The sequence below is a fragment of the Barbus barbus genome (assembly GCF_936440315.1).
Source record: "Barbus barbus genome assembly, chromosome: 18".
In the NCBI taxonomy this organism is placed as follows: domain Eukaryota; kingdom Metazoa; phylum Chordata; class Actinopteri; order Cypriniformes; family Cyprinidae; genus Barbus; species Barbus barbus.
The window spans coordinates 24,920,672-25,209,029 of record NC_136746.1 but is presented as its reverse complement, the minus strand read 5'-3'; the positions used below and the strand labels follow the sequence as shown (position 1 = coordinate 25,209,029).

At 37.1% G+C, this 288,358-nt stretch overlaps 3 protein-coding genes across 3 annotated transcripts in view; 1 reads left to right on the top strand and 2 right to left on the bottom strand.

Annotated features, from left to right (window-relative positions):
• Positions 1 to 751: 751 nt before the first annotated feature.
• Positions 752 to 5,292, bottom strand: LOC306884299 (uncharacterized protein). The gene is made up of 9 exons (XM_079440041.1): positions 5,235 to 5,292; positions 3,994 to 4,510; positions 3,725 to 3,861; positions 3,435 to 3,568; positions 3,263 to 3,356; positions 2,845 to 3,180; positions 2,588 to 2,768; positions 2,187 to 2,311; positions 752 to 2,007 (listed from the first exon to the last, which is right to left on the bottom strand). Exons 2-9 carry the CDS (start codon positions 4,283 to 4,285, stop codon positions 1,675 to 1,677), a joined length of 1,632 nt encoding a protein of 543 aa, XP_079296167.1. The 5' UTR covers positions 4,286 to 4,510; positions 5,235 to 5,292; the 3' UTR covers positions 752 to 1,674.
• A 56,109-nt stretch (positions 5,293 to 61,401) lies between these two features.
• LOC306884212 (protocadherin-15-like) lies at positions 61,402 to 241,031 on the top strand (the record flags this gene model as incomplete). The annotated part of the gene is made up of 38 exons (XM_079439931.1): positions 61,402 to 61,492; positions 83,454 to 83,468; positions 83,686 to 83,751; positions 102,376 to 102,536; positions 106,146 to 106,301; positions 108,872 to 108,991; positions 109,145 to 109,255; positions 111,472 to 111,642; positions 123,358 to 123,466; positions 123,775 to 123,887; positions 128,100 to 128,306; positions 130,222 to 130,356; positions 136,896 to 137,045; positions 139,848 to 140,041; positions 140,130 to 140,262; positions 141,336 to 141,415; positions 143,653 to 143,746; positions 145,775 to 145,903; positions 151,833 to 152,138; positions 155,702 to 155,926; positions 160,161 to 160,277; positions 170,662 to 170,802; positions 174,470 to 174,582; positions 183,441 to 183,550; positions 183,762 to 183,902; positions 187,015 to 187,142; positions 189,091 to 189,306; positions 192,536 to 192,624; positions 193,172 to 193,348; positions 200,608 to 200,826; positions 206,004 to 206,117; positions 208,454 to 208,495; positions 209,875 to 210,932; positions 213,814 to 213,851; positions 234,943 to 234,981; positions 236,035 to 236,108; positions 237,765 to 237,876; positions 240,450 to 241,031. 38 exons carry the CDS (start codon positions 61,402 to 61,404, stop codon positions 241,029 to 241,031), a joined length of 6,276 nt encoding a protein of 2,091 aa, XP_079296057.1.
• A 44,433-nt stretch (positions 241,032 to 285,464) lies between these two features.
• LOC306884056 (dickkopf-related protein 1-like) overlaps positions 285,465 to 288,358 on the bottom strand; it is a 2,996-nt gene continuing 102 nt past the window's right edge. Inside the window, exons 1-4 of the mRNA XM_079439697.1 lie at positions 288,032 to 288,358; positions 287,741 to 287,882; positions 287,501 to 287,659; positions 285,465 to 286,419 (exon numbers count right to left, since the gene is read on the bottom strand). The exon at positions 288,032 to 288,358 is cut by the window's right edge and continues 102 nt beyond it. Of these exons, the coding sequence (XP_079295823.1) occupies positions 286,169 to 286,419; positions 287,501 to 287,659; positions 287,741 to 287,882; positions 288,032 to 288,220 (741 nt within the window). The 5' untranslated portion in view covers positions 288,221 to 288,358 and the 3' untranslated portion in view covers positions 285,465 to 286,168. The remainder of the gene's footprint in view (positions 286,420 to 287,500; positions 287,660 to 287,740; positions 287,883 to 288,031) is intronic.

The following is a 288,358-nucleotide window of genomic DNA, read 5'->3' as shown; positions in this document are numbered from 1 at the left end:
GGCGGTTGACACATGCACTCTAGAAAGCTTCTTCCATGTCCAGTGTCTGCTCTATTTTTCCCAATAAGTTATGACCGATATAAAATATTTTTGAACTCTAATAAACCAAAGCTGAGCTGTCTCATACCCTCTCGCTCACAAGCGCTCGTCATGCGGCCGTCTGTTTTTGTGGCAGTCTCCGCTATTTTGTTGTTATTGTTCCCCTCTTTAGTTTAGTTTTTTACTGTGAAGCAATGGCCCGGGACATAGGGAACAACTGATTACTGCAAAACAAATTCAATGCGCATTTGCATCAAAATCGGGTGGTGCGCGTACAGTACATGCGTACTGCTTTGCGTCATGGCCACAGATCACAACCTCGGGTGTGCGTTACTTTTCTAATTATTCATCTAATTATACATTCTTTTTCACTTCCAAAAACAGTGAACTACTGTAAAATTACATGTCCAATACAGTTTTTCACCGTACACAGCAAAAAGTCCAGTGTTAAATTAACTCTCACAGAGTTGATTTCAACACTTTTTCAGAGTTTATATAGCTCCACACTCTCTGGAGTGAAATTAACACTTTCGGAATAGTTAAATATTTAACACTATGCCAGAGTTCCTAATTTGACTCCAAAAAAGTGTTAAAATAACACTAAAAGGGATACAGAAAAACAACACTGTTCATAGTTGCATGTTTTAGGTGGTTAGAATTAGTCTCAAAAGATCTACAAAATAATGTTAAATAAACTACAGCACACAAAATAATTTCCATTAACTTGTTTATTTTTAATTCTCACTTGCAGTGCAATTTGAATTCAAATTAAAACATTACAAAAGAAGGTATGATATACAAACTTTCATCTGCTACACTGTATGAGCTTTGAATATCAAATGGCTTATAAAATTGAATCTCTGACATTTTTATAATATACCTTTCCTCACTTCGTAGTACTCTGAATGCATGAAGATGCTCATCAAAATTCTCTGTGAATAGTTTGTTTACCAACAGATAAATGTGACTGTCAACCAAAAGTACATCGCTTATTTGACAGAACACTGGCATTTCCTTTTCTATTGCACTGCACACCACAAGTCCAGCTCTATATTCTACATTCTACACCATCAACTTTAACCCAGCTGGTTGAGAAAACATCTTTTGATAGGACAATTTCAAGCATTTGACTGCTGACCACATTCTCATCCCCTATGGAAAATGATTTAATTGGCCAAACTCATTATGTTTGAGGGTGAATTTTTCCCAATGGTATGCAATGGCCATCTGATGCTTTTTAGCTAAAGATTTTGTTATGTTTTTGAAATTTTTAAAAAAGCCTTTGAACATCTTATGTTTGGCTTCAAACCTCATTGACCACATATATAATAAGGGGCCAATTTTCCTTATAGAAGAGGGGTAATGTATCATGTAATGATGTTTGGGAATCAAATTTTTATGTGGATACAAATACTTAAATAGTTTGTGGTGGTCAGCAATCAAGTGCTTCAAATACACTGTCAAGCCAGAAGTGAGACAAGGTGAAAACCTTGCTGAGAACAAATTAATTTGAACTTAGATCCAGGATAGTAACTATGTTCACCTCTTAAATGTGAAATCAACTGTTGACTGTCTGGGTGCTGTTTTTGACAAATAAAACAGATCAGCATTCTGTCAACATCATACTGCCCGACATTAAGTTAAGGTTACTGTCTGGTTGAGCACTCTGGCTCTCAAATCTCTAACCCTGGGAGATTCCTTCATTTTCCCTACATCAATGTTATACACTGTTGTCTGCAGGAATGTGTAAAAGTTCACAAGTGCACTATCATAGCACAAATTGAACACAAAATGTGCCTTGAAAAGTTCATCAAATGCTCCAAGGGAGCGGTTTGCCTGGCATGGGATGAGATGCTTATCCAAGGTGATGTAGAAGTGGTCAATCTTGCTTTTCTGGCGTCCAACAGCAAGGAGGTACGGATGCTGACGCTGGTTGTTCTTGAGGTGTTCCTCCAAACTGCAGCATGACTAAAGTTGAAATTAACATTGAATATTAGACAAACATGATGTCCAGTCACAGAGAAAACAACATTATAAAAGTGATTGTACAAACAGCTCAATGGCTAGCAAAATATGTCAATGCATATGAAGACTTGATTTTAATCCCCATGTTTGAGCAACCCAAAACAATATTAAAATGTCAATACCTTATGAAAGACTACAAGTCTTTCAGCAGCATCACATGCACTGATTTTTGGAGACTTCAGTCCTCCTGGTGGTGGTGGAAGGAGATGTATCAGTAGAAGAAGGGATGCCATTTCCTGGTCGTAGACTGGAGAAGAAATTCATATGAAAAATTTGCATTAATGTAAAACTTCAAATGAAATACTTTAAGTTTAAGAATAGAGAGCATTTTAACATTCACCTGATGCGTTTATATAGTCTTAAGACTTTTGTGTGGTCTAATTTTTTTTTTTATTAATACGGAAAGCCTCCAATCTCAATAGGTTAAGTTTGCTCATTTTAATGTTTCTGTCATCAAAACAAAACATACAGTAACTGCAAACATAGCAAATGCGTAAAAACAAGTGAATGAAATACAACACACTTGTTTCATGAAGGTCACTTCCTTCAGGACATTCTGCTGAGAGCAACAACTGACTCAGCTCTGCTGTTGAAGTAAGTTGCTTGGCCTCTTTAATGACATTTGGCCTGAAGAACGTGTCCCACTTCTGAAGCAGCCTGGAGGATGTCTCAGCGTCAAACAGGAGAGTGAAGTCTTGATCCACCTTTAAGAAGATATTAAACTATAAACAATATTCTCAAATTGCATGCCTTTGAAAACATGTTCCATTCCAAACTTACCAGCCCTTTTGTATCTAGGAATCTTGGGAAGGTGGAGATGATATCAGCACTAGAGCCTGGATCTTTAACAAGCTTCTGGCGATGCTGAAAGGTCTCTCTCATCTTTTGGAATATTAGGGACTTGTCTGTGATATGGCTGAGCAAAGACATGGCCTCTCTGCAAGCATCCCCATCAAGTTGCCCTTCAAAATTAGTAGCCCTTTGGCATTTTGGGCCTCCTTGAGAAATATCATGAGGGCTGTCTAGTAGCAAAGATCCTCGTCGTATCTTCCTGTGGACAGTTTTCATACGCCAAGCAATGTATCCTGTGTTGCTTGCAGCATCATAAAAGTGTTCCTTAAAAGAATCAAATTTCCATGTCATAGATATTATAACATTGCAAGTATAACATGAAAGGGTCATGCAGACAATGACTTACGTAGCCTTTCTTGGAATATGGATCTCTGAGGGAAGGGAACAGCATCACTATGCCAAGAGCATACTGTTCTCTGATAGCTTTAGTAGGGAGTTGCCTAAGGGAAGATATAAAATTGGTCATCTTAATTTACACAGTGGTCATGCAGTTATTCGTAAAAAAAAAAAAAAACTACCCATGTGTATCAATCATGTGAGCCACTAGTGTGTTAATCAGTTGTCTTGTGGCATCTGTAAGGGTTTCTGTTTCTTGATACTCCTGTAGTACTGCTTCACCGCCAGACTTCAATTTCAGAACATCTTCGACCAACTAATAAAAAAAAAAAAAAATGACCTTGGTGATTCACAAATTACTACAGACTCAGAGGGGTAAAAAAATAAAAAATAGTGTGTCAGCATTTGCATCATTTTCATTTCTGGGTGAACAGAACCTTAAGGAGACTCAAGTAAAAAGCTTTGTTGTAACCCGTTTTGCAGACAGTGCAGATGTGTCCTCTTTTCTTTGTCTCTTGTTAGGGACCTCATCTAAGATTACAGTCGATGCACTTGAGCTGTTGCTAGTGTCAGACTTCTCAGATATGGAAGACAAAGAGTCTGAAAATTCTAAAGAATGACAAAGTATTACAATATTACAAATATTGTGATGACCAGCACAAGAATCAGAAATAAGAAATAGCTAATTTATCCTGAGTTGCTAGATAACACTCGACTTCTTTCAAATTCAATAAAACTGACCATTATCTGAGAAAACAGTCAGCACCACATTGGCTTGTCCAATGGGGTCGCTGAATATTTCTGCATCGACTTCTGTCCCTGTTGCATCCTTGTATGTAACTTTTGCATCTGGTGGCAAGCAAAATCTCTCAATGACTGAAAAAATAAAAAGATAAAAAACATTTTTTTTATTTAAGTTGACACCCTTTCTCGCTTCACAACAAATGATTGATTTAAATACATATATCTTTATGATGCAAGCAGAATGTAAATATGGATTTTTTTCCCCAATGTATCCCCTTCTATAAAACATTCTATGATAAAGTCATGTACAGAAATGAGTCAACAACATGAGAGCTAGGACAATACACAGAATTTATCAGATGGTAATCAAATTCTTAGTTATTTTAACCGAGTGGGGGGGGGGGGGGGGGGCAACCTTTTAGGTGAAATTGCATAAAGTCAAACCTCCCTTCAATGCAATCCAGTTTCACATACTTCTGCTGCTCGTTGTACTTGATCTGGACCAACATTTTACCTGGAACAAGCAAAAGCTTTTGGCATTGTAAATCGGGGTAAATGCAGAATACTGTATGGATGGATGCACGTCACATCGTTTCCGTTGCAGACGTGACAGTAAACTGCACCGTACGTTTTCTCCAGTGCCGATTATATATATATATATACACACGTTTTGTTTTTTTTTTATTAAAAAAAAAGTGTGTGGTTAAATAATCGGCACTGGAGAAAACGTACGGTGCAGTTTACTGTCACGTCTGCAACATGACTATTGCACATACATATATATATATATATATATATATATATATATATATATATATAAATCGCGTTAAGCTTGTAACGTAAATCCATTCCTTTATAAAGTTTTGCACAGTTTTCGTAGCTAACATAACCTTAGCTAGCTAATCACGTCGTCGACAATGCCAGTCCTGGCAAACAAGGCTTTTTTAAAAAAAAAAATAATAATAATTATCATTCATTTTATTAATTCGGTCTATCATTTTAATTAAACAGTGGCCACACTGTAATAATTTGATTTCTTGTTTGAATTTAATCGAAACGAGTGAGCGTAGTAAAACGTGGCCACGATGTAACTTAACACATAACTTAGGCTGTGTGTGTGCGTGTTCGCTTCCACACTTTAATATAGGCTTATGTTCAGTGCTCCACAGCACGTAATATTGTACATTTTGCTATTACCAACGATCATAAATGTTTAAGTATGATTTAATTTAACTTACCTTTCAAACACACACGAGGATAATGGCGGCGTCCTCATGGATTTCACCAGCGACGATTGGAAATGCGTGGGCGGAGTCTAATTACATCTCTATGGAGTTGGTTTAACACTGATAATCAACTCTGTGAAATAACTCCAACACCAAACACCGTTTTACTCTGAATGTGTTAAAATTACTCTTTGGGTGTTGAAATCAACTCGGAAATGTTTAACACCTAAACTTCAACTCTCCAATTTTTGCTGTGTATATAGTAGGGGAACTTACCGTTAGCCATTTAACAGGGTTTTACGTCCCAAATGAATTTTACGCCCTTGGCACAATCCAAACACTTTATTATTTCTGCTGTTTAATGTTCTTCAGCATCTTACTTGCAGCAAACTTTCGTCTGACATCTTTAGTCAGTAACACTAATTAAATGACTAAGTTAATATCTATGTTTTTGCAGCCATCCCCCCGGGTTTCAGTCTTTTTTGGGTGAGCTGTTTTTTAAAGGTTATGATGAATGGCGGTGGACTTAAGTGACTTGAAACATACAATAGTCATTTGCAGAAATGCTGATTCTGATCTGCAGTGTTTGTGGCTGCACTAATGGAAAGTGTTATTTGTGCAATGTCATGCTTCACCCTGCAGAAAACACATTTCTCTTACTTTGTGTGTGTTTATCCGTAAAACACATCCACCGTTTCAGAAGCATTAAAAACCCATCTGACAGTCTGCTTTTCACATATATGTTTTTGTGTGCTTGTTTTGCTCGCTCTCCTCTATGCGCTGCTGTGTCCATCGCTCTTATTGAATATCTGAAGTGTCTCTAATAGAGCGCATCTCAGCTGTCTGTCTGTGGTTGAAGTGTCATTGCAGTGGCCTGTTTTCCTCACATGGAGAGAGACTCAATGGCTTTAACTCCCCATTAGAATATATCAACTCTGACGCGCATTATTAGCAGGGCACACCGTCTCTAATGGATGCCGTGCGTATTAGAGGAGCTGCTGATGACGGGCAGGTGAAGTGAAGCAGGGTTGGAGGCAAAAGCTGTCTGGTCCTGTCTCAATATGATGAATAGCAGGTTTTGTAAAGATTTCAAAACTGTCCTTGGCTGTATTGTGACCGGAGGCGAAATCTGTTCTGCCGCTCCAAATCCAACAGTTGCAAAAGATTGCTGAGGATGAGGAGGTCAGTGTGGACTCGCACTGATGCTGAATGTACATTATGTGTATGGTAAATAATTAATTTATATGTATGGCTGAAACTTTTAAAATAGCTTAGTCTGTATACCTTGGGTTTGCTACATAGCGATATACCTACAACCACAGAGCTGATGTTTGTATTTTTAGACATTTTCTTCTATATGATTTGTATGATATAGGGGAGACCAGGACTAGTTGTCACACTTCAGTGAAGATTTCTCAGGGTATGGTTATTTTTTGTCAAGTCAATTTCAGTGCGGGCACAAACCTAAAACAATATTGAATATTTCCATTTCCATATTTATTGCTCATAAAAAATATACCTATGGCGTTATGTAGTGCCAGTGCTATTTTAGTATTGAGATTCTGTTTCAATTATATTAATAATTTTAATTACTTTTTATTTTTAGCTTTTGTTAACATTGTAATTTAAAAAATGTTGGTATAGTTGTTTTAGTAATTTTAGTTTTTTTTAATGTCTATATTATTTGTATTTTTTTAAACTTGATATTTATTTAATTTACATTTTTATTTATTAACAATTTAATCGATTTTTTTTCAATTATAAACTTTTTATTTTACTTGAGTGTTAATTTTTTTAGTACACTAACTGAAAGTCAGTTTAAGGCTTTTTTGAATATTTTATTTAAAATAACAGAAGTTTTTATGGTTTTAGTTGTATATAATATACCATAAAAACCCTTTATAGCATGATAAATTATAATATATAATAAATCTATAATATAAATTATAAAAATGCTGCTGTTGAACTTGCTGTTTATAGTCACTTATTTAATATCTTAATAATAATTAAAATAAAAAAATAAATATTTTACAAATGCTCAATGAAATATGGTTTAAATAAATATTTAAAAAGAAGAAAATATTCCACCGCACCTTCAACTGTATTTAACATGGTTGTAGGATAATACATTTTTAGTGGAATTTAAAGAAAAACAATTATGAAACTTCAAAAATGAAAAAAATAAATATTTAAGTATCTAATTATCAACATAAATTATTACACGATACTTGAGAAATAAATATATGCACATGAAATATTGATTTGTTCATTTTATTATTGTACTGAATATTTAATCATGGCATTTTATCAGATTTGTATTCTAGCATGTGGTTTACTGTGACTGTGAGACATGGACCTCCAATATTTGCATAAATTGCATAACAGATGTTTGAGATTCCCAGCATGCCATGTGTGTCTGATCATGATTGAGCTGGTTTGTTTGGCCGAATTCTTCCCACATTCACCGCCATCACAGCTAGAGACACAGGGAGTCTTTTAATGAAGAGTAAATATGGCCCAGTTAATGTGCCATTTGATATGCGCTTCTCAAACAAGCATTTAAACCAGAGGAAGATTAAAGTATACAAGCCTTACGTTGTTTCAACACCCTTCAAGCCCTGGGATTCTGGATGATGAGAACGGAGAAGATAAATGTAATTATCCTGTCACGATGCGGCCCTTTTGAGATATTTTCATAAAGAAAAGAGGGCTATAATCTACAGATGTCTGATGTAGTGCTGGCCAGATGGATGTGTTTGATAATCACTTATTCTGGGCAGCTCAGAGGTGTTCTCATTAGCAGAATAATAGTAAATGTGCTGGATATACAGAGAGTGGATTTGGGCTTTATAAATGTAGCCATTATGTTGATTATTTCTTAATAGACGGCTCAATACATGTACAGTCGGGTGTGTGTGTGTGTGGGATTTGTATTTTGACTATGAGCCAGTCGACCCACTTCCAAGAATCCTGGTTGTGTTGACCTTTGCCTTCATCTCATCAATGCTGACCTTATGCATGACATTTAACCCCGTTCGACAGGCTTGGACAAAATTCTGAATTGGCCCCCATTCAGTTCATGATTTGGAACTTGAAATGAATTGGCACAAGATGTTGAATTGGAATGACAGGAAAAGAAATTTACAGAATTGCAAATTAGAGTAATGTTACGCTGTTCAGACAGAGAAATTTCATTTTTGTAAATAAAGATTTAAATATTCTTGGGGGGTAATTATGTATATTTTTCCACAGATATGGAGAATACATATGTTTTTATATATATATATATATATATATATATATATATATATAATATATTACACACAGATGTCTCAGCTATATTATTTTATTTCAAATCATATTTCTGAAAATTATTATTATACTATTATTTTATTATTATTATTATTATTATTATTACAAATATAGAAAAAAATCAAATATTAAATACACACAGATGTCTCAACTATATATTTTTTTCATTATATTATTGAACATTATTGAACATTTCCATTTCTATAAATGTTTATTTAATATAGCATAAATATATCAACGTGTGTGTACATTATTATTATCAATAATAATAATAATAGTTAATAATAATCATCATGTTTCTTTCTGGCATCAGAAATATTCACTGGAATGTGACCATTTATGCATCTATATTTATACTTTTGACAGATTTATTTTTTTTTTAAACCAAAAGTCACTTTCATTATAGTCAAGGAATTCTTTATATACATTTGATCAGTTTTTGCATTCCCTGCAATCCGTGACCTTGGTGTTGCTCTTGAGCTACTAAACCAATGGATCAAATAGTGTGAATTGGTTTGATGGTTACTGAACTTGGTTAGGTTCTGCATAACAAATATTTGCTGAGAGATAAATCATGTACAATGAGTCACTATCAGAAAAGAAAGAGTTCACACTGCCATCCTCCCCCCGATGAGGTTTGACCCCATTACATTGGACTTTGCAGCTAGCAGAGCAATCAGAGATGGCATAATAACCCAATATTTGCGTTAAATTTGAATAAAAGCTTATTTAAATACCTGTTTGGAATACCAGTACATTTTTATTGATTTTTACAGTGATGAAAGAAAAAAGGCCTTAAGCATTACCCTTCAAACTAAAACACTGCTTGATTTAATAAGCATATGACCTCGGATGTTCCATCCACTCAGTTTCTAATTTCATTTTTTTAATTTGAAGCTCCTTAATCTAATGGTCCAGCTCCAGGGTCCTTTTATACAGAGTCCCCCTGACAGAGTCTGTTTCCACCTGAAAAAATAACAGACTGGTTAAAGTACATTGCAGGCTGGGGAATCACACAGACTGACATGGGCTTGTACAAAGACAGAACTGAACTGTAAGTTATGTGCAGGGATTCATGCACTACCGCTTTTCCTTTGCTTGGGAATGTTCAGGAAGAAGAACCTTCAGGTTGAGGGGGAGCTAGAGTATAATCACATAATACAGAGGTTGTCAGCCTTATCCGACCCAGAGACCGTCTTACCTCAGCCAAAAGGGACCTCCTAATGTAAAATACTACCTGTGGCTCACAGGGAACATTCCCACAACTTTCACTAAAGTTATTTAAAAGTTATGTAAATGTTAGGACAAAACTTTCTTAAAATAATCTTCATGAAACATTCTTTTGATGAATGTTCTCAAAGTTGAGACAGCCTTATGATGTTATTTGTAATGTTATCATAAAACATTCATGATACGTCTTTTTGATGTTATTTGTACTTGAACGTTCTCAATGTTGAGAGCAGATGTTCTTACAACTACATTTTTTGAACTTCCTTATGATGTTATTAATATTTGCTGAATGTTTTTGTAATGTTATCATAAAACATTGTGACAACAATGTTCATGGAACATCCTTATGATGTTTTTTGTACTTAATGCAAGTTCTTAATGTTAAGAAAACAATCTCAGAATTATATTTATATTAATATTTGCTGAATGTTATCATAAAACACTGTGAGAACAACATTTGTGGAACTATATGATGTTATTCGTACCTGATGAAGGTTCTCATATGTCAAAAGAAAACATTCTTAGAACAGCGTTCATTTTCATGATGCTATTCATATCTGAAGAATATTTTTATCTGAACATATTGTGAGAACAGCATTCATGGAATGGTTTTGATGATGCTGTTCACATTTTAATGTTACAGTTTTCATGTTACTATTGCATGATAACTTCTTTTTTTAGTTTATTACTGAACTACCTGTACCTGTTTTGCTGTGGCCTAGATTCATTGCGCCTACTGAATTTCCCTCAACTATTCATGACACATACACTCAGCCATATGGACTTGCATCATAGTTAATAAATATGAACTCATGTACACATACCCTAAATCAAAGAGCTGTGTTTGGAGGAGGCAGCACCCTGGACTCCATCCATCATGACTCGGCCCTGATTGCTGCGAGTGCCAGCTCCTCTGCCAGGGTGTATTCCCTCCCTCTGTTTTCCTCATTTCACACTTTTTTCTCTCACGGTCTCTTTCCTGCAGATGATATGTGTTTGTGAGAATGTGCATGCAAGAAGAATAAAGAGGTCATGGTAAACATTCACCACTTTGAGTTGCTTTTGTATTTTATTTGCTGCCAAGATTTTGTGGAACTAGAGTTTTATCTAATTAGTTTACACTTTAAACCTTTTCATAGGGCCAAGGCATTATACGTGTGCAATTATACTTTAAAAGATATTATAATAACATTTAAAAATATTGCTGTAGATACACTCCAAAATTTGTGGTAAGTACGTACATAAGTAAGTACGTATGTAAGTAACTATTTACTTATTTACTTATCTAACAAGCTGCTTATTCTCACCATGGCTGCATTTATTTGATTAAAAATACAGTAAAATTATTTTGTAAAATATTATTACAATTTAAAATGGCGGTTTTCTTTAAAAATATTCATGAATAGTTCTAACATGCTGATTTAGTGCTCAAGAAACATTGCCTATTATTATCAAAAAACAGTTATGCTGCTTAATATTTTTTTTTTGGAAACACATATGTTCTTTGATGGAATTTCAAAAGAAAGGTACTTTCATACATCTTTGGAACATTGTAAATTCAGTTTTGATCAATTTAATGCATCATTGCTGAATAAAAGTATTATTTTCTTAAAACTTTAATCAAATCAAATCAAATCAAATCAAATCAAAATCTGACCCTAAACATTTGAATGGGGTATATGTGTATAAGATGAAATTTAGATGCTAATTCTAAATTGCAAAAAAATATTTTCCTAAATCAATCTCATTTTCTAGTATAAATATTTCAACATTCATAAAAGAAATTACATAGTATATTAGGTATTATTTTCAGAAATTTCTACCAAACTTTTGTGAGGTTTATTCTTAACATAGAAAAAGAAATTGCCAATGTGGTAAGAATTTTATTTTTCCACATTGGCAAATATTTCTTCTTGTTCTTGTACCTGCCTTAACTTTTTGATTCAAAAGAAAGTGCATCATAGCAAGAAAGAAAACTTCCCAAAGCTCTGGAGTGCATCTATATATATATATATATATATATATATATATATATATATATATATACAGTATATAATCTTGTGCCCAGGTGCGGGACTCTTCTCTGGGATGGCGGTAGATGCTTAAGGCTTCAGTTCTTCTTCATAGTCATTCTGAATCCTGACAGGTAATTAAAAGCGGATGGGTATGAGTATTGGGATCAAGTGCCTCATAATTCCTCATTATCTTCTCAAAGCAGATATTTACCCTCTGGAAACATCTCCCTTTACAAACAGTACTCATTCCTCACTGGTGCTAGAGTTGGAAGACACTTCACTGGCTGAATACTGACTGACATTAATAAGAAAATACTACAGCATTTTGTCGAACAGAAAAAAAAAGATAAGGAATGGCATTCACAGGTGTTATTGGGATGTTGGAGGGAGAAATGTAAATGATTACACCGTTTCACTTTATGTCAGCACTGATAGATTGTTTGAGTTTAATTAGAAAACTGTAGCATGTGACATCAATTACATAAGAAATGACTTCATCTGATGAATCATAATATTTTGTACATTAATTCCTAATAATTCTCTGAGCCATTTTTGCATTTTTAAAACCAAACTTACGGGGAAATTATTTTTTTATTCACACAGGCTGAACATTTACTCACCCTCAGGCCATCCAAGATGTAGATGAGTTTATTTCTCCATTAGAACTGATTTGGAGAAATTTAGCATTACATTTCTTGCTCATCAATGGATCATCTGCAGTGGATGGGTGCCGTCAGAATGAAAGTCCAAACAGCTGATAAAAACATCACAATAATCCACAAGTAATCCACACGTCATCTTTTGTTTTCAGCGCTTGATCTGTGCAATTTCTCTTGTGATTCAGACTTGACTACTTCTTTATTGGAGAAAGCAACGGATAGAGAACTCTCCTTTAGTCGGGAGCAACAGTTTGAACAAACTGAAAAAAACGTCTTGATGAATTTGTTTCATATTTTCACAGCTTTTCACTTCACAAGATGTAAATTGTTGGACTAGAGTTGTGTGGATTACTGTGATATTCTTATGAGCTGTTTTGACTCTCATTCTGACGGCACCCATTCACTGAAGATCCATTGGTAAGCAAGTGATGTAATGCAAAATTTCTCCAAATCTGTTCTGATGAAGAAAAAAACTAATTTACATCTTGAATGGCCTGAGGGTGAATACATTTTCAGCAAATGTTCATTTTTGAGTGAACTATTCCTTTAAGTCCGCCTGAAGTTTCCAAATACGTTTTGGTGGCAATGCGTTTTGTGTGATTTAGTGGACTCAAAATTGCCAGCGATACAATTCTGCTGTGAGTGCACTGATCAATTTGTGGCTCCTCGGTGTACTGGAGTGGAGAACACCAAACAGTGCATGTGTTTCTTTCAGTCTGTGTCATGTTTCATTTTGATAATGGCCATTGCTTGCGAGCGGATGCAGTGAGCAGGAGATGTGTAGTGTCAGTACAGCAGGTTGATTCGCTCTAGCCGCGTGTACGCTGTGATGCAGTGCTCATCTGTTTGCATTAGCCTCCTCTAGAGAGTCCATGTTTCTGAGTTTGATGTCAGTCTCTAAGGTAGATCCCACAATACCTAAATGGGTTACGAGCCTGAAAACCTTGTTTCTTATACGTGGGGAAGAAAGAGAGAACACAGAATGAAAGTAGTGCACCATATGGTCTCATAATCCAGCCATGCGCAGTCATCACTCTCTGATTTTGAACGTGCTTGAATTTGATTACAGTACGACAGAAATATCCAGTTGAGTGTTTAGGGGCCTGAAATTTATGATCTCTACAGTATAGACGAGAGTGTTTGCAAATTAATTATTGTGTTTACATGTACAATCTTAGACTGATTGTGCATTATAATCAGATAATATGTAAAAGTCATGTAAATGCTTTAAACTGTGTTATTTTATTAGGAAAAGGCCATAAGTGGTTTAAATGAAACCCAGTGGACACTTTGAGTGGGTTTTTGATAGTTACCAATGTCTTTTGGCACTGTTGTGCATTATATAAATATTTCTGAATTATTCTAGAAATAATGCTGTTAAATGGTAAAATAATATAATATTTTCTAAACGTATATGATTGTAAATATGTGTATATGTATGTATATGTATATATTAAACTGATTAAAATATTGATGATAACTGAAACATGTATGTGTATATATACAATTTGTATATATATATATATATATATATATATATATATACATATACATATACATATATACAGTATACACACATACACACACACACACACACATATATATATATATATACACATATATACATATATATAGAGAGAATTTTAATTGTAATATATATGCATTTCAATAAAATTTTATATTAGATTAGATTCATTAGATTAGATTCAACTTTATTGTCACTGTGCAGAGTACAAGTACAGAGCCAATGAAATGCAGTTAGCATCTAACCAGAAGTGCAAATAACAAAGTATCTAAATAGATATAAAAATGTGTATATACATTCAGTTTTTATGACATATAGTGCAAGTTATGAGGTAGATGGGGAGAGACTAGCTCAGTGCAAATGACTGTACATACAACTTAGGTTGCAAGGAAATATAAACAGAAGGTGCATTATAAAGAGAGGTATGTAAGTAGCATATGTTTGTATATGGCCAATGACCTTAATGGTCTCCGGAGGTAGAAATGTGCAAAATGTCAGAAAATGTGCAAAACAGCAGGAATAAAAGAACATTGTGAGTGAGGAGTGCAGACAGGTTATTTAACAGTGCAGTATTTTTTATATATATATATATATATATAACCATTAGGTGGTCCATCTTGGGTGTAGTGTTCAGCACCTGAGATTGGAGTTCAGTAGGCTGACAGCTGAGGGAAAGAAACTGTTCCTGAGTCGGTTGGTGCGACAGCGAAGACTCCTATAGCGTCTCCCAGATGGGAGAGGAGTGAACAGTCTGTGACTGGGGTGAGAGGAGTCTTTAATGATACTTTTCACTCTCCTTAGGCAGCATTTGTGGTAAATGTTGTTGTTGGCACACCACGTTGCTAGGTGCTGGACCTCATCCCTGTAGGCCGTCTCATCGTTGTCGCTGATCAGGCCTACCACTGTGGTGTCATCTGCAAACTTGATTATGGAGTTAGAGCCATATACAGGTGTGCAGTCATGGGTGAAAAGGGAGTAGAGGATTGGGCTCAGCACACAGCCCTGTGGTACACCAGTGTTTAGGGTAAGGACGGAGGAGGTGTGGTTATTGATCCTAACAGACTGTGGTCTGTTGGTGAGAAAGTCCAGGGTCCAGTTACAGAGGGAGGGGCTGATGCCAAGATCAATGAGCTTGGAGATCAGTGTGGATGGGATAACTGTATTGAAGGCGGAACTGAAATCAATGAATAGCATGCTGACATATGTGTTGGTTCTGTCTAGGTGCGTCAGGGCAGAGTGGAGAGCTGAGACAATGGCATCATCAGTTGACCTGTTGGATTTGTAGGCAAACTGGTATGGGTCTAGTGTTGGGGGCAAGCATGTTTTCAGGTGGGAAAGAACCAGCCTCTCAAAACACTTTGCAATAATGGGAGTAAGAGCAACTGGTCGGAAGTCATTGAGGGCCACTGCATCAGCATGTTTTGGTACAGGTACAATGGTGGCTGTTTTGAAGCAGTTGGGAACAATGGTTTGGGCCAAAGAGAGGTTGAAAATGTTGGTGAAGACCTCAGACAGCTGTTCTGCACAGGCCCTAAGCACTCGGCCAGGGATGCCATCAGGGCCGGCAGCTTTGTGTGAGTTCACCTTACGCAAGGTGGCGTACACGTCACTGGTGGAAAGTGTGAATGGCAGGTCGTCAGGTTTGAGCACAGCTTTGATGGGTGGTTCTGTGTTTCCACGATCAAAGCGAGCATAAAAGTAGTTCAGATCGTCAGGGAGGGTGGCATTGCTGTTTGGGGGTGTACTGTTTGCTGGTTTATAGTCTGTGAGGGCATGGATGCCTGTCCACATTCACAGAGGGTCATTGTTTTTAAATCTGTCCTCAATGCGCAGTTTGTAATTGTATATACTGCAAGCAGTAAAATAATTTTCTGTGCATGTGTGTAATATGCATTGCGGGTAAAAATAATAAATTTTATAGTGTATATATAAATTATATTTCATGGTATAGAGGTTTTGGTTTCTGGTTTTGAATGAATTCAAAGTACTTACTATTTGTCTCGCTTTGTTCACCATCTTGGATGTTTGGAGATGTACAATATTTGATTTATGTGTTGGTTTTTAATAGTTTTATCTCATTAGAATGCACAGAAACTTTGAACGGCTGTCAAAGCAGATGAATTTGGATTTTGAATAGTGTAGTTATGAATATTGTCTGATCGTTTATCTTAGAAGGTACTTAATACATTTTGGAACAGAGTCACTCACTGTGTGATTAAAATGCAGCACACATGAAAAGTTTGTACTTGGCCATGCCGAAAATCTCTTATTTGCTGAGAATTTCAAGCAATGATACCAAAGTCTCATGGTCTTAATTGGGGGTTTAAATAGGGCGAGTGCATCAGAGACATTATTGTTTCTCAGTGCACCATAAATAACTAGGACTTTGGCTCAGATCTCTGAAGGGCTGTGCGGATGGGGACATACTCTAGTCACTGCTGCAGTTTACATGCTGCATAAGCAGAAACATGTGCATTCAAAGCATGTCTCCTTTCTTCTCACCTCTCTTTTTCCACTCTCTTAATCTCCTCCCTCTTTCAGTTCCTTTCCTCTTTGCCTTTGATGTGCTAAACAACAAATTATTTTATTCCCTGCTCACTTGTGCAGCTTATTCCTGAGACTCTAGAGGGACAGACGTTTGCCAGTTCTGTGGCCATAAGCAAACTTGGAGGGACATGGATGAAACTTTTGGGTGCAAAGTTTGGAATGTTATTTGAGATGAGGTTTTGGCATTCTGGTTTTGATCAAAAGCAGATGTCCACAGACTTTTGTTCTTGCTTCAAAGCCTCGTGAAACCTCGTGGATGGACCAGACTAGATTTTTCATGACATTTCCAGACACACCTTCAACAAGTAAAACTCTGATTTTCTACTTTAGCTTTTATTGATAATGAGAGAGATTTCCATCATCGCTCTTTTGAAATACATTGGGTCTCTGAAACAGTATACTGATATACCCAAACAGAGACTGAGTGGGTGCAACTAAACCAATAATCATGATAAATGCATATAATTCTGTGACAAAGTGTGTGATATATTCAGTTGAATGGGCTGAAAGAGAAGTGTGTTTTGGATTGATTATATCCATTATATCGTATGCTTAAACCAAAGCAATCATGCAGAAAAAGGAAGAATGCTTTTGATTAATTAAGCGTAATTGCTGTTGTGTAATGAACTGCTGTAAATCGACAGATACTGGAGAATAAAACCCACATACACTAAAATAAGACAAAAATATATATATTTGAAATAGAATAAACAATAACTTAAATCTATCTATAGGTACAACATTTTATTTCAGCTAGTTGCTAACATTTCTTAAATTAGTTTAACTTGTACTAAAATAACTGAAACTAAAACTGAAATAGGCTTTCAAAAACAAACCTACCCTGAGAAATGTTCTCTGGAGTAAAAAGTTTGTCTATTATTTTAGTCTTTCCCTTTTGTTAAAATGGTCTCAGACTCACTGAGTGCTTTTATTATGGAGCATAATCCTATATACAATTATATTGGACTTCAGTTCTTCATAATATTGTCTATAATAGACGCCTCTCTTTATTCAAGCACACGGAGGACATCTGTAATACCCCCACAGTGGTTTCACAAACCATTTCTCTCTTGGAATGTGGAATTATCGACATGTTAATTCTTCTGGACAGATTAGCACGGGCCTATAGTTCTAAGTCCAATTGCATTATTAATAGAGGAGAATAATGTGCATTTTCTCTAAAGAGACATGTCTGACTAATGGTTGTATAATTTGCCTGATATCGAGACATATTACTTATTATTAGTCTGGTTTCCCGTTGTGCTTGCTGTGTCTTGCCTCATTGCACTGTATTAGATGGTAGATTGCTAATAGTTGAGAAGAGTCCTGAGAGAGGAGATGGCAATGCTACCTACAAACTAGGGTCGATAATCAGCCTCTTTGTCTACTGACTGGTTAAATTGATTTTCTGAGGGAAAACAGCTTGTGCGTGAAATACTCTTGTGCGCGCATACACACACACACACACACACACACACACACACACAGACAGAGCTCCAGGATGAAACTAGCAGAGCCACATGTGGGGCTAAAACTGTTACGAGAATGCTTTTGAGTTCCCTGTTAAACTTTCTTCAGGCTTAATTAATTAAAAACTCTGCTTGTCAAAATCGCTGATGTAATGCAATATCTGATTGACTTAGATTTTAACCTTAATTTAATTAAATTTTTTTAAGGTCCACTTATGATGTAGTAAATTAAAAATTTCATAAAGTAATAATATATTTTTAAAAATGATTAAAAAAAATTATATTATATATATATATATATATATATATATATATATATATATACACTGTATATATATTGTGTGTGTGTGTATATATATATATAAGTTTGAAGAAGGGCCAATTTGATATTATGTATCTAAATTATGACTAGATTACATTAGTTTCATTACATACAGTATGTACAATATGTTTTCATAGTACAATGAATGCTTTCGTCTCTAAAGACCATAGAACATTTGATTGCTCATGATATGACCCCTTGAATGCCATTGAAATAAAAATGTACAATGCATGTGTGACACAGAAAGAGAAGTGTAAAGATGGCTGTCTCTCTGTGGATCATGCTGTGGGCACATCTGTCCATGCAGTGGAGCAGCAGACGGTCAGAACCCTGCAGAGAACCCTAAACCTCCAACAGCTGGGTCAGATTGAACACTCCACTCATCAAATGAATGTAGATTTGATCGGTGTGCATCTAATACTTTTGCTGCTTAACTGCTCTGTATGGTTTTGCAAATATCAGTTTTCTTATGAGTCTATTAATATTCAGGAGTTTATTGGTGTGGGGTCCTTTGTGTGTTAGTCACTGCTAATGTGAGTATGTGTGCGTACAGTCAAATGCAAATGCTATTGATTTGTCAAGGCTTTGTGATGGAATTATATCATTCAATCCACTGCCTTATAAAGCTCACTATAAAACTGAGTAGTTTGCCGGTCTAGGATCAGTTTCTACAACCCAAATCCAAACCTTAACTATCAGTGGGATGAGAAAATTAGGCTCTAGATTAGAGACAGCATGTCATCCTACATTGTCTAGTGTATGTGCAAAGAAAATGTATTCATTTCTCAAATGTTTAAAATCATTTTGTTTTTAAATAACTAAAGTTTAATTAATATAATAATAATAATAATAATAAAGCATATTCAAATATGAAATAATTATTTTTGAGATAAAAACTGAACTGCAATTAAAATTAGAATCTAATGAAGTACAATAATAAAAACTAACTAGAAAAGCAAGAACGACATTGAAGTGTAAAAATTCTAAAAATCCTTCAATACAGAGAGAGATGGATGGATACAGTGGTGTGAAAAAGTGTTGACCCCCTTCCTGATATTTAATTTTTTTGCATGTTTGTCACACTTTAATGTTTCAGATCATCAAACAAATTTAAATATTAATCAAGGATAACACAAGTAAACACAACATGCAGTTTTTGAATGAAGTTTTTTATTATGAAGGGAAAACTAAATCCAAACCCACATGGCCCTGTGTGAAAAAGTACTTGCCCCCTAAACCTAATAACTGGTTGGGCCACCCTTAGCAACAACAACTGCAATCAAGCGTTTGCGATAACTTGCAATGAGTCTGTTACAGCGCTGTGGAGGAATTTTGGAATTCTGTTGTAATTCAGCCACATTGGAGGGTTTTCGAGCATGAACCGCCTTTATAAGGTCATGCCACAGCATCTCAATAGGATTCAGGTCAGGACTTTGACTAGGCCACTCCAAAGTCTTCATTCTGTTTTTCTTCAGCCATTCAGAGGTGGATTTGCTGGTGTGTTTTGGATCATTGTCCTGCTGCAGAACCCAAGTTCGCTTCAGCTTGAGGTCACGAACAGATGGCCAGACATTGTCCTTCAGGATTTTTTGGTAGACAGCTGAATTCATGCTTCCATTTATCACAGCAAGTCTTCCAGGTCCTGAAGCAGCAAAACAGCCCCAGACCATCACACTACCACCACCATATTTTACTGTTGGTATGATGTTCTTTTTCTGAAATGCTGTGTTACATTTTTATGCCAGATGTAATGGGACACACACCTTCCAAAAAGTTCAACTTTTGTCTCGTCAGTCCACAGAGTATTTTCCCAAAAGTCTTGGGGATCATCAAGATGTTTTCTGGCAAAACTGAGATGAGCCTTTATGTTATTTTTGCTCAGCAGCGGTTTTCGTCTTGGAACTCTGCCATGCAGGCCATTTTTGCCCAGTCTCTTTCTTATGGTGGAGTCATGAACACTGACCTTAACTGAGGCAAGTGAGGCCTGCAGTTCTTTAGATGTTGTTGTGGGGTCTTTTGTGACCTCTTGGATGAGTCGTCGCTGCGCTCTTGGGGTAATTTTGGTCAGCCGGCCACTCCTGGGGAGTGTTTTTTTTTTTGTGACAAACATGCAAAAAAAAAAACAAATCAGGAAGGGGGCCAACACTTTTTCACACCACTGTAGATAGATAGATAGATAGATAGATAGATAGATAGATAGATAGATAGATAGATAGATAGATAGATAGATAGATAGATAGATAGATAGATAGATAGATAGATAGATAGATAGATAGATAGATAGATAGATAGATTCTTAACCAATCATCCAAAACAAACCAGCTCTGGCTCTGTACAAATGATTTTATTGAATACTGCCTGCTTAGTTCATTCAGACTCTGTGGAAGTCAAATTGCTTTAATGAACTAAATCCTTCTGCAGACAGAGAAAGAAAACAAGCTGAAACGACAGGGAAAAAATCTCTGAAGCACTGGAAAAACTCATAAACTTAAACATTTGAATTTCATGTTGTGTTCAAATATGAGCTTATGTAATGAACCAGCGTTACTACTGTGAGTACTGAAGGTGTCCCATCCAGCTCATACAGCCGAAGCATATTCTGGACAAATAAATATATACATAAATATCAATATGAAATGACATTGTAGCATTTGTCATCTTTCCATATCTACCATAATAAAACAAATGATTCATCACTGGCTGCCATGTACAAACTAACTTTATATGCCATCTTGAAAGTAATACATATCTGTAAATCATTTATGGAGGGTGATTTGTTTGATGAATCTGCCAAACTAGAAAGTAATGAATCAATAATGCTTTATTAAGTCAGAATAATGACTGAAATCAATCAAGTATTTGAAATAACCTAAAACAATACAGGAACAGACATTTAATACATTCTACAAAGCTAAGCTGCAGACACTTGAGTGAAGAGGAAGCTTTGTTACACTCCGAGTGAGCAGACATGCTGAAAATCACCTATCAAGCAGTCAAATGATCTCAACACATGATTACACACAAACACATATGTTCTCAGCGTCTGAGAGCCTCTTTTCTACTCTGATCTCTCTCTCTGTCTGTCATCTCTTCAGGTAATCTTTTCTCTCCAATAGTTTTCTGTTATCAGCTTTGCCCTCAATTTAAACTCACCCCCTCTGTAGGAGTCTCTCATCATTTCAAAGTCAAACTCATTCATCATAAAATTGATCTTGATGTGTGTGTGTGTGTGTACCTACTTAACCATATTTTGGGGACAAATTTGTACCCAAAAGTGAGGTAAACCTGACAAAATGTCCAAAAACCTCCATTTGGGGACGTCCTCATTTATAAAACGGGTTTAAAAATAAACTAAAGGTTTTTTTTTGAAATTGTAAAAATGCAGAAAGTCTCCTGTGAGGGCTAAGTAGGGTAGGTGTAGGGCAATAGCACAGACAGTTTGTACAGTATAAAAACCATTACGCCTATGGGATGTACCCATTTAGATAAGTAAATGTGTGTGTGGGTGTGTGTGTGTGTGCCCGCACGCTTGGGTATCTCTTGATGTATATGTAATTCATTTGTGGTCACCACCAACACCACTAACAAAAGTAGTAGTCTATCTATCTATCTATCTATCTATCTATCTATCTATCTATCTATCTATCTATCTATCTATCTATCTATCTGTCTATCTGTCTATCTGTCTGTCTGTCTGTCTGTCTGTCTGTCTGTCTGTTTGTCTGTCTGTCTGTCTGTCTGTCTGTCTGTCTATCGTTCTATCTATCTGTCATTCTCTCGTTCTATTGATCATTATTGTTCTGTTTTCACAAGTTAGCAGTAAACTATTTAACTCACCTGAATATGTTTGTAGATTTGTAAACATACTTTTTCACTTATTTCAGTTAATGCCAAAACTAGCGAGCTAAGCCTGTAGTAGTACTGACAGTGCCGTGTAAACATGGCTATAAAGATGCGAAAAGAGGAGGAACAGACAAACCAATTCAAGTGAGTGAGTCATTTAAATTGGAACCGCTCCGATTGATTCAAATCTTTGACTTCCATCAGTTCAAGCAATTCACTAGCAAAAAATCTGGTCAAAAGAGCATTTCGTTCTAATTTCGATCCGTGTTCCATAGATTCCAAACCGTGTGGCACAGCTGACACAGAAGAGCATATACGATAATATATAATTTGAATAAAGTAGTTTTTTTTTCTTTCTTTTCTTTTGCGCACAAAACGTATTCTCATAGCTTTATAAAATTACGGTTGAACCCTTGATGTAACATGGATTATTTTACCAATCTCCTTGCTACGTTTTTGGACCTTGATAGCGTAAGGATTCTTGTTGTCTATGGAGGGTCTGAGAGCTCTCAGATTCCATCAAAAATATCTTAGTTTGTGTTCCAAAGATGAACGGAGGTCTTATGAGTTTGGATCAACGTGAGGGTGAGTAATTAATGACAGAATTTTTCATTTTGACAGAATTGAGACACTACCATTATCCAGTGACTACTAACTATCATTTGTTCTGTTGTTCATTCCATTTATATCACTTATACAATCCATCTGTCATTCTATATATTGTTTGTTCTATTGTTAATTCTGTCCATTCAGCTATCTATCATTCTATCACTTTCTGTCATACTGATCTTTTGATCTATCAATCAGTTGTTCTGTATTTTGTTTGTTGTTCATTCCATCCATCCATCCTTCAGTCTGTCATTCTATAATTCTATCTTTCTGTCTTTCTATTGTTCGGTCCTGTTCTATCTATATTGTTTTTTTTTTGTTTTTTGTTTTTTTGTTCCATCCATGCATCTATCTATCATTCTATCATTCTATCTATTTTTACAAAGTTAGATATCAGTACAGACACAGGAACTGTAAATGTGAGCAGTGGTACATATGATCAGAAACGATCAGATTGAGGTTCAGATGTCTGGCTGGCTGTCGTGGACAGCACAGTGTGTTGGCAGACACTCACTCTACACGCAAACTGCTGGTTTAACCAAAACAACAGCCCAAACGGAGGATAAAAACTAGTGGAACAACAGAACAGATTCAGATAGGGAACTCAGCATCTCCCTAGGTCATCAATCACACCTTATGGGGTTTAAATAAGTGACCTGTGGGTTACCAGACCAGAGCTGCAACTGCTTCTACCTCCCAACACATTAGTCACTACTCTGTGAGATATTTAAATACAGTACTGCTCAGTTAAATACTGTACTAGGTCAGTAGTGCTTGTCTTATATATTAAAGTTCATATTGCTTCTCTTCTCTGGTTCTGGGTACTGTGGTTCTGGGCCTCATCTCCAACAACAATGAGACCGCATACTTGGATGAGGTAGAGAGACTCACATCATGGTGCCAGGACAACTGTCTCTCTCTGAATGTGAGCAAAACTAAAGAGCTGATCATGGACTTTAGGAAGAGACAGCAGCAGCCCTACACACCTCTTATGATCAGTGGGACCCCTGTGGAGAGGGTGAGCAGCTTCAAGTACCTCGGTGTAAACATCTCCGAGAACCTGACTTGGACTACACACATCCAAACACAGGTTAAGAAAGCCAGGCAAAGACTGTACCATCTGCGACAGCTGAGGAAATTCAGGGTCTCACCAGCAATCCTGAAAACTTTCTATTCAGGGACCATAGAAAGTGTATTGACTCAGTGCATCTCAGTGTGGTATGGAAACAGCTCCAATCAGGACTGCAAAGCACTACAGAGAGTAGTGCGCTTAGCTGAGCGCATCTCAGGGTCTGCTCTCCCCTCTCTGCAGGACATCTACCTCAAACGCTGCAAAAATAGAGCTGTTAAAATCTTCAAGGACTCAAATCACCCTGGTAACCATCTATTCACTCTGCTTCCATCTGGTAAGCGCTTCCGTAGCCTGATGGCAAAAACTGAGAGACTTAGGAGGAGCTTCTTCCCCCAGGCCATCAGGCTCCTAAACTCTAACTCTGTGTCATAACATCACTTGACTCCATGTAAATATCACCATATCAATAAGCTATTCATAATTTTTCTCTACCTCATATTGCTGCTATTTATATACCCTGTACAACTTTTTTGCACATTATTTTTGCACATTCCTCTTAGTACTATTTAAGTCAACAACATACTGACCTGCACATTTACACATTTATATTTATATTTTTTATCTTATCTTTTTATTTTATTCTTTTTTATTTTATTTTTTCTACTTTTCTTCTCTTAATATTTGTATACTTTATAATTGCACTGTCCTTGGAGCGGACCTGACCTACATTTCACTGCTGGTTATACTCTGTATAATTGTGTATGTGACGAATAAAACTCTTGAATCTTGAATCTTCTCCTTTGCTGCATCTTCTTGGTTTATTGCCTTGCTCTTATCTGCCTGTATCTCATGGATTTTAGCTTGCAGTCTCAGATAAGAACAGAGAAGCGTTAATCCACAGAAAGATAGCAGAGTGAGCGGGTGGAAAGGAAGATAACCTCAGGCCTTGAGCTCTAATTCTTCAGTAATTGGAGGACTACTGCACTTTTAGCTGTTCTAATGCTAGCCAAAGCAAAGTCCGTCTATGATCTCCACATACACTTCTAAGAACTAAGAGCTGGATTTTTCAAATCACAGATACTGCAATAGAATGATGAAAAGATGCAATGATCTATAAACTAATGAAAACATGCTTACAATGGGTTGGTATGTACCAAGGTGCTGTCCAGTTTGTGTGCTTCAATTTTTTGTATATTTTTTTTAGATTACACATTATACTTACTATAATATTATTTAAGTTAAAGTTAAACAAAAAACCTAAATTAAAATAAATAAATAAAAATCAACATGAGTTTCTTCACATTTAATGTTCCCCTTTTGCTTTTATGACATCCAAGTTGTGCAAAATTAACATCTGAACATGCATTTAAAGTTCCAAATCAGTTTCTGAATTTCAACTGATAGAAAACTGAATTGCAATTCAAATTTAAATGTAATAAAGTCAAATAAAAACCAACAAGAAAAGCATTAAAGCCTTGTTTGAAAGTTTTAAAAACTTAAAGTTTGAAGATGTCCATGAATGGGTGTTGCAAAGTGACGTGATTGGGAGATTACAGCGTACTGTGCTTTAGTTTGGATGCGTGTCAAAGAAAAGTCCCAGTTACCTCCATTGCTGTCAGCCTCACCGTGAGGGTCCTAATGGAGTCTCAGGAGCTTTTGCGCCTCTGGTTGCAAAAGTAATCATCTACTGCCGGCTGCGGACAGCCGCTTGTGTGAAGGTCTGAATGTAGGTGTGAGGTTATGCCCATATGTTTGAGTGTGTGTATAAAGAAGTCATATTCTACAGCTATTGTACTATATGTATGTGCAATGGTGGGTGGAAGACAGTGTTATCAGAGTGTTAGGTTTACCTCATTGGCTTTAGCTTTACATCAGAAGTTCTGTGTGACACAGGCGCTTTGTTCCATTTGTGCTCCAAACATCAGATTCTCAGAAAGAGCCAAACTCCAGTCTGGAGGTCCATGATCTTACTGACAGAACAATCAGTTCATTACACAATATATCTGAGGACCAGCACTTAGCATAAAACTATAGAAAGCAGCATGTTTGCCATATCTGTAACAGCATCTGTGCTAATACTGCATTCCATTCAACTCCGTAATATGTAATTTCCAGTTTAATATTTGGAAAAGTGTGATACAACACTATTTAAAGTCACACTTCTGCACAAGTTGGAAATCTGACTTTTAGTCATTATTTCAAATTCCAGCATCCCATGGGTTGTGGCTAGAATCTAGAAATGATCATCAGTCTTAAATATTAAATTATTTTATGTAAGTTCCATATTTAAATATTTTAAAATCCTATCATATTCTGGTTATTTTCATGTTTAAATTAGATTCCCACATTATCTCATTTAGACCCAACGTTAGATGTGAGTAGAGAGAGAGATATTTGATTTAAACAAGCTAAATTTATGGTACCATTGCTATCAAAATCTATTGATGATTTTAGGTTATTGATGTATAATCATGACAGACAGTTTTGAGTATTTTTGGATGTTTTTCCCCAGTTGTATAGGTTTATAGTTCAAGACATCAAGCAGGACTATATCCCACGTCCAACTTGGAATGGAAAGCAACAAAACCAGTGACATTAACACCAAATATCATATTGTTCTGTTAAAAATATCTTCAAGTTTTTGTTTCAGTCATTCCATTCAACTCTGTAAGTTGTATTGTCCAGTTTCATATTTGAAAAAATGTGATACAACACCACTCAAAGTAACACTTCCAACTTGTGCATTTCTGCACAGTTGCACAAGTTGGAAATCTGTATCTGTAAATATTTTTATAAGCAGTTTAATCTGGCCACAAAAGGAGATTGAAGAAAATTGGAAATGTGATACATTTCAGTAACTTGCTATACTGACAGCTGACATCTACCAGCAGAATGTTGAGGAACAACTTGCCATTTAACATGAAACATGAATATCAAAATTAATAATCATCTCATCATGTTAAATCCTAATACAGACATTTCTATTGTTAAGATTTTTAGCAACTATTAAAGACAGACTCTTACTCCCAATACTTTATTATAATTGATTTAAAATATTAAGCAGGCAGCATATTCTTATCATATTCAGCAAGAAACTCATTACCTCTGTTCCAAAGCCTACAGCAGTGAGGTGCCTTGCTGTCCACTACCTACCTAAGGCAGCTACGTTTTAAGATTTACATTACTATGCACAACAATTACAGCATATTTCTATAGAGTTTAGTGTTAACATGTTATGCATCATTCAGAGTTAAATTGAGAATGCCTTTTAAAATTCCAATTCAATTCCTGTTTTAAGATAAACTGTAGATGACGCAGGTTCTAATTCAATCTGATATAATCACATCATTGTACGCATGACACAGCTGATTGGTTCCTTTCACATCAGCAGCCAATGAGCTTGCTGCTCAACATTTAAATACTTGGCTAGAGCTTGCTGTAGCAGTTGCAGTGTACTTCAGAAGCCCTCCACCTTCCCCAGCTCCACCTGTATAGATCTTCTGTCTAATTTCATGTATATGGGGTTATTTCATGTATGTTACTGTATATGTGTAGCGGCAGTATTTCCTACATGCTCACAACAACATGTCTGTGGATATATTGGCAGTAGTGTTGGCTCTGCCGTAGCAGAACCGTAGCAGATTGGTTCCACCAAGACCAAACACATTAGCATCGTCTATACATTACCATGCTAAAACTCTCAGAGAGTTGTCATGACAGAACAACAATTAGTGAACGGTTGATTCCAGTAGTTAGTGCTAACATAGAAATGCATAACACATAATGTTTTAGTACTGAATGAAACACAAGAATATATATTCACATTTCTCAGAATTCTATCTGTTGTCTTGAATGAATCTTTTTCTATGAGCTCAGCGCAATTCATTCTGGGATTACCTTATTCAAGAGAGATGTGATTTTGATTTAGAACTTGGCCAAAATGGGATATCTTCTACAGTAATGTAGCATAATTTTTTCTGCCTTCTGTTAGGAATAACCTTTGCATTGAAAGCAGTGTTGCCTTAAAATGCTGTCCATGTTCACTAGGTGTTGGAACAGAGCTAGAGAGTATAAAGACTTACAGATTTTGTGCAATTTTGATAAACGGGTAGCTACCCATTTTGAAAAGACTAAGTAAACACCCTTCAAGGTGTTCTGCATTTGAGAAGGATAGCAAACTTTACTCCTGCAGTCACTCCAATCACTGTGGAAATGAACTCTGTTATGTTTGCATATACACTAAAAAAAGTGCTATATAGCACCAAAAGTGGTTCTTTGGCTCGTAATCATAAGAGGAAAATACTTTCAGTGTTTTCCTCTTAAAAAGCAACCTCCTCGTCAGCTCCGCACTGCGAGCCGCACATACAGCACATAAATATCTTTCTAAAGCAATGTGATGTTATAAAATTAATACTGTGTGAAAAACATAAAACACTTAATCTCTGTATTTTCCTCGTTTGCTCTGAATCGCGATTCGTGGCCCAAAGAAAATGGCGACTGTGAGTAAAGTTTTCACCCGTTTAGGCGCGCAAAGTGTGTAAGAAAGTGAAGTAACGTGTGGCCAAGTATGGTAACCCATACTCTGAGTTTGTGCTCTGCATTTAACCCATCCAAGTGCACACACACAGCAGTGAACATACACACACACCGTGAACACACACCCGGAACAGTGGGCAGCCATTTATGCTGCGGCACCCAGGGAGCAGTTGGGGGTTCAGTGCCTTGCTCAAAGGCCTCAGTCGTGGTATTGAAAGTGAAGAGAGCGCTGGACATTCACTCCCCCCACCGACAATCCCTGCTGGACCTGAGACTCGAACCTGCAACCTTTGGGTTATAAGTCCGACTCTCTATCCATTAGGGCATGACTTTAGGCCCTCAGCAGTGAAGTGAGGTGCGGGCAAGTAACCCATACTTGGAATTTGTGTTCTGCATTAATCCCATCCATCTGCAAACACAGTTAAAAAACTTAATGGCAGGCTTAATGGCTTCTTTATGTACGGCAGTGGTGCTATATAGCACTTTAACCACCCCAAAGAACCGCTGAAGAACCTTTTTTTTTTTTTTAGAGTGTAGTGTGAGAATATAATTTAAATCCATTTTACCTGAGGCATTTATGTAGCCAAGTGCAAATTGAATGTGCATACTCAATCGAATAACAGTTTGATTGATCAAGACACATGAAGTGACTGGGTGTAAATACCTACATAAGAGCAGATATAAACAGAGATAGAACAGAGATTGTTGCTTTATTCTTTGGCTCTCTGCAGTGCAGTGGGTTTGTGATGAAGAGCTGTGATCAGTAGAAGCTGATTGAGCTGTGCTGGGTGTCTGAAATTGTTTTCCCCTCACAGATCTACTTTTACCCGTATCCTTTCAGTACGTCCCCCTTGTAATAAAAGGTTCGTTTTAGACTGCTTTATCTGGTTTCTTCTATAAATGTGTGAAATATTTGAATGTTTTATTCAGTATAGCTGTAATGTATGTGTGTGTGTAGTAATATTTGGATATGTAGATATGTGTCGAATCAGTGATTCAGATCTCAGTGCTTCGATTGATGGTTTTTACGGTCTGATTTTATCCAGTCCTCTAAGACGGTCTGCTTGAGAGAATATGCACAGATGATGTGAAGACACCTGTGTGGTTTTTACATTAGCACTCAATAATGAGAAGAAAAAGCTTGTCAAGTTTCATTTTAGAAACCCGGTTATTCATCAAAAGTGTTTTACTTTTTAATATTCCGTGTTGTCATTTTCAACCTTTCCACTTCCCGTCAGCATAAGTCACTCTCACAGACATGCTGTTTCCCTGAACACCAGTGTATTGTGCTCTTACACAAGTGAGCTCCTGCTCGTACACACAAACCGAGGTGCATTTTGGGTTATTTTGCTCCATTTAGGATGTTAAACCATACATCTTCTCAGTGGTGGCTGCACCGTTTGAACTCCACACAAAATCTGAGCTTTGCAGTCGTATTTGGGATCTCCTCTGTGTGTAATGGCTTAACGTGGCAGCTTGACTTCACTGAGGCTCAGAAAAAACACAGCATGCCTCCAGTACCTCGAGCATTAAAAATGCATTACGTCCTGCGATTTCACGTTTCGCTCGTAACAAAAGTATGGCCGTTTTTATTGCTAAATAAAAGCTGCAGACTAATGCATTGTTTCTTAGCTGTTCCAAAGGGTAGGCTATATGAATTTTGCAAAAGATGCTGTCAGTGCCATTTCTCAGTCTACAGAGGAAAAAAAAAAAAAAAGACAGATGGATTGGTTGTTTGTGTGAGTACACATACAAGCATACACACACACACACACACACACACACACACGCACACAAATGCATACACATACATGCACACATATATATACATGTACATATATATATACAGTATATATATATATATATATATATATATATATATGTGTGTGTGTGTGTGTGTGTGTATATAGGTATATATATATTATATATATATATTTACATTCCTACACACTTACATACACACACCAGTAATATCACTCATGTGCTATTGTAGTTTTTCTCTTACATTAAAAAACAAACATGTATGTATGTATGTATGTATGTATGTATAAAACATAAATAACTTTTAACTGTAATAAAAGAAAATAACAAACTTATTTCAGCTAATTGTCAAGGCACCATTTCACATATTTATAGTTTAACATGAAGTACTATATTAACTATTGCTGTCAAATGATTAATCGCGATTAATCGCATCCAAAATAAAAGTTTTTGTTTACATAACATATGTGTATACTGTTTATATTTATTATGTATATATAAATACACACACATGCATGTATACATTTGAGAAAAATATGTTTATATATAATACAAATTTTATTAATTTAAATATATACATGTAAATATTTTCAATATATATACTGTATGTGTGTGCATTTATATATATATATATATATACACACAGTATACACACATATATTATGTAAATAAAAACTTTTATTTTGGATGCGATTAATCGTGATTAATCGTTTGATTGCACTAATATTAACTAAAACTGAAATAAAAATATATAGAAAGATAAAAATGAACAATATAGACATTTATAAAAAAATATAAAAAAATAGGGCTGTCAATAGAATGAAATAGTCATTAGTTAGTTTTTAGAAAGCAGAATTAAACTATGAATCCCAAAACAGCGTGATATTATATAGAAGTTGTTACCAAGACATCATAGAATATTTAATTTGTACGTTTAGATTGTTTTGTCCTGTTCTATTAAAGCTAGCTCTACTGTATATGCCTTGAAAATAAACAAATATATGAATGTGTGTAGTTTGTAAGCAAGTTTGTGCTTAGCTGTATTTTTATTTCACGTGCTGCAGTTCTTTTTGATGTCTAATTAATTTCGAGGTCCATTTGACCTGAGAATGTGCACATGCATCAGAAACACAAACAACATTCTTGAGCGATAAAGGCTAAATTGTTTGCAGCAGGACAAGACTCAATTTTTATGTGTGGACCTGGTCTCCCCCTGGCCCAATGAATAGGTTATACTTTATCGGGCCCCTTCATTACCCCATTTCTCCCTAACGATAAGTTTTATTGGCTTCCACATGCAGCGTTTGTTTTGGTGATGCTGCTACCTTGGCTGTTTGCGGAAGCTAAACCTGAGAGCATAATTCTTTTGTTTTAACCAGCTGAATCCCTCATGCAAATGATTGTGTATTTCAGCACTTTGGAAATCCATGATGGGTCGACAGCGTTTGAAATGAGCATTTCATGGAACGTGGATGGCTCCGGTGTGCTTACAGGTACACAATGACACCGTATTCACTTTAATTGTGATATTACATGCAGCTCTATTCTCTGTCAGGTTTATGTACTCTCTTTAGTCATCTGTGGTGTCTCGAAGAGCAGATTCCTGGCTCGTGTATCTGGAACAGGAGTGTGGTCCTCTCTCAGAGTTGATTAAAATGGCAGAATGGTTCTCTTGAGAGAAGCGGAGACAGGTGTCTTTATTCCGCACCATCCTGATCCCTCCTCATACCTCTGCTCCTGCATATGTGCATATTCACACTCCTTTATTGCTTCATTCAGAGCGCTGTAAAGTTCCAATGCTGTGGGATTCCCATACAGCTGTGCACTAAATGACCCACAAGGCTTTGCTCTTGTTACTCTCTGAAATATCCAATTCATTACAACTGACACAACACTTTACCCAGTGCAGAAACTGCTCATGGGAAACATAAAATTTCGACAGTCTTTTCCAAATCATAGTGAGTTACTTATCTAGGCAAGGGGTTTCAAAAGAGGACTGTTTCAGCAAAAATAAATCATAAAATTAATTAATTAATCATTTTATTTTTAGCACTGTCAAAGTTAACGTGTATGAAGCAACGCATTTTTAAATATTAGAACGGAACTGTATTTATTATTATTACTTTTACTCTGGTTTCTAAAAACTAATACATTTTATTTCTAAGTTGTAAATAACAAATTTTATTGGAGTATATATTTTATTTGACTATTTCTGTCTTCTCCATAAAGAAATCATGTTTAATTTAATGTCTTGTTGCTGTTTATTTTAATATTTCATGAGATTTACTAGCAATTGTTTCTACACTACACTGTTTTTTAAATGTAGATTATCAACTTGGCAGCGCTAGCTTTAACAAGAAACATGTATTTATTTATTTATTTTAAAGACATATATATCTAGCTTATCTACAAAAGTAATTGGAAAAAAGCATACACTCTCAACATAAAAAGTGAATATTCTCCATATTTGAATCAATACTGGGACTTTTTGAAAACAATATCTCTACAGTATTTCATTAAGTCTTATATTTAATGATATTTAAGAGGTTTCCTCACAAACAATCATACTGTATTTCTCTTGTTATAAAAGCCCATAACTTAAACAGCATTTTAAGAAGTACAGTATACTGTACAGTATGTGCACTTCTGATGTGAAAGCTGTTCTTGTCAGTCCTCTGTCGTGTGTGTCAGGTGTTCCCGCCTCATGTTTCCATATTTGGTTTGTTTCCTGTCCTTGTTATATGTAATCATTAGTTAATTCTTGTCCAGCCGTGTTCGTCTCATTATCTATGATTATCCTGTGTATTTATAGTCCTGTCTAATCAGGAATTTGTCTGGTCTACTCGTTACCCCCGGTGTTTCCTGTCTGTAAGCATTGTCTTGCCCTGCCTTGATGTCATCATTAAAGACTGTTTATTTGAGTTTACATCCTCGTTTGCGTGTTCCTGTGTCCTCCTCGTGTGTGCACCGTGACAGTTCTCAAAGGTATGCATCATTATTATACCCTGTTTTTGGACAAAATATAAGGCTGAATCTTATGTAGCGCTCAAGTTGATATCAATCCTGGTATATGCACTGCGGTAAGAAAAATATATATTGCTTTGTATATTTATGCTTGGCTTATTGCAGCATTGACTCCGCAACATGCTGTCATAAAACTGTATTGAAGTCCTCCATGTTAAGTGCTAGATGTGTTGCTCACTGTAAAAAGTGATGCTGACTTAACTTAAAAAATTTAGGAAACCTGTTGCCTTAAAATTAAGTAAATAATAATTGAGAGTTAAGTGACAGTTCACTTAACTTATACTTTTTTAATATTAATTATTTAATAATTAAGGCAAAAGGTTTCCTACATTTTAAGTTAAGTCAGCATCACTTTTTACAGTGATAAGAAGCCTATTTATGAAAAATTGTGTCATCAAGCAGAGACTCTCAACCGGAGTAAAACAAGCAAAATTTCACAAAAGTAAAAAATTTCATTGTGTTTGGGGCAAATATCTGCACTCACTGAATGCCGAATTTGGGGGCTGTAGCTAACTGCTGTAATCACTGTAAAATAAATAAAAAAAAAAAAAAAAAAAAAATTCATAAAATAATTTGTTACCCTGCTGACTTAAAATTTTTAGTTTAATCAACTAAAATATTCCAGTTGTCCCCTTAAATTAACGTTGAGTATCTTAATTTCAAGTTGACTAAACAAAAAATTAAGTCAGCAGGGTAACAAATTATTTTAAGTTGAAACTACTAAATTTTTATTTTTTTTTGTTTGTTTTTTTTAAACCGTGTACCTATATAGAACATTTCAGATCACTCACATATCCGGTTCTATTTTGGCAGATGCTGTCTATGGCAGTAGACTGCAAGGCAAGTTAGTAGGTGTAGAAACGGTTATAATTTCTGTTACCTGATAGACTTTGGGTTCCTTGCGATTGATATTCCAAAATATGCAATGTTTCTGTTTTTACCATTTAAGGAGTTTTAATTCCTTGCCTCTGTCGCTTTTGGCTTCTTTATTTGGAGTTTAAAAGAAATTTAGGTAATGCTTTACTTAAAGCTTTTATGTATAATGCATTTATAAAGGGTTATTAAAGGCTATGATGCATTATAATTATTAATAATGTGCATTGTAATACATTAAATCTTGTCGTAAAAAAAAAAAGTGTTACCGAAACTTAATATGCAGTAATATTACTGAATATATTTGGCTGTAATGATGCTATCGGATGAGAAAAAAGTTGAACTGCACTAGATGATGACACTGTTGTTTTCTGTAGAGCTGTTTTATAGCTGAGTCAAATTTGCTTCGTAATTGAATTTTTCAACTTTGAAACTGTTATTGAACTAAATTAAATCAACATTTAACTGACTTGAGATGAATAACAACACTATTGCGTTTAGTTGAGCTGCTAGCTAAATTAAACTTGTTTCGTAATTGAACTCTGTTTTAGAGTTGCTTTACAACAGAATTATTTTACAACTTCATCTCATTTGAAGAAGTTTCAATCATTGATTGTTATTTTCCTGTTTTTAGCTGCTTTGAAACGCTGTATTGTATAAAGTGCTGTGTAAATAAAGGTGATGATACTTGATAAAATCACTCTATCAAACTCGAAGAATTCATCAAACCACCTACTGCATGTCTGCTGAAGAACATCTCGCTTTCATGTTGGAGACAAGGTCCGGTACGTGTTTCCGATCATTCTGGATACATAGAACCTTGTGCCTCAAGTAGTCTTTGCTGTCTAGTCACTGAATATATTGAATGCCTTTTTCTCCTCTGCAAACACACCCTCCCATCTTGTGCAAATGTAATCAATCAAAGCTCTAAACCAACTAGGAGTTTCACCTGTGTCTTCACCCATCCTTAAGACAATTTCTCTTCATTTCAGAAAGAAACATCTTGCTGAGATGTACACACTTCCCCTGATGACCCCGGGCTAATTTCACAGGCTGGCAAGTCGCGACAAAACACGTGTGCTTGTTTCCACGCCTCCACAGATGTGTCGTTTACGAACAGTAATGTGATGCTCAATGACAGCCATGGTGGGACGGAGCATCTGCGCTGCTCACGAGCTCCACGGGGCTTGAAGGAGATGTCTGTCACACTCACTATTAATGAGACTTTGTTTGTAAATGCTTCGTTCCTGCTAATTATTAGTACACACTCAGTGCTGCTTCTCTCTGGAGCGCTACTGAACTAGATAATGACTCAGTTTTGGTTTATGGCTTCCCAAAGCTTGTTGGATTAATAAGAATTCCAATTCCACAGTAACCTGAGAGATCTAGCAGAGGTCATGGACAACACAAGGAAGATTCTGGAAATGAAAGCCATATTCCACAGCTGATTGCGGAATTTGAATAAGCTTGTTTAACAAATAGCATCTGAATGCGCTCATTAGAGAATTCGTACAGTGAGAGCGAGGTCTGCAGTGAGGCTGTGCTGATACAACAGTTCCGAGCGGCACACAGATTTATTTTTCACAATGATTAATTTATACTGCGTATTGCTATGCACATGACAGTACAGCTAGTTTATTGATGACAGTAAGAAATGCCCGCTGTCATGTTTATTGTTGTACTTTTCCAGCTGAGCTCTGTCAGTAGCTTCTGTTCCAAAACTTAGTGAGCTGCCTCTCTGCCTTCTGTCTACATAGGCGACTTCATTCACTGACAGCGATTCAGAGTAACAAAACAACCAGAAGTCATTTATTTTCAATTATTGCTGACGATTTGAAGTAACATGAACATCAGCGACTGTTGGCTGAGTTCAACTTTATGCTAATGTGCAGTATGTGGCAACTACTAAGAGGAATGCAGTAATGATTACGTGATTTAGAATTCGTGGGTGAAGTAGTCTTTCTATTCATAGTAAATGGAATTTATTTTTTTTTTTACTTTTATTGAATAGATTTTTAAAAAATCTGCATTCACCATGTTGCCAGATTAATGCTGTCTAGTACAAGCAGGCAAAAAGCATCTTTCTCCATTCATGCCATTCAAAAGTATCCATGCGTTTTGACTTAATTTTATCATGGAGCCATATATATATATATATATATATATACATACTTTTTCATTACCATTGAAAGCTTTGGGGAAGTAAAATATTTTTTTATATATTATTATATAATAATATTACATATACATATAATATTATACTTATTCCATATTATACACTTGCATATTGCTCTTTAGTTGAGTTTGATTGCTTCCATTCTTCATTTGTAAGTCGTTTTAGTTAAAAGTGTCTGCTAAATGACTGTGTGTGTGTGTATATATATATATATATATATAGGTATTAATTTTATTCAGTAAAGATGCATTAAATTTATCAAAAGTGACAGTTTATAATGTTTCAAAAGATTTCGGTTTCAAATAAATGCTGATCTTGAGAATCAGCTTTACCATTACAGGAATCCATGACATTTTAGTATAGAAAACAGTTGTTTTAAATTGTAATAATATTTCATATTATTGTTTTACTACATTTTGTGTCAAATAAATGCAACAGTGGTGAGCTAAAGAAACCTTTTTTTTTTTTTTTTAGCCTTTATTTGGATAGGACAGTTAATTGACAGGAATTTTTGACAGTGTCCATAAGACAATATGATTGATTTCAAATTGCATACGTCCAAAGTGTTCTGTTGATAGCCTGCCATTGAGATGAATGGAAACTATAAGGGGCCATTCACACAGAAAACATTTTTCCATTCCACTTTTCCATTGTTTTTCTACATAAATATATGCTAGACAGACATCTTTGACCATTGTGCTCACATCTGCATCCTCTCACACTTGACATGGCATTCTAAAAACAAGGTGCTAAAGTTAAAAAAGTTCAACTTAAAAAAAAAATGCATCTTGAGGCCACTGCTTGTTTCACATTTTTAAAAGCAAAAATGTGTTCTTTGTGAATGGCCCTGAACAGATTCTGTAGCTTTCCTCAAGAGCCATAGAGCGCCTTGAAGGCGGCAGGCACCTCACTGGGTTTTTGGATCAATGCTAGTGTGTTTATGGCTGAATCATATTGCACAATGTGACTGACCGTGATGAACTGCTAGGCCTGATACCTGACTTTTATTCACACTAACACACAGAATGTGATTCTATTGAGTTACTCATTCATGCCCAGAAGACTTCTGCGCTCTGCTCTGACCTCTTACCCCTTACGGCTTAAGAAAGAAGAATTATGCAGCTTTCTCTCTCTATTCTAACCCAGCTGTATATCTAAATTTGCCCCCTAGGGGGATGTAGCAGTGTGATTAAACTTGGCTCAGCCATAGCAAAGTACAGAGCAAGAACACTATCATTAGTAATGTTGATGTGTGTTAACAGAAGACCGAGAAGAAAAATACTAGAGCTTATAATGATAATCTCTTATGGCTCCATGGTGTAAAAATACTGGTCACATGAGAAAAAGTGTGTATTTTTGATTTGAAATTTAATCTAGACTCAAAAAAAGTCTTAATTATTTATGGCCTAAGGGTAAAGAGGAACATTTTTATTAGATTATTCAAGCATTCATAGTGGCATCCATATGTTGCAAAGCAATGTTGCTGCAGGGGTTTTAATAGAATCTGCTAAGCTATAAATACCTTGCTTATTTCTATAAATTATGATTTCATATGTGATTTAATCTATTTAATCAAAAATGCATTTTATAATACAATTTAAAATAAGTGTTTTCTATTTGAATATATTTATTATATACTGAATAGATTTTTTATATATATTTTGAAATGTAAGGTATTTTTTTGATGGCAAAGCTGATATTTCGGCATCATTACTCCAGATTTCAGAGTCACATGAACCTACAGAATATGCATATATCATAATATATATATATAATGAATGTTCATTTTTTGGCTGTTTGTAGTGGTTCCCACCCTGTTTTGTTACCCCCACAACTGTGAAACTGTGGTATTCTCTTGTGTATGCCATAAATATCAGATGATCTTTATGTGACTGTACCTGAGGTTTGGACTTGGATTGCTATGAAGTGTCCTGGATGTCTCTGCTGTAGCATCAGGGTTTTAAAATGTGTAGATGTACTGCATACTAGCACAGATTTTGTTCTGCTTCTATATTGAGAACATTAGATCCTGAGCTTGCTGAGGCATGAGTGAGCAGCTGCAGTGTGTTTTCTGCGTGTGTGGGGGGGGGTTATTTTTGAGAGCAGGGCATCACTTTGCTTCAGCTTACATTTCCCAAATAATAGGGAGGTGCGACGTTTGAGCCAAACGGCTCTTTTACTCAGAACAAGATTTTTATTTTTACGGTGTCTGGGCTGACTTCAAGACATATGTAGTTTAGCACCGCTTGTTTTGATCTATTTCCTGCATCTTGTTTCCAGGCTACCTGCTTATTTAGAAGGGGGTCTGACTGTGTAGGTGCCGACGTGAAGTTTCATTAAATCTGCAGTGCAGAGCCCGCTTGCAGACTGATAGCCTGGACTGCATTAGTTTGGTTATAGTGAGTATACAAAGACACTTTATTTGCGAGTGAGTCTCTGTCTCAGGCCCGAGAACCGCTCCAACATCCACATCTAAATCATCTAATTGGTCTGCCATGACTACAAATGACTACGTTGACCTTGAAGTGGTTTCTATCTCATACACACGCACACACTGCTATCGCGTCCCTCTCTCACACACACACTTTCTATTTTCAGGCCTCTGCTCAGTTCAGTTTGTGATTGCCACATGGATCTCCTGGGGCTGCCTGCTGATCTACTGTGCACAAGGTGTGGATGTGCACTGTGAATCGTAGATGGTGGTAGAGAGCCTCATGGTAACAGTAAGCCATAGTTACAGTATGGTACAGTAACTATATGGTTTAAAATAGATCAAAATCATCTCCATCTGACCCAGAGTAATGTGCACAGAAAGACCGCTTTCTGATTCTAAAGGAATATTCTGGGTTCATTTCTGTTGATTACCACAAAAAATTGCCATTTTCTGTCATTTTCTTAAATAAAAAAGCAGCAGCTGTTAGCTTACAATGAAAATGAATAAGGCAAATTTTGGAGTCATTTAAAAGCTGAAATGTAAAGTTTATAATCTTGAGATTTGAACATTTGAACTGCATATAGATGTATATAACATTTATAAATGTATATATTTGAATTGCATATAAATGTATGAAATTTTGACTGCATTATTTACTTTAAAAATAAAAAGAGTGACTGCAGCTATTAGCTTACCATGGAAATGAATAGGGCCAATTTTTTAGTGATTTAAAAGCAGAAATGTAAAGTTAAATAATCTTTTATCTCTTAAACATTTATATATTTGAATTGCATATACAATTTCAGTTTATTTTCATTCCAGTTTTAACGTGATGCATATCCGTCACACATACATGAAACAGGCAGGTAAGATTTTTGTAATATTACTATAATCTGAATATGTTTTAAATGCACAATAAACTATTGTAATATAATCATCAATCGCAAGTTAGTATAAACACATTTTGAAAAGCTTTATTTAAATAAAATAAAACAGTTAATAATAAACTATGCTATGATTTTTTGAGTGCAGAAATTTGACCTGTTTCTTACCTATTTCATTTACAGTACAAGACTGACTTACTGTATGTGTTGTCATTAGTTTGTTAAAACTGTGCTATCTAAATGCATGTAAATTTCAATTCAATTGCATAAATATTAAATGTAGGCCTTTATTGCATATGCTATATACAAAATGTTAGTTAGCTTTTTTTTCACCTCAAATTCATAGCATGCATATTGTTCATACCTTAAGGCTATAATATTGGAACAGATTTTTTGTGTGTGTGTGTGTGGTTTATCAATATTATGCCACAAATGCTGTCCTTGTGGGCATGTGGATCCTCTGTGTAAGTACATTTCTGCAGTGGTGGGCTGCATTCAGGTGGTGTGTTGTTACAGGGGTTTTGTACACGAGCACTGGACTGCATCCTCTCAGGTTACACTGAGCTGCGTTTAAGATGTTAACTGGTTATGTTACTAGAGAAGAGCACAGCCAGCCAGTGTTTGCACGTCTCTCTGTCTCTCCCTGTCACCACCCACATTAATTTCTAAAGAGGTGAAAGAAAAGACTCTTTCAGGCTGTTCACTTGCTGTGTCACAACCCGAGGCTGCATCATGTTTATAAGAAACATTTAATTTACAACTCAGCGCATTCACAGCATGCATTGTGTTCTTATTTTGCATGTTTGTACTTTTTATTTGGCTGAATGGGTATGAATCTGAATCTGGGGCATATTTCAACCAAAAATAAAATTTTAAGAAAGTACATTTTATTATTTAGAAACAAGTGTATTTTAATGGAATTTTTCTTCTTCTTCTTCTTCTAATTCTTTTTTTTTTTTTTTTTGCATGACAATTAAGACCTACCTCTCTCAAATATAAAATACATTATTTCAAAATTGTCATTATTGTGAATGATTATTACTTTGAGAATCATGTCTGGGTATAATGTTTATTTATTTATTTATAATATACATAACTGCTTTTTCGGTTTTAAAATAACACTTATTTATTTGAATAAATTAAATTACAACAAATACTAGAATGGTATATAATTATGAAAAAATTATTTTATTTATTCATTTATGTTTATAAACAATGATAGTCACTTATCTACACTGATTTATTGTAAACAAAATATATTGACCATTATATGAACGTGCCGGACACACATCAAGATTTACCTGCCCTCACCTTTACTGACCAGGCAAATGAGATTATTACCTCATGAGCGAGAGAGGGGAGAGAGAGAAGGAGTGAGGGAGTGAGGGAGAGACAGAGGAGTCAGAAGGAAGGAGGCAGAGAAGGTTGAATGAGGTTTGTGTGAGGTGGGCTGCACTTCCTTTGGAGCTGTCACGCTACTTTTTTATCGTTAACATTACTTGAGGACTAACGAACACCGTCCTGCATCTGACCTGCTCTTGGACTTCACGCGCTGAAGGAGAATCAGAAAGAAGTAAAACCACCGGGGCTCGAGCGGTCCGTCCTCGCCTGAGAAAGATACACACATACAGAGACTGATGCGGGATTCAACGCGTGGGTCTGTCTGGTGAGACTCTGCTTGGATTTTATACCGACATGGTGGGTTAACATTTGAGTGATACGGAGACCGTCCGGTAAATTCCTGACAGGAGCAATGAATGATTTTTACGCGTGGTGCGCGTGAGAGAAAACGCTCGCGTAACTGTTGCTGTGAACGGCCGTCTGGAGGAACATGAGAAGAGGAAATAACTGAAACAAACTGCGTGAGTAAGCAGTACTATGTTGATTTGAACACTTAATAATATGCTATTATGGTCTAAGTACGTATTTGAGTTTCAGTTGATCTTTGTTTCTCTTCGGCATCAAAGTCCTTTTGAAACGGATTAGATGAGAGAGCTCTCTCTGTTACATTAAGCAATAACACCATTTAAAAAAAAAAAGATTAAACTCTTATATTCATTTATCACCCATATCCTCTCTAGATGCGCATCTGTAGCCCATTGAATCCATCTGGGAGGGGACAAAACATGATCGATTAATTTCTCTGTGAAGTTTTTTATTCATTCAAGTCATGTCTGGTAAAATGAAGTCAAATGCGACTCGATGTGATATTAATTTTGAGCATAGGCTATATGAGAGGTTTACTTGGCTATCTGATGGATTAAACTTTCCCATTTCATTCACTATCAACCACATCATTTAACCTATTTGTTTCCATTTTCTCATTGCAAAGACAGCACAGAACTAGTATCTATATTGGTTCATCTATGCCAGTGGCGTGTGGGAATGTTTTATGATGTAAGTGTACTATTGTATATTTATTACTAGTGTAGAATTATAGTAGGCCATATTTATTAGTATATTAGTTTATACATATATCCTCTGTATATATCCTCTGTCAACATTGCACCTCATGCCACCCAAAAAGCCTGCTTAATCTGTCCGTTTTCACCATTTTTTTTAATGCATTTAGGTTTATTTTTGGACCTGTTATAGACCGGCAATTTCCTGTTAACTGCATGATCAGCCAATTACAGTGACATGAGGCATTGCCTCCTCTCACGCCATACTTCACTTGTGTTTCACCATTAACACCTTACATTCATTTGCGCTTTTAGTTGATATTAGGCTTTTCCACTTTATTGACTTTACTCACTCTTTATTCACTTTATTCAGGTTTTCCTGAATTTATCTGCTAAAAGGCTTGAATAATGAGTCAGTGGGGTTCAGCTGACACCATTGATATGGAGAGAAAGAGTGCATCTCTCTCTCTCTCTCTCTCTCTGTGTGTGTATGTCAGGAGGAGGACTGGGGTGATCTCATGAGTTACCGTGCAAAGTTTCGGTTTACAGAAGCTTCATTAGTTAGAGATGATACGGTCACCCTGTGCTTTATTAGGAGATCAAGATAATTAATGAGCTTTGAGATCAGTCAAAACTTTAACACACTGTGATTATGTTTGTATCTTGTAATGACGAAATACTGTGACATTGCAATTCCTTTCTGGCTTGTTATAGGAAATGTGTCTCTCATTCACATCTGTAGTTCTTGCCGGGTGATGAGACAATTAATGCAGGATTTAACTTTTTAACAATAATTTGTTTGGTACAATGTTTTGTTGATTATATTTGATTCATGTCATCCAAATACTCGATTAAGTCTAACAACTGGAGACCATACAATATGGTTTAAAATATATGTTTTAATGTTTTAGGTATATTATGCTCACCAAGCCTGCATTTATTTGATCAAAAAGTAAAAAAAAAAGTAACATTGTGAAGTATTTTGGTCATTTATTCTTGCAGTGACAAAGCTCAATTTTCAGCAGACAGTACTCCAGTTTTCAGTGTCTCACAATCCTTTAAATATGTTCATTTGGTGCTCAATCATATTTGGTGCTTAATTACTAATAATGGATCTTATTATTATCAATGTTGAAAACAGTTGTGCTGTTTGATATTTTTATGTAAACTGTAAAAATAATTTTTGTGTAAATTGTTATATTTAGAATAGAAAGTTCAAGACGAACATCATTTATTTTAAATATATACTTTTTTGTAACAATGTAAAATTTTGATTGCCAATTTCATCAATTGAATGCATCCTCGCTAAAAAGTACTAAACTTACTGACCTTAAACGTTTGAACAATACTGTATGTTCAACAATGATAATTTTTTTTTATAAAAATGTTTTTAGAATAGCATTATTATTTATGCAACGCAACTATTTTGAATATATGTCTTTATTTTCTCATTGTCATATGACATCACTTAGTAAAAAGATTGATGTAAGTCACACAAGCCTAAAGTATATGATCCCTGGTTCATTTAGAATCTGAGCAAAAACCCGCCTTATGATTCAGTTCACTTACTTCAATAACGTATTGAAGAATAAACTCTCTTTTGCAGACTCGTTAAAAAAGTTACACACTATATTTAGCTATTTTAGGGGTTATTCACTATTTACACAATGTTTTTCTCAAGGTGTTGTTTAACTCAGTTATTCATTGCTGGGATTAGAAACCAATGAGTTTATGCTTCTCAGTGTGATGCTTTGCCCAGCATGAGATACAAGAACGTGGTAAAGTTTGAAGGAATCTCTGTTTTCATCTTAACCAGTTTTCTGAAAGTTTTCTGAAAGTCTGTGGTTTGTGAAACTGTCTCAGAAGGTGGTCTTTTGCTCAGCGCACTGGAAGTATTATGAGCATCAAACTGCTTTAAGCACTTCTGACCAGTGAAGCGCAGCAAATGGGAGCCGTACAGTGACATGGTTTAAAGGGCCCTAAGGCAATTACACGGAGGTCAAAGTCTTAGACATGCACCTTCATTCGCCTTGTGTCTGAGTTGACCTTTGACCTTTTAATGCCTATAATACAGCTTCAGGCATCTTAGAACTGACCAGAGGTCTTATGACTACTAAGTGGGCAGAAGAGGATGATGAAGGTTGTGTTGTGAGTGAAACAGCAAGGACTTCATTATGTGCCTTGAGGTTGTTTGAACGTTTTGAGTATCAGCCTGTGTAGTATCTGGGTTTAGGCATGACTGTATTCATATGCACTGTGGACACCTTAGCGAACACATTTCAGCATTAGCTGTGGGTAGTGATGCCTGAAATGATTTCCATTCACACAGCCACGCAGACGGAGATGGAAGGAGAGAAAAGCTGTGAGGCAGAGGGAAGCAGAGAGAGAGAGAGAGAGAGAGAGAGAGAGAGAGCTTGAGAGAGAGAGAACAGCAGGAGAGAGACCAAGATGGACAGACTCACTGGAAGTAAGGTAGCATCTTGGAACAGAGGGAAAGATTTTAAGGAATACTTGAGCCAAAAATGAAACTTCTGTCTTCATTTACTCAGGCTTATGTTGTTACAGACCCCTATGACTTTATTTGTTTCAGGGAACACAAAGGGGGATTGTACTGGTTTCTCTTTTCCATTCCATTAGTGCCCATGGGGACTGAGGCTTTCAAGCTTCAAAAAGGATGCAAATGCATCATAGGAGTATCATAAAAGTGGTCCATAATAAGTAGTGGTCCATAATAACTTTTATTTTTAACCATCTTTTCCATGAAACAGCATTGCAATTCTACAGAGCCCAGAACATGACGTATGGAAGAGAAAATAGGATGTGGCCATTAATTAATTAAGTTTTATAAGAGGGGTCATGAAATTAGTTTTCAGATCACTATATGATGTTAATAACAAGGTATATAACAAGGTTCGGGAGGAGCACGATCAGATAATCAGTCTGGCCCAGGTGGAGCTTGTCAGCTAATCACCTTAACAAGCACATCAGGTGTATATATACAGCCAACTCACCTCTGTTCTATGACGGTTTTCCAGCATCCCACCTCCACCCCAACTCCTCACTCTTAATCTAATTTCATCGATGGGATGGGATGATGGGGATGGGATATGATGATGATGATGATGGGGGGATGGGGGGTAGTAGTAGTAGTTAGTGTTTGCATAAAAAAAATCAAATATAAAAAATATAATTTTTAAGCTTCATTTTCAGTGTCTGTAACAAACAGTTAATTTCAAGGGACATTACATCTCTCAGAAATGCAAGAGAGGTAACAGCAGAAGCCTTTTGATTTGAGATTTTTCTCAAAAGAATGATTCATAAATCATACAGTACATCCATTTGGGCACTGACTTGGTGCTCAAGAAATGTTTCTCTCAGACATAGTTCTCTCTTTTCTCTCATGTACCAATGAGACCTAGGGCACATTTTCAAATAAATAATGATTTAAAGTTTGTTTTGTTCCATATACATAGTTATAGTGTTACATTTTGTATTTACATTTAAGCATTTGAAGAGGATTTTTTTCCAATTTACTTTACATTCCATTCTTGATTTCCAAGGAATCGAACCCACAACCTCAAAGTAGATACAATAAAATTATATTTTTTGAAGATTATATGCTTTACAAGAACATTTCAGTCTTTTTACTTTAAAAACTCTCATTTGATTAATTGTGTTACTTGTGTAATTATTTGAGTGAATTTTTTTCAAAGTAAATCCTAGACCAATTTTCTTTTCAGTATAGTGCCATGCTCTACCATTTGAGCCACGAGAAGGCATGTATGGTTTCAAGTCTTAGGATGTAGCACTAGCACATGAGTCATATGGACCACTTTCATGATGTTTTTATATCCTTTTTGAAGCTTGAAAGCCTCAGTTGCCCTTACTTTGTGTTCCTCTGAAAACAAGACCGTCATATGGGTTTGTAACAGCACGTGGAGGATTGAATAATGACAAATAATGACATTTTTGGGTGAGCTATTCTGTTAAAAGAAGCTGAGCAGGAATGTAGAGGGTATACTGTGGCTGTTAAACATTCAGGGCTGTTGTACAGTGAGTTGGCTGCAGTGCCAACTGTATGACTATAAGTCCAATGATATTCTCCTCTCTTCCGTGTACATGGCCTCTGATGTGTGAAGGCCAGGCTGGATTTCTCCTGCATGCATCTTTACCTCAGTCAGCCTTTCTCAGCTGTCTGATTCATCTCTAATCAGCTTCTGCCCACTGGGAGTCCCCCAGGATGACAGCAGCAGGGGAGACCGCGGAAGCCAGAGGTTTAGAGCTCAGACAGAAAGGGAGCAGTCGGAGAGGTCGAGAATCCAGACTTCGGGGCATAAAAGAGTGCTAATGTATTTGGTTGAGATGCTATAGTTTGCAGAAGCAGACAGGGGTTCAAAGAGCTATTTAGAAGAGAACTGAAGAGTTTGGAGGAACAAGATGAGTGTATAATGATGTAGACACTGGTGCTGCTGAAGAGAATGGTTTAGAGCAGACATGAGGTCTGAGGAGGTGAGAGTGAGATTCAGACTGCTGATGTTTGGGCAGATGGGATCATCTCAGGTACAGATGCTGTTTGGAGAGCTTCAATAGAGCAGTATGCAGGATATCAGATAGTCTGTTCATGCTTCTCTATACCTAATATATTAAACTGCAGAAATTAGCTCAAATATTGTTTCTAGATGGTAATTACTAGCATAGGAAGAGTGCGTGTAACCTTTTTTTAAACCAAAAGTCACTGAGCATTCCGCTTTTCATTACACATTATATCACCAGCATTTTTGAGTGAAAGCTGCTTTGAACAATTTGTGACCCTCTCTGTGCAATCCAGGCTAAAGTCTCAAAATCTAATTATGAGATAATAAGCATCAAAGTTTGATTTCACCCATTAATTTCACTATGAATTTAATCTTTGACATGGTCTTACTCAGTCAGTATTAAAGATATCAATGTTACATTTTCTCAGAATGTTCTTTACCTTATGAAGGATGATTTTATGTAGAAAACAGAAAACAAAAAAGACTTTAGCTGGGTTTTCACAGCCAAGGTCACTTTTATATGAATTTCAGATTTACTTTGTATTTGGTTAATAAATCCCTCTTTTCATTTAATGACAGCAAATTTCTTCTTCATTTGCATAATTTTCTTTGTTTTAAAATACCAAAACTTTGTGCTTATTTATCGGGTTAAAAATATGAGTCTCAGACTTTTGGACCCCACTTTTTATGATTAGGCTTACATCAGTATTCATATGTTAAGTGTACACACATTATTTCAATTTTTTTAAATAGTTTTTGAATAGAAACAATGAAAAAATACACAGATTATTTCCATTTTTTAATTGTATTTGAATAGAAAACGACACGTGCAGTAGGACTTATTTATGAAACACAAGCAGAACAAATTAAGTAAATTGTATGTAAAAGAGCTGGGCCATTGAATAGAATGCAACAATTTACATACATATTTGCAAGTATATTTTTATGTACAATGTTCAGAGATATAGAAATCTTCATGAATTGAATCAGAGAATATGTTACTGCATATTTATTTAGATAACTATACTTCATGTATGAATAGCTATGAAGAATAATGAGATCGCATTTTGTATGCAGATCTAGTTTATCAATTAACATACTTTTCAGCATTCAATGGAATCTAGATCGTCTTGGTCTCGTCGTGAAGCTGTGTTAAGTGTCATGCTTTGTTGAAGAGACCAGCATTTATTTTAGATGCTGGTGTGCTGGTACCTCTATAAAAAGAAAAATATAAAAAAAAGTCATTGTTTTCTCAATCTCATGTCATTCCAAAGCTATAAGACTTTTTCTTCTTTTTGAAAAATTTCTAATTTTTTTGTTAATGCAATGAAAGTCTAATGTACTGTACAGATTTGAAATGACATAAGGGTGAGTAAATGATGATATAATTTTTATTTGTGGGGGATCTATTTCTTTAAGTAGCTTTACCAAAAAGACAGGACCATGCATAGATTCATTAGCACTCACCATCATAACCAGGTGAAAATACAAGTTGCTCTTTTCAGCAGGGTGCATGTTTAGCTACTTCTATGCATATATTTCCCCCTTCTACATGGCAAACTGAATGATTTCTAGAGGTTCGCCAAAGCCAAATGCACTGGACAGAGGTGCATTTTCATGTCTGACTAAGTGAAGCCTTATGACTGAACTTTCCCCTCAAATGTACAGCAGGTAGCCTCGTGTGAACTGAAAAGCATCAAATGACGTCCTTGGCAATAATGGCTTCAATATATTCACTCTCAGGTTCTTGGAAAGATTTGACATTACTGCCACAATGGTGAGTGCTCGGTTTAAAAAAAAGTGTGTTGTGTGTGAGTGAGAAGGCGAATGCTTCATCTCTCTGCTCTAGGGATGATGTTTTTAGAAGCCTTTCAGAAGAGATGTTCTTGCACAAGCCATTAGTCCATCTAAAGGTCCATCTCAAACATTCAGAATCTCTCAGATGTGCCAGTTGCAATCACTGTTTTTCTAATGAGACAAGATGCACCATGGTGGCTTTTTTCACCATGGCAGCTCATGCACTTGAGATGTTTTCTCTGCAGTGCCAGATATTCTTACTCTAGTAGAGCATCAGTTCAGTTCCGTGGCGAAACGCCATGGTGTAGTTAAGCAGATTTCAAGCTTTCTGTCAGCTGTCTCCATACTGCCAGCTTTATGCTTCTGGTAGTAGAAGAAAGTTGCTTAGTGACGCCTACATCAATACTATAGCAACCAATGTATCTGATTTGATCGCTTTCAAATAATGACAGCCAGTGTAGATAAAAGTCTGTCAGTCAGGATTGAAAGCAGTGTGAACGGAAAATAAAATTCTTTATTTGTGGAAAGGATTGTTCACATCAAATATGAATAATCTGTCACTATTTACTCACCCTCATGTTGTTCCCAACCGGTATGATGTAATTTTTTTCTTTGGAACAAACAAAATGACATTTTTAGGAAACTTCACATATTCCATCCATCACTATAAAACACCATAAAATGATGACTTGTGTTATGTATCTGCTGAAGCTTTGTGTAATGAACAGATCAGCATAAACTCCTTTGCAGCTCTTGGTCACATATGGTGCACGTTTGATGTCATGGCGTTTGGTTATGAGACCCTCGAGAACCAATGTTGTCGACAGCCTGTTCCTTTGAGTGTATATTTGAGTGTTTATTGAGTTTGTTTGAGTGTATTTTTCTGGATGTGATCAGAAGTGTTGATGCTGACTCCTAACTCCAGGCCAAATCATCTTAAATTGGTTCCTGAAACATGGTACCTAGTTTGTTGCAGAATAAAAATCCTTTTGTTAACATACATTTACTACACACTTACTTACATTTACTACACACTTTTCACAAACTGTGCAGAAAGCTCCAATTTTGTAGCTGTTTTGACACTATACCAAATGTGCATAATTAATTTAGTTGATTGTCACTAAACCAATTCAGAGCAAATGTAATAAATGTAATAAAAAGTAAAAACTCTTTGACATAGAAATGTTTTTGAGTCATACGACCCTTGAAATGCATCCATTGCACCTTTCATTGATCCACAGCTTGATGTGTTGTCCATCCTTGTAGAGTCTGAATGAGGTGCTGCTCTGGTTTGACCTCGGCTCTGTTCACACTTGCTTTGAATGTGTTTTTAAACTAGTGTACTGTCCCCAGTTCACAAACCACAGCCACCCTGTCATTTACTTTAATATGGTTGTCGTGTGCTATGACCTTGACTCATATTACAGCTATACTGTGTGTGTGTATATATATATATAGCTTTTCTAGTGCTATTTTCCCTGGTTTGTTGATGTTGTGACCTGGAGTGCAGATTGGTGGAAGGAGTTCTCAGTGGTGATTTCAATTGACAGATGTTTACTTTTGAAATTTTGAATTAATGTAATTTCCTAAAGATATAGATAACACGGAAGTTATTTTGTTTTCTTCTAAGTTGCTCTCAGTGTGTTTAGACAGTGGTGTATATTTCATAATAAACCATAGAAACCAAAACTGGAATGTTATAATACAACCTTGTATCTGTATGACTTCTTCGGCAAAACATAAAGAAAGATATTTTGAAAAATGTTGGAAACCAAACAGTTTTGGTGTCCATTGACTTCCATTTTTTGGTCAAAAATACATTTGTGTGTATTCAAAGTAATTTCCATCTCACAAAGTTGGATTTAGGCTAATTCCACTTGATATCCCCAAATCTCAACCATGATGTTGTTCCATTTTCCAACACTTGAAAGATGAAGTATAAGAAAACAAAATGGCAGCACTAATTTTTTATCTTTTCAGGTGTTTTGTTGGTTTGAAGGTAGAGACCTGCACTCCCACAGGGACTCCCGTAAAAAATAGAAATGATCTAAACATAAAATGTCTAAAACATAAATTGTTATTTATCTGTTGCACAAAAGCAACAACTAATATTAACATTAAAATAATTAACATGCACAAGCTAGGCAGAGTTTATATTTATAACACGTGTTTAAAGGGTTGCGCAAAGTAGCCAATCACAGACTCAGCTGCTGATTTCTGGATTGCAATGGCCAGTCAGAGGTGACTCACCGCAGTGCTGAAATTACGTGCTCAGGAATCGTCTCATTTTAATACACGAAGTGTAGACATTGTAAAAGATTCATTGTGCATATGTTCATCGCTTTATGAGATCGCGATGAACTGAGATGTCAGCTTTTAGTGATAATAAAGGAAGCGCTGCTCGCATTTTGCCATACCAAACCATGCTGGTGTCACGGTGCACACACGAGGAAGGAACACGCAGACGAGGATATAAACTCAAATAACACTTTACTGACATCAAGGCAGGGCAAGACAAGGCAAGGCAGGGTAAGACACAGACATCCAACACCGGGGATAACGAGTAGACCAGACGAAATCTAACTGAACAGACAGGACTAATATACACCGGTAAATCATAGCTAACCAGACAAACACAGCTGAACATAATGAACTACTAATGACATGACAGGAAACAAACCAAATAAGGGCACAAGAGGCAGGAACACATGACACACACGACAGTTCCCTGACATAACTCCCCCCTCCCGAAAGGCTCGTCCCGAGCCTTAACGGTTCCATCAGGGAGGGGGGGTGGGCGCTCTGGAGGCCCCTCAGGACAGACACGGACCACAGGACGGGGACCTCCAGAGCGGAACAGACAGACAGGACCCATGGCGGAGCAGGGAGGTCATGGCAGGTGTAACTGTGGCCATGGCATCCTTCTTCGGCCCACCCACTCCACCCAGAGCTCTACTACCCCCCCCAAAAAAAATTTCCATGGGGAATCCAGGGGGTATCAGGAGCCCTCCGGGGCTAGACAGACAAAACACGACAAGACACGACAGAAACCCTCCAGGGTCAGACAAACAGGACAGGACATCCCATAGGAACCAGAAGCCCTCCTGGGCTGGCTAGGAAGCTGAGTCTTCCTCTGGGCATGACGAGGAGTCAGGGGCCCTCACAGGGTCCCTCAGCAACCTCCTCCACTTCTGCGACAGGGGGGGCAAGCGGCTGCGACTGGCCTCCATGGCCACAACTCAAGGAGCCGCCTGCCCCAGACGAGTCTCCATGGACAAGACAAGACATGGCAAGTTTAAAATGTTCCTGTGGGCACAACGAGACATACATATGGCACTCCTGGCCATGACGTGTGGACTAGATCCACGGAGAGGGTAAAGGCGACCGATGGGCTTGAGTCAGCGGCAATCCGGCGGGCTTGAGTCAGCGGCAATCCGGCGGGCTTGAGTCAGCGGCAATCCGGCGGGCTTGAGTCAGCGGCTGGCCGGCGGGCATTGAGTCAGCGGCTGGCCGGCGGGCATTGAGTCAGCGGCGGATCGGCGGCGTGCACAGAGAAGCCGCGGACGGCGGCGTGAATAGGGGAGCCGCCGACGGTGGGTGGGCTTTCCCCACGGACGGCGACGTGATCTCCCGCGAACGGCGGGGTCGGTGTGCCGCGGACGGCGGCGTGAACTCCCGCGAACGGCGGGCTCGGTGTGGTGCGGACGGCGGCGTGAACTCCCGCGAACGGCGGGCTCGGTGTGAGCGGCGAGGTTGGGAGCCGCGGACGGCGGAGGATATCTCCCACGATCGGCGGGTTGGATGAGCCGCGGACAACGGCGAACTTCTCCCGCGTCAGACTGCAGGGCTCGCGGCCAGCGGACTCGCGGTAATCCTGCCGAACTCCCACGCCGACTTGCAGTGGGCTAAAGCGGGATGTCGAGTGGCGACTTCCATGCCGCGAGTAACAGACAAAACAGGAACAAAACAAGACTTTTGAAAAACTGAAAACAAAACGAGGTGAAGGGGCGCCGCTTACTGTTGTGGTCTGGTCTTCAGTCACGGTGCACACACGAGGGAGGAACCAGGAACACGCAGACGAGGATATAAACTCAAATAACACTTTACTGACATCAAGGCAGGGTAAGACAAGGCAAGGTAAGACACAGACATCCAACACCGGGGATAACGAGTAGACCAGACGAAATCTAACTGAACAGACAGGACTAATATACACCGGTAAATCATAGCTAACCAGACAAACACAGCTGAACAGAATGAACTACTAATGACATGACAGGAAACAAACCAAATAAGGGCACAAGAGGCAGGAACACATGACACACACGACAGTTCCCTGACAGCTGGCAGCAGCCCATGCTTGCTTTTCTATTAAAAATAACAGTGGTTTGTGAATGTTGATGCTTAGCCTAAATAACTAATATTTTATCGGGAGCGTTTATGCTGGGATGTTGTGGAGCTTAGTAGATGTTACAGAACCATTTCATGTAATTTTCTTTGATGTACAGAAAAAAAAAATCTATATAGATTACTTTTATGCAGGCTTTTGCGGGCAGGAGCGGGACAAAACATGAATGTCGTGGTTGGGAGCGGGACCAGATAAGATATATTTCTGCGGGAGCGGACGGGTCTCTAGTTTGAAGTCTCCTAGCAAGCATATTGCAGTGGATAATGGTTGGTTAGCTCAAGCATTTGTTTTATAGATGTGCAATTATGAACAGCAGATCGTTTACGTTTTTTACACACTAGTCCCTATAAATAGGTTTCATTAATATTGCTACACCTGCGTACATCTCCTCAGGTGCTGCCTTGTTTGTGTGACACACACTTTTACGCATTTTCACAAGTTGAAAATTCCAGCATACAGTAACACATCTGTGTGCTTGATTGCCATAACAGGTGCTTTGGAACATGTCTGGGTCGTTGACATGGGTTAATCACTGGAGTCATTAGTGTTTGGACCCCTGACGTCCTCTGATTACATCTCACGCTGGGTAATGAATAGCACTGCTGTCTTTGGCAGTGTTCACTCTTTTTGGTTCACCTCAGCACTCTAGCCAGATAAAAATTAAATAGAAGATGAGCAAGAGGGTTAAAAGAATAGTTCACCCAAAAATGAAAATTAGCTGAAAATGTAATCACCCTCAGGCCATCCAAGTTGTTGATGAGTTTGTTTCTTCATCAGAACAGATTTGGAGCGATGTAGCATTACATCACTTGTTCACCAATGGATCCTCTGCAGTGAATGGGTGCCACCAGAATAAACGTCCAAACAGCTGATAAAAACAAGAAACAATCTCATCTGCATCTTAGATGGCCTGAAGGTGATTACATTTTCAGCTAATTTTTATTTTTTCATTCTCATTTTTACGACACCCGTTTACTACAGAGAGTCCATTGATGAGCAAGTGATGTAATTCTAAATTTCTTCAGCAAATTTAAATTTTTGGTTGAACTATTCCTTTGAAAGTATATTTCACCCAAAAATTAAAATTCTCTCATTATTTATTCATGCTCATGTTGTTTCAAACCTGTATGCTGTTATTTTTGTACTGTGAAACTGTAAAATTGTTATTTGAAATGACATGAGGGTGAGTAAATAATTACATAATTTTGATTTTTAGCCAAACTATTGCTTTAAGGCAGGAGGAAGCACATCATTTTATTTTACCTTTAAGGGTTCGGTAATGTCTTGTCAGTGTTTGGTGTCTATGACAAGTGATTCACTGGAAATGTGGCCTGACTGCGATCAGTTACCCATCATGTGATCATCCTTCGGGTGACTTCTGAAAGCATGCTGGGCGAATGAGTGGCTTGTCAGTGAAGTTTAGGCTTTTTAAATTATTTAGAAATGCAAAACAGTGTCCTAGCATGACATAGCATCAAAGTGTCTTTGATGAGGGGTTTAGCTTGACAGAACATTTTATGAATAAAAGACTGTCGGACATTGACTGTAATAGGTTTTAGCGTGAGATGTCAGCAATTTCCATTGATTTCTTATTTGCCCGTGACAGTGGAAAAAGCAGGGTGCTATTAGGCAGGTGTGCTTTGCTGATATTATAGTCCACAGTAATGGCAATGGCCTTCTTACCCCTGATTGCTTTGCTGAAACATAGTGATGCCAATCACTTTGATCCATTACACTTCACCACACGCAAAAAGGGTGAGGCAGCCCTTGAGTAAAGAAAGAAACGCTCTCATAGTTTAAACACAATTCATTAGATTAATAGCCAGTGATGGAAAAAACTCTGGATTCCTAAACATTACAGCCCATAGGAAAGAAAAACACCAAATAAAATATTTTTTAACACCTCAATTGTTTTTTTTTTTTTTTTTTTATGGTCAGATTATTTGGAGAACAATTTGAGTCTCCTACTTTTCAAATTGTTCTTCTGAGACAAAAACCCAGTCTCCCCAGTTTAAAAAGAGATCTCAACAATATCTTAAATTGTCCTTTGTTATGCCAGAAAAGTAAAGTTGGCAATCAAAAGTCATTCGATCTCAATATGACCTCAAACATTTCCGCATCTATTTTATAATTTCGTATTCTTACTAGAGGTCTGCTACCTGAGCCCGACCTTTCCCAAAATATTTTCGGGTTGGGTTCAGGTTAATGTTTAATGAATACCTTCAGGCTCGGGTTTATAGCTAAACTAAAACTATATGCAGTAGGACAAGCTGCTTTCGTAGATACACGCACATACACATTATTGCACACAGATATCAGAGAGTGCGCAGCGAACACACAGCACGGAAACTTTTATAAGCCTAGTAAAAGGTTCACACACGCAACTTTCATCCCTCTTGCTAATTCAATTAAATTATATAATTAATTAATTCAAATAAATCCAATGTCACTGCACTGCATCTCTGTGTCTGATTTAAAGCAGGCCTAATGCTAACGAGCTGTAACTGATAGAAATGACCATAATTTGCAAGGTGGAAGAATTATCATCTTGTCATATACAACCATTCAAAAACAAAAAAAAGATTTCGGGTTCGGGCTCTAAATTTAACTGTGCCGCTCGGCTCGGGTCGGGACAGACGATCTCGGGTACGGTCCGGGTTCGGGCTTCAGTTTAAAGCCCGTGCAGACCTCTAATTCTTACTATATGTCTATATACCTAACTATATAACTGTCTTATTTATTTATTTTTAACGTTGAGATAGCAAAATTTGCAATTAAAATTCATTAGAGCTCCATACGACCTCAAATATTTCCACATTTATTTTATAGTTTTGTATTCTTACTGTATGCCAACAGTTGTCAAATTAAATTTTATTTATTTATTTTATTTTGGGAGAGAACTTTACTGAACATAAGCCAGTGCCATCACTCTAGCTTATTTGTAATTGAAGAAATAGTTTGCCCTCATCTGCCCTGCTCAGCATTTCACAGATGTAACTCATGAGTATAAGCAATATGTTCAAATTATGCAAATGCTTTAAATCCCAATAGAAAAATTGCTCTTTCTGTTTGGGGTCAATGAATGCTAATTAAATCACCACGTTGTCATTCTGACATCAGTTGTGTATTTTGATAGCAATACAGATCAGAGGAAATCCAGATCTACGAGAGCGGGTGTTTGAGGGATAACAGTCTGGATGTAAAACGTTTGCTGTCGGGGTTGGTGTTTAGGAACTTCATGTCTGCTGGGTAATTTTGACAGCAGGAGGCAGCTTGTTCAGAGGTCTTTGGATCCTTCCGGAAATCCAGCAGCTTTGTACTTTGATATCAAATGTTACTGTGAAAGATGCATAGACCCTTGATAATAAAACCCTGCCCAGCCATCTGTGCTCTTCTTAAGAAACACAGGCTGAGAATTTGAAGTGTTGTAGGAATAATAGAACATTACAGGCAGCACAATAATGATGCATTTAGGGGCTGATCAGACTTGCACCACTCGCTGTTACTCCAGCAGCAGGAAGGGTTTCAATATGCTCTCAAGATGACATGAGATTATTTAGTCCCTGTGTTGTTTTAAATATGTAGCTAAACAGAGCAAATGCAGGCATGAGGGCTGAGTGTAGAGTAGACCAGCTGGTTAATAGAAAACACACCCACTTCATGAAAGAAATGTGAATGATCCCCGTCTACTAAAGAGTGCTTCACTGGCTTTGTTCAGTACTAGAGTACTGATTGCTGCATACTTCACTGTATACACTGAATTTGAACTACTATTGACTATTCTTTCAAATAGTATGTGAATCACTTCATACCGCTTATGAAATGATACACATTTCAGACCGTAGTACACTGCAGTTATCAAATGACCTCGGTCTATCTATCTATCTATCTATTGAGAAAATATTCTGTATGCATGCTATTTGTTTTGTAAAATAAAATAAATTGGACAGCATATATATATATATATATATTATATAAAATTATATAAGCTTATATACACACACATACACTCACTGTATTTCAAAAGCATACACACACTCTCTCTATATTTTATAGGAATATGTAGCAGAGAACAGCATTTTCACTTATAGCTATGGTTCCTGTTTGATATATTGAGCACATTCAGTCTTGATAACTGAAATGTTGTCAATCACTTATTTTTATTTATTTATTTATTTTCTTACACAGATTTGAAAATTTTGGCATGCAAGTAAGCAAAAACTTTTTTGGCATCCAATTTGGATTACTTTCAAATGTGGTTCTAAATCTGATATGCATTTCATATCTGGTCATCTGATGTTCATTTAAACAGTCATCCATCTGTCCACTTAATTTGGGATTTCTGGCATGAAGTGATTAATATTAAATTTATTTATTTAGATGTTTATTTATGTTCAAACAATTTGACCAGAAATTGCTAAATTACAAAAAATAGCAATTAACACATTGAATTAATCCAGAAATTTTGAAATTTTGCAGATAAAACTGAAATTGTATTATTTTTTTATTGTAAATCATACTAAAATGATCTTTGCTTTTACACCATTTTAATCCTTTCGGTGTAGAAATAACGGTCAGAACATACATTTAAATTTATGCATTTGGCAGATGCTTTTATGCAAAGTGATTTACATTGCCTTCAAGCTACACATTTGATCAGTTTGTACATTCCCTGAATGCAGCCTAAATAGATTTAATCAGTGTTTTTAAAATTATTATTATTTCTTTACTATCTTCACTACAGCGTATCAGTTTCTCTGCTGGTTTCTGTGGGTTGTAATGCGTGTCATTCTATAACAATTCCGTAATGAAACAGTTTCACACTGCAGCTGTCCATTATTTTCACAGATACACGTGCAAGGCTTAGAAAGTGAAGGGAATAAACTATAGAGGAAAGTTTGTGATATAGACCGATTCCAGCATGTCTTAAGGGTCCTGATAGCAGCCGGGGATAGTGGCGTCTGTTGCCATGACTGTTAATGAGACTTAGAAAGGACTCTGAGCTTGAGACTGTGTGTATTATACTTTGATTAAAGGACAGAGGTAGTTGAGGAAAAATGCATGTTGAGAGCAAATAATGAATCATTTTTTATAGACAAGAAAGGCAGAGAGATGTCCTCCATGACTGAACTACCTGCATCTGAGAGTGTGCGTTCACATATTCAAAAGTGTGTGTGTCTAGATGGCTGTCTGTAGATTATTCTTAAAATCTTATGTCCTATTTCATCTTGTATCTGCCATGCAATGAGCAGTGCATGTTCATTTCAGTGGCCGTATAAAGTTGCAGTATTCACACTTGATGTGCAAGCAGCACAGCATTGTTTAGCAGGATCATGGCTGGTTTTGGCAGCGAGTCTATTTTTCTTGCTTGATCTCAAATACTCAGAAGAGCACTACCTATTTGTCAACACAACCTTTTGCAATAGGCTTTTGTAAAGCAACGTAAAATAATAAAGTGACCTACTCATCCATTGTTTGAAAAAGACAGATTTAATGTATCTGTCAGATTTAATGTAGTTCCACTCTCGGTTGTACACAAACATGTTTGATTCAGAAACTTTGACTGATTTCAGTCAGTTTTTAGCTACACATTAGGGTGTCTTTGGGTTCCTTAATACTGTAAAGACTGACATTTGAAATCTAGTCAGGAAAAATATTTATTTGGAATTGAACTGTATATTGAATTATTATATATATGTGCATATGCATTTTTGTTGAGTCATATTTGGTACGTCGGGCTTTTATGTATGACATAGTGAGAATATGAAGCTCATATACTCAAGGAGGGAAAAAAAACACCTCCGTTTTATTCAGAGGCCCAAACTGAGCAAAAATATGCAGTTTGGTGCAAATGTTGATATTTATAGGGCCAAAAAGTAAGATCTTTTTCAAGAATTCATATAGCTTGTATTGTAAATCAATGAGATCTTTATAACAGAATAGCTGACTGTAATTTCATGAAATGCATATAAATGTCAGTTGACACTACAGTATAGGTTAAAATAATATGTCCTAGTCAGAAGATATTGACAGTAAAGTCTTAGTTTTATGTTCAAAGCTCAAAGGTTTTATTTTATGATTTATTTATTTATTTTTTGTAGGTGCAAAACATACAGCATAATGCAACACAATATAATGATGATTGAGATATGGACAAAATCATGTATTGTATTTGATACTCATATTTCAACATGATTTTTCTTGAAAAAAACAAAAGTAAAAAAAAAAAGTTGCTTTAATCCAGTAAGTGAAATATTATACTATAAAGAACTATATAAACTAACTATACATAAATAATATGCTAACTATATATAAACTAACAATATAATAAGTTATTCTAATGTTTATCATTTTTAACATTGATCAGAATGCCATGGATACAACTGCTGTGCAACCAACCAGTATGTCGTAGCAAACATATACATACATAAACCATAGATGTTGGCCCTATGTGAGGTCCCCTGGGAATGTGGCTGTTTCACTGGCACTGGCCAGCACCACTTACATTTTGTTCAGAAAATGCACAAACATATGTAGTCGTTTTTGGAATTTCAGTGCAAAACTACAGTTTCATGGCCAGTAAGAAATATTTATGGCTGTAAAATTCTCTCAGTTCACACGTCATTGGCAGAAAGTTAATTTTGGACCTTGCTTACGCTCCTTAAACCTCTATATCAAAGCAGAGAACACAAAAGACAGCATTACCAAGTTTTTATGTTTCTGTAGCCCTCCTTGTTGTGCACTCTTGTGGAAATGTTAAAGTGGGAACTATCATTTTCACCCATCAGGCTCCAGAGACTTGCTTGCGCTCTTTTGGGAATAGAGAATCTGACAGTGGCGGCGACGCAGTCTGATGTTGTATTTAGATGACTGTGTTGACGCACATCAGCGTATGGTTTTAAAGCCATTTCAGTGGTTCATACGGCTGCCGCAGGCACATCGTAGAGATTGTGAGTATGAATACAGGTGACAGATTTGTTTTTAAGTTTATCTCTACATCAACCTCTGCGTGTAGGCAGCAACCATCGAGACAGCCAGCCTCACGACGACACACACACACACACACACACACACACACACATGCATAAATGAATGCGGTAATCCCTTGTGTATATTTGTACAAAGTAATATCTGTCCTTGCGCATCGAAAACCTACAAAGCAAAGTAGATTAAATCCGTATTTCTGAGAATGGCTTTATAATGAAAATTGTTTTCCAGTTCACACACCAACTGAGAAAATATCAGCTAAAATGATTGTTTATTTATTTTTATTATTTTTATTTTTATATAAAACTTTTTTGACCTGTTTGTAAAAGAATAAAACAGATCTAAAGGCATGTAAAAATCAGCAAGAAATAAATGCAAAAAGTTCAACTTTGCCATCATCATTTATTTTTATTGCTTTTCAGATGCCTTTGTATCTGTTTCATTTTTTATGCTTGATTTAAACTACGAGTATTCAATACAAGTATTGAATTATTTTTATTTGTGAAATAGCATTTTTACATTTTATGTCTTGTTTCTAACATTTCAAAATTTGCAATATTACATTTTACTTTCTTTCTTTTTTTTTACAATGATTAGGCTATGTAAGCAAGGGTGAAATAATTATAAACCATGGCAATAATTAATGTGTGGAAATGACTTTACAGAAATTATGATGGTCCCTTAATTCTGACATCATTTCCAATACAACCAATAATTTTGCTCCCATATTTTTTTTTTTTGTCTCCTAAAGTTTGTGTACTTGGAGACAACAGTCATGTGAGGAGCATGTTCAAATTATGCAAAATCTCCACCATCTGCATTATCAGTGGTTTTAACCTGTTAACCTTCACCCCCATTTGGGGCCTCGCAGGTGAAAATAACCTACCTAAATTAAAATGGTAACAGTTCGTGACAAAGTGTGCTTACACAAACAAATGAGGTATCTTTGGAAAGAAGACACTCTGGGCTTTACTATCTATCATCCAGAGTTGATAATGCTCAAAAAGTTATAGGCACTGAGGTGCCTTGAAAAATATTTGTCACAGAATAAAAATATGTAAATAACTCTGTTTTGACAAAAATGTCAGATAGAACCTTAGAATTCCAAGGTGTTGAAATGATTTTTTTTTTTTTTTTGGTGGAATTCATAAAAATGCTAGTTATGAAACTAGGCTTTAATTTTTTTTTTTTAATTACATAATTCTGAATGTACTATCCACTTTTAAGACATAAGACAAATTAAATACAACGTTTTTTTTTTTTATTAAAAAAGAAAAACTGCCAAACTGGGCTAAAACTTTCATCGGTTACTGTGCCTGAAACTTTGACCCAGTATCCACATGCCAGCTTGTCTGATTTTGACTGAATCTGCTCTGAAGTTTGAGCTGCCATGAGAAATATTTTGACTGTGCGGAAGAACGTCTGTGTGTTGGGCATCGGGCATCCACTGGTGTCAAGGATGAAGTCTTAGATGAAGTGTTTGACCAATATGTCAAATCTTATTATGCAGAAAGCAAGGTGGATGTTACTGTATCTATATATAAATATGATACAATTGTTCTCTAAATGTTATCTAAATAACCCATCGGTACGGATGCAGTATTACACCAAAGTTTTCTGTTGATTTTTAAACTGAATATTTAATTTATTTTGTAATAGTTCTGCACAGTCATCAGTGATGTATTGTTTTGTTAGGCTTTAAAATAACACCATTTCTCTGTTTCTCTGCAGGTGGGTTGGCAGTAGGCAGTAACTGAAGATGAGGAGGCGCTGGTGGCGATCGGGCTGTCTGGGGTTGGCGATTGGCTTGTTTGTTATTATCACCCAAATCTCGGCTCAAAACACTGAGGGTGAGACTCAAAGTTCTGTCCATCATTCTTTCCCTGTCACTAACATGAGAGATTTTATTTACCACTTTTGCAAAATAAACCTTGCACCTTTTCTCCAGAACCATGACTCTCGATTTCATTCCTGGAGTTGGTGAAATGGGATGTTACAGCCCAGCGTTTACGCTCTGAGAGATAATTGTATCTCTATCTCTGTGTGGCAGCGTCCCGCAAATCGGTCTCTGCGTCTTCTCTGCACACCTTCATTACCGAAACAGCCAGATACAGCTCTCCAAACTGAGCGTCTGATGATGTATGAATTATACCGTCACGTCTGCCAAAGACAAACTGACAACCGTAATAAAAATCTCAAAACGTTGCTGGAAATGCCGCGAGGCTGAGTGGAAATAGAGGCAAATAAATTGTGGCTATTGTCAGACTGTTCAGATTAGCGGCTGAGGATAAAAGATTGGTGGGCGTCTTCAGTTGACATTTTCAGATATCCTTGTCTGTTCATGCAGCGTTTATTGTTATGGATTTTTGTATGATCTGTAGAGTGCAGTGAGGATGTTATGTGCAGGGCTGGGTGGTAAAATTGTGTATAACGTGCGGTGGTTGAAATTCTGCCACACTCTTTATGCCGCATAATATCCATGATGCAATTTCTTACAACAGTCTGAAAACTGTTGCAGTGTAGACGGCTTCAGTGTAGACGGCACTGTGCTTACAGTGTAGACGGCTTCATTAATTATAATGGGAGTTGTTTAGATTTGGCGTGTTGTCTTGTGTTTGGTTTAGACATAGTATAACGTAGGCGTTGTGCCGTTTGTGGTTGTCAAGCAATGTCACATCTTGGCTCATTAATATACAGGTGTGCAACTGTGCATGAATTGGCTATTTATGGTCTGGAGAATAATATTTGTGTTTCATCCTATTCAAAAACTCAAAACGTAATCCAAACCTAACAATCCAATAATGCTCTGTGATGAACTTGAATGAAAAATATAAGATGGCAAAAAGGAACAAAATTAAATTAATTAATTTCCACTGGAGGAAGTGCTATTATGGACTCAAATGTTGGCTTGAAGTGATGGTTAAAATGTGCCAAAGGTGCAGTTTCTCTGTGTTTTCTGAGAAGCAATGTGGACAATTTAAATCAATACCCAAACAAATAATTTTGTGATGTTGGTGAAAGAGAGTGAGATTTGTAGAAAGACTGTAGACAGAGAGATTGCTGAGACATTACCAATGAGGAAACAGTCTAATCTTTCTAGCACTTTAAAGACCTAGAAAGTGGGAAGGCCTGCAAATTGGACTTTTTTTCTGCTCAATACATGAATAACATTGGTTTTGCTGTGTTTAACAGAACCAGAATATGCTGTTGTTGTAATATTGTAATATTTAGTTGTTGCCTGCATTGCATAACGTGTTCATGAATTTGGGGGGTAGCACAATGAAAGGAGGGGTGTGTTTCTTTTGGGTAGTGATGTGTTTGTTTGAATTTCAACATCAACAGTTTTTGTCAATCTCTTAATGATGACCCATAGCTTTTGACTTCATAAAACACAAATTAATGGACTTGAGTCAAGTTGTGAATTATTGTGATGTTTTTATCAGCTGTTTGGACTCTCATTCTGACGGCACCCATTCACTGCAGAGGATCTATTGGTGAGCAGGTGATATAATGCTAAATTTCTTCAAATTAGCTCCCATAAAGAATCAAACTCATCTACAGGCTGAGTAAATTTTCTTTTTTGGGTTTCTTAATGTTTAAGGCCCTTACACATGAGGCCCTTTGTGACTGAGTCAATTTTCACCTCCCCCAAAAATGCTGACGTTCCACAGAAGGGCAGTTTTTCTGGGAAGCAACAAAGTGGGACTTGTGCACAAAAAAGACCTGCCAATGGCGTTGATGCATCAAAGAAAGTAAAAAAGGAGCTGTCATCTTTTTACTTACTCATTTATTACTATTATTATTTTTTATTAAAGCTTTGCAACATACTAATGTTGAAAATTACATGTTACAGAGGAGGCGAGCAGAACAAAGGTCAGATGACAGCAAACAAAAGTTGTGAAAGTTTTAAAATAAAAAACGAAGATAAATGTAGATGAATAAAAGGTAATTATGAGGCATTCAAGATCTTTTCATAAAGTTTGACAGCTTTAAAAAAATTTTTTTTGTTTTTGTTTTTTTGCCCCTTTGGGTGCTGAAAAACAGCATTGGTGAGGCAAAATGATGTGTGACAGCCACATACTTATGGCCAGATTTGGAATAGTCATCGTAAAGAATGACAGGTCAGCAGCAAACAGGGTCAAAGCTGGAACAGTTTAGAAATAGCTTAACTGGCGGACAGCCTGTTTTGGAGGTAACTCTGCAGCTGTCATAAATTCATAGTGTCATACAATTGGAAAAACTTTGTGCAAGTTATGTGAAAAGGCCTTTAGAGTATTAATTAATTAGCTTAGCATCATGCTAACATCTAACTATTGTGAGCAACTGTGAGTGTTAGAGCTTATATTTGTGTGATGCTCTTTAATAGAGTTGTTAACTGTTCACAGAGTTTCAAGTCAGTCAGTTAGGTGCCATTTTGTTTAGCATGCTGCCTTATAGAGCTTTTAACTTTTAACTTCACATGGGGATGCTACTGACGTAAATGCATTTTTCAGCAGTGTGTCAGTAACTGTCAAAGCAGTTGAGCTTTACCAGGACCAAGCTATTTTTTGCAACAAGTAGCAGTGTTGCACAACACATTACATAACTGTTTTACACACATAGCTTTTAACAAAATGAGCTATATATATATATATATATATATATATATATACGACATTTGTGGACTCGAGAGCCTGATACAGCTTTCCATCCGATGCCCATCATGTATGAAATCTTGTCTTGAGGAACAAGCTTTAACCCCCGGTTGCAATTCACTCCTCCACCACCCACTCAGCCAATACCCTCCAGAACCAGCCAGCGAACCCATGCAGATTGATCATGGTCGTCTGCCCATCCAGGAACGTCAAAGATAGATCTCACTCGGATTATGCCTATACTGCGGTGAAAAAGGACACTTCAGGGCAGCATGCCCCGTGCGACCCCCTCGACTTTTGGTGAGTGCCATCCAGCCGGTGATACAGAATTTAAAACCGTTGGCCATAGAAGTTCTGCTTACTGCCTCCAACTTCTCTCTTCCACCCTGTGCCTTCCTTGACTCCGGGTTCCACGAGTGGAAAATGGCTTTCGTGACCCCTACTGGCCACTATGAGTACTTAATCATGCCCTATGGTCTTGTCAACGCCCCCTCTGTATTCCAAAACTTTATGCATGAGGTGCTCCGGGAGTTTCTCCACAAGTTTGTGCTGGTCTACATTGATGATATTCTCATCTACTCCCGGAGCATGGCCGAACATCATCGCCACGTTGTAGAGTCCTGACACGCCTGAGAGACTTCCACCTGTTCCTCAAGGCAGAGAAGTGTACGTTCCATCAGTCCTCAGTGCAGTTTTTAGGATACAACATCAACAGCACTGGCATCCGGATGGACGAGGGGAAGGTGGAGGCCATTCGAGGATGGCCCACTCCTGGCACCATTAAGGAACTGCAACAGTTCCTGGTGTTTGCCAACTTTTACCACCGCTTCATCCACGAGTACAGCACCATCCCAAGCCCTTTGACCAACTTGCTTCGCAACAAATCCAAATCACTCGTCTGGAACCCCGCTGCCACCGAAGCCTTCAAGCGTCTCAAGGAGGCGTTTACGAACGCTCCAGTACTAGTGCACCCTGACCCCAGTGAGCCGTTCATCGTGGAAGTTGACGCATCCACCTCAGGAGTTGGTGCCATCCTTTCTCAGCAGCAGGGGACTTCATCTAAACTCCACCCATGTGCCTTCTTTTCCCGCATACTCAGCCCAGCGGAGAGAAACTACGATATAGGTAATCGAGAACTCCTCGCCATCAAGCTGGCCCTTGAAGAGTGGTGGCATTGGTTGGAGGGTGCGCAACACCCGTTTACAGTCCTTACTGATCATAAGAATCTCCAGTATCTGAAGGAAGCCAAGAGACTTAACCCTCGTCAAGCCTGATGGGTTCTCTTTTTCACGCGCTTCAATTTCACCATTTCCTATCGACCTGGTACCAAGAATGTTAAAGCTAACGCTCTGTCTCCACTCCATGACTCTAAAGAGGAAATTGAAGAAGAACCAGAACCCATCCTACCCGAAAAGATCATAGTAAGCCCCATTTAGTGGAATTCTAGCCCATTCACCTCCTCCAATGCTTCCACGGCCACTCCGCCGGGCTGTCCATCCGGTTTGCAGTATATCCCCAAGGTTCAACGCACTCCTCTCATCCTGTCTGTACATACATCTCTGGGCACTGGCCACCCAGGGGCCAACAACACCCTCTTGCTGCTGAAAGATTGCTTCTGGTGGCCCAATATGGCTCGGATGTAAGAAGGTTCGTCCGGGGCTGTGCAGAGTGTGCAATGTCCAAAAGCCCACGCCACCTGCCAGCGGGTAAGCTGCTTCCTCTGCCCTTTCCAAATCGGACCTGGTCACACCTAGGAGTAGACTTCGTCACCGATCTGCCTGCCTCCGACGGTAATACGTGTATCCTGGTGATCATTGATCGATTTTCTAAATCATGTCGTCTTCTTCCTCTCAAGGGCCTACCCACAGCCATGGAAACCGCTGAACTGATGTTCAACCACATCTTTAGATATTACGGAATTCCAGACGATATCGTCTCAGACCGCGGACCTCAATTCGTTTCATGAGTATGGAAGACCTTCTTCAAGCTCCTAGGTGTGACCATCAGTCTGTCCTCTGGTTACCATCCCCAGACAAACGGGCAGACCAAAAGAAAAATCCAGGAAGTTGGACGATTCCTTCGAATCTTCTGCCACGACCAGGACTCTTAGAACCAGTTCATTGGCTGGGCTGAGTACGCCCAAAACTCCCTGCGCCAACCTGCCACCAGTTTGACTCCGTTCCAGTGTGTACTCGGTTACCAGCCACCCATGTTCCCCTGGTCCGGGGAACCGTTGGATGTTCCATCAGTGGACTATTGGTTCCGAGAGAGCGAGAGGGTCTGGGACTCTGCACACCATCATCTGCAGCGAGCATTTCTAGGCGCAGAATGACAGCCGACCTTCGACGTTCTGAAGCTCCCCAGTACCAACCTGGACAGAAGGTCTGGCTGTCCACCAGAGACATCAGGATGCACCTACCCTGCAGAAAAGTCCCAGATTTGTTGGTCCCTTCACCATCACCAAACAAATCAACCCAGTCACCTACCAGCTTCAGCTTCCACCCCAGTATGCACGCATGCTCCCAGACATATGAATGCAAATACAGGAGTTAATCAGAACGGACTTGTCATGTTGGCCATCAGTATATATGTTTGTTTGTCCAAGTTTTTTTGCATTTTGGCACATGTAAATATTGTCACCTTCTTTACTTGCATAATAAAAAAAAGAAAAAAGAAAATGTATCAAACATTTTTTGGAAAATTATTCATTTTAGGGAGTTTGTTCATTTAAATGATTCATTAATGAACTGGTTCAAATAAATGATTCACCAATTCTTTTAAATCATCACAGAACCTCATGTTATGTCATTTTGTGTAGCAAAATGAAAAAATCTGTTTAGCACAATGTTTTACATTATTAAATTTTACATTATTAAACTTTATTTAGTTACAGAGGTCAGTAACTAAATAACTTTACTGTAATTAACTACATTTATAACTGTACAACCTGTACTGTATTTTACTTCAACTTCATTACATTTCCAAGCATTTTATTGCACTTTTTACTCTACTGCAGTTCATTCCTCATTACTTTAATACTTAAGCACAATAAAAATCTAATATTTTTTTACTTTTTTCAAGCAAAATTGAAAATGAAAACTTAAATTGAGTGATATTTTAATAAGATATCTGTACCTTTACTGAAATACTTGATTTGTGTACTTGATTTGGCTACATCCATCCACCCATCCATCCATCGCTGTTTTTTGTTTGTAGTTTATAGTGTAGCTAGATCATTTTTCACAAGGTAACTTTGACTAGTTGAACTACTTGATATAATCAGTAGCTTTTATTTTTGTGAGCTACGGCTTCAAAATAGACACTTCTTAAAAGGCAGGTGACTTCATAGTGATTGATAGTGCACTAGAGATTGGAACAGATCCACTTTCTTTGGCTCCTGTCCATGTCGACTGTCTTTCTGCGTGCCTATATTTCTTTCTCGCTGTTTGCCTGTACTTTGAACATGTCTCAGAGTATGTATGTACCATTTAAAAGTGGATTGAGAAATCTGGGTCTCCATCTCAAAAGACGAGCTGGATATCAACTCCACCTATTTCATCTTGTCACTGTAATTAAACTCCGCTGGATATCTGCTGCTAGGTGAGCCATTAAAGTCAGCCCGCAGGTGCACTTTGAGAGTGGAGTCAGTCTTCTCTGTCTAATTGAGAGGGAGGAGGAAACGCTTCTCAAGTCTCATGCCATCAGAAAGAAACGGCGGGCTGTTATTTAAAAAATTGACTGGACATAATTACACTGAGCTGCTCATGGAACGCATCTATTCAATCCTAGTGAGCTGCCAGCTGAATATGGCCTGCTAACATGGTATCTCCTCCTGATGTGTATATGGTGTGTTGCATTGTGACTACGGATATGTCCAATACTTTAGTGCTGCATGGCTACTCCACCTAGTTTATTTTTCTCAATCATCATAAAAAAATAAAAAAATATTTAGTATTTATTTAGATTCTGACAGCTATATCAAAGCCAGTTTGAATGATTGTGGCCAGCTAAAAAAAAAAAAAAATATATATATATATTTATTTATTTTTTTAACCATTTGCATTCACCGTGATCCATATGAAGTTTTTAATGCTAGTGTATATATCTCATGATTTGTTGCTGTTGATGCTCAAGGTCATGCATTTCATGGCTTTTGCTGGTGGTGCTTTAAAGAGAATAAACTAAGAGACAAAACTGCTCATAGAAGGTGTTATCACAAAAAAGTTGTTGAAATTGTTAGGGTTAGAAGTTTTATTAGTTTGTTATTATTTTTTATTAGACTGAACAACTTAAAAAGGATAAAAACTATGCATATTAAAATATATAAATATTTATATCAGTATCGGTTTATTTTTTAAATTTATATAAGGTTCAAAAGTTTGAGGTTGGTAAGCTATTTTAATGTTTTTAAAAGAAGTATATTATGCTCATCAAGGCTGCATTTATTTGAATTAAAAAACAGTAAAAACAGTAACATTTTGAAATATTATTACTATTTAAAATAATACTTTTCTCTTTTAATATATTTTAAATGTAATGTATTCCTGTGACAGCAAAGCTGAATTTTTTAGCATCTTTACTCCAGTCTTCAGTGTCACATGATCCTTCAGACATCATTCTAATATGCTGATTTTGCTGCTCAATAAATATTTATTATTATCCCAATTATGAATGATTGTGCTGCTTAATATTTTTGCAAAACCTTGATAATTTTTTTTCAGGATTCTTTCATGAATAAAAAGTCCAAAATAGCAGCATTTATTTGTAGATACACATTCGTGCATATCATTTCATTGATCTCAAACTTTTGAATGGTCGAGTGTGTGCAATGCTTTCTTTGAATTTGGCCATCATGAGTTATCTTAGAAGACAGTATGATGGAGGCAGACAACACGGTTTTGAAAAACAAATGACAAGTGTCAGTTTATTTGACAGATTTTGCTATTCATTCAAGTTCATCAAAAAGAAATTCATAGATTCTTAGTCTGTTTGAAATCTTCAGTGGCTAGAGCTTTCTCATGTCGTGTGCCACTACAAAACAATTGCAAACTGAATTCAGGCAAGTCAGTCCTTTGTTCTGCCAAACACCCTAAATTATTTCTATAGTGCTAAAATACACATTACAAGTCAACAGAAACATGTGGAAAAATGGAAGACAATCCTAATTTACACCGTTGTGCTGTAAAATAAGCAGAGTAATTGTTTTCTCGTGGTGTTAGAGGTGAAATTAGTTTGGTCACATTCAGTTGCTCACTAACAAAACCCTGTATGTCCTCTTATCACCACAGTGACCAGAGAGCACTTTCGAGGTCCAATCTCCCATCATCTGTGCAGAGAGTGTATCAAATCAGTTTTTCCCTCCTTCTGTTTGTCTCTCGTTCTGCCCATCTCTTCCTCTCTTTTATACTTGGTGTTATATTGGTGTGGTTTTATTATTATAGTCGCTCTTATCTGTTTATCACCTACGTCTCCACTTTTGTCATTCTGCTGTACCTGTCTGTCTTTGATGCTGTGTCTCGATGCACGCTGGAGCTGGTGTGGCATCGAGCTTTGTGATCTCCTGCTTTCTTCATTTTTACTTTGCCTGTTGAACTATTTATTTTTATTTCTCTGTAACATCCTCTCTCTACCTTCAGAAATGTTGTCGGAGTTTGATTTTGTCTCCTTGCTGGAGAGTATGGATAGTGTTATGACCAAAATCTTATATCACAGTATTACCAACATTTTTCAAAACATTTTTCTGTGTTCACCTGAAGAAAGATACAAGTTTGGAACAACTTGAGGCTAAGTAAATGACCAAATTTTTTTTTTTTTTGGATGAAATATCCGTTTAATCTAGTAAATTGTTTCTCAAGAAACAAAAATGTCATGTTGTACTAACACTATACAAGTTATTTGTGTTTCAGTCGACTCATTTGTTTCTACTTTTATTTCTCAAAACATCTGGAGCATGGTCTGGAAAGAGTTTCTTAAAGTCACTTCAGGGAATAGTTTTGGGAAGGAATCATGACATTGCATGACATTTCTTTTTCTTCCAGCTCAGGGCTGGCTTTTTCATCTTCTAAGTCATTCAAACACACTGATCTGTTAGATGTATACCGACAGCGGCAGGAATATCCTCTTGATCTGATTATGGGAAGTGTTGGCTGACTGTAGAAGAGTTTGCAGTCTGTGCACATCTCGGGTGATGTTTCGCTCAACGGGTGTTAGAGGAGCTGCAGGTCGTGCCGCCTCTTATGCCAATGGATGTTCTGAAAGCAAAAGCACTTGATAACTGTTTCAGTGAAATGTTCCAATTTCCTGAGTCGGTGATAAAAGGCTTCAGCTATAAAGATTTCAGAGATGGGCTCTCAGCAGATTAGGTAGGAAGGCGTATTAGAGCACACTGGGATTTCCCTGGAAAAAATGACCTAAGGAAAAGGAAGTTGGATACTTTCCATGGCATATATGTCTTGTGACTATTGGACTATTGGATATATATGTATATGTATTCTTATGGTGGTATTATAAAAAGTTTCCAAGAAAGTTTTAATGTGACCATACAACAAAAACAGAAAAGGCTGAAATCTGCTTTTTTTTGGATTAAATCATTAGCTGAGGCATACAAATTGCCTTATGCAAAGAAATGTCAATATTTGCAACAGACAGAGACAAGCTTGTTTAGTTTGAGTGAAAAATGCTTTGTGCTTTTGTTGAGAGATCTTACTTGAACATATGTTGGTTTCGGTTTGCTGTACATTTCGTCTGTAGAGCAGCCAAATTGGATATTTAGTGCCTAAGAGAAAAATAGAGAGGAAGAATCAATAAGTCTCCCTTTTTTTCTTTGCTCTCTCTCACTGTGTGCTGTTTTCTCCCTCTGTCCTATTCTCCTATGGTTTGTCTTTGTGGATTGACTTTTGAAAGCATGTTCGCCAGTATGTGGTTGTCAGTCTACTGTATGTGTGTGTGTGTGTGTGTGTGTGTGTGTGTGTTTTTTTTTTGTCTACAGAATGTCCCTGACATGTCACAAATTTATAATGAGCATAAAGTCATTACTCATCATGATGGCTCGTCCTGAAGTCTGAGCTAGGTGTTGTTTGTTTATCAAGTTGTTGTGTTGGAAACACATTGGTCCTCTTTTGTGGCCCGAGCTGACATCACATTATACACACAGGCCTGCCGTTAATCTCACAATTACAGGTCGAATTTGGATTCATTTTTGCTGAAAGTCCTTCTTAATAAATCATTATAAAATAAAGGTAATATTAAAAGATAAAACATTTAGTTTAGTTTTGTTTATTGGAACAAAGCAATCAGTTTTCCTGAACAAATAAAAATGAAAGGAGTTTTAAAACAGACTATGCAAATTGAAAATAGTTTTTGCTGAAAGATTTGTAGTAATTGCTTTTAAAATAAATGTAATAACATATGATTGTTTTTGGTTTGTTTTGTTAGACATTTGTGATTTTGGAAGTTTAATGAACTTTGGTTGCTTCAGGACAGACACTCTTTGAATACGGGATTTTCATGCAATGGCACGGAGCGAGGCAGATTGACTAAACAATTGAAGATAGAGAAACTTTTCATTTAGACCAAGTTAATTTAAAAACATTTTTGCTGAGAGTCCTTTTGTAGTAATCACAAAAAAAAAGGAATACTAGAGGATAAAACTTGTTTTGTCTTGTTTTGTTTTGTCTATTGGACTTTACAACTGAAGAACAAGTGAGTTTCAAAACTTTTTTTGGAAAGAGTTAATGTCTAACCGTGTTATTAATGTCTGTAACTGTGTGTGTTGCTGCCAGTGGCAAGTGTGACCTGTACTCTATAAAACAATACAAATGTAAATACAATGAAGGGTATTTGAAATACAAGGTTAGACATCAGGAAATCAGTGGCAGCAAAAATAATTAATTTTTTTTACTCATTGTTTGCAGTTGTTGTAATGAAATTATTAGCCATCTGTCTGTGATTTTGAAAGAGTCTAATCAAGGCTTCACATCGTCCGTATAAACTGTTCTTTGTGTTCAAAAGCACAGTTAATTAGTTAGTCTTTGTGAAAAGTGCAGACAGATACAGAAAATTCTGTTCCACCTTCCGCAGTGGATCCTGATGTCTGTCGACTCGAGACGTTTGCGATTTTGGTAGTTTAATGAATGTTAGGTTGCTTCAGGACAGACACGCTTTGATTAGAGTGCTGGATTTTCTGCTCAAAGGCTCACAGAAATAGTCAAATCAGCATTTGAATGAAACTTTTATTAGAGTTCATCTTTAAATAATTTCTGAGCCTCAATCAACCTTTAAAATCCACATGACTTTGCCAGATTTTGTGACTTAGTTTTTTTTTTTTAATGTAAAGTGAACTATCCCTTTAAAGGAGCAGTTCACCTAAAAATAACAATTCTGTCATCATTTACTCCCCCTCATGTTGTTCTAAACCTGCATGACTTACTTGCTTTTGTTGAACAACAGATATTTTGACAAATGTTGGTAACCAAACATTTGACGGTAGCCATTGCCTTCTATAGTATTTTTTTTCCCATACTATGAAAGTTAATGGCTACCGTCAACTGTTTGGTTACCAACATCCTTCAAAATACCTTCTTTTGTGTTCAACAGCTGAAAGAAACTCATACAGGTTTGGAACTACATGAGGGTGAGCATTTAATGACAGAATTTTCATTTTTGGGTGAACTATTCCTTTAAGACTCATCACAAACATACTGTGCAAGTTAAAGACAGTATTGCAAGGCCAACTGCCACCTTATTTCTTACACATGCTAGCAGTCTTCTGCAAACATAAAGTGAACTGTTTGTATTTTTTGTGAGCTGCTCTGATAACTCTGTACATGCTGCTCAGACTCTGCACTGGATTGGCTGTGTCTAAAAGTCTCCTTCATCTAGCAGAAGAGCTGCTGAAGTATTGGCTGAGTATTTAAGCACCACACTAGGGCTCTAGATATTGACACTGAGCATCAGAAAGATGCCACAGATGACCGAACCAGATGGAGATGTTTTCTGAGACAGCAGGGGAGGAAAAACTTATCAGCCATCAAAAATCCCCAACAAACTAACAGAATTAATTGCTCTGGACAATACAGGAGTTTAATTGATTGTTTGGCTGTGGATAAAATTGTGTTTTATTTAAATATCAACTTTACCTTTACCTTTACCATTCTCCCAAAATTCCTTGAAGAGTGAAACTGCAAATTTTAAATGTGTATAAATATATCAGTGTTTAGAAATACATTACCATCTAAAAGGTTAGGGTCAATAAGACATTAACACTTTTAGTTAGTAAGGGTGCATTAAACTGATTATATTATACTGATATATATATTTTTTTTCAATTAAATGCTGTTCATGTTTGATTTTTTTTTAATTGCTCAACTGTGATAAATTAACAAATGTTACTTAACCACCAAATTATCTTATTAGAATCATTTCTGAAGTATCATGTGACACTGAAGGCTAGAAGAATGATGCTGAAAACTAAGCATTGCATCACAGGAATAAATTACATTTTAAAATATTTTCAAATAGAAATCAGTTATTTTTAATTGCAATAATATTTCACAATATTTTGTTTTTTACTGTATTTTTGATCAAATAAATGCATCCCTTGTGAGCATAAGAGACTTTTATCAAAACCATTTAAAAAAAGAGTAGTGAAAACTAACATGATCACAAAAATTATAGACATAGACTTAAAGCCACAAAATGTTGATGTCCTCTTATTTGAGATTTTTATTTCTTATAGGAAGCCTGTGAGATGTCTTCTCGTAACCCTGTTAGAGAAAGAATAACCAAAAAACAGAAAGACCAAAAGATTGGCGGTGAAAAAGGCACTGTCACTCTCATACACAAGACAGAAGAGGCTAGATAGACAACAAAAAGGAAAAAGCATTCAAAAGCACTTCAACAGCAACACTATTTTTGCCATTTTTGCACAGGAAACACTATAGTCAAGAAATGTCACACTGACTCTGTGGTGGTTTAAATACAGCCAGTGAGTTTTATTAGTGTTGGTGCTCTCTGAAGCTCTTTATTATTTGGCAGGAAAGCTGAATTTTGCATTTCTTGTAGCCGCTTGTTTTATTCGTATCAAATATTTTGCCCACTCAGACACAACCAAGGAACAGAAATCCCAGACCCGCTGTGTTAAGCATCCAAGAGTTTATCAGGATCAAAGTGAGAGTTCTTGACTGGGTAAGACAGTCACACAATCTAAATCCAACTGAGCTGCTTTTCACATTCACAAAGTACCAAAGCCCCTGTGAAACAGCAGGACTGTGGCAAAGCAGAGAAAATAGCCAGTATACACTTAATTTCTTGATCTGAGTCACATACTTCAGGGAAAGATGCACATTAGGAATAATGCGCTAAAAACATCTCAATCTAGAAGCACACTCAACCTAAATAAATCTCACAAAACATGAAATGTTGATTAAGGTACACTGTTTTATTTAATTTTTTTATTCCCCAATAATTATTATAATAATGCAAATAATGCTTCTTATATCGTTATCCTATTTTGTGAAAAAAAAAAAATTTAAAATGCTATTTAAATTGTGAAGTAGCCTATACATAAGTATATATAAGTATATTGCTGTAAAATTTTTCATTTCTGTCAGATGTGTGTTGTTTTTGCTCTTTAGCAGTGTCTGCATGCTGTTATTATGGCCACAGGGCTAAGCTCTCGGCTGTAGATTTCTCCTTCTTTATTGTGGCAGTTTTCTAATCGCCTAGAGAAATGTTTGAGGGCATGCTGGGAATCAGCACGATTGCCTGGTCAGTGAACGAATTGGAGGGTTGAAATCTTCTGCTCTGCTTTTTTTAAGCCCTGTTCTTTGTGTGTAAATGAAGATTGAGAGATAAATCCGCTCCCTGACTGCCTTGCGCTCTACAATGTTTATCAGGTGAGGGATAGTTTTGTCACTAACTATCTCATGCGGCAACAGGTCTGGCAAGTGGCTTCAGTCAGTCAGTACCCAAAAAAACTGCTCAAACCTTAAATTATTAGAAAAATACTGGTGGTAACATGGCTACGACACAAAGCATTATTTTTCTATTAATTCAATGGCCTGGACTCAATTATTCCGCTTATACTACTGTACAGTTACCACACGTCAAGACATTGTTCAGATGATGTATTTCAAGTAGTGGTGTCAAAATTAGCGCGTTAACGCATGCGATTAATTTTTTCAGTTTTACGTGTTAAAAATATTTAACGCAATTAATGCAGGGGCAGGGCTAGGGTTGGCCATCCCATTTATGCATTTATTCAATCGCATAACGTTTTTACGATCAAATCAATCGGGAGACGTTTCAGATGCGGAGCGCGCGCTCTTCAACTGCACGCACAAAGGTGCCGGCGCATGCATAGCCTGTATCATTTCATATCAAAGCACAAAATAAACTACATGTATGCAATGACGTAGTCAGTTAAGTCATGAAGTTACCAAAAAGGCGATTAAAGCTGCCTTAAAACTGTGCATGCATGTAATATATTTTATATGAGTCACATTTAAGGACATGTCTCTAAAATGGTTTTCAAAACTGTCCTGGAGCAGCCCAGTCTCCCTCATCTAACACACTCGAATCAACTCGTCAGCTCATTAATAGACTTTAAGACCTGTCAGAACAGGTAGAAAGGGTTGAGAGAAAATACGATGCGTGTCAGATTCGTGTCATGTTCAGCGGCAGCTCTTAAAGAAATAACAGCTAATATAACCTAATAACCAGCTGCTGTGATGTCTATTAATCAAAGGACAAAGAAAAAAAGAGGAAAAAAATAACTTTTATAGATTTAAGGATTCATCTATATTTAATTTAAAATTTAGTGTTTGATAACTTCAATTTCAATTTCTGTATATCTGCTGAAGCGCACAGGTAATATGACATTTATTATAATGGGTTTATGTGAAGATTGTTTTAAGTTCACTTAAATTAGAATTAATTTTTTTTTAAAGTCTAATGTTCAAATTGATAGCTCTCAATTATATTGTAATGTTGAATGGCTATAGTCTATGTTTAAATATGGAGGGGGGGGCAGTTTTATAGAGAAATCAGTAGTATTGGGTTCATTGATACTGACCTTCAGTCATAAAAATAAATGGGGGAAGTCGTGGGGAAGTCGTGGCCTAATGGTTAGAGAGTCGGACTCGTAATCGAAAGGTTGCGGGTTCGAGTCCCCGGCCGGCAGGGATTGTAGGTGGGGGGAGAGAATGTACAGCGCTCTCTCCACCCTCAATACCACGACTGAGGTGCACTTGAGCAAGGCACCGAACCCCCAACTGCTCCCCGGGCGCTGCAGCATGGCTGCCCACTGCTCCGGGTGTGTGTTCACGGTGTGTGTGTGTGTGTGTGTGCATTTGTTCACTACTCACTGCTGTGTGTGTGCACTTGGATGGGTTAAACGCAGAGCACCAATTTCGAGTATGGGTCACCATACTTGACAATACGTCACGACTTTACTTTACTTTACTTTACTTTAAAGATGCCATTAAACAAATATTTAAAAATATACTGTCAATATTAATATATTAATATATTTAACAATTAATAAAATATTAATTGTTTGTACATTAAATTGAAGCTTGAATGTGAAATTATTGCTATATAAAAGTATATTTTAAAACTTTAATGTTAGGTGGGATTAATCACGATTAATTTCAGAAAAATGTGCAATTAATTATTTAATTTTTGAATCGATTGACAGCACTAATTTCAAGATATTTGTCAGGATTTTGTCCTTAAAAAACTCTTCTGTGTAGGACTAATTTCTTACGCATCCTATCTCAGCCCTCGATTGCTAAGTCCAAAACGTCATCGTAGAGCTGTATGGTTTGAGCCATTGATAATGCAGTTATTAATGCAGTTATTAGAGAAATTAACCGTAGCTGTGTTTGAATTATCTACATGTCTCTCAACAGTGTTCGGCAGAAGGGTTTCTACAAATAGCAAAACTTTAAGTTTAACTGCTTCAAGAACAGACATTACCACCTTTTTTCAGCTGCAAAATGAATGTATTGACAACAAGTTTCTGTGTGTATGTATGTCTCCGTTTGTGTCTGTATTGTTTGCATGGGAGAGAGAAAGTGCGCTTTCTGTAAATAATAAAAAAAAAAATGGAAATAGTTTGACATTTTTATCCTGATGTTTGTTATGTGTATTGGCTTGGTCAGTGTCTTTGTTGGTTATTTCTCATTTCTTTATAACAAATTAAAATTTGAAATATATTAAAACTGAAAATTGTTTCATTTTTAAATGTTCTTTTGCTTTCCACACTAAACAGAGCTATTAAAGCTGTGAAATCATGTGACTAAGTCTTTGTTGGTGTTACTGTAAGTAGTAAGTCATGGTTACACAAATGGGACTCAAATTACACCGTGTCCTGAGAATGACCCACTTTTGCATCTCTCACACGCTGTTCATCCCACTGTCACGTATTTTAATAGACTTTTCGCTTTGCAGCTGATTGCTGTGGATGAGTTTGAATCATCTGACTGTGATCCAGAGCAGTGAGAGTGCGTTCTGTTGTTTCTGGCTTCACGATTGATCATGCTCTTTCTAGCCATGTTAACTCCAGACCTCAACCTATAGCTTTTGCTTTTAGCTTTTCGGGATTTGCTCTGGCCTCTCAGATAAGTGGATCAAGCCTTAAGCTGCTTTGCTGTGTGTGTGTGTGTGTGTGTGTGTGTGTGTGTGTGTATGTGTGTGTGTGGTGGTTACACACTCAGCAGTTTGTCCAAATTCTGCAACCAAAATCATGTGACATCAGTTAATAGAATGAAATGTGCACATAGTGGTAATTGAATGCGACAAGGTGGTCTTTGTGTGTATGTAGAGGTAAAATATTTTGTTTGTTGAAAATCATCGTCTAGCACATAGTAGCCTAGTTTGCTTTAATTGTCCTTTTCTGTTTCTGTTTCATTCTGTTTCACAGAGCAAACAGGGGCAAAGCGCACATAGGGAACGTAACAGTGAGTGGATGTATTGTAAATGAGCCGTTCTCAGCTGGTTTTGCTTCAGGACCCAGATTTTAAATTGGATTTCACACCACAATTAGATTGAAATTTAAAAAAAAAAGTGCTTCAAATCAAACATTGAAACCTGACATATGAAATAATATTTTTTTAATGGATAAGTTCATTGAGCTTAAGACATTTAAACAAAAGTTTTTGTTGCGCATTGTATTTGATCAAGTTTCTATGGCTTATATGATATAATGACAATATGGATGTCATACTCGAGAAGGAAAAACACCTCAATTTTATTCTTTAGCTACAAATTTATGTAGTGAAAAGTAAGATGAAATTCTGTAATGTAAATCAATGAGATCTTTGTAACAGAAGAGTATTTGCATAAATATCTTTTGTTAATGTAAATATGTCTTAGTAAACTTATATTCAAATGCTTATTTTAATGATCAAAGCTCTGTAGTTTTTATTGTAGGGGCCAAACAGACAATGCAATGCAATACAGTGATGATTGATAGATGTAGAAATAAATATTCCTCAAAAGCCTGATGTGTCGTATTTGATACTCATCTTTTTAACATGATTTTTCTTAAAAATAACAACAACAAAAAAACAAAACAGTGTATGGACAATCAAGTAACTAACAATATAAAATTTTGCTTATTTAAAACTTATTTTTACTTTACAAAAAGATTTTCATAGTAAAGATTTAAAGATTTCATAGTAAAAGTTACAAGAACCACGACTTGAAGGTTTTTTTTTCATCAGAGTATATGTCTACATCAGGTTTTTTTTAACCAAAGTTTGATCATGTTGTTCATTTAAATGCCTTAGAAATCTACTTATCAAATATCATACAGTATGCTTTATATAGGGTTAAAAAGTTTTGGTATAAAAACTGGTTATGCATGAAGATTTCCCAATTTGATTCAATGCTGATTAATTTGGGAATATTTCTATTACAATGTCAATTTTGATGAAATTATAGAAATAATTATTTCTGCTAATGCTGTAAGTTATACGGTGCAGTATTTCAGAATTATTCAAAACAGTATCTCATATTTCTGAACTGTTCTTTAAAAGAACCAAGTCACAAGAGTCATTTGTTTTGGGAATCGAGCTACACTGGTTGCATGCATGATTTTTGATTCACTAAAAATTATTGTCTGAAAGAGTCAGTTGTTTATGTGCTGTAAAATGAAAACAGCCACTGAGTTAAAGATCTATCGTGATTGTGAGACTCAAAATTGGTTTCTTAATGCTTCTGGAAATAAACCTTGTAGCTTGTCATTGCAAGTAACCTTTAATGTAATCTGGGTCATATTTCCTTTTACCATTACTTTGTCCATGCAAGTTGCATGTTATTACTTGCATTTAACATTGTTTTTTCCCCTGATCCTATTGGAACAGGCCTGTGACCTCTTTTTGGGTCGTGAACGACCCCTTGAATCCTACAGTCTAAGCTGTCATCATTGCAATTTTGTGTATGTGGAAGTAAGACAGATCAAGTCTTGCTCACTGTCTGTCTCTCGACTCACAGAGCCATGATGTGATGTTTCCTGTCCTCTCCTTTAATTAAAAGTCTCTCCTTGCTTTTGACATCACAAAGGTCATCTTTAATAAACCTCTGCTCTGTCCTGAGACTCCAAAAGGTGGGGCGGCAAAGAATATTCTTCTTTAAGAGGGTAACTAAAAGCATTTTGGGTGTAGAAAGCTACTAGAGTAAACAGAGCTTACAGAAGATTAGCTGCTGTTTGATGCTGGTGGAAGTGCGCCTGTGCCCTAGTTGCTCTGTTGAGTTTGTGTCTATCAAAAGAGCCACGGAGCCTCTTTTCTCCTCAGCAGATGGAGACACGTGTTCTAATTGCAGCAGAAGTGGGCTAGATCTTTCAGAGTGAACTCAGAAAGGAACAAGAGTGAATAGGTCCTGCAGAGCACTTCTATGTGATCTTTTTAAACAAAAGAGCAAAATGAGCTCTCAAGTGGGATGAGGTCACATTAAAGTTATTTAATGTGATGTGTAGATATCTCATGTGTTGATTCTGTAACCCACAGACATTTAGAGTAAAAATAAATGCTTGATTGGCATCTGGTTCTGTGAAAACAGTTTTAGGTTACATATGAAACCCCAGTTCCTCGAGGGAACGAGATGCTGCATCCGAAGACGCTAGGCGTTCCCCTAGCATCTTCAGACGCAGCTCGAGTTCCTGAAGAGGAACGTCTTAGGTTACGTATGTAACCCCAGTTCCTCGAGGGAACGAGACGCTGCGTCCAAATACGCTAGGGAAACGTCTAGCTTTTCGGATGCAGCTCAAGTTCCTGAAGAGGAACCTTAAACTTCCATGAAACCTTCCATTTCACAAAAGGTTCTTTATAGTAGAAAAACTTCTTTATACAGTGGCCAAGTGAGCTCAACGCGCTGCAAATTTAAAAAAAATACCTGCAAATTAGGAAAACAACTTCATCAATTTGACAACACATGTGCTGCAAATGCTCTCAACACAACCAAAATAAAGAAACTCACTGCAAATACTCAACACAACCAAAAAAAGAAACGCGCTGCAAATAAAATTATTTAATTGGTTGTGTAGTGAGCATTTGCAGTGCATTTCTTTATTTGTTTGTGTTGTGAGCACCTGCTGTCAAATTGATGAAGATGTTTTCTTGATTTGCTGGTGCTTTTTCTATTTGCATGTAAGTTGCAGCGCGTTGAGCTCTCTCGGCCACCGTATCTTTAGATTTTTAAATGTTCTTTCCACTAAGACAAAAGGTTTTTTTTAAGAGCTGTTGATTAATTGGTTCTTCTACAGCACCACTCTGAAACCCCCTTCTGAAAACTTTATTTTTAAATGTGTATGGCAACCTGATAACAATCTTTGTGGATTCCTGTAATGGTTTTATATTAACAAAGTCATATTATTACATATTTTTCAATTATTTTCACGAAGTTCACTTATAATGTTAATGAATGTTTCTTGCACCAAAAACTAGTTATAATTAAATTGTTATGACCATTTTTCAGCCTTTCTATGACCTTTAGAATTTAATGACCATTTTTTTCTACTGTGCCTTTAATACTTATATGTAAATGTCCTATTTGCATGTGAAATGAGTTACAGAGCTTACAGCTTACCCAGCTAAACAGACAGTGATGTAGAAGCAGGCGTTGATCTTCTGCAGAGGCGGGGTTTAGCCACACTATTGCATAATAGAGTGGCACATTCAACAACCTGTCATTTTGTTAGGCTGACTTCAATATAAACTGTTTTTAGACTAACGGGAAAGTTTTGAGTTCTGAAACTTACAGGAAGTTTTTATAGTACAATGACCTATTATATGTCAAAAGATCAAGGGAAATTTGATTTCCCAGTTCGTGACCCCTTTAATGTTAATGTTCAAAGTACAAGGGCAATTTGTCTTTGCATGATACAATCACTTTAATGTTGTGTGTAGTGTGTAACAAATTCTATAGCTCCACATGAGTGCATACATTTACATATTTTTATTTCCTTGAAGCTATTTTCCAAAGCAACTTACAGTACATTCAAGGGACATATTTTGTCATTATATGTGTTTTCCCCGAGCAGGCAGTGCAGTGAAGCTTCATGAACCATGTGGTTTACTGAAATAGACTAGCAGGATACAGAATTTCACTGTCTGCCCAAACGGCTGTAACTGATCCTGCATCTGCAACTTCTCTGCTTTTTCATTAATGTTGATGGCATTTGCCTTTACTTGGGAAATAGATAGCAACTCAAGGTTGTAACCTGTTGGGTTTTATCCTGATAGATTACTATACGCAGTTCCATTCAGAGCTCAAAATTCTTTACTGAACCTTACTATAATTTTAGGCCAGCGTATTGATGAGTTAGCTATTAGAGTTGAGCTATTCTGAGTTGAAATCAAAGTCATTCTGTCTGACTTTACAAAAATTGCATTTGTATTGAATTGAAAGCCAGTGAATTTAATCGATTCACTGTTGACTCAAATATTCACACCCCTAGTTGATCAGGATAAAAGCCTGAGGTAATCAATATTTAATGGGAAGAAAATCTCCTGCTTCTCACCTGCCAACTGGTGCTAGTTGTGTAAGAGGAGTTAGGCAACATATGGTAAAGGGGGAACCTTATCTGCTGTGTGTGTATCCTCTGGCATCTCTTGCCCTCATGACTCTCTTCAGACACTTACAGCTAATTGATGTGTGGGTGACATCTCCGTGTGTTTGTTAGGCTGGTGTGTCATGGTCTCATTGAAAGATGGCTGCTACTGTACCAAGGTGGTGTAGCGTTCAGAATTGCTCTCATTCAGTTCCTGAGTCTAAATGTGAATTTAGCTTACACCCACACTATATATATATACTACGGTGACCGAGAGAGCTCAAAGCGCTGCAACTTCAGAAAACACATGCAAATAGAAAAAGCACCAGCAAATCAAGGAAACATCTTCATCAGTTTGACAGCAGGTGGTGTAAATGCTCACATCACAAACAAATAAAGAAACACTGCAAATGCTCACAACACAAGCAAATCAATTTTATTTGTAGTGCGTTTCTTTGTTTGGTTTTGTTGAGAGCATTTGCAGCGTGAGCGTTGTAAAATTGAGGAAGTTGTTTTCTTTATTTGCAGGTGTTTTATCTATTTGCAGCGTGTTGAGCTCTCTCGGCCACCATAATATACACATACTGTATGTATGTGTGTGTATGTATATATATATATATATGTACGTGTGTATGCGCTTGTGTGTGTTTATGTATGTATGTATGTATTTACGTATTCATAACTATAGCCTATATATAAGACTATGGAATTTTCTAATATACTTAAAGCAAATAGATTCACTATTTATTTATTTATTCGTGCCAAAAATTATGGATCTAATCATATACAAATATGAATGGACTATAGAATTTTCTATTTATTAATATTTACATTTAGCCATGTAGCAGAGGCTTTTATCCAAAGTTACCTAAACATGAGGAAATGCATTATTAAATGTCTTTGAATTTAATTGAATTTTGAATTTGAATTCCACATCTTTATTTCTGTATTCTTTTTGCTCAAATCCAGGAATTGGATTGGAATTCAAAAGTGATTTTGGTTCAGTTCTGAATGGCACACAACCCTGTACTGTGTTCCTATTTCTGTCTGTCTTTCTTCTCATATGTGTCTTTCCTTCTCTTCTTTTCTTTTCTCTCTGCTGCTGACACTAACGTCCCTCAGACTGGCACTATGAGGGTAAGACTGCTTTCTTTCCTCTACCACATCATGAGAGGCTTCTCACTTCTCATTCTATGACTCCATTTATTCACCCAGTAAAATCCTTTACCACTGCTGCATTCATCATGTAGATGTAATCTCATGTGAATAAGATACTGTATGAATGATGTGTTGTGATGAAGGTGACAGCTGATCTGAGTCTGACTGTATTTCTCTCTTTCTGTTTCTGACACAGAGTGTAAGTTGTCACGGTCGGGCCCACCTGCCACAATCGTCACCGTTGATGAGGAAAGTCCAAATGGTAAGTATCTCTGACCTTCTCTCCTCATGATGAATCGGAAGCATGCTGCTTCCTGTGAGCAGTCTGCTCTGCTATTGACTGAAGTTTGGCAGGTGGCTTGTTATAATGTACATTTAATTTTCTGTGGTGTAATTCAGGATTTCCCAATTGGGGTTCACAAAGCTCTTGGGGTTCATTGAGATTGAGATAGAAATGTCATTGTCATATGAAATTAAGGGAAAATGTACACTACCGTTCAAAAGTTTGGGGTTGGTTAAATTTTTTGAAATGTTTTTGAAAAAAGTCTCTTATTATTTAAGGCTGCATTTATTTCACCAAAAATACAGTAAAAACTGTAATATTGTGAAATATTATTACAATTTAAAACAACTGTTTTCCATTTTAATATATTTTAAAATGTAATTTATTCCTGTGATGACAAAGCTGAATTTTCAGCAACATTATCAGACTTCATTGTCACATGATCCATCAAAAGTAATTCTAATATGCTGATTTGCTGCTTAAGAATTTTTTTTATTATTATCAGAGTTGGAAACATTTGTGCTGTTGTGCTGATGAAACATTTTTCTGAATTTGTTAGATGCATTTATTTGAAATTTTGAGATTATTATTTTTTTTTTCTTACAATTTTGATCAATTTAATGCATCCTTGTTGAATAAACATATTATTGTTATTATTATTTAAATACGTTTAAAAAAATTAATGGTAGTATATATTTTTTTGTGTGTAAAATCATGTTACATACAAGAAATGAAATCGTAAATGGTAATGGTGCTTGCTGTCATTCCAGTTGTGAATGATTCCCAAAATCCTTCAGCATATAGAGGAGAGCTGTGCTTGTGCTATTACTTTTCAAATGGATTTTTGCCTGAGAAATCATAAACTGTAAGAAAAAAAAGAACGTCCACAATCCCAAACCCTTCACTAGTGATCATCCTGAGCTGTGACGTCAAACGCAGCAGACAGGTAACATTATAAGTCCATTTCACGCTTTTAAGAGCTTTCCAAAAAAGAAATGGGTTCTGGTTAAACATCTGCTATGAATTATTTGCAATTTAAATGTAAAAAATGCTTTTTTTTTCAGAATATACAGCTACTTTTGAATGGCCCTCAATAGAGAAAGATGTTTTTGAATGGTGAAGTTACAACATTTACCAGCAGTGGCTACCTATGCTAACTTGCTCAATTGATAAAAAGGTTAGAATTATTGATCTAATGTAACTTAAAAGTGAATTTTCAGATGTTCAGTTCAGGCTCAAACTACCCTGGTGTCATTCTGCAAGCTCGGCAGACCTGTTGCTTTCTTAACTGAAAACGTGTGTTTGTGTTTGTGTTTGTGTGCTCTTGCTGGAGCCACAGATGGTGTTTTTGTGTTGGAGGCATGCTGGGGCCGTTTATCACATACAGTATCTGCGTGCAGGCAATGCTACACTGCGTCGTGCATTTATAAAGGAGCCACTCACCGCTGTAGTGCTCAACCGAGCGTTTGACAACACTGCCTGTTTGTTGATGTGACAGGTGTTGGCTACTCCATGCGAGTTTACTGTCTGTTTCCTCCTTCCATCCTTTTTTCTCTTCATTTCCCTTCTCTTTCTCTTCCTCCCTTTCCTCTGCCTATTCTGTGGGTCATAGAGTTTGTTCAGCATCCCTGTGTTGACTCAGGAAAGTGCATCGAGGCAGAGGCCTGCTGGGAAATGTAGTTGAAGTAACAGGGAGCAGTTAAATGGATATTTTTCTCAGCCTGTTTATGTGTTTAAATAATTAGTTAGTTTTTAGTTTCTCGCTCTAGCAGACTGTGATGAGGCAAAACAGCCAAAGGGACCCTCTGGGCCGCTTAAGCAAAACAGGAACAAGTGTATCACTGTGTTGAGGCAGGGATTCAAAAAGCAAAAGAGACAGACACATTTACCTGCATATTATTCAGGTGATGGTAATTCTGTTTTAGTGAATATTTTATTGCAGGCCTCCTCCAGTTTGACTAAAAAAAGAGCTGTTTGCATCAGCTCAGATGTCTGGCAATATTTCATTATGCACAAAGGCTCAACAGTAAGGATTCAGTGCAGGTTTCTTCTTGCCCTTCCAATGTTTTCACTGGTTCTAACAATTTTTTTTAATGAATTTGAAAGTTTTATTTTTGTTTTATGTTGTATATTTTATTGTTTTACCTTAAAATAACTTTGATGTGTTTTATTTAATATTTATTATTATTTATTTAATCCAAAAATCTGGGATTTGGAATGACATTTTTTTTTTTATGCAGTTACTTTTATTCAGCAAAAATAAATTTGATCTAAAGTGACAGTAAGACATTTACATCATATAAATGCTGTTTTTTTTTTTGTTTTTTTTTACTTTCTATTTGTCAAAGAATCATGGATTCCAAAAAAATATTAAGCACAACAAATGTTTTCAATATAATAAGAATTTAATTTTTAAGACCAAATTAACATACCATCAAAGTTTAAAATTACATTTTAAAACAGATTATATAGGAAACAGTTTTCTAAAATTGCAATCATTTTGCACACACAGTATTTTTTCACAATATTATGTTTTTTAACTATATATATATATATATATATATATATATATATATATATATATTTGTTGGTAACAAATAGATATGTGGTAACAAAGAAAGCAATAATAGCTGGATATTATACCAGTATTATTAAGGAAGTCATTTTCTACCTGTACATATTTATGTTACGAGGGCTATTACATGTCATTATAGCAATTTTGATAAAACCCTGTGTTTCTTAGTCAGTGTACTTTTACCTGGCTGGCAATCTGACAAGCCAAATTTACAACCATATGTCAAATCCGTGTTGTTTAATATTTAATCCTTATTGTTAAGTCCTTTAGATGTATTTTTAAACTGAAATTACATTCAGTTAATGTTGTACATGGCATAAAGGGATTTTTGAAGTACTTGTTTTGATACATGTTAAATTTAGTCTCCATATTTACAAAGATTTGATGATGTGTGGTAGAAGAGAAGAAGCCAATGAGTTCATGCTTAGACTGTAGCTTAAAGACCCTGATATATTCAAAACAAAGATTTCTTGTTTCTTGTTTTGGCTTATTTCGGAAAGAAGATGGAGCTGCTAGTTAAAGACTGACTATATGGGCAAGGGAGAAATTGCTTGTGGGAGGAAAAAGGAAAAGAGTCAGTATGAGATTATATAAACACTTGACATTTTGGATCAGTTCGCATGCACTGAGATCTACACAGTCTGTGTTCTTCTGTATATGAGAGGTACTTAAATAGATCCCGTATCAGAGACCATCCTCTTCATTAAAGGCCTCTGTATGTTTGGACTGATATCAGAGCACAATTGCTGTGGTAATACATTTGGCCTGGGCTTCTGGGTGTACTTTGATCCCAGCATCATAGACGTTATATCTGGTCATCAAAAGTGACCTATTTTAAATATATCTCAAGGCATCTGAAATATTAGAGCCCATGTGACCCCAGGGTCCTTCAGCTCTGTGTGGCAAGGATTTCAGTTCGGGCTCAGCTCAGAACTGCTTTACTGGTCGATTTAAGTTTAGATCAGGGTTTGACTGGTATCAGTGCAAAAGCATAAATAATTTTCCTTTTGCTGGGAACACACTTTGGACAAAATAAAGCATGCATATAAACTACAGTATGTATAACAGTTGACTTGAGATAGTCAGCAACCACATTCTGTGCAGTCATGTACAGGTCTCAATAATTGGATAAAATATTTTTAAGTTAAAAATGATCAGTTCTATTATAGTTTTCACAATCAAGTGAATATTTTGAAAGTGAATTTTACTTTTTGGTTTGAGTGGATGTTGTCATGTTTGTAATGTCCTTGGATGCCTTTTTTTTGTCTAATTAGCTAGATGTTTTTGAATTTGTGTTTTCTTTGGAGTATTGTTTTAATTGATAGTGATATTTTAGGTTTATCATGTGTCGTCAATATCCCTTCCCATCATATAATATACCTTTAAAAAAGGCATTTCCATAGTTCAACAGGAAGTGACATCATTTTGGAAGGAAATCAGCAGTGCAAACATATGTATATTTGTATGTATATTTCATGAGTGCTTTGATTTATCGGTTCATGCGAGTTGGATATCCCTAGAAACTTGTCTATGCACTGTTGGGTTGGTAGTGTTTGTAGGCATATTGTGAAATAGTGATGGCACATCGTCCTGGGAGGCACTTGTTTAGTATCAGAGTTTTGAGCACTGTGGGACTACATCAAAGCCACATTCACATATGAAACCTGTTTCAGTGCCATACAATCAACTTTTTCCAGTAAAGAAGCCACGCATGCTATTTACAAAAACTGTATTGCTTCTCACAGACTTGCATTACATTGTATCAGCTGTGCCACAATTGTTATTTTGAAAGAATATTGAAGCACAGTTTAGTAGGAGGGGGAAGCACAATGTGCAGTGGCGAGTGATTGCTATGAAATAATTGCATCTCCTTGATTACAACTTTGCTCTCATATAACATCAATGTATAACTTTTCTGGCAAGCAATATTTTGTGAGATATCAGATGTGTCACTGTGACAGCCTCAGGCTCTGCAGACAACAACAAAAAAAAGACTTCAAGGCAGCATTGTCTAGTGGATCAGAAGACCCTGCCTGTGCGGTTTGGTGGACGGGATTTTGAAGACACTGGCAGTCAAATTCAGTTGCAGATGTTAGTTAACATCACTTACAGCCCCAAAATTGGACAACTGGTTCTGTTTACACATTACTCTCAAGTGAAACAATGTTTTTAGATTTACCTCAAAGTGTGTGAAAACACTTTAAAACGTCTGTCTCATTTCTCAACGGAGGAGCAGTAGTGGTCTCGTTGAGATCTGCCATCTTGACCTCTAGTGAACTCTATTTGGATGGTTATTTCAATATGTGGGAGTGGGATTTGGGTAGCAGGGTCAGTGTGTTTAAGCTTAGTATCTCATTCTCTATTTGAGGAATATGTATGTTCTGGAGCTCAACGTAAGTTCTTTCTATATATAGTGGTGAGATGATACTCTTAGTAAGTCTTGCTCATCCTCATTATTTGTTTGCATTGCATCAGCAGTGTTTAGTTCTAGCTCATATTTGCAGGTGTATGTCATCATTAATACTATGAAAATCATATGGATGAAAATGAAGTGTTTACAGTGCTGGAGAAATGTTTTGTGGTGCTTAAAGAATCTGTTTATTTGATTCATTTGAAATCCAGCGTCTTTTAGATTGCTTTTGCTGCTCTTCTGCTGTTGTTTTTATTCTTCCTTGCTTTGAACAGCTATCATGTTTGATCCCTATGATGAACACACCAAACTTTGCATGCAAGAAGAGTCTGTGGCTAATTGCATTTTATGTAATTTTGGGATGGACGGGATGTATGGTTGCCTAGCAACTAGGGGTTAAATTAGCAAAATTGAAAACATCAGCCACATTACCCTGTTTGAGCTGGAGATTTGAAATTTCACATGAGAGTTACTCTTCATAGCGAACACATTTACCAGGGCAAATGCTGGTATATAAAAGTAGTTTGTTTTTTGTTTTTTTGGATGAAATTTTAGGAAGACTGTGGACAGAAACAGTCATCACACAATATTTTAAATCAAAAATCAAATCAAATCAAATCACTTTTATTGTCACATCACCACAGCACATGTGCCTTCGTGAGTGAAATTCTTGAGAGCGTGCTCCAGACAGTGCAGAAACAATTTACATATAGACATTACCATACATACGTACAGACTTATGCAGATGACAATGTGTAATATACACATACATATACTCAGTACACACAGTGTACTATTAGACAGACATACAGTTACCGATACACATTATACACAGTATGTAGTACACATTCTACGTTATATACACACAGTAATATGCGAAGATGCAGCTCACTCATTTTAATCAGTCGAGTGAGTGTAACTGTGAGTTTATAGAATAAATAATTGCATATTTAAAATTGAGGAAATGTTTACTTATTTTTGCATTTTAGGACATTAAACGTGATGAGGCCTTGTCAACCATGTATTTTACTCTTTGAACATTTATTGTTGCATATATCTTATTTTGCATGCTATTCTTTATTTCAATGGAATATTCTTGTATTCCATTCCAACCACAGCCTTAATCTGTTTCTGGTTTTATGTCTGTCTCTCTGTCAGCACTGCTAATGTGAATTGATGGTGGATATTCGTTTAGCTTCATCTCTGTGAACTGCAGACCTGCATTAGTATCCAAATGCTATTTCTGGTCATTGGGACGCTGTGTGTGTCAGCTGTGTCAGCTGGATGTTCACTGTTGTTCACTGCTGCCTACACACCCATTAGGGGATATTTGTAGTTCACTTCACTTGGTGAAATTTGTTTGTTTGGAATGCCCTGCAAAACACAGTTATAACACATTCAAGTGTGCTATATCAAAATATATTTAAATTAATATATAGATTATAGAATCAGTACTGGAAACTCTTAAAATGAATTATAAAGATAGTAATGTTTAATATTAAAGTAAATATGATTTGGGTGATAGTTTTGCAGTGCCATGCAACACTGAGCATGTACTTTATATGATTTGGAATCGCACTTAAAATCAACATGAAATCAAAATTGTTCCTATTTACTGTATGATGTTAGAGTGATTCATTAGTGCACATTATTGCAAATAATAAATGTCTTTATAATCTTCAATCAAAATATAATTTGCTCCACGTCTGAGATGACTGTCCATGACCGCTGCTGAAGTTATAGATAATGTTACCCGATATGGCTATTTAGGTGTTTTTATTTTTATTTAACCTTTATTTAACCATAAAAGACTATCTGAGATTAAAAATCTATTTCACATGAACACTCCAGTGAAATGTAACACCCCAGGATTTTTAATCCTGGCCAAAATGGGCAGCAATGCAATCAGTTTCATCACAGATTTACACAACAAACTAAAAACACTGAAAACAATTACATATCATTGAGTCATCTTCCATTTGCTGAATAACTGTCGATTGAAGAAGATTCCAGTCAGTCGGAACTGCATGCATAAAAGCTTTCTTATAGTTCAGATCGAACAAAAGGAACAGAGAGAGTATAACAATTTTGTGAACGAAGGAAATATTTTTCAACAATTTTCTGTTGTATATAGCAGCAAGGATATGATGGCAACATCCCCAGGATGGCTTTATAAATAATTAAAAGCTCATTTAAAAAAAGTCTCATCAAAATCTCATTTAGGTACTATATGTAAATGTCCACTTTTCATGATCCAGTTTGTTCCTGGTTGATAAAAAAGACAACCTATACTTGGATTTAATATCATGTTTCATTTAGAAATAAGTTGCATTGCAGAATTAATTAAAAAGCCATAAATAAAAATCAAAAGGCCACTCGTTTGACTTGCTGTGACTTTTTAAATTTATTTTATTTTTGTTAGATTTACATTTACATGTATGTATTTGGCGGATGCTTTTAGTGACTTACTGTACATTCCATTCAAGGTGCAAATTTACATTTTATCATTTTTGGTTCCCCTGGGAATCAACCCCATGACTTTGGTGCTGCTAGTGCCCTGCTGTACAGTTTGAGGAAAGCAGAGAATTACTAATCATGATTGGCTCTTTTTAGTGGTATTGTGTATTCAGGGGGATTTTAAGATCAAAGTGAAGTTTTAAAGCACAACACTTTTACAGCCACTTTTTGTAAGAGACTGTCTAAATCTCTCCTCTGTGTGTGTGTGTGTGTGTGTGTCTTCAGTGGCCCCTGCCAGGTCCTGGATGAAGGCCTGATTGCTATCTCTCTGCTGGCAGGACAACATCTCTCTCCTCCTGCTCTGTTGTTATTTCCGTTCCTCTTTATTCTCACAAGTTTATTTCAGGAGTTCTAGATTCTTGAATATCTCTTTGTTACAAATGAAACCCAATCTCACTTCTGAACAAATCACATCTAAATATATAAGCGACACTGTATTTGCATCTGTATCTGTGTATTTTTATTATTAGGTATGAACAGATTTAGATATTTTGCCCCATCCAGGTATTATGAATCTATTAATAGCTATTTTGTTTGTTGTTGTTTTTATTTCATACTAAATGTCCAATATAAAATGCAATGCAAGACAATTTTAAACTAATGTAATCTTAAGTTGAATATTGATATGATATAAAATTGAAGAGAACTGTTTCTATTTGAATGTTTAAAAATGTAATTTGTTCCTGGGATGGCAAAGTATTGCATTTAGCCACATAATAAGCCGTAATGTGATTTATGATATTATCTGAATGAAATATGGGCCTTATCACACACATGATAATTTAAGTAATTCTAATACTGGCCGATAACAATTTAGTCACTGATACGTAATGCATTCCTCGTTGTTGAACACAGCAATTGTTTTTCCTGGGTCTCCTCCTCAGTGAGCGGTAGATATTGGCCTGTGCTGTAGATCTTTACTTTCATTAAAGTGTCTCGGGTCTGACTGATTCGTCCCGTCCTCTCTAATCATCCTCTTATTAGACCTGCACAACCTCCCAAAATTAAAAACGTCTCCCAAAAACAAATGAAAAACAAGCTCCACTCAATCACACTGAGAACTCCATCCATCAGCTGATTGAGTAGCTACTTATTTGGCTTGTAAAAACCATTCATGTTCATGGCTGTGTTCCAGAATCTAGTGAGCTGCCTATGTAGGTATCATGGCTTCCTCAACGCCAGTGCTGTTCCTGAATGTAGGCAACATAATTATGATGACTTCTAAGATATCCTAAGAAGGCAGCATTACATGTGTCCTTCATGAAAAAGGAAATCCCATAAGGCACGGAGAAAATAATAATAAAATAAATAATTAAATATGTATTATTTTTATAACATTATCTGTACTGTGTTTTGTATACACCACAGGCCAAACGTTTTTAATAATTACAATTTTATAATGTTTTTGAAAAAAAATTGTATGCTCACAAAGACTGGATTTATTTGATACAGTAAAAACAATAATATTGTGAAATATTATTACAATCTAATATAACTTTTATTTTTTGGAATATATTTTAAAATGTTAAAGCTGAATTTTCAGCCTCATTATTCCAGTCTTCAGTGTCACATGATCCTTCAGAAATCATTCTAATATACTGATTTGTTGCTCAGTTATTATCAATAATTATTGATGCTAAATTATGAATTAATAATGTGTATTGTTATTATTCATGTTGAAAACACTTTTGCGGCTTGATGTTTTTATGGAAACCGTATTTTTTTTCTTCTTTTGATAGAAAAGGATGAATAGAAATATGAATAGAAAATTCAAAAGAACAGCATTTATTAATTTTTTTTAGTATTGTACGTTTTTACTGAAATTTAAATGCATCCAAGTGTTAATTTCTTTTCCTTTTACTTAAACCAAACTTTTGAATGGTAGTGTATCATGCTTTTAACAAAATTAAGCCACATTGTTTTTCAACATTAATAGCAATAAAGGTTTTTTTTAACACCAAATTAGCATTTTAGAATTATCTAAATAATAATGTGACACTGAAGACTAGAGTAATAAAAAATAAATAAATAAATTATAGGAATAAATTATATTTTAGAAATAGAAAAACTGTTATTTTAAATTGTAGTAATATTTCACAATATTACTGTTTTATCTGTTTTTTTAAAATCTGTTGAAATCATTTTGAGTCAGGTCATAGTTGCTGCTAATGAACTTTTCCAAATCAGTTACTTTCCATCTTAGCTAGCTGCCTATATAGGCATTAGGCAGCAGCATGGCAGTTCACTAGGTTTTGGAACAGAGCCGTGGTTTACTTAATATTCCAAGGCAAACTACAGTATATCAATCTCTCTGGACTTCAGAAGGTGTCACGTTTTGCTGCTTTTCTTGCACTTGTTGACCGTGGCTTTCCTCACAGACCCTCACCTAAATCCATCACACCCAGTCTGTTCTGCTTTTGCGATTTTGTCTTCTTCTCTGTGAATGGATGGTGTGACTCTGACATTTAGCTGATAATTGGAAGCAGGATGACTTTAACCAAATCATGATGTGAAAGCCACACGGAGGCTGGCACATGAGTCCACACAGCTGTTCACGGCAGCTTGGCAGCGTTTTACACTCGTGAAAACAGCGATTAATATCTTATCCACAAATCGCTCTTTTGTGTAATTCCGAAGGTGAAATCTCATCATGTTGAGTTCAAGATGTTGATGCTTGCAGTTCTGAGGAGGAAACTCTTCCAGGAGCTTCAAGGGAAAAGTCTGTTCCTGCGGTCTGATTATTCATACACACACCATGTTATGGTAATGACAGTAATCAGTCTCTCTTATTAATAGGTCAGTGTGACAGCGGGGGTCAGGTTTTCTAATGTCACATGACAGAGGATACACAACAAAGCGACCAAGACCTTTCGCAAAAATATCTCTCTCTAACTGCCCCCCCCCCCCCCCCCAGGTGACTTTATTTCATTACAAAATAGGTTTCATCCTAATACTAATTGAATAGTAATTGAATGAGACGTGAAAACATGTGAGATTATAGTTTACCCCCAAAGATCAAAAGAAAAAAATAAGAAATTGTATTTTTCACAAAGAAAAAAAAAATTAAGCCATTTGGATTGTCATTTTCATTTATTTTCATGATGTTTATATACATTTTCCCTGTCATCACCATTATGTGTTACTAAATTATTATTTTTATTTCCATTATTCCCCATGGTTCATTCTTATGTTCATTCTCATAATATTCTATAATATTTATAACATTTTTTTTTTTTTTTTAGAAAACTGCCCATATTTTAACATTTTGTTTTCAGTAAACAGAACTAATTTAATTTATAAATGCGTATTATAAATGAGAACATTTGGCGCTTCATTAAACAAAAAATACGTCAAAGACGACCACGAACTCTTCAGCAGCTGGAAACCTATATCAGGCAAGAATGGGACAAAATTCCAACACCAAAACTCATAACCTCGATGCCCAGATGTCTTCAAACTGTTTTGAAAAGAAGAGTAGATGCTACACCATGGTAAGCATGCCCCCGTCCCAACTATTTTGAGACCTGTATCAGGCATCAAATTTGAAATGAGTTCATTTTGTGCATAAAATTGTAAAATTTCTCAGTTTAAGCATTTGTTATATCTATGTTATATTGTGAATAAAATATTGGCTCATGTGATTTGAAATTCTTTTAGTTTAAATTTTATTCAAATTTTAAAAAAAGTCCCAACATTTCCAGAATTCAGGCTGTAATATATATATATACAGTTAGGTCCATATATATTTGGACCCAGGCACAATTTTTATTATTTTAGCAGGTGACCAAAACATATTCAAGTTACAGTTGTATAATGAATACGGGCTTAGAGTTTACACTCTGAGTTTTAATTTGATGGTATTGTCATTACAATTGGAGGAAAGGGTAAGGAATTAGGAATTAGAGCTCTTTAATATTTACCCCCCCCCCCCCCCCCTTTTTTTTTTCTTCTTTTTTTTCATAAGTAATTGGACAGTTGACTCAAAAGCTGTTTCTTGGACTGGCATGGGCTATTCCTTTGTTATTTCTACATACATTGTTGGTGCTATTCCATTGCCCGCTTCAACATAAATGTTGAAACTGTGGTACAAAACTTCAGTAAAGGTTTTCCACTTTCTCTAGTCCCCTGCACACAGGCGGTAAGGGAGCATCACTCTTGAATGAGCCCCAGGTCCTCTAGGGGTCTGAGGAAACGCCACCATACAACTCCCAAAAGAGCTTTACACTTCAAAATAAGATTACCCTCTCCTGATGTATTTAACTCTGGGACTTTACGGAGGAAGTCACACATCATTGTGTGTGTAAGAGAGGAGGAGAAGTCTTAAAGCCCAATGTCTGCAGCCGTGTAATGACTTGCAGAAGATCTCAGAGGTCTTATAGAATGATGGATTTAGAGGTTAGAGGTTAGACTACCTACTGCAGACTGTGTGTGAGTTTGGATAGAAAGGCACTATGACCACTCATCATGACCCAAAGGAACAGTTTATTGCCCATAAGTTACTCTTCTTGAGCTCAGGAGACTTAATAAGGCTCTCTGTTCTGTTATACTGAAGTACCAACTTTTTCTGAGACTGTGTGTTTCTTCTAAAAATTTCTACTTCTAAGATTCATTGACAAATTGAAAATAAATGTAAATGAGAAATGAAAATAGATGCCAATATACTTAAAGTATAGAGCCATAAAATGAATGTGAATAGTATAGCTCAGATATTTGGCTTTGGAAGAACGTTATAATAAATATTTAAGTTTACACTGAGATGTGTTACTGCAATCAGACAGGCTTTGATATATATATATATATATATATATATATATATATATATATATAAAACCTAACCTTAAACCATTTGTGCACTTTTGGTTTATAATAATAATAGTTTAAAAGTTCAATATACCTTTAAAAACTAACATGATTTATACATTTAAAGTAAAATAAAAAAAGCATAATTTTTATAACAAAAAAAAACATACAATTGCTTGATTGTCATAAATACTGTCACGTGACTACTTTCATGACTGCTTTTATTGTTCAGTGGTTGCTTTTTTCAAGTTCATGAGTCCTAAGGCTCTCAATAATGTTTCATTGAAGTATCAAATAGAGATTAATATTCATTAAGATCTGACCAATCTAAGCTGATTTTATGACACAATTTGTGACTTCTGTGATACTTTTGTTTCAGCCTAACAGTATAAATTGCTGCATAATTCTTTCTAATTTCATCAGATTTTTATGTTTGACAGTAAAAAGAAAGTGATTTGGGTTTGTAACTAAACGAGGGTAAATAAATGAGGACACAGTTTGAAGACGAGGAACTGTTTCCTTAAGCGAAAGTCTCTTTGAGGTCATTGCTTTCTAGAGAAACAACAAGAGAACCACTTGATCTTTTTTTTTCTTTGGGGAGTCTTACAGTGTTGCTTGAATATAATCAAATTTGTGTGCTTTATGATGGAGAGGTATCTGATTGCTTGCAGTTGTCCTGTGATTGAAAGCTAAAGCCAGTTACACAACCCCATGCTGTCATGATTTTGTGACAGTAGGACTCTTCTGCAGAAGCAGATGAAGAACAAAGATTTTCATCAATAGGGTACCGTCATGTTCTAGGATTTTCACATCAAATTCGATTTCTCTCCCAATCGATTCTGCTGGATTTCATATCCTTCCTGCAGTTCACACACACAGGCTTCAGGTCTCCTTTAATAGAGCTCTGCCTCATGAGGCGTCTGAACACAATACAATCACACACACACACAACAGGAGGATGACAGCTCATTTCTGCATTCAAATGAGCATCCACTTCCTTCAGTTTAAATTGCACCTGCTTTCCCTGTCAAACAACAACTGTGTCCCGTCTTGCGTTTTTCCATTTTAAAACTGATTGGCACAAACTTCTTTGGCTGGTGGAAAGCACATCAAATGAGTTGGCAGAGAATAATCATTTCTGAAAAAAAATGTGAGTGAGTCTTGTCCCTAAAAATCTTTTGCTGGGGTCTCAGTCATGCTTAAACCTGCCTAAACCGGCTGGGGGCACCGAACCCCCAGCTGCTCCCAGGGCGCCCCAACAATATGGCTGCCCACTGCTCCGGGCCTGTGTTCACGGTGTGTGTGTGTGTGTGTGTGTGTGTTCACTACTGTGTGTGTGCAATTGGATGGGTTAAATGCAGAGCACAAATTCTGAGTATGGGTCACCAATCACCATACTTGGCCACACATCCAAAAAAAAAAAATATATATATATACAGTATATAAGCATTAGTTTGAAATTCTGAGTCTCTCTTTCAATATACTGTACAGTATAAGTATATGGGCTCTTCACCTGTTATCCAAAATTGTCCAAAGTCCAATCACTTACCAAGGTAATAGCACACCTCTCTCAGCAGGCCGCAGGATTTGAGGTTTCATTCATGTCTTTAGCATAAATGGTTATGCGCTAAATTTGGGATAATAGTAATTTTGCTTCAGCAAACACCACTAATGATGCTGTTCGCCGGGTTGTTCAGGAATAGATGTGGAAAATCTGCACATGTGCAACGAAGCACAAGCTCACACCTGGTTATGGGTGTGAAAAGGTTTCTGAGAAGCTGCCTTGGATTTGGTGTGTTTAGTGTATGTGTGTGTGTATGCCATTCTCTCGAGTCTCCGCCGTGCCTGGTGTGAGATCCCTCTTAATAGCATTTGATTTTCTCCAGTGTGTAGACGTGAATCAAAGGAGCCATTTTCCTCCAAATTTCTGTACAGTTTCATCCATGTGTTTTTCTCCATGACAAATCCAACGGTATTAAAAATAATCCAACAGGAGCCATATATTAACGCCATTCTATATTCCTAACCACTCTAATGGCTGATATTAGCCCTGTTGGATGGGTTTCCTGTGACTTTGACGGACAGCAGGCGTGTTGTGACCCCTCGCTCGAGGTACTGAGATGCTGTTTACTCAGAGATTCTTGCATCTGCCCTCACTCGCGGCTGATGTGTTTTTGCTCGGCTCACATGCTAAAGGATGCTTTGGCTCAGGTCATGGATTTCCTTTCAGGTAATATTGGAGGCAAACATCAGGGCCTCTGAGTCTGTCTATGTCTGATGTCACTGGATGTCTGTTAGGCCTGAGTTTCTCAGGGATCTGGGCTGCAAGCCAACTAACTTAAAGCTAAGGTGTATACTTTCGGCTCCACTAGCATCACTAAATGCAGTTGCAACAAGAAAGATTGTTTACTAAAAATGTCAATTGGCTGAAAATTTACTCACCCTTAGGCCATCCAAGATGTGGATGAGTTTGTTACTTAATCAGAACACATTTGGAGAAACGTAGCTTACCTGGATCCTCTGCAGTGAATGGGTGCCGTCAGAAGGAGAGCCCAAACACCTGATATTTGGATTACTTGTGGATTATTGTGATGATTTTATCAGCTGTTTGGACTCTCATTCTGACAGCACCCATTGCTAAATTTCTCCATATCTGTGGTTATGAAGAAACATCATTTAAAACATCTATTTTAATGTTTAAATGCTTTATATTCATAATTGCATGCGTCTTGAACTGTCTTGTACTGTATAATCCAACGCTAACAGTTAATACACTTCAGAAAAACAAAAACAAATGATGGCTGCAATTAGGTTAAAAGTTATAGGCCTACATGTTGGTACTCTAAATGGACAAGAACATCAAGAGTTTAATGGGATGTGAAAAGTGCTCAGTGTTGTTGTGAATGTACACAGGAGTTCTGAGAAAAGAATCTGACCAGCTTTCTGAAATCTAGTTCTGGATGAAAACTTTTGTTTGTGCCAGGGGCGATTCTTGGATCTCAGTCTTAAAAGGAGTCAAGCCCCCTACGTGAATGTGAGATTTTGTGGCTCTGAGGAATAGTCTTCTTTTCAGCACGAGAGGCCACAAGGTCAAATCTTGCTTGATGGAAAAGTGTTTTAATAAACTAATAGAAACTGCAAAACAATGGTTTGGTTGCACTTCATGCTGTGATTTGAGAAGAGTATTGGAATACTAGGCAGTTTATTAGTGTTTCTGATGTATTGATGTGATTTGAAATAGTTCACCACAAAATTTAATTTCTGTCATCATTTACTCCCCCTCAAGTTGTTACAAACATATACAAGTTTATTTCTTCTATTAAACACAAAAGTAGATATTTTGAAAAGTGTTGGTAATCAAACAGTTGCCAGTGTCCATTGAATACTATAGTATTTTTATTTCCCATACTATGGAACTCAATGGCTACCATCACGTGTTTGGTTAGCAACATTCTTTAGAACGTCTTCTTTTGGACTCAACAGAGCAAAGAAATGCATACATGTTTGTAATAACTTGAGGATGAACAAATGATGACAGAAATGTCATTTTTGGGTGGACTATCCCTTTAATGTGTGTTTAAGATGTATGTTGTAATAAAATACAATAATAAATTCTATTTTTAATTAAAATGGATTAACTTATTTAGAAATCATTTCAGACAGTCAATTTCAGTAAATCAAAAACTCTATGAAACTATAATGTTTAGGGATTTATTTGCATAAACGGTCATGTTCCTGGAAGCCCTTGCATGGAATATTTTATCTATTAAAATGGTTGTTTATATCTTTACTATTTTGGTGCATTTACACAGTTTCAATAGCTGTTTTAATAGCTGCTAGATGGCAAAGTTTCAGCATTTCAAGTGTAATGCATTTGTTTTAGCGAAGAGATCAGTTTAGTGTTTTTATGCTGTACAGGATATATGCTTGGAGAGACAAGTTCGACTACTTTCAGGATTCCTTATTTCTTTCTTTTTGCAAGGGCATGCTGCTGCCAGCCTGAACATTTATAAGGAATCATAGGTGATTCCAGGTTTTATTTAAGGGTGCTTAAGCCCCAGTCTTTCCTATTAGTCCCCTTAGAAATCTTAGATTAAGCTGGCTCTCAGGTGAATGTTCCCTTTCAGTCGATTACTCCGAGCCACGTCGGATGACCGACGAAATTGGGATCTCGCCAGAGAGACCAATCCACTTCGAGTGTAACTAAACGAGCCAATGGACATTGGTATGCGATCATGGCATCCAGCTGCCGCTGATCACAGCGCGAGTATAAGAGGCAGCAGGTGCACCGCATTAATTCATCCTTTCGCTTTGGAGCTGAGCGGTTGACGAAACGTGCCTTGAGTTTGGCCCGGCTGACTACAGTGCAACACTGAGGCCCTGGCCCAGCTATGTGCCCAAGGTTCCTACCACTCCCTTCAGGGACCAGGTAATGAACTTGCAAGCGCTGCCCCTGGAGGAGGCAGACCCAGCCCTAGCTTTGCTCTGTCCAGTACGCGCACTGCGACAGTACGTGGATAGAACTCAGAGCTTCAGGACCTCAGAACAGCTCTTTGTCTGTTACGGAGGACAGCAGAAGGGGAAGGCTGTCTCCAAGCAGAGGATGGCCCACTGGATAGTGGATGCCATCACCTTGGCCTATGAAGCACAAGGTGTGCCCTGCCCGCTCAGGTTGCGTGCTCACTCCACTAGGGGTGTCGCATCGTCCTGGGCGCTGGCTCGTGGTGCCTCGCTAGCAGACATCTGTAGAGCTGCGGGTTGAGCGACTCCCAACACGTTCGCTAGGTTTTAAAGCCCACGTGTCGGACCGGTTTCCTCCTGTGTTCTCACCTCTAACGGGTAGTGGCACTGAGAGGCCCGTCTCAGAGTCAGCTTGCGGCATCCTTACGCCTAATTCTCCAGAGAGTTCCTTAACCAGGCAAACCCTGTCGAGTCCTCCAGCACTCCAGGCCTTTCAGCCAATGAATTCTTGAAATCTGGTATGAGGCTAGTGCCCATATGAGAGACCCTGTCGGGATCCCATATGTGTATCCCACGGTATACTTATTAGAGCTGTGTTTCCCCTGGCAGACCACGCTCTGCCATCTCTAATGATGCAGCCTAAGCCATCTCAGAGACTTCCATGTGCTATAGGGCCCTACGGGGTTACTTAACATGTCTAAATGTCACTTAACCCCCTCTGGGAAGAGGTGACTCCGCAGTGTGCCTCTTCCAAGCGGAAGAGCATGCTTCCCAGTGTTATCCAAGTCCTACTGTTGGGTTGCTCAATGAACAACAGTAGTTGACCTTTTCTGTGTAGAGCCCAGTCCTATCGTCTGCCTTATAGGAAGGATCAGGAGGCCTACACAGGGCACTGGAAGGGGCAGCTTCTGTGGCGCTTTGGTAGGGATCGCAATTTCGTTGAACTGAAATGGAACGTCTCGGTTACGTATGTAACTCTCGTTCCCTGAAGGAGGGAACGGAGACGTCACGTCCTGTCGCCACAGTCGCTGTACCACCGCTGAGCTGCCGGGTCACCGGCTCGGCTCCTCAGTGAAAGCATGAATCAATGCGGTGCACCTGCTGCCTCTTATACTCACGCTGTGATCAGTGGCAGCTGGATGCAATGATCGCATGCCAATGTCCATTGGCTTGTTTAGTTACACTCGAAGTGGATTGGTCTCTCTGGCGAGATCCCAATTTCGTCGGTCATCCGACGTGACATCTCCGTTCCCTCCTTCAGGGAACGAGGGTTACATACGTAACCGAGACGTTCTCTCAAATAATGGCTCTTAAATATTGTTATCCATTCCAGTGAAAAAGCAAATTTTAGGAATATTAATTTTATTTAAAAACATAGTTGTTATGATTGTCCAGACTTTTGTTGGGAGGGAAATGCAGAGCCTGGACCTCAAGGAACGTTAATTGAATAGCACCGGATGGGGATTCGTGCTCTGTGAGGACTTATTATTTTGTGTTTTTCTGCAGGGATTCAAAAGGAGTTTAAATAATTTGTAACACATTGAAGCATAAAATGAAGTGTAATTATCTTGGAGGAGAGGCGAGAACTCAGCCAACCATACATTAACACATGCTGAAATTATGACCTTCACATTCTTACATAATCAGCTTCTCATACACAGATATTTTTGAGCCAAGTGAGGACGCTAATGAATCTGTACAGAATGAGGATTTACAACTATTATTTATTCATGGGGAAATCATCATTATTATTATGCATATTTATTACTTGAACTTTTATATTATATGGGGTGGTCAATCTCCCATCATGCACCTTGAAACCTAATTTCTTTTCCGTCAGGTACCGTTCTTGTGGAAAACATGCAGATCAACGGTCGTGCTCAGGATCCAGATAGAACCATCTCCTTGACACTGCTGGACAACTATGATTACTGGGTTATCCTTGACCCTGCGCTGCAGAGACTGTATCTCAACAGCACCGGACGAGTGCTGGATCGAGACGTGAGTCAACAAACACGCACATTCTGTCAGAAATAACTTATTGCTGCTGATGTCCTTTGGCTGGCACAAACGTATATATATATATATATATATATATATATATACAGTCAGGTCCATAAATATTGGGACATCGACACAATTCTAACATTTTTGGCTCTATACACCACCACAATGGATTTCAAATAAAACGAACAAGATGTGCTTTAACTGCAGACTGTCAGCTTTAATTTGAAGGTATTTACATCCAAATCAGGTGAACGGTGTAATTACAACAGTTTGCATATGTGCCTCCCACTTGTTAAGGGGCCAAAAGTAATGGGACAGAATAATAATCATAAATCAAACTTTCACTTTTTAATACTTGGTTGCAAATCCTTTGCAGTCAATTACAGCCTGAAGTCTGGAACGCATAGACATCATCAGATGCTGGGTTTCATCCCTGGTGATGCTCTGCCAGGCCTCTACTGCAACCGTCTTCAGTTCCTGCTTGTTCTTGGGGCATTTTCCCTTCAGTTTTGTCTTCAGCAAGTGAAATGCATGCTCAATCGGATTCAGGTCAGGTGATTGACTTGGCCATTGCATAACAGTCCACTTCTTTCCCTTCAAAAACTCTTTGGTTGCTTTTGCAATATGCTTTGGGTCATTGTCCATCTGCACTGTGAAGCGCCGTCCAGTGAGTTCTGAAGCATTTGGCTGAATATGAGCAGATAATATTGCCCGAAACACTTCAGAATTCATCCTGGTGCTTTTGTCAGCAGTCACATCATCAATAAATACAAGAGAACCAGTTCCACTGGCAGCCATACATGCCCACGCCATGACACTACCACCACCATGCTTCACTGATGAGGTGGTATGCTTAGGATCATGAGCAGTTCCTTTCCTTCTCCAAACTCTTCTCTTCCCATCACTCTGGTACAAGTTGATCTTGGTCTCATCTGTCCATAGGATGTTGTTCCAGAACTGTGAAGGCTTTTTTAGATGCCTTCCTGTTTTTGAGGCTCACCAATGGTTTACATCTTGTGGTGAACCCTCTGTATTCACTCTGGTGAAGTCTTCTCTTGATTGTTGACTTTGACACACATACACCTACCTCCTGGAGAGTGTTCTTGATCTGGCCAACTGTTGTGAAGGGTGTTTTCTTCACCAGGGAAAGAATTCTTCAGTCATCCACCACAGTTGTTTTCCGTGGTCTTCCGGGTCTTTTGGTGTTGCTGAGCTCACCGGTGCGTTCCTTCTTTTTAAGAATGTTCCAAACAGTTGTTTTGGCCACGCCTAATGTTTTTGCTATCTCTCTGATGGGTTTGTTTTGTTTTTTCAGCCTAATGATGGCTTGCTTCACTGATAGTGACAGCTCTTTGGATCTCATCTTGACAGTTGACAGCAACAGATTCCAAATGCAAATAGCACACTTGAAATTAACTCTGGACCTTTTATCTGCTCATTGTAATTGGGATAATGAAGGAATAACACACACCTGGCCATGGAACAGCTGAGAAGCCAATTGTCCCATTACTTTTGGTCCCTTAACAAGTGGGAGGCACATATGCAAACTGTTGTAATTCCTACACCATTCACCTGATTTGGATGTAAATACCCTTAAATTAAAGCTGACAGTCTGCAGTTAAAGCACATCTTGAAATCCATTGTGTTGGTGTATAGAGCCAAAAATGTTAGAATTGTGTCGATGTCCCAATATTTATGGACCTGACTGTATATATCAGTCTGCCTGAAAGCACTAAGACAAACGAAAGCGCTACAGTGAATTCTGGCCCGATTGGCAGCAAACCAGCACACGTCACTGTAAAGAGATCATGACAGCCACACAGAACAGCTAGACTTTCTTGATCAGTATTTTACTCTTTCCAGTAAAATATTTTAACATCCTTGAATCAAGATAAATATACTTATGCAAAATTGCATGAGATAATAAAGTCACCATGAAATCGAAATGGACTATTCTGGTTTTTAATGTAATATAATGGAATATCAAAGTGTTTATTATAAATTAATTAATTAATAAAAAATTTATCATAACTTTTTTAAACTTCATGCACCCAAGTAATCTTTAAGCAAAGAATGCTTGCAGCAACATCTCTTCTGTTCTCTGACGACATGTTTATCGGCAAGAAGGTGGGACAACCTTTCCCTTATTAGGGAAATAGCTTTATTTGCCTTCCTGTAGCTCAAATAGTAGAGCATGGCGCTAGCAACGCTAACGTCATGGGTTCGATTCCCAGGGAAAGCAAGAGCTGATCAAATGTAAAAACTGTAACTTGAATGCAATGTAAGTCGCTTTGGATAAAAGTGTCTGCTAAATGCATAAAAGTAAATAAATGTAGATTATTATTATTATTCATTTATTTTTTGCTTTAGTTTAAATATATATTTAGGTTTTTACTTGAAAATAATTTGCCATTTGTGAAAAATGTTTCTTAAAATTTTGCTTCTTAATTAAATGTATTGTTCTTTTATGTAGACATTCTGTTAATTATAATAATAATTAATTAATCATTCAGGTAATTATTATCCTTTCTATTACTGGTGGTGGACGAGGAGACACCACCCCTCACAATGTAGAGCGCTTTGAGTGCTTAGAAAAGCAGAAAAGCGCTATATAAATGTAATGAATTATTATTATTATTATTATTATTATTTTGGTGGTGGTGGTGATATTGTTTTAAACAGAAACCAAGACCAAAACATTTTTATATAATGTTTTTGACTGCATTTGATGTATTTACAGTCATTTCAGATTCATACAATGTGAGCAAATAGTGTTGTCTGAGACTTCAATATCTTTATTAAGATATATATTTATAAGGTTTTTGGCTATATTCGACTGTGCTTGAAGTGCAATGTACTATTCTACAGTACAAGAACAGCCAAGTCCTCCATCAAAAGGCAGGATATTTTACTCCTACAGCTGCAATATGAGCATTGCGATTTCTCCTATTCCCTTTTCCACAAGTGCTTCATCTCTTCCCTCTTATACTGTCTGTCTGTACATTACACCAATCTTCTATAAAGAGGCTTGCTAGCCCCACACATGTGTGCTCGTCTGTGAAGCATTGTGTTTGTGACAGGCCTTTTATGACACTATTGGATAGTGATTACAGAACATACCCTCTTCTTCCTCCTCCTCGTCCTCTTTATGAGGCTTTGTGGGATTCAGGCACTTCACTCAACAGCTCCACTGTTTGTTTTATTCATAGTACTTGAGGCCAAACACCTTATTTATCCAAAAGAGAATGAGCAGACTTGACATTAATCCTATTTGCATTGTCACATTATGTAGTCTTGTGCATTCACACATCCAGGCTGTTTGGCTGTATTGTTAATGCACTTTACTACCGCTGGATACCTTAATGTTATTGATCACTGGCCATAGGTTTTGAAAATATCACAAATGGCTAGTATTACCCTGTATTACCTTCAATAAATGTTGCCATGAATGCACGTTTTCAGCTGTCACATCTCATCTGTAGGGGTCTTGTGCATGATTGATGTTTTGATTTGTACTAATGCAGTCAAGTACAATTATTTTTGTTGTACAAATGTATGTTTACTTCATGTTCTATAAACCCCTGTATATGTTCTTTCTCCCAGCCACCCAGTTACATCACCACCATCGTGGTTCAGGTTCAGTGCACCAATGAGCTGGTGGGAACGGTTATTCTGCACGAAGTACGGATAGTGGTGAGGGACAGAAATGACAACACGCCTCGTTTCCAGCAGCCTCGTTACTATGTATCAGTTAATGAGGTGAGGCCTGATCACTTATGCACTGCCTCATTTACTTTCTGTCTCTGTCTCTGTCAATTCAGTTTCAATAGAATGTGCATGGTATGCACATTTTGTGAGGTGAGTACTGTGTCTTACAATGCAATATGACCAATGAACCAGTAAGTAATTACAAAAATGTTTTGAAATGTAATTTTATTTTATTTTATTTTATTTTATTTTATTTTTGGAAGAAATTAATGCTTTTATTCAGCAATGATGCATTAATTTATATTATTATATATATAAATATAATTATATTATATTATTAATTTATTTAAATGTATGCATTATTATGTTTAATAATGTTTTATGTTTATTTAGTGAGTGTTATTTCAGAAAGACAAACAAACAAACACATTTTTAAAAGTTTGGGGTCAGTAACTTTCTGTCTGTCTGTCTGTCTGTCTGTCTTTCTTTCTTTCTTTCCTTTCTTTTTCTTCAAAAAAGTCAGTTTCCACAAAAATATTAAGTAACTCAATTGTTTTCAGCATTGCTAATACAAATTCGTTTAGTAAGAAATGTTTCTTAAGCACCAAATCAGCATATTAGAATGATTTCTGAAGGATGCTGTCATAAACTAAATTTTGCTGGTTATTTGAAACTGACACAAAACCGTTCGATATGTGCCACTCAAACTTACTCTTTCAATAAGAAATCCATCAAGAAAACTGTGCTCATGAATGAATAGAGAGCAGAGAGTGAAGACACATATCGTTGTATAGTCTGCTGGTGTGCTCCATCAGTTATTCAGATCTAAAACCATCCCCTTTTGGCATCGGCTCAGAATTATTCTTAAAATTATGCACGCACACACACACTTGACCCTCTTCTCCACAAGTGCAGATATGAGGACTATTTTTAAACTTAATGGCTGTCATTTATTTGGAATACATTTGAATATCTTGCGTGAGTGTGTGCGTGTTGGGTGTGTGAAAGCTTGGCTTCTTTATGCTTGTCAATCTTTTTCCTCTCCTTGAAGTCAAATATGCTGTCATCCTTTTCTTCTTGCCTTTCTCCTCCTGTACATGCAAAATGAGAAAGAGAGGGAGAGAGATACAGTGAAGTGATGAAGCCAAGGGGGTGTGGGGCAGGAAGGGGAAAGTATCAGGTGGTATTTGCATTTGGGGGCGGATGCGATCACATGAGTTGCTTTTGATCCAAAAGGCTGTGACTTGGTTCATGGGTTTTCTGGGTGATTTGGAGCCCCAGAGGCAGGTCTTGTATGTGTGGGAGAGAGAGGTTTCACGTGTGAATTTCAGTCCTCAAGAGATGCTCACATCGACCTCAGAATTCTAAGCAAAATGAGATTAGCGCTAGATTGTCAGGTTGTTTTCCAAAAATCCTTTTGGCTTCATGCCATGAAACTGTGTCTTCAATAATTCAATGTACCATGCTATAACATTGGCTTGTGGTGTTTTTGATGTTCTCCAGCACAGAGAATATCGCAAGGGACATTGTACAATTGTGGTCATAACAGAAAGACATTTAAATGGCTAAACATGGTTATTTTTAGAAAAAAATACTTGGATTAAAACTGTTTTAGTATTAAATATTTTATTGGTATTTTCATTTATAATTTTCACATATAAAGTCTCTATATATGCATTTAAAAATATATAATTTATTTTTTGCTAAAAACAAAGTACTAAAAATCGCTAAATATTTGTTGAAAAATACGTTTCAGAAATTGAAATAATGTAAAAAAATATTAAAAAGTATACTAAGAAAAATTTAAATAGGTAAAATGACATTTTAAAATTTACATAAATACATTTGTTATTTATTTTAATGTCTTGTATGAAAAACATTTTTACATTTGCCAGCTGTTATGCCATTTTCATTTATTCATTTGGTAGACTCTCTTATCCAAAACAAATTGCAAATGAGAATAATACAAGCAAAAGTGATTAATCCAGCATTGTTAATCAAAAACTTCAATCATTACCATTAATCATTATTAAAAGGTTCAGAAAAAAAAAAAAAAGAAGAAGATTAATGCTAGCTTTTTTGTGTGTGTCTTTGTTTTCCAGCCCAATTGATTTATTCATAAATGTATAAATGTCTCTGGTGTTATTGATTTTTAATTATCTTTAATTATATGAAACGCCACTTCACTGAACATGCCAGCCATAGGTAAATCAGTAATGTATTTTTTTTTAAATCCTACAGAAAAGAAATAGCAGATGGAAATGCCACCGCAGTTGTAGATTGACCCTAACTTGTTATTTAATATCAGTAGTGTGTGTATTTTTGTGCAGGCATACATGCAGGTTTGGCTCTCTCTCTCTCCTTCCGTTTTGACTTTGGCTTTTTTTTGTCTTCTTTGTTTTTTCTCTGTGTATTTTATTTGCATTTTCTTTCGTCCTCTTCTGTCCCTGTCTAGTCTGTCTTCTAAGGGGATTCAGAAGGAACGCACACACATACATATACACTATCTGGGTCAGACGGGTCACATCTGAGGCCTGTCAGAGTTGCTGTGTTGTTACACAAGCATATAGCCAGTGTCTGATGTTTGTTTCATGTGTTTTTTTTTAATGATATCTCTCCAGCTCACTCCTGTCGATACCACCATCTTCACCGGCTTCTCAGGAAACAATGGAGCCACGGACATCGATGACGGACCTAACGGACAGATCGAATACGCCATTCAGTACAACCCAAATGACCCGGTACTTCATCAGATCAAACAGACCTTCTGCAGTTACACTCAAGTTCTTCATTGTAATTAATGATTAATTTAAAGCAGTGACTTTATGAGTGAACTTTCAAACTGCAATGTTTTATTTAAAATAGTGCAATCTTTCTCTGTCTCTCTGTCTCAGATGTCAAACAGGACCGTGCGTGTTTCCAGGACGCTGTCTGGTAATATTGTTTTGGCAGAGCGGCTGAACTACGAGGAGAGAACACGCTATCTAATAATAATCCAGGCCAATGTAAGATTATTAACACATTAAATATCCTTCACTATCATACAGTGTTGTTCCTTTATGCCTTTTACATTTAAGAGGAGTGTTTCAGGGTAAATACAACAACAGCTGTAGTGACAGGTTGATTACCACAGAAAATAACTTCAAAAATTGTGATTGCAATAATGCATTTACAGTACAAAAGATTGTTTATGTCTTTTGGGCAAGGCCTAATGCTGAGATAAATGCTTTGAAATTTTAAACATTATGAATGTTCATCATGAGACTAGTGTGAAAGTTTGTGAGTTTTAGCATTTGACAGTTTTTGAGTTTGAAGGTTTAGGAGTTTGAATTTGTTCTTGCAAGTTTAGGTTTTAGAGTTTTTTCATTTCCATTGGTGAGTTTGTTGAATTTATAAGTTTATGTTCATGAGTTTTTGAGTTTTTAAGTTCATAAGTTTACGAGTTTACATTTTAGAGATTTTAAACTCACGTTTGTTAGTTGTCATTTACAAGTTTTTGAATTTATTTTCGAGAGTTTTTGAGTTAATGTTTGTGATTTTGCATTTGTACGTTTTTGAGTTTGAAGGTTTATGAGTTTGAATTTGTACTTGCGAGTTTGTTTGAGTTTTTGAATATGCATTTAGTTAGTTTATTGTTTCGAATTTGTGAGTTTATGTTTTTGAAATTTTATTTGTGAGTTTACATTTGAGTTTTTAAATTCATGTTTGTGAGCTTCCATTTGTATGTTTTTGAGTTTGCATTTGATGGTTTATGAGTTGGAATCTCTACTTCTGACTTTTTTATGTTTTTATGTTGGTTTATGTTTGTGAGTTTATCCACTTTTGCTTGAAAATTTACATTTGAGAGTTCCTGAATTTGCATTTGTCAGTTTATGGGTTATAATTTGTATTTGCAAGTATATGTTTAAAGGTTTTTGGGTTTGCATTTGTGAGTTTATAAGTTAGAAATTGTACTTGTGAGATTACATGCAAGAGTTTTTGCATTTGAGAGCTTTTGACTTTTTTTGAGGGTGAATGAGTTTGAATTTGTGTTTATGATTACTGTGCATAACACTTACAAGTTTGACAAGTTCACCTGCCTTGAAACAACACCTGGAGCCACTGCTGTAAATGCAGTTTAAAAGCTATGACTTAGTACAACTTCCATTGTTTTACTATAAACTGTTTTTGATGTTGTTCATATGTTATCAACTTTAACTTGTTTATAGTGCACATCATTGCTTTAAGTTCAAACCAACCCTAACAAAGTGCATATACGCGTGCTAGTATTTGAAGGCTTACTTCTCTGAACCCAGTAAGGAGTGAGCCATGAGCTGTAAGTCACTTTGGATAAAGATGTCTGCTAAATGACTGCTTACTCTGTAACCTTTCCTGTAGATTGCAAAAAAACAAATACCCTTGACTTTTTGGTCAAGCGGTCTGGGCCTGTTAGGTTGCCAGTTTGCACAATGCACTTTTTAAAATTCCAGCCACCTCTTTATATCTGTCACTGAATAACCGGCATCCTGATTCACTTCCAAATGCATCCCTCCACCCTCACACGAGCTGCATACACAACTAGCTCCAAACCCGTCTAGAACAGCGTCCCTATGAGGGTGTCCAGACCCTGGAGGCCTTGAGCATGTTTTCATAGAGCCAAATGGCTCAAATAAATGCTTTACATCAAGGCAGCAACAGCTCTCCTTGAAGAAAATGGAATCATTTCAGGATGTGGAAAATGAGGGGATTGATTTGTTACTGTGTTGTTTTTTCTTTTTCTCTGAAATCTTTTCGAAGGAAAAATACAGAACATCAGAGTTGGCTTTGAAATGAATAATGCACGTTTTGTTTAGATCCTGGTTGTTGGAATTTGAGCCAGTAATTACAGTTTGGAGAATTACATTGAATTACGCTACATTTTTTTCTTTACCTATTGGTCTGGATTCAGTGCTATTAAATTTAATCTTGAGATTGTATTTAAGACTTTCTGTGTGGAAAAATACCAAGTTAATATAAAAGGTCTCAAGTTCACGGTATGATAAGTGTTAAAAAACAATTTTTGCTTGCTCTAGCAAAATTTAAATAAAAAATAAGACCTATGTTTATTAAGAGTTTAAATTAAACTATTGTTCTTTTCCCTCATTCTTCTGTTCTAATAATTGTTGTCTCTCTGTATGCAGATCTGTGAATGTTGTATCTAAAGGTCTGTATCTATGGTAACATGCCAGCTTTTTTTTTCCAGGACCGGGCTCCGTTTGCGGGAACTCGTCGCACAGCAACCACTACTCTAACTCTTGATGTCTCAGATGGAGATGATCTGGGTCCCATGTTCCTCCCGTGTGTTCTAGTCAACAACACACAGGACTGTAACCCCATCACATACCGTGTGGCTATTCCTGAGCTCACTGACCCGGTAAGAACTTAAATGTTGAATATTCCCTTCCTACATTCATTCTGCTACTAGATCTTCTGGAAAAAAAGGGCCAAAACGGGTAGCTGTAAGTGGATCTAGGACCATCTAATGATCATGGTTTCTAGCTGGTCCCAGTTGGATATTTAGAAACCATATAAAATCAGCTGCCATCTTAAGATTTTACCTGGATTTTCAAGTAAGGATGTTGTCAGAGCCTGTTACTTGCCACAAGCTACAGTCATGATGCTGTATGCAGCAGCGTCTGGTATAGCTAGGTACAAAGTCAGGAAGATGTCTTAACTTGACCGAAACACTTCACCTGTGACCCAGTGAGCAGGACAGGGTGACCTGAGGCTATGCAGTGGGTAGATGCTACTGCATAGCCCTGGATAGATGCTTTCTTAGAGAAAGACTTGAGTGCTTGAGAACAAGATTTGTGCATGAGATTGTGTCTTGAACTATAAAGAAAGAAATAAACTGTGCACTGTATGTGTATGAATAATTCAGCCTCACACAGTAAGCATATGGACCGCTCACTGACTGTTTGCTATCGATCAAAAGTTTGGGGTAGGTAAGATTTTTTTTTTTTTTTAAAGTCTCTTATGCCTATTAAGGCTTTATTAGTTTAATAAATACATAAATACACACAATTTTTTAAAACAATATTATTGGGAAATAGTATTGCAAAATAATTTTTTTAAATATATTTTATACAAATCATTCTATGCTGTGATACATTTCATAAGTTCATAAAGACAGCATTTTTAAAAATATTTTTAACTTTACTGTCACTTTTGATCCATTTAATGAATCATTGATTAATAAAATTATGCATGCTAACCTCATACCTGTGAATGGTATAAAATAAAATTATAAATGGTATGAAAAATTATACAGTTCAGCATTTACATGAGCATATTTGACTGCAGAATGGCACAATTGACATTTGATAATTGAGAATCCAATAGTGAACTATCTTTGTAATAATCACGTCTAATTCATGGACACTTGCAGGACATTTTGATGTCTTCACTGGATGTTATATGGACAAGCTCAAGAAAAGTGTAAAGTTCAGTATTTGTGTCATTGTGTTGGTGTTTTGTTGACCCTTCACCGGTTAAATGTCAGTCCTTTCATATTTCCCATCAGATACGTTGCTCTACTGACCTGTGCTTGGCTAAAGATGAGACTCATACAGCAGGGGTAACAAGGGTGAGAAACGAGGGATTTAGATGAGAAAAAGAGGTGGTTGATGAAAGTTAGCTGGTACAGATTGAATGAGATCAGGGACAGGGAGTAGAGACAAAGCGGTATGAGATCCTCAGTAAAACCACAGGGTTCATCACCCATCAAAGCCAAGATGTGAAGCTTTGATGAAATCATACCCCAGGTGAGGTGAGCTGCGGTGGGCAGACCTCTGAGGAGATATATCTTTATGGAACCAAACTACATGGAGAAAAAAGAAGAGAGTCCAGCACATACGGCCATGGCTGATCTTTGCTCATGAGGGACTGCCGTAATTTATGCTAAAAATGTTTTCCACTGCAGACGCTGCACTCCCAACGGCTGCCAATTTCTGCACTGAATAAATGTGCTGCAGATTTGCTTCATTTCGAGTTGTTTTACTTTCCTTTTTGCATTCTGCTTGCTGCAATTCATGCATTTTCACAGAGACAAACTCTTTTCGCTTTTCTGCTGTTCTCTGATTATCTCACAAATTATAAAGGATTAGTGTGTGAGGAAATCCATTTCAGAAATGGTATTTATTTGGGTGACCCCCCCCCCCCCCCCCCCCCCAACATACACACACACACGCATTTTACATTTATTCTGTTGATCTGCTCTGACAATGGCTGTGTTTGGAGTAGCATACTGCTATTTCTGCAGTAGGTCTATACTATAGTATGAATAATCTATATGCACATTGTCTGTGCAAACATAAAATACTGAAAAAATATATGAAAATAAATATATTATTATTATTATTTAATCTGTCAAAAGTTAAGTTAAATTGGATTTTCAAAAAGCAAGTAAAAGAAGTGTTCAAATTCTCATTAAGGCTGCATTGATTTGATCAAAAACAAAAATATAGAGAAATATTATTACAATTTAAAATAACTGTTTTGTATTTTAATATATATTAAAATGTAATTCATTCCTGTGATGCAAAGCTGGATTTTCAGGATCATTACTCCAGTCTTCATGATTCTTCAGGAAATTATTTTCTGAAGAAATATTTTATTTTAATATACAAACCCGATTCCAAAAAAGTTGGGACACTGTACAAATTACGAATAAAAAAGGAATGCAATAATTTACAAATCTCATAAACTTATATTTTATTCACAATAGAATATAGATAACATATCAAATGTTGAAAGTGAGAAATTTTGAAATGTCATGCCAAATATTGGCTCATTTTGGATTTCATGAGAGCTACACATTCCAAAAACGTTGGGACAGGTAGCAATAAGAGGCCAGAAAAATTAAATGTTCATATAAGGAACAGCTGGAGGACCAATTTGCAACTTATTAGGTCAATTGGCAACATGATTGGGTATAAAAAGAGCCTCTCAGAGTGGCAGTGTCTCTCAGAAGTAAAGATGGCAAGAGAATCACCAATTCCCCCAATGCTGCGGCGAAAAATAGTGGAGCAATATCAGAAAGGAGTTTCTCAGAGAAAAATTGCAAAGAGTTTGAAGTTATCATCATCTACAGTGCATAATATCATCCAAAGATTCAGAGAATCTGGAACAATCTCTGTGCGTAAGGGTCAAGGCCGGAAAACCATACTGGATGCGCGTGATCTTCGGGCCCTTAGACGGTACTGCATCACATACAGGAATGCTACTGTAATGGAAATCACAACATGGGCTCAGGAATACTTCCAGAAAACATTGCCGGTGAACACAATCCACTGTGCCATTCGCCGTTGCCGGCTAAAACTCTATAGGTCAAAAAAGAAGCCATATCTAAACATGATCCAGAAGCGCAGGCGTTTTCTCTGGGCCAAGGCTTATTTAAAATGGACTGTGGCAAAGTGCTGGAAAGGCACCATCAATGCTGAAAGGTATATCCAAGTTCTAGAACAACATATGCTCCCATCCAGACGTGGTCTCTTTCAGGGAAGACCTTGCATTTTCCAACATGACAATGCCAGTCCACATACAGCATCAATTACAACATCATGGCTGCGTAGAAGGAGGATCCGGGTACTGAAATGACCAGCCTGCAGTCCAGATCTTTCACCCATAGAAAACATTTGGCGCATCATAAAGAGGAAGATGCGACAAAGAAGACCTAAGACAGTTGAGCAACTAGAAGCCTGTATTAGACAAGAATGGGACAACATTCCTATTCCTAAACTTGAGCAACTTGTCTCCTCAGTCCCCAGAGGTTTGCAGACTGTTATAAAAAGAAGAGGGGGGTCGACTTCCGGACGGCAGATGGAGTAGACGTGTTGGCGTGTATCTCCCGTTCTAACTGTTTATTTTGAGCCACTCCATAAGTTAATTTCACTTTTAAACGGATCATAAGGACGAAATTTATACTCTTTCGTTAACATGGCCTCAAAGGCGAGTAAACAAAGTAGAAAAGAAACCAAAACGGACACCACTGACAGCGACTCCAGCGAGCTCAATATGGCAGGGATTGCTAAACTGCTGGATGAACATCGCCAGGCTTTATCAGCCGAATTTAAGTCGACTATATCCTCACTCGAGACCAAGATAGACGGTGTTCAAACGGCAGTATCGGATCATTCCTCCAAGATTGCTTCTCTTGAGTCCAATGCTAATGCTCTTGACGAACGCATGCTTGCACTGGAAGCGACTTGCTCCGCTTTGTCTGACAGCAACGCGAAGCTGTTAGCTAAAGTTACGGATCTCGAATCGCGCAGCCGCCGTAACAATGTTCGTATAATTGGGCTGCCGGAATCGATTGAGGGACCCCGTCCTTCTGCGTTCTTTTCACAGCTCCTATCTGACGTCCTTGGGAAGGATGTGTTGCCTTCTCCACCGGAGATTGACCGGGCCCACAGGGCTCTCATCGGAAAACCCGCGGCCGGAGAAAAGCCGCGCGTTGTCATCATCCGGTTGCACCGTTATCAGCAAAAAGAGCTGATCATCCGCGAGGCTCGAGCTAAAAGAGGCAAGCTGATGTTCCAAGGCAGCCCGATCGCCATATATGAGGACTATGCACCTGAAGTGATGTTACAACGATCTAAATATAGACGGGTGATGACGGAACTGTACAATTTGGGATTTAGACCAACCCTGCTCTTTCCTGCTAGGCTGTCCATCAGGACCAAAGACGGGAGTAGGAGGTCATTCTCGTCGGTGTCTGAGGCTGAAGAGTACGTGGCATCAGCCCAGACTGACTCTCCTTAGTAACACAGTAATTGCATCACTCAATCAAAATAGCTGATGTACAACGGCTGTTTACTGTACCGATATCCTTTTTTTTGTGTATTTGGGACATTGATTTTTAAGTTTTGCAGTGGCAGATTTACTGCATTTACATTAATAATATAATGTGCATATATTATGAAACTGTCCCTGTTTATTTGTATTGCATTTTGTAATTGACCCAGTGTGGACCACTGGTAATGCAGCCGTGTTAGCTGAAATTTCATATTACGTTCATTGTATGCCTCTTTGAGGAGAAGTTCATTTTGTTTTTTTGGTGCATCTAAAAGCCTCATTTAATCATTGATCTGTATTTAAGAGATTACCAATGGCTCATTTACACTGAATTAATAGGTCATATATGGGGTTCAGTATTTATTTGTTTGGTTCTTACATTTTTCTTTTCTTCTTTGTTTACTGGTTCTTTCTTTGCATTAGGGTATTGTTAAGTCATGTTCCTGACTCATGACTTCTTGTTTTGTTCTTGTGCTGTTTTTTTTTTTTTTAATGGGAGTGTGTGGGCTTTAATATTTGGTAAATTGGGGAGCTCGACCTAGAGAGGTAAGAGTGGTATAAGATGCCGAGCCTGAGTGCTCAGTTAAGTCAAGTTTCTCTGTGGGGTGGGTTTTTTTCACTGTTTCCTTTTTCTTTTTCTCTCTCTCTCTCTCTCTTTGGACTTTTGGTTCATTCTCTTCATTCTTCTCATCTTCCTCTCTCTTAGTGTGGACCGTATCAGAATTCTGTCAAAAATTTAAATCTATAAAATGGCAAGTGTTACTACAATGACAGGCCATAGACTACGTCTAGTCTCTTGGAATGTCAAAGGAATGAATAACAGTGTTAAGACTGGCAAGGTACTATTGCATTTACAACACCTAAAGGCTGATATTATGTTTCTGCAAGAAACACACTTGCGAACTGCAGATTTACTCCGTATCAAGAGAGCCTGGATGGGTCACTTGTATCATTCCAAATTTTCTCAGAGAGCTTGTGGTGCTGCTATTATTATACACAGAAAGGTCATGTTTGAAGAGACCCACACAATTTCAGACCCGAATGGTCGTTTTGTGGTAGTTTCAGGTAAACTTCATAACTTGCCAGTCATTCTAGTTTCAGTTTATGCTCCCAACTGGGATAATGACGAGTTCTTTGTCAAGTTCTTTTCAAGCCTTCCAAATGTGGATGATCATCATATAATTATTGGGGGAGATTTCAATTTGGTCCAGGATGTTTCGCTTGATAGGTCTTCTTCTAAGCAATCTTTCCTATCCAAGTCGGCCAAAGTAGTATTAGATTATGCTTTTCGATTGGGACTCTCCGATCCCTGGAGAGTCAAGTATCCTCAAGAAAAAGTTTTCTCGTTCTTTTCACATGTACATCATACATTCTCAAGGATTGATTTCTTCCTCCTGGACAACAAATTGTTAAACTGTGTTAATGCATGTACATATCACACAGTAGTAATTTCTGATCATGCCCCTGTGTCTATTGATGTAGTTTTGTTCCCTGGCAGATTCACACCTCCTACTTGGAGATTTGACTCATCTAGACTATCAGATGATAAATTTAAAGATTTTGTTGCTTCGCAGATTAATTTATATTTTGATCTTAATCATACTCCAGATATTAATAGTATTACTCTTTGGGAAGCTTTTAAGGCTTTTATTCGTGGACAAGTTATTTCTTATGTTTCTTATTTAAAAAAGACCGAAACAGTTAGACTGTCTTCGATTGCAGATGATCTCTACAAATTAGATGCTTTATATGCCTCTTCCCCCTCCCCTTCCCTTTATACTAAACGTGTACAGTTACAGGCAGAATATGATCTTCTGATGACAAATATAATAGCAAGGCAACTTAGACAATGCAGGCAACGATTTTTCGAACACGGTGACAAAGCGGGCAAGCTTTTGGCTCATCAAGCTCGCATGGCCAGTGCCTCTAGGTGGATTTCAAAAGTCAAATCAACAACAGGTGAACTGATATCAGATCAAGCAGGGATTAATTCTATATTTTTAGATTACTATGCCACATTATATAAATCTGAGAGCTCTTCAAATTGTACGAAAAACTTAGATTTCTTTAATTCATTAACTTTTCCGAAAATCGATGAAACCCTTGCCAACAACCTAGGTGGTCCAATCACTGAGGTAGAGATACAAGAAGCAATTAAATCTATGCAATCTGGTAAATCCCCTGGCCCAAACGGCTTTACAGCCGAGTTCTATAAGTTGTTCTCCTCCTCACTAACCCCTGCCTTGACCAGGTTATACAATGATTCTTTTAAGGAAGGCTGCCTCCCCCCGACTTTATGTGAGGCTTCAATCTCCCTGCTTCTTAAGAAAGATAAGGACCCCACCTCTTGTGGTAATTACAGACCGGTGTCACTCCTTAATGTTGATTTTAAAATTTTGGCCAAAGTCTTATCTTGTCGTCTTCAGTTGGTGCTACCATCTTTAATTTGTCTAGATCAGACGGGTTTTATACCAGGGAGACATTCATTCTTTAATACTAGGAGGCTTCTTAATATTCTTTCCTCCCCCCCCATCTGACTCACCGGAAATAATTCTGTCTTTAGATGCTGAGAAGGCATTTGACAGGGTTGAATGGGTTTATTTATTCTTTATTTTAGAGAAGTTTGGGTTTGACTCTAACTTTATTTCTTGGATTCGGCTTCTTTACTCTTCACCGGTTGCTTCAGTAAATACTAATGGCTTGCATTCACCTCTTTTTTCTCTTCAGCGTGGGACGCGTCAGGGCTGTCCCCTCTCTCCTTTACTTTTTAATCTTGCTATAGAGCCTCTAGCGATTTGGCTTCGTAGCCATACCGGTTTTGAGGGAATATCTCGTTATGGTTCAGTTCATAAACTTTCTCTTTATGCTGACGATCTTTTATTGTACATTTCTAACCCCGTCTCCTCCTTGCCTGTGATTATGGACATTCTAGATAAATTTGGTCATCTCTCTGGTTACAAGATAAATCTGCAAAAAAGTGAACTATTTTTTGTCAACCCCGAGGCTAGTAAGATCTCGTATGCTCTTTTTCCCTTTAAAACAGCTTCAGCTGGATTTAAATACTTGGGTGTTTTTTTCACCAATTCGTTTAATAACTTATTTGTCAAAAACTTTCAACCGCTTGTTGATAAAACCAAGTTAGACATGTCTAGGTGGTCTTCGCTTCCTTTGTCCCTTTTGGGCCGCATTAATCTAGTGAAAATGGTTATTTTACCCAAATTCCTTTATCTTTTTCAACATATTCCAATTTGCATTAAGAAGTCTTTTTTTACTAATTTGGATGGTATTTTGCGTTCATTCATTTGGGCAAACAAGCCCGCACGCCTTAATAAATCAGTTCTCCAGCTCACTAAGTCTAAGGGAGGACTTGCACTTCCCAACTTCCAACAATATTACTGGGCTTGTAATATTAATAAGATTCTCTATTGGAACAGTTCTGCCCAGGCTGATGATTGCCCCCCTTGGGTTCATTCAGAGATTGCATCAACAAAAGGCACTTTGTATTCTGCTATCTGTTTCCAACTTCCTTTAGCTATCAGCAGGATTTCATCTAATTTAGTTGTCACTAGCACTATCAAAATTTGTGTCCAATTCAGGAAACACTTTGGTCTACATAGAGCTTCTATCCACACACCCATCTTAAATAATCATTTTTTCTCCCCATCTTACTCTGATCCGGCTTTTCGCACTTGGCCAACCAACGGACTGGTTGAGCTCAACGACTTGTATGAAGATGGGGTGTTCGCATCCTTTTCATTTTTATCCACTAAATACAGTCTGCCCAGTAGCCATTTGTTTCGTTTGTTTCAGGTTAGGCACTTTGTTAAGAAATTGTTTCCCCACTTTCCCAACCGTCCCCCTGAATGCCCTCTTGATCACTTTCTCACTTTAAGTGCAAGCCAGAAGCATTTAATTTCAGTTATTTATAATTTGATAAGTGTACTTAATGAAGACCCCACTGTTTCTCTTAGAGAATCTTGGGAGTATGACCTAGGTATCTCTATTACTGATGATCAATGAGGAGAAATTTTAAATCTGGTTCACTCCTCTTCTATATGTGCTAGACATGGCCTATTGCAGTGTAAAGTGCTCTACAGAGCTCATTTAACAAATGCCAAATTAGCAAAAAATTTTCCAGATAGGAGTGATGCTTGTCATCGCTGCAAGCAATCTCCTGCCAACCATCTCCATATGTTCTGGAGTTGCCCTCGGCTGACAGACTTTTGGTCCAATGTATTTGATACACTTAATAATGCTCTTAACATAGACTTAGACCCTAACCCCTTGAGAGTTCTTTTTGGCATTTCCTCAAGACCCGATTTAACCGTCTCATCCCGCCAGGTCATCGCCTTTACTACTGTTTTAGCTAGACGAGCTATTCTCCTTAAATGGAAACATGTCATCCCCCCATCGCATGATATGTGGATCCGAGAAATCTTTTGCTGTATAAAACTTGAGAAGTTAAGATTCTCGCTTTCAGGATCTCTCAAATCTTTTCATAAGACCTGGAAACTTTTTTTAGATCACATCAAAGGCTTACTCTGTTCTCCTGATACCAGCACTAATACACATTAATTAATTCTATTGAAAAGAGGGAAGATTGATTCTTGAGAGAGAAATTTTCATTTATTTTTATGTATTTGTTTATCTTTATTTGTTTAATATATTATTTAGTTTTTTTTTATTTTTATTTATTTATTTTAAATTTATTTTTGTTTTCTTTTTCTTGGTTTTATATTCTAATGTCTTTTGGGTGGGAGGGTTCTAAGTGGGTTTGTATTGAGACGATCTGTAATTTCTTATTTTTCACTGAATACATTGTATGGTCTTGTTAAAATACCAATAAAAAAAAAAGAAAATAAAAAAAAAAAAAAGAAGAGGGGATGCCACACAGTGGTAAACATGGCCTTGTCCCAACTTTTTTGAGATGTGTTTATGCCATGAATTTTAAAATAAACTTATTTGTCCCTTAAAATGATACATTTTCTCAGTTTAAACATTTGATATGTCATCTATGTTGTATTCTGAATAAAATATTGAAATTTGAAACTTCCACATCATTGCATTCTGTTTTTATTCACAATTTGTACAGTGTCCCAACTTTTTTGGAATCGGGTTTGTTCTATAATAATGATTTGTTGCTCAAGAAAGGTTTTATTATTATCAATGTTGAACACAGTTGTGCTGCTTAATGTTTATGTGGAAACAACTTTTTTTCAGGTTTCATTGATGAATGGAAAATTCTAAATATCAGCAATTATTTGAAATAGAAATATTTTGCAAGATTATAAATGTTACTAAAATTACTGTCACTTCTGACCAATTTAGTATGTCCTTACTGAATAAAAGTATTAACTACTATTAATAATAATAATAATAATCTTACTGACCACAAACTTTAACTGTGGTGTATCTTTGTTTGTTTGTTTGAGATGATAACTCACAACATTAACTAAATTAAACATAATGATAATGGGGTCATGTGACAGCAATATAGCATGCTACTATTTGAAATAGCTGAATAAGTTCAGAGTGGATGCATTATGAAACTATTTTAAAAGATTTATGCTACATTGTAGTCACATTACCTTTCATGTTTAATTGAATTGAGGCTTTCAGCTATCTTTTTATACAGTACATACTGAAAATTCACATGCTACACATGGTACTGCAGGGTTTTTAAGAGTGGTGCTTTAATAAGTTATTGTAAACACATCCTGTATCAATGCATAATGCGCTCTGTTTCAGATACTATTTTTAAAACAATACTGGCCAGTAGTCAGTGACAGTGTACTGCGCAGTATGCAGTAAGCATTATGCTAGCATTCCATTCCCAACATAGATTCTCTCTCATTTCCTTTGGCAGGAATAGTGGTAATTAATGAGGTCACATATTTCACAATTAGAGCTGGGATATGGTTCGAGAATCTTTTTCCTGTCTCTAGGCACAGATTAATCGGCCTAATGCCTGCTGGAGGGGGGGATTATGGGTAGTTTTAAACGTCTCAGGTGGGCAAGAATTCTGATTTACTGTGCTCTCATATTTAACATGGAGCGTCTGTATTTACGCTGCCATTTTAATGAAGCACCCATCCCAAAGGAGATGCTTCTTATTATCATATCCGTTAGAGGCCGTATTTGTCTGCACGAAATGCACACTCATCTGTAGAACACAGATTAATACAATCAAGTGTTCCAAGAGCTTTGCTTTTAGCCCAGAGGAAAACGTCCCTCAGTGGATGCTCTTTCATAGCTTGAGACTTAATGGAGATCTCAAAGTGTTCCATTTATGTACAGTATCAGCTTTGTTTCGAATGTTTCTCCTGAAATTTGGAGAAGTGAAAGTAGACACAAAGTTGTATCTATAATTTAATGGACTTGAGCTAACATCAACTAACAATGAACAGCTAAACTAACATTAACAAAGATTAATAAATACTGTATCAAACAGTATTATTTGATTATTGCTTATGGCTGGTTACAGGAATAGTTCAACCAAATATGATGATTAGCAGAAAATGTAATCACCCTCAGGCCATCGAAGATCTAGATGAGTTTGTTTCTTCATCAGAACAGGTTTGGAGAAATGTACACTGTTAAAAAATATATATATTGAGCAAACTTAAAAGTTTAATGCAACCAGCTTCAGCAGATTTTTGAGTTTTCTCAATTTATTTTTGTAGGAGATTTTTGAGTTCTCTCAACTTTTTGTTGTATAAACAAAACAACAAGTTGAGAAAACTCAAAAATCTGCTGAAGCTGGTTGCCTTAAATTTTTAAGTTTGCTCAATTTTTTATTTTATTTTTACAGTGCTGTATAAAATCAAAAGTTGAGAGAATTTAAACGTTTAAGGCAACCAGCTTCAGCAGATTTTTGAGTTTTCTCAACTTGTTGTTTTAAGTTTATACAACAAAAAGTTGAGAGAACTCAAAAATCTGCTGAAGCTGGTTGCCTTAAATTTTCAAGTTTGCGCAACTTTTTCTAAGCATTACATCACTTGCTCACCAATGGGTACTCTGCAGTGAAAGGGTGCTGTCAGAATGAGAGTCCAAACAGCTGATAAAAACATCACAATAATCCACACAACTCCAGTTCATCAGTTAATGTTTTGTGAAATAAAAAAAATCCAAAATATTTCTTTCTCCAGTGGAAAAAGTCATCTCATCTGAATAAGGAGAGAAATATGCACAGATCAATCAATATAAAAAGATACAAAAATTGCATATTGAAAAAATTTAGCCAACTCTAAGCTTGTTTGCCCCTAGTCATTTATTCTTGTCTTCTTTGCTTCAGAGCAAACTGAACCCTCTGAATGTGACTCCTCCCATTCGAGCCATCGACCAGGACAGAAACATACAGCCGCCCTCAGACAGACCGGGAATCCTGTACTTCATACTGGTTGGTAGGTACTTCAATTGACATATTTTGCAGGTGTTGAAAAATAGCTGCATATATACACATCTGCACTCTTAACTAATGTTTCCATACATTTAAAAGAGAAACTCAGTTCTTTAATGTGTTATTAAGGTTTACAGCAGACTATATAAGTTCAGGTGTGGCATATGAAATTTCCTTTTTTGTATCCAATAGCTTAGTATAAATAATAGCATGAATCATATAATAATACAAGTTTTGTGTGTGTGTGTGTGTGTGTGTGTGTCTCTCTCTCTCTTTCTCTCTCTGTACTGTGTTCTGTGTACTGTGTTTCAGGTCAACCTGCTACATACCCAGAATTCTTCTCACTCAACAGGAGCACGGCTGAGCTGCGGCTGCTGAAGCCTGTGGACAGAGAGCTGTACCAGCGCTTCAATCTTGTTATTAAGGTCATTATATTACCATCAGGTTATCTTCTACAGATGGCTGTGTAGATAAGAGAGGTTCATCTAACACCCTACTCACCGTTTCCAGAGGCTCTTATATTTAAGTGTCAATAAGAGTGTCCTCATTTTTACAATCGTACTGGCTCAATGCTTTATGACCGAAATAACACCCGGTATTAACTGCAGTATATTTCCCAAAATATTCTCTTCATATTACAGCAATAGTATCCGAAATTGAATACATTGTCAGTATGTACACACTTTCACTTTGGTTTTGTTTAAAAACCTAGTGAGCTGTCTATTTAGGAAGCATTTTAAAGCATTATAGTCACTATCTTGGATCAAAGGATGCCATAAAATGTATGCAGCATGATTGCAAGGCAGCATTGCACATATACATTTGTGAAGAATGTTACTCTACAGTGCATTTGTGACAAACTCACATGAATGAAAGTGAAAAGCTCTATCATTATGCTTCATTCAATTCTAAAAAATATTGACAAAACATACACTATTTTCAGAAAGAGTGCATTCAATTCACCAAAAGTAGAGTAACAATATTTATAATGTTTCAAAAGATTTCTCTTTTAAAAATGTACCATGAGTCGGCGCCAATAGCCTTGTGGGCAGCATGCTGACGCATAGAGTGGTTCAGTCATAATTTTACGAAGCTAAGAGAATACTTTTTGTGCGCAAAGAAAACAATAATAATTTATTCAACAATTCTTCTCCCTGAGTTACCGTCTTCTGCCATTTTGGAGAGTACCCATAACATAATCAGCGTAATTAGTGTTATTTACTTTTAGCATGCACGTTTCGATGAACGTAATCAGCATTATTTAGGTTTTTCTTGTAGCTTCGTAAAATTATGACGGAACCACTGATGTCACATGGACTATTTTACCAATGTCCTTGCTACGTTTCTGGACCTGCGAACATTGCAGTTGCGTTGCTATCTACGGAAGGTCAGAGAGCTCTCAAAATTCATCAAAAATATCTTAATTTGTGTTCTGAAGATGAACGAAGGTCTTTCGTGTTTGCAACGACATGAGGGTGAGTAATTAATGACAGAATTTAAATTTTTGGGTGAACTAACCCTTTAAGCAGCACAAGACTAAAACCATGACTGCTGAAAATTCTGCATTTCCATCACAGGAATAAATTACATTTTAAAATATATTAAAATAGTTGTTTTAAATTGTTTTACTTTTTTTTGCCATTTACTGTATTTTTTTCATTTTAATAAATAAATGGATTCCTGGTGAACATAAGAGACTTCTTGAATTTTGAAAACATCTTTCCAACAATCAACTTTTGAACAGTAGTGTAGTTCTGTCTAATTAACAATATACTATTTTACCCAGTTTTTGTATGTGATACATATATTTATGCATCTTATCACATCATTAGTTTAGCACTGAAATCAATAAATCATTCCGGTTTCCCATGAGCTTTGTGCAAAGAGTGCTATTTGTATGCCTCACAGTTTCTGCCTTTGTAGAGCGTTCCAAATCACTTATGTGAGATCCCATTTCAGTTAGGATGCGGCGTTTGTAGGTGGTAGACAGCGAGGCAGCTCACTAGCTTTTGGAATAGAGCTTTGTATATTTAATTACATTAAACATGCTGTATCTTCTAATTGAGTGAGCTGGAAGAGAAAGAGCAAGAGAGAGAAACTGCGAAACGGAAGCGAGCGCTGGTGTAAAATTATTCTGCTCTGTCATAGATTTGGGTGGAACAACAGTGTAACAGCAGGGGTAATTTAAATGTTTCCTCTGTGAAACGATGCATGACTGTGTTTGCTGTTATGATTTCGTCGTTTCAGAATAACAAAGAACGATATGCTATTCTCAGTTCACTTCAAGCTTGCTGAAATTCGAGCCCAAATAACAAACAAAACATTGCCGCTGTCAACATTGTCAGATGTGCGTATGTGTGCGCGTTTCAAATGTGTGAAGTGGCTATTGAGTTACTGAGCTGCAGTCTTTCATGGCTTCTTAATGAAATCAGTGATAGACGGGACTCATAATTGAAATGAAAATATTCAGAGAGATGTATCCACATACTCCTCTTTAAAGGAACACTCCACTTTTTTTGGAAATAGGTTCATTTTACAACTCCACAAGAGTTAAACAGTTGAGTTTTACCGTTTTTGAATCCATTCAGCCGATCTCCGGGTCTGGCGGTAGCACTTTTAGCTTAGCTTAGCATAGATCATTGAATCAGATTAGACCATTAGCATCTCACTCAAAAATGACTAAAGAGTTTCGATAATTTTCCTATTTAAAGCTTGAGTCTTCTGTAGTTACATCGTGCACTAAGACCGACGGAAAATGAAAAGCTGTGATTTTCTAGGCTTATATGGCTAGGAACTATACTCTTGTTCTGGCATAATAATCAAGGAAATGTGCTGCCGTACCATGAGTGCATCAGGCGCAGTGATATTACGCAGCGCCTGAAAGTATGAATGAATGAATGATGAATTTATATAGCGCTTTATTGTGTATTGCTGTACACCCAAAGCGCTTTACAATCATGTGTGGGGGTCTCTCCTCAACCACCACCAGTGTGCAGCATCCACTTGGATGATGCGACGGCAGCCACAGCACAACGGCGCCAGTGCGCTCACCACACACCAGCTACAGGTGGAGAGGAGAGACAGTCATAGAGCCAATCAAGTGTATGGGGATTATTAGGAGGCCATGATAGACAAGGGCCAGTAGAGGGAATTTGGCCAGGACACCGGGGTTACACCCCTACTCTTTACGAGAAGTGCCATGGGATTTTTAATGACCACTGAGAGTCAGGACCTCGGTTTAACGTCTCATCCGAAGGACGGTGCTTTTTACAGTATAGTGTCCCCATCACTATACTGGGGCGTTAGGACCCACACAGACCACAGGGTGAGCACCCCCTGCTGGTCTCACTAACACCTCTTCCAACAGCAACCTAGTTTTCACCGGAGGTCTCCCATCCAGGTACTGACCAGTCTCAACCCTGCTTAGATTCAGTGGGCAACCGGTCTTTTGGCTGCAGGGTGATATGGCTGTGGCTGTAATTAGTCCCCAGCTATATCATAACTAGTTACCTAGCTGGGGACTACTTTCAGGTGATATTACGCAGTGCCTGAAAGTAGTCCCCAGTTATATCATAATTAGTTACCTAGCTGGGGACTACTTTCAGGCGCTGCGTAATATCACTGCTCCTGCTGCACTCATGGTACGGCAGCAAATTTCCTTGTAGGAAATATTATCGATAAATAGGAAAATTATTAAATTATCAAAAATTATCGAGTCATTTTTGAGCGAGATGCTAATGGTCTAATCCGTTTCAATGATCTATGCTAAATTAAGCTAAAAGTGCTACCGCCAGACACAGAGATCGGCTGAATGGATTCAAAAACGGTAAAACTCAACTGTTTATCTCTAGGGGAGTTGTAAAATGATCCTATTTCCAAAAAAAGTGGAGTGTTCCTTTAATAAACAAAGACCAATTTGAGTCGTTTCGGGTCCATGAATTATAACTGCTGGACTTAGAAATGAGTGAAAATGAATTAAAATTTTTGATGAATTTGAATTTAACTTTTTTTTTTTTTTTTTTTTTTTTTACTTGATTGGCTGGAGATATTACTACAATTTCTTTACACTAGTTCAACTACACTGAAAAAAAAGATTATATATATATATATATATATATATATATATATATATATATATATATATAAATTTTTTATAAAATATTATTTATAATTTTATATTTAAGTTATTTCAAGTTGGCAAATTTATATTTTATATGCATTTACATTGCATCTTAAACTAAAAACATAAACATTTTTCTTAAAATAACATTTACTTAAAATAAACTTTTAAGTAAAATATACTTTATATATAAATATAAATAAAAAAAGTAAAAATCTCAATGATACTTTTTTTTTGGACATTTACCATAATGATTTTTTCTTATGTACCATGATGGATATTGTAGCTTGGTAATGTCATTTTGATGTAATTTTACTTAAAGGAATGCCATGTGAATAAAGTGTTATTTGAATATGGTAATCATTTATTACCATTGTACTGTCATCATGAGGTTTGAACGGAAATACAGCAGATTATAGTTTGTTTGCAAATTAAAGCGTGTCAAGCAACTGTTAACCATAGGACAAGCTTCTTCTTTTTTTTAGACCATTTTAAAAGTTTGTTTGTTCATGAACAGGCCGAGCAGGATAACGGTCACCCTCTTCCTGCGTACACTGACCTGCAGATTGAAATTCTGGATGAGAACAACCAGGCACCATATTTCCAGCGCTCCTCATACCAGGGCTTCATCAGTGAGTCTGCCTCGGTTGGCACCACCATCTCAGGGAGCGCCAACCTCACGGCCCCGCTGGGCATTATCGCACTGGACAATGACATAGAAGAGGTGAGATGTTCTTATGAAAAGTGCCAGGACATTTTCACAATGTTGCGTGACTCCTTTCTTGGGAATGCAAAGATGCATAAAATCACAGATGGTTTCAGTCTCTCCATATGTTTTATATTGTAGCTGCTGCCTGGGGCCACACCAGTAGGTACCAGAGTGATGTGATGTGTGCCTTCTTTTCTTTTCTTTTCTTTTCTTTTTATAATATAATGGTTCAACAAATGCAGTCTTCTTTCCTCCTTTGCTGTGTTTTCTATTAATACATTAAGTTGGGACATGATATATTGAATATTTTGTCTTTTTTAGGAAGTAGACTTTAATTTGTCACAGTTGTGAGCCATTGTTTGTGAGGTAGATGCTCACATTCTAGACAGCTATCGATTGCACAAAAAATTGCATGCAAAAAGCGTTAACATTATATTTTTCTGTTTTCCTTGAAAAGAGAGATTGTTATGGAAGCCCGTTTCCGCCAATGAATAAAAAATAAAACAAGGTAATTGCGACTTTTTATCTCACAATTCGGACATTTTTTCTCGCAATTCGGAGATATAAACTCGCAATTCTGACTTTTTTTCTCAGAATTCTGAGATATAAACTCGCAATTCAGAGATATAAACTCGCAATTCTGAATTCTGACTTTTTTTCTCGCAATTCTGACTTTTTTTCTCAGAATTCTGACTTTTTTTCTCGCAATTGCGAGTGTATATCTCACAACTCTGACTTTCTCGCACCATTAAACCACTCTCCGTGTAAAGCTTTGCATTGCTTTGTTCGATTTGCTATAGATCAACTATATATTGAACTACATGAATGTTGCGTCCGAATATGTTTTTTGAACAAACATAAAAATGACTCATTATTCTTTATTTCTGTGTTTTGCGCTCGTGGTTGGACAGTACCATTCATCTAGTTCAATATATAGTTCATCTATAGCGAATCGAACAAAGCACTGCAAAGCCTTACATGGAGAGTGGTTTAATGGTGCGAGAAAGTCAGAGTCGTGAGATATACACTCGCAATTTAGAGAAAAAAAGTCAGAATTGCGAGTTTATATCTCCGAATTGTGAGTTTATATCTCAGAATTGCGAGTTTATATCTCAGAATTGCGAGAAAAAAAGTCAGAATTGTGAGATAAAAAGTCGCAATTACCTTGTTTTCTTTTTTATTCATTGGCGGAAACGGGCTTCCATAGATTGTAAATTGTAACCCAGTGCTATCTTTGGTTAAACTTATGTAAATGTGCAAAGCATGTTAAGGATTGTGATTTTCATGAGTCTTTAATTGTAGAAAAAATACAATTAGAACTAGAATTATACTCTTGATGAAAAATTATATGTATGATAAAAATGTAATTTTTATGCGACAAAAATGTATTTTAAACACACACACACACACATTTATTTTCAGTTAATCTAATTATATATTTAATTAAACAATTCATTTATACTATCCATATCTATCCATTATTCTTATTTATTATACATATATTTTATATACATCTCTCTCTCTCTCTCTCTGTGACTGAATTAATCAAACATAGACTGAATAGATGAGATAAATCAATAGACAAACTAATGCAGGTGGTTTGCAGACAAACAGCTTGTATTGACATGTGATCGATTTTAATGACACAGCACTTCTGTTAGTTTAAAATGTGCATGTGCTTCGTTTTCTCATTGGATTTGTGCATTAGATTTTGACTTTTGAATTCTCTGGACTTTCAAATAAGCTGTTGTATTTCTGTAGAGGCTCTTGTGTGTCAGAGTGAATGAGGTGGTCGAGTGACTCTGTCTTGCGTGTTTATGCAACATGAGGATTGCGTGACTGCATGAGGTTTGTTTGGACGGTGTGTCATGCTCATATTAGCGTGTAGTAATGCTGCATTTGACCTCTCAACTTTGTTTGTTTTGTGAAGACAAAAGATCCTCAGTTGAAGATCACTCTGAATGACTACACCTCCATCTTCTCCATCACGTCTGCTGGCATCACACGCTACCTTACTCTACTGAAACCAGTGGACCGAGAGATACAGACCAACTACACCTTAACGGTATGTGACACACACAAACATACTGTGCACACACATTTACCTGTTTGAAAACCTCCTATTGACTCTTATTAACCCTTGACATTTTGAATTCCATGACAAAATAAAAAAAAAGGTTTTGAATTTTGCATAAAAAATAAAGCCTATTTTAGGACCATTAAATGAATAAAGGACATTTTATGTATTGAAATTCATATTATTATTGGGGGTGATTCTCGTTTCTGTATCAATGTCATTTTTTAATGTATATTAGAGGAAAAAGTTCAGTAATTAGTATTTAACTCAACCTTAATTAAAGAGATGAATGCTATATATATAATGTATGAAAATTGTATTTTTAAATTATAAATATGTTTAAATGCATTTTAATAAATAAAGAAAAAATATGTATAATATGTGCACTTTATTGAGATTTTAATTGGACATATCAGCAAAAAAGTTTAAATATTTCCAATCTGTAAATGTATACAAATACAATTAGCACTTGCTGGTAAAAGTATTCTCATCATTAATAAATGTTCATATGATAAAAACGTTAGATTTCTGCATTAAATTCCCCACTCCACAAAAAAAGAAAAAAAAGAAAAATCAATTGTAACTATTAAATTAAGACAATATTTTAACTGTCTGGAACACACACTGTGTTTATCTAGAGTCCCTGTCACTCATGTCTCTTCTCTCATTGAAAATGAATGACTGGTCGCTTCAGTTTCTTCAGTCTTCTGTCCTCTTGAGATTATTTACTGCTCTGTGTGAGTCATGATCTTCCCTGTGGGACTCCTCTGGCATGAGGAGCATCTAATTTATTAACAACAGGGAATGTACTTACTTTAAGATTAATATTTCTGTCTCAAACATCAAGTCTCAGCATGACAACAGTTTGCTGTGATGAACAAAACAAAGCGACTGAAACTATGCTGTTTGCTCAGTATGTGAAGTGTCTCTTCAGGACTCTGTCCATCGATCGGATCTATTGATCTGAGATTTGGGCTCAAGTGTCTCTGATCTTTCTAGAATCCCTCATCTCCAAGGAGCAGTTAAAAAGACAGCTGGATCACAAGAGGAACATTTGAGCGCAGTGTTTTGATCATTGTTTAATCTGAGAGGTGGTCTTTGTTTCGTGGATCATTCACTGTGACGTATCGAGATTACTTTCAGTTGGGGATTTTAGTTTCAATTTGGGTTGAAGTAGGCAAGATGAAATCTGAATAATTTAATAATTTTATGTCAAGGTAATGGTGTGTGTGTCATTACATTCATTACATGTAAAGTTAAACATTTCAAAAGTTTTTTTTTTTTTTAATTTTGATGATTAGAGCTTGCAGCTCATTAAAGTGAAAATCTAGTATCTCAAAATATTAGAATATGTCCTAAAATCAAAAAAAAGAAAAAAAAGGATTTGCAAAACAGAAAAATTCAAGTTCTTTAAAGTATGTTCATTTATGCATGCAATACTTGGTCGGGGCTCCTTTAGCACAAATGAAAGCATCAGTGAGTGTGGCATGGAAGCGATCAGCCTGTGGCACTGCTGAGATACTATTGAGCCTTCAGCTTGTCTGTATTGTTGGATCGACTGTTTCTCATCTTTCTCTTGAAAATATCCCATAGATTCCATCTGTGCTTCAGGTCAGGCATTATCATGTAATATCATGGTCAGCAAACCACTTGGAAGTGGTTTTGGCACTGTGGGCAGGTGCTAAAGTCCTGCTGGAAAAGGAAATCAGCATCTCCATAAAGCATGTCAGCAGATGGAAGCATAAAGTACTCCAAAATCTCCTGGTAGGTGGCTGCATTGACTTTGGACATGATAAAACACAATGGACCAACACCAGCAGACGTCATGGCTCCCCAAATTATCTCTTACTTCAGAAACTTCACACTGGACTTCAAGCAGCTTGGATTCTGTGCCTCTCAAGTCTTCCTCCAGACTCCAGACCTTGATTTCCAAACTAAATGCAAAATTTACTTTTATCTGAAAAGAGGACTTTGGACCACTGAGCAGCAGTCCAGTTATTTTTCTCCTTAGCCCAGGTAAGATGCTTCTGACGTTGTTTCTGTTTCAGAAGCGGCTTGGTAGCCCTTTTCCTGAAGATGTCTGAGCGTGGTGACTCCAGCTTCAGTCCACTCCTTGTGAGGCTCTCCCAAGTCTTAGAATCGGCTTTGCTTGACAATATTCTCAAGCTTGCGGTCATCCATGTTGCTTGTACACATTTTCCTACCCAATTTCTTCCTTCCAGTCAACTTTGCATTTAATAGGCTTTGATACAGCACTCTGTGAACAACCACCCCTTTCAGTAATGAGCTTCTGTGACTTACCCTCTTTGTGGAGGGCGTCAATGATTGTCTTCTGAACCATTGGAAAGTCAGCAGTCTTCCCCATTATTGTGGTTTCAAAGAACACGAGATACCCGGAATTTATACTGTAAGAATGGTAATTTAATGAAACTCAAATGTAAATATTCTAATATTTTGAGATACTGGATTTTTTGACTTTAAGCTCTAATCAACAAAATTAAAAAAAACTTTTGAAATGTTTTACTTTACATGTCATGAATCTAGAATATATGAAAGTTTCACTTTTTGAAATGTTACAAAAAAATAACTTTTTCACAATATTCTAATTTTTGGAGATGCACCTATATATACACAATTTTTTACAGAGGGACCCCCTTCGAAACACGATTAGGTTAGTTTTTAATAAACAATTGGGCGGATTTTGTCGTGAAAATCTGGCAACCCTGATATATCTTCTTGAACCTAAAAAAACAGAGTTTGCTCAAACTAAACTCAAAATTTTCATGGGTAGCCATTTAAAGCAGCTTTATGACATAGGCCACCGGCTTTGGCCAATCACGCTTTAGAATTTTGGGAGGGCTTGTCACATTGCACTAGCCTGGACACGCCCCTGATCACTGCAAGATCAAGATGATTTAGGTTCTGATAATCAGTGTTAAACCATTTGAACGGCTTAACAATAGTCTGCTTATCAGCACAAAACAGAGGCCCAATCACACTCAATATGTTTTCTTTTATAAAGAACAAACAGACTGTAACAAGAACATGAAAGGAAATTAGCTGTAGAGTTATTAGGCCTGGAGAGAGACCAACATAATCAAAGTCCACTTCCCTGCTGTGTGTTTTTAATGCTAAAGTTCACACAAATGTGAAATTCTGTTATCATTTACTCATCTCATCTTGTTAAAAACCTGTATGATTTTCTTTATTCTTTGCACTTTTAAAAAGAGTTTTTTTTTTTTATCTGTTCCCCAAGGAACCTTTCAGTGAACAGCTCTTATAAGAACCATTTTTTCTTAGTGTGAAGAACATTTTATAATCTAAGGGAAAATTCTCCACTTTAAAGAACATTTTGTGTAATGGAAAGGTTCCATGATTTTTAAAGGTTCTTCATGGAACTATAGATGCCAGTGAAGAAAAGTATGGAACCCAAAAGATGTTTAGCAGAATGATTGAGCAGCTCTCTTCCATAAACTGACAGTGAATGATGACCAGGGGCTCTCAAACACCAAAAAAGTGAAGTAAATGGTGACAAAATTGTCTTTTTGTCTGAACTAAGTCTGGTTTTGGAGTGAGGGTGAATTGTTCATGCAGTGTGTCCTTTTTGGCTGTGAGCGGTCACATCATTCACACGCGGCCTGTCTCGAGGTTTCAGCTGGACAGTTGATCCTCTGACAGCCCAAAGTTTGAATTCCCATCACAACTCTCCTGTCTTCCTTTAACTGACAAACACCTTTTCCCCTTCCCCTCATCCTCTGATCCTCTCTCTCTCATTCAGCACAACCGGCTGGAAAGAAAAAAACTTAGATCTCTTTAATGTCTCAGTTGTTTCTTCTCGACGACAAAGACATTAAATGGAGAGCAAATGGACACTGATGCTTAACTCTCCTGCTTGTCAGTAATCTCATATGTTTCTCCTCTTGAGTTTCAGAGGAGATCTTAAATGAAACACAAGTGAGACTTTCTTGAAGTCTCCTGAGCTACTTCCTCTGGGAGTTTCTAATATGTGGGTTATTCTGAGCGCATGTTTTTTAGCCTTGTTTTTTGTTTATTCAATTTGGTACTTTCATTGCCTATTCAAAATCCATTAGGGCCAGGCACACGGAGGGGAAACTGGATAAAAATGCTCTTTAAATGACAGAAACAGGGCTGCAATTTTCTGAGGCAGACGCTGAAATGTGTTTTGTGGTGGAAGTTATTGTAAGGAAAAAGTTTTTGATCACTGAGAGATCCGATGACACTGTCTTTCATGCTGTCTTGGACTCGCACTTTATTCTGTCTCTTCAATTTCTCTTTTTATTGCTGTACCATAATATGCCTTTTGACTGTGTTTGATTGAATACGTGCAGCTTTGAGACTACTAATCTGAAGTACTCTCACATCATTTTCAAAGGCATTGTGGAACAGATAGACAGCTGAAGAGCTTACGGTAGAGCTGAACTTACCAGGGTTACAACAGTTAACTAAAACTAAAATCATTAAAAAATAGTAATAAAATTAAATAAAATATAAAAATTATTCAGCTAGTTGACAAGGCAGCATTTCTTATTTTCCTTTAGTTTAACTTCATGTACTAAAATAACTAAAACTAACTGAAATTAAAAAAAATTAAACTTTTTTACAAAACAAATTATTAAAATTAAAATAATTAAATTGAACTAAAATTACAATGAAAACAAAAATAGGAAACATTTTAACTTATTAAAAACATAAACTATAATAGTATGTCTATTATGCTATAGTAACACTGAAACATCTATTTTATTTTAAATAATATTATATTTTTAATAATAATAATAGTTAATAGAAAAAAGGAATGTATAGATTTATTAATATCTGCTCTTTCATTGTATTTTATATTCCAATTAAAAAAAGATAATAATAGTTTGTTGTTGTAAATAAAATTATATAAATATTGTTATAAATAATAATTGTTCTTGTTGTTGATGATGATGATGTTTTGTTGTTGTTGTTATCTTCATCATTATTTTTAGACCTTATTATTGTTTACACCTTCTGTGCATTAATTCTGTCATCATTTATTAATTCCATTATAGGATATTTGATTGGCCATATCAGTGGAAAAAGATGGCATAAACATTATTTTTCAGTCTAATTTCTATTTAAAAATTAATTCCATAATTTTGCTATTCCATAACAAAAGTGCTCCATGTCCCACTAACTTAACTGAAAACGCATAACTCTGCTGTATAGCAGACGCCAAGCAGCTGAAAGATCTCCAAGAATCAGCAGCCATACACTCCTTAAGGTCAAACCTAGCGAGTGGTCGGGAACAGCGAGTGTCTAATAACGGCACACTCGAGTGGTCAACATGCCTAGGGCTAATGAAAGTCCACCTGGATGTAGACCAAACCACTCTGGAGATCCTGCTGACCTGGAGCTGTTCTCCAATGCAGTGTTTACGTATGCAAAGCTCTCTCCTATCTGCTCAAACTGAGGAACCGCTGGGTTTTGATCCACATTTACTGCCACGATTCTCTGGGGGAAAAGCTCATGGAAATGCAAGCCGAGGAACAACGGCGTAACCAACGGCTGCTAGCTCAGCACTTTGAGTGCCTTTGAAAGGAGTGCAGTGGGAGACTCTGGACAAATGTTTGCTGTGGCAGTTTTAGCCGATAACATTTGTAAGCTGTCCTATAATACTGAGAATTTGTTGTATGAAGTGCCCACATGCTGTGCTATACCTCAGATGCAGATCAAATCAAATAAGCAGGTCTATTCTAAAGCAATATGCAGAAAAAAATCTTGATTTCTAGTAAAATTGCAAACGATATAAGAATAAATGATATTATATAAATGATATAATATTTGTATATTTTAAGCATAAACTGCATAGAAGTTTATGCTTAAAATATATAGCATAATAAATAATAAAGTTGGTTTTGTGATTTAATTATTCAAGATAAGATATAAATGAATAAATCATGAATAAGTTAAATTGTAATTTTATCATTTAGAAGTTATGTCAAATTATATAATGTCATTAGTTGCATATTATTTTATATTTTACATAAAAATTTTGTTTAAAAATGTAATTAAAATGTAATTTTTAACATAATGTTTATTAAGATAACAGATAAGATATAAAAGAATAAATCATCTTAATTATTAAATCATTTGACTTTTAGAATTTATAAGTTGAGCAATTCTAGGCTATATTATATAAAAAAATCTAAAACTCAAATTTTGTATATAGTGCTGTCACACGATAAATCACGTGATTAATAATTTTTGTTTACATAATATATGTGTGGGTACTGTGTATATTTACATGTGATTTAAGATAGATAGATAGATAGATGGATAGATAGATAGATAGATAGATAGATAGATAGATAGATAGATAGATAGATAGATAGATAGATAGATAGATAGATAGATAGATAGATAGATAGATAGATAGATAGATAGATAGATAGATAGATAGATAGAACTGACATGCTCAAAAAGAACCTAAATGAGTTGTTTTGTATAATTATTTATTTATTAATCCCCCCCCCCCAAAGCTGGTGGCATCTGATGGCGTTCAACAGAGCAGACCCGTGACGGTGGACATCCTGGTCATCGATGCAAATGACAACACACCCACTTTCAGTCAGGTGTCCTACAGTGTGGAGATCTTCACTAACATGCTGCCTGGAGAGACCGTACTGCAGGTGAGGACACAGCACTACAGCTCAGAAACACTCGCTTTACTCACCAAGAGCCATTTATGAATCATTTATTCATAGGGGAGTGTTTGTTGAGAACTCTAAATGTGATTTGGAGTGTGAAATGAACTCGGCACTATGTTTGTTTCCTTAATAACTGAAGATTCTAGTCAAATTATTGAATGTGACTCAACAGCGTTTGGGATTTTTTTTCTTTTCTGATGAAATATGTGAAAAATGCATTGAAAAATGAAGCAAACAGCCATTCAGCTAAATGACCACAAAGGAGAGCAGGCAATAAAGCAAGTTTTTAAAGAGGAACCAGATCATATGAAGCGCAGCTAATGAACTGCAGTGAGTCATACTGCGATCTGTTTACATCTTTAACCAGACTTACTGAACCCCATTCAAATGCCTAAATATCTTTTTTTTTTCTCCCCGGGGTGTCTTGTGAATAATTTGTATATATTTTTATGTTTACTTTTCAGTTGTTTTGTTCCAGTGTTTAGAAATAGCTTGCTTCTAAGAATGGCAAAGTTTCTAACTTAACTGCATGTTTTAGTTGTCATAGTGCTTTCAACAATACAATGCCTTTCCAGTAACAAACTACTTTTTCAAAAAAAAAAAAAAAAAAAAAAAAAGTAGCATGGGAAAATTATTGTGAGATTAATTCAGTTGATACAAGTCTTTGCATATTTTTACTGTGAAATATTTCATGTTTTAAGTGTTGCTCTCCATCAATATATTTCCAAATAAATGTCTTTTTTAGTTTTAGTTTTATTAGTTCTATATTAGTGTAAATTAAAGGTTGAATGTATACATTCATGAATATAGTATTCCTCAATTAATAGTTTGATTATATTTAACTTTTCATCTAAGTAGTAACTAACTACTTTTAGCTTTAGCAAAGCTTTTTTTTTTAAGTAGCTTTTATATAATTAAATTGCTTTAAATTATTCAGTTTCAAAGTAGCTTTCCCAACACTGATTTTTTCAGATGACCTGTCCATCTGTCGCTCTCATTCTGTCTCTTCCATTTGCAACATTTTGTGAGTGACAAATACATCTAGGTACATCAGTGCATTGAAGTTCATTTCAACAAATTGTTTAGTTTGATCTATAAACATAATGCAGCTTATTCTGTAATTTTTAGGTTGTGTATTTGGACATAAAACGCAGTTGACATTCCTGTAAATAACCAAACTCTGTTTGTATAGACTAGTATTAAACGCTCAGAAGGCAAATTACAACTATTTTCATCTGCATTGTGTAGACATGGTGGGCTGACAAAAAGTGGGGCAAAATGATATAAAGTGAACATAATGTGTGCTTTTCTGTCCCTCAGGCTATGGCATATTCACGCTCTCTCAGTAACGATTCTCTCAGCTTTATTTTGGCACTCTGCTCATGTTCTGCTCTGCATGTGTTTGTCTCATTCTGTCACGGCTGGGTCACAATTCAAAGGAAAATCAGTCAAATAAAGGCCTGTAGTTTCTCTTGAAATAACAAGCCGCTCGGATCCTGCTGAAATGAGGTCGCAGGTCACAGCTAGGTCAGCCGGGCTACTTGGATGTGTTTTATAAGCCATATTTGCTGCCCTTGAGTGAGTGCGTGTGTGTGAGAGAGAATTCTTTTTCCTTAGCTCAGCACTCCAAGCAGCTAAAGGCACGGTGGTACGGATCAGTGCTTCTGGAGAGTTTTCTTAATAATGAGAGCCGTGGATGGAGGTGGCGCTTTCTTATTAGCAGGACTTTGAATTAATTACCCTTAGGGTGTATTTATTGCCCCGGTGCTTTTAAAGATGATAACGTTCGGAGTAAAGTGTTTACATCTAAATGCGCGTCTTTGAACCTAATCAAAAGTGTTTAATCTTTGATCTGTACCTTTGTGTTTGAGAATTTATCCTGAATAATCATATTATGCTGCTTTTAAACCTCATTAATACGGAGAGTCTAATCTGCATTTTAATAAGTATGGATGGATTTTCTGTTATGGTTGATTTAAAGTAATGAGTGTTGAGTTTAAAGAAAGAAAAAGTTCAGCGAGTAGAACTAAGACCTCATCTGTAAATATATGAGAAAACTGCATTTAAATATCATTTAAAAAGTACCAGGCTTTTGAGAACGGTACCACCATGGTTCTAAGCCATGAATTATAGGCGTACCATGGTATTCAGTAAAGTATACTACCAGTTAAACATTTCATAATTTTAAAGAATGAAACAATTTAGACTTAAATACCTGAAATTAAATAAATAAATAGATAGATAAATAAATTCTATATGTTATAATATTTATATATTTAATTTTAGTTATACAAGTTATTTTGATTTTTTTTTAATTATTCCTTTTATTTTTTTATTGAATTTATTTATTTATTTGGTTTCTTTTAAATGTGTTTTTCTATTAATTTTCTGGTACAATCTCTATACAGTGATTTTAAATTAAATAAAATTTGAATGAGATCCCTCATTTTAACTCTTCACAGTCTGATCAAATTATACGTATTTTTGTTGTGAAATATTGATATTTTATTGATTTGTTTTTATTATTTTGCTTTGTTTCTAGTTTTTTATTATTATTGTTGTTCATTTATTGATTCAGAATGAAATTGCTATTTGTGTGTGTATTTTCTTTAAAATGAGAGAACACAAAGATATTAAAAAACGAAATAAATTCAAATCTGAGTACATAATCATAGCACTTTTTGGAAGGGTAATATCAAACTGTTTTGACACACAGATAATGAAGATCAGTGTGAAATAAATGAATGTGGCTTAAAATAATACTGTCTCTGTTTGTTCTGTCAGCTGACGGCTCAGGACGCTGACGCTGGTTTAAACGGCCTCATCACATACACCATCCTCGCTGGAGATCAAGGTGATTTCATCATCAACAACCGCACAGGACGAATCACATTAGCACCAGGGGTCACGCTGACCGTCGGCCGTTCCTACGCTCTGACCGTCAGAGCGTCAGACAACGCTCCTGACACAGAGAGGAGGTCAGATATGACTTCATTACATCAGTTACAGCTCTCTGTGCTTGCTGTTGTCTTTGATCTTTTCATTTCTTTGTCATTCTGCGTATAGGAGCTCCATAACTACGGTCTACATAGAGGTCCTGCCACCCAACAATCAGAGTCCACCACGATTCCCCCTACAGACCTACAACCTGGAGATCAGTGAGGCCATGAGGATAGGAGCCATACTGCTGAATGTACAGGTGCACGCACAGATTTTACTTGGAATGGAATATTAACCTACTGTTTACCGCATACTATACAGTATACTCTAAAAAATGGCCATCTTTTTAAACAGTATTTAAACATGGTCATGAAAAACATGTCAGGAAAATATTACAATTAAAACACTAAAATTCTCAATTCTGGACCTGGAAATGTCTAATTTAATAATAATGTAATAAGAATTATATTAATCATATAATAATAATATATAATTATGTAATACATAATAGCATAGATATGTAATTATATAATACATTGTATAATTAAATAATATAATAATTAATAATATTTTATGTAATTTATTTATTTATGATATAATATATTGTTAATGTATGGAATTGACTTTTAATTTTTATTTGTGTGTGCAATTCAAAACATTCTTATCCAGTAATCACGAATGACTGAAAAAGTCTTGAAAATTCGTGGGTCAATAGGTTTTGGAAGCCTGGTCTTAAGCCTTTGAAGTCTGATCAAATTATGAGCCAAAAAAAAGATGTTGGCAGATACACTGGAAATAGAAGGTCAAGTTGAATGCATTGCATTGTGGGATGCAGTATCCCACGCATTATGCCCTTTTGTATACTGCACATTTTGATAAATGTAGTAGGTCATCTGGGTATTCTGTGCATGCAAAAAATTTGCATACTACTGAATGCAGAGTAAAGATACTGCTGAAGTAGATTGTGTATTTATAGCCATTCTGAACATGGCCACATATATACAGTCATTTATTTTTTCATAAGATAAAATGAAATTATTTTTATAATTATTAATTTATTATAAAATATTTTATGAGTTTACAACTCAAGTGCACAGACAAATTGAGCTGTCAAATTCAGAAACAGCATAATCAATATCAGCAGGTATCCTGGGAAAATGTGTAGGTTTATGAATTTATATGTGTTGTAAAATGTTACTAATTCTACATTTGTTCATCATGTCCTTCAAACAGACTTGGCATTTTCATTTAAGTGTATTGTTATCCTGCAGTTGATTTTATGTTATATTGATTTTATTTGAACTACTAGTGTGAATTGCTGTATTTTCACAGGCTACAGACCGTGAGCTGGATCCCATCATCTACCAGATACAAAGCGGTGACCCGCAGCAGGTTTTCAACCTTTCACGAACGTAAGTTTTCATTAATAAATAAAACTCATCAATTAAGAATGTACAGATCTTGTATTACAATTCAGAACATTCTATTTGTTTGCACATCTTGAACAGCAGCACTGACTCAGCCAATGGCGTGAGTTTAGGGACAGAAATATCTAGTACATATAAGGCATATGGTTTATACAGTACATACATCTGCACCTCTCTGCATGAGAATCCCTCATTGGAGGAATGAAGACTAGACAAATGCACAAACAAGCTTACAGTGTGAACGTTTCTGGCTTTTTGAAAGGCTTTGTTTAATAGTAACAGGTAGTTGGTTTATTAATGACACTTATGACTGTTGTTAGTAGTAACGAAAGAGTTATCAGAGCAGAAAGGCAGCGCTAGTGTTATATACATCTCTTGTCTCCTTTTTCTTGTTTTGCTTCATCATTTCTTTTGTTTTCTATATTTTCTTTTTTGTATCACCTCACCTAGTCTGTTTTCTGCTTTTGTGTCTTCTCCTCATGCTTCATCTCATCGTGCTTTGCTGTGCCTTGCCTCATCTAATTTCATCGGGTCTTTTCTTATAATTTTTCTTCTCATCATATCTCATCTCATCAGGTCTCATTCATATCTCATATCATATCTCCTTCTCTTCTCTTCTCTTCTCTTCTCTTCTCTTCTCTTCTCTTCTCTTCTCTTCTCTTCTCTTCTCTTCTCTTCTCTTCTCTTCTCTGTTAAAATCAGTAAAAGAGACAGATGATTACTATTATCACTGGTAAAAATGTGGAGAGGTTTTGTGAGGTGACTGCTGAAATAAAACCCTCCTTCATTGATTTGTCTTACAATGGATTTTTTTTTTCTGGTGAAGAAACAGCAAAGACAGTTGAAGAGTCATTAAAAAGGGATGTTAAAATTTAAAGACTTTGCCTTGAATGCTATGTGGCCGGCAGAAGGTTTGTGAGGCTGAAAGAAAAGAGAATCCCAGTCACTGAAGTGTTTTATACGGCTGTTTCACAGGCTTCAGAGGACACGTTCAATATCGCTTTTGTAGAGGTCAACTGAGGAGGAAAATAATTCTACACACACACACACACAAACATGAGCAAGCAGTGCAGCAGCCTGCTTCTTCTGCTGTGTGTGACTGCAATGTTAAAAGGATCTTGTCTGTCCATCCTCATCCACCGCTCCCCCCCCCCCCCCCCTCACACAAGTGTGAGCTCACTGTAGGATGATTTGCAGAAATCCTATTGGTCTACAAATGATAATGGCGTCCCTGTGGCCAGCGGTTCAGCGTGGATGATCACAGATATTGGTTGTTGAATTGCACATGTAGATACCAGTGTTTATTTACTATCTGTGTTGTTTTAGCAGCTGATTCAACAAAGGAATTATGCAAATTATGGTCACGACACAAACACACCCAAAAATGTAATCCTGAATACAATTTCCAAGGCATAGTTTCTGATCTTACAGGTCATTCTGTGTTCTGAGTACATGTTCTACCTCATCATTATGAAAATAATCACAGTATTAAGCAGATGGTTCAATTGAAAGTTATCATTTACTCACCCCATGTTATTCTCAAAATTTTGTTTATGCTGATTTGTTTCCATATAATGTTAGTGGAGGAGCTGTCAAGATTAAAAAAAAAAAATGAATAAAAACATGTTAAAACAAAAGTGTCATAAAAATAGCCTGTATGATTCATAACTCTGAATAGCTGTAATAGACTTGTCTGTGGAACAGATGTTGTGCATTGACAATTTTGCTCTCAAATCTAATTTTTGCTATTTGAATATTAGCATCTTCAAATTTGGTGCATTATAATTGGGTTATGAGTCCCATGATGTTTGTCATCATTGATGTCTTGAAGCCCCATATTATATATATATAAAGAATTATACAGAACAATAACAAGAAAAACTGTATTAAGTGCTAGTAATTAATAAAATCAAGAAAAGAATATGTATGACTGAATACAATCAAGATAAAAAAAATAATTTATCATAAAAACACATATTTATCAAGGCATAATGAAGAAAAACAATACAGTAATAATATGTACAATGATGTTCTTTGTTTATGGGTGTGCAGCTAAAAACATAATATTAAAACAATTTATTTCTCTCTGTGTCCCTTTCCTGTTTGTATCTGTGTACTTTTTTTAAATGACAGAAATAAAGCTAAAAATAAAGCTAAACATTATGAGAAGAAAATATTTAATTAAATAGAAAATTTAAAGAAAGTGATTTGTGTCTGTTCAGTATAGGTCTTCTGCTGCTGGCCAAACCTCTGGACAGAGAGACCATTGACCAGTATCGCCTCATCGTCACGGCATCTGACGGCCATCCTGGAGGGGTGAGACTGCACCCATCCCACAAAATCAGCACTATAGCTCAGATTCAAACGTCTGAACTCTTCACAACCTCTTTTCTTATCTTTCATATATGTATAAATTTATATTAATAATTTAATAAAATAATATGTTTTATGCCACATTCTCGTGTTGCTTTAAATGCATGTCTTCACAAAAGCAATTACAAACAAAGCTGGGAAAAATTCTGTATTTCTGTATAATTTGGTATTCATTAGTTTATTCCTTTTGCATAGTCATTGCTGTCAAAAACTCCTCAAGGATGTTCTGTAATGAGACTCGATGCACATCCTGTTTAAACGCATTCACCTTTTTAAAAGAACATTCACTTGTATTATCAGCTTAGCTTCTCTAATGAGAGAACTTCAGCAAACAAAGAAACGCTGGAGTGCTAAATGACTGCATGAAGCTCATTTATCAAACACAGAAGCACATGCCTTAATCATTCCCTGCGCAACGTGATTGGGCAAAATGACTTTCATCTGGTCAAACAAGTCCATTAAATCATTTACATTTCAGATCATGGTCATAGAAAGTGCAAAGCAGTTAATTAATCAATGTAATTTACCTGACCTCCACCTCTTAAAGCATGATAATGATATCTAATGAAATATTCAGTGCAACTCACGTTCTTGAGATTAAACAGGCTTCAGTGGGGTTCAGCACATTCGTACTGCACTTGTCCTTCAGTCTGTGTGTGTGTGTTTGATGGTGTTGATGCCTCTTGACAGAATTGTAAAAAAAAAAAAAACATTGGAGTGCACCTGAACATGTTTTTGCCAAACAGCAACTCCATCTATAACTACATAATTCCCTTTCCAGAATATTTTATTTTCCTTTTTTTTTTTTTTTGGTGAATTAATTTTTCATGCACATCCCACTGGGATTTAAACTCTACATGCTGATCTTGACTGATCGGTTGAATTTATATTCATCACTGTGTGCTATTAAACTTTTAAGCCCCAGGAACTCAATTGCTTATGATTTAATTACATCTCTGCAAATGTGTTTCTGGAATAGAGTCAGAAACTAAATGGTGACACTATTTTTTTTTTACAGAGAAGTCATTTTCAATATTCAAAAAGGCAACAAAAAAGACTGACAGACAGCAGCAGGGTGAATGTCAGAGTGAATGCTGTGAAAGGTTCAGGGTTTGACAGCAAGTGTGCACTGAACTCCAGGGTTCGGTAGAACTGTCAGGACTGTGCTTTTTGTAGGTTTATAGGCACAATTTTCTGCAAAGACCTTCATATGAATATTAAATGGTTTTATAATTTAATTTAGTATTTCTATTTTATTCCCTTTTTTAGAAAAAAAAGGTTTAGGTTTTAGGGCTGCAGAAGTGAATGCTGTAACTAGTATCATTAAAAATATTTAATGGCATTTTATTTCTCAACACAGTCTAGTGTTGTTGCTTTTTAGTGCCTTGAACATTAAACTAAACATTACAACATAATATATTTTTAAATTAACTAAAATGAATTAGCTAGTTTTCTTTTCGATTTTATTTCTATTTTATTTAGCAATTTGTCTTCCTAATTAAGTTTAGTTTTTTAGTTTTTAGTTAGGTGGGTTGTAAAGCTTTACAATATGCCATTTGCCAAACAGAAATAAATAAATAAATGGTATTGTTATATTATTATTGTTATTATTACATGATTATTTTTAGTAAACTAAAATTAATTTGAGTTAAATTCATTTTATTTTAAATTTGGAGTCATGAAAATATATGCTAGTTTAGCTTTAGTTTTCCTGTTAGTTTTTCATTTGGATTTTGGTTAAGGACAATGTTTTTATTTAATTTTTGTTAACACTGCCATAATCATAATCATTCTTTGTTGCCATTCAACAATATTCTTACCAAAGGTTTATTATCCTTACCAACCTAAAAAATCATTTATAAGATAGTAAAATCATTTTGTTTCAGGACCAACAAGAGTGTTGATCCAGAACCTTTCTTATAAATTTAATTAATTCCTGATGATATTTAATCAATCTGTCCTTATTTGTAGATTTCTACGGCCACTGTCAGCATTGTCATCACAGACGTTAATGACAACGACCCCAGCTTCGACCTCACTCTACCCAGAAACCTGACCGTGAGGGAGGAAGAGGCCAATGTGTTCGTGGGTCAAGTCAGGGTAAGTTCCATATGAAGTATCTTTTTTTGCAGTCTTCTGAGGGTCTCGTGAGGTTCCCACCTGCCGCCCCTTCAACTGTCATGCCGTACAGATCTTCAGACATCACTTTGTATTGTTCTCTAATTAAGTCATGGTAAATTAGAGTCATTAGTCACCTTACAGTCAGTCCCTGATGACTGCTTCTGTTCCGCCCTGCCAAGCAGTTGGATATTTAATTAGCGTGTTTGATTAATCATGCTTTGGTTAGAAAGATAATCAATGAAAGATGCGTCAGGCTTTCATTCACAATGCCGTGTTGTCATCATGCGTCTCTTTACCGCTCATTTGTTGCTCTGTGATGTCTTGATCACTGAGTTCGGTGCTGATGTGATTGACAGGCATAAGATGACGCGACAGTGCCTTTGTGCATCAATAAAATTGCGACTGAAATCATTTAGTGCAGGTTGACCTCATGTGGCATGATGTTGTTTTCCAGAAGTAACAACTAAACATCTAAAATGTAGTTTTTTGGACAAGTTGGAACCCTCTCTATGAACTGTTCTCTTTGTTTTCATTGTCTTTCTCTTCATTTCATGTTTTTCTATAGGTTTATATGCACAAGCAAACTAAAACGTCCTCCCTAAATGATGTGCAAAGACCTTCATCTAGACATAATTAATAGTTGCGTAAATGTTTTTTAATTTAGATTTTATTTCTTTTAGATTTTATTTTATTGTCGATCTCTCTTTCCAGTTAAGTTTTCGTTTTCACTTGATTTCATTCATTCATTCGTTCATTCATTTTTTTAGCTTAAGTGTTTTAGGGCTGCAAAAGTAAATGTGAAACTGGTCTCATTAAAATATTAAATGGATGTTTTTTTTTCAGCTCAGCGTAGTGTTACTGCTTTTTAGTGTCTGAAACCAAACATTAAAAATAATAGATTTTTTTTTAAATAAACTAAAATTTGTATTTCTATTTTCTTATGATTATTTTTTTCTTTCCAATTTAGTTAGGCTGGTTCTACAGCTGTCAATATAATTTGCCATTTTTATTTTTATTTTTTCAATTATTTATTTATTTTTTTAATACAGAGTTTATTTTGGATTTAGTTTTTGTTTTTTAGTGCTGCCAAAGTGAGATACCACTCACTGGTATCATTTAAAAAAAATGAATGGCATTATTTTTATTTATTTATTTTCAGCACAGTCTACCATTATTGCTTTTTCCTGGGATTTTGATGTTTTATAATGTACCATTTGAAGTAAGTAAATGAAGATAATTAAATAATTAAAAAGATTAAATTGAGTAAATTTTAAATTCAATCACAGTCTCGAGTTTAGTGATGATATGAATAAAACTGTCATTTAAAGGATTTAGTGTGTGCTGTCCTCATATGGCATCATATTGTTTTTGTGAAGTAACTACTAAACAGCTCAAAATTAGTTTTTTTGGATGTTGCTCAGGTCGGATCCCTCCGTCTGAGCTGTTCTCTAACTTTCCATCATCTTTCTTTTCATTTCATCATCCTCTCATGTTCTGTGTAGTCTGCCATGTTCACAACAAGCAGGTGCTCACCAAACTTTCAGGCCTCACTCTCAAATTCACACACAGATCCCTGTGGAGATCAAAAACACCTGGATTCTTATTGTGCTGTGACAACAAACAAGCGTTCGCATACGAACACTTACTTCACACTTCACAAATGCACATCAGTGTGTTCACACTTTACAGACACTTACAGCCATGTTGTTTGCCACAGGCTAACATGTCCAAAAACCATGAGATACTATTCACACTGAGAGCTTCAAGCATTATACAAAACAACCCATTTTGATAGACCTTTTCACCTTGGGGCCAAAATCTGTCTGCAATCAAATCAAGGGTTGTATTATATTATATTATATTATATTATATTATATTATATTATATTATATTATATGCAAGTTATGCATTATAGTTCAAATTGGTATTTTATTTAGCAAGGGTGCATTAAATTGATCAGAAGTGACATTAAATACATTTAGATTATTACATAAAATGGAAAAAATATATATAAAATACATTTCCAATAAATGCTGTTCTTTGTTGAAACTTTCTGTTGATCAAAGAATCTTGAAAAAAGGTATGATGGTTTCAACAAAAATAATGAGCAGCAAAATCATCTTTTGGTTTGCAATCTATGAGGGTCGCAACTGAATCATTCTCAGTGAACCAATTTTTCTGTAATATGACATGTTGTATAATAAATAGACGAATGAATGAATAAATAAATTTATGAATAATTGAATGAAGAAATAAACACCACCATTCACAAAACTGAGGTCAGTACATTTTAAATGAAATTAATAATTTTATTCAGTAAATTAAGTGACAGTAAAGACATTTTAATGTTTCAAATGATTTATATTTCAAATAAATGCTGTTCTTTTGAACCTTCTATTCATTAAAGAACCTTTAAATAAAAATTCATGATTTCCACAAAAAACATTAAGCAATGCAACTGTTTTCAACATTGATAATAATAAAAAATGATTCCATGAGCAAAAAATCAGCATCTTAGAATGATTTCTGAAGGATCATGTGACACTGAAGATTGGGGTAATGATGCCGAAAGTTCAGCTTTACCATCACAGGAATAAATTACATTTTAAAATCCATTCACATAGAAAACAGTTTTTACTACATTTTTGATCGAATAAATGCAGCCTTGATGAATATAAGACACTTGTTTCAAAACTGAAAAATCTTTATCTATATATCCATAGTTCCATTTCTAGAATCTGATGAATATTGCACCATTCCGGTTATATAATGTTATAAGATTCATTTGTCATTTAAAATGAACTAGCGAAGGCAAAAAAGGTCAATCAAAACTTATAATAAATGGTGAAATGTTTGACGGAATAGCAGTCAACAGTGACGTTAGGAAACAGGTTTGGAAACACTTTATTTCGAGAGTCCACTTTAGACATTCTACTAACAGTAAGTACCTTTGCAACTACGTCAACTAGCAGTCATTAGAGTATTAGTAAACTGTCTGCTTAATATCTGCTAACATTTTATTTCGATGGGTCCACAACATACTAGTAATTATACAAGTATATGTCAACTTATTCTACTCACCCTAAACCTACTCTACTGAGAGTTAGTAGACATGTAGTTGCAAATGAATGAGAATTAGTTGACATGTGGTTACCAAAGTTACTTATAGTTAGTAGAATGTCTAAAGTGGACTATCGAAATAAAGTGTAACCACAGGTTTTTATTAATGTATTGTGTAATGTTGTTTGTGTATTTATTGCTCTGTTTACATATTCATTCCATTAGTTAATTATTGAGGCGAGCAAATGCCATAAGTGTGCTGTCAACACGTTTGATGAGTGCTGCTGGTGAGAGGGCCACGGGTAGCACTTCCATTCCTCAGTGCTCAGATGTGGCTGTAATTTCTCAAGGCTCAGACATGCTCTTTTCATTTCACTTATTTCCATTCGCCTGCATTTGGATTTTGGCCCTTCATCCCCCGTCATCTTTCTGTCCCTCCTCTCATCTCTCTCTCTCTCTCTTCTCCCAGAGTCTGTGTCATTCACGTCGCTAACCCCCCCCCCCCCCCCCCCCACACACAGTTATTCTTCCCATCTGCCTCTGTAATTACTACAGGAAGGAATTATAGCAGGCACCTCTGATGCCATTACAGCCGAGCGCTGCTCCCCTGCTTACATACAAATGAGCCGCCGTAACCACACAGGAATTAAGATTAGTTCAGCAAGTCTTTATTTCTTTGCTCTAAAGAACCGGCTGCGATTATTATTATTATCATTACTTTTTTTTTTTTTTTGGCTGTATTATTAGGGGCTGAAGCCCCTATTGTAATTGTATGTTTTCTTCTTATTTTTATTATTTTTCCACAATGGGAGTCTTTGGCAGCCCTATGAAGGGAACATAAGAAAATGATTAAATTTGGCACACTTGTAGTGATGGCCACGAATAGTGATCTGATCAACTTTGGGGTCTCTAGAACCAACTCTATATAGAGTTGGTCTCTAGAACCAACTCTATAGCGCCACCACCAGTTCGAAATTTCAACTTTGAAATGGTAATAACTCCTGAACCCCTAAATCTAGAGAAATGAAACTTAGTACACCTGATTACTCTCTTCATGCTGATCACATTCCATAGCTTACATAAAGACTCCACCCATTACAGTAGCAGCCATTTTGAAAAGTACAGTATTCTGTCTTTTCACTACTCTTCCTTAAACTGATCCAATTCTTCCCAAAATTGGCTCAGATGATCTTTGGACTGAGCCGCACAGAAATGACTGAACAGATTTTTTTTATTCATCTTTGTTCAAAAGTTATGATTTTGTAAACTTAACGAGGTCGACCCAAAATTGGTTCAGAGTCTGTATCTCGTCCAAACTTTGATCAATCGAAACTAAACTTGGTACGCTTCGTCATCACCATGATCCGAAGGTCCATGCCAAAGTTGGGAACAGCGCCACCTATGGGTCGTGAGATACCAAAAATTCACATTTTTGCTTATAACTTTTGAACAGTCTGTCAGAAAATTATAAGGATGTCAATTTTGCCAGTATTGGCTGAACCACGTGTCCGCCACTTTGAAATTTGTTGACTTATACTAGTAATCTTAGCATTTTTCTAAGTTACAGGCTAAACAATTACCATTCTGTTTAATGTGACTCTTCAGCGATCAAATTAACCATAGGCTGCGTTACAATTAACTTTACTTTGTGTTACGCTGCTTAAAATGCTAAAGAACTTTTTTGTCAGCTCATTCTCACACCTAAACCTCTTCTCAGCAGCCTGTCAAACGTTCAGCGACTGAGTGGCTCACTCTGCTTAGCTACTTTCCCCGAACCTTTCAGGTCGTGGGTTCGAATCCTGGTTGGCACAAGCCCAGACCCCAAGATGTCCTGTGGCCAGAAGCGGTGCAAACATTTATTTTGTTCCAGCTGTTGGATCTACCATGCGCGTTCGTCTTGAATCAGAACCGTGTGTTTGTTCGTTCTCATCCCAACTTCTGTTCAATTTTGAACTTCTGTGCTTCTTCTGTTTTTTCTATGTACATTCCATTTCTGCTGTTTTTGCTCTTCCCGCTCTGAGCCGCGCTACGGGCCATTCGCGGGCTTGGCCCCGGTAATCGCTGCTTGCAGCTATATTTATTATTATTATTATTATTATTATTATTATCAGTAGTAATAGTATTCATTTTTTTACTTTATTTTTAATTTTATTTTAAAAAATATTATTTTATTGTATTTTTTCCATTGTAAAGGCTGTGCTGTGGGTGCTTGGTAAAGGTGAAACCAAAATTGAATATAGTCTGATTTGAGTAACTTTATATCATAATAACAATATCTAGTTGTCATAATGGAGTATATATATTGAAGGTATATATTTTTTGAAGGTTTTGAAGTTTTTGAAGGTTTCTAATGTTTAATGTTTAAGTTGACAACAAATGCAGTGTAAACAATAATATTGTGAAATGTTATTTCAATTAAATTTTCTATTTATTCAATTTTTTTTTAAATATGTTTGAATATAATTTGAAAATATTTTGAGGATTCTTGGATAAATAGAAAGTTCAAAGGAACTCTGAAATCTCATCTAATTTCAATTATCTGAAATATGAATCTTCTGTAACATTGTCTTTATTGTCACTTCTGATAAATTTAATGCATTTTTACTGATTAAAAGTATTTAAAAGAAGTACGTAAATGTAAAAAAAAAAACATACTGACTCAAAACTTTTATTTATATATTTTACAACATTACACATTACAGAGAAGGTGATTCAGACTTAATTCAGTTCAAATGATTCAGTGGCAAACTAACTTGTTGAATGCAAAGCAAAACATGATTTAAATCAAGTTGATTCAAATAACTAAAATTTCTGAATATACTATATAAATAACAAATTCTGTTTTCAGGCCACCGATCCTGATGCCGGACTCAACGGTCAGGTCCAGTACCGTTTGCTCTCCTTTGTGTCTCTGTTCACCATAAATGCCACGGGCAGCATCTTCACTGCGGTTCCGCTGGACCGAGAGACTCGGAGCCGGTACGATCTGATCGTGGAGGCGTCAGATGGAGCGGTGGACCCTCGCAGGACCACCATCACACTGCTGGTGGAGGTGACAGACATCAATGACAACAGCCCTGTGTTTTCCCAGCCCATCTACACCGTCAACGTCCCAGAAAACACCCCGGCTGGAACCGTCATCCTGAGACTCAGTGTAAGTGCTTGGTTGTGTAGTTCTCTCGTATCTGAATACTTCGCGATTTGATGTTGCTGAGTGGCATGAGCTGTTGAGAAAGTTAAAGGAGAACTGTGAAATTTCTGTCTCCATTTGACCCGGGTATCTAACCTGACTTTTAGAAAGGAAGGAAAAACAGATTGTTTGTGGGTGTGTGTTTATTTATGTGTCTGTCTATCTGTGTTGTGTCTGCTGGCCTGACAGTAACTGGCTGATTATGTGTGTTTAGTTTCCCTTGAGAGTGTGGGGGGGAAACGTCTCTGCGTTTCCCTGTTTATTCCTGACGGGCTGCATATTTAACTAGATAAATATTGACAAGCTTGACAGACCCAGTGTGAAAAGCAGGAGAATGCTGTCTTGTGGTAAATGTGCCTCTAAACGATCACGCTCTTGGGAGTTTTAGCAGAACGCCAACGTAACAACACAATCACCAATGAACTTTATATAAACTAGAGACAAATATGAGCAAAAAGTCTGAGAGACAAACTCAATAAACTGTTACGCCACTTTAATGTGCAAAACACTGTCTTATTTGGATATCATTTGCTGTCCAACTTTAAGGGATAGTTTAGCCAAACATGAAAGTACTGACATTATGTTGTCTCAAATCTGTAGAACTCTTCTCTGGTAAATATCAATGGTGTCCAGTGTTGCCTGGATATCAGTTATGGTTATGGTTAGTCCTGATGTTTTATTTCATGGTCTGAAAATGTAACCGTTTGCCATAGATGTAGATTTGGTTAATATAAAATGTTAAAAGAAAAGGTTAATATAATAGTAAATAAATGTCTGGTTTCTGAAATTAATTAGCAGAATGCAAATGAAGTAAGTAATCGAGTAACTCAAATAAGTGTATTGCATCAAGGCATTTAAAGAAATATCATGCATGATATTATGGAAGCATACTGCATTGCCATTTTGCATATTACATTTCAAATTGAATTTTGCTACCCATATGCTTCCATATGATATGCTCAATTGTTTTTCTTTCTTTTCTTTTTTTTACCAATATATAAAAACAGGTGGCCATATGATGACAATTTATATTTTTATTATTTTATTTATTAGATTTTGCGGTATTTACAATATTACTGGTCAAAAGCTTAAAGATCTCTTTGCTTACCAGGACTGCATTCATTTGATCAAAAAAGGGGGAAAAACTGTAATATTGTTAAAATTATTAAAAATTTAAATAGCTGTTTACTATATTATATATTTTAAAATGTAATTTATTCCTGTGATAATAAAGCTGAATTTTCAGCAACATTACTCTAATCTTCATTGTCACACGATCCTTCAGAAATCACTCTGATATGCTGATTTGATGCTTAAGAAATGAATGTCTTATAATTATCAGTATTGATTTTTTTTTTCAATATTGTTTTTGTTGCTTAATATTTAGCATTATATTACCAATATGTTACCATTCAAAAGTCTAGGATAATTAAAATTGAAGTAAATATATAAATAAAAGTGACAAAGGTGTTCATAATGTTATAAAATATTTCAAATAAATGTTGCTCTTTTAAACTTTTTTCCATAAAAAAAAAAAATTTAATCACATACTAGTTTCCACAATAATATAAAGTGGCAAAAACTGCTTTCAAAATTGATAATATTAATAATTTAGTACCATTATTAATTGAGCACCAAATCAACTTTTGAACGTTAATGTATGTATATACTGAACACATAATGTTTTAACGACAAGTGAAGTGAAGTGTGGCCAAGTATGGTGACCCATACTCGGAATTTGTGCATCTGCATTTAATATGTGCGTAGATGTGGCCAGATATGTGTGTAATCTGGCCTAAAACAATATGTGTTCAGATACACAACACTATCAGCTGACAGAATTGAAAAAAAAGTGAATTTCCCATTTGGATTCAGACTGAAGGAAAAATAAGGTTGTGTGTGTGCAGTTGGTGGATGAGGGGCAAATGAGTGACACTGTTTGAAGACCGTGATCTTGCTGCTTTATTTTTATCTCAGTGTGTCTGACACCTTCGGGTCCCCGCAGCACTGGCTGGTGTCAGAGCGCCGTGGGTCCTGGTGACAGAATCTGGTCTGGGGCTGATCAACTAATCAGATTCCCTGTGCTGTTTCTCTCTGGGGGTCCTGAGCTTTATTTATATACTTCTAAAAACTTTGAGATCAATGTAGAATTTAATTCCTTATGCCTCCCACATCAAAGAAAGACAACTGAAAGTTTCCCACATGCATCCTCAGAGAGACAGAGCTGCTCAGATCACCTCTCCTCTGCTGTCTGTTAGCTTTCACTCCTAATCAGCTTCAGATGCACACGCACGTGGAAAGCAACTATGACTATTTGTGTGCTTAACATGTGCAGTGGCCCCAAAATATATCTGCACACCTGAGGCACACTTAGAAATGTAGAAATATCAAAACAAGTGGCATTTATTTTAAAAAAGGATATTTCAAGCACATTTTTCAAGTAAAACATTTGATGCTGAAAAGTCATAATGCATTTGGAAAAATGCCCAGTATAGTTTTGACTTAATATCTTGTCATCTAATGCAGTAACATTAAATCAGATTAAATGTAATGCGATCAATGAAATAAAAATTGGCCCATGGCCCATGTTTATGGTCTAATTATGCATAATTTGGCAGTGCACATTATTCCAAATAGTTCTATTTATTGATCTTTTTATTTCTTTAATTTTTATTTCTTTAATTATTTTTGTAATTTATTTATTGGTAAGACTAGAGAGATGTCCACACACTGATATTGCAGCTTTGAGTTTTGGATGCGCACATCTAATTTTCTTTTTTTACTTAATTTTTTTACAATATTACAGTGGAGTTGATTCAGATTATTGTTGGAATTTAAGTCTTAATAAAAAAAAAACATACTAAATAGATATGCACATCCAAGAGCCATAGCTGTAATTTACTTTGTTTAATCTACTCTTGTCGATAAAACATCAAAAAAGTAATCTCATTTGATTATGACAGTTACTTGTATCACTTGCCTCAATTCTGGTATGTAACAGCAACATTTCACAATCCAGACAATCTTTTTTTTTTTGTTCAATTTTCACTCAAAAATATGCCTGTTTACAGAAGTGAAATGGGTTATGAATTGCTTATCATGTTGTCCATGAGGCCACCGTTTAAGATCTCTCAGGTCATCTGATCAGCCAGTGGTCAGCTGAGATGGTCCAATCAGCTGCAGAAGAATAAAATCCAAGTCCTGACCAACTTTATTTACCCTTATGTCATTCCAGACATGTATGTCTTTCTTCTGTGGAACACGAAAGAAGATATTTTAAACTGTTTTTGAAGAAAAAAAAAATTTGCATATAAAAATACAATATTTTGTGTTCCACAGAAGAAGGAAAGTCATACAGATTTGGAGAAACACAAGGGTTGATGACAGAATTTTAATTTTCAGGTTTGCTGTCCCTTTAATGAACTTTTTAGGATGCTTTATTCCTGCAGTACCTGGCAAAGTGTGGGCTCATTAATTCTCTCTTTTTTAACCTTTTTCCTCTCTGTTCTCTTTCCTCTGTCTCTCAGGCGGTGGATGCCGATCTCGTCTCTAACGTGACCTACAGAATAAAAACAGAAGCGGCTCGGCAGCTCTTCGCCGTGAACCGTCTGACCGGCGCCGTATCAGTCCTGCAGGCGCTAGACTTTGAGGACTTGGCAACAAGCAACAGCACCTACACGTTTGAAGTGGAGGCGCTAGATCACGGAGGAGTCCTCCCTCCTGGAACGGCCACAGTCATCGTTAGAATCACGGTAAGGCCTCTAAGAGCGCTCATCAGCTTTAAAAAACTCTGTTTTATCACACCAGTCTCAGTGGCAGCACAAGAAACTCTTCCGAGTTCTGCAGGTTCCAGTTGGAGATGGTTTGAACTTGGGGGAAGGAGGCCAATTTACATCAGGTCTAGTGCCGGTGATTGAATTAGATCTTTCAAAGCTCGTCCACAGTGTCTACGTGCTAACTCTTCTCGCAGAAGCTCCTCTGACTCTGTTCCAGTAATGCCTACAAAAGATCTGATCTCTGAATTCAATTAGTCTTGAAAGAGAAACCCCTATGTTGGCAGGATTGTGGGCGTTGTTTACTGGATCTTCGCCTGCATTCGCCTGCTTTCCCGTTGTGATATTTCTGGTTGACGGTGACAGGAGTGACAGACAAAGCTAGGTTCTGATGCTAGCCTGGCACAGCTATTCCAGGCCTGAATGACTCATTAGCTTTGTGACTGCAATTATGTGAGGATTTTAACACGAGCGCTCTCCATCGCCTCCAAAGATTAGCTGGGGGATCAGAACAGAAGGATTAGCCTCCTCCAGTTTACAGCAGCTGGAGCGAGTGCGTGTGATGAAAAATGAAAAAGTTTATTTTTTAATTATGTAAATCTGATAGAAATGTTGTGGTTTTCAGTGAGGGTGTATGCATTAGCATTAGTGAACGCAATAGCTAACACGGATTAAAATGAACACTCTCAGGAAACACTCTCAGAAAAAAAGGTACAAATGCTGTCACTGGGGCGGCACCTTTTAAAAAGTAAATCTTAACTTATTTACCTCTAAAGAGCGCATTTTAGTACCTAAAAGGTGCATATTAGTTTCAGTGACAACTTTTGTACTATTTTTTTCTGAGAATGTACAGAATGTAATAATTTTGGAAGAGCACACAATATGCAATGTTATAATTAAACTAATGCAGAGAAAATTTACTTTATTTCTGTAGGTAACATTAGTAAATGCCTGAAAAAACACACCGACTCGAATCACACCTTTTCTTGTTTTGGCCAAAGAGAGCGACCGATCCAAACAAGGTCGTTCCACACAAGTCCTTCGAGCGGCCGCCAATGGCTCATTAAATCAGTTTTGCTTCCTTTGATCACTCCAGTCCGTACTTGCCAAACTGCGGGAAGTCCAGAGCAAATACATTTCAAATGAGCGTCGACCCACCTCGCTGCAGGGTTTCTTGAATTTATCAGAATAATCTGTGCTTTTTAAGTTTGTTCAAAAGATGCCATTTAACAAATTTAAGATGTTCTTCTTCTGTGTTTTTGGACATTAATTTAGGGATTAGGTGCATAAATAATTATAATGTTAAATACAATTAATTATTTTGTATTTCATAATCAATGTTATTTTAGTATTATTTATTTATCATTATAATGTTTAATTAATATTTTGAATATACTTTTATTTTTATAATTTCATTCAAATTCGTTTCATTCAAATAATTTTGTTATGTGCTTTTGTCATTTTTTACTAGTAGTATTTAGGTTGCATTTTGTTTTGTTTTTTGTAGTTTTATAGTTATTTTTAGTAATTTTTTTCCAGTAAGTAATTTTTGTGCTAAGTTTAGTTTAGGTTTTTTTTTTTTATCTAATATTTATATTTTAATTATTTTCAGTTTGATTTCAATTAAAAAAAATGTTTTTATAGGTTTTTTATTGGGTTCAAATCTCAGCATTTAAATAATCAATAACAAGATATAAAAATGCTGTTATTGTTAGTTCATGATAACAGATTAAATCATTTTAATGCAGCTTATAAGAAACGTAGGTTGTTACTCAAGAACAGTTTTTTGCATGCTTTCAGAAACAGTGCTTAAATAATGGATAATTTTGACTTAAGTTCTGATCGACTGATCTGCATAGCCTCTCTTGGCTTATTTCTAATTTATTTTCTATTATTAGACAGTTTTAGAGAGATCAAATAATAAGCTTTTTTTACCTAATAATTCATTGAAGTTATCAGCAGTATGTGGCACATAGTTTTTGGGTTCAAAGTGGTTATAGATCACGGTGACTTATTTCTTATGAGACAAAATTAAACCCCCAGAGATTTTCATGATCTTTGCAGCAAGTGTTTTGTTGTGATGTGAAAAACAAAGCGGTGATTTGGGGTTTTGCTGTTGCTCTCTTCAGATGTGCCTTGAATTTTGAGTTTCTTGCATTTCGCAGTGATCTTTACCTTCAAATTTGCAAAGTCCGCACCCTGTTAGTTTTGCTGCAATGGAGATGGTGTAACAAATTGTAATGATGCTTGAGCTGAGGTGAAGGCAATGTTATTAATGTCAGGGTAGAGTCATCATAGCTTGGGCTTATGGGAGATTTCGGTCTTGCAGGGAAAGATGCTTTTCTCCTGACTATCAGGCAAAGTGTGGCTGTGTGTGTGGGCATATCCATCTGTGGCCAAGACCCCTAAGAACATTGAGAGAGGGTCACTTGACCCCTCTGAATAGTTGCAGGGTTGTTTCGATCTTGTGCGTGTCTGTAGCCCCCGTTCCCTTGACTCAGAGAAGAGCAGCTTGCAGCGTATAGATCCATATCTCCTATGCTGTAATTTCAGCCACTTGAGCTCATGCTGAGGTGAAAGGTTAGGGTGTATCGATGTGTATTTCAACTCCCAATGAGGAGAATATCATGGAACTGAATATAACAGCAGCATACTACTGAAATTTCATGTCTCTCAGAGGTTCGTTCCAAAACCTAGTGAGCCTAACAGCAATGAAAATGAAACCTCATAAATGGCAATGTTAACAGTTGATACACACACACACACACACTAACATTTGGAATAATTTAGATTTTCTGTGTCTTATGCTCACTTAGGCTGCATTTATTTGATGAAAAATACAGTAAAAATTAATTACATACAATAAATGTATACAATAAATAATAAATGTGCATTAGCTTCTATTTTTATATGTTCAGCTTTTTATTTTAACTTAATTTACAGGAATGTTATGTGCTTTTGACATTTTTATTCATGTTTATTCATTTTATTTAATTTTTTAATATTAGTATTTAGGTTTAATTTCTTTTTATTTCATTTGAGTTATAGTTTTAGTTCACTTTAGTTTTTTTGTTTATTTGCAGTTATTAATTTTTTAAATTCCTCTAAGTTAGATGTCAAGGCAACATTTCTTATTGTTTATGTAGTGCTGGGGGGTACGAACAAAAATTTATATCACGGTATTTTTCAAAATGATACCGATTTCACGGAATGTGACTGGGTTTTTTTTTTTGCATGACTGGGTGTTAACCACACTTTCTACTGACTGAGAGAAGAAATACTGCAGTAGATTGACTTAGAATGCTCTATTTTACTGTCATGATGAGCGAATATTGTAGAAAAATATCCATACTAAATAGTGACCGAACACAGCCCATTAATACGTTAACCAGGAGTCACTCTCATTTGTAATTTTAACATCGTCTGGTGTTTTGGCTATATTACTTTTTTTGTCTCATACAGTGCGCTGCCTGCGTCTGAGTAACAAACTAGAAAAAGAAACAATAAGCAAAGAAATGCATAATATTAACAGTTGAACTATGCTCATATTTATAATTCCAATCAGTCTTATCAGTCAATCAGTCAGTATTTATATATATATATGTGTGTATATATATATATATATCTATATATATATATATATATATATATATATATATATATACACAAGAATGGCTATACGGTATATGCACTATCTATCTATCTGTACACACATACACACACACACATACTATGTGTACTACGTGTATACATAACAGTGTATATACAGTATGTAAAAACCTAAGTGAGCTCAGTGAGTGTGCGTCATTTTAAACATACTTGTTAAAAGTACTAATTTGTTTATATGTAAAAAATTTGAAATATTACATGGACAAACTATAAGTCATTACACTGTTTCTGCAGCCTATTTTACATTATGTGCAAAATAAGACAAAGTGTGTAATAAAGTAATGTTTTGATTTCATGTTGACTTTAAAACACCTTGAAAGAACATGTAAAGTGCTCTTTTATGGTGGTAGTGGTTGGTGGGGAAAGACAGCAGCGTCCATAAACTGATTAATACTCTATTTATCATCATGTCACTCCTCACTAAAGTGGCGACAGCAGACGGAACATAATCACTTTGCCAGCAGGCCTTGCTTACCTCAGTCCTGCTTTATTGAGTGTTATTAATGCATCTTTGTTCCATGTTTCTGTCCCTGTGTTTTTTCAGGATGTGAATGACTTCTCCCCGGTCTTCAGACAGGCACTTTATAAAGGGCTGGTGGCTCCAAATGCAGAGAAAGGGACAGTCATCACAACTGTGCTTGCAGATGATCAGGACCCTCCAGTGAGTACACAAAGCCCAAATGAAATACACTTCTGTGATCTCTGACTCATTCTTAAATGCTATTTTGTGCTCCATTTTTATATGATTTTAAAATAAATAATAAAACTAAGAATATTTATGGATTATTTCAAGTTAGATATTTAAAATATGTCTTAAATGAAATGTGGGGCCAGTAGTGCACGTTCAAGGTCAAGTCAGGGCTGTGCTGCTTTGAGATGAATAATTGAATGCAATATTGTTTGGGGTCAGTAATATTTTTTTTAAACTATTTTTATCTGGCAAGGATGCATTAAATTTATAATTTATTAGTAAACACATTTATAACGTTATAAAAGATTTCCAAGATTTCAAATAAATTCTGTAACTTTCTATTCATCAAAGAATCCTATTGAGCAAAGCAACCGTTTTCAACATTGATAATAATAATAATAATACATGTTTCTTGAGCAGCAAATCAGCATATTAGAATAATGTCTAAAAAAAAAAAAGCATGTGACACTGAAGACTAATGCTGAAAATTCAGCTTTGACATTACAGGAATAAATTACATTTTTAAAGATATTAACACAGAAATCTGTTATTTTAAACTGTAATGATATATCACAATATTACATTTTTATCAAATAAATGCAGCCTTGGTATTCATAACAGACTTCTTTAAAACATTATTTTTTTAAACATACTGACCCCAAATGTTATACAATATATACAATGATGAATGTTAAAAAGGAAAATATGTATTATTAATTATAATTTAAATGTTTAAATATTAATACAATGAAATATTACTTAACTTTTTAAAAATATTTAATTTATATTAAATTCTAATAAATTAAATTGTATTATAAATGTGTATTATTTATAGTAATTATGCTATGATATTTATAGTAATTATGTGTGCATTATGTATAATAATTAATTATGTTAAACTAAATATATTATAAGAAAAAATGGAAATAAATAAATTACATTTTATTAAAAGTTCAAAATAAAAAGTACTTATGTATGTTACAAATGTATCTTACATTTTTATTGTAATGTAAAATCAAATTGCTTTAAATCAACATGCTTTTTTAATGTGTTCCAGTGTAAACACTAACAAATCATGGCCCTAGCAAGCACAGGTGTTACATATGACTAACAGTCTGGCAGCATTAGCTGAAGGTTAGCTAGAGTTAAGACTAGTTAGTACATTAATTCATTTGAATGTATGATTTCATCCCTGGCCTCTTTTGAATTTATTAATATGAAGTCTTTATATACTGTGTTGCTTTATTACTGTATGAGAGTTTAGTCTCCCACTAGCGTACCTGTTTACATGTCCCTCCATTAACATGTTAGTCTGCTGGATAATCGGTTTGTTCTGCGCTGTCACTCTCTCTCTCTCTCTCTGCATCTTTATTGATTGATCTGACAGAGCCATTTTACGTTTACCATCTGCAGACCAGCCTCTCTCTCTCTCTCTCTCTCTCTCTCTTTCGCTTGCTAGACAACTCCGAAATGAAATTACACACAACGACACAGAAATTTTGACACTGTGGTGAATCTGGAAATGATTTTTTGTGCTTTCATCAGAGAGTGGAAATATTTATTGGGCTTTAGAATGCAGCCCAGCACGCTTCTGCAACTTTTACAGCTGGAGGGAAACGCAAGGCCATTACAGTATAGCAAAGACACACATCTCTTATTACCTTATAAATTACATAAACAAGGTTATTCGCTGCCTGAGGTTTGGTTTATTCGGAGTGGCAGCGCACGCCAGGGGCTGGATATGTGCTGAATGCCTGTAAATGTTTATCATCCACAGACTGTAAAACAGAAAGATGTTTTGTGGGCTTTTGAGTCTCTATATGCAGTGCGGACGTGTTGTTAACAGACTTTATTGGTTGTCAGTAACTCTGGAACACAACGGCAAAAGTTTCAGACGTCTGAATGTAGTTAGTTTGTAAAAGTAGTTTTAAAGTGTGTTAATTTGTCTGTTACAACTGCCAAACTTCACGAACAGCTTTACAGCCTCACTTTTTTTTTGTGGTCAATTTTGGTTCCGTCACTTTCCTCCAAAGAGAAACAAAGCTCGCAGCAGGGGTGTCAGTTATACGGTACATTCAAGGGAACAGCAGGGGTGCTGGAACCACTTTTTAGCCCATGTCTTATGTCAGTCGAACATTGAGTGATGTTACAATATTGCCGTCAAGACGCTCATAAAAGTACATATATTACACTTATAAATGGATTATATATGTTACGGGGCTGACGAGACGTGAGACGTGCGGATCCATGTGCAAAGCTTTATTATGAAACATGGTCAAGACAGGCAGGGTCGAATAACCAGCAAACAGGTATGTTGAGGGCAAGACAGAAGAGTGGTCAGTAAACAGGCGTGGTCGACGATCAGCGTACAATATCCAGACAGGGCAAGGCAGAGAGAATAATCCAGGAACACGGGCAGGAAACAAGACACAGGCAGACTAACTCAGAAAACAGGGAAACGCTTTGTAAGGTAGACGGGCTAACAATACTCGGCCCTGAGCAAGAGCAAGTCCCAGGCTTATATGGTGTGTGGTGGTGATTGGAAAATGGTGATCAGGTGTGTGTGATGTGTGAATGGTGACAGCTGTGATCTGTGCAATGGATTGTGGGAAATGGAGTCCAATGTGCTGTGAGTGTAAAAGTCACTGTGGTGAACGGGTGACCTCTAGTGGTGGTTGACAGGGAGAGCATGGACCAGATTCGTGACAATATACACATTACTGTTCAAAAGTTTGGGGTCGGTAAGATTTGTTTTTGAAAGGATGCAAGTATTTGATGGGTAGTATAATATCAATAATCAATTTTATTTTCATTTTAGAATTTAAAATATTTTCTATTGAAATAGTAAAAATATTAAAAGGTAACGTAGCCATGTGATGGCAAAGCTGAATTTTCAGTAGGCTATTAGTATTATTATCATCATCATAATCAGTTTGAAAGTAGTTGTACTACTTAATATATTTGTGTAAAATGTGTATCTGTATTTTTTTATAAACAGAAAGTTCTGTTACAAAACAGGAACCTTTTGTAAAATTATGAATTTATTTATTTATTTATTAGTGCTGTAGTGACTCTGAACACGTCTGTTTTGTTGCCAAATTGGATATTGAGTGACATGTTGGGATTTTTTTTTTCTTGTGAGGAAAGAAAAAGCACGGTATAATTCTTTACTCACTGAAAATCTTCCTCTCAAAGCATTCACATCACTATCAGTGCAGACACAAAAGAACCAACAACAATGGCATCACTGACGTCAAACCTCATGCCAAGGCATATCTGAATAAATGTGGATACGAATAAGCTTTGAGACATGATTTTCTGTGAATAGCGATAAGTGTTTTTACATGACAGGGTGAGTCCTGACAGCAGGTGAGAGAGGACACTGAGGGGTGTTTGAGGTGACTGAGTCTGAATCCCTGCGTACGATCGGGACCCTGTGTGCTTACATGAGTGTGTCAGAGAGAGGTGTGTGCTGCCGGGAGTCTCTGACACACAGCTTAACCTGAAGGAGAGAGACACAACACTGTCTGACACTGAAGGGTTTTGAGTTGAGGTTTCATTTTATTCTTTTTTATTTAAAAAATGCTGACAATGCCAAACAGTCTGTGTGTCATATGTAGTTAAAATCCAAATATAATTATTCACTTTTTCTAAAATATTCGTGTGCGTGCGTGCGCATCTCAATATTGTCGAAAAAATTAGGAAAAATTATGATTTTATTTAAAAGGTCATAAGATTACATATATTGCCAGAGTAAAGCAATGAATAGACAAAAAGTTACATTGAAGTCAATACAATATTTGTTGTGTTAGGAGATAAAGGAAGAGATAAAGGAGGTAAACTCAACTTTTTCTTCTGTGGATTACAAAAGGAAACATTCTTTAATAATGAAAGGTGATGTTCTGTTCTATCCACTTCCAATCAATGAGTAAAAATCAACACAAAAACACAGAATGGAACAGAACGCAGCTGTTGTTGTAAAACTCAAAATATATATTTTTTACAATATTTTTATATATATAAATATATATATATCTATATATATCTTAAAAACACAGCTTTGGTCTTCTGTATACTTTAGATGCTTCTTTGAAAACTGTAAATGTCATGAAGACATGGGTCTTTATGTTTTAAAAAAAATTACATGCCAAGTGTCCTGTATAGAAATACATTTTAGCTGGATAATGTATTGTTACATATTAATAACATTAGAAAATATTAATTAAAAAAATATATTAAACAATCTTACCTTTTAAAAGCAGTTATTTGAATGTAATGTGTTTTTTTTTTTTATAAAAATGTATTGTGAAGAAATGCTAATTAATACATTTTTGTTTGGTTTACTAGTATTTTTCAGTAATGTGCACTTTTATGTTTAATTTCTGTTAATAACACAGTTTCAGGCATTGTTTGCCACCATGGATGCTATGTTTTAGCAGACTATGTCAACCATAAAATAGTTGTAAAATGGTTTCTTGAAACTGTTATGATGTTTTTTCCTCCTGTAAAATATTCTTTACATTTCAAGCTTGAATTTGGGATAACTTTCAAAATGTTGCTAAAAAAAATAGACATTTTTTCACATCTGATCCACTGACCTGACTGACATCCTTATTGTTGATCCCCGAGCGCGCTCATATTTTATTCTCGCAAGGTTACATATCTACAGATCGCAGCCAAGGTTTGCAAAATATTATAAGAGGACGGCCTCATTATTATGAGTGGCATGTGTTTGTGAATTTCTTGAGGCTGTGTTTTGTGCATGTGTGTGTTTGTGTGGCAAGTTCGTTTTTGTTTTGATGTCTGGGAAGAAAGTTTTTTTTGATGACCCTGGAAGGCCCACCAGATACCAGATCCATCATTCCGGTTGTGTTTTGAATCACCATGGAGACGTGTGAGCAGCTCAGTCTCTGTCTCTCTGAGGCATGACTGGAATTGAAGTCGGATAATTCTCACTATAAAAATCCACTTCTCAGAAGCGGCCTTGAAAGGAAAGTGTGCTGCAGAACAAGGACAGAAAGTGACCGTCCTCATTAGGGTCCTACTCAAACACCGATGATTACAGTATGAGCAGCGCTGTGTTTCCAGCCCACGCCGGCGAATGAGATAATGACACTGTATTTATATGCACGGCTGCAAAGGTCACTGGGTAATGAAAGCTCCTCCTTTGCCTTTCTGCTGGTTGAACCTCATGTCCTGAGCGTTGACGTCCTTTTATTTGAAAAGATTTAAAGGGATGAGTAATGGACTTCCATCCTTGAAGTGTCACTATAGAGCAGAAGAACCAGCGGCCATTAATCATACCACCAGAGCATGAATACAATCGCCAGACAGAAACTTCATGTGTCCTGCTAATGTGACTGACTCACATTTGAGTGTTGACAGTGACACCCGTTGAAAGTGACTCATGAATATCAGACATTAATCAGTTAACTTATTTTATTCCAATGCTTCCTTTTAATTTTTTAAGGATAACTGTACTCTTTAGGGCTTAGTTTCTACAATAATCAGTAATCAATAGTACAGATATCATTTCTTAAATAAAAAAAAAAAGCATATTGGACAATAGTTTAAGCAGGTTTTTAAAGTCATACTCAAAGCTGCATTTATTTGACCAAAAATGCAGTAAAAACATTATTGTAAAATAATTCAAATGAAATATTTTTTCTATTGTAATATTTTCAAATTTTGAATTAATTCTAATCATTCTAATCAAATTCTAATAATATTTCACAATTTTACAGTGTATACCAGGGGTGTCAAACTCAGTTCCTGGAGGGCCGCAGAAAAAAAATAACAGTTACTGATTAGCTAATAGTGAACTACCACATTTGACTAAGCACTATTACTTACTAATTCATTAATCAGAGTTTCTTTTTAGTTACTAATAGTTACTAGAGTGCTAATATTGCATTACTCATGTGTTCTTGTGTAGTTATTCATTAATGATGGAACAGTATTCTAAAGTGTTACCAAAACAAGAGAAAAAGATTCACAGAAATAAAATGGCACCCACCTCCCTACGGCTTCCAACACAGAGAGACACGTAGCGCAGCAACAACAACGCTAATTACTTATTCAGAAGGCTATAATAAGCTGTAACTTCAATAAGTTTTACACAGTATCAATGTCTGACAAAACTATAAGAGCAACACAAGGCAGGCGAGAGGTACAGCACTCTCGAGCTTCAGTGTGGTAGGCATGTTGAACAACTTTTGAGCTTGCAGCCTCTGCACAGTAACGAGCGATCACCTTCCTCCACACCTGGTTGAGCAGTAGTAACACACACGGAGAGACACAGAAAGAGAGAGGGAGAAAGAGAGCACACCGCAGCTTATAGCATCCAACAATATTATATAAATAAACACGGAACGTAACAACTGTACCAAATGCTGTAAATACAGTATAAGAGATTTCTTCATTATTTGACACTTTCGACTGGTAGTGTCTATGTATATTTTTTTCTTGATATTTTGTGAACTTAATAGCATTTATCATATATCAATATTTGTTGAAGAAATGTATCATATATCAATATTTGTTGAAGAAATGTAAAAAATGTGTGTGTGAATACACAAATAATGTCTGTAGAAGTCAACATGTTATTTGTTATAGTTCCATATCGTTGATATTTTAATTAATCAAATTAATAGCATTTAAAGGGGTCATATGATGCGATTTCAAGTTTTCCTTTCTCTTTGGAGTGTTACATACTGTTCGTGCATAGATGAGATCCCTGAAGTTGCAAAGACTAAAGTCTCAAATCCAAAAAGATATTCTTTATAAAAATTAAGACTCGTCCACACCCCCCTAAAATGGCTCATTCAAACACGCCCCCACATGTCTATGTCACGATGTGGAAATATTTGCTTAATGCCGCCCAAATGTTCACGCAAAGAAAGAAGGCATGGTTTCAGTAACCGCAGTATTGTTGATGCAGCCATTTCAGGGAGATGCTGTGTGTTTCTATGCGAAAGCAAAAGCACTTTATTTGGCCTTCCGAAAGTAGATGCAATTTGGAATCATTGGTTAAGATTTGTTTGCAGCACAACCCAAATGTTTGAATTTGTGCAACGCATTTTATGGACGAATGTTTCGTGAACCTAGTAGAGTACAAGGCTGGCTGTGCATGAAGTCTATTTCTAAAAAACAAACGTCAATTCCGACTTTGCTATGACAATCTGGTGCTTCTGAATCAGCAACTGTAAGTATGTTTTGTTATTAGTTCAAGTATTTGCTATTGACTGTTCAAATGTGGAGTTTTGCGCATAACGCGTCGTGTGTGTGTGAGGGGAACAGGGTCACATCACAGCAGAGTGAAACCTACAGCCCATCAGAAATCATCTTAACCGCGGCTTGTGTACTGCAAATACATACTGTACGAGCATCATCACTGTGTCTATAACTTGAAAGCTGAAGCTCGCAATTATGGCAAGGGGTGTTACATTTCCGACGCGTGCTTGTGGTGTTCGGCCAATCACAATGCACTGGGTCAGTTGGCCAATCAGAGCAGACTGCACTTGTTGGAAGGAGGGGCTTTGAAGAAAACAAAGCGTTTGAGAGAGGCGGGGCATAGAAGAACTACAATAATGTACAGTATTTGAAAAATAATGTTTTTTGAACATTAAAGCATGTCAACATATTCTGTTACACCAAACACACAAAATAATGATTTTTAAAATAGCATCATATGACCCCTTTAATGTCATATATCAATATTTGAAGAAGAAATGTAGAACATTTATGATTTTATATAAAATATTTAACTACTCGGCACTTATAGAGAGCATGTTGTGTTGTTGTTTTGGTAACGCTTTATTTCCACTTTAGACATTTAGACGTAACTTTGTAACTACATGTCAACTAGAAGTCCTTAGAGTATTAGTAGACTGTCTGCTTATTATCTTCTAACACTTTATTTTGATGGGTCCACAACATACAACATACTGACTATGAGAAACTTTGCAAGTATGTCAAATTATTCTACTAACCCTAACCTAATAGTCTACTCTACTAGAGTTAGTTGCAAATTAATGAGAATTAGTTGACATGTAGTTACAAAGGGAAGGGAAGTGGTGTGTGACCCATACTCGGAATTTGTGCTCTGCATTTAACCCATCCAAGTGTACACACAGTAGTGAACATACACCATTGCTTCGGCGCCCGGGGAGTAGTTGGGGGTTTGGTGCCTTGCTCAAGGGTCTCACCTCAGTCGTGGTACAATCCCTGCCGGACCCGAGACTCGAACCCACAACCTTTGGGTTACAAGTCCAACTTTCTATCCATTAGGCCACGACTGCCCTTAGTTAGTTAGTAGAATGTCCAAAGTGGACTATCAAAATAAAGTTTAACCATTGTTTTTATGTCAGAGACTGTATTTTATAGTTGATGGCGCTTGATTTTATATGATGAAATAATGTTTCTATTAAAAAATCCTTAATATTTTTATTATGTAGTTAATGTTTTATCAAAACAATGAATCCCTCAGGGCCGTGCCCTGTGAATATTGTCATGGCTGAAAGGGTTGCGATGGCCTTTAGCCATGATTGTATTCATAATACAAAGTACTTTAATAGTGCATTTAATGATTATTTTTATCATAATGCTGCATCAAGACTGTATCTTTTCATATAAAGATAATATTATCTATTAGCATAAAGTCAGGGTATCTGTGCTTCCAAATCTTGTGCGGTGTTGTATTTTAATGACTAAGAATCAGATAACTTCTCTGCTACATTCATTATAGCAGATTTTGCCTGCATTTGATGTTCTTATTTGGCATAATGACTGGATTTTACAGATGAGAACCAGGACAGCAGCGAGTGATACAGTAATGTCAGGTCATCGGATTTAACTTTACTTTCCCTAAACGTGGTGTGATCGTCTTAGCAGAGATTAAGGTGGTCGGGTGAGGTAAATCTGCCTGTTTTACTCTTCTTGTACATGCTGTCTGCTGTCAAACAGACTACAGTGCTGTTTATTTTCATGGCCTGCCACAGAAGCTGTTAAATTATGTATTTCTTCTTTAAATAATACTTTGAAAACATGGGGGGTGCCAAAGAAATATGAGACAAATAATGAGCCATAGAAAAATTTTGACATGGACCTAAAAAAACTAAAACTAGAAACTCATTTCTTGGCTGTCAGAGATGTAAATGTGATGTTGCTTCTGTCTCTTTCTACTGCAGTATAAATGACTTTGTATGTTTACCACAGCAGAAAGCATCAAACATTTATGACGCAGCCAGACAGAAGAGCTGTAAAGTATCAGTAGAATGAGGTGCAGCAGACGGAGCTCTCTGTAGCTCTACAAAACATGATGCCCGAGAGACCTTTGAGGAAGTTCAAACCGGCTATTCAAAGAAAAGTCAATCCTTGAAAAGAATAGTTCACTCAAAAATAAAAATTCTGTCATTTTTGATTCACCCTCATATCATTCTAAACCTAAAGGAGATGTTTTGCAGAACATCCAAGCTGTTCTTTTCCATATTTTCAACCGAAGGCGGTCAAGCTCCAAAGAAGATCAACATAAATGCACCAGAAACATAAGCCTACGTTTTTGAGCAACACAGTTTAAAGTTGTTCTAATGTTTTTAAACAAGGTCTGTTTTGCTCACCAAGGCTGCATTTGTTTAATCAAAAATACAGTAAAACAATATTGTGAAATATTTTTACAATTTAAAATAGTTTCTATTTGAATATATTTTAAATGTTTTTATTCCTGTGATGCAAAGCTGAATTTTCAGCACAATCACGCCAGTCTTTTTGTCCTTCAGAAATCATTCTAATATGCTGATTAGCTGCTCAAAAAAAATCTATAAAAATATAAAAACAGTTTTGCTGTTTAATATTTTTGTTACATTTTTTCAAGATTATTTAATGAATATAAGGTTTTTTTATTTTCGATTAATTTAATGTGTCCTTGCTGAATAAAAATATTATATTCCTCCAAGAAAAGAAATCTTACTGATTGCAAACTATTGTAGTGATGTGTAATTTTCAATGAATAATGACTCATTTCAGTGTGTTCCTCACATAAGACATTGAAAAACCTAAATACTTAAAAAAAAGGGAAAAATGGCTTTTATTTGCCTTTTTGGAGCTTGAGAGCCACTGATTTCTGGCTTTTGTTGTGTGGAAAATAGCAGCTTGATTGTTGCAAATGATTATGATTTGATGGCATGGAAATAATATATAATGAAACCCCTTTTGAAGCAGTGGTAACAATAGAAGTCTGTAATTACCTAATAATGTGATGCACAGAATTAAATATAATAATACGCCAACTTTGGTCCTTTAAACTAAGTAGATGTGCTCTAGGGATGTGTTGATACTAACTGTGTTCCTCCCTCAGGGTACGCCTGCCAGTAAAGTGCGCTACAGAGTGGATCAGGATCTGTCTCCGTACAGCGGAAGTATCTTTGATGTGGAGACGGACACAGGACGAGTTATCACCAAAGTCAACCTGAACGAGCAGCCCACCGCTGTCTTCAGGGTGAGTCTGAGCCGACAGGCCATCCTTCTGTAGTTATATACTTCACTTGTGCTTGAGTTCAAATCCAGCAGAGTTTGTTTTAATTCACGACTGTTTATGAAAAAGAAAGCAGTATGGAGAATGAAATGACTTCTGATACATCTGATTTTTGGACATACTAAATTTACTAGTAAGTCAAACCTATAGATTTTATGGGTATACTTTAAGATTCATTATGCTTTCATTTGATGTCGAGAACTAAAAATAACCAGTAGCCTACTTTTACAGCATGTCTACATATACATTTTTAACATTTTAACACTATACCTTTGTTCATTGTTACTTCATGTTCCTTCATAATACATTAAATAATGTTAATTTATATTTGAAATCTATAATGTATAATGAATGGACACAAATTAACAATGAACAACAGGATATTTTTAAACTTACATTAACCTAAATTGCATACATCTTGTAAAAGTAATGTTTATTTTAAATTTACAGAAAGGTTAGCATTAACCTTTACAAAAATTATATTTTTGTGAAGTTTACAGCATTCATGTTGATAGTGAAATCCAATGTCAAGCAAAGGTTTTGCTGAGCTGAAGTCAGGTTAAGATTTCTCCTTCTAATGTCTTAAAGGCCGATTCACACTGCACCGACAGACGCAGACAAACAGCAACAGACAGGTTTGTTGGGTTTTGTCGGATCAGTGTGTTAACCCTGTTGGCATCTGTTGCTGTTCTGCATTTGTTTTCACCGATTGAGCATGTTGAATCGCCATTTGTCGGGTCTTGGAATGTCTGGAAAGTGACAGACTATAATCGGTTGGCCGTCGGCATTGGTCTGTGTCTGCTGATGCAGTGTGAATTGGCTTTAAGATCATCACAAATGGAAATGGTTTTTTCAGATGGCCACCAATAAATAACCAGCATGCATCTCATGTAATTTGCCCAGTTATGCATATGCATGCCTGGTAAGCAACAGATGTAGCTGTGTATGTCATAAAGTTATATTAATAATTCTCGATTACAGTTTTTCTCGATTGCTTAAACACATTTCTTGAAACTATGCCTCGTATTCTCAAAACAGTAAACATGAATCCATAACGTCTTACTCAATTCCCCAAACTTCCTATAGTCAGGTCAAATTGAAGTTATCCACTCAAAACAACTCAATCTTGCTGAAAAACCAAACTTTGCTCTCAGACATGACACACAAACAGTCAAAAACACACACTACAACACAGTTTTATACACTGATGAGATAAATTCAAAACAATGCTACAAAAATAATGCTGTAATAAGTGTTGCTTGTGGTACTCCCCAAATGTTTTATTCCTTAATTTAATGTACTGTAGAGTACAGTACAATACAGCAAACAACAAAAATAATTATTCTGCCAGTATCCCGTCTTTGGTCTGGGACAGGTCAAAGAACCTCTTCAACCTCACGGGCTATACTGGCCCTGGCCAGGCAGTGGGGGTAAAATCCTCTCGCATGCCTGATGTCCTTGTGTCATTGTTCACAAACAAGATAGGCAAAATGCTTAGTCATGTTGTCAATATAACTGTGCACTCTGTTAGTATTACCTTATGTAAACTATGGGAACAGTTTGGATGACAGTCACTGTACTGAGATGCAGAAGGCTGCACTTCTTATGTATGCCACATGTCCATTTCAAAAGTATAAATGTACACATTACTGTATGTGGGATATTGATTGAAAAAGACTGGATATGATTCACAGTTAAACTTTTACTAGTGGTCTGACCAAAAAAAAAAAAAACACACATTACTATGTCATTGTGAATAGAATAGAAAAATAAATATGTGCACAAAGGCAAAAAACATATTAGAAAGTCCACTGTAAGAATTTGTAAGTCTTGTGTTGTCCTCTGTCTATATATGCTTTCCAATTGAAGGTTCATGAGATGCACCTTTGAGCTATTTCAGAGAACTGGTTGATCTATATTCTCTTCATTAGTGAAATTCAAGATTCACTTGAACAATTCATGGCAAATTTATAAAATGTCTAATAGAAATGTGTAGAAAATATGCTTGACAGTTTGACAACTAGATCAACCATTTTGCATTTACCGTAATGATTTATACGATGAACTAATGACTTGAGGTTTTGAGGGGTAAGTCTATAGCACAGAGAACTATACATTTTGAGCAACATGACATTAGCAACTGATAATGTAGGAAACCACAGACAAATGTACATACAGTAATCAGTTGCTTGAATGTACCAAAGCAATCGCGACTTGTTCAAAAGAATGATAAACTTTTTATGATGTGCACAAGTGACTACATGATGTGGAGGTTGAATGAGTAGTTTTGAGAATTTCATTTCTGATTCGAGAAATGCACCAAAGCCTCTGAGAAACACTGTAAGCTGACTCTGGCCCTTTATCCATCGAAGGTTCTGATTGGTGTGTGATAGATTTAGATTCCTTGTGTTTCCACTTGGGTAATTGTGTGCTAATTGAGCTCAAACTGTGCAGATTTCAGTGAACAATATTGAATGCTAATGCTTTCTAAATGGCCACATGGTGTAAGCACTGAGAAATGTAGGGATTTGTGTGTAGAGTTTTGCAGTAACAGTTCACCAAATCTGACTCATGTGTTAAAGCAGGGAATAGTGTTTATAGTTAAGCAAAATGGCATTATGGTTTTGAAATTTTAATTCAAAAGCCTGGTTATAGTGTTTTAGCAATTGAGAAAAACTGTAATAAGAGAATAACTGTGTTAACCGTAGACAGCATATTGTGCTACTACTTGATAGAAAAGCTCAAAACTATTTTGAAAAGCTAAAACTAATCAGAGAGGTTTACTTCAGAGTCAGAAACTTATTAAAAAGAAGGGAGGGCTTTAGTTGTACGCTTTAGTTACTGTCTCCTCTGCTATGACCTAAATCAATGTATAAATGAATTAGCCTAATGTTAAATGAGGTCAAATCAATGTACCTTTGAGCAAATGTTGTTTTTCTGTGCTAGAATGACTGTGTTTGAGAATGAGGGATGACATGCCATTTAATCAATAACATTCACTTCTTAGGATTTATTTTTTAGATTTAGGAAGGGATAAATGCATTATGTGTCCTCTACGTATACTTTGTGCTGCTATTAAGTACCTGAGCGAAAAATTTAATGTGTTTGTCTGTCTGTAAAACAATATCCATATTTACAACAAAAACTATTTCAATGACAAATAATGATGTCCAAAATTGTGAAAATTTGCACCAATTTATTTTGAATTCATGTTGCTTTCAAACATTATTTTGTTTTGAATGGTTATATAGAGACATTAAATGGATTAAATGTAGTTTAGAAATGTCTAGTGGTTTACCCATCAAGTGAAAGGTAATGACACATTTTCCTTTTACCTTGAATACAAATGAGTGTATCCAAGTTTTCAAAGAAAAAATGTTTTAAATGAGTATCAGCAAGTTTTCTTGCATTTACATTTAAAAAACTGAACTAATCACGTCATGAAAGACAAAATATGTGATTTAAAAAGAAAAGGTTTTGTAAGTTAATATATTCATCTAAGCTCCATTATGTCTTATTCCTAGACATTTTACTTTATGCCCCACAATAAATAAATAAATAAAAATTCAGACACAAGTCATTGCCTGTATGAACTGCATTTTAATGTACTTTCCATAATCTCTTCTCGTAGCTGGTGGTCATCGCCTATGACGATGGAGAGCCAGTGAAGACGAACAGAACTACAGTGGAAATCACTGTTCTGCAGCCCTCCAGGATTCCCATCTTCACCGAGGAAGAGTACAGGTGGGTCCCACTGTCTGTAGACATTTACTTATTTATGACATGTTCTCTTTGAGCTCTGTGAGTCAGAATTAGTTTAGCACATATTCCCCGCAGGCTGATTCAGAATCTCTGAATGAATAATGAGTGTTATCTGTGAATATGTGACTAGAAGCGTTGGGAGGCTGACTCGAGTTGTTCTTCAGCGCTCAAATGCTGTTGTTTCCAAAAGGGCACGTCTGCAGCTCGTCATTGTGCATCAGTGTGGACATTGAAGCTTATAGCATGTTAGAGGGTTTAAAGTTTAAAGTGCTTTGTTTGCAATTTTGATCAATGAAGACACGGAGACTTATAGCACTAATAAGGAACACAATGAATTTGTAATATGTTTAATTGCTGTGTAGTTTAAAGCTTATAGCTTTTGAACCACGCAGAAACATTTTTTTCATCTGAAACCTGCTGATACCTGTCATGCTAAGTTCAAGTGACCAGATGTTCAATCATTTTGAGTTGTGATTTTCAAACTTCACCCAGAGCTTTTATTGAATATATAACTTTTTTGAGAACGGTCATCCTCAGATTTTTTTATATATATATATATATACCAAGTATTGACATGGTTGGATCATGGGGTTCATCTTTTCAAGGTCAGCCATATTGCCATTTTGAGTTTAGTCAAAAATTTATTTTTACTTTGTACATTTTCATTGAATTGTCTAGCTTGGTTCAGGTAGTGACCAAACCAGATTTTTTTTAACCAAATGTAATGTACATTTTTGCATATAACACATCAATGGATTCAACCACGAGGACTGCATTTAGGATGTATGCATCCAAACATTTAGAAATGTTTTTCTTAAAAAAAAAAGTATTTAGTCAGCCACCAATTGAACAAGTTCTCCCGCTTAAAAAGATGAGAGAGGCCTGTAATTTTCATCATAGGTACACTTCAACTATGAGAGACAGAATGGGGGGAAAGAATCCAGGAAATCACATTGTAGGATTTTTAAAGAATTTATTTGCAAATTATGGAGGAAAATAAGGGCAATTTGGTCATTAACAAAAGTTAATCAATACTTTGCTATACCCTTTGTTGGCAATGACAGAGGTCAAACGTTTTCTGTAAGTCTTCACAAGGTTTTCACACACTGTTGCTGGTATTTTGGCCCATTCCTCCATGCAGATCTCCTCTAGAGCAGTGATGTTTTGGGACTGTCGCTGGGCAACATGGACTTTCAACTCCCTCCAAAGATTTTCTATGGGGTTGAGATCTGGAGACTGGCTAGGCCACTCCAGGACCTTGAAATGCTTCTTACGAAGCCACTCCTTCGTTGCCCGGGCGGTGTGTTTGGGATCATTGTCATGCTGAAAGACCCAGCCACGTTTCATCTTCAATGCCCTTGCTGATGGAAGGAGGTTTTCACTCAAAATCTCACGATACATGGCCCCATTCATTCTTTCCTTTACACGGATCAGTCGTCCTGGTCCCTTTGCAGAAAAACAGCCCCAAAGCATGATGTTTCCACCCCCATGCTTCACAGTAGGTATGGTGTTTTTTGGATGCAACTCAGCATTCTTTCTCCTCCAAACACGACCAAACACGTTCTATTTTGGTTTCATCGGACCATATGACATTCTCCCAATCCTCTTCTGGATCATCCAATTGCTCTCTAGCAAACTTCAGACGGGCCCGGACATGTACTGGCTTAAGCAGGGGGACACGTCTGGCACTGCAGGATTTGAGTCCCTGGCAGCGTAGTGTGTTACTGATGGTAGCCTTTATTACTTTGGTCCCAGCTCTCTGCAGGTCATTCACTAGGTCCCCCCGTGTGGTTCTGGGATTTTTGCTCACCGTTCTTGTGATCATTTTGACCCCACGGGGTGAGATCTTGCGTGGAGCCCCAGATCGAGGGAGATTATCAGTGGTCTTTTGTATGTCTTCCATTTTCTAATAATTGCTCCCACAGTTGATTTCTTCACACCAAGCTGCTTGCCTATTGCAGATTCAGTCTTCCCAGCCTGGTGCAGGTCTACAATTTTGTTTCTGGTGTCCTTCGACAGCTCTTTGGTCTTGGCCATAGTGGAGTTTGGAGTGTGACTGTTTGAGGTTGTGGACCGGTGTCTTTTATACTGATAATGAGTTCAAACAGGTGCCATTAACGAGTGGAGGACAGAGGAGCCTCTTAAAGAAGAAGTTACAGGTCTGTGAGAGCCAGAAATCTGGCTTGTTTGTAGGTGACCAAATATTTATTTTACAGAGGAATTGCACAATTAATTCATTATAAATCCTACAATGTGATTTCCTGGATTCTTTCCCCCCATTCTGTCCCTCATAGTTGAAGTGTACCTATGATGAAAATTACAGGCCTCTCTCATCTTTGTAAGTGGGAGAACTTGCACAATTGGTGGCTGACTAAATACTTTTTTGCCCAACTGTACTATAATATGCTATAATACTACTGTACCTTTCTGGGCCTTGAACGTGGTAGTTGCATTGCTGTCTATCCAGGGTCAGAAAGCTCTCGGATTTCATCAAAAATATCTTAATTTGTGTTCTGAAGATGGACAAAGGTCTTACAGGTTTGGAATGACATGAGGGTAAGTAATTAAAGACACAATTAAAATTTTTGGGGTGAACTATTCCTTTAAGCAACTGTTAGATAATAATAAGGAATGACCAAATCAGCATATTAGGATGATTTCTGAATGATCATGTGACATTGAAAACAGTTACTTGAAAAGGTAATAATATTTCACAATATTACTGTTTTACTGTAGTTTATACAAATTAATGTAAACATAAATGCATTGGTGAGCATAAGAGACTTAAGTAAATAAACAATAAACAAATGCATAAATAAATATTTACGTGCTAGCCTAGCAACTTGCATTGAGATAAATTGAAAACGACCTTCTTAGTTGTCAGTAGTTTAATGGGAAGTTTACACGCATACTTTTTTTATCAACTTTAACAGTGTTTTCTGGTTCGCAGACTTAACTTCCATGTTGTGTTTGTTTCTGAGGACAAGATCTCTCTGAAGCATTGCCTTAATTTCAGAGTCCTACTGATGTATCTCACAGCAGCAGTTTCCATAGCGATTAAGAATAAAAAGTCGGTCTATTTTAGGCTTGAGCGATTGGCCATTCATCGGTAAGATTGATATATCACAGCTGGCTCCTGAAATGAGCTAAACTCCTGTGCGCAATCGGACCAGTGTGCTAGTCTCATTAGCATAGCTGCATATACAGCCAAATGATTTTCAAATGACTCATTTTCTGTGTAAATGAATAATAAATGAACTAACAACACGGGTATGTGTTTATTGCAGCATTTTATGTGTACAATAAACATATTTTAGCTGAATAAGAGCACAGCATGGTGCATGTGCAACAGGTCAGCAAAGAAACAAATACTTCAAAAGTGACAGTAATTTATTTGTATATGCCATCACAGGAATAATAAAAATCAAAATGGAACTGTAAATATTATATTGAAATAGAACGATGTTATTATACATAAATAATATATATAATAATATTTTACAATATTACGGTTTTTACTGTAATTTTGATCAAACAATTACAAAAAATAAGATAAATACAAAATTAAAAAGACTACTTATGATGTTACCCATGGTTTCCTGCGCCATTGTTTTTTTTTTTCATTTTTGTTTAATAATAATAATAATGATAATAATAAACTTGTATTATTATTATTACATTTTAATTAAAGGCAGTTAAATTGCCTTTTTTGCTACTGCACTTTGTAAATTCTAAATCTATAAATACATCTAAAAATATCTATTCAATAACAAGCAGTATTTAAAGCTTCATAAGAATTTGAGGCTTTAGATATTTTTGAATATGAAACTTTTCTTGTTTTCTAGTTAGCTTTTTACTTTTCTAGCATTCTCCAAAATAGAGGTTTTGTAAGAAATGAAGATAATAAAGTTGTATTCTGTCTCTTTCCAGCGATGGGATTTGAGTTTATCATCCCATTCAACTGTAATGTTATGCAGTCTGAAGTCCATTCTGAGAGGGCTTGGTGTTTAAAGCTGGCTGTGTGTTGACTGAAGCAGTAGGCCAGAGAGAACACTTCACAGGAAGCTCTAATGGCGTGAGCTATAGACAGCATGCAGCGTTTCTCTGTAGACCTCATTAGGCTGTGGACTGCAGCTGGAACACTCTGGAGATCTGATTAAAGCACACCAGATTAAAACGGGTTAAATGAAGACTTGTGAAGCTCTCACATAAACATTGTGTTTTAACAATGAGCGAAAAGTGCTATTTTTAGATGGTTGTAGCTCTGTCATGTATTGTTTGTCAAATTTAGTATTTTGACTGCTTGATGTTTATAACTAGAGACAGATTTGATCATTACTCTGGAAATATTCACACTAAATTTTTCATCACGGTCGGCTCAGATCCATCAGGAATATTACAGGGATTGAAATACAAGGTGTCTTGCGGTATGAATATTTAGACATGTAAAGCTCTACATTTTTTAAAGATTTATGTCCTTAGTATGTTGTTGTACTTCCTGAATAACATCTCGGAGGACAAGTTCATACATTCTCAAGGTCTTGTTTACCAACAAGTGATACGCACACACAAGTGCATGCAGGGAAGTTGTCTTCTGTTATCTCGTCTTGTCATCATCATTGTGTGCTTTGCCCAGGGCCTCTGTCGCATTGACACCTCTACACTTTCAAACACAATAGATGAGTCTCTCAAAACCTGTCAAGAACATGTCTGGGTCATATTTCATCCCAAAACAAATTATGTTTTGCATAAAGAAAAATGGTTGTACTGTGACATTTTCTTGACAATTAAATGCATCCTATCCCTCCCATTTCTCATTATTGGAATGCAAAAAGGTTTCATTCTTTAAAAAATAAATTGAATGAATAAATAAATTGTCAGAAATTTATACATGATTAATGTAAATGGTGTGATGCTTTTAATATATGCAGATATTGTTTATGCTGTCAAGAAAAAGTAATGAGAATCATTGAGGATAATGAGAACTACAAGAAACTGTAAACTGTATTTAATTGTCATGATGTCAAAATGCAACAAAAAAAGTTTCTTTATGCAAAATATATTTTTCTTATTTTCTTTTGATTTGGGGGTGAAATGTGACCTGGACATGTTTTTGTGAGATTCACCAAACTGAATTATTCATGCGAGAGTTTGTGTATTTGCATGTCTGTGGGTGTGTGAGAGGAAGGGATCGAGAACAAAGAATATCTAAACTCTTTACCCAGCCAAAAGAAACAAACACAAAGAAAGAAAAATCTGTATGTGCTTCTTTCCTTCTCTTTAACTCCAAATTAACTTTTGCTCAAATCAGTGTAATCAATGTAAAACTTTCTAAAGACCAATTTAACCTTTGCTCAAATGTATGTTCACATTTCCAATGATTGGCGTTTTATGTTGTTTTATTTTTTATTTTTGCAATTTTATAGACACTTCCATCTACTTTCAGTTTATAGCAAATAGCATCATGGGATATAAGAAAGTGTATTAGTTTTACCTCATTTCTTCCAGTTTAAGTAAGAAGCAAAACAGCTAATCGCTATTGCAATATGTTTGCAAGGTTTGATGGCCAGTTGTACAGACACATTTTCATTTGATATCACCTGCTCTAGTGTTTCTGAATGTCCATTATGAGCCGCTTGCAGATTAGAACTGTTATGCCTTTTATTATGTGTGCACCTCTCTGGAATACTTGATTCTGATTAGACAACCTCCCCATTCCACGTTGGGGTCTGATCTCCCCGTCGGGTTTATTTTGCATTAAAGATCGTCTGATTGTACGTTATCCCTTACATAATTAATACAGTTCATGAGATGAACTGCTTATGATACTGGACATAAAACAGCGCTGGATGTCTAAAGTATTCCTCGGGGCAGATGAACGTACATTGTAAACTCGTTTTAATCTGGTCATAAAAATGCTGGTATGTTGTGTAAGCATTTTCTGAAAAAAAAGAGAGAGGTTTTTGTGTAACAGTTTGCAGAAGACATTTTTAGAGAGATCCCAGCAGACCTTGAGTTTGAATTGCCGAAGACTCTAATATATGGACTTTCGGTGTCAAACTGAATAATGTAGAAATTACTGAAGCTGGATCTTCATCTGTTAGTGTGTCACTGATTACTGATACAGAGTTAATGCTGCTTTAATTCACTGTTAATGAGGTCTGATGAACTGTTCATACACACATTGATTTTATCACTAGAGGTCGAAAAGTGGTTGTATTCGGGGTGTTACTTTCTACTGCTGGCTGCCTTAGTCTTATTGGTGGGTTAATCTGATCCCATTTGTGTTGTGATCCGATCTAAAGCAATGAGCAGTCGTGCAATCCATCCATAACCCATTGCTTTTGATTTGATCACAACCCAAATGGTTTGTATTGCCGTTAACAATAACGTGCCATTATATTTTGAGACAGAATCTATTTTTTTGCTGCTAAAAATGAAAATTTGGGAGGCAAAAGGGTTTGTTTATAAATTGCAGTAGTACATAATGCATCATATCATGAATGAACGAAGATGAATGATTATCCGTGCACGAATCAACCTCACTCAGAACGTGACAGTTTCATCACAGTTTTCCACACATCATTTTTCATGACATCACTTCATGTGGTGTCGCTGTTCTTTTGCATAAAGTTAAACTTATCAATTATGGTGCAAAGCTGTCTAACATCTAAAGTGCAGCATGTCAGCATATATATACACACTACAAAGGATGAATTAAATAGTGTGTATATATTATGTATTGCATGTTATAAATATGTATTAAATAATAAATTTAATGCATATTTGCTGATAAACGCATTCATTTCTAATGAAATGTAAAAAAAAAAATGCCTTCAAAAATATGTATATAAATATATTATAATTACTACAGTTATTTAGCAATTAATGCATCTATCAGCAAATGTGCATTTAATTAAGTTAAACATTTGTAATGTTACAAAATATTCTATTTAAAAATAAATAAATGCTGTTCTTTTCAACTTCAAGAATCCTGAAAAAAAAAAAAAAAAAAAGTTTCCACAAAATATTAAGAACCAAAAACTGTTTTTAACATAAAAACCAATATTAATAACTGAGCACCAATAATACTTTAGAAGCAGTTTATTAGAATGATTTATGAAGGGTCATGTGATATTGAAGACTGGAGTAATGATGCTCAAAGTTCATTAAAATCATCTTTGCATCACAGAAATAAATTACATTTTAAAATATATTCAAATATAAAATAGTTATTACAAATTATAATATTTCATAACATTACTGTTTTTACTGTATTTTGATCAAATAAATACAGCCTTGGTAAGCATTAGTTCATTAAAAACGTTGAAAAACCATAATGTTTCCAAAAAAATTGACAGGTATATGCAAGTAATAAAATGCTTATATTTATCATGCATAGTTTGGTTAGAAAAGTAAAGAGAAAAAAAACAACACTTGCTGTATTTTGTGTGTGTGTGTGTGTGTATATGCTTTAGATTGGATCACAACACACACACACACACACACATACACATCCTAAGTTCTGACTTCCACTGTTAACATTCTAGTTGATGCAGTGGAATAAAATGGGACTCTACACTATATGCAGAAGAGCTAAATGGGCTGTGTGATTAGAAGGCTGTGTAAATGCAGTGAGAGGATGACAATGAGAAAATTACAGATGTGCTGATGAAGATAGTCATGAGTTATTGTGTGGGAGTGTGCAGCAACTCATTTCCATTAAAAAGGGGCTCCTCTTTTTTTGTGTTACCTCACTCCAGCACTGAGGTTCTGGCTATTTCTGTCCTCTGTGATTCCCATGGTAACCAGCGTGAATCTGAGCACCAGCGTGACCTCGCTCCTCGCTGTCAGTGTAGCAGTTGACTGCGGCAGCACCCTATTGTCTCAGACAGAGCAAAGCGCTTCACCCCATTTATGGCGCAGAGAAACCCAGGCAGTCAGCAGCTCTTTGTCGAGATCTCACGATGATGGCTATATTTTGACTGTTGGACAATAGAGACAAGAGTGTCATGCCCACCCACTTCTGACGGCTGGCGTGTGGTCCTCTCCTGTTCGAGAAAATGTACATAGGCTTTCAAAATATCTGTGAGAGGAGTACAAGAACTGTGACCGTTCATTCAGATATACCTTCTGCTTTTTGTCCTTTCCTCCACCCAAATGCTTTACAGGAGCTTTGTCTCACTCTAAAACCACACAATAGTCATTTTCATAAACGAACACAGGTTGATACTTCTAATACAAATGATGGGTAAAGATAATTGCGTCATACATGTATGTATGATGTTTTATTAACAAGGTTCGGGAGGAGCACGATCAGATAATCAGTCTGGCCCAGGTGGAGCTCGTCAGCTAATCACTTTAACAAGCACATCAGGTGTATATATACAGCCAACTCGCTTCTGTTCTATGACAGTTTTCCAGCATCTCACCTCCACCCCAACTCCATTGTATTATTTAAACAGTTAAACATTGTTTTCATTAGAACAGACCTCTGACCCTTCAGTTGAGAATCGCTGGCCTCAGAGGTCAGCTCATGTTGTAGACAAAAGCTTTAGAAATGTATTTTTCTTTAGACCCGTGATTCATGTGTGCTGCTTTTAAATGCAGTAATTAAGCTCTTTCACTTCTTAAAGCAAAGTCCTTCTGTTCTTTCTGCACTTTCTTTTGTGGAGGTGGAGGGCCTATTGAACTGCTCTGATGTTTATACAATACTCAACAGGAAACTGACATTTACGTCACAGTATCTGTGCTGGGACTGACAGTTCTCCACTGCACTCAGCTGCGTGTTGTTTAAATGCTGAATTAAGTTTGACATTTGCTCTGCTTTATTTCTGCAGGTTTAGTCCGGTGAGTGAGAGCGCTCCTGTCGGGACACCTGTGGGAATGATTCTGGCCGCAGCCGTCAACACCACTGTCTTTTACTCCATAGTGAGCGGAAATGAAGGAGGTGAGTTTTTACACTGAAGGGAATTCACTAAACCTGTGTGCAAATGTGATTCTTTGACACAGAAAAATAAAATTTAGCATCAACCGGCTTATTGTTTTCCTGGTTGAGTTGGACTGCAGATGATTAGTGAATAAGATACAACCCTGAATTACTAGTCATCATTGGTGTTAAAGGTGCTGTGAACTGTTCTCTGATCAGTGTGTGTTTGCAGGTGAGTTCATGGTCAATAACCGCACTGGGATCATCTACACAAATAAACTTCTGGACTACGAGAGCGTGACCAGTTATGTGCTCCGCGTGCAGGCCGACTCCCTCGCAGTCATCCTCGCCAATCTACGTGTCCCCTCCAAAAGTAAGAACAACAGCAAAGCACACTTTTCTTTGAGGATTTTAGGGCTTTAGAGTGAAATAAATGACAGATACAAAACATTTTAGGCTGATATATATCCAGATATATTTTGGTGAACCTCATGAAACCTGTCATTATTTTTCCTTTTTATCATATTTGGTGTGAGATAAGAAACTGAAGCCAATTTTTAGGACTAATAACATTTAAGACATTATTTTTGCAACAATTAAGCACATTTCCCTCCATATGCATATTACTGTAAAAACATTATAAATGATGTTTCATTCATACTTTATTAAAATCATTGCATTGCAGTCATTTCTAAATATTACGAATTACAGTAATGGTAATGATTCTATTAATGAGAATGATTGATTTATAAAACGTCAAAGATTATTAATAATAATAGTAATTATTATTAGTTACATTACCAGTCAAAAGGTTTTGAACAGTAAAATATATATATATATTTTTTAAGGAAGTCTCTTCTGCTCACCAAGCCTGCATTTATTTGATCCAAAGTACAGCAAAAAGTCAAATTTTGAAGCATTTTTACTATTTTAAAAAAACTGTTTCTATTTGAATATATTTGAAAGTGTAATTTATTCCTGTAATTTAAAAGCTGAATTTTTAGCATTGTTACTCCAGCCACACGATCCTCCATAAAGCATTCTAATATTCTGATTTGGTGCTCAAAAACCTATTATTATTATGTTGAAAACCAAGTATAATTTTTGTCATTTCTTTGAATAGCAAGTTCAGAAGAACACAGCATTTATCTGAAATAGAAAACTTGTAATATTATAAATGTCTTTATCATCATTTTTGATCAATTTAAAGCATCCTTGCTAAATAAAAGTATTAATCTCTATACCCCCCCCCCTTCCCCCAAAAAAATTATACTGCCTCCAAGCTTTTGAATGATATAGTGTATAATGTTACAAAAGCTTTTTATTTCAGATAAATGCTGATCTTTGGATCTTTCTATTAATCAAAGAATCCTGTAAAAAAAAAAAAAAAAAAAGTTTTAAATATTGATAATAAGAATATTTCTTGAACAGCAAATCTGCATATTAGAATGATTTCTGAAGGATCATGTGACTGGAGTATTGATGCTGAAATTTGAGCTTTGTTCACAGTAATAATTTACATTTTAAAAATATTCAAATAGAAAGCGGTTATTTTAAACAGTAAAAAAATATTTCACAATATTACTGCTTTGCTGTATTTTGGATAAAATAAATGCAGGCTTGATGAGTGGAGCATAATTCTTTGAAAAACTTCATCTTAATTCACAAACTTTTGACTGGTAGTGTATGTATTTACATATGAGGTTCAGCCGTTAAACTAATTTACATGATTTCTTGCCTACTACATTTTTACAATAGGATAATGAAATTTAACTTGTTATTTGGCTAAATATGTTCATTATTGTAATTGGTTAGTTATTTTTTGTTTAAAATAACTGCAATAGGATAAACCACACCCTTTAATTATGGAAATGTCACTGTACTGCAGATCACCAGCTCTCTGGTGCTTTAATGCATGTGCTGAATCTCAGAGCAGGAGTTATTGGAGAGGTCATAAGTGTAGAGCTCATGCAGTTTGAGATTGAAAGATAGACAGCACAGGTTGAGCAGAGCACATCTCCCTCTTCCTGTGAGAGGTCTGATCTTCTTCCAGCGGTCTGTGTACATTAAAACTGCATAGATATGTGCTGAAGGACGAGAGCAGAATACAGCTCAGATTGCTTTAAGATGGACACAGAAACACACGCGCATTGAATTACAAAGCAATCCATTTTAGATGAGTGGCTTTTTGTGCGTGCCTCTGTGCGCTTATTTTAAACCCTTTTGTGGTCTTACTGTGAACAATTTTTCAGTGTATGCTCAAAAAAAAAAAGTTACATCAAAATCTAATAACTTGCTCTGCCTCTGAAACAACTTTTTATTATTGACGATGTTGACTTTTAATTTTAAACCCTGATTTGATCGTGTTTTCAGTTGTCGATAAACGTGTAGTATTCTCAATCCTGTTTTAAGGGGTGAATCCCTGCTGGCAAGATAGGGTTTTAATAAAAGTTGTCTGTCTATGCAGCAGAATTGTTTTTTTGTTTTGTTTTTCAATCTTTGCTACATGACTAGAGAAAACAAAGAGAAAGGGACATACTTGAAAAAATATTACACATTGTTTATATACTACCTACATTGTAACAATATAAAGCTGGTTGAAAATTGGCAAACTTTAACACATTTAGCCATTATCCATTGTGCAGATTTCCTCCCAAACTTGGCGTAAAAAATGTGGGAAATATTTTCTGGTCCTGCAAATGACAAAGTATAATGTCCACTGGGATGTGTCGCGTAAAGAGGCTTCCTAAAAACGTGGGTGTTTCAGTAGATTAATAGAAGTCTTCCAAAACCGATTGCAAACTCACAATCAGGCCCATATTTCGCGATTCAATCAAATCCCAATGGATACAAAAATCCCGTCCTACATTTTTTGTTGTTGTTGTTCAATATGTTTCTCATTGAATATTCACTCAGAAATAAGCCACATTACAGAAATAAAATGGGTTGCAAACTCCATTTAATATTCAATTTAAAGTTCATTGAGCACATCACAAGGCTTTGATAGGAAAACTGTACAAATCACAAACATGAGTGGTGAGAGAGAGAGTGTGTGTGTGTGTGTGTGTGTGTGTGTGTGTGTGTGCATCTGTCCTGCCATGTGTCTTGTTTTAACTTTGATGTAAATTTTGTTGTACATAACAGGACTGGCACACCTTCTCTCTCTCTCTCTCTCGCTTCCCCACCTGTTTTTCTTTTCCTCATTTCTTTCTTGTCTCTTATTGAGCTATGATATACAGCTCTTCATCTGCGCTTTCCCCTGTGTGTGCTTAGATCTACACCAGATGACTTTATATATTGTCGTTTAGTGCAGCAGAAGACGACATGCTTTCTGACAGCGCATATTTCTCATGTCTGCCACAGCGTGGAGAGGGTTGCAGCAGCTGTGTGTTTACATTAACACTGGCTTTTTTATTCAAACTGTGACAAATAGGGCTTATATTTCCATAAACTAAGGTCTGTTTCTTGTGTTTAAATATAACCAGCGAACACTGCAAAGGTATTTATCGACGTGCAGGATGAGAATGATCATCCTCCGGTCTTCACAAGGTCTCTTTACATTGGAGGAGTGACTGAAGACACTAAGACCTTCACCACAGTACTGAAAGTCGTGGTGAGTATGTGTTATTTATTCTAAGGCAGCAGTGTAGGAACGAACTGAAATGTCATGAGGGCACATTATAAACCTTAGGCTGGATTCATGAATATTAATTAGGTGACATAACGCTCACCCTGTAGTCCTAACTGATTTGTTGAAGGGAGGCAAGTGGGCACTTGCCATTGACAAAACAAACATTTGGGCTTTTTTTTTATGCTAAAGTCAGCCTTTGTGCAGAACATAAAAATAGAAATTTTGAATACTGTTCACATGTTTTGCAAATTTTAATATTTTTATTTTATTTTGTTTCAATATTTTATTTTTTTATTTCCTTTTGTTCCAGAGAAATCGTATGCTTACTGCATTTATTTGTTTAAAATATAGTAAAAACTGTAATATTGTAGAATATTACAATTTAAAAAAAAAAAAAAAATTATTAAATTAAATTTATTCCGGTGATGCAATAATTAATTTTCAGTAGTCTTCAGTGCCACTTGATACTTCAGAGATCATTCTAATCTCTAAATATGGCATTGCCTTAACTGTAGAATCATAATATTAAATATGATTTGTGTTTTCACATTTAGAGTGGTAGTGCTTTTAAGCACAATACCAGCAGAATACACTGGAACAACGGTGATTAATTCATGGGGTCTGTTCTACTGGTGTTGGTGTCTGCAGTACATTATTTCATTTTTACAGCGAAGAACTTGCTGTTCACATCCTGACACACCTGTCAACACTAGAGTACAATCTCTCTCTCGCTGTTCAAATCTGCTCACCTCCCGCCACATTTTAGTAACTGTGCTTAGACAGCTTCTCTCTCTATTCTGACAATTTGGAAGACAAGAGATGGACACCTGTAAAATACCCACCGGGATCTGTGTTAGGCTACCGCAAGGTGACCGTTATCTCATAAATTGAGTCTTTTAACATCTATAAAAAGCATTAAGGCGTACAATCTGATGATATATGGGGATTATTACATTTCTAGGTCATCGCTGAAGTGGAAGCTGTGGAGCTTTTGGATTTAATTCTCTATTTCTTCCAGCAAGGCTTTTGAAGGGATGGTTCAGCCAAAATGTTTTTTTTTTTTTTTATAACATTTAAAGTATTCTAGTTTTTAGTTATTTTATATAACCAGTAGTTCTGTCGATTTCATGCATTAGGTTGGTGCGATTGATTAAGGTTAAAGTTATTATTAGTACATTTATTGAAGTATATTGATTAAGCAATAGTTCAATAAAGTTAATATCATTAAATTTTAGAAACAATATTGTCACTATTCGGTTTTGTTCAATTTTGCAAGCAAAAATAGTTCCAAACAAAGCCACAGCAAGCAAGCCACTTTCTTGAATCAGCTGTTTGAACAAATGGGTTGAATGAATGACTCATTCACAGACTGTAACTTGCTGCCACCTGCTGGTGGTTTTAGTTTCATAATATCATATAACATGTCGTCACTTCATATTCCAATATTACTTTTTTAAATAAAAAAACTAATACCTTTAATAAACATTTATTATTTTTATGCAAGGTTGAATTAAAATGTTTCTTTCTAAAGTGCTGTTTTGTAATGTCAATTTACATTTACACATTCATTTAGCTGACGCTTTTATCCAAAGCGACTTACAATTGCTATATATGTCAGAGGTCGCACGCCTCTGGAGCAACTAGGGGTTAAGTGTCTTGCTCAGGGACACATTGGTGTCTCACAGTGGATTCGAACCCGGGTCTCTCACACCAAAGGCATGTGTCTTATCCACTGCGCCATCACCACCCCATTCAATGCTTTTCTCATCTAACACAATAATGACTTTAAATTATCCTTAGGGAGGGGTAATTTTTCAGGGAAAACTGATGTGCGATTCACTTGAAACAGACCTAATAACAAACAATGTTAATTTCTCAAAATCATATTCGTTTTCATATATGCTTCTGCATGTAACTTCATGTGTATCAGGCTACAGACATCGACACTGGAAATTACAGTAAGATGGCCTACAGACTGATCATCCCCCCCGCACCTGAGGGGCAGGACAGTTTCGTCATTGAGCCATACACTGGTGTCATCAAGAGCGCCATCATGTTCAGAAACATGCGCCGGTCCTACTTCAAGTTTGAGGTCATCGCCAGAGACAACTATGGGCAGGGATTGAGCGGCAGGGCTGATGTGGTGGTGAGTGCACGTGACCTTTGACCTGCATGCTTGTTCATGCACCTCATGCAAAACAATGATACAAACAACAGAGTTCCCACTCAAAGCACGTCACTTTGAGAAATGACATTTTCTCTCATTCCTCTGGTTATGCAAAATGAATGTTTGGGGTTCAAGTCAAATCACTGACTGAATAATTTAGAGTCTAAATTGCATAAGTCAGCACTGTTATTAAGGAAAAAAAAAAAAAATCTCTCCAGAGTGTCGATTTGGTTTTGTAAATGCATTATGTTTGAATAAAAGTTTGATTGCGGGAGTGCATATGGTATTTGTGCACTACTTAGTGCAGTAATGAATACAAACTTTTTGTGTCAGCTGAATAATTTATGCTGCTGTATCTCCTGAAGTGTTGCAGTCAGTGACTTTCCCCGGAAATCTCTTGGCTGATGAATGCAAAATAAAATAAGAGGGCTTTTGGAATTGATGTGTGTATCAGGGTTTTAAACATCATGTCAATAATGTTTGTGCCATTTTCAATTTCCAATAGCAGTAGAGTTTTCTGCTGGTGTAGAAAGTGATTCTCAAAGCATTCATCCGGATGCTATACCCTTATTGACAAACTGAATTAAAGACCATTACAACCGCAAATAGCACTTTAAAGCTGGATGGTATACAGTGAGGTTTAACTCAAAAAGTGTGAAAGTTGTTTGTTTAATACATTTTTCATTGCAAATTACACCATTATAAAAAGTCTGTGGTCAGTAAGATTTTTAAATGTTTTTGAAAATAGTCTCTTATGCTCACCATGGCTGCATGTATTTGATTAAAAATACAGTAAAAACAGTAACATTATGAAATAGACAATTTAAAAATAATTTTCTATTTCAACATTTTAAAATGTAACTTATTCTTGATGGAAAAGCTGAATTTTCAGGATCGTTATTCCAGTCTTCAGTGTCAAATGATCCTTTAGAAATAATATGCTGATTCGGTGTTCAAGAAAAGTCTTATCACTGTTGAAAACCGTTGTGCCGCTTAATAATTTTAGTGGAAACCAGGATACAATTTTTCAGGATCCTTTGAGTGGAAAGTTCAAAAGAGTGGCATTTATTTGAAATGTAAATCGTACCATTATAAATGTAGTGGTCTCTGCTGTCCTTACTGCATCCTTGCTGAATCAAATTAATTTATTTTAGAAAATATTACTGACCCCAAACTTTTGGAATAGTGTATATTATTAACAAATAATGAATGTTATGTATAAATGTTGAAATAAATTATAGAAATTTGATAATGGCAATATTTGCCATTTAATTGTGTAAAACCAGATGCTCATCCTGTGCTTCCATGGAAGCAAGAACACCTGACCGTTTATGTTATAGCATTTCCTAAAATATTACAACTTTTGATTTATTTTCAGGTTTAAATTCGATTTTTAATTGTGATGCTTTAAACTGCAAAAATGGTAGCAGCAATCTTTATGAATCTGCCTGGCAACAAATGTTTGCTTGAAATGATCATTCCTCTGATTAAAAAAAAAAAAAAAAAAAAAAAAATGTAAATCACTCTTAAGCCATTTTGGAGAACATACAGTGCCCTCCAAAAGTATTGGAACAGTGAAGACAAAATTGCTCTGTTGGCTGTGGAGTCAAGACATTTACAAATATGAGACAAAACTACAGAATGTCACATTTTATTATTGTGTGATTCAACACATAGATGTTTTACCAGATAAGAAGTTCAGCACTTTTAGAGTTTCATCCCTCTATCTGATGTGAGCATAAGTATTGGAACAGTTGCCTCACAGGTCTTTCTAAGTGATCAGCTGTCTCCAGTTGCATTAATTCTTCAGATATTAAAAGCATGAATGTGTTGTATCAGTTATATCCATTACTTCTGCATTCTGAATCTTGCATTCGATGACACACACAAACCAGGATGAAGATGAGGGAGCTGACTTTGAGAGAAAAGCAAGCAATTTGGATACTAAAAGAAAAGGAGGAAGTCAATTAGAGCTCTAGCAAAAACAAAGGGCACGGAGAAATCAAGAGTTTGGAAACCACCAGCAACGAGCGGATCAGCTGAGAAAACAACGGTAGTTGATGACAGACAAATCATAAAAGCTGTGAAAATGAACCCTAAAAGACGTGTCTACACAGATGCTACACAGCAAGATGCAAACCTCTGACCAGCACTAAAAATAGAAAGGCAAGATTAGAGTTTGCAAAAAAGCACAAAGGTGAGCCAGAAAAGTTTTGGAACTGTTTATTGACCGATGAGACAAAGATGAACCTTTATCTAAGTGATGGGAAAGCAAAAGTGTGGAGAAAAAAGGGAACTGCAATGCAAATGATCCCAAACATACAGCCTCATGTGTAAAGCATGGTGGAGGTGGTGTCATGGCATGGGCATGCATGGCTGCCTCTGGAACAGGCCCTCTCAACTTTACTGATGACTTAATGTATGATGACAGTAGCAGAATGAATTTGGAAGGGTACAAAACCATCTTGCCTACCAATATTCAAGAAAATGCCACCAGATTCATTGGGAAGTGCTTCATATTGCATCAGGACAATGACCCAAAACACCCTGCCAGTTCAGTCAAGGAGTTTATAAGGACAAAGAAATGGAAAGTCTTAGCTTGCCCAAGTCAGTCTCCAGATTTAAATCTGATTGAACATGAATTTCACCAGCTGGAGAGGAGAGTAAAGGCAGAAACTCCCCAAAACAAGCAACAATTGGAATTGGCTGCATTAAAGGCTGGGAAAGTATTTCAAAGGATGAGACCAAGAGTCTGGTGATGTCTATGAGTCACAGACTCACTGCTGTGATTGTGCACAAGGGATCTATTAACTAAATAATAGATTTTAATCTTTTATATCTGCCTTATGTTCAACTATCCCAATACTTATGCTCACATCAATGAGTGGGATGAACTCTAAAAGTGCTGTTTTTTTTATTTGGTAAAACATGTATGTGTTGAAATGGCTAATAATAAAATGTGACATTCTGTAGTTTTGTCTCATTTATGTTTTAATCATATGAAAATGTCTTGACTCCACAGCCAACAGAGCAATTTTGTCTTATACAGTCCCCTCCATAAGTATTGGAACAGTAATCATCATCATGCTGAAAAATATCAAGATCTGATTATTTTAGCTCTGGCAGCCTGCCCTGTATCACTTGTGCATATAAATTACACCACATGAATCAAATCATCTGTCTCTTTCGTATTCTGTGTGGGTTGTAGGTGTCCGTTGTCAATGCCTTGGACATGCAGGTTGTGGTCTCTAATGTGCCACCCACTGTGGTGGAGGAGAATAAAGAGCAGCTGATTAGGTGAGAATTCCTCCCTCGGTGCATTTCTCTGCACTGCTGCTTTCCTTGAGTGGCATTTAAGTATTTCCTGCACTGTCAGCAGCCTTCGTTTTCCCACTTTGATTTAAAAGGCCATCTCAATTGTTAAAACACAGAATTGAGCTCAAATGGCAAATTCCAATAAGCAAAATAGAAATACTTTGCTCAGTAGAAAAAAAGCTATTATTTATATCTCTCACCTTAATGTGATAAGTCACTGTTTTACTTATTGATGCTGATTTTTATTTTTTTTATTTTTAAATCTGACAAGATGATTCTCATGATCATTAATGGAAAATAATCAGTGATATGTGAAATACATTAATAAAGTGAACTACTCTCAATATCCTTTTTCTTTTAATTCTGGGATGTTTTCTGAGATTGACCCTTCAGGTTTAGCAAAAATAGATAATTTTCAGTGCTTTTTTTTATTAGTTTGTAAAGTAGAAGTATCAGAAATTAAGTGGATAATGCATTTTAATGTTTGAGGTAGATAAAGTAGTTTAATTTCCCATGTTTTTTCCCCCAGTATTTTGGAGCGCTATGTGCAAGATCAGATCCCTGGTGCTAAAGTGATAGTGGAATCGATCGGCCCTCGGCGGCACGGAGAAGGTTATGAACTGGAGGACTACACCAAATCAGATCTGCAGGTGTACGCCATCGACCCTCTCACCAACAGAGCTATCTCCAGACAAGAGCTCTTCAAGTAAGCCAAACACACAGCCACTCCTGACACCTTATAAACAGTCTGCTAGTTTGTTGCCAACATTTGGAAAAAAGGGGAAAAAGTCAGAGCCTTGTCCTCTGTGCTGCTACAGTATATGGTGCTGACGTGACTGAGTTTAAATCTGGCTTGCAACATTTTTAGATCATTTTCCATCCTCATCTTACAATCACTGCTTGTTCTTAGTCTTCTGTGCAAAACAATTTTTCAAAAATCATCTAAACAGCCTGAACATCTAGTTGACTAATTGGTTAAATACCTGTATAAATTAGGCAATTTCACCTAATTGGATACATTTTCTATGAGACTATTTCAGAAGGCCTTTTTGTTTTTGTTTTTTTAAACTGCTAGACGGAGCCTAAATAACATGGACCCCCACAGCTAAAAACACTGTAAAAAGTGATAAGTTGACTTAACTTAAAAAAAAAAAATTGAGGAAACCCCTTGCCTTAAAATTATCAAGTAAATTATAATTTAAAAAAAAAAGTTAAGTGAATTGTCAGGTTCACTTAACTTATTTTTTTTAATTATTATTTACTTAATTTTAAGGCAACGGGTTTCCTCAATTTTTTTATGTTAAGTCAACTTATCACTTTACAGTGAATATTTAAACAACATTATACACTACCATTCAAAAGTTTGGGGTCAGTATGATTTTATGTTTGCATTTATTTGATCAAAAATACAGTAAAAACAGCAACATTGTGAAATTATTAGTTTAAAATGGCTGATTTTAATAATCGCAACATGTGCTGGATGTAATCAAGCTCACAATGGAGTATAATCAGAAGGAAATCCACAGGGGGAAAAAAACAAGCCAAACAACCTCTCCAAACTAGTCTATTAAAAAGATGTCCATAAGTTTATAATTATAACGTTCAGCTGCAGCTCACCCTCAGCGGTGGGAGTGTGGCCAGGGCTTCCCTCTAAGCCCTCGATCTCCACGAGGACTCCCACGATGTCACACGTTGTCACCGACTCACGCACCTGGTCAGTTGCATCGTCAAGCTCGGGCTCCGGGACTATGTTCAGCTCTGTCGCTTCGTGCAGTGGTGTGGTAAAGGCTGGATGGGCTCTGGATTGGGAGTGGGGTTGGTGAATTGTGTCGATGGTGAATGGTGATCCACATTTCACCAGCACCTACTCCACAAAAGCGGTGAAATCCTCTCGGGGACCGTTTGCTAACAGGCGTGCCTTACACTGCTCGCTCTGGTTGGTGATATAAAATATACAGAGCGAGCAGTCAGGGTAGTCCATAAGGCACGCCAGATCTAAAAAGTCCCTGGTGTGGTCATCCAGCAAACGGTCCAACTGCTGAGGAAACTGGGAGGAAAAAGAAACGAAACTAGAAAAACGCCGCTATATTTTATTCACTTGAGGGTCTGCTATTCTGTAACGTGTGCTGGCTGTATAATGAAGCGCAATACAATAATCCAAAGGGGAATTTTAATAATAAATCCACAGGAAAAATCGATCCAAACACAAAAATAGCAGACAAAGCAACAGGAGAGAACACGACTTAAATACTAGAAAAGTAATCAGGGAGAACTGAAACAGGTGTGGAGTAATTAATCAAACCATGGAAACTAATGAGAAACTGAATCAGGAGATAGAAACACATGGAAATCTAAATCAAAACAGAACATAACCATGACAAATATATATTAAATATGAAATTTATTCCTGTCGTGGTGCTTTACTCCAGTCTTTGTGCCACATGATTGTTATATTGTAATTATTGTAATATGCTATTTTGGTGCTTAAGAAACATTTCTTATCAATGTTGAAAACAGTTGTTTATTTCATATTTGACACATTTTTTCATGATTCTTTGAAGAGAAAGTTCAAAAGAACAGCATTTTTTAACACTAAAATGTATTTGTCACTTCGATCAGTTTAATGCATCCTTGATGAATAAAAATATTAATTCCAATAATAAAAAAATCTTACTGACTCCAAACTTTTAAATGGTAGAGTGAATTCATGAAAATATAACAACATATTTTTTATTATCTACATAAGAAAATATCTAAATAAACTCTTGTCATCATGACATATCTCTAGTCTACATAACTGTGGCAAAAAAAGTAAAGGAAAAAGGAAATGAACTGGCTTTGTGAACAGCTGTTCTGCAGGAAGCACCTGTCCTCCTCGGTCAAGAGGAGAAAAGCCCCCTGAAGTCCAGACACACAGCAATATGCTCATTTAAACTCTGCTGTGCCCCATGACTCAGCAGGGAGACGCGTTTGTCACTGGGATCCAACACAAGTCATCAGGATTCTGTTCAAATATGTGTTTACTGAGCCAACACACACATCTCATTCATATTCACAAGCACAGGAGATCACAGACCACCTGCCTTATTCTGCCTTTCTAGACACACTTCTTATTCTAAACAGAGGTGGGTAGTAACGAGTTACATTTACTTGAGTACATTTTTTGGGTAACTAATACTTTTAGAGTATATTTTAAAATGGGTACTTTTACTCTTACTCAAGTATATTTTTAGAGAAAAAACGGTACTTTTACTTCGTTACTGTGGGCGACGCTCCTCTCGTTACTGTATCTTGAACGATGCCCATTCGCGAATGATTCATTCTTTTGAGTCGATTCTGTTTAAAGACTTTATCAAACCAGTTGGCAAACCAGTGAATTGGTTCGCGAATCAGTTTGAATGATTCGTTCAGTTCCTGCCGCACGCGCTGAGTCTCTGAAGCGGTTCTCTCTCAGATAACAGAGAGTTTAAGAACATCAAGAGCGATGAAGACGTGGCTTTGGATCTACAGTCAGTTGAAAGCAAATCTGCAAAGGCTTGTTTGCTAGAGCTATATGAAGATCTTTATTAGATGAACACCGCGTGTGCTGTCTACTGTTCCACAGGTATAGGCCACGATACCACTATGACATGACCAGTTTGTTGTACATGTAGGCCTACCTTACATTAAATACAATGTATAATTTATACATTAAATAATCTGTCACAGAGTATGAAATGAACACCCGCGGAACCCGCGTAAGCTCTGCGCAGCGGCGCGCGGCCTGTTCTAGACACAATTAATATTCATATTTTTACAATATTTACGCTTGCAAAAATATAGGCTACATTTGTTTACATTTTGCAGAACAGAAGATCCGTCAATATGCATTTGTTTCGTTATGTTCAGAGCAGTCATGTGAGGAGTTTTCAGAGGTTTCAGTGTCAGAGGTTATAGGATAATGATTTCTGAAGGATTATGTGACTCTGAAGACTGGCGAAAAAGGCTGATGAAAATTCTGATCTGCATCACTGAAATAAATTACGTTAAAAAATAAAAATATATTGAACGGAACACACACACATTATATAAATGTAATCTATATATCTAAATAAAAATATTCAGTACCTATATGATCCAAAGTAACTAGTAACTAACTACTTGAGTAGTTTTTTTTTATCCGATACTTTTTTACTCTTACTCAAGTAACTATTCAGACGATTATTTTTACTTGAGTAAATATTTCTAGAAGTACTTTTACTTTTACTTGAGTACAGTTTTTGAGTACTCTACCCACCTCTGATTCTTATACATGTTTTATTTTGTTCACTGTTAGATGTGTTCTGCTCCTGTTTGTATCTCTACCAAAGCAGAGCAGCTGCCCAGATGAAAATGTTATGCCTTGGAGGTTACTGGTAACATTTCTTTAGAGAAATAAAGACATAAATGAAACAGTTGTTGACATACTGCACAGTGAGAGATCATTTGCAAATATTTGATGCAAAATGTTTAAGCTCGTATTAAAATCTACACAGTAAAAAGTGATAAGTTGACTTAACTTAAAAAAATTGAGGAAACACGTTGCCTTAATTTTTTAAGTAAATAATAATTTTAAAGAAATATAAGTTAAGTGAACTTGACAATTCACTTATTTTTTTTTTTATTATTATTTACATAAAAATTTTAAGGGGTTTCCTCAATTTTTTTTAAGTTAAGTCAACTTGTCACCTTTTACAGTGTATGACAATGTAATTGTATTTAATTTGTTACTGATAGATTTAAGATTGCATGTAAGGGTCTAAGGGAAAAAGTCAGAGAAATTCTGGCAGAATTCTCCATTCAATCTCATTATTTTTTAATAGAACCAACTGAGATATTCCAAAAGTTATTGTTGTATTGTTGTTTATTCAACCTCTGTCACTCTAAAATCTCATCCATCCATCAGATTTGAAGTTTTTTGTCCATGATGCCGAGCTGCAAATGAATTTTGAGAGCCATGAAACCATTATTTTATTTTATTAATAATTTAACTTATTTTTTATCATTATTATTATATAGCTTTAATTTATCTCTATTTTACTTTCAGTAATTTCTCTAGAAAATAAAATGTACTCATTATTTCAGTTAATTTTCAGTTACTTTTCTATATTTCTATATTTAATTTTAATTTAATTTTATTTTATATATAGAAAAAATTTATCTTTTCAGTCAACTATTTAACTATTTAACAACTGCTTTTTTTCCTAGCACTAAACTATTGTTTTATGGTTCTCTTGGAATTTTATGGAAAAAAGGACAATCCTCTTGTGTTTCATGGAAGAAAAAAATACAAGTTTGGAAGAACACGAAGGAGAGCAAATAATCAATTTTCATTTTTGACTGAACTTTTCCTTTAAAGAGATCTCATTTGCAATTTTTCTTTGTTACAGATGAGGACATATTAATTTGTGTGGACATTATCTGTCTCCATTTGACTGTTACATGGGGACGTGCTATTCTTCAGACTGTTTGTTGTGTTTATACCTTCCTCACTGAGAACAGCCGACTGCTGAGTTTTTTTCCAGCCTTCTCCTTTCATATGTTCTGCTGGAAACAAGGTTGTTTTCTGGTGTCTCAGGTCATAAAACTCAAAATCTTCTTCTCAAAGCTTTACAGTCTGAGCTGTACCTCAGCATTCACAAAAGTTCCCCTCACAAAACTAGTTTCTTTCTGCAGAATCCATCTGGTCACTCTCAGTGGTGTTTTGTGGATGAATCCAGTCATCCTGCTAGTTCGAAGCCCATTGACTCTGTAATGTGATAAAACAGGCAGCCATTGTTGAGCACGTTCACACTGCATGTCTATAATAGTGTGAGTTAACCCATGCTGTTTCTCTTCCTCCACAACAGGGACGTGATTCAAAAAGAGATGAAGGGCTTGTGGGTAAAACCAGGGGTTAAACCTGGATCTAACAATCTGAAATGATGTTCCAGCGTCCTTGAATTAGAAAAGAAACAAAATATTGGCAGTTTGTTCATCACTCCTTTCTGTTTTCTGTGTGCGTCAGTCCAGCTTGAGTCTGTTCCATTTAGTGAACCAGCACATACCATACTGATATATAAATCTATATACACGTATTTCAGCTTTACTTCAAATACTGGAAATACAAATTCCTTGTACTATTTTCCAAACCATTGTATGTCTGACAAAGACTTGGTGCATGACTCACGTGGACTCTTTTTGGAGCTCTTGGAATTGTATGGAGAAAAGAAGGGCATTCTTTTGTGTTTTACGGAAGAAAAAATTTATACAGGTTTGGGAAAACATGAGGGAGACACAATGATCAATTTTTATTTTTGATTTAATTGTGCCTTTAGAAAGATCTCATTTGTGTTTTTTCTATGTTACAGATGTGGACCGATGAGTTTTTTATTTTTATTTTTTTTTTAGAATGTGAGTCCAGTAATCAGCTTGTTTTGTTTTGTGGACATTGCATTCCTTTTCCATTTAGTGAGCCAACACACACCATACGGATATTTTTTAGTTTAGTAAAGTGAGTCCATTTAATCAGCTTGGAAATTAAAACCTATTCTTTTCATTTTGTTATTCAGTTAAACTACATAACTTGTTGAATTATGGCAGTCTGAAAAATGAAAATTGTCATTTATTCACCTACTTTATTTATTCTGCAAAGCACCAAAGGCGAAGAATATTTCAACTATGGAGTATAAAACATTGCATTTTTTTTCAACGAGTTTCGCAGAAGAAAGTACAGTCAACTGGATTGAACTGATGGAATGTGGAGAGCAAAACTTACAGGTGTAAATTCAGAATAGCAACAGAGTTACTCAGTTCACCTTGAAAATGAAAATCTATTCATCCTCATTTCTTTAAAGCTGAAAGGGAAACTTCAGATGTTGGGGAGCTCATATACACGTGGTTTTGTAGCTCTGTTTGACCACATAGATCAAACACAAACAGTCTTTCATCAGTCTATAAACCTGGATAATCGATTGTGTTTGAACAGCCCTGTTTACTAGGTGCTTCTGTTGAAGTGTTCTGCTGCAGCAGGGCTAATTGGTCTGCCGTGGATACTTATGAAGTACTTAACATGCAGGTCTATTTAAACATTATTGATCAACAAAGTGTCAACAAAGCCAAATCTTTTTACATTTCATGTCGACTGAGGAGAAAAGTACTCTTGCTCTGCTTTGGAGTGGCACTGCTAATCAGCTCTGTATCAAGATATTAAATAATAATAACTCAGGTTGATATTAGCACAGTCAAGCCATTTACACATGCAGGGGCGAATGAGGATTTCCATGTCATGTTGCCTAGTAACTCATATGATGGACTGGAAAAGGCTAAATACAGCTGAACGGATGCTGCCCTCATTAGCAGGATTCTTGGCTCCCGCTTCTCTTCCGAAGATGCATTGGATTGACACTGAATGTTATCAACAGCTAGCTGTCAATCATCAGGCTGTCATAGTTACTACAGTTTAAACATGCTGTGTATGTGAGCGGAAATGTACATTCTTGTGATTATGATGTGCTTACTGTTCAGGTGTGGAACAGATTAACATTTTAATTACACCAAATAGTTTTATCATTTTATTTTAAATTTTATTTTATTTGTTTTATTTGTAATGTAATCACAAATGTGTTTTTCAATATAGTTCAGTTTCATTTCTACAGTGCAATTATGATTTTTTTTGTATCTATTCGTATCTATATCGTATTTATTGTACGAATGCACTATGTATTTTTTAAATTACACATAGCATATTGGTTTCTATGTATACTTTTTATTTATTTGACTTGAGAGATATATATATATATATATATATATATATATATATATATATATATATATATATATATATATATATATATATATATATATGGATGGATAGTGGAGAATGGACATTGTATACATGGGATTAGGTCCATATTTGTGTAAAGAAAAGATTGAAATTCTTGTCTAAAATGTCTGCTCATTTGACAGGTTTCTGGACGGCAAGATTCTGGACATCAATAAAGAGTTCCAGCCGTACCTGGGCGAGGGTGGGCGGATTCTGGAGATCCGTTCTCCTGACATCGTGGCGAGTGTGAAGAAGGCTGCACAGGCGGTGGGCTACACAGAGGGGGCTCTGCTGGCGCTGGCCATCATCATCATTCTGTGCTGCATCCCTGCTATTCTCATCGTCATGGTGACATACAAACAGTGAGTAGAATATTCTTACAGCTCTGATTGACACTGCCTGTCGAATTGTCCAATGACAGATCCCAATGATAATCAGCCTCATAAGTCGCATATTTTAGCGGTTTTGAACAGCTTATAAACAGCTTCTAGCACTGCAGAAACATTCCCATCAAACTGAATTTACTTACTACTTAATTTACCCACAGTAAAATATTCAAAATAAAGTGTGCTACAGACACATTCACATGTTATTTTAGCTTATTTGGTTAAATTATTATCATTATTATTATCCCCTGCTGAAACAAAAACAACAGCTAAAACCAGCCTTTGCTGGTTGGCTGGGTTTAGGTGGTTTAAGTTGGTCTCCCAGCCTGGCCAAGCTGGTGTTCAGCTGGATTCAGTTAGTTTGTCAGCTGGTCCCAGAGCCTAACCAGCTGGTCATTTTAATTTAATTTTATTTTATTTGTAATATAATCACAAATATTGTTTTCATTATAGTTCAGTTTAATTCCTACAGTTTGTTTTTTTACATTTTATTTTATTTTTAATTTAATTTGATTTTTAATTTGTATTTTGAAAAAGAAATACAATATATTTCATTTTCGTTCATACAGTTTTTTTCCTTGTTTTTTCAGTGGGGTATTATTAGTTAATAACTGACATAATTATTATTGGTAGAAGCAGTAATATTTTTAGTATTAGACAGCCAGTTATAATAATAATAATAATAATAATAATAATAATAATAATAATAATTTGAGTATCATTAGTTTATTTATTTTAGTCAGACAATAAATACAAAACATAATATTTTTAGTATTAGGCAGCGAGCTAATAATAATAAAAAAAACTTATAAATAATAATAATAATAATAATAATAATTCTAGATGTATTTGCTTTTTTCAAGGTGTAAAAAAAGCACACAAATCTAGCTTGTTTTGTATTTTTCTTCATATTCCCTTAATTTTAATTCATGACTATGGTAAATGGGATTTGTTAAATCGCATCCCCTTTATGTAACTGCAAATACAAATCATTTATATTCACAAATGTTATGCATCATAGATACTGTAACGGTGCGTGGTTGTAGAGGTAAGCACATGAAGACAGGAGTAGACGTAAAGGAGTATTTGATTGGCTTCAACACACATTGACCATTATAAAACATTAAACCAAGGCCAAGATAAGGGGAGAACTGAGGACTTATAAAAGGAACGGAAACAAAGGAGCAAACAAGATGATTAAGACAAAACAGGTGAATGGAATAAACGATGATTAACTAATGACAGGAAACCTACCAAATAAGGACAAACAGGAACTAAACTGAAACCAACACATGACAGATACATTATAAATCTTGTTTCAACAGCTGCTTTCAATACTCAAGTTAACTATGATTACAAGACTAGTAGAGTAGAGCTAGCAGTTAAAAAGTATATAAACATTTAACATAAAGACAGTGTAGTTCTTGTACCTTCCATCTTAGAGCTGCTATTGTACACACATGAAGACGTTTTTGAGGGGAAGTCGTGGCCTAATGGTTAGAGAGTCGGACTCGTAATCCAAAGGTTGTGGGTTCGAGTCTCGGGCCGGCAGGGATTGTAGGTGGGGGGAGTGAATGTCCAGCCCTCTCTCCACCCTCAATACCACGACTGAGGTGCCCTTGAGCAAGGCACCGAACCCCGAACTGCTCCCCGGGCGCCGCAGCATAAATGGCTGCCCACTGCTCCGGGTGTGTGTTCACGGCTGTGTGTGTGCACGCTGGATGGGTTAAATATAGAGCACGAATTCCAAGTATGGGTCGCCATACTTGGCAGTATGTCACTTCACTTCACTTTACTATACAGTTGCACATCTCTACTCACGTCTGCACGTCCGTAAACTCTACAGTTCTGAGAGCATTGAGGACAGGCTGAAAACACACAGTAGGTGAGGGAGATGAGTATTGGATGCCAGGTATTAAAATGGCTTTTTTCAGTAATTAGCCATGCTAACAGGTTAATCTCCCAGTCAGTGTGAAAGCAGATTAATTATAAGCATTTGTGACATATCCCAGGCATTCGATCCATCCGTCACATCTACTCATGAAAGCCCAGCATATGGGCCTGCTCTCCACACACAACAGCCCCTCTGAGGCCTGAGTGTGATCCTGACCTTCTGCACACACCAATGAGTCAGTCATCAACTATTTTGTAAATGCATAACAGATGGGTAATTATAGAGTGAACACAAACAGCTAAACACACACACCTACAGTACGTGTGTAAAGCTGGCTCTCGCGCACACACACACAAACACGCATACATGACTGCATTCAGATGTTTTGATGCATATTAAAGAGTTCAGTTTGTGATTAGACTCTTGTATTCAAGGTGAAGTGACTTTTATGTTGTTTCATTTGGTTGTTTACTAAAGATGCATAATAGGAGACACAAGTGTTAGCTTATATATCACAACATGAGATCTCACACTGTCTTTCGAGTAATTGCATTCTGGTTAAATAAATAATATTGAGAGGAACGCATCTTTGATAGCCTCCAGGAAGCCCAGGGTCAGGAAGAGAGTATGTGTGGATGAAATACAAAGATGGGAAGGAGAATGGAGAGCTGCAGAGACAGAGAAGGGTTGCTGCTGAGAGCTGTATTGTTTCCCAGCTCTAGAGATGTGAGATAAACCAGGCTTATCCTGTGCTCTTATCACATTTTACACCATGAATTATGCACTCACACCTCCAGCAACCAAAATGGGCTGCATGGTTTTACACTAAGCATTTTCTGACCTGTGAAATTAGAGTTTGGACTGCCAGTCGATTAAATATATGAATTAAGATCATGATCTATTACACAATGAGCTGACTAACCAAGTTAATGACAATTACAATCACATATGGCAATTCATGTACGTGCAATATAAATATTTTCTGGAAAAAGAATGGTAAGAAAATCCCATTTTCAGGCATTTACAGTGGGGAAAAAAATTATTTGATCCCCTGCTGATTTTGTACAGGTAAGGAGCTGAGATTAGGAGCACTTTCTTAAAGGGACTGCTCCTACTCTCAGTTTGTTACCTGTATAAAAGACAGCCTGTCCACAGAAGCAATCAATCAATCAGATTCCAAACTCTTCATCATGGCCAAGACCAAAGAGCTGTCCAAGGATGTCAGGGACAAGATTGTAGCCCTACACAAGGCTGGAATGGGCTACAAGACCATCGCCAAGCAGCTTGGTGAGAAGGTGACAACAGTTGGTGTGATCTATTCGCAAATGGAAGAAACACAAAATAAGTGTCAATCTCCCTCGGTCTGGGGCTCCATGCAAGATCTCACCTCGTGGAGTTTCAATGATCATGAGAACGGTGAGGAATCAGTCCAGAACTACACGGGAGGATCTTGTCAATGATCTCAAGGCAGCTTGGACCATAGTCACCAAGAAAACAATTGGTAATACACTACGATGTAAAGGACTGAAATCCTGCAGCGCCCGCAAGGTCCACCTGCTCAAGAAAGCACATGTACAGGCCCATCTGAGGTTTGCCAGTGATTCATAGGAGAACTGGGTGAAAGTGTTGTGGTCAGATGAGACCAAAATCCAGCTCTTTGGCATCAACTCAACTCGCCGTGTTTGGAGGAGGAGGAATGCTGCCTATGACCCCAAGAACACCATCCCCACCGTCAAACATGAAGGTGGAAACATTATGCTTTGGGGGTGTTTTTCTGCTAAGGAGACAGGACAACTGCACTGCATCAAAGGGACGATGGACGGGGCCATGTACCGTCAGGGTCAGGGCATTGAAAATGGGTCGTGGATGGGTATTCCAGCATGACAATGACCCAAAACACACAGCCAAGGCAACAAAGGAGTGGCTCAAGAAGAAGCACATTAAGGTCCTGGAGTGGCCTAGCCAGTCTCCAGACCTTAACCCCATAGAAAATATGTAAAGGGAGCTGAAGGTTCGAATTGCCAAACATCAGCCTCGAAACCTTAATGACTTGGAGAGGATCTGCAAAGAGGAGTGGGACAAAATCCCTCCTGAAATGTGTGAACTACAAGATACGTCTGACCTCTGTGATTGCCAACAAGGGCTTTGCCACCAAGTACTAAGTCATGTTTTGCAAAGGGGTCAAATACTTATTTCATTCATTAAAATGCAAATCAATTTATAACTTTTTTTGAAATGCGTTGTTCTGGATTTGTTTGTTATTGTCTCTCACTGTCTCTCATCATTAAAATTATAGACTGATCATTTCTTTGTTGGTGGGCAAACGTACAAAATCAGCAGGGGATCAAATAATTTTTTTTCCCCCCACTGTACATACAGGCCAGAAAGTATAATTAATTTTAAATTATATATTAATATAAATTATATTATATTTCCATTTATATTGTTATATTTCCATTATACAGTTTTCTTATATTTTCATATTTAGCATGCTATATGTATCCATCCATTTTTTTTAAACCACTTGTCCTCTGTATGGTTGTGTGTATATTATATTATATTATATTGTACAATTTTATGATATATTCTTATGTAGTATTCAATATTATCCATTATTTTCCATGATTTATTATCCAGTATTATTATACTATACATTTTCTAAACCATTTTTCCTCTGTTGGTTTGTGGGAATATTATATTATATTACATTGTTTGTGTTTCTTTGAATTATTCCTGTTCCTAATTATCCAATCATTTTCCTTTCTTCCTCTTTCCCTGCACTTCCTGTCGCTGCATGTGGAACCTGCGCTCAGATTCAAAGAGTAAGTTCAAATTCTTCTTTTTGATGAATTATTTGCCAGAGACTGTATGCCTTCGTACCCTCGTTATTCGGTTCAGTCCTTAAAACAGAACCATATGAGTAGAAAGCTTGAATTGAGATGAGACGCAAAGGACATACTCACTCCAGCCCTCTCTGATTCCAGCAGAATAGCGATGGCTTTGAAAATGAACAGAAATGACTGGTTTCATGACCTCATAGAGTACAAAGTGAGCTGGGTTCAGCTCCCTCCTAATAAAACACCTCATCTCAGTGTGAAAGGTGCTGAATAACCCATGATATTTTGCATTGCATGAATAAAAAGTGCTGGAACAGATCAAATGAGAGTTGCTGGAACTCCAGACCTCATATCCTCCTATAATAGAGCTGAAATGAGCCTTTTGAAAAGAAGGAAACTCACTCTTTGGGGGTGCTTTACAGGAGGCAGGCCGAGTGTGCCAAAACCGCCCGTATCCAGATGTCTCTTCCTACCGGAAAATCAACAGGAGGTGGTGCTCCGACCAATCTCTACGAGGAGCTGGGAGACGGCGGCATGTAAGTTACCTGTCCTAAATAATACCCTTAACCTTCAGCACAGACAGCAGAGAGATGATTAACAAGATTTGGGTGTGTATCTGTAGGTAAATCAAGAATGGTTTGCCCAAAAATGAAAATTATGCCATAAAATTCTCTCTGAATCTCTTCGTCATTTAAAACCTGTATGACTTACTTTCTTGGGACACCACAAAAATATTTTGGACCAAAACAGCACCATAAAAGTAGTCCATAGTACATTGTAAAATATATGTTTTATAAGAAAAGTCTATTTCAGTCTCTACTTAAAAAAAATGTATTTTAATTTAATGTGCATTTCTTTGTACTTATTTTTGAAATGTATAACAATCAGTGAGTGGAAATTGTTTCTACACCCAATTGTTTTGGGTAGTAAAAGTAGTCAAATTTAGAGTCATAAATGTACGAGACATAAAAGAACCGATGACATTAATAGTCATAGACATCAAACTCTTTCTAAATATGTGTGAGTGAAATACAACAAAGCAAAACTGCGGCAAAGTGTACTGAATGATTTTTGCCACTCGCTATCATTTGTATGGACAAAAGCAGCATGAACATTCTGCTAAATATCTTATTTCATGTCACATGGAGGAAAAAGAAAGTCTTTCATGATTTGAATGTCACGTGAGTGTAAATAATAGAATGAATGCACATTTTTAGGTAAACTACCCCTTTAATGCCCTGACCTGGTTCTTCATTTGAAATAGAAATTAGTTTTTCCTTGATATTCTCCAAAGGGAGAAACTGTTCCTTTTTGACTTCCCGAAGGTAATTGTTTCTTTAGTAAATTAGCTGCCTTTTTGGCTTTAATACTGAGTCCATCCATAGAGATGTGCTCACTGGACGCGTGGGTTTGGTGCAGCAGGAGTCCATTGCCAAGCTAAAGGCTGTTGTGAGTAGAATGAAATGTTAATAGATTAAAAGATTATAGCCGCAGCACAGCATCTGCGTCCCTCAGGTAAAGCCTTTTAAAGTGCTTTTGATTTAATGCAATCAAAACAAATGCAGCTGCTAACACAAATAGACAGCAAAAAAGACGCGGTTTTGAATTGAATGCATTAGATTAGATGCTGAGATTGCTAGACCATGTTTCTGAACCGCAGTCTAATGCCATCAACAGAAAGAAACATTAGGGTAGAATTTGTTTGCTTGTGCGTTTGGGCAAACATTTTGTTCTTTTGTTGGATATTAATAAAAACAGTGGTCTGTCAGCAACCTTACTTAACAAAGATTAAGGTGTCTCTCTGTGACCCTCAGATTGATTGTTGTATTTATTTGTTTATTTTTTTACCAGAAATTTCACCCCAAAAACACAATAAATTAATTTAGTTGAATTAAAATTAATGTAATATAGTTTAATTTTAATATATAGTTTTAATTCTATAATTCTAATTTAATTTAATAATTTAATAATATATGTGACCCTGGACCACAAAACCAGTCCTAAGTAGCATGGGTATATGGATAGCAATAGCCATGGGTGTAGTATGTAGCAATAGTATGGGTCAAAATTATCTTTTTTTCTTTACTGCCAAAAATTATTAGGATGTTAAGTAAAGATCATGTTCCATGAAGATATTTTGTGAATTTCCTACCGTAAATATATCATCAGTTATTTTAAGTAATGAAAATATGTAGGTATTTTTAATGGTTTTAGTTTTAGGTCTTTTTTAGGTTTTAGAAACATTATAGTAATAAGGAATTGTAGTGCAAATAATGTCAATGCATAAACAATCCTAATGGCCTAAAAATATTTTCTTCATCTCATTTTTCAATTGATTTTGGGGTAAAATATGACCTTAATGTATTTTCTTTACATTCCCATCCCACTGATATACTAATATACGGTATTTATGCAGTTTGCTGCATATATCATATTACACATTTCATACACATTCGTAATGAATGATTAAAAGGATGAGTGGTTACATTTCCTCTCTATTTACCTTTTACATGCGTCTCTTAGACCTCTTTACATCTGATATTAACATGCATTTCATATCCAGAGAGTATCCTGATATTATTTAGCTGGATTGCATTAATTACTTGCACTCATCTCACTTATCCACAGAAGCCTCCACTTACAGTATATGTTACTTAGTTGTACTGTATGTGATTAATAAAAACACATTTGCATTTACACCTTTGTGGAACATGGTTTTGTGTGCATTTACATCTGGCTTTTATAGCGGTCAAGTTTCTGTTTTCGATTCAGTCACTGAAGATGCATGTTAATGCCAAATGTGAACAGAGCCTGCCTGTGTTAAATTGTCATCATATCCCTCTGTCTACATGCATTTTTCCTCATGTTTCATTCATTCTCATCTTCTCTTTGCATTTTCCAGGCTTGGACTACAGTGAGTAACATAAAATATGCTGCATTTCCCTGCAGTGATCTTTCTTACACGCTGCTATCAATGTATTTTAAAATCCCTCTTGATTTGTGGTTTGTAGCTTCTAGTCCCTGTGTAACTGCTCTGCTAGTTTTTTTACCATTTCATCTGTTTTTACCCTTGATTCATGTTGAATTGCATATTGAAAGGAACATTTTGATACTATTTACTGTTAAAAAAAGATAAAATGCACAGATACATGTGTGTAGCTCTGTAGTGGATTAAAGCTTTAGTAGTTTGGCTAGATAAAGCCCTCGCCTCCCGGCTCTAGTGGTTCCTCGCAGTTCTCTCCTCAAAGCAAACAAAAACACGCTTCTCGCGTCCTTCACTTTGAGACTCGCCATTGTAATAGCTCATCTTGATTGATGTTTGAACGAAGATTATCTGAACAGATAGGGATTTCAGACTGGTTTATGAATGCTAGTGTATGAGCTTCGCACTTCGTAACTGGAAATACACAATTTTGATGCCTGCTTGCATTCGTCGTGTAATTGCGGCATTCCATACAAAGTCGGATGTAGAAGGGTATTCCTACTTAATTTCTCAGACTATATAGACACATTGCTCAAGGCCTAGTGAAATACATAATAATGACTCTTTGAATCTCATGCCAACTAATGGAAAATACTGTACCATAATTTTACATATTCATTAGTTATTAAAAAAACTGTTGATTTAATTACTCTGAAGGAAACGAGTGTGCTAAAAGGTAGTTTTAGCTATTCTTATTTGCAACATAAAACTATATAGCATTAAAATATAAAAAGACATTAAATACGAGATCAACATTGCGTAGAATCGTCTTGCGTCATGGATCTGCCAGATTTTCAGATGCCGCAGTAAACCGCAGATGTGGTTTAGAAGAAAATGTGTCTTTACACTGGCCCAATGGGTATACCCTATGATTATCAACAAGAAGAAAAGCTCATTACACGTGTTTAAGGATCTTTTTCTTCAAAAGTTTGCATTTTATTGGTTTACAAGTGAATGTTTATCATTAAAACTGTGTAATTCCTGTGTTGCACTTTTCCAAATAGGAACTTGGATATTTGACTTTCTGAATTGAACGCAGCATAATGTCTCCTGAAGTATTATTAAGACTATTTTTAAGACTATTTATCTCAGAAATCCTGACTAAGAGTATTTGCTTTAGCTTTTTTAAAGCTAAATGTAAAATCTTGAGCAAATTTGTTTGGCCGAGCTCCATTAAAGTGAAGGATTTTTGTGTAGTGGGTCATTAGCGCTCTGTCCTCCCATGGCTGTTCTCTTCCCTCAATTCCTTCCCGTCTCTTTCCACACACGCTTCAATCTCCTCTCCTTTCATTTTCTCTCGTGGGCTGCAGAAGGCGCAGAAAGTCTGTAATCGAGGAGGCGGATCGACAGAGTCTCATAAGAGCCTTCGCCTCTCGTGCTATCACTGCTCACAAACTGTGTGCCGGAAACGGAAAGTTGCTCGACAAGTTGCCCAAGTCAGAAAGTAACGTCACCTTCCTCTCGGATGAACGGCCGCTCACCACGCAAAATCCGCTTTACCAGGATGGAGCGTCTAGTAGTCCCGAGCCCAACTCGGAGGTGCACAGGGTCAGTGGGTTTTTGGACAGTGACATCCCATCTCCGACAAGCCCCATCAGCCAGATGACGTCTTGGTCCTTACCGTCCCGTATTCGAAGACGAGGGCTTTACGATGCTCTGCGCCGACAGGCTCTTTGGGACCCTGCTGAATGGGAGGAGCAAGAGCTGAAGGCAGGGCTTAAGGACAGCAGGGAAGAGCTTGATGCTGATGTAGATCAAAGTGGTCGAAGCACAGAAACGAAGCTGTCGGTCAGAGAACAAGCCAGACAGTTTGAGCAGCAAGCTTTAGCTGAAAGAACGCCGAGACAGAGCCGGGACTCTTACGCATCTCTAGATCCAGACGACCCACTGCTAAGCGCCTTCATGTTCTCATCTAGTCCAATTTCTGTTGGCAAGGACATCCCACCCTGCATTATCACTGGGGGTGATGGTGAGACTCCTCCCCCACCCATGGCTCAACGGCCGACTCCACCTGTCCTGAGGAAGTTCAGTTCTAGTATATCCAATTACATGACGGTGGAGCCTTGTGAGATCACTCTGGAATTCATATCGGACTCTCCGGAATGTCCACCAACCCCTCTTCCTGTCCCATCCTGCTCTTTGCTTTCTCCTCCACCTGTGCAACAGGACTTCACCCCACCACCTACCCCAACTCCTGTTCAGTCTCCTGAACCCGTTCAGTCTCCGACTCCTACACCTAAGCTAAGAGGGATCCTCAAGAACACGGGCAGATCTGCCAACAGCCTCGATGTGAAAGATGACAGCAGTTGTGAAGGAGGTCTTAAAGACTTCACGACTGTTGTTCTAAAAGAGCTAGAGTCTAAACTAGGTGAAACAGATGGCAGCCAATCAGAATCAGAAACTTCTGCTTAGCTCCCAAACTAACCAATCACAGCAGAATGAGAGACTCCACCCACCCCAGCCATTCATTTCTGAATGAACTCTGGAACTCTTTACCTGTCTTCATTCCTACACCTCTATTTCATTACTTGCTTTTGCATGTATTATTTCAAGGGCACTTTACTTTGAGAGCAGTTTATAGTATATTTCAAAGAAGGTCAAAAGCGTATGTGGCTGGCTTCAGTGTGATTGAGAGGGGATTTTTCTATTTTACATTTTACTGTTTTTATGTTATGAGCGAGTCGTCTTTAAACTTCAAGCACTTCATAGAGCGATAACTTGTGCATTTGTCAGTCAAACAGAATACAGAGAAAGGGAGTGAAGAATTTGATTTAAAATATTTATGCTATGATTGTAATTTTTGGACAATGAAATCCTACAGGTATAAGCAAATAAAATTGTTATAAGAACAGTTCTAATGGATTATAGTAAAGATGCTTTTTAAAAAGTATAGGAAAAGGAATTTGCAGTAATGCATTTATATGATGGAGTAAATGTGTGTTCATGTAGAGCATTCTACCTCTAAACTGTTTTTCTTTATTATTATTTTTAATTTAGTGATTTAAACTGTTCTGCTGATTTCAAATTGACCCTTCAAAGGTTTAGTCAGTAAGCTTTTATTCAGCAAACAGTGACAGTAAGACATTTGTTATTACAAAATCTTTCTATTTTAAATAAATGCTGTTCATTCGAACTTTCCATTCATCAAAGGCTCCTGGAAAACAGTATCCTGGTTTCTAGTAAAATATTAAGCAGCACAACTGAATAATAAGAAATTATTTGTTTTTTTGAGCACCAAATCGGCATATTAAAATGATTTCTGGAAGATCATGAGACGCTGAACACTGGAATAACAGCTGCTAAAAATTCAGCTTTGGCATCAAAGGAATAAAATAGCTTTTTAAAATATCAAAATAGAAACAGTTATTTTAATATTTTACAATATTACGGTTTTTACTGTATTTATCAAATTAATGCAGTCTTGGTGAGCATGAAACATCTTACCGACCCATAACTTTTAACAGTAGTGTACTTTAAGAATGTGTATACACATTTATAAGAAGATTTAAGTAAGTGGAATAATGTTTTACCAGTGGAATATATGAAATAATTACTTTTTATCAGATTAATCAACCTAATATTTGAACTGACTGAATATTTAATGTTTAAATGGTGCTTCGTAGCAGGCGGATGTTGGTGTGAGGAGTTTTTATCATGATCATTTGACTCTGAGAGGAGTGTCTGTTAATGATGAAGGTGGTGACAGAGGTTATCAAGTTTGATTAGTATGGGCCTTATAATAAATGATAAGATTTTGTTTGATCAATTTAGTATAATCTGAAAAAAGAAAAAGGATGAATTGACTCAAATTATCCAGTAGCCTGCACAGCCTAAGTAATTCAATGGAAAAGGAAGGTCATTTCAGAGGAAGAGCATGTTATTGCATTTTGATTAAAGATTCGGAAAATACATTTTTATTTATAATAATGGGCACTGGTGAATCATTCACAATAAGACTTGCATTAAGAAAGTAAATAGGGTTGGTTTTGAAGGTTAAAAACAGGTCATTCTTTATACATATTTCTGATTTATTCACCGTATCTCTCTCTCTCTATCTCTCTCCCCTGTTCTTTCACCCTCTCTAACCCTTTTTAAAGGCTGTCTAGAGTGCCAGACCTCCTGAAGCTCTCCTGTCTCCGTTCGGTCCTGCGGATGTTTTTGCCCTTTCAGAAACACAAGCAGACAAGAATCACGTTGAGATTAAACAATACCGCTAATCGTTTATGTGGCACATGGCAGGGGGACGTTCGCTCCGCCGTTCCCCGCTGAATTCACCCCATCAGGCACGCAGTCAATGTTTCTCCTTTCAGACAAACCACTCCTTCAATATCTCAGCAGGGGTCTGCAAATGGCGTCTCCCTCATCCATATCGAAAAATCTGTTTGAAATCTGTCATCATCCCATAAGCAAATGCACACCGATTTGCTAACGTCTCATCTTTGGTTCTGATGTGTTAATTTTTTATTACATAGACATTAGGTGAAATTACACTTATTAATGGAAGCCTGTTTCTGCCATGGAGTAAAAAATCTATTTTTATTTCACAATTATCGTCAAAACTGTGAAATACAAACATAAGTATATGGACAGACTTGTGAGGACCATTAAATCTTGAATGAACAGTCTCCGAAAGACAGGAGGACACATACATCTTTATGAGAATTTAAATGTGCTGTGATCTGTGAACACACACACATCAAAATAATTGATACAATATAATATTAACTATTGATTTGCTATTAAAAAATGTAAAAAAGGTCTGTTTTTAAAAGACAAAGTACTTAAAGTACTCTCATTTTCTAATAGAGCAGGAGAGATTAGTTTGATTTTGAAAGTAATATGAAAGGAGGGAGGAAGTGAGGAAGATACAAACACAGGAGTGAAAAATAGAAGAGAATTAGGGTTAGCGATGTCAATGGCAGACTCATCAATTGCTTTCATCCTGCTGAGCAGTTCATGTGACTATAGAGCTGTTCCTCTGAACCTACAAACAAGCTCTGACACATGCACACAGCATCCACTCGGTTTGTACATAAATCATCTGCCTCAGAACACATAAATAACACATCATTTGTCATCTTTGATAATATTATCTATTCTTTGTTGTTTATTGCATTGTTGTAGGTAGAATAAATGAAAGCCTGTTTCTTTCACAAAATAAAAAGGCAATTATGACTTTTTATCTCACAAATCTGACTACTTTACCACAATTGTGGAAGTTGTGTGTATGTGTCAGGGCTTGTTTGTAGGTTCAGAGGAACTGCTCAGCAGGATGAAAGCACAGACGGTGAGGTCTGGAGAAATTTAATTAATCAATCGATGAGACTGCTGTTGATATCACTTACCCTAATTCTCTTTTTCTCTCCTGTGTTCGTGTCTTCCTCACTTCCTCCCTCCTTTAATATTCCCTGCTTCACCACACAAAATAAAACTAATCTCTCTTACTCCATTAGAAAATGAGAGTACTTCATCTCAGTGCTTTGTCTGTTAAAAGGAGATCTTACTATGTTTTTTGATGCGTTGTATGGCCTCCTGTCTTTCCAAGATTGTTCATGGCTTAACAGTCTCCATGAGAATCCATTCTCTGCATTCATTGAATTGAGAACTTTTCTGCATCAGCTTTTCTGTTTCTGAGGGACATCACTCATCTGCCACTCTCATTCATTATGTGAGAGAAAGATGTGTTTGTGTGCGTTTAACAGGGATATTTCATAACTTATTCATTTGAAAGAGAACGTGCACCCTCTGACACCACTCTGCATCTTTATTTAGGGGGTGAATTTCATTAAACCTGTTAAGAACTGTCCAGTGGCTCTAATTTCATTTCTGTCTTTAATTTAATTTTATTTTATTTGCATACTATGAATAGTTTTGAGGATATTTATTCAGATATATTTTGTGGGACAATTTTACTTCGACACTATAGCCAAGTACGCACACACACTCAGAACAACATGCTGCTCATTTGTCATAGTGTTTTAATCACTTAGTGGAGTTCATTCTTGGCCCTTGAGAGACCCCTCAAACCCTCAAATGTCACTTTCCTGGACATTTTGTTTGTGTTTGATAAGACAATGTATAGCTACTGCATTAAATACAGGTTGCATGAGTATGTGTGCATGTGTTTTGATTTACTATTAATAAGAAAACGACTTTCTTCAAAAAGCATATTAATGTGTTAATCTGCATCTTTAGTTATGGGGTGATTTTCATAAAGCCTGTTAAGAATATGTCCAGTGTCTAGTATTTTATTTTATTTTGATTTGATCCCTATGAATAACTTTGAGGACCCTTCTTCAGATGTAGTTCAGTTTTTTTGGACAATTTTGTTCCAAAACTATAGCCAGGTAAACACACACACAAACATGTTTTATGGGGCATTCCATATTCGTAATGTTATTTATACTCAACAGTATTCTCTATCCCCTATGGAAGCCCGTTTCCGCCAATGAATAAAAAATAAAACAAGGTAATTGCGACTTTTTATCTCACAATTCGGACTTTTTTTCTCGCAATTCTGACTTTATAACTCGCAATTCTGACTTTATAACTCGCAATTCTGAGATATAAACTCGCAATTCTGAGATATAAACTCGCAATTCTGACTTTATAACTCGCAATTCTGAGATATAAACTCGCAATTTGGAGATATAAACTCGCAATTCTGACTTTATAACTCGCAATTCTGAGATATAAACTCGCAATTCTGACTTTATAACTCGCAATTCTGACTTTATAACTCGCAATTCTGAGATATAAACTCGCAATTCTGACTTTATAACTCGCAATTCTGAGATATAAACTCGCAATTCTGACTTTATAACTCGCAATTCTGAGATATAAACTCGCAATTCTGACTTTATAACTCGCAATTCTGAGATATAAACTCGCAATTCGGAGATATAAACTCGCAATTCTGACTTTATAACTCGCAATTCTGAGATATAAACTCGCAATTCTGACTTTATAACTCGCAATTCTGAGATATAAACTCGCAATTCTGACTTTATAACTCGCAATTCTGAGATATAAACTCGCAATTCTGACTTTATAACTCGCAATTCTGAGATATAAACTCGCAATTCTGACTTTATAACTCGCAATTCGGAGATATAAACTCGCAATTCTGACTTTATAACTCGCAATTCTGAGATATAAACTCGCAATTCTGACTTTATAACTCGCAATTCGGAGATATAAACTCGCAATTCTGACTTTATAACTCGCAATTCGGAGATATAAACTCGCAATTCTGACTTTATAACTCGCAATTCTGAGATATAAACTCGCAATTCTGACTTTATAACTCGCAATTCTGAGATATAAACTCGCAATTCTGACTTTATAACTCGCAATTCGGAGATATAAACTCGCAATTCTGACTTTATAACTCGCAATTCTGAGATATAAACTCGCAATTCTGACTTTATAACTCGCAATTCTGAGATATAAACTCGCAATTCTGACTTTATAACTCGCAATTCTGAGATATAAACTCGCAATTCTGACTTTTTTTCTCACAATTGCGAGTTTATATCTCACAACTCTGACTTTCTCGCACCATAGCAAACCACTCTCCGTGTAAGGCTTTTGGACACGGTTGGACATAGCCTCCCATTACCGCCGGGCTTTCAGACAAAACATTCTTCATTTCTTTATAGTTCTGAGTTTGAGGCAGCTTCTATCGCATTATTTTAATAACAGCTGTCAAGTAAAGCGCGTATTATTGTAACACGAGAGTGGATATATATGAATGCACGCAGGTGGATTTCCTTCACTCTCGCATAAAGCGCGCTTTCATCTCTATGTTCTTGCTATAGAATTATCTTATCTCCTGTATTTAATGTTGTAAGATATCGACCAAGCAAGACATCCCCAATGAAAATTATAAATAAATGAAAATTATTTAGTCAATTATATATGAAGAATTCAGATGCAAAAGCTTAAATGCCATCTGAAATTTTCTTCTAAAATTAGTATTTTTCGTTTATATTCAGTTATTTTACTTTAATGACAATGAAAAGAACCTGTTCCTGAGAAAAATGCTCATTTTAGAATAACATTTCAGATGGCACTTATGGCTTTTGCATCTGAACTCTTCATTGACTAAATAATAATAATAAAATTAATGAATCCTTTATTTATAATTTTCATTGGGGATGTCTTGCTTGGTCGATATCTTACAACATTAAATACAGGAGATAAGATAATTCTATAGCAAGAACATAGAGATGAAAGCGCGCTTTATGCGAGAGTGAAGGAAATCCACCTGCGTGCATTCATATATATCCACTCTCGTGTTACAATAATACGCGCTTTACTTGACAGCTGTTATTAAAATAATGCGATAGAAGCTGCCTCAAACTCAGAACTATAAAGAAATGAAGAATGTTGTGTCTGAAAGCCCGGCGGTAATGGTACTGTCCAAACCGTGAGCGCAAAACACAGAAATAAAGAATAATGAGTAATTTTTATGTTTGTTCAAAAATCATATTCGGACGCAACATTCATTTAGTTCAATATATAGTTCAGCTAATTGAACAAAGTACTGCAAAGCCTTACACGGAGAGTGGTTTGCTATGGTGTGTAGAAAATGAATCCTACATATATATATATTTTTATTATTTAGCTTTTAGGGAATCACTCTTAAGAGTTGATCTTCATATGATTAATTGTTATTAATCAGAATGTACAACTTATGCCTTGTTAACGACTTGTCCAGCAAGCATTAATAACAGCAGTTATCTTTAACACGTTGTTTATTTCATTCGTGGCCAACGATTAAAATAAATCAAATAGTTAAATTGAGTTAGCTAAGTTAGCCCATGAGCGTAGGTAAACGCGATCTATTGGCAAATAGTTACGACATGTTAAATCACATAACACAGACAAAAGATTTCTTAATAAAGTCAAAGTTTTATTCACTATTCTAACACAACATTAACATACACACAAATGGGAGCGAGTTGTTTATATCTGAAGAGAGAGAGAGACTTAGGTTTTAATGCTAGCTTTTCAACCTGAGGAAACTCATAGACAAAGAAGTATTTTATCTTTACCCTCAGCGGAGAGATATCCCGGTTTCAGTCAATAAAGAGATTTGCCTTACTTGGTCTTTCAGTTGTTTTGATCGAACTCAGTTCAGGCTTTCTCCAGTTCAAAGAGACTCTTTCCTTTGGTGAATTCAGTTCTTTGCGGGCCGCGTTCGGATTGGCTGTTCGGTCGGCCGTGTGACTAGCGCACTCTTCAGTGGTTGGTTGTCTCGTTCTGACGTAATGATGTTTAGGATTAAAGTTCTTTGAAAGTTTAACTGAGTCTTTGTGTTAGTTGCTTTGCTTCGCCGTGATGTTATGGCCTGAAGCGCTTGCCGCGTGAGCAGAACGAGAGACTCGCTGGCGTGCGTGTCCTCCTGTTGTTTTCAAAACTCCAACTCCGCGAACTTCATGGGCGTGCATCCGTTTTAAGCGAGCTGATTTAGGTCCGCCCTTTTTGGCGCGTAGTCCAATCGAAAGAGTCTTTGTCGGCAGAGCCCCGCCCTGCGTAGCTGCGTGTTGCATACATTATCTGCGCAAGTATTTTATCACATAAAAACTTATAACAGCAGACTTCCATTCATCTTGTAAATAGGCGTTAATGAAAAACAGATAAGATTTAATTCATACCACAATATTATTATTCATTAAATCAGCTTTCATCCGAGACCAAACACTAGGCGTTTAACAGGCACCAAAATACAAATATCCTTTATATTCGATTTCGTAGTTAAGGCATTGATTAAACGATCTTAAATTCTAAATACACATATTAATCAAGTGAAAATGAACAACTAGTACTCAGGAAGATTATAAATTCTGGAAACAGATTTACCATAGATTTAAAATAATGCAACAGCTTATAAATGTCACAAACAAAACATCCTTTAATATATAAGTTTATAAAGGTATGGTATATATATTGTTTCTTTTCTCGAGTATATTTTGTTTAACTTTGTTCTTTAAAACAAAATCCTTCAGGGTGTGGCTCTCTTTGTTTCACTAGCACATGGTCCAGTTGAATTCCTTTGTTTTGGGGGGCGCTGCAGAGAAACGGCGCGCATTCTCAGGAATGTACTGATAGTTGCTAGGTCGTAAATGTCTTTGGATTTACTGCATGAAGTCAAGGGAGTCTGGCGCCAATAAAGTTTAGGCAAAGAGAAAGGGGAGTTCTGTTTTCTTTCGAAATGACAAAACGTGAATTTCCTGTGCTGGAATGCGAGCTTTGATCCATCCTTGCATCAGGAATGTGTTGAACCTAGATGTGTGTGTGTGTATATTGATCAGGCATTACATATTCCCCCTTTGCTCGGTGAGGTCCCCGTTTGTGGACGTCGGCGGGCACTGGAACAAGAATCAGGAAGAACAGGCACACACAAGGCACAAACAACATCTCCATCACTGACTGAATCCTGGTGCAGGGTAATTTTGGAATGTACAGGTTAGAAACTTGAGAAGACAACTGGATTACTAGAAGTGTGGTTATTTTGATTGGTTTAGTTGTCCGGGGTTCGACGAGGCGGTACAGGCGTGATCTCAATCAGGTTAAGTGAGTTCTCCGGTTCGGGTTCTTGGTCAGTTTTATCACGTCGGAAAATGCGCGGGACGCCTGACGTGCATTTGTTGCAAGACTCTTGAACGGCGTTCACTCGTTTGTGTAGGAGGAAGGCCAGGGTCAAAGTCACAACATATCCTACAATAGTAGAGATGCAAAGCGCTGTGTCAGCGGCAGACCAAGACCGAATAATCGACGCGCCAGCGGGCGGAAGGCGAGCGATAGCTTCTAAAGCTGTATCGACGGGAGTTAAATCAATCAGTTGTGTTCCTTCCTCCCTGATCCTTTCTTCCAATTCTGGATCAAGGTTGAAGGAGTGCTGTTTGAAGAAAGGTGAGATTTCGATTTCAGCCTGATACTCGTCGTCGGTAAGGTGGTACAACGCCAAATCGTCAATATGGAGGATCGAGCCCTTAGGGACCGTGATCCATAGAGTTTGGTTAGGTAGGATAATGCGGGTGGCGGTGTCGTGTTGATCGTATGTGAGGGTAGCCGTTCACGCTGGGGTGTTGACCAGCCATCGGTTTCCGATAATTTCGGCTTGCGTTACCTCAACTTGAGAACGTGGTGTCGCTTCGGCGGGGCAGCTAGTGTCGGGCCTTATGGATTCTAGGCCGCAGATGCCCTCAGTATTATCGCGGATAAACGGCTTACTCGGGCAAAGGAAGTGAATGTCCTTCGTGAGCGTACACATCTTTAGGTTTGGGGCCAGATACAACTGTTCGTTGTTATAGTGATACGCAACGACTTCAGGAGTGTGGATTTTGACATAGGTGTTCCTTTGCCAAAATCCCACAATCACTACATCTTTGAGCCGGTAAATGTTATTAGCGTCGATAATGGTTAAACTGAGGAGAATGGCCCGGTCACCTGGATCGGTTGACCACGGTTCTCGCAACGAGTTACAACGACTTATTAAAGGGAGTCAATCTCAATTTCGGGACCTGGATTTAAGGCATTTGTAAAGGGAGTTTCCTGATGAGGGGACTAGAGGAGAAGAGAGATTGGATTGAGAAACGGAAAATGGGAAAAACATAAAAGAGACACGACACACAAAAAGATACACAAAGAGACACAAGGACACCGAATGAGGTGAGGCCGCAAACGAGTGTCACATGTGTGGAGTAACTCCTCTCTACTAGAGGTTGGCCCTAGTAGTGCAGCTGAAGAGAGAGTGTATGTGTTATGTTTAAGCGAGGTCGCTATATGTTTCCTAGACAACAGAAATTATGTTAGTGTGATGTAGAGCGTATGGGTGTCGGTCTGTGTCAGTGGGCTTGATCTTCCCCCTTTGCCAGTCGGCTGGAGCTCTGGTGCCTCTTTATCTGGTTTCGATGGACCCATCGAAGTATTGGCTCGTTGCGCCCTTGGCTGATTTTGATTCGGTAGGCGACAGGTGAGAGCTTGTCTACTATCTCATGGAGTCCCGTCCAGCGAGGTAAGAACTTCTTTGCCAGGCGATGGGAAGTGTTCTGCTTTGGTTGGGCAAAGCGGTAGTACCACACTTTGTCTCCGACACTGAGCTCATGGTGAGAGGCCTTTTGGTCGTAGTAGGCTTTACGACCTTCTGCGCTTCGCTGCAGTTGCTGTTGCGCGAAGGCGAAAGTCGCTCTCAGGTGTTGATGCAACTCTTCCAGGTACTGGTGAGTGGTGTAGGCAGTGACAAGGTTCAGGTCACCGGGTTGGTACAGCAGATGCAGCGGTAGCGTCATGTTTCTCCCTGTCATCAATGTGAACGGGGGTACTCCGGTGGACCGGTGAGGGGTGGCTCGAGCGGCCATCAATACCAGTGGAAGTTTGATATCCCAATCCTTTTGATTAGCGGACACATACTTCTTTAACATGCTGACCACTGTTCGGTTACCACGTTCGACTTGCCCTGAGGACATTGGTTGGAAACTTATGTGGAGCTTGGCCTGTATGCCCAGGAGTTTCCACACTTCCTGCATGATTGCAGCGGTGAAGTGGGTTCCACGGTCAGAGTTGACCCTTAAAGGCAGTCCAAATCTTGAGAAGATGTGGTTCATTAACAGGCAGGCTGTTGTTTCTGCTGTATCGTTGGGAGCTGGGAGACATTCTATCCACTTTGTGAATTCGCAGACCACGGTGAGGAAGTATTTGTTACCCCGTGTTGACCGTGGCAGGGGTCCTACCCAGTCTATTTGGAGGTCCGACCATGGGAAAGTCATTCCCTTTCTTTGCAGTGGGGCTCGGTGGTTTGGGTTTGCCGGTTGGAACTGGCAACACACCAGGCATCCTTTTACGTATTCCGCTACGTCCTGCTGCATGCCGGGCCAGTATGCTACTTGCTTGAGGGTTTCGTATGTGGCCTTGGCACCGTGGTGTCCAGCGCATGGTGCATCGTGTGCGTGTGTCAGCAAAATCCCCCTTTGGCCGTGAGGCACTACGAGCTTTGGCGCAGTGAGAGGCTCAGGGACATATGTGAGAACACCGTCTCTCAGATGCAGCATGTGCTTGATTGAGTGGAGCGTGCGGAGCTCAGAGGAAGCAGTTAGGTCGGAAGTGGAAATAGGATGAGATAATGGATCGGCTATGTGAGCCGCAATGGTTCGCAGAGTGGGATCCGCTGTTTGGAGGGTGAGCAGATCGTCAGTAGCGAACTGAGGTGATAGGGTAACGAGGGAGGAGGCGGGGGTATGAACGCCAGTGGCGTGCTGGCGGCGGGTTATGGCTGCCACCGTTGGGTTGGGTGGGAGGGATTGAAATGTCCAGGACTCTCCGTGTAATGCTCCTGCTTTGGCGAGGGCATCGGCTTGGTCATTGAAGTCTTTGTCTTGTCCTGGTTGACGTGAATGACCTCGAACCTTTTTCCAATACACGATAATGTCGTGTTCAGTGACAATGGCATCGCTTGCTTGGAAGAGTTCCTGGTGCTTGACAGATTTGTTGTTAGCTGTCTTGAATCCATTCTGTTTCCATCCAGCTAAATGGCAGGTGAAGCTGAGACGGGCGTAGTTTGAATCGGTACAGATGAGGAATTCTTTGATGTTGTGGGATGCGGCCATTTGCAGTGTAATGAGGATGGCTGCTATTTCAGCATATTGTGATGAGCGAGGGCCTAAGTTGAATTGTTGCGGTGGGCAAGGGTCGTTGTTGAGCCAGACCACTCCCGCTCCAGCTTGTAAGTTGCCCTTGTGGTTGTAGGAGCAGCCATCGACATATGCTGTGGGCATTCCTTCACACACATTCTCCTCGAAGTACCTGTGATTCGTCATTTGAGGTTGTGGTGGTTCTTTGGGTTCCGCTGGTGTGTGCAGCGTGTCCGTTGAACAGTTTTGGCAGGCTGCTAGCCCGTTGCCCAATGATGATTTGTAGTTTTGGGCGTACCGTGCCTCCACATCCCGTCCTTGGAGTGTCATTAGCCAGGTAGCTATGCGTGCGTTGGTCACCACGCCATCTCTGATGCGTTGACTGTTGAGGAAGGTGACAGGTTGGTGACAAGTCTCGATGATGACTTTCTGTGCACCGATGTAATTCGAGAAACGCTGGATAGCCCATACAGTGCAAAGTAAAGCTTTTTCGCAGTCTGAGTACTTGCATTCTGGGGAAAGCAGCGTTTTGCTGGCATAAGCGACCACTCGCTTGTCTTTGTCATGGAGCTGGTATAGGCCTGCGCTGAGGCAATGATTGGAGAATCCAGCATCCAAGTAGAATTCTTTTCCGGGGTCTGGGTAAGCTAGACACGGGGCAGAGCACAGGCGCTGTTTGAGCTGGCTCATCGCGGTGTCCTGGGCTTCCGTCCAGACGAAGGTTTCATCCTTTTTCAGGAGGGAGGTTAGTGGTCGGGCAATGTCAGCGTAGTCTTCGATGAACTGTCGCGAGTAATTGCACACTCCCAGAAAGCTCCGCAGTTCAGAGATGTTAGTCGGCGCTTTTATGCTTTGGATGGCTTGAGTGCGGTTAGACTGTGGCTCGATGCCGTTTCTTCCGACAAGCAGTCCGACATAGTTCACCTTGGTTTTGCACCACTGTCCTTTGTGAAGAGCGATTTTGGCTCCTGCCGTTGTCAGCTGGTTTAGGACGTGATCAATTTCCTTGAAGTGGTCTTCCACACTTGAGCTTTGCATCAAAACATCTTCGTAAACGAGGTTGCCTCTAGCTCTGGCGTCAGGGCATGCTTTGTTTAGAAAGGTGTTGAATTCAGCTGGTGAGTTGGCATAGCCGAAGGGGCACCGTGTGAAGGTGTACTGTCGATTGCCAAAGGTGAATGCTAACTTGTGTTGGTCATCGGGGTGGACAGGGATCGTCCAGAACCCGGAGGCGACGTCCAGTGTTGACAGGATCGTCGAGCCTTTGATCTTTGGGATTTCTTGATCCAATTGGGTCATAGGCCATCGCAACAGTGGTACTTGTTGATTCAACTTGCGATAGTCGATGGTGGGCCGCCATTTGCCGTTAGGTTTTAGGACTGGCCATATCGGGGCAGAGTATGTGCTGTTGCAGGGCCGGATGACCCCCTTTTCCAGCATGGAGTCAACAATTTCTTGCACTGGCTCATATGACGCTATTGGAATCTTGTATTGTCGCACAAATGTGGGTGGCGCATTCGGGTTTGTCGGGATGCGCACCGTGTGGATGTTGGTCAGTCCACAATCCAGAGAATCCTTTGCGAAAGAGTCTCGGTATTTGTGCAGAATGTCTTTGAGTCCTTGGCGATCCACTTCGTTGTGAAGGGCATCCGCCTCACTCAGGATCTGCTGAATTTGTGCGTTGAACCCGGTGTAGGGTTCTTCTGCAGTTAAGTCATGTGAGGGGCGTTGGACCCCGATGTTCACCTGTGGAGGTGATTCCGTTGCAGGCTGTGTTGAGACAGCATAGACAGCGAGATGAGTGTCATCTGTTAGTTCTGATCGACAGACGCTTTCTCTGGACACCGGCAGAATGGAAGTGATGGCAATGGTTCCATGAGGTTTTGTGAACATTACGGTGTCGTCGTATTCGTGTTCGTCTGGCATTAGATGTGCTGGTATAGGGCCTATGACAGGTACCATCAGTTCAAAGTCATGGAATGTCTGGCTGATGAGTCATCCCAGGTGATTGGCTTTGGGAACGTGGATGTCTTGGGCCGTACAGTTGTTGAATAACACATACACAGCACGAGATGACACTTCGATGAGAGGTGTGGCTTCCAGGGTCAGTCCTAGTTTCAGGCAGGTCCTGGAAGGTTGGAAGAAGCTTAGCTTACTGTTGAGAGTTTGGCCAGGTCGCATGTTGAGGCGGACGCTGACACTCTTGCTGTAGGCAGGTATTATGGCTTCTTGCTCCGTGATCATAGCGCATGCATCGGGCATGGTTTGACCAGATTGGAGGTTCTTGAGGTTGACTGCAGTTGTCAGTTGGTGTGACAGAGGAGCCCATATGACGTCGTTCACAGTGTCAACGTAAGCATTGAGCCGGACCATGATATCCGCTCCAATATAGATGTCGTGCGGTAGATCTGGAATGACGAGGAAGTAGTGACTCAGCTGTCTGTTGTTCCATCGTATGTCCAGAGCGCAGATGATCTTGGAGGTGGCCATGGTTGTTGCCCAGGGACTGAGAGGGAAGCGGCTGTGCTTAGCGACATGTGGTAGGCTCTGATGTCTTTGCTTCACTGTGCTGAATAGCTTCAGGCTGATGGCTGAGTTCTCTGCCCACAGGGCTAGTGCTGCGTCGGACACTGATGTGCCTTGAACGTCTATTGCAGTCATGACTCGATGGGGGCCTGTGTTTGATTCAGGCTCTTGCAGTGAGCATAGGAGTGGGTCCTGGTCTTTGTTGCTTGTGCTTGATCCAGGTACAGGCTTTGCTACTGCATTATCAGTCGCTGGATTGAGGGTGGTGTCTGTGACTTGACACCGCGACTCGTTGGAGTCTAATGACTGGCAGGGCAGAGGCTCGCGGACTTGTGTCCACATCTTTAGGTGCTTGAAGTCTATCAGCGGTTTGAAGCGATTAAGCAGATCTTTCCCAATGAGAAGTGGATACGTCTTGAGTGGTGAGACGTATACTGGATGGACGAGATCCATTGATCCAACCGTTAGGTGGATTGGGGCCACATGTTTCAGTTGGAGGCCCGTGTGGGAATATGCTTGGAGGTCCAGCTCACATCTGTGGAGTCTGAGACTTCTGTTAGTCCCCTTTGTTCTTTCTTGGACCTTTTCGAGAAGCTCGGTGGACATTAGAGTAATGTCGGCTCCCGTGTCAAGAAGGGCTTCGACTCTGATGTGTCGTTCGATGATGATGGAGAGGTAAAACTTTTTCGCTATACCTTTCTCAATGAGATCGCCTAGGAGTTGAGGGACTGGATTTTGGGAGGAAACGGTTAGGATATCAGGGCTGGTGTGGTGTTCTTCGGAGGAGTGGCAGACGACCAAGACAGCACTTTCAGGAACTTGAGTGGTTTCATCAGCAGGTGTTTGCTGGACGCTGCTGTGATCTAGAGGTTTGAGTGTTGAGTTAGTGTCTAACTCTGTTGCTGGGTTTTCAGATGGGGTTTTGTGTCCATCTGAAGTTATTGTGATTGCAGTTCTCTGAGAGTGAGATGAAGGAGTGCTGTTCTCCATGGCTGGTTGGGCCAGCTGGTCGCTGCCTTCTCGTCCGGCCGCTAGTCAGGCTGAATCTGGTTTCTCTTTCTTTTCCCATCTCCGATCTTCCTCCTTCCGTTGGAAGAATTCTTTCATCATCATTTCCATCAGTTTTTGTGAGTCGAAACACGGTGGTGACTTTTGTTCCTGCGTGGATTCAGTTTGAGCTCGGTCAGCTTGGAATCGTTGTGAATTCTTTCGTCGATTCCTTGGGCTAGTCGCTCCAGGGTGACTTTGTCGTTTTCCCTTGGTGTTTCCGTTGGATTCCCATGAGTTTTTTCCTCTTGAGTTTCCAAACGAGCTTGGCTGGTTCCACGATCTTTCCCATTGACTCTCATGAGGCCTTGGCTGGTCCCATGTCTTTTCCCAATGCCGTCCAGGTGAGCATTGACGTCCACGCGGTCCATCCCAGCGTTCATATCTCTGTTTAGATCTGGTACTGGCGTGGGAGTCTCGTTCTTTGTTGGACGAGGGTGCGTTCCACTCTCTGGGTGGCGGCTTGGCACTGTCTTGGCGTTGGGCGCCCTCTAGAGCCAGGCCTTGACTGTTAGTGTTGAAGTCAAGAACTGCTGGGCTTTTGCCGCTCTTTTCCGAGGCCATTTTCTGTTTGCCGTAGGCTTTCTGCGCCAAGTCTCGCAACTGTTGAGCAGTCATTGTTCGTGGACATGCGAGAACGCCAAGATGGTGGCTTACGCCGGGGTGAAGGTTCCTTAGGAAGAGAGTTTTGAAGTTTAGTTCATCTTCCATGTCAGGTTCGTTACGAGTTCCAAAGTATGCTCGTCTGAGTCGGCTGTAGTAGGCTTGGGGAGGTTCGTGACGTCCTTGTCTTGTCTCCAGGGCAGCCACTAGGCCTTGATCGGACTCAGGGTCGGAGAACTCTTTAATGAGGGCTTCTCGGAGCAGTTGGTAATCCGTCTTTGTGTAAGCAGGCTGCCTGTCCAGGAAGCTGCGAACTTCAGAGCTGGATGTGGTTCGGAGCAAATAGAGTCTATCTTTGTCCGTAACGTTAGGTCGCATTTCCAGATGGAAATCGATGTCTTGGAGATACGCTTGGACATTTTGGCTGTTTGGCACACTTGGAGTGAATTTGCCAATGTTCCTGGCGAGCTTGTCGAGGTCCTTTAGGTCCAAGCCGTGCGATGATCTGTGGCTGGCTGCCGCAGATTCCTTTGGCTGAGGTAGAGTGAGGTAAAGTTCTCTAGAGGCGGGTGGTGAAGGTTTCCGTTCCACGCCCTCCATCCTTTTCTCACGTGTCAGTCCAGGAACAGGTGACCCAGTCCTGCTTGGCAGGGGTGAGGTCGGTGCGTCTCGTGTCCTTGATGGCTCACGGCGCAGTTCATAAGCATGCTTGAGTTCCTCTTGGAAACTATCAGCTTCTTCTTTGACATAGTCTAGCTGATATGTTAGACGGCTAACCTCGTTTCTTGACTCATCCAGGTGAGCTTCAAGGGCTTTGATTCTGCCGTTCTTGTCCCTGAAGTCGGCCTTTGCTTTCGCCAGCAGCTGTTCCGCGTACTGTAGCTTTTCGGACCGATCAGCGTAGTCTGCCTTGACTTGTTGCATTTCTTTGTTAGTAGCTGCTAGGGTTTCTTTTAGCCTTTTGATTTCCTCCTCAGCGCCTTGGTTCACCTCATCGGGTTTTTCCCGTCGTTCCTGAGCTTCCAGTTGTAGCTGCTCGATGCGCCGTTGTGCGCGTGTCAACTCCTGCTGGAGCTGTGCAGCGTTCTTGTCGCTCAACTTGAGGGTCGCGATGAGTGTGTGACTTAAGGAGCCGGTAATCTTGGCTAATTCTTTATGACTGTAGCTTTGACTTGGGTCTTGTGCCATGAGACTTGTGATGTTTTCATCTAGCTGGTCTTGTGTCTGGTGTTTCAGTGTTTCAGCGGCTTTAGGCAGGAGGCTGTCGGTTGCAGCACTTAGCCATGTTTCCAGATCCTCCCAGTGACCGACATGTTCCGTTGCGCGAGACATGTTCTGACGGGTGAGGGAAGTTTTCCAACCGCAACTGACACAGACCTTGAAGAGAAAAACAAAACAAACCAAAACAAAAGAAACCAAACAAAACAAATCACAAACAAAGGAGTGTAGATATGCACTGTTGAGTGTATACTAGTGTTGAGTGTGTACTAGTGTTGAGTGTGTACTAGTGTTGAGTGTGTACTAGTGTGGTTCTCTGTGACTGTGATCCTCTGGGGGGGGGTGTATGTGCTTCTAATTCGTTGCCTCTGTGGGAGAAATTGAATACACACACACACACACACACACAGGTAGAACAGCTAGAGAACAGATAAAGAAAATGAAAAATCCCAGAAGAGCGAGGAACAGGGTGATAATCGGATGCTTCACCGTTTTCTGTAAAAGAAGGCCCTTCTCTCTTTTTTTTTTTTTTTCAAGGGCGAAGGTTAAGCTAAGCCAAAATGAGGGAGAGGGACTCAAACAAAATATATCTTTCTGATATTAGATTTCCCTTTTTTTTTTGTTAAGTCTGATATCAGAAGGTTGCTTCTTAGTCAGAGGATCGTGAAAGGAAAATGTTTTTTTTTTGTAAGTCTGTGATTGCTAATATTTTTCTCCGGGGTGAAGGAAAAATAATAATAATTACAGCCCTGGTCCCGTAATGGCAAGATTGACACCGCAACGCCTGTTAGCGTGTTCCTCGTGTGTGTTGGAAATCTCGCTGACGGCTACCTTTTCGTTGACCTGCTTCAGCCTAGTGGGGTAGGATTTCACAAAGAGGAAGGTAAAAATGAAAACAATGTGAAATGCCGTTCTCAAGTTTCCAAATACCTGCTTGATAGCTTTATAGTTCTGTCTATGATTTCCCTCAGGCAAAATCCCAGCAACTAGTAGCAGTAGTCAAATCAGAAGATAGTGACAGGGAGGAAAGAGAAAAGAGCTTTAGAATTTACTCCCAATATCAAGATTAATAACAAGTATGGCCACACGGTGGTGCTGTTGAGTCGATACACCTAAGGGTTTGGCTAATTAGAAGTCTAAGTTCTTATTTGATCTAAGCAAAAGTATATTTAAATTAACTCCCATGTTAATTAAGTAACTAAAGGATTGAGAATAAGGTAGACAGAACAAACTTAATTGCCATTTGAATTTAGAATTTCAAATTATAAATAGGGATTCCTAATTAAATTTTTCATGATGTCATCATTAAAATTGATAGGATCGATTCAGATTAATTTTTCAGAGGGATATATATTTGATTATAATATTAAAATATTATAATAGTCTTCCTAGTTGCAGTTAAGTATCAAGATCTTAATGAGGTTTGTCATTAAAATTACAAGCACTATTGCAACTGAAACCAATATGAAACAGGAACTGTAATCAATTATTAAATTAAATTAGAATTTTCAAATTCGTAATTAATTATGAAATTAATTTACAACTTCCACATCCCTAAATCTGACAGGTTACTAATTCCTTGTGTCATCAGAACCTTCAGAACAAATTAATCTCAATTTATAAAAGGAAATTTAAAATTTTCAGGGCCTGAAAATCAAACACATTGATAGTTAATAACTACGATCTTAATGTTATTGTTAAATTATCAGAGCACACATAATTATCTCAATCAGTCTATATGGAATCCGGAGCTGAAATTATTTTCAAATGAGTTTAATTTCAAATCTGGGATGAAATCAAATTATCAGTTTCAAATATTTCATAGCGATTCACCCACTGATATCCTAAAATCATGAGCGCACTTACAATTGAATTAATTATCCTTTTATCAAGGTGAATGAAGTTAAGGTCTGATATTAACTGTGTCTAACTCAAAGGGAGGAACAATCCTAACCAAATGCCTCTATTCCTATAGAATTAACTGCTTTGGAATATAACTATTCCTATAGAATTAACAATAGTTTATCGACATCTGTATTTGTTAAAATCTTTTCAAAAGGGAGGAGAGATAGCATGAATGATGCACAAGAGAGAGAGGAATGACGTGAACATTCAAAGTGAACACGTGACGTAAGTTAGAGTTCAGCAGTGAAAGAGTTAACCGTTTACACACACACACTGCATAGCACACTGCATTCAAACCCACAAAATGCTAGGTGCTAATCGCTAGCCTTCAATGCTACCAGCTCGGCTAAGCTTTAATGCTACCTACTAGCTTCAAATGCTATGCTATTTGTTTACAATAGCTTCAAAATGGCGCTCGCGGCTGCGCGTGCGCACTAGAACATTTCCGGGCAAGTCTTCTGACTACCTCCGGTTCAGGCCGTTACCATGACGCCCCTAGGTAACCTGGGTATCTCAGGTTTCAACAGCCACACAGCACTGTTTTAGATTAGTTTCTTTCTAGCACTGCGATCTCAATTCATTTAGACCGAATCAAATTAACCCACAGATTAATTATCAATCTAATAGTTTGACCACGGCGGGCCGTATTTCTCTGTATCACTTCACGTGACTTCACAGGAAACAAAACACAGTGGATTATTTTATCACACTATCAAAATCAGATCCAATAAAATACTCCCTCACAGACGCGATCTGGCCACTCCTTCTGAGTGGCGCGCGCTAACTTCACTTCCTTAGTGAATTTACAAGTGGCAGAAAATATTAAGTAGCTACGTTAATGTTTAATGCCAAGGGAGATTCATTAATCATAGGTTAATCGAATAGTGGGACACGCACTTCCTATCAACACTATGAACAAGGCCTTATGGGGAAGAATAAAAGGAACACGCTTAGATTCTCTCCTTTCCTTTTCTGCGCTATGAGCGACTTACATGTCTCACGGACATCTTTTAATCTTACTGCAGTTTTAAGCTATATTCTTAAACAACACAAATACACTTTCATTCCACAAACACATTGCCACAAGTAAGTACAGAATAGTGAAACCAACTTTGACTCTCTGTGTCTCTATTTCTTTCCGGTTAAAAATAGAAAAACACACCTTTTTTAATGTTATGAATTTTTCAAATCAAACTAATGCCAGCTGAAAATCCTCCACCATTAATATGTAGAAAATGAATCCTACATATATATATATTTTTATTATTTAGCTTTTAGGGAATCACTCTTAAGAGTTGATCTTCATATGATTAATTGTTATTAATCAGAATGTACAACTTATGCCTTGTTAACGACTTGTCCAGCAAGCATTAATAACAGCAGTTATCTTTAACACGTTGTTTATTTCATTCGTGGCCAACGATTAAAATAAATCAAATAGTTAAATTGAGTTAGCTAAGTTAGCCCATGAGCGTAGGTAAACGCGATCTATTGGCAAATAGTTACGACATGTTAAATCACATAACACAGACAAAAGATTTCTTAATAAAGTCAAAGTTTTATTCACTATTCTAACACAACATTAACATACACACAAATGGGAGCGAGTTGTTTATATCTGAAGAGAGAGAGAGACTTAGGTTTTAATGCTAGCTTTTCAACCTGAGGAAACTCATAGACAAAGAAGTATTTTATCTTTACCCTCAGCGGAGAGATATCCCGGTTTCAGTCAATAAAGAGATTTGCCTTACTTGGTCTTTCAGTTGTTTTGATCGAACTCAGTTCAGGCTTTCTCCAGTTCAAAGAGACTCTTTCCTTTGGTGAATTCAGTTCTTTGCGGGCCGCGTTCGGATTGGCTGTTCGGTCGGCCGTGTGACTAGCGCACTCTTCAGTGGTTGGTTGTCTCGTTCTGACGTAATGATGTTTAGGATTAAAGTTCTTTGAAAGTTTAACTGAGTCTTTGTGTTAGTTGCTTTGCTTCGCCGTGATGTTATGGCCTGAAGCGCTTGCCGCGTGAGCAGAACGAGAGACTCGCTGGCGTGCGTGTCCTCCTGTTGTTTTCAAAACTCCAACTCCGCGAACTTCATGGGCGTGCATCCGTTTTAAGCGAGCTGATTTAGGTCCGCCCTTTTTGGCGCGTAGTCCAATCGAAAGAGTCTTTGTCGGCAGAGCCCCGCCCTGCGTAGCTGCGTGTTGCATACATTATCTGCGCAAGTATTTTATCACATAAAAACTTATAACAGCAGACTTCCATTCATCTTGTAAATAGGCGTTAATGAAAAACAGATAAGATTTAATTCATACCACAATATTATTATTCATTAAATCAGCTTTCATCCGAGACCAAACACTAGGCGTTTAACAGGCACCAAAATACAAATATCCTTTATATTCGATTTCGTAGTTAAGGCATTGATTAAACGATCTTAAATTCTAAATACACATATTAATCAAGTGAAAATGAACAACTAGTACTCAGGAAGATTATAAATTCTGGAAACAGATTTACCATAGATTTAAAATAATGCAACAGCTTATAAATGTCACAAACAAAACATCCTTTAATATATAAGTTTATAAAGGTATGGTATATATATTGTTTCTTTTCTCGAGTATATTTTGTTTAACTTTGTTCTTTAAAACAAAATCCTTCAGGGTGTGGCTCTCTTTGTTTCACTAGCACATGGTCCAGTTGAATTCCTTTGTTTTGGGGGGCGCTGCAGAGAAACGGCGCGCATTCTCAGGAATGTACTGATAGTTGCTAGGTCGTAAATGTCTTTGGATTTACTGCATGAAGTCAAGGGAGTCTGGCGCCAATAAAGTTTAGGCAAAGAGAAAGGGGAGTTCTGTTTTCTTTCGAAATGACAAAACGTGAATTTCCTGTGCTGGAATGCGAGCTTTGATCCATCCTTGCATCAGGAATGTGTTGAACCTAGATGTGTGTGTGTGTATATTGATCAGGCATTACAGGTGCGAGAAAGTCAGAGTTGTGAGATATAAACTCGCAATTGCGAGAAAAAAAGTCAGAATTGCGAGTTTATATGTCAGAATTGCGAGTTATAAAGTCAGAATTGCGAGTTTATATCTCCGAATTGCGAGTTATAAAGTCAGAATTGCGAGTTTATATCTCAGAATTGCGAGTTATAAAGTCAGAATTGCGAGTTTATATCTCAGAATTGCGAGTTATAAAGTCAGAATTGCGAGTTATAAAGTCAGAATTGCGAGTTTATATCTCCGAATTGCGAGTTATAAAGTCAGAATTGCGAGTTTATATCTCCGAATTGCGAGTTATAAAGTCAGAATTGCGAGTTTATATCTCAGAATTGCGAGTTATAAAGTCAGAATTGCGAGTTATAAAGTCAGAATTGTGAGTTTATATCTCAGAATTGCGAGTTATAAAGTCAGAATTGCGAGTTTATATCTCAGAATTGCGAGTTATAAAGTCAGAATTGTGAGTTTATATCTCAGAATTGCGAGTTATAAAGTCAGAATTGCGAGTTTATATCTCCGAATTGCGAGTTTATATCTCAGAATTGCGAGTTATAAAGTCAGAATTGCGAGTTTATATCTCAGAATTGCGAGTTATAAAGTCAGAATTGCGAGTTTATATCTCCGAATTGCGAGTTTATATCTCAGAATTGCGAGTTATAAAGTCAGAATTGCGAGTTTATATCTCAGAATTGCGAGTTATAAAGTCAGAATTGCGAGTTTATATCTCCGAATTGCGAGTTTATATCTCAGAATTGCGAGTTATAAAGTCAGAATTGCGAGTTATAAAGTCAGAATTGCGAGTTATAAAGTCAGAATTGCGAGTTTATATCTCAGAATTGCGAGTTATAAAGTCAGAATTGCGAGAAAAAAAGTCCGAATTGCGAGAAAAAAAGTCCGAATTGTGAGATAAAAAGTCGCAATTACCTTGTTTTATTTTTTATTCATTGGCGGAAACGGGCTTCCATAATCCCCTAATAAAACTTTCTGCATTTTTTTTTTTTTTTTTTCGATTTTCAAAAAAACTTCACTCTATATGATTTATATGCTTGTTTCTTCTTGGCAACCAAAAATTTTTTCCCACAAGGTCAAAATTTACTGGTATCACTTGTATAACATAGGGAATACCAGGTATGGACACACACATACACACACACTGGACAACATGCTGCTCATTTGTCACAGTGTTTTAATCACTTAATAGGTTTCATTCTTGGCCCTTGAGAGTCCCCTCAAATGTAACTTTCCTGGAAATTTTGCTAGTGTATGATTGGACAATTTATAGCTACTGCATTAAATACAGGTTGCATGAGTATGTGTGCATGTGTTGATTTACTATTCATCAGAAAATGACTTGAAAAAGCAGATTAACGTGCTTGTGAAGTCTTGGTTGTAGGTAAAACTGCTTGTGTCAGGACTATCTGCCGCATTTCCCTGAGTGCATTTTTATCTTTCAAGTGCTTTTCCATTTAAATATGGTGTTTTCATTCTGGTCCAGTGATAAGAGAGGACAGGAAGTGTTGAAATGCATAAAAGTGAGTCAAGACTCTAAAGTCTAAATCACTTAGCTAGTCAACAAATGTCACATTTCCACCTACATATCATTCATTATAATCATATTTTTTTCTGTCTCTTTCAGCAGGCGTGGCTTTGGCAGAGAGGTGAGACTGTTTTTTAACATTTCCTTAGTTATGATTACTATTTCTATCACTCATAATTAGTTAAGATTTTGAAGAAACTCCTAATTTTTCCTGCATGGCTATGAATGATACCTCATCATGGCATCATGATAGTGCCTTTTACATTGGCAGACACCTCTTAGATTTTCATTAATCGTAAAAATCCAGTTCTGTGTAGTTGGTTTAATAATATAGGCCTTTTCTTTAATAAGTCGAAGGTAAGAGTGCTTTGTTCCCTTGTCACTTCAGGCTGCCAATAGTGCCTTGTGAGAGGCTTACACTGGAATCTCAATGAGATGAAGGGAGCAATTGTAACTTTGCCATTAAGCTTACATTTACACCCCGTTAAGGAGTGTCTCTTCTCAGTTCTGTCTGCACACATTATTTTGCAGCTATAACATGTCACGTCAATGTCTATGTTGCAACGTTAATGCATATAGGTTGCATATGCATGCTGTCAAACACAACCTTTTCTGACCTTTCGAGCACTTTAGCTCTTACAGTTGGGTCTACTTCTTAACATAGAACATTTTGCCGTCATCTGCATCTCTGGCATTTTCTTTCTCACCAGGAGCTCGTTTTTTTTCTCCCTCTCTTTCCTGTTTTTAATGCACATCTTTTTGCTGTCATGTTCATCTGAACATCACTCATTTTAAATCTTTTCTTGCAATTCTCTTTGGCTTTTTTTTTTATTCGGTGCTGCCTCTCATGTATTCTCTCTTAGTGTCAAATCTTTTTTTCTCCTCTCCCTCTCTTCTCTTTGTGACTGTGCCAGCAACAGCAGCTGTTGAGACCCTCTCTGCTCCGGCCTGAGGTAGCATCTCTGTTTTTCTGCATGCCTTTTCTTAGTTTTCCTTGACAAATCTCGTTTTAAAGATCCCCTGACAAACATTTTAGTGTTAACACAAGAGACAAAACTGCACTCGTCAGGAAAATTCATGGGGTCTAAATAATCCTTAATGGACAGTTCACCCAAAAAATAAAATGCTGTCAGCCTTAATTCACACTCATGTCCATTCCTTCATTAAAACCTTCCACAGAACATAAAAAGTAGAAGTTTAGCAGCATGTCCAAGCTTTGCTTGTTCATACAGTGAAAGTGGATGAAGACCAGGGAAGGTTTTAAAGGTTTTATGAATCCATACAGGCAAAATTAATTATTTGCTAAAATTGAAACGTAGGGGTGAATAAATGCCAGGATTTTCATTTTTGAATGAACTGTCCCTTCAAAATACAAGACGATTTCTTCTTTTTTCTACATGAATGTTTTTTTTTTTTTTCTTTTTGAAAGAAATTAATATTCAGTAAGGATGCATTTAGTTCAAAACTCTATTTTAAATAAATGCTGTTCTTTTGGAGCTCTCTATTAATCAAAGAATCCACAGAAATATTAAGCAGCACAAAAAAACAAGCTGTTTTCAACATTGATAATAATAATAATAAATGTTTCTTTAGCACCAAATCAGCATATTAGAATGATTTCTGAAGGATCATGTGACACTGAAGTAATGAAGCTTTATATTTTTAAATATATTAAAATAGAAAACTGTCATTTTTAAATAGCAACTATATTGTTCAATATGTTTTTATTGTATTTTTTTAATCAAATAGATGATCAGCCCTGGTCACCATAAAAGATCTCTTTTAAAAAGCATTGAAAATCCTTCAGACCAAAAACTTTTAAATGGTAGTCTACATGTTCATTTGCATTCCCAGTTTAAGTTAAGTTATAGTAATGGGTGAAGCACACAAGCACACAGTGTGCCAGAAAAGTTATTGACTGTATCAATTGTGCACCAAACCCTGACTAATTTTAGTAGCCTGCGTGAAGATGAAGTCTGACATCTGTCTTTATGTTTGTATTTTAGGCTCTCTCCATGGAATCAGGTATCGACCCTGGACAGGATTACTATACCCAAGACTACTATAGCTACGATCAAGGGTGAGTTTCAGAGTGTACACAAGGCTAGTGTTTCTTTGTTCCAGACTGAGTATGTGTATTTCAGATATTTTTACAACCTCCTTGATCACTTCAGTATTTCTCTGCTTTCTCCATTCCACTTTTTACAATTGTTTTGATAATGCCAAGACACCTCAGCCCTCCATTAAAAAAAATCCAACCAGAGAAACAGAGCCTCTCCAATAAAAGACATGATTTCAGGCTAAAAGATGTCTGTAGTGAGTACAATACACTACTTGAGCATCTTGTGGGTGTGCAAGCAGAAGGAGACAGCAGAAGCGAGAGAAAGAGGTGTAAACGCTCTCATATTGACACGTAATGTACCATCGGAACAGCTTTACTATTGGAACAGATGCTCTTGCAAATGTTGAACTGCATGGTTTAACGTCAGCCCATCTGAGGAGATGCTGGAAGCTTTGTTGAGATTAATGTGCCCTCACCTCCACACAGCCATCTTTAGCTAAGCTCAGTGGATTCATTAAGACGTGAGCCGCATGTTTGCTAGTAGGACTTTCAGAGATCAGACTCAAGTGTAATGGCACCCTCTATTACGTTCGGTAGAGTCATTCGATTTTTTTGTAGCAGCAGATGGTCTTAAAGGCCTCTGTAGTGCTCTGACATTAGCTGTGTGCATCACAGAACAGACGATATGCTTTAACATCAAGATCAAGACATCAAAACCGCTGATGATAGACTTCTTAAGGTCTTATTTAAAATTTTAAAATGGATCGTTCCAGACCTTGATGCAGATCAGTCAATCCAGAATTCCAGTCATGCTAAAGTACACAATATAAAAAAGATACCATGCACCTGTTCATCTAGCTATTAATCTTAGCACTAGGTGAGTTTACATCTCAGAGAATGTTTTTTCCAGAAGGATGACATTTAAAGGATTTGCTCCAAAGATTGATTAAGTTGTCAATAATATTTCTTATATCAATTTTATGCAGAAAAGATAATTGTTTTCTTGAGAATTCCCTCAAACTTTCATCCGATTCCTTTGAATGTCAAGGTTTTTTTGTCCATAGTCAAGGCCTTTGAGAAAGAAGGATGGCTTTGATTCCGCAGACATCAAGGGAGAGAGTGGGGAAGATAAACGTTGCACTTCTGTCAGGCTGAACTGCACCTGCTATCAGAGAGCCCTGGCCTGCTGAAGATCCAGGGTTATTTAGAGAGATTAGGAATCTTTAAGGGGGGTTTAGACTTTAATCCCTGGATCACAGGGGCTGTTTGTCCTGCGTGGGTGGAGCTTCACATGGACTGATGTTGATTGCGAGTGTAATGAGGCATCTGTTTTGCCTTTCCCATCTTCAATAAGTGCGCCTATTTTCAAACCTGTTGGAAGTCACACTCCCAAAATACTCAGAATTGAGGTAGCACAAAGCAGAAGCAGAATAAAAAATAAATTAAAATAAACTCACACAGTTTGACTTAAAATAAAACAGAAAATCAACATATGTCAAGACAAACTTTTAATTGGTGAAAAAAAAACTTTTTTAGAAAGAATGCATGTGATTGAAGGGATGGGCTATAAATCCATCAATTGGAAATAAGCAAATTCAACTTTAATACTTCTGCACACAATAATTAATAAAAGATATCATTCATATGTTATATGATTTCCATTCTTTTATCCAGGTATGATCCTTATCCACCCTACGGCAGCCGCAGGAGGCTGATTACACCCATGTATGATGAGTATGGAGAGGCCATCGTGGAAGATGAAGGATATTACTATGGTGGACCAGAGGTAATCTTACGCATTCATTCATAGGCAACTTGAAGAAAATGTTGCAGAAAGAATGGTTTCTCTTGTTCATAATTTTGCCATCACCAGTTGGGTATCACTTTAATTTCAACAATCATTTAATATAGAGTTTGGCCATTTTATATCAGTAACCTTGATTGGTGAGATTGTTTTAAAGGAAATGTCACAACAGGGTCAGGCAAGAGGGCGAGGTGGGCGAGGGAGAGGTCGTGGGCGTGGAAAGCGAGTTGGATTCCAGGATTTTCCACCAGAGGATGAGATTGAACAGGCAGAGCCAGAGGTTCCTACTGAGGAGCCAGCAGAGGCTGAAGGTGAAGAATCCAAAGCTGCAAAGAGGCTAAAGTCCGTCATGAAGCTCAGCAAGTTGCTCGCTGCTGGGAAGAAAACTGAAACTACCTCCCCATGGAAGAAGGCCAAGATCTTCCCGATGATGTTTGGGAAAGGGAAGAAAGACAAAGATTATGCCAAGCTGACATCTGCTCGGCGTATCGATAGTCAAGAGAGCTTGACAGGTAGGACGAGCCCAGTCGCTTCCACTGATGGCATGTCCTCTGCCAGGAGTCGACTTGGGAAAGTCCTGAAACGCATTAATCTAGCAAACAAGCTGCAAATTAGAAGAAAATCACAGAGCAGCATCAGTCGTAGTTCTGCAAGTGAGAAGGACGTGTCTGCAGAGTCAGAGAGAGAAGAGAAGAAATCGAAAGTGTCCATCAGTGTCAGTGAGCCAGAAGCCAGCGGGAGTGGATCAGAGGCAGAGAGCCGAAAGAAAGGCTCGGATGAGCAGGAATCGTCTGAGAGGAGTAGTGTAGCAGGCTCCACTGATGATAAGGATTATTTGAAAGTCGATCTGGACAGAGATGATGCCAATGAGAGCACAGTTGATTCTGAATCAGAGCCAGAAGAACCAGATGAATCTGATGCAGAGAGTAAATCCAAATCTGGGACTGAGAAGTCAGGAACCGAAAATGATTCCGAGGCAGAGTCAGCAGCTGACAAAGAATCCGAAACCGAAAAAGGGTCAGGTTCAGAGGACGAATCCGGCTCGGAGCAAGAATCATCGTCTGGAAAGACCTCAGGAACAGAAAAAGAGTCTGGATCTGGGACTGAAAAATCAGGAACAGAGGAGGAGTCTAGTGCTGAGAAGAGTTCTGCCACAGAAAAGTCAGAGGAAGAATCTGAAGAAGATGAAAAGTCTAAAGGAACGGAAGAGTCAGGATCAGAGCCGCCTTCTGCTCGCTCTTCATTGAAATCATCTCGTACTGAGGGTTCCTCGGAGGGTTCGAGTGCAGGAACACAAAGCAGCAGAAGTGCAAGTGTTTCTGGAAGTGCAAGTGGTACTCCGAGTGGCAGCGGTTCAGGTGGCAGCTCTAAGGGGTCTTCAATGAGGTCATCACAAGCATCTGTGTCTGGTGAGGAGAGCAGTGGTGAGATAGGCTCAGCGAGTGGCTCTGAAGAGGCATCTGGGACAGAAATGAGCGGATCTGCTGCATCGGATGATGCTGGATCAGATGCCGTTTCCATGTCTGGCAGTGAGAGAAGCTCCACAAGCTCCAGATCAGCAGGAGGAAGTCGCCGCTCTCGCAAGAGCATCATTACTCGTTCTTCCCAGGACACCATTGATGAGGAAAGTGAGGAGGAAGAAGAGGCTTCTGAAAAAGAAGAAGAGGACGAGGAGGAGGATGAAACAGCAGAGAGCAGAGAGTCAGCCAGTGAGATGAGTGATGGATCAATGTCACGGAGGTCAAGTGTGATCTCAGCAGCAGAAAGTGCAGGAACACCATATGCCACAGAGAGTAGCGTTCAGAGTTCAGATGAGACTTTTGGAGGACTCTCGCCAATCACAGAGGTGGATGAGGATGCCATAACCTCCGGCAGTGGCTCAGGATCTGAGAGCGGCTCTAGGACTCGCTCACAGCAGTCAGGAACCGGAGGTACCACGGAAGTAACAGATGCAGAATCCGACTCTGGAGATTCTACAGCTTTCTAAACGGGGACCAAGTAAGACCTAACTAACTTTTGCTGTGGAGTGAAGTGATTCCTACTTGATTCCCGTCTTTTCTCTCATACTGGTGTGTTTCGGAACCATTCCAACTGTGTGGAAGTGCTGAAAAAGACATGCCGTGAACTTAAAAAAAAAAAAAAAAAAATTCAATTCTGGTGTGCTTCTCAAATTCCTTCTCTTGAGTGAACCTACATTAGCAACCCTAAACTGTGTCTTCAAATTGTTTATTTGTGCTTTTAATCTTCTCATATTTCCCTTTCCAAAAACAGTATCCCTATGAATGCTTTAATATGATATTGACACCACATCTTCTCTACTAGGGGTGCACACAAGATTCAGTTTATGATTGCAATTTTACATTGCGGTGCCATATTTGCCAAAAAATCTTAAAGCTAATAAATATTAAGAAACTCATAGCTAGGAACTCTTAGCAGGACTTCTAGCGATAAGATAAAATTGTTTGTGAATATGGCCCCTGGTCTCTACCATTCCCAATTAGAGGAGGTGTTTCTTTGATAGCTGATTTATGTTAATACTTCTCTCTGATCTCCAGGCTGGCAAAAAGAAGCGAATCAAACTGGTGTTGGACCGAGAGCATGACACAACGTCAACAGGAGAAGACAGTGGACCAGACATCCAGCGCAATCGCATACCCAACATCAGCAGCCACAGTAACATCAACGGATCGGTATACCTTGCCCAAAACGGTACCATCATCCGAACACGAAGGCCCCCTTACCCCAACAACTTAAAACTGGGCTCACCAACACGATTAGGTAAACAATTTAAAAAATTGGACAAGCTAGGTGTCACACATGAAGAGCATTTACCTTTAAATGGAACAGAAGACAATGGGCCTACTATCAGCACCACCACTGCCCATTCCTATGTTACTGATCACAACCTTAACTCCAAAGAGTGCAGTGTAATGGGCCCTAACAGCATAGGGCCCAAATCCAACATTGATAAAGCCCGTTTGGAGCTGGATAAGGGGTGCTGTGAGCAGGAGTCCTCAGTGGACAATGGGGAGATTAAAGAGTCGGTAGGATCTCCATGTGAGCAAACGCTGTCTGATGAAGAGGAGCTCTGGATGGGTCCCTGGAACAACTTGCACATACCAATGACAAAACTCTGATTTCTAGTTTTGCTAATGCTGATGGTACTGTTTCTATTTAGTTTCCTTTCTAGGCTTTTCTATGTTTCATTTGGGTTCTATAAAGAGTTTATCTCAATTCTGTTGTACACACATCAGACACCGACTAAGAAATGTGATTCTCTTATAAAGAATTCATGCAGATGACTATATTTCACTTCTTTTTGTAGTGTCAGATAAATTGTTGTGGAAGACAGGGCTATTCTGTACAAATGTATTTGCCTCAAGTCAACCGTTTCCAAGATGTATAAACTGTATAATTGAAGTTATTAGTTGTTACCAGATATGATTTCACAAACAGACAATACAAAAAAATTTAGCCGAATCAAACCATTTAGAAAGTGTGTCCATTACAGCTTTGACTGAAGAGTATTTTCTATTAAACGAGTCAGCCAATGGTTGTTCGAAAACTCCCTAAAAATCAGTATAACCAGTGAAGGCTGCAACACTAAATTAATCCTCACATTTTTTAATGGATGTATTTTTTACATTGAGAATATATATGGTTGTAATGGCCCTAATATTTTGAAAAGATTATTTAAATAGATCTATAAATGTATACATAAGTATAATATATACATGTATTTTGATAACTTCAACTATTATTTTCATCAAAAATTTAATTTATCTTGGTTTTCCTTCACTTTTGAGTTTTGTTTTTTACACTGGTCAGATAGTTTGAAGCTTTGATTTATTATTGTCATCATGAATAAAAATGTGAACATAATCCAAAATGTTTGTCAGTAAATTGACAATTAGCAACACGCATTTTTTATGTTCATACATGCAATGGAATGTCACTCTAGTAAATGACTGCATAAAGTGTGTTTTATATTTGTATTTACTGAACTGCTGTGTTTTACAGGTCAGATATAGAAGGTATAACAGAGGCTTTCTCAGATGAAACACTGAGCACAAGCTGAATATGAGCATTTTTCCCAACAATCTTTCATCTGCCCATCAAAATGTCAGATATGAATAATTGTCCATCCAGATTATTACATCTGCCTGGGGAAAAAGGAAACTGTCTTTGAAGATTGAGAGTTTTAAAAATGTTTATTGATGTCTATGACAGCATGACATCTTTACTACAGTAATAATACCAGTTGACTGACTATATACTCACAACTATACAATGGTCACTTCAGGTCTTCTAATTTGCCTGGACAACCACTGTTCCGGTGTGTTTTTTTGTTTGTTTTTTTTAAACGCTGTTATTTTCAGACTGCAGTGTACCGGAAACATCTGTTTGTGATTGCTAAGGTTAAACTGTTACATTCGACTTATTGTTTACCTGCAATCAAGGCAAGAAAACATAAATTTTTAAGTGATTACAGCCTGTATTTTTCACACTTGACTTTTGATTATATGCATAATGTTTTTTGATACATTGTAGCTACATGTTTTTATAACCTTGTTGTGCTGCATACAGATTGACTGTTAACTGCACAGTTGTACATTCACCAGCAGATGGAGACACACTATTTACCCATCAGAGCTCTGATGGTCATGACCTACTAATCTCACCACTGCAAATCACACAGAAGACCATGTATATGATATAGAATATATATTTAAAATAGAAGAAAAAGAAACCCACCTGATGTTTTAAGTTTGATTTGCTTTCTGAATTGAAATCATGCTTTGAATACCTTAAGAGGAGCTTGGTTCTCAGACTATGAGCTTCTTAAGGGTGAACGGAGATTTTTTAAATTATTTATAATGTTAAAATTATTTATTCTATTCCAGTTTTTTGTGCAGAGACAGCTTCATATGTCAAATTCCTGAAGAATTTATATCTATCTATCTATATGTATATATAGTGTGACTCTGTGGTGGGTTTAAAACTTTGTCTGTGTTCCGAATTTAATTCTGGCTTACTTTTTAGTGCATACAGTGCTATACACTTCTTCTTTTTTTTAAGTGAATCTGTAGGCATATGCACATTTTTCATAAATATGCTTTATTGTTGTCACATGACCTCATCACTTGTTTAGATATAATTTTTGAAGTTTTGAAAAAAGTCAACTTTTGAAAGTCTGATCAAACACCAAGTCAAAATAAAGTTACTAAAAATCTTCTCTCTTCATCACACTGCAAATGTAATGTCATAATTGCAACATATCAAATTTTCATATGGTGTATGTTGAGATATGTCACTGTATTGATTAATGCATCCTTTTCACCTTTAAACCAGTATTTTAAACTTGTCTTGAATATTTTGATCGTGCAATATCTGCCGTCTGATTCTAGTCAGGTATAGTGGGATATGTCGGCCCACCTGTCCTGTTAATTCCCTTCTGCACATGTGCTGCAGTGAGCTGTGTTTGAGTCAAATAGGCTCTGACTGTGAGCTGCCTCCTCTCCTCTCCTCTGGCTCCAGCTCAGCTGTTGATGTTTCAGTGTGTGTGTGTGTATGTGTGTGGGCAGATGCAGGTTGTAAGCATGCATGAGTGAGAGTGTGTGCACATGCGTGACCGGATTGTGTTTGTCACGCAGGAAGGTTCAACATCACATTGCACAGAGGCTGAAGATCACTGCCTGGTATTGGCTCAGATTGATCGGTTCAGAATCGCATACTAAAATACTGTTCTTACTATCTCTGTAGAGTGCAATAGTATGCAAAATGTGCAATAGTACTACATTTGACAAAATGTGCAACATACTAATGGTCTTAACTAATCATGCGGTGTATAATAGGTATGCTGTGCATGATATTCAGATTTTCTGTGAATGGAATCTCCAGATGATTTACACCGCATGTAACTCATATCCAGTGCACTCAACTTGACCTTCCATTTCCAGTGTGATGAATTGACTGTAAGTCAGTTCTATTCAATATTCAATCTAGCTGACATGTTTTTACACAACATTTCACGAGTTTACACTTGCATATATTTAGCACGAGTTACGTAATGCGTATTTGGCGAGTATAATAATACGTAGTTGGCGTGCTGTCCTGGGGAAGGGCTCTGCGCTCGGGAATGGCCCGAACCCAGAGCATCCCCCATGGTGTGGTGAGAACTTAGTGATATTGGTGGAGGGATGCTGATAGACCGTCGAATGCGTGGCGGTATGTCAGCTGTATTTCCGTGTGTTGATTGACTTGATTGCGTGCCACTTGTGTTTAATTAGGCTAAGTATCTGACGTGCTCCTCCCGAACTTTGTTAATATAACATCATTGAATGTAAAAGTGCGAAATATTTCAGAAATTCATACTTTACCCCACAATGCAATGCACCTGACTTTATATGACTTAATTTTCGTCAGCTGTATTTCCGTGTGTTGATTGACTTGATTGCGTGCCACTTGTGTTTAATTAGGCTAAGTATCTGACGTGCTCCTCCCGAACTTTGTTAATATAACATCATTGAATGTAAAAGTGCGAAATATTTCAGAAATTCATACTTTACCCCACAATGCAATGCACCTGACTTTATATGACTTAATTTTCGTCGTCAGCACAGTCCACTCATGTTGCAGACATGAGTGATTTGTCCACTAGGTAGTGTGCATACACTAAATGCATCCATCCAGGCTCACAATCAATAGAGTGTTGGGCTTGTCCCAAATGGAGCACTAAGCCCTTCCGGTCTTACTCCTTTCATCCTCCACATTTTTGTAACCGCTTGCTATATATTTTATATTATATTTAACATAAAAAATAAAAAAAATACAAACAGGACACCCTACAGGCCACAAGTGCACATGAAGTGTGCCTTGGAACAAGGCCCTTGAAGAATTTGCACGCTCTATTGTGCGCTAGATGGTGCAGAACATGGCAAATGACGTATACTTGGGCCTTTAACGAGCAGGCCCTTCAAAGTGTATTCTACTGACTGTGACCGCAGTTGGATGTGTTTGGTGCATGCGCACTACCTAGTGAAACTTCTGTTCAAATCAGTCGATAATAACAACAATTATGTCATGCAGACTGAGAGTGGAACGTGGACAGGGGTAGCTTCATAACTTCATCTTAAATATGCATAGTTTTGTATAGGCTGACCTTCAGACTGATGGCAGGAGATCTGGACTCCATCCCAGTTTTTATTGGCCAAGGACCGCCCACATCTGACAGACATGTAAAATGATCAATCACAGCTCATTTTGTTTAACATCATGTTTAGGCGCATTAAAATGCAAAGTCGATGTTCCTGCAATAACAGACCTGCATTCAACCGATAATTCATTCATGAACGTTGTGCAAGTTTACTGTCTATGCCGTAAACTTCACATACTTTTGGAAATCCAGAGTTCTCATTGTCACAGTTTGACGTCACAATGGCTTTGTTTCCAGACGGACCATTAAAGAATGCAGCACACACGTCTCCTGGAAATCCTGTAGGACTCAACCAATCAACTGATGACTTCAAAACTCCCAAGGTGTGGTAAACTGGCCACTTCAAAGGGCCCTTCGGAATGAAGGATTTCAAAGGGTACAACTGAAGGACACTTTTCACTCTCATGATGCTTTGCGCAGGTTTAATCTGTGACGCAAGATGACACAGAAGTGCATTTCATGAATCAGCTTGGTCCCTTACCCCTTCATCCTTTCGAAGCTCTCACTCCAGAGGGTAGAGGAATTCCCTCAAAGAAATTAGGGCATAAGGATGAGGCCTTTAGAATGGAACGCAGCCTTCAAGTGCACATCAAGTGGGACACAGCCTTTCTTGATTATTATTTAAAGAAAAATACTACATGAATGTAGATGATAAACAATGCACACTATGCCAAAGTAGTAAGCTAGTATTTCATTCTAAGAAAGGCTACTTTTTACTTAAGATTTTAATAGAAAAACTGTAGGCCTCATAGTAATTTATATATAAAATACAAGAATAAGAAAGCTAGTCCATTCCCAACGCCGTCTCACACACACACACATACTGTAATCTCTAGATCAAAACATTCCAATAAAACATATTTTCTGTGTGACTAACACACACAGAGCCGCTCTGCAGAGCTCACAGGCACATGTGATAATAGGGCTTCCAGGAAGCATGTGCGTTCGCAGCCAGAGCTATGTGTGAGGTTTGCACTCAGGTGCTGTAGTACAAGACTGAGGATGTTATCTCTCTCCTCTCAGATGAGCCTCTATTGAATGTTTCAGAGCTGCTATTACAGCTCTGACTTATGATTCTAATTACCCAGATTATATAATTAGCTAGTCAATGTCTGCATCCTGCAGGGGTGAAGTGCGCACGCAGGTGTTTATGAAAGAGCTCGGGGTTGTGTGTGCTTCAGGAGGAATGATCATCTTTTGGTAAAGGCCCGTGACAGACAGGCTGAACTGCTGCTTGTGAGGTGGTTGAGGGGTAATTGTGTGGTTTTGATGCTGCAAACTAATTTTCATAAGAGAAAAACCACACTGCTGAAAAGAAGCGACTGTTTGAGCGTCAGACAGAAACCCTGTAGCCCCGGGACAGACAGCAGCTGTCAGCATGATTCTCCTGTGTCCTGTTTTGTTCATGTGTCAAGCCGTTTTTTTCTCTACGGCAAGGTTACTACCGTCTTTCGCACTGTAAATATGCAGTAGATGTAGGCATATTTTTAAATTTAGTCTTTTTCAGGATCATTTGTAAAATTATGAAGATCTAGATATCTCTACAGTGTTCCCTTATTAAAAAATAAATCAATAAATAATGTATTGAAACGTGGTAATGCCGAGGTTGTGATGTTAATATTATGAATCACCAAATATATTTGACAAAATTCTATAGAATTCCGAATACCATACTACACTTACTATTTCTGGCATGCAAATATGTGACCCTGGACCCCAAAAACAGCCATAAGAAGCACGGGTATATTTGTAGCAGTAGCCAACATATGGGTCAAAAAATATAGATTTTTCTTTTATGCCATAAATTATTGGCATATTAAGTAAAGATCCTTGAAAGGGCCTTTGGTAATATGCATTGCTAAGAACTTCATTTGGACAACTTAAAGGCGATTTTCTCAATATTTAGATTTTTATTTATTTATTTGCACCCTCAGATTCCAGTTATTCAAATAATTGTATCTCAGCCAAATAGTGTCATATCCTAATGACCATAGGCTACGTCTATGGAAAGCTTATTTATTCAGCTTTCAGATATCTCAGTTTCATAAAATTGACCCTTATGGCTGGTTTTGTGGTCCAGGGTCACATGAGCATACTCTATTCAGCCAATGATTATTTTCAAACAGGTTTTCCCGAACACTGTCCGTCATTGGTCGCTCAAACACGTAATCCCGCCCCCGAGCTCTCGCCATTGGTTGCGACAACCGTTCATTAAACAGTCCAGCATTTTGATTGGCCAAAGAAGCTGTTATTTCCTACATTAGCGCACTGGAAGTGCGTTTTGTGTTGTTTACAGTAATAATACTCGACGTGCGTCGCTGTTTTGGCCTCTTTTTGGAAATAATTATTTGGCAGAACAAAAGTGAAAACAGTAACCCCTCATATTTGAAACGTAAGTGGGATTTTGCTTACATACGTCGTTTATATGACCATATTGACTTACTTGGTTTCAAATGAACACAATATTCGAGCACAGTAGCGGTCTTCTAGGCTTTGCGTACACATACGTTACCTTTTAATAGTACAATAGTATTTTAAAATACTATGATATTACTATTGTATGTCCAGCCATGCCATGATTGCCATTATCCATGTCAACTGTGTTCTTTGGTGTACTTTTGTGTTAGTGTTGCTGCTGTCATTTATTTGTCATGGAATTACTTAAAACCTATTCCCCCAGTAACAATATTGTCAGTTTTCTTAAGTTTATTCAGTGAATAAAGGGAAGTGTATATTTGCTGTAACCAATGTCAGTGTAAAACTTTAGGCCTGTACTGACTTTTATTTATTCATTACAAATGTTCATAAATGCTTGTTACATGCTGTGGTTCGAAATGAGATGTTTAGAGTAGTTCTATTTGAAGCGTATGCTGTGACATTGCTGGACATGCAATGTTAACTACCAGATCATTTTTACTTTCCATTAAATCTAATGTATTGACTATTTTAATGCTGTTTGCAGTTTTTCTCACTTGTTGTCATTTGCAGAATGAGATGCTGAGTGCTGTCAAAAATTTGACGGATGAGTGCTGCCTGTCAAACATGTGGCTGGTCTGTTTTTGTAGGACTGGCATTATCTGAAAATGAGTTTAATGCCACTCATTTAACCAGTTTATGTAGGAAAGGAATCTTGACTGATCTACTGCCCCCTGCTGACCAGTCACTGCCCAACCGACTGTGAACACTGCTCTCAGTACCAGCTCAAAACGTTTTCTTTTTGTGCCTAATCTTAGAGCCATCAATCATGGCAGAGATGGTTTTCAGCAGGAGAAAGCGTGTATAACTTAAATCCTCTATGTCTGGCCGTTCAGTACCAGTTTAAGACCGTAATTTCTGAAGACTTCGTGTTTATGACATTTGTGTACCTCTAATGTCCTCTGGGTTTATTTTTGGGCACCATTTGATGTTTTTATTTTTCAAGGCAATTTTAAAAAACCATTTTTGGCAGCCCTAAGTATATATTGTTGGTTTTGGGCACTTATAATTTCTGTCTTGTGCATGGTTATTTTTGAGATGTACTAGTGCCCAAATTACATTTAAACTGACAGACAATCTCACTCGCAGACACACGCAGAAAGACTCGCAGTTATGTGCGGGAGCTATTCATGGTTGCATCCCACCCGAAATGTTTTATTATTTCTGAAATGCTGGGTGTGTTGAAAAATAGATAGTTCACAGTCTAGCACTTTTAATGAGTAGGTGCTGCGCTCTCGGGTTTCTGCCGTGTGTATTTGTGTACGAATGGCTCTCAGCTATACCATAAAGCTATGAGACGACACTGTCTGTCCTGCTTTGATGCTTTCATGCTGTGTTTGTCTGCTCTTCCAGGCTGCTGTGACCTGGATTGAAATAATGCAGACACTTGTTCAGTGTTTTCCTCCCCAGCTGACACGCTCGGTCATTGCTGTTATGCGGAGCATTTTCAACTACAACTTTTACAAAATGTTTGCCTCTTTGATGTGAATTTGAAGATTCATTGCTATGAAAAGGCATTCAAGACTTTAGGAAACATACTCGTTTCACTATATTATACTTTGATTATTTACATGTTGACAGCAGGATGATGATAAAATGCTAAATGTTAGTCATTGCTCAGTGAGAGATTGAGAGTTAGCGAGCGTGAACTTGTTATTTAGATTTAAAAAAAAAAATTTTATTGCGTGTGTGTATAAAATGATATAAACTACTAATACATTTTTATTATTATATATTTATTATGTCAGGTTTTCTGCAGTTCTGAGTGAATGCATGTCACTACAGGTCAAAGTGAATTCACCACTCCACAAATTAAGGCCTTAAATCAGAGCAGAAAGTCTTACATTTATGAAGTCATTACATGTTGCATGCACTGCAGAAGTTAATGTATTCCTATAGTTTTGCCTTGTTTTCTTGCACAAATAACTAAACAGCCGTAAATCAAGATAAATGTGCTTGAGGTACAAAATAAAGATAGTTGAAGTCATGTTTAATGATAAATTGAACAAAATGATGGGAGCTTATGCTTAAAACAAGTGAGGTGTGAGTACTTGATTTCTCTCTGAATAAGTAGATTTTTTTTCTGAGGCCATTGACCGATATTTGCTCTTCTTTAATGTTATTTTGATCACTTTCTCAGAAAACAATAATTAAAGTAAATGTATCTTGATTTGAACTATTTACACTAGAAAATTAGACATCACCGAGAACATCACTTTTTACAGTGTGATTAGAAGCTAGAGTTAAAGTTGATTTAATATTTGTTTGTAAAATTAATTAAAAAGTAATGGAGATCTGTTGGATGTTGCAGTTTCAAACTTTGAAGTGTTGCAAATTGTCTGCTCCCTAGACATTTACATTTAGAAAACATTGACATATTATCTCTTTAATATTAATTACTTAATAAACCTGAAAGTTTTTTAAATTTGCCTTTATAAAACCTGCAGAAACCCTGTTATATTAAACTGGATGGAATGTTTTATATGACTAATACCACAAAACATCACAGTCTTTATCAAATGCATTGCTAATGCTTAATGATATTTGTGCAGTCGCCTTCCCTTCAAAACAATGTCAATTCCTGGATAATATCATTACAACTCTGACTTTTAGATAAAGAGATTTTACAAAAGACTAACAGGTTGAAAAGTAAGATTTATCCCATTGGAACCTATAGAATGTAATTAATTACCAATAAAAAAAACAATTTACCAAGAACATGACTGAAATACTTCAAAGAATAAAAATACAAAATGCGATAAATTGGCAATATTTCATGCTTTAAGGTGCAGCACCGAGGATTTGTTGAAAAGGGTAACATCCACTCAAACCAAAGTAGTGAAATTATTCAAAATGGTGAAAATCGAATTTTATTGGCACCTTTAACAATTCTGAGTTCAGTATTTTATTTATAGTATATTAAGACCTAAGTGATGGGGACATGGAAATATACTGCATAACAAGAGTGACGTGACTGATTTTGGTCCTGGGTGCCACCGAGTTTAATGTCAGCGATGCATGTGTGTGTCTGGACGGAGTGTGGCAGTGGCTGGCGTCTGTGGAACGGTCCACGATGGTGTGTGTATGTGTGTGTGTGAGTGCTATTTCAGGCCGGTGTGTGTCTGTCTCTCATAAAGCCAGACGGGGTCTGCTCCTGCTCACTTTACACTCTCTGTGTGTGAGTTTGCACATCGACTCGACTGCTCTGATGTGGTTCGACGCCTGTGTGGTCCCGAGAGGAGAGAAAGGAGAGCAGGAGGGAGGGTCACACTAGCACGTAAAGCATTACACATTATTAAAAGACACTCAAACTCAGAGGAAAGTTTCAAAGAAAGAGCGTCTGACTTTGACGCTACTGTTCACTCAATCTACTGTTATTCCGGTAGAGAGAAAAATGAGGGAATGATTTCCAGACTCAGATTTTCCAAACGGCTACAACGCTGCTGCTATTTCAGCATATGCCAAGCGCTAGAGAAAGACCAGAGATGGAGTTGTAGAGGAGAGAGGCAGGGAAACCACAGATCAGTACAAACACACGTTTCATGTCTCTTTTGCTTTGCTTCTCTGCCTGAAGGTTGACGGAATAGTTCAACCTTCTGAAATATGAAAACGCTGGTCATTTATTCACCCTCATTTCATTCCAAACCCATATGACTTTTTTTTTTCTTGCTTTTAAAGAACCCAAAAGGAGATTGTTTGTTTTCATGCAAGTGAATGAGGTTTGAGGCTTTCAAGCTCCAAAATAGAACCGAAAATCCATTTAAAGTTGTCCATAAGTTACCTGAATGTTTGATCACGACAACATCAAGCATTTTTGGATCTTGATCTAATAAAATCCAATAAAATTTGTCCATAAGTCTTCAGAAGCCATGCAGTATTTTTGTGTTTTATTATTGAAAATCTGATTTAAACATGGCAGCATGTCAAACATGTCTTGTGATGTTTTGTTTTGACTATATACATTTGAGATGAGACCTCATGCATGAAATTTAAGGGCAAGATGACTAGTGTAGGACACATTGCAAATATAATGCACAAGTTGTATTGTGACCCCTTTTATGACGTTTATATTTCGTTATATGGAGTAGCTCAGACATTTTGCGAATGACCTTTTATGTTCCACAGAAGAAATGAAGTCATACATGTTCAGAGTTCATGTTCATGAGGGTAAGTGATGAGATAATTTTCTTTTCTTTGTTTTAAGGGTAATTTGTTCCTTTAACAAGACTGCAGTTAACAGAGAGTTAAGAACTAAAATGTCTCCACCAGTTCTGTATTAATATTCCCAAAACAAATGTTTTTTGCTCTGAAAATGTGACTTGTAAGCGGTAGTGCTGACTGTACGCTGACTCTCAGACTAGTTTCTTTCAGCTTAAATTGCTTTATTTTCTATAAAAAAATTTTTAAATGCATTTAGCCTGATCCAAACTACCATTTCTCTACCACCTGCTGCTGTCCAAACTACCATTTCTCTTACTCACTCACTTGTGCTACAAACAATTAACCCTTCAAAAAAGCCATCATTTACTGAAACCCAGTAAGTATCAAAAATGTTAACAAGACATCCATTTTATAGCTTTGTTCAAACCTCGTTAGGGTTTGATTTCCATTCAGGCTGTCTCTGTTTTAACCATTTTCCAGCGCTGACTCAGTTACTGTGCAACTTTGTTTTGCAGTGAACGAACGTCCTCCTTCAGATATGATGTCTAAGCATATATTTGCCAGAGGGTAAGTGGTTTGCACTTTAACCAGTGTTGGCCAATAATGTATGTTGTGTGGGTTAAACTTGTTTTTCTCAGAGTGAACGTTTAATTGCAGTGGAGGAAGCCCACACACTGAGGTGAGAGCGGTAGATATAACTAAACCTGCCATTTTAATGCGATGTGAGTTTGCTGCTCTATTACACATCATTGATTTGATGTTTCTGGAGCTTGTCGAGTCAAAACAGAGAATCAGAAGTCAACTAAACTGACATGTGATTTCGCACTCCGTTATTTCCATATGTTTTTTTTTTTGTACATGTAAACAAATGTTAATATGCACAAGAGCTTTTAGTAGACATAGATGTAGTAGTTTGAGTGTGGGGGTGTTTGTGCTGTGAGGTAATGAACAGATGAATAATGAAGCAGTCCACCTGCTGCTGTTTACTGACGGTTGAGTCGTCGACGTGTTTAATTAGTCTCAAGTGAATGATGATTATTGTGAACAGTGTAATGACATGCTAAATATGACAAAAATTAAAAACCCTCATTAGTTGAGGGAGAAGAACAGTGATGACTGTGGCCTGTCATTCCCTTCTTTCATTTGCATACATTTAAATAGCCTTCAGTCATATTTATGGCTTAAAACAATGGATAACGTCATCTTGTGCTGCCTACTTCATTTAGCAAACTACAGTTTTTTTTTTTTTTTTTTTTTTTGTCACGTAACCTTATATTTAGTAAGTGCCCATCAAATGCGGCTGCCTGTGATTGAGGGATGTTTTTTGCATGTCAATTACAATTTATACATACCAGAAACAAATTTATCCAAGTCTAAAAATACATATACTATATTTTACATGTTGGTCATTTTACATGTAATTTATTTGTCAGTGAATGGAAAGATAATATCTGTATCTGATCTTAATATCTAAAAGATAATTAATTTGATCTTTTTCTCTCTTGGCTTCCGACGTTGGGCAAGTTAGGTAAAACAGTAGAGTTTATCCTTTTCATCCCTAATGGTTCCTTAAAATCAGGTCTTAAAGTTATTAGTAGCTTTGTCTCTTTGACCCATTAAAACCAGAAGCTGAGATGGTCAGGAGTTACAAATCTCCTAAACCCAACGGCAGGTTAAAGAAGACCTAGAGCTGTATAGATCATGTGCTGCCTCTCTTCGGCCACTAGAGGGTGGAAAGGGCCTTCAGTGCCGATGGGCAATATTTACCAAACATTATTTACACCATGATGGCAAAATTACAGTATAGTGTAATAGTATACTATAGTGTAATGTGTTTGTGTGAAGATTAGGAATTGTTGAACCCAGATACATTTCGGATCAGTGTATCTCAAACTGCTTTGGGAAATAATTGGGAAATAAATACATTTGCGCACAAGCAGGCAATTTTATTAGCATGTGTGCACTGCCTGAAATATGTAACTTACAAACTGGATTGCAAAGTGTGCTTGCATCATCTTAGATGATCAACTTAAGAGTCTTTAAAATTTGTTATTTCTTAGAGGATGCTGTGAAGCTGTAGAGGAGACGCTTGTGAGTCTTGGGAGAAAAATACAGTACCAGGCAGGAGATTGCATGGAGAAAAAATTTGATGCACTCTACCGTTCAAAGGTTGTGGGTTGGTAAGAGTTTTTTGAAAGAAGTGTCCTATTTTCTCACCAAGTCTGCATTCATTTGATCAAAAAGTAAATAATATTGTGGCACATTATTGCAACTTATAACTATTTACTGTTGTATATTAAAATGTAATTTATTCCAGTGATTCAGGGCTGAATTTTCAGCATCATTACATAACATACAACATAATGTGTCCTTGCTAAATAAAATATTAATTTCTTTAAAAAAAAAAAAAAGAACTGACACCAAACTTTTGAATGGTGGTATAGATTCAATTCAAACAGATCTTATCTCATTCTCATTTTTTTCCTTGTAGAATATGAACAGCAGGAGTGCTTGATTGGATTTTAGACCTGGGTTTTTAAATATGTTGTAACTTAATGAAATCCTGTTATACTTTATTTTAGTTTGTTTCTTGCCATGGTAGCTAGAATGGTGCTAAATTATAAGCAAACAAACCATATAGCTGAAGTTTTAGGGTTGTCTGTCAGTACAAATTGTGATTAATCTCATGATTTTAATCAGTTTCTTTTTAAGCAAAGAAAATGTTGTCAAGCGTAAATTGTCATTTTGTGTAGATAAATTCCATAAATATAAATAAATTCCATCACACAAAAATACAAATGACTCGACCGTTGTTAAATGTCCCATGTGGATTTGATTTATAAATAAATGAGAAGTACAGTATCTCTATGATTGCCCACAAAACTGTCACCAGGGAGGCTGCTTAATGAGTTTGTTTTTCTCCCACAGTACTGGCATCATCATAAAGGTCATTATCATAATATTAATGTCAATGGGTCCGTGGAGGTACTTGAGACATAAAAGGATGGAAAGCACCAGAAGTCTTCCTGCTCTCTGTCAGATTGTGTCCAGTGATTCATGTACAGGATGTGTGTGCTGTAAGTATGTGTGATAATTATTACACAGCTGCCATCCACATGATACAATGACAGAATGCCTTCATTTCAGACTCTTATCCTGTCAGCATCTCTCTCTCTCTTTCTCTGCTAATATCTCTCAGAGGTTCGTGACCCTGTGAGTCTTTTCAACATGGCTGCACGCTCCTCCGTCTGTCTCTGTGCACACGGCTGTCTGTCTCTCCCTGCTGTGTTCTGTCTCAGAACCATGTGGGCAATGTCTGGCTGTGGGATGAGTGTCGCGGCGTCCCATACAGCAGTGTTTTTTTTTCATCCAAAGCGTTGTCTCTGATAGCTGGAACTCCTCAGTGATGCTGGAATGTTTTTTCTTGGTGTCTTACAGTCGTATCTTCCTTTTGAACTTGCAAAGTGACTCTGTTATGTTGTCACACTCCGTAAATCAACACTACAGCTTTTGCTAACAATCCTCAACCCCAATGGTCACAAGCCATTTTATTTTTACATCTGACATATTTCAGATACAGTTTTATTGTAGTATTATTTTTATACTATTATAGAATTTATCAGTATTTTGAATTGGCTTTTATGTTTAGATTTCAGGTTTTCCTTTTTAGTTTAAAGGGATAGTTCACCCAAAAATGAAAATTCTGTCATTAATTACTCACCCATGTTGTTCCAAACCCGTAAGACTTCCGTTCATCTTCGAAACACAAATTAAGATATTTTTGATGCATCCCTTGAGCTCTCGTACCCTCCCATAGACAGCAAGGGTCCTTACACGACCTTACACTTTTTATGCGCAAAAGAAAACAAAAATAATGACTTTATTCAACAATTCGTCTCCTCCGTGTTACCCTTGCGCCATTTTGGAGAGTATCCACTGAGCGTAAACAACGTATGCTATTCTGTGTCAGCTGCGTCAAGCAGATACGTTGTTTGCTTTCAGATCAAAGTGCAAACAATGTAATTACTTGCCTTCATGCCGTTCCAAACCCGTAAGATCTTCATTCATCTTCAGAACACAATTTAAGATGGTGGTCATCAGTGGTTTAACTCAAATTTTTATGAAGCTCCGAGAATACTTTTAGTGCAAAAAGAACCAAAAATAACGACTTTATTCAACAATTTCTTCTCTTCCGTGTCAGTCTTCGACGTGCTTTCAAGAGAGTACCAAGGCACATGTGTGTGATGCTGCTGATGCAGGATCTGGCATTGAAAGGTTGAAAAGTATAAGAGGGATTGGTGACCTAATCCAAAAAGGAAGATTGTTTTAGAGCAGGTTATTAGTTTTAAATTAAAGGTTACATAGACTGGTAAGCTTCAGCTTACAGAAGTAGGCAGAAGTTTTTTTCTGTATCGATTACCAAGAGTACGTTGTTTGGACCATGAAAAATCATATCATTGGCATCTCAATCCCATTGACTGACTTCAAATCTTGAAAGTTATAGGAATGAATAGATGTACCAACAGCCTTCAAATGCTGCTTGCAGGATGGCACATTTATCACCAAGTCTGGTCTGTGGAGATGATTGTATCTTCTGAAGAACTGACCTCTGACTAAAAGATTGGTAAGAATAGCTCACTACAACACAAATAACTGCTTTTGATTACCAGAGTCATCAGGTTTACCTCTCTTGTCCCCTGTTGTAGGTGATACAGCCAACGAGAACCATTGGACGTGTGAAAAAAAACTGAAACAAGAATTGAAGTAGGTACTGTATATGAATCCAAAAAACAAGTCCAACAACCATGACATCATTGCTTAGTGCATGATATCACTTATTGCGGGAGGGGCTTTATCTCAGTGATCAGTTCTTAAAGGGGTATCACTGATGGTTAAATTTTCATGATAAAATACGTGAAACATACTTGGATAAGTGATGTTTATCGCTGTTTGATCAGGCAGATCTAGGGCCATTTTTGTCTCTGTTCATTCACAAGAGCATTACTCAATTGTTAATAAATGGAAAATCACTTGTTTTTTCATCCACTGTAATGGGCTATTCTACCATGAGAGTGCTGCAGTTAGTTTTCTTACCAGATTTTCATGGAAGCTTTCAAAAACTGAACCCATGCCCACTAATTAATTGGATCATTATTAAATGGTTACTTATTTATGATGCAATGACTAGGGCTATTTTCCATGCTGACACTTTCCACAACTCGCAGAGTGAGCGGCTGAGAAGGAAAGATCTGGTTTTGATTATTTAAATGGAGCCGCTAAATCTCCACGCAGTGTGAGGCCAATTTGTGGTGGGTGAAAAGTGGAGCCTTTTTTTTTATGGAGTTGTAGACTCGACAGGTCCTATTATCACTCATACAGAGAAAGGGGTGGTCTTCTGGGATACTGTAAGGCTTTTTTTTTTTTTGGTTTGTGTTCTTTAAACTATATTTTCATGAACAAACGTATTTATGTGTATTTAACTGTTTTAAAACAACATTTAAGACTCTCAAACGTTATTTCTCCCGTTAAAAGTGAAGACACAGACTTTTGTTAAAATAAGCTGAAGTTTCCATCAGCGCTCTGAGCGAGACTGAGTCAGCATTCATAAAGTTTAACCCGGTTAAATGCAGCTCTCAGCACAGATAAATCAAAGATGGCTCTCCACAGAGATTCTTCCAGGACAGGAATTATTGTTGTGGTTAAAAAAAAAAAAAAATAGTTGCATTTTTTTTTCATATTTATTTTTTTTCTCTCAGAAAACAAAGAACTATACTGGGAAAAATGTTGGAAAAACATTGTAACTTTTAGACGCCATGCAAACAGGTTAAATTTTTTGACAGATCTGGGATGTTATTTCTTGGGAATAATAACGGTAATAATAATTAGTAGTAGTAGTATATTCAATTATATATTAGAAACACTAGAAATAATAATAATCACAACCTTATTGTTGTTGTTAAGAAACAACACTCAAGATTTGTTGGAAAGGTGTGTGTGTGTGCGCGTGTGTGTGCGTGTGCGCAGATATACAGTGGTGGCCAAAATTGTTAGAACATCTGACAGATCTGAAAATATTGACCTTTTTTGCCTCCAAAACATGATTTCATTTCATAATGTTTATGAAACATGTAGATGGTTGTTTTGAGTACAACAAATATCAAATGAAGTGAGTCATACTGTTTTTTTTTTTTTTTTATATTTGGTATGTCTACCTATTGCAGCAATTACTATATTCTCTGGAATGGTGTCAATATATTTTCTGAGAACTTCAACAATGGTGTCCCATGCCTTCTGCAACTCAAGCCAAAGTCTTTCCATGAATGTACAACAGATCTGTACAGTTTATTTTCCAACTCGCTCCGAATTTGCTCGATGGTGTTGAGGTCCAGACTTTGAGGGGGCAAGTCCATCATTTTCAATATTCCAGCAGATTCCTTCCGTCGCAGGTAGTTCGGGCAATGGTTTGTTTTATGGCTATTGTAATGGCCAGTTCAACAAAAACAACTGAAACCTCTTAAATATGCAAAGTATTCTAACCATTTTTGCCACCACTTTTTTTGCCAAAGGGACAAGCTCTTTGTTTTGTCTCACTTAAACAGTTCTGTTTGTCAAACCATTTCATGAAGTCTTAAATTACAATTTCTGTAGAAAAAAAGTTTTGTTTTATTCTCCTTTTTTTTTTTATTATACTTTTTTACCACAGCTAGGTTGTGCCGCATTCTTTTTTATCCAAGTCATGACACATGCTGTTTAATAGCAAAGAATGTCAAATTAAAGGACTGCAGCTAAGTATTTAGAAGTGCATTTAGGTGAATCTGCGTATCATTTTCAGAACAAATGTCTGCGTGTTTGGTTTTTTTTGCCCCTGCATGTTGTTCTGCAGCGCTGCGAGGAGTCTCGAGTTGCGGCCGCTCTGTGGCGTCACAGGGAATGAAGCTGTAATTTCACAGTCTTTGATGTGCTGTGTGTAGCATTACCTGTAGACTGCAGTCATCTCTCGTTCTGTTCATTTATCTGTCTCTTCTCTTCTTCCTGTCATTCTTTCCAGCTCCTTCTTCCTCTGCAGACGGGAGTCTTTGATGTCCTCTGTGGCGTGACCTGTAAACTGTTGTAGTTCTTTGCTCTGTCCATCTCTTTCCTGCTCTTTCTGGTTCTCTTTTCTCATTTCTCATGGCTTTGATGTTTTGTGTCATTACCTGCAGTTGTTTTCGTTTCTGTCTGTCTGCTCCATACCACCTATAAGACGTAAAATGGTGTGTAATTACTCTGTTTTGTAGGGCATAATGCAGACTATATGTTAGACGGCGAGGAACAAAAGTGCCCCTGGGGAAAATGAGAGCGCTCAGAGGTTGCTCCTTTATTGCTCAGAAGTTTACCAGTTTTCTTTCCTGCTTCAATGTTTTTCCTATTGTAAAGGAAGTAGAGGTGGGACATATCTATTTTATAAATGGACAGAGAGCATTTGATTGGACAAAAGATGTGTACACTCTCGAGAGCAAAAGTTAATTTAGTGAAACTAGCTATAACATTTATATTATTAATATTTTGGCAGATCTGAGCATAGTTTGAGACAACAAAAACCTCATTGTCGTCATTTCGATCCATCCTCTCTGACATGACCTTTGTCATGACCTCTGACCTCTAAGCACCACACAACAAGACCCAACAATGACCTCAGTCCAATTTTAAAGACGCAAACAAACAGCAGACCGTTAATTTCCGTGGCATTATCACAGAGAGATGATGTCACCTGTTTCTTTACAACAAACGAGTTCCTGGTTATGTCATATGACTTTCGTTCGTCCCCTGTTCCAACATCATTAGGGCGACTCGTAAAGAGCGTTTAATAATATTTAAATCAGAGAGTGTGTTTGTACATGTTGAGTAACGCGCTCATGGATTCCAGACATAGCTCAGATGTTAATGCTCCTGTCTTCCTCTGAGTCACCTAAATATTTCAGATGTCTGAGAAGGGGAGAGCGCAGGAAATGACAGAGTGAAGGGAAAACTAATGTGGAGAAACTAATGTTTTACTGTCACGCTGTTGATCAGCCCGTCATCCACAGGGGGTGGGACTTCTCAGACTTTCCGAACTTCTGAGTAATTTTCAGGCCACAATCTGAAAAGCTTCTTGCACAATCAAATATTTTGGATTAACAGTGGGATAACAGTCGGCTATCTTAAAGAAAGCTCTAACTATATCCTAAATAAAGCAAACCGTTTGTTGTGATTACATTTAAATCATAAAATGTTAATGATAAAGTAAGTACGTTTTGTTTCAGAAAGTGATCGGCTGGACTACTTTATCTCTTTTTTTTTTTTTTTTTTTATATTATTTATTTTTTATTAATTAATTAAATTTTATATACCCTTTTATTTAACCATACTATGACCGACAAGACCAGGGGACAGAGGAAACAAGAGAGAGAAAAAAAATAAATTAAAAAAAAAAAAATTATAATAATAATAATAATAATAATAAAAAAAAAATAATAATTATAATTATAATGATAATAATAAAAATAATAATAATAATAAAAAAAAAAAAAAAAAAAAAAACAGACAATTTGCTTCGATACCTGCTGACAAAAAGAGAAAACAACAGAAGACACAACATCAGAGAAACTGCAGCAACAACCAACATCTGTATGAATCACAATAAATTCTAAATGTTAAATGTTATTGAGCAACACGCATAACTAATATTACAAAATAAGTTTTGAAGCAACAGCAGATCAGAACAATGTGTGTCTGTGAGCACCCGTTTTTACACCAATGTGAATGCTTGAGTGTACACCTGTGTGTGTGAGCGCGCTTGTGTTCATTTATCTCACTACTTTATCTCAAGTGAACAAAACTTCTCTTCATGAGAGTCTGTTTAGCGTACTCTTACTAACTTGTAAGTTTTGTGGTTACTTAACATTTAAAAAATGTTATTGAAACTTTTGATAGATGGATAAAGATATATATAATGGGGTTCAAAAAGTTTGAGTGCAAATTGAAATTCTGGGATTCTAAATATAATTAGAACCCCAGGTATTCAAAAAAAATGAGACAGTGTGACTCAGTGTGAGCCAAGTCACATTAATATATATACTGATTTATGCAACACAGATTCTTTCAAAGTAGCTTCACGGTAATAAACAGGAAAATAACAGTGTTAAAGGGATAGTTCACCCAAAAATGGTAGCCATCAACTTGCATAGTATTTTTTTTTTCCATACTTTGGAAGTCAGTAACTACTGACAGCTCTGATTACCATCTTCAAAATATCTTCTTTTGTGCTTAGCAGAAGAAAGAAACTCATACAAATTTAGTACTTAAAGGTGAGTATGTGATGATAGAATTTTTATTTTTGGGTGAACTATCCCTTGTAGAGTTCATAGATTATGAAATTATTTCAATTTCAGCTATAAAGCATCTCTACAGAAGATCAGTTTCATTATTCAGCTCAAGTCAGTTCATTATTGATTCAATTCAGTTCAATAACAGTATAGATCTTGCAAAGTTTGTGTCATTATCCAGCTCCGTTCATTTGATAGTGCCAATGCAGTTAAATCCATAATATGATTGAATATTGATTGTCTTTTAAACCTATAAAAGACAGTCTTCAGACTGTCAAATGTTCTCAATTCCTTTGAAGAGCAAGATGCTCTGTATACTCTCAAATTATATTCACCAGGTTTTGTTTATGTACTGTACTATTGAGTGCTGCTGACATCAAAGCAATAGACAGACAAACCAGGACATTCTCATATTCCTGTTTTTAATTTAAATGTTTTGCTTCAACAACTTGTATTTAATTAGAAAAAACCTAGTTTGTTGATAATAGGTCTGGCTCTCGTGTGTGTGTGTGAGAGAGAGAGAGAGTGTGTGTGTGTTATGACGAACCTTTCCATCCCTGCTCTCTGTCACTTTCATCTCTATTTCTTTACAGTCTTCCTTCATATTCCTCTCTCTCTCTCTGTCCGTCTCTCTGATGCGGATGGTGCCGGAGGGTCTGTCTGCAGGCCTTGTGATGCCACACAGACTGAGGGGAGAGTTTCCGCTGTGGCATTTGCACTCTGAATCTGTAGGAAAGCTGCCACTGCTCTCTTTATGACTACAGTTAAATGTCCACTAAATGATGTCTCAGCCAGTAAAAATAGCTTTATGAAGATGTCTGGAGAAAGGCTTGGGCTTTTGAATATAGCATTTTTGAGTGGCTGTCATTGCATGAATCAGTCGTTTATTACAGAAAAGAAATGTGTTTACTGGTGTCAATGAGTCTCTAATTAATGTCTTTTTATTTTGTGTCCGTTGCATGTGTTTTGACATAAAACAATTTTAGGCCAGAAAAGTGTTTCCACAAAGCTGTTTTGTGTATTTAATTACTTAGTATATGAAACCATGATCCGCACTCACAAAAATAGTATTCTTTTACATTTTAATTTTAACGTTTGTATTTATCACATTTATTTTTGTGACTATTTTTGGATTATGGTTTCATAGGCCAGAATGCAAGCACACAATTCTAATATGCAACACAAACGTGAATTAAAAGCAAAGTAAAAATTGGATGCCACTCTGCATTAGACATGCAAGTTGACGCAGATGAGGTCACGTAACAACAGTTTTGTCTGCAGTTTTGCAGGTGTATCAATGAATTACATATATCAATTTTTATAGGTAGATGGAGAGCTATTAATTGGACAAAAAATATATGTACAATCAAGATGTGTCTCCAGTATTTTGGTCCATTTTCCTAGAAGAGAAGGCTGTATATTTCAAATAAGCTTATTTTGTTCATTTAAAAGGCTTACATTTTTGTAAAATTTCAAGTACAGCTTGTTAACATTAGTCCATTCGTAATGAATGAACATGAAATAACATGCAAGGTAAAGCAGGTGATGCTTGCTACTGTTTGAAACATTTATCAATGTGCTATTAAAAAAAATAATATGCAGGATACAGTATTGTGCATTATGTAACCAGTAGGCTGTTTTGTAGGGTTTTTTCTGGTTAAACACACTACAATAGTGTTAAGACGTCTAGTGTATATCCCAAAAGAAACTGCCGTTTATTAGTGCTTAAACTATCAGTTGTATATTTATACTCTGTTTTTGTTTTCGTTCGACTTCGCTGACACAATTAATGATTCCCTGCCGTTGGTCTCAATTACACAAGGCCACTAAAATGACGACAAATTAGCTGCAGGCAGCTTAACACAAAGAGAGAGCGAGGCATGTGAAATCCATTATCATGAATTCTCTGTGGTTTGTCCTGTGAGGAGTCTGGCTGCTCTCTCTTCCATTATCGCTGTGATGAAACGTCTTTCAGCTTTCCCAGATCCCAAATCACTCACGCTGCCTGCCTTCTCAGTTTCTTTTTTCGCTTCCCTAATTGTGAGGTTTCCTCCAATCCTTCTGCTTTCATTGAATTTCTCTTCAGGGATCAATAAGACATTTGTATTCTATTATTGTGTGAATTACACAGATCGTGGCTCATTCAAACACGTCTCAGAGCTTTAGTCGTATGAAAATGAAATCACACACAACACCACTGCAAATCGGCCAAGATTAGAAATGAACTAAAAATAGAAGTATTTTTTATCATGCTGTGTTGTTACTATGGTTTTCTTGATAGGCGTTTGGTTACTGGCACGTTTCTATAATTTATTATTTGTGTCTGTCCTTCAGTGTCTGAGAGGTTTTTAGCTCATTTTGTTGTCTATAATGTGAAAATCATAATTCTGCAAGCTTAAAGTAATGGCACACTTTTCCTCAAGACGCATGATTTTGAGGTGCCATCCACTTCTGAGTCACATGCCAAAGGTAAGGGGTTTCTTCAGATCCTAACTTCTACAGTAAGTATGATGTTAGTAAGCAGTACTAATAAAAATTTGGATATGCTGAGAATGCTCAGAGCTCCTGCTGAATATTTAGGACAAAGATCAGGTCGTTCTGGTCGCTCGACACACCACAGTCAACACTGATGCTGCATTGTGTGCAGAGTTGAGCATCAGTCAGTTGTTTGCCAAGGGTCACGGTGGGCCGCTTTCAACACACACTGGTGAGGGGTCAAGTGCGTGACAGGAGATGATCATTGACTTGTCAAAGAGAAAGTCACACAAAGGAGGGACGCTCATATGGATGCAGGTGATTCTGTCCTTGTAGAAGCACTTTTTCAAGAGGAGTATTGTCTAGTGACAGTTTTTGATCTAGCTTAGTGGGAAAGTCTCTTTTAATAGCTGAATTGTTTCAAGGCGAGATTAAAAAAGCTGCTTTTTGGACATTTTTGGTGAAAGTTTTGAAAGCACTGTCTAGTTTCAAGTATTGCGATGAATGCAACTTTTTAACCAAGCAGCTGTCTTTTGGTCAATGTGCGCAGCAAATTTGTGTGAACTTGATGCAAAACTGTTTGCCGAACTATGGTAAATGTCACCATATTTTCTCATTTGTGTCTATTTTTCGTCTCTCAATTAATTTCAGGACCTTCATTAACTTATAAAATATTAATCTTTAATGTAATATAAGTAGCTTTGGATAAAGCATCTGCCAAATACATAAATGTAAATGCAAACGCAACTCAGAGTGCTTCTGAGTTGTGAGAGCAACTTCTGAGCAATAAAACATTCCCCTTGGTTCAAGTGAATAATGGTGTTGATGTGATTGAGGTTTGTGAACAGGTGACGATAAAGATCGACTGTGTTTTCCCTTGGGTGTTGTGAATCGCAGCATTGTTCTCTGGTAATGTAATCCACTGATGTAAAAGCTATTGTCTTGTAAATGGCACTCGAGCATAATGAGCTGTTATCCAATTCTCTATAAAGAGTAATTTTTTTTTTTTTAATGATGTGTTAACTGGAAAGGGTGTTGATGATTAAAATGAGAACCACATGCTGTTGATGTGGTGGGTGCAGTAGGCTTCATAAAAGGAAGGCTAGGAAGACTGACAAGGGAAATAGGCCTGATGTCATGGGATTTCCCATGAGGTAAATGTATTGCTCTTATAAATCTTCTTTTGTTTTTTATTTTCATATCGGTGTTATTTGGGGGGGGGGGGTCTCTTGTCATTGTTGAGATCTCTTATGAAACTCCAGAAGAGGCAAGATTTCTGGGATAATTTTTTCAGGAGAACAATTTGAGAATCAGACAACCTCAGCAAGTCTTAGATTTGTTCTTCATGTTATCTTATGTTATAAAGACCAAACAATTAAGCACGAAAGGTTCTTTCCTAAGGGCATTCTGCTGATTAGATCTGTCCACAATCAATTTAGTGTAAATTAGCCGTTTTGATTGAATCTGGATGTGGTGGTATATTTATCCTATCAGTGGACCAGGCATTGTTGTTGATTAGGTTGGCAGAAAAGCATGATGGGACGGGGTCTGCTGCGGCCTCCCTCAGGCTTTCGGTTCCGCTGGCTGACTGGAGCATGTGTGATCCCGCAGGGTCAAAAGAGCAAGATTTAAATGAAAACTTTAAATAACTGCCAGGCTCTGTCATTACAAAGTATTACTGGCCATGTGCGAGCGGGGCCCGAGCCACAGTAATGACTACATCTCCTCCATGTGCCTCTGCTTCAGAGGAGACAGCACTGGCCTTTAATAGAACTTCTGTAATTACACTGCGTCAGGAGAGCAATGCCTTGCTAACAATCACATCCTCCAGAGCAACATGGAAATCACCCCGTGTCCATGGAATCGTGTTTCTAAATAACAGAACATATTACCGGTTTTCTGCATCTCTTCCAATTACGGCTGTTTGTTTCAGAAATATTTGGATTTGACTCAAATTCCTAGTTTGTGAATCAACTCTAGAACCGGTTCCTGTTTCTGGAATCAACTCTGGAATTTCTCAATTCTTCACTATTATCTGTTTTTTTTAAAGATCAGTGGAAAATGTTCACCTAAACTTGTGAAATACAAGGCTTACCTCCTTTTAAACTTCCTTTTGTATTGATTATCAGCATCTGTTTTTGCCTCATGTAGTCTGAAGAAGGACTCAAAACCTTCTATTGTGGACAGAACGAGTCAATTTCACCCTTTAAGCTAAATCCATTGAGCTTGTGTGACTAATTTATTATTTTTATATGCCTTAGGTACCTAAAACAATTCCCTATTTGTGCATCAGTGTCTGTATTGTTTTAGGTGCAAACTTTGTTTGTATTTGTCAGTCATGCTATTCGACAATGTAGGATCACAGAATGAAACCGTGACATCAAACCTTATTACAGGGATAGATCACCCAAAAATGAAAATTGTCATTAATTACTCACCCTCATGTTCTTCCAAACCCACAAGGCCACGATATTTGTGATGAAATTTGAGAGCTTTCTGACCCTTTATAGACAGCAATGTAACTGACACGTTCAAGGCCCAGAAAGGTAGTAAGGACATTGTTAAAATAGTCCATGTAACATCAGTGGTTCATCCTTAATTTTAAGAAGCTGCGAGAATACTTTTTGTATTCTTGTATTATATATTTTTGTATTCAGCATGACATGCCATGACACATAGTTGTTAGCCTGAAATGTTTAAAGTTGAGTAAAGCCAGTTTAAAAGTAAAGCCAGTTTAATTTATATAATGTTTTTCACAGTGCGTATTGTTTCAGAGCAGCTTAGAAGATTATGCCTTAATGCCTACATTGATCCAGCCAAAGAGGATTGTCGGAAGAAAAAAACCTTGTTGAAAATCCTTGAGAGAAACCAGAATCAGCCAATCCTTCTCTGGTAAGGCACACATTATGATAAATGTATGTACATGTGCCAAATATATTTAATATAGTTGCATAATATACGTATAGCTTTTTATTACTGTATTAGTAGTATTAGCCATATTATCAAGTGACAGATGATTTTGTGCTAAAATACCATTGGACATTCCTTGGATGTGAAAAATTAAGAAGGAAAATGTTCTCTCATCTTTTCTAAAAGCTGATAAGCCTCTTTTTGTTTGCATAACTATGCACAATTATACGGTTAGTTGCATTTTATTATTCGCCTTGTTTTTCGTTGCTGTCCACAACCCTGTCAGAACAGATTTGGGACACATTTTTGGGTCACAACCTGCCAGTTGAGAACAAATAGAGTAGTTGGAATCGAGCACAGCGGGAGCCATAAGTGCCGCTCTGAGACACAACGGCAGTGGATTAAAGAACGCCTGAGCCAAAGTCTCTTGCATGTTTCGCAGCGCTGCGGTCGTCCCACAGAGCCATCCAGACCAACTTCACATTAGCATGAGTGACTGATGTGTTCAGTTTTCTGACACAATGGCGGTGGTTATTCCTCAGGCCTGGGGTTTGTTGAGATGCAAGATCGCTTCAGCTGTCATCGGTATGGGTTTAACTCCACTATTTATGATGTGGGAAGTGCAGTATGTCAAATCTTTGCTATATTTGGGTTTGGTCAGTGCTTTATTTGTGCTGTCTGTTGGTTGACGGCAAGATGGTCAGAAATTAGTCATGGCATGGGGAAGAAATGACACTGAAAATGACAAAAATATTTGATATGTAGAAAAATTCCCCCATAGTGCACTGTATAAAATAACATGGTGACAGCCATATGTAAGAGGTGTCAACCGTAATTGTTCCAATTTGGAATTAATTTCAGCTAAATGATTTAATTGAACCATTTCGGTTATATAGGTATGGTGTGTTTTTATGTTGTTAGACTGCTAAAATTTCCTCAAAGATACAAATGCTTGTAAGACTCAGTTCCAGGTGGCAAATATATGGTAAAAAGAGGTTCTGACAGTGCAGCAGGAGTTTTTTTGTGAGACATCAGATCAGGTGCCCTCAGCCTTAATATTTGTACTCGCGCACACACATTCAATTATATTCTCCTTCTGTTGCGTGAAGTTCTGTTTGTTGTTGAAATTGAAAGTGGCATGCTTCACCGGCTATCAGGACAAGAGGGCTCTCTCTCCCTCTCTCATACACACACTCAATTCCCAGTGAAGGAAGCTATTTCTCTAAATGAGTACAAGTCGCTGCTTTTTCATATCCTCCCTGATAAGGAGAAAAACAAAAGGGCCTTTTACTCTGACACAGAAGCTTCAAACAGCATCATTCACGTCACCTCAGATAAAAGACACTAGAGCATCACATTGTAATAGTATTTCTGCTTCCTCATTCTCAATGAAAAGACAGAAATTACACTTACATCCACTTTATCTTCCATTAGTTTTTTTTTTTGTATTTCTGTATGATTTCTATACACTGTACCAGTACGTTTACCCTAAAGTGACACAATGCAAAGCTTAATTCAAAATGTGTAAAATACCTTTATATGAACACTACATTTTGTGTGTGTGTGTGTTTATGTATGTGTATGTAATATAATATAATGTAATATATATTAAAAATCATGTTACCATGATTTTGTTTTACATTTTTGAAAGCGTAATTATATTCCAACATATATTTATAATAATTGTGCTTGAGGTGGCAATTTACTACCACTTTAAACATATTATTTGTCTGATTCATGTTTAAATCTTGCAGATTGTCCTGTATAAATTCTTCTGAAACTGGAAAAGGCGCCTATTTCTTAGCCTGATTCAATTCATCACACAGTTTCTGTTAATTTCTTCTGCTCAGCATCACACTAAGTGAAAGTATAAATACAGAGTATGTCAGATAAATGCTTTGCTGCGTTACCACATTTGTAAATGCGTTCCAGAGTGTGGTTCTGGGAAAGGTCCACATCACACTGGTATGCTCGAAATTATCCTGGTAATTGGTGTGTGAAAATGAGAGGGGAGAAAACGAGCGAGGGCAGGTCACATTCTGATTTCCAGAAATGCTGATTCGAAGCCCAGAGTGAAAACATTGACTTAGCAGTTTTCATAATGTCAGTTTACGCTGCACACACACATACACACCGCATGGGGCCGAGGTAACAAATTTTAAGTGCATAAACTTGACTGTAAATCACATGCAGAGAGAAAGAAACACAATGCCGGAGCGCTGGCATTCGCCATCATTTTAGAAAGCTGCTTTGTGGCTTTCTTGGATAACTAACAACTAAGTGTTCAGTAAAAAATACTGCCCTGGTATTCAGACCCAAACGATTAGTGTTGAACTGAGGCAGCTGTAGTGGTCTGGATGAATCCCAAATAGGACTGCAGGAGAAATGTTTTCTCCTCTTGGAAAGGTTAAAGAGTGTGTAAACATGTTTGTGTGAACATGTGACACCTGTAAACGGGCGACGACTGCAAAGTCATGTTATTTTTTTTTTTTATAGTGTAAATACTTCATGCTTTATTTCCATAGTTTACATTCTCCACATTTAAGAGATATGTGAATGCAAATGCTCTCTTAATATGCAATACCAGCTGCCCCTTGTGATAAGTTGCCCTCCGAATCCTCTGCTAGCGCAATAGAGCAACATTATTATTCATAAACCCCCAAAAATGAGCTATACGGTTCTCATATAGATGGTTTCCATTAAAATGTCCAGGATGCTTGTGGTGCACAAGTAAGAAGCTGAAAACCACTTAGCAGAGCAAAACAAATCCAACATTTCTACCCAGACAGAGTTACTGGCAGCTGAGGGGCCATCAGTGGCATATTAGTAATTACCCTCCAACAGAACAGACGACATCGGGTGACCACACATCAGAATTCTGTGCGCTCAGCTGTTGGACGATTATAGGAGAAAACCACGACTTTCACACCTCTGAACTCTGAGATTATTCTGTCCATTTCAGTGTATGCAAAGAACTTTCTGATGCATCACATTGGCCCCATAAAGTACTTAAGCCACTCTTAAATTTATATTGGTGTATATATAATACCGTTTAAAAGTTTTTTTTTTTCTTTTATTTAGCAAGCATTAAATTGTTTTCTTGATTTATATTTCAATTCATCAAGGAAAAAAAATATTGTTTCCACAAAAATATTAAGATTTAAAATATGGTCAAACTCACCTGCCTGTAACTTTCTAGTAATCCTGAAGACCTTGACCAGTTGTGTTTGATCCGGGTTGGAGTGAAACCCTGCAGGAAAGTGGACCACGGGGGTATGACTCGACAACCCCTGATATATAGTATTTAAAGGTGCAGTAGGATATCTTGGAAAATGCTAACTATAGCCTGATAGCACTGAAAGCAAACATCCCACTTTCGCTTTCGCCGTCCAAAGCCACGCCCCCTGAACGCATATATGCTTTCAGTCCAGAATAGCAGAGACAACATTACTACATTAGCGGTTCCCAGTGGTTATGCAAATACATACGTTGACAGGCAGGTAGGAAAGTCAATTAAAATGCTCAGACTTAGCATTTTGATTGGACAAACATTTCTTGGTCCTACACCCAGAATATATAAATACATTTAGACCACTTAACTTAATGATCGCTATCGGGATGTGAAGAGACTTTCAACCAGCATAACAAAAAAAAATTCTGAAGACAGTCACCTATTGCACCTTTAATTTATTCACAAGTTGATTTTTAGTGTACTGTATGTATGAAGTTGCCCTAAACAGGTATAATTTGTCACATTAATTGTAGCTAACATCATAATCATACAATATAATCGTTATAGTCTTCTGAAGCCAAGCAATAGCTTAGCCATACTTAACTGATTTACTTCTCTAAAAAACTGACCACAAAAGATGTGTCAGACATGACAACAAATACTATTGGTTCTTGTATGTCTCTATGCTCTAATGGAGCAATATTTGATTTGAAAGCTACAGCAGAGAAGCTTTTCCCTGTACATGTCAGTCTGTTCTTCACACAAAGCTATTAAATGGCTTCATAAGGTTTGGAACAAAGTGCTTGCATCATATCAAATATCATATCACACAGCATGCTTTTTTTGTCATTTTAGAGGTTGACAGTCCCCGTCACTTCTGTGTATGACATAAGGCTGAGTACATCATGTGAACGGATCTTTAAAGTCTGCTGCCAACTTCAGTATTCCAACTGAAAATAAATATTGAATAGAGGGCTGGGTTTTTATTTTAGCATTCCTCCTCCTCGCTCACAGCAAACTAACCGTTGAAAGGGAGTGGTTAAGGAAATACTGCCAAAGTCATCAAACTGACGTCATCAGAAAAGGAATGCCCTTCCAGAGTGGAAGCAAATTTGATAAAATTTTACCAAGAAATTGCCAAAAAACAAAAAATTGTTCTAGTGGGTTAATTTATGGATTAGCGCATGGATTAATTGTTACCACACATTGCTAGTCTTCAGGTGAACAGAGTAAATAGTGAAGGTCTAAATGTTGATTTCTTGTGGGATATGAAGTGTGACACATAAAGATGTGCGATCACATGGAAACCATGTAAACTGTTCTTGAAGGGTGGCATTCTTTAAAAAAAAAAATTTGGTCACTGTGCATTTAAAATAAAAAATCTACATATTTAAACCAGTAGCTTAAGCCTCGTTTCCACCAAGTGGTATGGTTCAGTACAGTAGGGTATGCAATCATTTCCATTTCCATTGTCAGAAGTTGTGAATTGTACAAAATTAGTGAACCGTACTGCACCACTTTTATGGAACCCTTCCGTTGGGGTACCTTAGTACAGTGCTCTGGTACCTAAAGGGTGGAGTTAGACTCACTGCAGAATGTTGATTGGTTTATAGAGAATCGACACTTGTGCGTTCTACAAGTGTCTCCTTCACTCGTTCCGCCATGCTGCTCATGCGTGTTTGGCTTGTTTACATAGTGCGCAAACACAAAAAGCTGGATCAGGGTGTACCATCCAGAATCACATTGTACTGTACTTTACTATACTGTACTGCTCGGTGGAAATGAGGTGCCATTCCACTGCCTTGCTGGGGAAAAATAAAACTCCAAGCTAAGAGAGTTTGCTGGTAATACCTGGTTAAAGCGGATCTCCCAGTCTAGCCAATTAGCCAGTTTTAGCCTCCCTGTTTGAATTCTGGATACTGCTGAAACGGCTTGAAATTCCATGTTCATTAATACTAAAATCAAAAATTATTTAAATATCACCCTGGCTTGAAAGCACTGCTGGAATTTTATGTAAACATTAAACATCTTGATTTTATTTTTATTTTATTTTATGAAGGTCCATGTCAGCAGAAAATTATTTAAATCTTTATAAGTACCCCACATTATTGTTTGGTTATATTTTCTGGTTTATCATCTGTATTTGTCTATTTTGAAGTCTTGCATAAAATGTATTATTTTTATTTAAGACCAGGCTGGGAAACCAGAGAAAACCAGCAAACCAGCTTAGTCTGGTTTAGGATGTTTCTTTAGCAGGGGTGTGTACTGGTATTTTACGTTATTTTGTTTAAAGCGTCTTCCCTTTTCTTAACCCCCCCCCCCCTTCAATATCGCTCTATTCTGGACATGTACAGCGCGATCAGTCGTGCTTGATGCTCTAGGGAAGATGCAAAAAACAGAACCAATCTGTCTGGCAAGTGTTTCCATATGGACACTGAGAGGGGCGCATTCCTGTGGAAATGAAGGCAGTTCCTTTCATCACAAAGACATGATCGATTCATGATAAGGATGCCAGGAGCACTACAAAGTGAGGGAAGAGAGAAAGAGCGTGAGAGATAAAGAAACAGAGGAAGGGAGGGATGAGGAAAGATTAAAAAAGGGGCTTGAAGTTTGTAGACAGAGGGACAGTGAGAGAGAATAAGTGGAGGATTGAGGAGATACTTGAGGGAAGGATGCAAAGAGCGAGAGAACAGGAAGAGAGAAATTGGCAGTGTAAAGAGAGGGCACACAGATGTGAATTAAAACATTATGCAGCAAGTTTCCCTCTAATCAGGAGATGCCATCAGGCCCTGAGGTCACTTCCTTTGAGGCCAGCTTCTCTCTGTCCAGTGATCATCACTTTATCAGGAAGGAATGCAAATTGCAGTAAAGATCTACAATGGCACTGCTGTGGTAATCACGGACAGCAGCGTGTCCTGAGCGTTCCTCGAGATCAACAGAGCTTTTCACGACAACTCCAAACACCACAGCCTCCTCGCTGGTGGAAATGAGTAAATTCATGGCTGAATTTTATTCTTAGATGGATTGTTTTTTTAGAATGGTAAATTCATTTCAAATGTGTATTTAGTCTCAGAAGCACATTTTGTGTATATACATTTGTGTGGTTGATATACGAACAACTACGAAAAAAGATTTTTTTTTTGGAAATGTTCACTGTTTTCTATTTGAATATATTTTCAAATCTAATTTATTCTTGTGATGACAGCTGAAAATTCAGCATCCATTATACCCAGTCTTTAGTGTCACTTGATTCATCAGAAATCATTCTAATATGCTGATGTGGTGCTCAATTTTTATTTATTTTCCATCTCCATGTTAACATTTTACGTTACTTTATTAAACATTAAGACATTGTTTAAATGTACATGTGTTAAAGGCAAGGTGCCTTCACTAGTTCAGTTTACATAATCCTGCAGTGTAACAATTAATCTCTTTATTATGTTAGGTCATAAATACTGCACATGCTAACAATTATACAGAATGGTGTGGTATAAAATGTAGTGGTATAGCATGTCACATTGCATGTGCAGATGTTCATAATGCAAAATTCACCCTGACTTGAAACCACTGCCAGTGATGGAATATGTAAACATTCATGTTTTTTTTTTTTTTTTTCAGTGCTGTTCCTGAAGTGCTCTTCCTAACCAAATTGCAGTGAGAAAGGTACAAAAATTGTATTATGTCAAACGTGATGAGAAATAAGTAGGCTAATGTTAATAGAAAAATGCTTCAATATTTCATGATCATATTCTCATTGCTGTAACTCAGCTTTCTGCAGTGATGCAAACTTTCAGTCAAAAGTTCTTAAAAGAACCTTTTTGCTTAATCCTAAAGAACATTTGAATAAAATAAAGAACCCTTTTCCACTTTAAAGAAGCCTTTTGTGCAATGGAAATGTTCTGAAGATTGTTCATGAAGCCATCAATGCCAATATAGAACATTTATTTAGAGATGTGGTCCATATGACATTATGAAAGAAAAAAACGATAATTTGGGATCAATACATCAGCTAAAATGGGGCAAATCGGCTCTAGCCTGCTCTGATTTGTGTCGTTGCTCTGTAAATGTATGGGCCACACTTAACGTGTCATGAGAGAGATATAATTCAGCCACCCAGGGTGACAGAACACACACCGACAACAAAACCTCAATACGGAGGGACACACACAGACCTCTGCCTCATCTTCTTTACCCATCACATCCAGTTAGAAGACGCAGCCAGACAACAGCTGGTGCTCCTGGATGTTCAGCCACATTTCTGCATTATTTACTGGCTCCCATCTTGAGGCCAGTTCTGGGAATGAACATCCAAATGTACTTTCTGGGAAGTCATATTTCTTTGTTTTCTCGGTTAAATACTTCAGTGTTTGTCTTCAGGACAGGAAGTTCTTCTTTCCGATGGGCTTTTCTTGCTATCTGACCGATATTTAATGACTTCTAGCTATGACTGAAGTGAAATGCCCTCTTGCTGTTGAACTCTCTAGACTCATATGAACTGTGGCGCCTCTAATAGTCTCTGATCACACCTGACAAGGGCTGTTAGCCAGGTATTTTGAAAGCAGGTGTGAATGAGCAAATGTTTTTACAGCGTGATGAGATGGCGATGGCGATGGCGCCTCAGCAGATAAACGCCTTTGATTTAACCTCTCGCTTCACCCCGTGGATGAGCGAAAGAAATCCAATCGGCTCCTCACGGAGATCAAAGCCGGCTTGTGCTTGTCATTCTCCGTGCTGCTCAGACGTGTCCAACAAAAGGCGGCTAATTTTGAGGACAGATCTGTGCGTTATGATGTCATGAAGAGATTAAATGTGATGACTGATGAGGGAGTGAAATGTTCCTAATTAAACTTCATCAGTTGACACAGTGATTACTGAACAAATGACAGGCCATCAGGGGATGAAGGTGCACAATCAGTTGAATTGATTGTTGAAAATGTTTTTTACTCTCTCTGAAGAAGAACACAAGTGGTGTTTTTTACAGTATGTAATTGTGAAGCCATTTCGGTGTGGTTGCTTTCTGTGCGGTTACCCTCAAGCCATCCAAGATGCGGATGAGTTTGTTTCTTATTCAGACCAAATTTGGAGAAAGTTAGCATTACATCACTCACCAATGGACCAATGCATTGAATGGATATCCTGAAGAATGAGAGTCCAAACAGCTGATAAAAACATCACAGTAATCCAGTCCATCACTTAATGTCTTGTGAAGTGAAAAGCTGCCGGTTTGTAAGAAATAAATCCATCATTAAGATGTTCTAACTATTACTCCTGCCCAAAATACCATAATCCATAGAGTCCATATAATCCATAATAACGCTTCCTCCAGTGGGAAAGTCCATCTCCTGTTGTCCTCTTACATCAAAATCCACCAACACATTCGTTTTTGCTTGTAAACATCTGTGCATATTTCTCTCCTGATTCAGATACATTTATACATACTGAGACATTGATTTTACTGGAGCAAAGCAATACTATGTGAAGTGAAGTGACATTCAGCCAAGTATGGTGACCCATACTCGGAATTCGTGCTCTGCATTTAACCCATCCATCGTGCACACACACAGCAGTGAACACACACACAGCAGTGAACACACACACAGCAGTGAACACACACACACCGTGAACACACACCCGGAGCAGTGGGCAGCCATTTATGCTGCGGCGCCCGGGGAGCAGTTGGGGGTTCGGTGCCTTGCTCAAGGGCACCTCAGTCGTGGTATTGAGGGTGGAGAGAGCGCTGGACATTCACTCCCCCCACCTACAATCCCTGCCGGCCCGAGACTCGAACCCGCAACCTTCGGATTACAAGTCCGACTCTCTAACCATTAGGCCACGACTTCTCCAAATATGGATAGAGGACTTGTGTTTCAGATAGAAGCAACAGTTTATTGTGTTTAAAAAAAAAAAAAAACTTTTTAAAAAATAAAATTTTGCATCACAAAATGACAATTGATGGACTGAAGTCGTATGGATTATTGTGCTGTTTTTATTAGCTGTTTAAACTCTCATTCTCACGGCACCCATTCACTTCAGAGGATCCAATGGTGAGTAAGAGATGTCATGCTAAATTTCTCCAAATCTGCTCCAATTAAGAAACAAAACCATTTACACCTTGTATTACCAGGTAAAGTTTCAGCAAATGTTCATTTTTGGATGCTTTAATGCCTGTTTTCTGGCATCCCTAACATAGGGAGTGATTTACAAATGCCTTTGAAAACGCACTGATAAATAAACCCTTATGAAATATACAGAAAATTAGTTTCTTTTAAATTATGAATGCATTTTGTTCCCCTTAAAAAAAGAAAAGAAAAAAAAGCATCTCTTTCTGCTGGAACATATCAATCTATATCACTGATGACACTGGAATTTGAGGACAGATGATTTCCATAATCATTCATCTTACGAACCTCACAAAGTTAAATGCCTGGATGATGTTTTGGATCGTATGTGAATTTTTCACATATATTTGTAACCGCTGAAATGATGCATATTTAAAAATGCACATAAACCAACAGCATCAAGTATCTAATTGCAGATTTATTTTGCGTTTTATGTCAAAATCAGAGTAGACAGAGCTGTGGAGCAGAAGGAAAGCAGTGTTATTTAAATCCGTTCCAAAACATTGTGAGCCATAGATACATCGCATGTATCTTTTGCAGGTGAAGTAATCTCATAATGTATTGTAACTAGACTAATAAAACTATCAAAGATGTCCGACAGGTCAAATGAAATGCTGGTTCTATTTCCTGGTTAACTACTTACCATGTTCCAAAAACCAGCTTCACTATCTTGACTGCTTTGGTGCTTCTCCAAGATGATCTTCCTGCTTAGAACCAGTGTTATTTATATACTATTATAATTTATATTGATATTTTGCATTAGCTTTTTTATTTTCAGTTTTCATTTTAGTATTAGTAATTTTTGTTGCCTTTTTCTTTTAAGCTTTTTCAGCTTTAGTAATTGTAACTTATTTCAGTTAGCTCTCAAGGTAACATTGTTATATCAAGTTTTTCATGTAATTTTTTTCAAGCTGACAAACACATTTTAATACACATCTTAAGGTGGATTTCCCTTCAAGGAATTGTAGCTCAAATGAATTAATTATAACAAAATATAATCCTTTTTTTTTTCATATCCTCGTTGATAAGGACACACTTTTTTTTTTTATAGTTTTTTTTTTCCCGCTGCCTCATTCTTCCCCTGAGAGAGAAAAAAACATGTTCAGTATCTTTAAATCTGCAACATACATTCTTATGCTTTTGTGACATTGAAGTAAAGTGTGGTTAGGAAAAAATCCTTCTTTGATTCATCTGTCATCACGAACAGAACAATTCTAGTCAAGGTCATTTTAAGATGCGAAGACTACATCATGAACCTTAAACCCAACTAAAAACAGAATTATCTCAACGAGGCTGGAGTTTCCTGTCATACTGTTGTATATTTTCTTATCACGACAGGACACCATTTCTCTTCATTACTTCTGCTTAGCATCACACCTCAGACAGCATTCACGGCAGGCCTGGCTTTGTAGGCAGCAGATAGCAGGGCAGCTCACTAGGTTTTGGAACGGAGCTGCTGTGTGAACTTGAGCTGAATTTTGTGGGGTTTTAAAACTGGGATGGGCTCTTAAAACACTAAATGTTACCCTGCTCTTGGCCAAGCCAAAACAAATGTAAAAGCGTGCTAATTCGCAACAGGCCTGGCATCAGCGGACCCCAGGAGTTCTTCATTTGTTATGTTTAGTCTGGCAGCCACTCCAGACGCAGAATATTGTTTTATTATTTTGGTAAACAATGGGCTGATTGTTGCAGGGAATAAAGAGGCCAACACAACCGTAGGCCATGCACCAGACTCACCTGAGGACAGCAGGTGGGTCAGCGGGTATGTTAGAGCCCTGGGTATGAATCCTGGTTGGATACACAAAGTATTTGAACACTCAAGACACACTGAAGTATTGGAATTTTATTGCTTTATATAATAAAATATATTTTAACCAACTGATCCCAAGATGACAAAACAGCATATATGTTGTATTAAAAATATACTGTATTAAAAGTATTTTGAAACTTACACCAAACATAATTTTATTTGACTATCCCACGCCATTAGGATACAAAATGCCACGGATTACGTTTTGTTAATATCACAGTTGTTTGCAGTGAGATTAAATGGTGTTTTAAAGTCTGCCATCAAAAGTTATAGTCTCAATTTGAAAGAAAGAAGACATCATCATTTATAAAATCAACTCAAACATTATAGAAAAAGCTCAAAAATGTTATAAATACTGCATAGTATCATAAAATGCCACCCATATTCTAAATAATAATGATAAATTGTTATTGAACCGAAATATATTAGATTAATTTTCCTGAAGAAAAAAAGGTGCATTGCAAGGCTTCTGTCTCTTAATTGTGAAGGTGAATGAAGAGGCTCAGAGTGTTACATAGATTGGTTTAATATTCGTTATGTAATGCAATGGTATTCACACATTTTTAAATCTGGCTGAAGTGTCTTTTTGTGGCCATGTAAATCTCAAAATCCTCTGCTTGTGGAAAAGGTCTCATAGTTATAATATTTACACTTACCCATAAAAAGAAGAAAGTGTTATTTAGTTTTATAGTACATGACAGGAAAATTGAAGAAGTGTGTTTGTGTGTGTGGATGCATCAGACAGGGACGCCGGCATGGATCAAACCAGCAGTCGGCTGTCGTCCCAGCGAGGGCTCCAGTGTCTGTCTGTCTGCCTCCTGGATGCCACATGAGGGTCTCAAATCACAGACGTCCCTCCAGACTGACATTCCACGATGACGACTACGCAGCCTGCAGGGTGAGTTACAAGGGATGATGGGTAATAATGACTCCCACACCATTAGGATAGAAAACATACAGTTAACCAATCAACAGGTTTTCACTGTTGCATTTTTTTTTATAATTTCCTGTAAAAATGACATTTGTTTTTAGTGTGTAGACCCCTTGAAATATCATGTGTCTTCTGAAATAGCAAGTCTCAAACTGTACTAAGATCTGCCAAGATACTAAAGTCTGCAATCAAAATTTTAATATCTCAATTTGATCTTAAACAGTTCTTATCAAATTCTTCAATGACGACATAATCTGAGCTGCTCTGTTCTGCACAGGGGGCGTGTGTGAAGCCGAAACTATTTACCATGTGAATCGCGCGGGGGGTGTGGCGGTCTCAGCTGATTACCGGTAATGAGGTGAGACGAGATAGACTGTATCTCTCCTTACATTCATACAGATTACATAAACTGAGAATATTTGTTTTTATTTGAATGACACCATTTAAAAATAGACATTCTAAGCTTTCTGCAGACATGTTTCATGTTTGTGTGACAGGTATTCGATAAGTTACAGTTAATTTTTCAGACGCGTTTCAGAATAGACTCATCTAAAAGAGAGAAGGCACAACGCGCATCCTGTTTTATTTTTGTTTTTTTTTTTGGCGAAAAGCACAACATTTTGTTTTTATTGTAAGTGTACCCGAAAAAAAAGACACTTCAAAGTTTCAATTGATGTATAACACTTATCTGTATGACCAAAATCGACGAAGTATTTTAAGTGTCTTTTACACTAAGAAAAAAATAATAGCTCGTCTCGTAAAATTTGATATTTTACTGTACGTCAGCAGTAGATTCTTCCTGTTTTTATTTATCCCAATGCATTTCAGGAGAAACCTCTGAGACAAAGTTGATGCTTAAAGGGCTAGTTCACCCAAAAATGAACATTCTGTCATCAAATACTGACCCTCATGTCATTCCAAACACAAAGACTTTGGTTAATCTTCGAAACACAAATTAAGATGTTTTTAATGAAACCTGCGAGGTTTCTGTCTGTCCCTCCAGTGAAAGCCCAGGTAACCAAAACTTGGATCCAGAAAAGGTCATAAATGCATCCACATGAATCAAGCAATTTAATGCAAGTCTTGTGAAGAAATAAGATATGATGAACAGATTTAATTTATGCTTTTTGTGCGATACACATACAGTAAACAGGTGCATCACGCTTTAGAACAAGCCTCACTGGTTTGTTCTAAAAACCTACTAATTTTAACTGAAACAACCCAGTGATAGGCACTTTCCCAGGTCGCTAATGCGTATACCTGAGGCTCTGAGCTGTTTACTGTTCACTTAGAACAAAAGTCTTTTTAATTGTTTGTTTTGATAGATTAGCTCAGCTAGCTGCAGCATGAAATGAGTTTAATTAGCGATGCCAGTTCTCTCTTTGCGCAACCGCCTTCCTCTGACCGTCGCTGAGACCGCAGCACAAAGATGAATGGAGCATATTGTTTAAGAGCAGATCTGCTGGTTGTAAGGAATGACACCCGTTCTGAGACTGTTTAGATAAGCGTGGTAAAAACACACTCGTGCCAGGTGAGCAGCTGCTTGGAAGTATCTAATGAACACGGATATTCCCACCGAGAACAAGGCTCGCTTCTTCTGTCGAACATTGTTTTTGTGCGGCAACCAATAACATTGAATTGCTTCGCACCTGTGCCAAAGAAATCAACCGTGAATCAATTATTCAGAGAGATGTGAGATGTTTGTTGTAACGTTATCTCTAAAATCAACCATCACCTTTGTAATTTCGGCAGCATTGTACGGACACGACAAAAACAACCCACCCTTGTTTCGCTGTCAGAGAGGTGATGCAATTCTGTTTTGAACGCCAACGCTTGAGAAAAACGTGTGCTGCATAGATGATTGTCGTCGTGCAGACGTTGAGTATGATGCTGTTAGCAGTCAGATCTCTGCTTCGACTCGGTTTTTGAGGGATGGAGCTTAAAAAGCATATTTGGGAGCAGATCCCTCCCCTCTATGGCATCACCACAAGCACACACACACACACATGCCTGTGGCCAGCAGAGGTTTGTGGTCAGCCCAATAACGAGCGGTTCAGCGTAAACACGGTTTCTAGACTGCCCCAAACCCCACAAACCTCTGCTGCTGAAATATTACTCACAAAGCTGTCACCGTGCGTGTGTGTGCGTGTATGTGTGTTTGTGTTCATACAAAGTACTAGACTTGCTAAATGACATATGAAAATATTTAAAATGCACAGCGCTGAGCAAAAACAGATTCCTTCAAATGCCAGTTTTGTTTGTGAACTAAAAAAAACTGTCTTGACTCTCGCTGTTGTGAGTTGGATTTATTTGTTTGTTGTTGAACCTAAAGAGCTGTGTGAGGTCATCAGAGAACAGTAATTTTATACAAAACGCTTACTGTACTTGCATGACACGTAGTATTGCTTTATTTAATAGAATAAATTAATAAAAAATAAGGTAGTATATAAATATGAATATTATATAAATAATATACAAACTTTAAAAAAAAGTGTATGTATGTATCAGTGGCGGCTGCTGGTCTTTCAAAGAGGGGAAGCTCATTTTCGGCCTACATCATAACAATTGTCCATTTATTTATACGCAAATTCTGCCCTACGTTCCTTTTCAAGAAAATGCTCTGTGACCCTGTTATACCAACTAGACGTCTTTTCCAGTGACTTGACCAGTGTCCAAACGACGCTAGCCTAACCTACTAAATGCCCCAATTTGGGTGGTGATGGCGCAGTGGATAAGACACATGCCGTTAGTGTGAGAGACCCGGGTGCGAATCCACTGTGAGACACCAATGTGTCCCTGAGCAAGACACTTAACCCCCTAGTTGCTCCAGAGGCGTGCGACCTCTGACATATATAGCAATTGTAAGTCGCTTTGGATAAAAGCGTCAGCTAAATGAATAAATGTAAATGTAAATGAATGAATGAACAAACGATCTAAAAAAAGATATTAAACTCCACGGAGGAAATCTGGAAATTAGGTTAAACTGAAAGAAGGAATGTGGTGTATAATTGTGTGAAATGTATGATGAAAATTGGCTAGCAATTTCGCCAAGCAAATACCAAGAAATAGGTTGCAGCAGTTTCGCTGTCAATCAAAAGAAGGTGCAATCTGTCGACAAACCCTCCAATCATCACGCAGAAGCCCAGAGTCCAGGCCAGCCCACTCCTCCATTCACCCCCAGAGACGCTGAGCGTCTGTGGGCGGGACATAATCGCAGCATTTATCCAATGACAGTTTAGTTTCGAAGCACTGAAAAAAACTGTTCAAAGCAGCCCCATTGAAGTCAGTGGACGCTAGGCTTCAACAGGGAAATGCACTGACGCTACGGGAATATACGAGAAGGAAATCGAGTCACCTGCTATATGTAGTTGATTCTGAACGAACTCGTCTTCGAGATGAACGTGTTCTAACGCATTTTTAGTCAATAAAATGTTAACACAATAGTACATATTTGACCATTAATTTTTGACATTATAGGGGAAGCAGAGCTTCCCTTGCAGTCTTAAAGAAATCCCCATGTATGTATGTATGTATGTATGCATGATCATTTAAAAACTCATTAGTTTATACAGCTCTGGAAATCAGCATCTCTACAAGAATGGCAGCCATTCCATTCCAGTGTCTGTTAAATTCCAACACAGACACACTTTGTTCTGCTTAATGAAGTATTGATTAGGTGTTCACCTCAACCAAATATTATTTAATGAGGAAAAGTATAAAAAGACACTGCCATGGTCATCACTATCCTCTTCCAGAAAGACCAGCTGGATGACAAAAACAGTGCTAGTTGTACCTCAAAAGCAATTGGAATTAAATAATAACAGTCGGCCATGCCAAAAGAGTTGAAAAGAAAAGTTTGAGTGAAGAAAGGATGGGTCCAATTCTGGCTTACTGGCAGAGGGACACAGTGAGTGTCAGGTTGCTTCCATCCTTAAAATTTCAAAGACAGCAGCTCATAAGAACAAGGTCAAGCTGATTATATTGGGGACAAGCTGGACTGTCAGAGGAAGAAAACAACTCTCCACTAATCGGGATGCCCACCAACTCATTCGAATGTCACTCAACAATTGTAGGATGACCTAATGGGCTAAAGTCGTGCAAAGCTATAAAAAAGCCCTTCATCAATGATAAGCAAAGAATTGACAGACTGAGTTTTGCAAAAGACCATGAGGATTGGACCGTCTCCAGTTTTCAGCTTTCACCTGGTCATCTAATGGTTAAACGGAGGCCTACAAGCCACCCACTGTGATATTTGATGGAGGATCGGTGATGATGGGGGTGCTTCAGCAAGGCTGGAATCGGGTACCTTCATCTTTGTGAAGGGCGCATCATTTCTTTTCTAACACGGTATTGGGATGCAGAGTATTGCAGGGGGTATGACATCGTCTATCGGCCCAACCCTAGTATTGTGTTGTTTAAAAAAGAATATGAACTTATTTTCTTTGCATTATTTGAGGTATGAAAACACAGCATCTTGTTGTTATTTTGACCAGTTGTCAATTTCTGCAAATAAATTCTCTAAATGACAGTGTTTATTTGGAATTTGGGAGAAATGTTTTCAGTAGTTTATAATAAAACAAAAATGTTCATTTTACTCAAACGCATACCTATAAATAGTAAAACCAGGGAAACTGATCATTTTGATCATTGATCATGTGTAAAAATGTGTAATATGTAATAAATGTAGTGTGTGTATATGTATGTGTGTATATAATTTAGTACGCAAAGATATTCACACATGCAGTTGGCAAGCTGTACTGCAGTGTAACAGAATGCTCTTCTGCGGTTTTGTTTGGACTTGTTTCTGAGTAATTTGCTCATTTGGCTGAGATAGGAGGGGAGTAAAAACTACACTTTGAGAGAGTGGACATGATTTGTGTGTGTGTATGCCGTCTCCTCCTCTAGTCTCCATGCGCACAGTTAAAATAGTTTTCGTGAGGCCTCGAATCTGTGACGCCTGACATCATTAAACAGATCTGCCTGTCTGTAATTTTCAGCCACAGTGTCTGTCACCAGAGAGAGAGAGAGAGAGAGACAGACTGAAGGAGAGAGACAGCAGGGTCAAGGGATGGAGAGAAAGGTTACATTTAACCGTAAGAGCATGAAGGAGTGGAAAATTCACTCTTTTATGATCCTACTAATGAAGAGTCTTGTTCTGGCATTTGCCAGCTGCTGTGGAGATGTGAACAGCTTCTTGTGATTTGATTTGTAAAAAGTGGCCTTAAAAAGACACACAATATGCCACACTTAAAAATGAATGAATGTCATTGTATTATATTACAAAATATAAAACTGTGAATCGATTTACTGAATGGTCTGAATGATTCATTCATGATTCTGACTCTCAAGTTAAGCTCACTGACTCGATGATTCTGTTGCAACAGTGAACAGTTCACTGGGGTGACAAATTACGTTTCACTCTGTTCTTTACACAAAGTTATTGTATGACCAAAGAAAACTTTATTCGCATTGTCCAAACACATTATTCAAAATTTCTCCTTTTGTGCTCTGCAGTATAAGAAAGTCAGTTTGGAATGACATAAGGTTGAGTTGACAGAAAAATTATATTTGGGTGCACTTTAAGTGCACTTTAGACAAATCTTTCATCATGTCTTCAGTCATGTTTATAGCTTCAGGTCGATCAGCTGTATTGATCAGGTGCAAAACATTCAAATGAAAATGTTGTCGTCATTTACTCTCATGTCAGTCCAAACCTGTAGTAGTTTCTTATGTTGAACATAAAAGAAGATATTTTGAAGAATGCTGGAAATCAAGTTGATTGGCTTCATAGTATTTCTTTCCCTACTATAGAAGTCAATGGGGACCAAGAACTGTTTGGTTCTTCAAAATATCATATTTTGTGTTCAACATAAGAACGAAACTTATACAGGTTTGGAACGACATAAGGGTGAGTAAATGATGACAATTTTCATTTTTGGGTGAACTATTCCTTTCATGCCATCAACTATAGACTGCACTAATAAAGTTGCTTATCGTCGTGAATCCTGAACTCTCTCTACTACTCTATATATGCTGTGTGCGTGCCAAACAGGCTACATAATAAAGTAATTAAAGGGTCAGATATCTCTATGATTAACCTGCAATTCAGGTCTGACTGTAGGACTAATTAGAAGTTAGCCAGACACACCAAAGGTTGTTGCTGCTGATCCTCTTGTACTTCCTCGGGATTCTTCTCGTTTGATATCCTCCTGTCGGCTTTGTACTTCCCTGCTGTTTGTGCCCATTCAGGCTTTCATGTGGTCAGGTGTTTTTCTGCAGACAGGGATATGGCTACCCATAGGATTACGGCACTTCAGCTGAGCTTGGAGCTTGTTTATTTGCTATGATAACTTCCGCTAGGGGCTCAAAAAGCAGGAATGTGGTAGAGTAGATTTTTATGGTAAAAGTAATGCTTTCAGGTTTTGTTTTTTGGTTTGTTTGTTTGCACATGCCATCCACCTGACCTCATGTCTACATGCTTCAAGTGCATGCATCAAGAATATAGATTTTTTTTTTCTGGCTATAACAAAGATGTGTTGTCATGCAGCACATCTTAATTCTAGAAAAAAAATACATTGTGTGAATTTGCAGTGGATATCTATGTAGGATGTGTACATTGGTTGCCCCAGTACTTTTATTTTAAGTGCACTTCTTGTTTGTTTTACAAAGAAGTTAAAATTAAAAATGCATTGAAATCTATGAAGTTGCAGTGGAAGCCTATAAGCAGAAAGTGTAAGTAGTTTGTCCAAAGACGTCAATTTAAAGTGCACTTCTACTTGTTTTTTTTGGTTATTTTTACAAACTGGAATACAAGTTGACATTTTTTTGGTGGTAATCGGCAATCGCGGAAACATAGATAGCTTTTATTTTCTACTTAATTGAATTAGGACACTTCTTCACATTAACGTTTACATTTATTAATTTAGGAATTTAAAAAAAAACAAAATGTATCCAAAGCGACTTTGCTACACAGAATATATTGCATTTTTTGTCACACTAAAGTGATGCTGGAAGCGTAACCCGAGGAATAAAGCAAACAGTGCATGTCGTTAAACTATTAAAAACCTCCCTAAGTGGTTTCTTTAGATTGCAGTTGTGGCAGTACAAATCGTAAAAAGTCCATTAATTGTTATCATATCATTTATATGTTTTCATCACACAAACATCTTTACAATTTGCTTGAAATAAAAATAGAGTACTGATTACCATCTCAATCATATGGCTTGTACATTTACAATATTGATGTGTTTGAATCATAAAATGCTACTTTTACAGGATTCATATGCTCAGTGTTAAGTGCAATTTCTGACTACGTATTTACAATACAGTAATTTACTGCAAGAAGAATAAGAAGTTCCTTATAAAGGGAAACAAAAGCAATCTGCCTTTTGTGATGACCCAGGGAAAAAAGTCTTAAATAGCAGAGTGTACAACAAGAAACATCCCTACGGTGCAATTTCTCTGCATCCGTCCAGGAAATACGATCAGTCCTTTTTTTTGGTGCATCCTTCCGTGGAATCAGTTTTCCTTTGCTGCCGCTGCATGTGTGTCTGCATGCGTGCGCGTGGTGTGTGTGTGGAGCAGAGAGCGGTTCTGCGGGGTCAGCGCGGCTGGCAGGTGTGGAGGTTTCTGATTTCTGCTCCAGGTTTCTCTCTCTGGCCTCGGCAGGTCAGGCCGGAGCCACAGTTGCAGCGCTGGAAGATCTCCAGACTGTGAGCTCCTTTCCGCCGGTGACGTGTGCACACCTGTCCCTCCGTCAGCACAGGCTTACAGATCCGTGACCAGAAGTGTCGGGCACAACAGAGCCCTTCCACACAGTCAGAAGACCTGAGACACGTCTCGCCCTCGCCACCTGTCAGATTAAAAAATCACATCAGCGTTCACTCCTCCAGATTTTTATGGAATCAAGCATAGAAGTACTGGAAGTTTTGAATTCAGACTTGTGAATTTAAGAAGAGATGAGACAACAACTAGATGAAAAATGTGTAGCAAAGCAGGTTGGGGATTTTATAAAAAAAAAAAAAAAGATTAGATAAAAGCCCAAAACAAAATGGATGATAGGAGAAAACAGGAGACTGAAAAGAGATGAGATATGTAAAAAAAGATGAAGAGAGACCAGAAGAGAGTTCAGACAAGAAGTCTATTATAAGGCAGGTCAATATGGAGAAGAGACACAAAATATTGGAGAGTAGATGAGAAAAGAAGAGAGACAAAGTCATTACTTGAAAGGTGAATATAATAGCGATGAGAAGAGGCAAGTTGGAAAAAATAATGGATATGAGATGAGAAGAGAAAAGAAGAAAATAGATGAGACAAGAATAGACGAAATGAGAAAGGAGAAAAACGAGAAGAATGAAGATGAGGAGAAAAGACAAGGAGATTAGATGAAAAAAGGAGAAAAGATGAGATGAAGACAAGAAGAATGAAGATGAGAAAAGACGAGAAGAGATGAGATGATGACGAGAATGAAGATGAGAAAAGACGAGAAGAGATGAGATGAAGACGAGAAGAATGAAGATGAGAAAAGGCGAGAAGAGATGAGATGATGACGAGAATGAAGATGAGAAAAGACGAGAAGAGATGAGATGATGACGAGAAGAATGAAGATGAAGAGAAAAGACAAAGAAAAGATGAGATGATGACGAGAAGAATGAAGATGAGAAAAGACGAGAAGAGATGAGATGATGACGAGAAGAATGAAGATGAGGAGAAAAGACGAGAAGAGATGAGATGATGACGAGAATGAAAATGAGGAGAAAAGACGAGAAGAGATGATGACGAGAAGAATGAAGATAAGAAAAGACGAGAAGAGATGAGATGATGACGAGAAGAATGAAGATGAGGAGAAAAGACAAAGAAGAGATGAGCAAATCAAAACGAGGTGAAATGAGTAGAAGAGCCAAGATGAGAAGCAGAAGAGACAGATTTGACACCTTTGAGTGGCTGCTGTGGTTTTGGTAGGCTGGTGGTTCTTTTAGGATGTGTGAAGTTCTGCCCACGTGTTACAGGCACATTTGGCTCATCCGTGTTGCCAGCAGGTAGAGCGGCATCTACCGTGCCGGTAGCGTCTGTATCAGCAGGTTGACACACACCTGAGAGAGAGACACGAATGAGAAAATCAATCTTCATACAAACTATAATGAATAAAACACAAAATGATCTCTGGTATGCACCATTGATGCATCGATTTCCAGCGCAGCACATCCCGTCGCGAGCGCAGCGCTTCCTCCGCCTGCGGCACGAGAGACAAACTCCGCGAGAGCCGTTACAAAACTCCCCGAGTCTGCACTCATCATCAGCGGCGCAGTGCGGCGACTGTGGAAGAGCAAATCATCACAATAAACTTTATTTAAACGGCTCCTTTAAAAGAACATGCATGTCATGAAACCCCAAAGGAATTTAAAAATCATCTCAAACTGAGTCCTTTTAAATCCTCTGCGTTTCAGCATCCCGTGGTCACGTACCGGAGCGTGGCTGTCCGCGGTGCCGGTAACGCGCGGGCTTGCGCTCACCGCGTCACTCGGGCTGGATGCTGCGGGCAGATGTCTGATGGAGTTCCGTAACACAGGTCCAACTTGAGCATCCGCAGTGATTCCGCCCCAAACCGCGAGATAAACAGTCACAACGGTGAGTAGTGAGAGCATGTTCCTCATGTTCGTCTCTGTCAGTCTGTCACGCGTAATGTCCAAACTCCACAGCACTTCATGCGTCTCCAAGAGTTTTATACATGCGGGACTGTTTGTATATTCCCGCCCCTTTTAAATGACTGTACGAGGGCATCAAACACGCTC

Bases quoted from the DNA above. Each gene is read 5' to 3' on its own strand.
- LOC306884299 (XM_079440041.1), bottom strand. From the start codon at position 4,285: ATGTTTTATAGAAGGGGATACATTGGGGAAAAAAATCCATATTTACAT. The intron at 3,569-3,724 runs GTTACAACAAAG...TTTTTTTATTAG, and splicing joins CTGCACTGTCTGCAAAACGG to TTGGTCGAAGATGTTCTGAA. The intron at 3,357-3,434 runs GTAGTTTTTTTT...ATCTTCCCTTAG, and splicing joins CACATGATTGATACACATGG to GCAACTCCCTACTAAAGCTA.